This window comes from Mirounga angustirostris, unplaced genomic scaffold (genome assembly GCF_029215605.1).
Source record: "Mirounga angustirostris isolate CCGP_5_RB_7025 unplaced genomic scaffold, mMirAng1.0.hap1 SCAF_11, whole genome shotgun sequence".
Lineage (NCBI taxonomy): Eukaryota > Metazoa > Chordata > Mammalia > Carnivora > Phocidae > Mirounga > Mirounga angustirostris.
In genome coordinates this window covers 20,290,172-20,578,529 of record NW_026991719.1, presented here as the reverse complement: position 1 = coordinate 20,578,529, position 288,358 = coordinate 20,290,172, and the positions used below count along the sequence as shown (strand labels likewise).

General features: G+C 42.2%; 3 protein-coding genes and 1 pseudogene across 9 annotated transcripts in view; 1 reads left to right on the top strand and 3 right to left on the bottom strand.

Annotated features, from left to right (window-relative positions):
* The window catches only part of POLA1 (DNA polymerase alpha 1, catalytic subunit), a 296,400-nt gene extending 255,376 nt beyond the window's left edge, over positions 1-41,024 (bottom strand). For all 3 annotated transcript variants that reach the window (XM_045876010.3, XM_045876011.3, XM_045876012.3), the window contains exons 1-18: positions 40,880-41,024; positions 35,790-35,914; positions 32,834-32,930; positions 31,835-31,915; positions 24,798-24,913; positions 24,281-24,343; positions 23,326-23,418; positions 22,807-22,894; positions 22,311-22,512; positions 22,044-22,222; positions 16,511-16,623; positions 15,629-15,745; positions 14,119-14,193; positions 12,824-12,962; positions 11,924-12,078; positions 6,848-6,932; positions 2,922-2,983; positions 751-840 (exon numbers count right to left, since the gene is read on the bottom strand). In XM_045876010.3, the coding sequence (XP_045731966.1) occupies positions 751-840; positions 2,922-2,983; positions 6,848-6,932; positions 11,924-12,078; positions 12,824-12,962; positions 14,119-14,193; positions 15,629-15,745; positions 16,511-16,623; positions 22,044-22,222; positions 22,311-22,512; positions 22,807-22,894; positions 23,326-23,418; positions 24,281-24,343; positions 24,798-24,913; positions 31,835-31,915; positions 32,834-32,930; positions 35,790-35,914; positions 40,880-40,922 (1,923 nt within the window). In that variant the 5' untranslated portion in view covers positions 40,923-41,024. The remainder of the gene's footprint in view (positions 1-750; positions 841-2,921; positions 2,984-6,847; positions 6,933-11,923; positions 12,079-12,823; positions 12,963-14,118; positions 14,194-15,628; positions 15,746-16,510; positions 16,624-22,043; positions 22,223-22,310; positions 22,513-22,806; positions 22,895-23,325; positions 23,419-24,280; positions 24,344-24,797; positions 24,914-31,834; positions 31,916-32,833; positions 32,931-35,789; positions 35,915-40,879) is intronic.
* A 47,625-nt stretch (positions 41,025-88,649) lies between these two features.
* On the top strand, positions 88,650-201,619 carry PCYT1B (phosphate cytidylyltransferase 1B, choline). Of its 5 annotated transcripts, XM_064573891.1 has the most exons (10): positions 88,651-88,881; positions 115,445-115,544; positions 126,751-126,867; positions 148,904-149,055; positions 151,704-151,782; positions 163,185-163,327; positions 165,876-166,064; positions 197,521-197,583; positions 200,550-200,585; positions 201,179-201,609. In XM_064573891.1, the coding sequence occupies exons 1-10, from the start codon at positions 88,765-88,767 to the stop codon at positions 201,242-201,244; spliced, it is 1,062 nt and encodes a 353-aa protein (XP_064429961.1). In that variant the 5' UTR covers positions 88,651-88,764; the 3' UTR covers positions 201,245-201,609. The 5 variants fall into 5 exon arrangements, with proteins under 5 accessions (XP_064429960.1, XP_064429961.1, XP_064429962.1 ...); XM_064573890.1 differs by having other exon boundaries at positions 88,650-88,881; positions 200,550-201,619; XM_064573892.1 differs by lacking the exon at positions 200,550-200,585 and having other exon boundaries at positions 201,179-201,610.
* A 7,066-nt stretch (positions 201,620-208,685) lies between these two features.
* On the bottom strand, positions 208,686-281,676 carry PDK3 (pyruvate dehydrogenase kinase 3). Its single transcript, XM_045876008.3, has 12 exons — positions 281,361-281,676; positions 259,558-259,699; positions 256,161-256,232; positions 252,368-252,552; positions 249,994-250,083; positions 237,388-237,465; positions 229,187-229,263; positions 227,772-227,873; positions 227,281-227,391; positions 224,311-224,424; positions 222,904-223,043; positions 208,686-219,039 (listed from the first exon to the last, which is right to left on the bottom strand). The coding sequence occupies exons 1-12, from the start codon at positions 281,464-281,466 to the stop codon at positions 219,009-219,011; spliced, it is 1,248 nt and encodes a 415-aa protein (XP_045731964.1). The 5' UTR covers positions 281,467-281,676; the 3' UTR covers positions 208,686-219,008.
* On the bottom strand, positions 235,442-236,525 carry LOC123845126 (large ribosomal subunit protein eL19-like; annotated as a pseudogene).
* Positions 281,677-288,358: the final 6,682 nt, after the last annotated feature.

Sequence of the window (288,358 nt, the reverse complement as noted above, 5' to 3'; positions counted from 1 at the left end):
GAAAAAGGAACTCTCCTACTGTTGGTGGAAATGTAAACTGGTGTAGCCACCACAGAAATCAGTTTGGAGATTCCCCCCCAAAAATTTTTTTCCTCAAAAAATTAAGAATAAATCTACAATATGATTCAGCTATTTCCCTTTGGGTATTTATATGAATGTGAAAACACTAATTTGAAAAGAGATATGTAGCCCTATGTTCATTTATAATAGCCAAGATATCAAAACAACCTAAACTATCCATCAATGGATGAATGGAGAAAGAGGATGTGGTACACGCACACACAATGGAATATACTCAGCCATAAAGAAGAACGAAATCATGCTTTTTGCAACAATATGAATGGACCTTGAGGGTTAAGTGAAGTAAGTCAAATGGAGAAACACAAATACCATATGATTTCACTCAAATGTGGAATGTGAAAAAACAAATGAACAAACAAAAGTATACAAAAACAAACTCACTGATAGAGAACAGACTGCTAATTACCAGAGTGAAAGGGGCTTGGGGGGATGGGCAAAAAAGTGAAGGGTATGATGGTGATTGATGGTAACGAGACTCTTGGTGGCCATTACTTTGTAGTGTATACAGATGTCAAATTATAATACTATACACCTGAAACTTACATCATATTATATACCAATTTTACCTAGATTAAAAAAAAAGATTCTCTGCAAGATTCTCATAAGTACTGAAAAGAATTAATAAGGAATGAAGAGCTTCCCCCATGGCATGATGAGACATCTACTCACCACAATGATATCAGGATCAATTTTGTGAACTTTGGCGAGGAAAAAACCTAGCAATGTTCTTTCTGTTGCAGCAATCTCAACCTTCACATTCTGTTAGACAAAAACATACCAGTCACTGACTCTTTACTTTTAAGTACTATACTTGGCTCCTTGTTCAAGCAGGGTTCGATTTCTTAGAATTAAAAGAATCCATCCAGGGGCGCCTGGGTGGCTCAGTCGGTTAAGCGTCTGCCTTCGGGTCCTGGGATCGAGCCCCACATTGGGCATTGGGGCTGATATTTGTAGCCTCTCCCTCTCCCTGCTTCTCCCTCTCCTCCTCCCCTTCGGTCATGTGTACACTCTCTCTCTCTCTCTCTCTCAGAATAAATAAATAAAATTTTAAAAAACCACAAAGAATCCATCCATTTCAAAACTAAATGAAGCAATGAAATTGCTGATTCTAGGTTTCAGAGTAATAATTGCCCAAAGTCTCTGAGGAGCTCATTCTAGTAGTAAGTGTGTAAATAAAGCAAAACTTTATTTTTTTAAAGATTTATTCATTTATTTATTTGACAGAGAGACACAGCGAGAGAGGGAACACAAGCAGGGGGAGTGTAAGAGGGAGAAGCAGGCTTCCCGCAGAGCAGGGAGCCCGATGTGGGGCTTGATCCCAGGACCCTGGGACCATGACCTGAGCTGAAGGCAGACGCTTAACAACTGAGCCACCCAGGCGCCCCAATAAAGCAAAACTTTAAATGCTGAGCACCATGAAGTGCAGATATGTCCCTCCACAGGGACACACTTGGACATCTGGACACATATGAACAAGCATATGAATCCGAGTACCTGTCAAAAACATTACTTACTTTCCTGTATAATCCTTGGTAGACTTTGTTGTTTATGTATTTACCACATAAAGAAATCCCAAGGATTACACAGACTAATCTCCAAGAATGGTGTAAGAACCCATAAATAAGAAACTAGACTGAAAACAAACATACATTTAAGAATTATAGGTGTCTTTAGTATAAATAAAACCTATCTTCATTCAAAAGGCTTCTACTTGGATTACTGAACATAAATAAGGTATTCAAAAGATCCACTCTTATTAAGACTCTCTTAAAATGGAAGTTGATAGCTATGTTTTCTACAACTAACTTGGCTACAAATATCAGTGTGACTCTAAAAGAATTTTCTGAGATCATTTTACTTGGACAGGTAATTCAGAGCACTTCACAAATAACAGCATGATCCAACAGTACCCCCAGACTGCTGGACTTCTCAAGCCAACTTAAAATAAGTGGAACCTGACAAGTTTGCTAAAATTTTGTCAACTGAGGATATTAAAAAAACAAAACCAACCCACAAATTTATAAGCAAAAACATTTCACAAAAGAAACATACTCTCCAAAAAACAAATTCCTTACATTGAATACATTTACCTTGTGACAAACTCACTACATTACACTATTTTTTTCCACCCCCTATTTTATTAAGGACCCATGAAAACTTCTCCATGGAGTACACTGGCAGTTGAGAGATCGCTGATCAATTCTGGCCAGCCCATATCGACCTTTCCAATATGTGTCCCCTTTATTATCCAGTATTCCCAACTTCACTTGGCTTTCTTCAAGCTGGAGGATGGGGGAAGGGGCTCTACCTAACACTGCATCAAAACAGTAATCACATGATCATGCATTTTGGAAAGCTATCTGAAGGAGGATTTGAGCCTATCCACCTACTAATAAGATATAGAATCACATTATTTTCAGGTGGCAAATCATTGTTAAATGATGTTTCTACTTTCATCTTTCTAACACATTTTGAATGGATTAATGCCACAGTCCAATCTAGCAAGAATAGATCTAATAAATTAACATATAAAATAGCCTATTCTAGGGCGCCTGGGTGGCTCAGTTGGTTAAGCGACTGCCTTCGGCTCAGGTCATGATCCTGGAGTCCCGGGATCGAGTCCCGCATCGGGCTCCCTGCTCAGCGGGGGGTCTGCTTCTCCCTCTGACCCTCCCCCCTCTCATGCTCTATCTCAGTCTCTCTCTCAAATAAATAAATAAAATCTTAAAAAAATAAAATAAAATAAAATAAAATAGCCTATTCTACTAATCCACACCCCTCCTTTTCTTTTTCTAAATAGATGCTTCATATTTAAAAGGAATAAATGATGAGTTCTTTACCTTTTCCTTAATGTCTTCTTTGAAAGTATATGGAAAAATACAGTCCTTTGGTTTAGATACAACTGTAAGAAGGAAAAAAAAATAAAGATCCCATCACCGTCTTAGTCCAATTTCAAGTACACATATGCCACACGTTTCCAAATGTAAACTGTCATAAATATAAACAAATACCCTCTAATCTCTAGAAAGTTAAGAGTTCAAGTATTTCCATCGGTCATGTTGTTGGACCTCCAAAGAAAAGCCAGAACAAACAATCCTAAAATTCATTATGGAACCACAAAGACCCCAAGTAGCCCAAGCAATCTTGGGAAAGAAGAACAAAGCAGGAGGTGTCATGCTCCCTGATTTAAAACTATACTCCAAAGCTGCAGTAATCAAAACAGTATGGTACTGGGATAAAAACAGACATCTAGATCAATGGAACAAAACAGAGAGCCCAGAAATTAATGCATGCATATATGATCAATTAATTTATGACAAAGGAGGTATGACTATACAATGGGAAAAGGACAGTCTCTTTACTAAATGGTGATATGAAAACTGGACAGCCACATATAAAAGAATGAAACTGGACCACAATCTTACACCATACACAAAAACTAAGTGAAAATTCACTGAAGACTTGAATATAAGGACTTGAAACCATAAAACTCTTAGAAAAAAATGGGAAGTAAGCTCCCTGACATTGGTCTTGGTGATGACTTTTTGGATTTGACACCAAAAGGAAAGGCATCAAAAGCAAAAATAATCAAGTAGGACTACATCACAATAAAAAGCTCTTGCAGAGCAAAGGAAACCATCAACTAAATGAAAAGGCAACCTAACAAATGGGAGAAAATATTTGCAAATCATATATGTGATAAAAGGTTAATACCCAAAATATACAAAGAACTCCTGTAACTTGATAGCAATAAAACAAACAATCCAATTTAAAATTGGGCAAAGGCTGGGGCCACCTGGCTGGCTCAGTCAGTAGAACAAGTGACTCTTGATCTCAGGGTGGTGAGTTCAAGCCCCACAGTGGGCATGGAGCCTACTTTAAAAAAAATGGGCAAAGGCTCTGAATAGACATTTTTCCAACGAAGACTTACAGATAGCCAATAGGTACATGAAAAAGTGGTCAACGTAAGGGGCACCTGGGTGGCTCAATCGTTAAGCATCTGCCTTCAGCTCAGGTCATGATCCCAGGATCCTGGGATCAAGCCCCACCATCGGGCTCCCTGCTCAGTGGGGAGTCTGCTTCTCCCTCTCCCACTTCCCCTACTTGTGTTCCCTCACTGTCTCTCTCTCTGTCAAATAAATAAATAAAATCTTAAAAAAAAAAAAAGTGGGGGCGCCTGGGTGGCTCAGTCGTTAAGCATCTGCCTTCGGCTCAGGTCATGATCCCAGGGTCCCGGGATCGAGCCCTGCATCGGGCTCCCCGCTCCGCGGGAAGCCTGCTTCTCCCTCTCCCACTCCCCCTGCTTATGTTCCCTCTCTCGCTGTGTCTCTCTCTGTCAAATAAATAAATATTTTAAAAAAATAAAAAAATAAAGTGGTCAACATTGCAATTATCAAAGAAATGCAAATCAAAACCACATGGGGATATCACCTCACACCTGTCAGAATTGCTATTATCAAAAAGACAAGAGGGGCACCTGGCTGGCGCAGTCAGTAGAGCATGTGACACTTGATCTCGGGGTCGTAAGTCCAAGTCCCACTAAGTAGGCATGGAGCCTACTTAAAAAAGAAAAAAAAGAAAAAATAAGTGTTGCCTAGGATGTGGAGTAAAGTGAACCCTTGTATACTGTTAGTGGGAATGTAAACTGGTACAGCCGCTGTGGAAAACAGTATGGAGGTTCCTCAAAAAATTAAAAATAAATATACCCTATGATCTAGGTATTCTACTTCTGGGTATTTGAAGAAAATGAAATCACTAACTTGAAAAGGTATCTGCACCCGCATGTTCACTGCAAAATTATTTACAAAAGCCAGGAAAAGGAAGCAACCTAAGTGCCCATCAATGGATGAACAGATTAAAAAAAGTGGTATATTTATACAATGGATTATTATTCGGCTGTAAAAAATAAGGAAAAAATCTTGCCATTTGTGACAACATGGACAGACCATGAAGGGCATTATGCTAAGCGAAGAAAGTCAGACATAGAAAGATAAATACTGTATGATCTCACTGATATGTGCAATCTAAAAAAACAAAGACAAAATGAGGTCACAGATACAGGTAACAGACTGATGGTTGCCAGAGGGATGGGATGTGGGGGTAGAGGAGGGCCTGGGTGAAGAGGGTCAAACAGTGCAAACTTCAGTTATAAAATAAGTCATAGAGATGTAATGTACAGCATGGTGACTATAGTTAATAATACTGTCTTGCATGTTTGAAAGTTGCCAAGAGAGTAAACCTTAAAAGTTCTCATCACAAGAAAAACCATTTTCTATGATGACAGATGTTAATTAGACTTATTGTGGCAATCATTTCACGATACATACAATTATCAAATTGTCATGTTGCACACCTGAAACTAAAATAATGTTACATGGCAATTATACCTCAATTTTTAAAGTTTAAAAGATTAAATTTAAGGGCGCCTGGGTGGCTCAGTTGGTTAAACGACTGCCTTCGGCTCAGGTCATGATCCTGGAGTCCCGGGATCGAGTCCCGCATCGGGCTCCCTGCTCGGCGGGGAGTCTGCTTCTCCCTCTGACCCTCCCCCCTCTCATGTGCTCTCTGTCTCTCTCATTCTCTCTGTCTCAAATAAATAAATAAAATCTTTAAAAAAAAAAAAAAGATTAAATTAAAAAAAAAAATAGCCATGCACAGAACCCTAAGTCCCTGTAATTGTTTAAAACTACTTTCATGAAACATCTTCTATCCATCTACATCAGAATGGAAGATGTTTAACAGTCTTGCCCAAAGGGAATCCCCCCACCACCAAAGCCTTAACTAGTACACAATGAAGGAACACCAACCTTCTCAAAGTTAGAAAAATAAAGATGCCCAAAGCTTCCCTCACTAAGTTCCATGCCACTCAAAACAGCTGTTCACACTGTGACATACACAGAGCAGGTAATAAATACATGTTAAGATGAGCTCATGACTGCGCTCTTCCACATATTTTCCAGGATATTCTCACCATTTTTTTTGTTATATATATTCCACCCCACTTAAAGAGTGAAACTTCACAATAATAATACATGGTATTCCCTTCTCTGCTTGTTTTCCTAGTCCCACTTTCCCAATACCCACAAAATCAGACAGGAGATGCTTCCCCATCTAACTGCTGGTTCTAGGCTGGAAAAGATTTCAGGAAACATTAACAGATCAATAGTATTCTGCCCTTTTCTTGTTTAGAAAAAAAAATGGTTATTTAAGTGGCCAAGGTCTCACCATGGAATAGGTCAGAATCCTCTTTGGAGACTGATTCATGGCATGCAGATTTCTGTTTAACATTTTTCACCAATTGAATTTTATGCAGAGCAAACCCAACTCTAACTTGATATATTGTAACTCCTCCTAAATAGACAGACATTCATTTATGCCCTAGCATATTGCCTCACCACACAGAAAACTTTGGTCAGGCTTCTATGATGAGCTTTAGAAAGACATCATGAAAAGGAAACAGTGAAAGTGTAATTTTGACCTAGGAAAAAAAAAAGGAGAGTACCCCAATAAAATAACCACTGGAACAGAAAAAAAATGTCAAACTGCCTCCCAACTTCTGCTCCTTGAACAAAATAAACCAAATGAATAGGAGCCACCAATCCAATAAAACAGTGTCCACAGCTGACAAAAAATTAAAAAAAAAACTTGAAAACATCCCTACTCTTGAAAACATCAAAAAAAAAAAGTTACTGATCCAACAGCCGGAGAAAAAATAAGAAAAATTAAAATCAAACCATTAGAAGACCAGCTAAAAAAATATACATACCACAGAAGTGTGACTGGAAGGGAGGCTGTGGGGGTGCTTTATCTAATGCAAAGCTGTGATGGACCAAAGCTGCCACAGCAATAATCTGCAAATAAAGGAGGGAAAAAGATCACTTATCAGACGCCTAGTATGCATTCTGCATTCTCACCAGAACTACGCAGAATATTAAAAGATAAATATTTTAGTCCATATGGATATTTTAACTTTTTATTATGAAAGTATTTAAACAAACAAAAATAGAGAAAATAGAAGGGGAAAATAGAAGTTCTGACCTGGAACTGGAACCCAGGACTCCTGACTCCCAGCCAGGGATCTCAAAAGAAACAGGTAAGTGATGTTTAAAGACTCAATCTTTAAAAACAAGCTATGGATATGCATGACCAATAATCTGGAGGATGCCAACCATGGACAAAGCTGGGGAAGAGGGATTGTGGGTATTCTTCATTTTCTTTTTAAAATTTGTACTTTCTGGGGCGCCTGGCTGCCTCAGTCAGTAGAGCATGCGAATCAAGATCTCAGGGTTGTGACTTGGGTGTAGAGACTACTTTAAAAAAAAAAAAAACTGGTACTTCCTAAATGTTGTGTAAACACCAAGTACTGCTATTGTGATCAGAAACAGTAGAGGCACAGGAAAAACTGTAGAAAAAAGCAGAAAATCAAATCACATCTATAATAAAATCCTAGCTTTTTAATAAAATATGCAGAGAAGACAGAAAAAAAATACACAAAAACATTAATAGTAGTTGTCTCTGAGGGTTGGGGTTATTAGGAGACTTTTCTCCCTAAACCTTTGTATGTTCATATCCAGATTTCAATGTTTTATATCAACCTATTCATCTACTAGCCTCCTAAGTGGTCTCCCTGTTTCTGTGCTGACACCAACAATGGCTTCCCATGGCACCGTGTTGGAGAAAGCTTGCTGCACCTAGGGGGAAAAAAAACCCTTTCTCTGTGCCTAGTTAACTCCTACTCACCCACCAGTATGCAAGGTCCATCCCTACTTCTTCAGAAAAGACTTCTGGGATAGATACTGTGGTGTGTCACCCAGAAGTCCTCTTCAGGACAACGGCCCTCATTCTCCCAACTACTAAGAAAGCTGGAGAAATTATGAAGGGTCATCGCTATGCCTGAGCTCCCTGGGATTGGCTGAGACCTTTGCTGTAACTGCAATGCAGTTTTCTCCCACTGCCAGGCTTGCTGCCTTCACTCTTCCACAGGGGCTGATCTCAGACCATCCCAAGAAGTTTCCCTAACCAGTGACACCTTCCTGGCCTCCTAGGCCTGGGCAGCTTCCTTTATTTGATGCTATCCAGAGCACGTGTATCTTTTCTAAGTTTTACATCTATTTCTGCTATCGGGCTAATATCTGTCTCCTCCTCTGTATTTTGAGTCACAAGTATTCCATCACACTAGCACATGGTTTAGAAACATTTGCTGAGTCAACAACTTTATTAACCAAGTAATCTAAACCCTTAGGAAGCCATCTAATTTACTTAGGACTACAAAATGTCTCTCCTATTCATTCATTCACTCACACTCACTCACTCACTCAACATTTACTAAGAGAAAAAACAGCAAAGTCAACTCTCATATACCCATCATTCACCTTCAATTATCAACCCATCAATATTCCTATCCATTTCCTGCCTCCACCCAGATTATTTGAAGCAGAATTCAGACCTATCACTTTATCCACTAATATTTCAGCATGTATCTCTAAAACAAGGTTTCTCAACCTCAGCACTACGGACACTTCTGACCAAATAATTCTTTGTTATGGGGGCTGTTCTGTCCACTGTGGGAGGTTTAGCAGTATCCCTGGCTGCTAATAGCACTGCCCTCCACCCCCGAGTTGTGACAACCAAAAATGTCTCCAGACATGGCCAAATGTCTCCTAAAGGGCAAAATCTCACCCCGTTGAGAACCACTACTTTAAAAGATAGTAAGTTTTTAAAATGTAACACAATCATAGCTAATACAATTAACAGTAATTCCTTAAGATCACTAAATATCCAGGCAGCATTCAAATTTTCATGTTTTCCCAACAATCTCAATTTTATTTACCAAGTAAGTCCATACTTTGCAATTGGTTGATATGTAAAACTATAGGCACAATATCTCACCACCTATTATTTCCCTGCAATTCATTTGTTGAAGAAACTGGGTCATTCATCCTATAGAGTATCCCCACAGTATCGGTTTTGCTGCTTGTATTCCAATAATACCATTTAACACATTCCTCTGTTTCTGTACTGTCGGCGAATTCACATTTAGATCTAAAGGCCTGATCAAAATCACATTCAGTTTTTTGGCATGAGTATGCCAGAGGTGCTAGTGATTACTTCTATCAGACGGCACAGGCACATCATGTCTGGTTAGCTCTCTTTGGGTGCTATTAGCAACCACTGGTTGCTTGATCCACTATCTCATTAGGGATTGCAAAGTGGTAATATTCAATTTTTCCTTCATCACTTCTTGGATGGAAACCTTCTATAAAGTGAAACTTCCCTTCATTGATTATTCGGTTACCTGAGGTACAATATGAGTTCATAAAAAGATCAAGAGAAATGCTAGACTCAATCTATTTATTTACCAGTTTTCAAACCAGTGAGTTGGTTCCCTAGCTGCCTTCACAGATGACCAATGCAGGGTTGTTAGTGCTTACACGATTAGTGTGAACTCATGTGTTGCAATCTGCTGCAGCTATCCTTATCCGTACTCAAATTGTCCCATCTTTGGCCATTAGGAAACTCCAAGTTGACTCGTAGGCCCTTCTGACACATCTTCAGTAGATTTTAATATCATCCTTGTTTTCTAGTATAACTAGGTATTTCAGGCTTATCTTGGACATTTTCTGCCCTAAATCGGCCATTTCTCCATGAAGCCCTACTTCCTTTATTGTGAAATGGTATTGAGAAACCTCACCCTGGGGGCTAGAGGATGGGTATTTTTTTTTTTTAACTAATTAAACCTTTCCCAAACACTTAACTGTTAACTACAGCCATCTACTAAATTATTATTAAAAGATCAAATCACATAGTAAAAAAAAATTCAGAGTAAAAACAATGCCAAAAGGCTGTTGTTAAAAAACATCCCCTTCAATGTCAAAAGGATTTAGAAGTGAACAATAAAGACGCTCCCACTGACCAAAGACAAATTTAAGCATCAAAAGTAACAGTAATAATGACAGCAATGAACTGAAACATAATGAGTAAATATAAAACCTGTGAGTTCATAATATTCCATAAAAGAGGAAGCAAAATAAAAGTAACAACAAAAATAAACAAATCACTGGTCAACACTGCATGTAATGCAGGCCCCCAACTTCCTACTCAGAAAATTGGCAATGAAAGAGAAAGAAGTACACACTGACCTCATCTTTCCTGTACGGACTACTGCAGCCTAACCAATAGTGGTGGTGAATGAGGAAAAGTTAACTTTATAGAAAAATTCAATAAACGTTCTAATATTTAACATGTTTAACTAACAAACATGGAAAGGATGACAGAATTAAAAAACTGTTTTACAAGTCCTAATGAAATAATTAATTCAGGTAAAAAATAAAGGGGGGGGTCATTAGACCAGTGGTTCTCAAATGGGAACAATTTTGTTCCCCACCTCAAGAGGACACCTGGAAATGTGTGGAGGCATTTTTGGTTGTCACAGGTAGGGGGGAGGGGTGCTACCTGGCATCAGGCAGTGGCCAGCGTTACTGCTAAACATCCCGCAATGCTCAGGACAGCCCTCACAACACTGAATAATTCAGCCCAAAACATTAGTAGTGCCATCGTTAAAAAACCCTCCTTTAGTTGAAAACGTGAAGCCACTAATCAATCATAGCCCCACTAATAGTGGTTTAACCAGACATTATACTATACGCCAGCTGATATATAATGCAGTATGAAATACATCATACCACCACCTATAAAGTATACTGACCCAAAAAGTCAAAACTGAATCTAATCAATTCTTTAGTGCTAACTAGCAGGGGCCAGCACACTTGTCCTGTAAAGAGCCAGACACTACGTATTTTAGGCTTTCAGGTCACATGGCCCCTGTCATGACTACTAACTCTACAGCAACTGCAGATAATATGTAAATGAATAGACATGATGTCTTTCAATTAAACTTTATTTACAAAAACAGATGGTAAGGCTGGATTTGCCCATAGGCCATACTGTGCCAACCCCTGGTATAGAGGAAGAAGTCCAATGACACAAGGAACCAAACACAGAAAATGGGACATTCTATGAGACAATGAAAATGATTCTTAAATAAATCAATGTCAATGGAAAAAGATGGTGGGAGGGAGCTGCTCCCATTTAAAAGAGATTCAAGAGACAAAAATGAAACACCATCTGTGAATCTTATACGGACCCTGATTTGAGTAAACCAACTGGTAGAAAACATTTCTGAGTCAGTAATATTGTAATAACTTTATATGGTGACAGATGATTGCCAGACCTATCGCGGTGATCATTTTGTAATGCATAAGAACATCAAATCACTATGTGGTACACATGAAACTAAGAGATGTCAAATATAATTCAATAAAAAGACATTTTTGATAAACAGAATCATGTGAATGTGGACTGAGTATTTTAGATGGTATCAAGGTATCACCAGTATAGTTACTAAGTGCAAGAAAGTGTGCATGTTTTGAGAGATGCGTACCAAAGTATACAATGGTAAATTACACAAAATCTGACCTCAGCTTTTAAAATACTTCAACAGGAAAAAAAAAAGAGGGGAGCAAACAAGTGTGCCAAAATCTTACTAACTACTGAATATGAGTAAAAGGAATATGGCAGTTCATTATATTATTCCAAGTCCACTTAAAGTTTGCCAAGATAAAAAATTCAAAAAACAAAAAATAAAAGTAAGTCCAGCAGTTTAAGTCTTTAAAGAAAAACTCCAACATCCAACAACTTCAATTCATTCTCCAAAATGGAGTCTGGTAGTGCATTACTATTCTTTCTCCTCCAGAAAGAACAATTTCCCCTTGTAGAACAGTTGTACAGTTCAGCAGGCATTGCATCTAAAGCATAGGTACACAAATCTGCCCTTTTTCTTTACCTCATTTTGATGTGTCTTTGCATTCTGCATTGTCTTCATGCTGAAAGACATGACCACGAGTGGAGGAGGACCAACATCTTTAATCACATTCACCAGGTCTGGTTTCAAGGCCATTGCCTCAACTTTACACCAACTGACTGGCTGATTCAAGAGCTCTGAAAGAGAATAGATACAACACATCAATAGCCATTGCTGAAAAAGGAAAACTACTATAATTAAGATATCTGTGATTAACTGAGATAGTCTGCAAAGCCATATTCTCATAAGAATGTCTTATTACAACATCTAACTAAAAATAAGCCCAATTACTGGATTGTATGCAAAGCCGTGTGTGTGTGTGTGTGTGTGTGTGTATACACACACGTTCATCTTCTCGGGAAAAAGGTCCACAGCTTTCATCGGATTTTCTGAAGAATCCAGGACCCCAAATAGGTTTTAAAAAAAAAAAAAAAAAACACCCTGGAGGAATCACAAAGCATTTTTAAGAGATTCATGAAGCCAAACATCACAGATGCAAACACTGGAAAACATCAGGTAAGAAACCAAACAAGCACTCGCCACCTCTGGCACTGATGCTTGCCCTCCTTCAGAGGCCACCAGTCCACTATGTACAGCAGGTGGGCGTCATCGGCCGGCTCAGAAATACATGCCAACAGCAGCACAAAGAGGGATGCATGCCAACGACCACCTGGGCTCCCGAAGGCCTCCCTCCCACTAAACTGCCAGGCACCACAGGGATCAAGTGGCTCCAAACATATTCCCTATACTCACTCGAGAACACCTTGAGGAAAACAACATAAAAAAGGAAGTAGACGCACTGAAATACAGAGACCAATTCCTTAACTTCTAAAAACCTCCTCTATCAGCAATCTGGCTTTCCAAACATAAATGTTTCCTTACGTGGATTTTTCACTTCGAGCCAACAAGGTCCTCTGATCTTTCTGTTCATCAAGAACATTTCCAGGCTGGATGTGTTGGTCCCAAATACATGAGAAAAAGTTTCTCCTTTCAAATCCTGAGGAAGCTGTGGCATTTCAGCCTGAAAAAGGCAAAGAGGAAAAAAAAAAATGAAAACCCTTTTTTGTTTAAAACTATTACTTCACATTTTCCGAAGTCTGTATTTGAAATAAACAAAAGCCTCTCTACAAACCACCGGAAGAAACCCCTTTGATACATATGAAATGTAATTTGCAACAAATGAAATCCAAAACAATTCACAGTAGGACACAAAAACAATTCACAATGACAAAATAATGCATCTTGATGGCATCCATTAGAAGAAAAATAGGCCAAGAAGCTCCCCCAAAAGAGGATTTCTGTCCAGAGCTGTACATGCCTTACTGATAAAGAATAGCCAAATAAGTACCACTCCATTAGAAGAATAAAAGCAAGAGTGGAACTCATTTAAAATGCTTCTATGGGGGGCGCCTGGGTGGCTCAGTCGTTAAGCATCTGCCTTCGGCTCAGGTCACGATCCCAGAGTCCTGGGATCGAGCCCCACATCGGGCTCCATCCCAGAGTCTTGGGATCGAGCCCCACATCGGGCTCCCTGTTCGGCGGGAAGCCTGCTTCTCCCTCTCCCACTCCCCCTGCTTGTGTTCCCTCTCTCGCTGTGTCTCTCTCTGCCAAATAAATAAATAAAATCTTTAAAATAAAATAAAATAAAATAAAATGCTTCTATGGTACTTTTCATCACCACTGTCAGAAACATTTATTAACAGTTTTCCTTTTCCAACATTGTGAGATCAAAACTCTCTAACAAAGGTAAAAAGAGGTTAAGGCCCAGTTAATTAACATCGCGCAGCAATGACCTTGCCTATCAGGGGAGCAAGAGCAGCACTACAGCGACGCTACTGATGGTCCTCTCACCTTTCTGCTGCTCAGAAGGGACACTTCAACAGACTAATGATGTTCAACTCCATCATGTGGCATTTATTCCACTTGACAAGTAAGCAGTTGTGCAGTTTCAACTTATTTATTTAAAGATGCATACTTGAAAGCCAAGAAAGGCAGTACAACCGGTATTCTATATATTCAAATTAATTTTATCCATTTTAATTATTCATTACTGTAAGTCCACCTCAATGAACTGTGGGCTTGAGGAGCCCTGCTGATACTAATTGAAAGCCAGTTAAAATTTCAAAAATAGAGAAATGTCATGCTCAACCAAAACCCAGTAATTTTCTTTGACTTACCGAGTATCTAACTTCCAAGTACTCAGATTTTTCTGGAACATCAGGTATCTCAAAAGCATAGTTCTTTTCCACTGGCTGGGTAAGTAGATATTTAAAAATCATTAAGACAAAAACTTTTCACAAATTAAAATGACAAGCATTACATGCACAACACATGTCCCTGTATTCAACACTGAGGAATCTAGTATCCTTATGGAACACAAAGGTAAATAAAGCCAAAACAGCACCCTTTCCCCCTTTCCACTAGGACTAAAACACCCAATGACAAGACTTCTCCTGGACACTAGAGAACTTAGAAATATTTGCATTCAAGAAGGGAAATAAAAGATTAAAGATTTTTATAATGTTAATGTATTAAATCATTTGCTACTCTTTGATATTAACCAACTCCATCTTGCTAGAAGAATTAATATTAGCATTAAAATTATAGCTCAGGGTGCCTGGGTGGCTCAGTTGGTTAAGCGACTGCCTTCGGCTCAGGTCATGATCCTGGAGTCCCGGGATCGAGTCCCGCATCGGGCTCCCTGCTCAGCGGGGGGTCTGCTTCTCCCTCTGACCCTCTTCCCTCTCATGCTGTCTCTCATTCTCTCTCTCAAATAAATAAATAAAATCTTTAAAAAAAATAAAATTATAGCTCATATTTACTGAGTGCTTACGAAGTACCAAGGACTGTTCTAATCACCTAATAAGAATTCAGTGGCTTAACTCTTCCAACAACTCTTGAAATAGGGTCCCATTCCTCAGGTGAACAAACAGGCCCAGAGAATTCACTCAGCCCTTGTCCAAGGTCACACACTACAAAGTCGTACGGCTCGTACGGCTAGGACTTAAAGCACAAGCAGTCTGGTCTCAGCACCTACGCTCTTCACTATTATACCACACTATTTCTAGAATTTTAGAGAACTGATCCATCAGCCATAATTCAAAGCTCAAATAGTTAAGATGATTAACCTTATCTTCAGCAACTCAATCCTCCTCTCCTGCAATCACTGTTAAAAGTATGCTGAGTTACAAGCCTCTATGATGATGGCCAAAGGTGTCATTTATAATCACACTAAAATCAAGACCGATCAATATGTAACACACAAACAATAGATTTTTGTCCTATCAGAAACAGCATCATAGTCCCAATATTTAAATATAAAACCTTAACCTTCTGACCAAAACAACCTGCCAATAACTAATAAAAACAAGATCAGAAGAGTTTCTTCTCCATTTCAGAAAAAGAACACAAGATATGCTACAAGGATTGGAAATGATTACTTTGCTATGTTATCTTTCTATTCAAATTCACAAAAATTATTTTCTAAGCAGTTCAAAGAGAAAGAAAATATTTTTACAAATCTTACATACTAATTTTATATTGATATCTATGAAATTTCCATTCAATGAATTATAGCCACAAAAAAGACATTTTGCACAAAGAAGACATACAAGAACTATTTTTTAAGTCGGGAAATGAACAAACAACTAATAAACGTGGGGGGAAAAATTATCACCAAATACAAACCTTGGACTTGAACTTCATGATTTTATATTTTGCTGCTATTTTCTCATCAAATTCATCATAAACATCCTTCATTGTAACTAGAGTTTCTGTTTCTTTTCCTGTATTTAGATCAATTTTCTGCTCTCCCATGGAGAGGAGAGGGGAGGGAAAAAAAGTATCTGAACATGAGATCTTTTTAACAAGAAACCCAAATCTAATTCAATTTTCACCTTCAGCCATTTAAACATTTAAAAGAACAGTCTTATAGATAGAGGAGTTCAAAGATAGCAGCAGACCCCAAAAATATACTAAACCCAATGCCCAAATCTTCCCAGTAGCATCATAAAAGCACATCAGATAAAAAGGACTGATTCTACAAAATGGGAGAAGAGAGTTGTAAATCCTGACCAAGAAGCTTCAGATTCACAGTTCACCTGAGATCTTTGCCGGGGGGGGGGGGGGGGGGGGGGGCTTGGTAGGGGAGTGTGGATGGTAAGTCCCAATTTAAAAAGGAGCAAATGGAGCTGAGCTGGTTCAATGGCTGTGGAGGGACCAGTACTGCTGCGTGCACAGCAGAAGCATGACAACGGGGCCAAATGCCCTGTGATGTTTTAGAGCCATACACTCCCAACCCTGATTACTATGGCAATGAGGAGTGGGGGAGAAGATACTATTATATACTAAAACTCACACTTTGACACTGTAACAAGTCAAAAAACACCATTTTACTCCATTCTCTATTTTTCCCAGCCTCTAAAGGAGCTGCTGACAACCAGTGGTTACTAGGCAGGCAGCAAGAAAGCAGCATCAAGGCTGTAGAGACGTCATAGCCCCGCTGAAGAATACCGCTGGTGGCAAAACATACAATGTACTGGGAATTAGAAGCTAATCACTAATGATTACCGTTTCTCGGGGAAGGAAGTAGAGTGTTCGCTCGATGTTTTTCACCATGACGCAACAGCTCACATGGGTTTTGGCGGATTCGATCCAAACTTTGCCAAACAGGAATACCACACCTAAAAGTAAGGGAAAACCATGAGAAAAGAAACATTTCAATTATATCACATTAAAGGGGCAATATAAAGGCTCACTGAATGTGTCCACACATTTATGCCTTCATGACGCACTTTTTTTTTTTACAGTAAATTTGTATCTGCTGCCTACTCCGCAAGCCCAGTTCGCTTACTCAGTACTTAAGCCACACGACAATATCACACTAGTAAAACCTGTAACCACTGAGATGGTCACAGGGGACAGAATGATTCTCTAAGTTGGTGTAAACATTTTCCCTAGAATTAGAGACATCGCAGGTAAATGGAGACAAACCTCAGTTACTGGGGAGACATCCCAAGTCCGAGTAGACACACTTGGGGAACTACTGAGACACCCCAGGTTAGTGCAGAAACCCCTGGGGAATTGCAGAGACATCCCAGGTCAGTGTAGACATACCTCAGAAATTAGAGAGATACCCTAGGTCAATGTAGGGAAAAAAACTTCCCTAGAACAAAGACTACCCAGATTAAAAGAAACAAAAAAAGCAAACTATTCTCCAACGAATCTCCTATTTAAACCTCTTATAAAGTGTAAGAATACTAAACTGCTTTTTAGCACTTGTACTTACCAATAAAAATTAACATTCATGTATAATAATAACTATGTATGGTGCATCAATATTTTTTATATGTAAAATTGCATTTGGGGAAAAACATAATAGATCTCATATACCTTATTCTATATAATGATAAATACAGTTCAACTATTATCTCCTATTTTACCCTTTCTACCTCATAGACTACTTAAAAATCTGGATAGGTAGTGTTTGTCAGGTTCCTTGCTCTTCTATTTCTGTGTAACAAATGTTCTAGTAGCCAAATCAGCAGACATGCCCCTTTTGAGATTCCTATGTAATGTATACCACAAAGTAAAAACAAGCCTTTCTAGATAGACATCAAGTCACTGTTCCTGAAAACTGGACATCAAGAAAGGACTCCAGAGATTGGATAGTCAACCTAAGAGATGGCCACTGTGCAAAATCCTGAGCTCTGAGCATAATTAGACAGCAGTAATCAACACAGCCACTCAACACAGCCACTTGTCTGAGACACTAAGAAAATTCTGGCACATGCAAAGGCTACTGTTCACAAGGCCAATTACTCCAGTTTCACAAGACAGCTCATCAGTGCTTCCTTTTGTTACTCGTTCTAGTAGAAATAAGACCATCTAAAAATTTTCATTTCTGCAGATGATTAAAATTCTTAAAAGAGTTGTGTGATTTTCAGCTGGGGTGGGGGGAAGAAGGGGAGAGGGAAGGGAGGACTGTGGGGAATGATTATAAAAGAAAAAAAATCACAGGAGCTCAGAAAATTAAAAGTCATCCTCACAACAGTTAGAGACGAAAAAACAAAATTCCATGCAAAGAAAAATAAAGACCCTAATATTGGATTCACAGATTCAAATAGCTCATTTTACAGTCAAACTAATATCACACTTCATGCACACATTTGACACTGTTTATGCCTCATTTGCCACAAAAAGATCATGGTAAACAAAGATTACATTCCCCCCAAAGTTACTAGCTGAAACCAGGTGCAGTCAGGATTATTCAACCTTGAAAAAGTCATAATGAAGACAGGATATCTTCCCATATGCAAAGAGTAAGATTCTTTTCATAATTATGGAGCATTCAGCAACAACTGACTTACTTAGAATCTGTAAGAAAGTGAGACACAATAACAGGGTCTTTGGGAGTACTTCGTTTTTATTAGCAGCATTGATTTCACCAAGGCTCAGTGATCATTACCTGCTATCATGATGAAACTGTTCAACCCCCTGAGATTAAAGGACTTTTTTTTTCCAAGCCATCCTTTTTAACCCATTGGCATCAATCACAGAGGACACAGCTTAAGAAGTACCACACAACAGCACAGTGGACTGAGGGTGAGAAGCCCAGAACTCTGCCACTAACGGCTGCCCACTTTACCTTTTGGAGCCTTAGCTTCCCCCTCTGTAACTAGACCAGATTGTCTGAGGCTTTCTCCAGCACTAGAAATTTCCTTTTACCATGGCATTTGGAAGAGAGGGCAATAACACACTAGTACCTCTTTCAAATGCAAAATATTTCCTAACAGTGCTTGAAAAGGCCGATCCTTGACTATGGTGGTACCAGGAATTCAGTAACAATACATATCATAAATTGGTTGCTTCAATGCCTCAATCTTAACCTCCAACACCTATTACTACAGATGAGCACTAGCCATTAGAAATTTCTGTGATGACACAACTGTTATCTTTGCCATCCATGGATATGGTAGCTACTAGCCACGTGTGGCTATTAAAGCATTTGAAATGTGGCTACTGGCTGAGAAGCTGAATTTTAAATTTTATTTCATTTTAATCTAAATCTAAATTTAGGGGCGCCTGGGTGGCTCAGTCATTAAGCGTCTGCCTTCAGCTCAGGTCATGATCCCAGGGTCCTGGGATCAAGCCCCGCATCGGGCTCCCTGCTCGGCGGGAAGCCTGCTTCTCCCTCTCCCACTCTCCCTGCTTGTGTTCCCTCTCTCGCTGTGTCTCTCTCTGTCAAATGACTAAATAAAATCTTTAAAAAAAAAAAAAAACAGTAAACAAAAGGTAGAAATAATAAACTCATTTTACACAGGAAAGAAGATTGTTGTTTCTTAAGGTTCTAATGCTTGGCAATTGACATTGGGCAATCTGATGCTTTATACGTGGATTAACGGGGGAGGGGGGCACCATTCATCTCTATGTGACCCATTCTTCCCCTACGCCACTATAAGGCTTTAAGAGGCAATCTCAGCAAAAGCAGTGAACGCACCTCTGGCTCTCTGAAACCTTTCATGTGCATCTACAGGACTGTCAGTCGCTGCGCAGTTTATTTCAATGAACATTTATTAAATCCCTACTATGTGCTCGGTACTGTACAGAAGCTGAAAATAAAAGGTCCCAGCCACCCAGGAGTTAAATAAAAGGCTTTGGGGCAAGAAAAATGCAGAATCAGATCTTTACAAAGTAATATGACAAACAGTATGATGGGAAAGGGTAGGATGGGGTACCAGGGGAAGGGCCCTTAGGCCAGTCTGGAGGATTAGGAAAACTTCCAGGACATGACACACCTGGGCTGAGCCAAACACAAGGAGTAAGGGAACACGGTATAAAGAGCAACAGGTACATACAGGCAACTATCTCTAGAACACAAAAGTCGTACATGGTATCAGAAGACTTGCTAAGGAACTTGGACTTTACATTGTAGGGAGCAGCCACGGAGTTTTCTTTTTTTTTTTTTTAAACAAGGGAATGATGTGATCAGTGCTACCCTTCTGAGCAATCGCTCTGGCGGCAATGTAGGGGATGACAGCTGAGAGATCCCTTAGGAAGCTGGTGCAATGGTTTCAGCAGGCAAGAAGGAATTAGAGGTGGAAGCTGCAAGTAGAAAGAGAAGACAGCTTGTCTACTTCAGGAGGGGAAAATTAACAAGACTTGGTGAGGAAAGTGAAGGAATGGGGCAATCAAGGCTTATTCCCAATTTTCTGGTTTTGGCGGGACCATTAACCAAGACAGGGAATCAAATCCAGCATCGAGCGAATACAGCAAAGGGATTAGCATTGGGAAGGGCAGGCCCACCACATCACACAACTCCAGCAAGCGCCACAGTGTTGTGCTCCGGGGAGCCTAAAACACATGAAGCACATGTGAAAATGGTGTCCCCCTGAAGCCATACAACGGGGCAGGCCAGGGTTTCAGCAATGGATGGGAAACACTTGCTCAGCCTCACGCAATCCCACTTACCAGTCTACCTTCCACTGGTGAGTAGCAAAGAGGTAACCAAGGAGGTGAGAGGGTCTAACCAAATTATCTTGTCGCGGCTAAAGTAGATACCATTTCTAAAATGGCTTATTCTTTACCTAAGAAACTAATGCGTGGCAGTTTGCTACTCAAATGGCTCTGCACGTGTTCCTATGCATGTGATATGCCGAAGCTTATTATTGCTTCTGCCTCCCCTCTGCAGAGACAGTAACAACTTTCCAGTTAGTCAATGCCTGATTATCTTTAAGGTAAATCTGGCCTTCAAGTCTGATGGTTAATACTTACGCTTCCTACTCATTCACTTGCTTTACTGATACTCTATTTTCACTGGATGCAACCTCCAGGAAACCACTTTGAAAAATGCAAAGTTGCATCTACCCTCACACCCAGACATGGATCTGAATAAAGGCAACTCTATTTCAGGGTATATACAGTATTTTATATTAATCTGACATACTTTGGCATGCCCAGCCCTGTGGTGAAGAAGGGCTCAAGGAGTAAAAAAAAAAGAAACTAGAGAGCCTCCTGGCTTTGAGTCAGAATTCACATTTTCAGTTCATTCAGAGGAGGACCTGGGAATCATCCTTGATTCCTCCTTCTGTCAGCCCCCACATCAATCCACAGACAGGTTCATGTCAAAATACACGTGAGATACAACCACTTCTCTCCTTCTCCACAGCCACCACTAGGCCAAGTAACTAGCATGCCTGCCCTGGACTGACTGTTCTCCAGGGCTTCCTCACTAGCCTGATTCCAGTCTCCCCTCTCCCCCCAAACACACTATTCTCCACACAAACCGGAAGGCTCTTGTTAAACTGTAAACCCAACCATATGACCACCACCCTCGCTCCACCAGCACTTAAAATCCTCCACCGCATCCCCCTCTGCTCTTAGAGTAAGATCTAAATTCCTCAATATGGCTTTCAAGGTCCTTCATTATCTGCCCTTTGCCTTTGTCTCCAACTTCATTTTCTACCAATCTTGTCCCTTGATTTACTGTGCTACAACCACATAGGCCTCCTTTCTCTCTCCAGGCCTCTTTGCTCACTGGCTCCTCAGGCTGAAATGCTCTTTATTCAGCTCTGCATGTGCCTCAAATCTCAGCCCAATGGTAGTCTCCTCAGACAGGCCTTCCTCAACCATCCCCCAACTAAATGCCTTCATACCATTTATCAACTTACCTTATTTACCGCCCATTCCCCGCCCCCACCCCACTAGAACGTAAGCTCCATTAGGATGGGGAATTTGTCTAGCTTGTTCATGCGATCTCAGTGCCTAGCACACAACAGGTGTTCAATGTGCTGGATAAAGAAACAAATTAATGACTGATTCCATTTAAAATAAAGTGTGTAACTACAACTTTAGATACATCGAAGGTAAACTACAAGTACACGTTCCAAAATCACATATAACTGGTTTACAGAAAAAAACATTTTTAAGGATTGATTATTCATACCACAGCTCCTCTCAAGCTGGGTTGCTCACACACTTTACAATGAATGAGTGTTGCTCTCTTACTATACACGTACGTGAGGACAGAGCCTTTGTCAATTATAATAACTAAACCACTTAAGGGAAAGGCAATATTCTGTATTAAAGACATACATATGATTACCTGGTTGGTTGTACTGATCTTCATAAGCATCCAGCCAATAAAACTGAAACACTTGCTCCTCGTCTGTCCCTTTGACCAGTGGGAGGTGACTGGAATCCACTTGGACTTCCTGGGCTGAGAAACTGCTGTCATCTTCCTGTTCAATGTCCCAACAAGAAACATCTGGGAGAAAACTTCCCCTGGAGAAATTACATTTTGAAAACCTTTCAAAATCCAACTGAGTAATTCGTAGTGCTACTTGCCAGAAATGTCATAAAATGCTCTTACAAGTAGGACGTGGTCCCTTTCCCAGGATCTGCCTCACGTTTCACCCCCTCTGCTGGCTCACTCTCTTGGTGCCAAGTCTTGACAGCCACAGGCTCCACATCCACTTCCTCAGCCTCCATGGGCTCATCAAAGTCACCATCTTCAAAATCCATTGCTCCTGAGTCCTCCTTGTCATCTATACACAACACTGGCAGCGGCTCTCCTGTAGGCGTCATCACACATTACCATCACATACCACTGCTGTGGAACACAAGGGCCTCCCGAGCATGGCGACAGCAGCCTACCCTTTCGCCCACATTGTGTTTGCATTTCTCTTCCATCTCCAAGCTGGATGTTTTTTAACTTTTACTGCTGTGGATTCAAATCTTTCACGACTGAACCTGCCATCACAATACCTGCAAAATCACCTCCACTTCCTCCTTCACGGCGCCTCCATTTCTGACAGCATTTTGCAACCGCTCAACACCCTTGTAGGTCTGCCTGACGTCAGACTTACCAGCAAATTCAGCACGTTTAAGAGGAACTGAAGTTAACGGAGGCTCCTTCCTTGAGACAGGAGAAGCAGTTTTTCCTGAAGGAACTGCCTGTAAATATTTTTAAATGTTCAGTCAGTTAGACCTGCATACCAAAAAATACGTAACTGTCCCACCCTGACCAGAGAAAATGACAGTTCCCATTTATACAACAATTTTATGTATTATTAATGTAACGGCTTCCATTATTTTACTGTTACCTATGTTTACAAAAAGATACTTGTTTCCAGGAAGAAAATCATTGCATTTAGCACAGCTGTAATACCTATAATAAACACATACTAGTTACTAAAAATTTACTATGAAAAAACCAGGCACGTGCTATTTTTGAAATACATGAAACTATATAATGAAATGGGAGTCCTAATTTAAAACAAAAATCAAGAACAAATTCAAAAGCATTTCCCTCATATAGAAAATCAATAAAGTAAGTTTTAAGCAATAATATAAATCAAGATTGAAGGTATTTCCATACACTTTACCTTGGAGGTGTGCACAGAGAAAGGATTCAGTGAAGCTCCAATGGATCTTTTCTTCTTTGGTATCATTATAGGTGGTGGAGTTATTTGAGGTTTCTAAAAGGAGGAGTAAGACATAGCCTGCCATGCTTGGCTTACCACAAGACAGAAAAAGTGCATTTCTTCCCCCATTGAAGCCCAATAAGCAAAGCATTTTTTTCCTTCCCTGCTCCCCCTGTAGATCTATGTTCATGTACTGCAGTTACTATAGTAACAATACCAAAGACTCACAAAAAAACCAGAATAGATATTAAATCCACCTCTCACCAATTTTTTCTTTTTACAACTTAACATACTTTTCCCCAACCCTTCCAGGATATTACATTTAAAAACTGTCAAACTAGAACCACACGTGTTGGTGTCAGTTGTTCTAATCAAGGGTTACTGAGAAACACACCTCTAAACGAGTCTTCACGTGAAATAGCCCAACTGCAAATTCCCAGAGCAGCTGAGCCTGTCTGAGTTCTCTCAGCGACAGCTCCCTGACTCTTCCTTCACTTACTCTCTGAATTCAAGATGAGCATCTCATGCCTGATTGTGCAGACTGACAGGTCTCAATCTCTTTCGGGAACATACACTGCAGCAACTGAACACAAGCAGTGCGCATTCCCAGAACAGACTCGTGTGTGTATTCTTACTATCTCAAACACATCCCCACGCGGCCCCGTCGACATAACTGCATAGCTTCTAACAGCTGGAAACTACTCACCTAAAGCGGTAAGAAACCAATTTGGAGAGGTGTTTGGGCAGGGGGGTAGGGTTTTTTTGGTAGGGGTTTTTTTTGGGGGGGGTGCATGTGGTGGTATTGTTGTTGAATTTTCTGTTTTAAATTCTATCAACAGTCTGTTTTGTAAAATTACCGAATTGTTTCTTCAGCCATGTCCCCTGCATATTTGACAACTCCCAGAGAATGACTTACCTCAGTGTTCAGATCTTGTAGAATGTCACCTAGCAGATCATCCTTGGACAAGTCTATAGCTTTCTGGAAATTATAAAGAGAGGGAGAATGAGAAAGCCCTGCACTTCACGTTTTCACCCCGCCCATGTCTGTGAAAGGAAGAACCCAACCAGTCAGTCCTTGCCTCTTCAGTCCTGAGTACTCATCTACTGTTCACAGGTCTTAACAACGACCTGTGTACATTAACTCCTAAACCTAGAGCTCCCATCCTGTTTTCACCCTCATTCCATGATCCTCCTGCTAATCAATGAAACAAACACACTGGCCCTGAAGCTTTTCATTCACTTTTCTATCTCCAAGTTCCAAACAATGAGGTACCTAAATTCACCTGGAAATCTACATCCACCTTCGTGACTGAAATCAGGAAAACACAACTGAAATAGCTGAGCTCAAATACATTGAGCACCTATTGTCTATACAAATACTAAATTTACTTCTCAAAGGAAAAGACAAAATATCAGAAAACCATGAAACTCACATCTGCAGTCTTCTTCCCAGCACTAGCAATGAACATTGACTTGATATTGTTTGGTTTTGTCACCGCAGCCTTCTTTACATTCCTCTTGTCTTTGGTACGTGCTTTATCATCTTTTCCTGTTGGAATATAACTGATTTATGAACATGTACTGGCAAAAATCAACATGGGAAACTAAAAGCCAAGTCACCTGCCCTCTGTATAGGAGAATGAGAAGAAAAACATAAAGAATTAAAAATACAAAATATGAGATTTTATACATGGTACACAGGAAAGAATTGTTAAAAGCAGCTTAATTCAGGAAAACTTGGGCTAAATGTTATGAAAACTGATAATGGGGCACCTGGCTGGCTCAGTCGGTAAAGTATGTGACTCTTCATCTCAGGGTTGTAAGTCTGAGCCCCACATCATGTGTAAAGATATTAAAAATAAAATCTTAGAAAAACTGATGAAATACTAGTTGAATACCAGAGTAAGTTATTAAGTGGGACTGTTTAATGGCTATTATTAGTGTGAATAAAAATCATATTAAAATGTGGGGGGTTTTTTTGTTTTTTTCCCAAGAGAAATAAAATGATCAAGCTCATCTGGAACCAGGGGATTAGTCTAGCAGCCTTCATGAGATCATCTTTTTAATGCTATCCTGAATCTGGCAGGAAAACTATGAAGAAATAGGATTACCAGTCATGGTAGTATAGCATCCTAATTTCCATCTTATGAGGAACAGCAACTACACACACACAATATGTTATAACAACACTAAATGGCACGGACACATCTGCTCAGTAAAGAACAACTTGTGCCATATGTTTTCTCTTACGGCCATGTGTAAATCACCTACGAATTCTTCTAATACTGTCAGTTTTACTCTCTCTTTCTGATTCATTCCAGAGAAATCTCTACCTCAAAAAGACCTAGAATGAATAGCTTATATAGTGTGGTAGTGGTGTAAGAATACTCAGACCAGATGAAATAGAAAATTGAATCCGGAAAAGACCAAATTACTTATGGCATTTAGCACATAATAAAGGTGGCATCTCCTATCACTGGGGAGAAGATGGACTTTTTAGTAAGTAGTGCTGGCTACCCATCTGTAAAGAAGCAAGCCAGTGGGCGCCTGGGTGGCTCAGTTGGTTAAGCGACTGCCTTTGGCTCAGGTCATGATCCTGGAGTCCCTGGATCGAGTCCCACATTGGGCTCCCTGCTCAGCAGGGAGTCTGCTTCTCCCTCTGACCCTCCCCCCTCTCATGTGCTTTCTCTCATTCTCTCTCTCTCAAATAAATAAATAAAATCTTTAAAAAAAAAAAAAAGCCAGTATAAACACCAAATAAATCACAGATCAAAATTTTTAACATGATAATATGCAAGACTTTAATAAAAAGGCAAGTTCCAGGGCACCTGGGTGGCATGATTAAGCCTCCAACTTTTGATTTCAGCTCAGGTCATGATCTCAGGGTTGTGAGATGGAGCCCTGTATCGGGCTCTGTGCTGGGCATGGAACCTGCTTAAGATTCTCTTTCTCTCCCTCACTCTCTCTCTCTCCCCATCTCTTAAAAAAAGGGGGGGGGGCAAGTTCCTTTGTAACCTGGGTGTGGGGAAAGTCTTTCTAACTGATTCAAAATCCATCTGCAAGAAAAAAAAAAACCTGATAAATTCAATTACAACAGAAACAAGTTTAAAGACAAAACATGAGAAAATGTTTACAATGTTTTGCAGATAAAGGACCAATTTCTCTGATAAAAAAAAATGCCCTGGATTTAAAAATCTCCCAAACCCAAAAGGAATGTGCACATAAAAAATATATAAACAGGGGCGCCTGGGTGGCTCAGTCGTTAAGGGACTGCCTTCGGCTCAGGTCATGATCCCAGGGTCCTGGGATCGAGCCCTGCATTAGGCTCCCTGCTTGGCGGGAAGCCTGCTTCTCCCTCTCCCTCTGCCTGCCGCTTGTGTTACCTCTCGCTGTGTCTCTCTCTGTCAAACAAATAAATAAAATCTTTAAATATATATATATATATATATATACACACACACACAGTTATGATGTTTTATGAAAAGAGGCTCAACCTCATGTGTAAAAGAAACACAAACAAAAAGCACACTGAACTGTCGTTTCTCATGTATGGGAGTAGCAAAACTCCAAGAGTCTCACAATGTACTCTGTTGGCGAGGCCATAGCAGTATAAACTGTTGGGAAATGGGAGTGTACAATGGGACAACTCCTAGAGCAATAGCTCATAAAACTTCACGTGCGTTTTCCTCTCTGAGCCAGCAATCCTCCTCCTAGGAATTTTCTCTGAGGAAAGCACCATATGCACCAAGTTATTCAATGCAGAATTACTTGTAAAAGCAAATTACTGAAAATCTAATTGACAACTCAGCGAAACCATTTGAATACACCATCATCATACATTTATACAGTAAAATACTATGCAACAATATAGAAACAAGTAAAAAAGAAAAAAGATCTCTGTGCTAATATGGGATGATTTTCAGGATATCTTGTTAAGTGAAAAAAACACAAAGCACAAAAGCATCTATAGAAAAATATCTTCTGTGTAAGAAAAAAGTAAATAGGGGCGCCTGGGTGGCTCAGTCATTAAGCGACTGCCTTCGGCTCAGGTCATGATCCCAGGGTCCTGGGATCGAGCCCTGCATTGGGCTCCCTGCTCCGCGGGAAGCCTGCTTCTCCCTCCCCTGCTTGTGTTCCCTCTCTCGCTGTGTCTCTGTCAAATAAATAAATAAAAATTTTTTAAAAAGTAAATAAAAATTTATATACATAATTACATTCCTGGGTAGATACCCCAAAGAACTGAAAACAGGTGTTCAAACACAAACTTGCACACAAATGTTTACAGCAGCACTATTCACAATAACCATAATGTGGAAACATCCCAAATTCCATCAACTAATAAATGGACAAACAATATGCAGTCTATCCATGCAATGGAATATTTTTCAGTCATAAAAAAGAATGAAGTACTAGTACATGCTACAACATAAGAGAAACTTGAAAACATCATGCTAAACAAAAGGAGCCAGGCACAAATGGTCATATATTTTATCATTCCATTTGCCTGAAATATTCAAAATAGGCAAATCCATAGAGACTGAAAGACTAGTAGTTGCCAGGGGATCAGGGAAGGAAGATTGGGGAGTGACTGCTTAATGGATATGGGTTTCCACTCAGGGGGATAAAAATGTTCTGGAACTAGATAATGGTCATGGCTACAAGCACTGTTAATGTATTAAACATCACTTATGATAAATTGTACGTGTATTTAACCACAATAAAAAGGGCATTTTTTCATGTGCCTAAAAAGTTTGTAGGACATTTGTGAAAAATGTAAGACAAGAGAAATAATTTTTTATTGAGATCATTTGGCAGTTTGGAAACAGAATATAATTGATGGTCAAAATGTTTAGAATACAAAATACAGGTCCTAATACAGAGTATCAAAAGAGAAGGTCAAAAGAGGTTTGAATAGCAAGGAAGGTTTCATAAGCAGGCTTTAATCTCACCATTGTAGGTTAGTAGTATCTAGAGAGAAGGACAAAAAGAAACATACAAAATAGGAGTCAACATTTGATGTAGAATCTTCCACAATTTTAGTGCTTCTGTTTATTTGTTTATTCATTTTCCTACTATTTTTTTTCATTAGGACTTAGTTAACATTTTCTGTCTCTATTTGAAAGCATGTCAGGGATTGGATCCACACCATAAAGAGTTGTCCTTTTACATCTATGCAAAACTCTACAATGTCTTCTAAGTCTTTAAAGTGGATTGCAAAATTCCATTTCCCTTCCTAAGATCTTGAGATCTTATTGGGCTCTCCTGGGGGACATTGAAACAGTTGGGACTTGTGGGAGAATGGGGGCAAAGCATGGAATAAAGACTTCCAAGACTAGCTCTCCTCCAGAATGCCAAGTCATCTCTTCACTGATGTATTACTGGGAAGAGATAACAAGATGACAATGGAAACACAAAGATGGCTCAATTACTCAACAAATGCTGCATACTTTCTCTGCACTTGCTACTGTGATTGGCACTGAGATGACTAGGACATGGGTCCTTTTCTCAATCACCTCCCTGTCCAGTGCAACCTAACTTACAGCCAACAAAAGTCATGTCCTGGTAAGTGACAGGACTCATTCAAAATGATACAGACAATGAACATAACCAGAACTCGAACAAAGGCCTCCTCAGTTCAGGGAGATAAAAAAGCAGACAGGCTCCTTTCGTTCTCTTCTTCATGGACACATTAAAAAATAGGAATACACAATTAGCCACACTGTGACCAAACGGTACCACTGTGTAGAGTTCCTATATTACACAGGTTGGCAGAAACAGGAAAGACGGTCCACATATTCTAACTTAACTAATGAATGAATAAATAACATCCTACATTTAAAAAAATACACACATCCTTATTTTTTTGTAAAAGGAAAAACATGAAGGATAATCAGAAACTATTAAAAATGGTTCTATGGAAATGAAGAAGTAGAAAGCACAGGGATAAGAATAAGATTTACCTGAGTCTATCTCAATATCGTTTTGGTTTTGAAATCATAAAAATGTTTTACAATATTCAAAAAATAAAATTGAAATGAAAGGATTTTTTAAAACCCTAATATGAATAAACACAAATGAATCTATAGAGTAAACTGATAAAATAGCATACAGAAAACAATTACTTCATACACCTTCCAAACACAATTCTCTAACTATACACCTTTACCAAGATATAAACCAAATAAAACTGCAAAGAAATTATAAACTTCATTTAGAAAGGTTGTCAGCAGACATGCTAGTTTAGTAGCTCTAAAATTTCTAAAATTATTTTGTGTCTATTTTAGAGGACAAGGGTTTTCACTGGGGTTGAAGGCAGACACAAATATAGAATTGGGGAAGATGAAGAAGAACCCTATGGTGTTTTATCTGAATTGAATATATCAGTATGAAATCATGACATTTATATAAAATCTCTGAAATCTGTTCACCAAAAGGGCCTACAAACCGTTACACCCCAGTAGCAAGGAGTACCACCCATCTTCCAGATCTGAATACCATTCTCCACTAAAGGAGCCATGAGTCTTAGGGGAAATGGTTGATTCCAGGTCTGGGACAAGACTAATACAAGGAGAACCTGGAACATCTTGTTGGCCCAGGAAGCATGGAAATGCTCAAAGACTGATGGTGTCTTGTCAAAAGGACACAGGAGGCAGCTCAAAGAGGCTCCCACTGCCAAATGTGGGATAATTTGAACATCACAAAAATAATGATAATGGATACTGAACTGTAACCGTAATTTTCAGTCCACGAGTTTGAAGTGATCATTTTAAAAAGGAGAGAAAAAATCATCAATAGATGCTGAAAGCATTGGGTGATAGCTGGTAGCTGGTAGGGAAAAGAGACACACAGTCTCAAATTATCACCCCATATTTACATTAATACAAAGGTGGAAAGGTAGCTTTATAAGGAAGAGATCTGACAAACATCATTTTAACCAAGAGGTCAAACTTAGTATCACCAAGAATGGGACAAAGTGACCTTATGTGCCCCTGATAAGATCTGTGGGAAGGACACAACTTCATCAATATCATATTTTTGTCAGGATATTTAACCTGACTCTACGCACCAAGAAGCAATCAGGCAAATCCCAGACCATGGGACATTCAACAAAACCAGCCCAGTCCCTTCAAAGATGTGAAGGTCATGAAAGACCAAAAAAAAAAAAAAAAAAAAAAAAGCCAGAGGGGCAGGAGAGGGATGGCACTGTTCCACACTAAATAAGACTCAAGAGACATAAAAACTAAAGTGGACTCTGCATCCGAAAAAAACAGAGATCATTTTGGGCTAAATAGGGAAATCTTAATATGAACCAACATAGTAGATGATACTATGAGAAGGGTACTGTGGCTAAGTAGACAAGCATCCTTGTTCCTAGGAGGTCACCGATGAAGCATGTAGAGGTGAAGTGCCATGGTGTTTATAACTTACTTTGAAATAAGTTGACCAAAATAAAATAAAGTCTGTATACAGTTGAGAAGGGGGAAGAAGAAAGTAAACAAATGTAGAAAATGTTAAAAATCCACAATTTAGGGCCCAGAGTTTCTGAAAAGGGCAAGATAGCACAGATTTTAGGCTTTGTGGCCACATATGTCTGTCTGGTGCTATGGCGTGTTCTTCTCTGCATTTTTCTCTTTTTTTAAAACACTTTTCAAAAATGAAAAACCATTCTGAGTTGGGGAGCTACACAGTAACAGGCATGATTTCCTTCTGGGGTAATGAAAATGTGAGACTGATTGTGGTGATGGCTACCCAACTCTGTGACTACAGTAAACACCATCGAAATGTACACTTCAAATAGTTGCATTGTATGGGATGTGAATTACAGCTCAATAAAGCTGTTTAAAATAAACTGGCTGTGAGTGGGCCATAGCATGCTGACCCAGGATCTACAATGGTGATAATAATGAAGCAAATCAAAAAAACAAATACTAAAGATAATTTCCCCTTCACATTTTACAGAAACTAAATCAGGCTCATTTACTCAAAAAAAAAATGTTTTGCCAATGATTATGTAGCTAAGAAAATCTGACGCATTCATTTATATCATTTTAAATTTTGATTAGACAAAGCAAGTTGATTACTAAACCGTATTATTGTACTGTACTACTATCAAAGAGCTAAAATTTTAAGTACATCAATTCAGCAGGAATTAAAAGACATCACTTATTGCTGCAGCTCTCAAAATCAGCAAGTCTAAAATGACCACAGAACTGAAATTCGAAAATAAGTAAAACAGCAAACTCTCTGGATGATAAAGACATGAAACTTCATTTTGTGGTGTTGTTTTTGCCTTTTACATTTAATTTTTGACATAACTATGCTTCTCTCAATATTACAACATATTCTACACCTAAAAACAATTGTGGTAGGTCCTTTTCCTTTAAAGGAAACTGTCAAAGTACCAAGTCATCTCAAATTTTGATTCTTTCAATCTCAAAACGGCACTCTCTTGAAAAAAAAATATAGGTACCTTTCTCATGAGAATCAAGGGCATCGTCTTCAAGGTCATCATCAAAAATCTCTCGGCCATCTTCCACATAGCCGATACCATCTGCAGGAACAAAATTTAAAATTGGGATCAAGTTTCTAAAAGTGGCCAGTAATAGTTTAGACACAACAACAATAAAAACACCTTTTATACCTACTCAAATGTTCTCCTGGCCTGTGCCATTTTTAAGTGCAGCAGAATCCTGTTCAGACAGGCATGAGATGAAACACAGCATCTACATAGCAGGTTTGCTGTGTCAAAACCAAAGGAAATATGCTATGCCCATCTAGGTGAGCTAGAGAAATGATTTGGCCCACAGCATCAAAGTCTGCCACAACAGGATGCTTAACAGTTTTACTCTACCAAAAGAATAAAAAGCACAAGAATCAAGATCACAGAAGCCCAGAAAAGCACCCCAGTTTATGAGGGGAAACTGGCAATATGGCTAAGTCCAACTACAGAAATAGAAACATAAATATGGTCGCAGGTGCAATCCACACCACTCCCCGTGGTCAGCAGGCGCATGCCCAACAAGTCACACTGGACAAGCAGGAACCAGTGACTTTCGACATAGGTTGTAAGAACATCAGGACCAGCCTCTATCTGGTGCTTTCCACTGTCCAAGTTACTCTTCACGCATATAGTTTCGTGTAATCCTCACAGCCACTCTGTGCAATAGACAGTTTTCTTATCCCCACATCACCTGAGGATACCCCACAGGCACGTGATTCTGCCCAATTCCTACAAAGTCATTTCATGGAGGATTTACCTGAGGTTTGTGCCTGGATTCTCCAAAATACCCCCAAATAAACTTTCTATTGTACTCCCTCCACTCTCTCAAATAATTTGAGAAAAATCTGAACCAACAGTACCATCTTAACAGTGTCTTACATCTGCTCATGCAAAGCATCAACTCTACCACATAAGACTAGATGAAAAGCAACTAAAACAATGCCTAGGAGGCAATTTCTTCCCACATACCATCATCCACGATCCAGTCATCATCCTGGCGGGCCTGAACCAGCTTCGAATACTGTTCTTCATCAACTTCTTCATAAACACTTGTGAAGTCCTCAACCTGCCATCATACAAGTTTAAGCTTCCAATGGAGTTAAAGTGTTAAACAATTCTGATGAAAAATTGTCAAATTGAAACTGGAATGGCAGCCTGAAGGAGTAGCTGCAACCAAATCATGAATTCTGACATTCAACACCACTACCAGGTTTTCCTTAAATAGATATCAATTAACTTAGTATTCCTTTTAGGTGGGTGTTAACACAAGATATTAAATGATTCCATTAGCATAATATACTTGTCACACCATCAATTACTCATCTACTTCATAAAAAACAAACTGAATTATAGCCAATTCTTTGTTAGCTGCTTTGGGGATTATTCACTTATAACTTCTAGACTGGTTTCTCCTGTACTTAGCAAACTCATAAGGCATGCCAACTCCCTCTCCCCTAGCTGATGTTGCCCTGCAAACTGACAATTTTAGTAACTATTCAACCAAATGTAGTTCAAAAGGAAACTCTCCCCCACCTATCTCCCTCCTCAAATCAGCAAAATAAGCGAAAACAAACATACTCTCTATTCTATGGGTACACTAGAAATAATTTTTTGAGTGATCCCTATCTGTATTACCACTGATCCCCTACCATTCTCAGGTCTTGAGACTGCAAACACTGAAATGCTGAGCTGTGTGAAGGGGAAGTCCTCCAATAACATGAGCTGCCCAACTGCCAGAGGGCCAGAACGCTGGTATCTCTTGGCATGAAGAGAGCAGACCACCTCAGCACAGTTTAAGCAACAAGCAGAACAGAAGCACACGACTCAGCTGCCATCGACTGACCCAAATGAGAATTTGGTGGGCTGCTTAGAAGAACTCATAGATACCAATTAAAAATTGCCCATTCTCTCCAGAGTTCAAGTGGGTAGCGGGTAGAGGAAACAACTAACCCCAGCGGAAGAGCTAAGAGTCCAGGAAAAATCACTGGGACACAGAGCTTCGAGAACCCAATGGGCAGAGCTGACTGGACTCCTGCCACAGCTACAAGACTTATAACAATTACAGGATCAGGCTTAGTTTTCACCTGCTGTTTAATCTGTTCTATAGGGATCACAGGCAAATGTTGATCTAGCCTTTCATCATCTGATAATAGAAACTACCTGCCCTACCAAATTAAGTTTTTGACAACACAAACACAAACTAGTCCAATTAATATTACTCTACTGACCAATTTTCTTTTGGCAGGGGAAGGGAACCGGCAGGATGATTTTTGTTGACGTCCATGAGGCATTCTTTGTGTCTTATTTAAGCAACTCACTTCTATACTATCAAAAAGATACCAGAAAACTACCTTAGAAAAACATTTTGAGTAAAAAGTCATTTTGACTGTCAAAAAAAAAAAAACCGTGCTACTGCTTGGCATGAACTCTCAGAGCCATGCAATTAACATGAGTGATTAGAGGGAAATCAGTCACATTGTGTCAACATCTGAAATGCCCCCACACAACTCCTTTATAGAAGTACCTACATTAAAAATGTTTTACTCCTGCTTTACTATAATCCTTTTAGCAACCCTTTGTGATCTGGTTGACTCACTTAACTCGAGTGAATGATGCCAAATGACAAAAATCTTCTTTCTTAATTGCACAACACAGTATAGGCCATGGTTAAATATGCATATTCTGAAGCTAGACTGCCTGTGCTCAAATCAAGGCTCTGCCACTATGACCTCAGGATTCTCACCTATGAAATGCTGTTAATCACAGTATCTAACTTTTCATGATTACTGGAAAGATTAAATAAACGAACATATTTGTAAAAGCACTTAAAACAGTGTTCACTAAAAAAGTATAGCAGCAGGGGCGCCTGGGTGGCTCAGTTGGTTAAGCGACTGCCTTCGGCTCAGGTCATGATCCTGGAGTCCCGGGATCAAGTCCCGCATGGGGCTCCCTGCTCGGCAGGGAGCCTGCTTCTCCCTCTGACCCTCCCACCTCTCATGTGCTCTCTCTCTCTCATTCTCTCTCTCTCAAATAAATAAATAAAATCTTTAAAAAAAAAGTATAGCAGCAGTTGCTGTTATCATTTTTTCCTCGGATGAATTAATCACTTTCAAGCCCTGAGGCAGCTGAGATACTCAGGGAGCACGTTGAAGGTAAAGCCAGACAATGCTGTGTTAGATAGTAACCACTCTGGTTTTTGTTTTGTTTTGCTTTTTTACCTGCAAGTCATCAACAGTAGAGGAAAACAGCCAAAAGGGCATCATATTCAATCTTACACACAGGACACAGCAGAAGTAAGCCCAAGTCCTCACCCACTACAGATGAAATTAGGAACAGTTTTCTCCAAGGAGAAGCGTGCTTAGCTAGACTGCTCACTACCTTAAAAGTAAAAGCAGTTCTAAGTTCCCCCAACAAAGCTATGAAACTTACCAAAGCTGCAGTGTGCTGGGTTTTTTTTAAGATTTCTATTTATCTAAGAGAGTAAGAGAGAGCGAGAGAGAGAGAGAGAACGCGCGCGCACACGAGGGGGGAGGGGCAGAGGGAGAGGGAGAAGCAGACTCCCCTGCAAGACTCGATCCCGGGACCCCGGGATTGTGACCTGAGCCAAAGGCAGACCCTTAACCGCTTAACCGACCGAGCCACCAGGCACCCCATGCAGTGGGCTTAATAAGGAAAAAAATGTATAGCTACTTTCATTTCAGAATTTAACAGCATCTGTAAAGGGCCTTACAGGAACTTAAAGAGCCAAATAGTTGATACAATGTATAAATCTACTTCATGCCCATGCTTGTTCCATAGTAAGAAATTACTCTTACAAGCACAAAATACATGCATATTTCTAATCAATGACAAAGGGGACATAAAATACCTACAGGCTATGAATTAGATGAAGCACAGAAAAAAAACAAAAAAAATGGTTACTTACTTCATATTTATACTTCTCACCAGCTTTAGCCCTTTTCAGTCTTTCTAGAGCTTCCTGGCGCCCTCTCTTTGATTTCTTTTCTCGCCGGGATCTAGAAGCTACAAAACTCCCAGAATCTGACACAGCTGGAAAAAAAGCCAAGTTTACATGAGATGTTACAAAATTGTCAGCCATCTTCCCTCAGTTACAGGAACATTTCTAGTCAACAGTAACACTTTAATATACAAATGGATACTTTTCATACTGTAGATGGTTCTTGAAGGTCATGTTCATATAGCTCCTGTGACTCCAGAAATTTTCTCTAAGACCCAGTTAAAACAACTGAAGCAACTGTTATTTTTTTTCCTCCAAAAAGAGGAAAATTCCAAATTCAACTGATATCTTATGAAGACAGTAGAGAAAAGAGATCAGTCATTAGTCCATAACCTTTCCATTAGAAATGATAGGCCATAAGTAGAGTTATAAAAGAAGGACAATTCATTTTGTATTCTATTAATCAAAATTTGAAAAACTTTATTTTTTAAAGTTTATTTTTTAATTTGTGCTTTTTAAAGATTTTATTTGATACAGACACAGAGGGAAAGCACAAGGAAGGCCAGAGGGAGAAGCAGACTCCCCGCTGAGCAGGGAGCCCGACGCGGGGCTCAATCCTAGGCCCTGAGATCATGACCCAAGCTGAAGGCAGGCGCCCAACTGACTGAGCCACCCAGGTGCTCCCAAAATTTGAAAGGCTTTAAAGGAGCATCTGCTCTTTGCAAAGTACTGGGCGCTCTGAAAGACAAAAAGATCAGCAAGACATGTTTTCTGTACTCACAGAACTTATAATCTAAAATGGGAGATAAGTAGCAACTAACTCAAAAACAATCTTTAGAATACATGCCCTAACAAAGGTTCAGATAAAGTATTTGGAATTTCAAAGCAGGGATAAAGTGGGGGTTTGGGAGAATTTAAAAACATGGCTCTGAAGAGATTCTTGATTCCTTCACTGATTTCCAGGCCTCAGTCACTTGGTTAGGACATAGGACGATAGTGCAAAATTACAAAGATTAAAATGTATTTTGTCAAAAATTACTGGAATACCAGAAGGCCTCAGTGTTCATTCATTCAACATTTGAATTACTCATGCTTTTGGTCATTATAAACTGACCACCACACACATATACTGAAGAGTTCATCCACAAAACTAAGACTTTCATTTACTACCAGCTGATGAATAACCAAGTCAAGCAAGACAGTGCTGACTGCCATTTTGGCTTAGGACGATTGCCATCTATGTCTGTGAAACTGACTTTTTTTACTGTATTTGGTGCTAATTATTTCATAAAAAGAAGGAGGCACAGAAAAGAAGTATTGATAAGATGCATCCTAAAAGCTCCAACCCCTCTGGAACGTTCATAACAACATTCAACTCATGGACAAAACGTTTGACTGAAATAGAAGATTCAATTTAAAGAACAAGTACCAAGGGCGCCTGGGTGGCTCAGTCATTAAGCGTCTGCCTTCGGCTCAGGTCATGATCCCGGAGTCCCGGGATCGAGTCCCACATCGGGCTCCCTGCTTGGCGGGAAGCCTGCTTCTCCCTCTCCCACTCCCCCTGCTTATGTTCCTGCTCTCGCTATCTCTCTGTCAAATAAATAAAATATTAAAAAAAAAAAACTATTAAAGAACAAGTACCAAATGCTGACAATAAACTGTTGGAAACTAAATCTTACAGGTGAAGCATAATTAGAGATTTTATTTTTTTTCTAGCTTTCTGGAAATGAATCTCTCTTGAGCATCTCAGTCTATTGTTTGACTTTCGCATTTGACTTTTAAATCCATTTTCAGAAAGGCATTAAGTAAAAATTAAGGAATGCAGGTACTTAATGATGACAGCCACAAAATCTTGGGCGTCACTCAAATGATTTCAAAAAATCATGAGCAGGTCTACATGAAAAGGCTTCGGAGATTACTGGGCATGACCACTGAGAGTGAAAAGTTGGCCTCAGTATATTCTCTTAAAGATGCCGTCGACCCCTTTAGTAGACTCTCTTGACAAAATGTATAGTTCTTCAAATGGACTTACTTCACAGGCAACAATGTGCCATTCTACAGGTTTTGGGGTACAATTACAGGAAGGAAGAGTTGCCTATCCTTAAGGGAACTCAGTCAAATAAAGCAAAAGGACCTGAGGCTCCTACCATCATACAGACATGATGCCACAGAAGAGGTAAGGACAAGTTACTGAGGAAACACAGAAAAGAATGCTAATTTTGTCTGAGAAATTAGGGAAGGCTTCGCAGGGGATGTATCCAACACAGACCCAGAAAGAGCATTAGAATTTTACCATCAGAGTATAAGGGAAAGGGGGCAGAAGCACAGAAAAAAGCATGAGCCAAATTACAAAGGGATGAAACTGCAAGGTGTATTCAGAAACTGAGAGAAAGTCAGTATGGAAGGTAAATCTTACATAGAGTGCAGAGTGGGAGAACAGGAGATTAGGGAGAAGCAGCACAATCTGACTCCACCACTTACTGGGACACATGAGACCACCAGTTAACATCTCTGAGCTACAGTGACCAGATGCCTTGTTGTTGGTTTTTAAGCTGCCTGGCACCTGAACCTGTTTGTGAAATCCCCTCCTTATAAACCTTAATGGGACTCAGAGCCCAAGTACCATTATAGAAGTTGAAAAAGCAGACGCTCTTTCCCACACACCCTTGCAGCTAGGGCATGAACATATAAAATAGGCTCTATCAATTAGGAACACCTGCTCAGACTTTACATCAGAAGCTAGTGTCAGAAGGAAAGTGGCTAATGGAAGATTCTAGATGTAGCAACAGCTGCAAGAGGATTACTTGGGGTCACAGAGCCAGCAATGTCCCAAGGTACAAACTATAACATCAAGTACTTGGCCATGGCTGGCAACGATCTCCTCACTAGACCAGTTTTGTGGCACAACTTTAATCACCGTTCCTGGCTAAGCAGCACCCCCCCCCCCAAATGATTCTCCAGTCCACCTGGAGTTTCTTTGAACAACACAATATCCTTCTAATCCCTAAAACACTTAAAATAAATTCCTTCTTTTCTATTTACATCAGCTAGAGTTGGCTCCTGTAGCTTACACCTAAGGACTCTGACTAATGCAGAGCCTCAGGGTCCTCATCTGTGAAATGGGGATAATCATATCTGCTTCATTAAGTTAAGGATTAAATGAAGATCCTTGGCTTACTTTGTACTCAGCAATACAGAATCTCATTTAATGTATGTGTATATGTGTACAGATGCAAGGGAGACACACACACAAACACCCACAACCCACACATACACACCCAGCAATACCATGGTCTAGCTTTTAGAAAGCAAAAATAAAGCAAAGTGGTTTTCTCAGAGAAGCCTCAATATAGCATCACACATAATTAGCTCTTTACCATCTCAACTCCAGGAAGACAGAAACTATGTCCAGCTTACCTACCATTTTAACAGTGTAACACCAGAGCCTGGCAGAATGCCTATACCTAGTAGGTACATAATAAATATTTGCTGAATGAACAAATGAATAAACCACTGTACCTGCTTTTTTAAATCATTAAACTCTCCCTGATCCCTTTTCATATGTAATAATAGCTAGTTATAGACCTTTCAACTTTTCACTGCCATTGTCAGGTACCCCACCTTCTAATACCTAAGAGAAAAAAGGCCTAGAATTTCCTTCTTGGAATGTGTCCAATGCTTCGTGTAGGTAAGTTAACAAAAAAAAAAAGAAAAGAAAAAAATCCATTATGAAAGTTTAAATATTTGGTTCAAAATTACCATCTGAAGTACCCCCACCCTCCCTAAAAGCAGACAGACACTAGCCTCCAACAGTCTTTCAGGTAACAATCTTTCCACTCTTTAAGGGAAAAATTCCAGTCACAAGTCTCCAGCAACTACTTAATCAACACCATGACTTAAGAGGGGTCTCAAGATTACACAGTATCCTCCAAAGAGTGATTTCTTGATGTTCACAGATGACGTACCGTTTTTAGGGTGAAGAAAGACACCCTAGGGGCAAATCACTGATGGAGGGCTGCAAAGGCTGTTCACATACTCACATCCGACATCTCATTTGTAATCCAGGCTAAACGACTCTCCAAAACAAATTGTCTTAAAAATGAGAGACTAGAAGAAATTGGTATCTGTGATTCAGAACTAGGTGAATGCAAAGGAAGCTGATTAGAAAGCAAGTTCTCATTAATGGAGATGTATCTGAGTGACAGGAGATGTACCTTGAGCTAAGAAAGTGAAGCATCTGATTTTAAGTCAGAAGTTCACTAAAGTCACACTTTAGTTGAACACAGTTCAAAAATCAGAAATCAGACAAAGCCATTTACATTTTTGTATTCTATTTTTGGAAATAAAAGATTACCACTGAAAACGGAGTCATATACAGGGCATCCCGAATGCTGATGCAATTTTTTTTTTTGAAACTTCACCAAAGATGACTAGATTGTGAACCCTATTTCTATACAGCACTTGACGAACTTTCCATAGAATTTGAAAGAAAAAAATGTTAATGCATGAGGTTGAAACCCATTACCTAAAAAGACAAAACGCATTTGTATCTTCTGGTGACAGTCCTGAGACCTTCTTTCCTGCTGAATTATTATGAAAATTTCCCTGTGAGTTTCTACAGAAAGGGTGCGCATCCGTTCTGTCCTAGCCCTCAAAGAGATACTTGGGGCCAGAGTTGTTAGATACTCTGAACCAAGACTCTGCCCCACTGGGGCCACTCTGATGAAGGTGTGCCCAGCACGTGGAACGCAGTCACCAAAAGCAATAACAAGAAAATGCAAACTAGTGCGGAGACCAGCAGTGACACAGGCCCTGCAAGGGATGCGTTCTGGTTTTCCAGGAGCAAACGGCCCTGCGAGGAAGCCCCACCGACACCAAATGGGTCCCAGCCGGGGACAACCGAGGTCCGCGCCCAAAAGGACCCGTCAGGCGACCCGGACGCGCGCCTCCCTAAGAAAAAATAAAAAAAATGACCTCTCCAGAGCCCTCACCACCCGCAATCATGCCACGGTCCCTGCACTCCCACCCGGTACCCCGCACGCGGGGTCGTCCCTCACCGCTCGACCCCAGGTCGCAGTCCTCGCCATTCACGGGCGCCATGGTCCTGAAGTATCCCGATTCCGCGCCAACCAGCCCGAAACTGGCGCGGCGGCCGAGACAGGCGCCAGGCTGAAAACCAATCAGAGGCTCCGGAGGCTGCGGACTTCCGCCCGGAAGGCCACTGACGTGCCGCGCCGCGCCGCGCCGCGCCGCGCCCCGCCCCGCCCCCGGCCTTCCCGCGGACGCGAGTTTGGCGCCCTGTTATGACCCCTTAGGGAAAAAGCTCGAGTGACTGGGAGGCCGAGGAGAGCGGGAAAAAGAAGCGGCCGGGCGCTGGAAAGGAGACGCCAGGAAGCTCGCTGCGCAGGCGCATCCATGCTGATGGGAAAAGATTTGGGCCCGTTAGAGTAGGGACTTTCTGGTTCTGAGAGTTGATTTTCCTAGAAAAAAGACGCGGTCGGGCAGTAGGATGGGCGTGGTTGGACCGGTTTCCCCAGAGCCTTGGGAAAGCGACTGCCTCCTGCTGCGCACTCTGAGTCTTGCCTGATAACTTTGCTTCTTAGCGTGTAAACACAGTAGCTGTGTGATTTATAGATATAAATGTGTGTATGTATACATATGTATGTATATATATAAAGCACTATCTTACCCTGTTGACCAAAAGAAGCATCACCAATAAGGGGCAATCATATGCCTCCTTATGTGATGCACTTGGAAAAGGGAACAACATCACCTATATAATCTTCTTGCAAAAAATTAACCTGAATCTAACCATGAAGAAACAATCAGATATATTAAAAGCATAGGACGGTCTATAAAACATCTGGCCCGGACTCTTGCAAAATGTCACTGTTACGAAAGAAAAAAAAGGGCATTATATGCTCGTATTCTGTACAATGCATATATATATCTCATTTTATATTTTTCCAAATAGGTATAACATTTTTATACATGTGCCTGCCCCACATTTGTGATATTATTTCCTACATTTTTGCCAACATACTTGTTGCTCTCTTCCTCATGTGACAATTTTATAATATAATTTTCTCTAAAGAGAATATAAAGATAATTCAATCTGTCCTCCAGCATGGCTGATCAATGTTTGTTTCTTAACTTCTGATTTTTTTTGAAATTTTTCTTTCAGTTTTATACCATTACTTAATATCATGTTAGGATATGATCCATATGTTATGATACATAGCATTTAGTAATTCACACTTAGATCCACTATTATTTAAAGCACTAATACAGATTTATGCCTATACTTTCCCTTTAAAGAAATTGTTGCAACTTTGATATTATAAAGTTTATTCCTAACAGGAGAGAACTGTTTTGGCTAGGCATTAATAAGAACCAAATCTTTCCTTTACAGCATCACATGTCTGATCATTTTCCACATGCCACCTTAGAACTCTAAGCATTTCACATCTTGTTTCTCTTTCATGACCCACATACTTCCAGGAGCCAGGACCTGTAGGACACTTTCATATTATGATATCACTTCTGGCCCTGCACGTTCAGGTAAAAACTCCAAGTCAGCACAGTGGGGTAGGAATATTCCTGGAAGCTATTCCTACACCAGGAGGTCTATCAGTATCTTAAATATAATGAGAGTGCTTTCAACTGACATAGATGCCACCAAATCTAAATGCAATGCAACACCAACTCAACTTTCCCATAGGAGAATCCCACGATGACTGTGCCCACTCCACCACCACTACCAGGCAGGAAGAGAAGTCTATCGAAGGAACAGGTGGTGATTCTCAAGAGCTGATTGTTACATATTCAGGAATTTCATAATCTGCTTGTTAAGTTTTTGGTAGCTTGAAATCAGCCATAGAGGGAGTATTTACACCATGGCAATGGGCAAATGCTACAAATAAAAAAAACAGCCCCCCCTTTTTTTTGAGAGAGAGACAGTTTACCAGCAAACCACCAAGTAGCCATAACAGATTGTAGTTAAAAATCTTACTTTTGTGAATTTTCACAAAAACACGAGACCATTGCTAGAGCATCTTCCAGAGCCTCAGAAGTGGCCCATAAGCAAGCAAGAGGCCTCGAAGATGGTTTCATTAACTTCATTGTAAATCTACCTTTGTTATCTAGTCATGCAAAAAAAAAATTACAATTTGTCTTAAACTTGCTCTCTCCTGCCCAACACAGGATGAGTTTTGCACTGGTTTTACAAACTGAAAAGTTTTTTAAATTTATCATTATTACTAAAAACAAAGAAAAACAAATTAAGACTAAAGTGAGATACTATTTCCCCTCATTTCTATCTTTTTATCTATATCTCTCTATATAAACTCTATCCATTGCTGGTAAACTGCTGTTGAGGAACTGCTTATTTTTTGCTAGTGGCAGTGTAAATAGGTACAACCTTCTGGAAAATAATATTGCAAGATGTGGCAAGTACCATAGCATGCTTTTATCTTTCAAACCATGATTTCTGTGGGTAAAAGTTAACAGAAAATAACCCACAAGAAACAGAATAAATGTAAAGATGTCAATGGCTACTATTTTCCATCCGCAAAAAGTTAGGACCTAAATGTCTACATCAGAGAAGAGGTTTAGGGGTGCCTGGGTGGCTCGGTCAGTTAAGTGGCTGCCTTTGGCTCCGGTCATGATCCCTGAGTCCTGGGATCAAGCCCCGCATCATCGCATCATTGGGCTCCTTGCTCAGGGGGAGCCTTCTTCTCCCTCTGCGCCCCCCCATGCGCTCTCCCCCTCTCTCTCAAATAAATAAATAAGATCTTTAAAAAAAAGAGAGAGAAAAGAAGTTTAATAATGTGACATGACATCAAAAAGGTAAAATAATTGGGAAAACTCAAAACATGGGAAATGTGTATGATATTTTATAAAGTGAAAAGAGCAGAAGGAAAAGTGATATGCACACTTAATTACAACTGTATATCAAATAGCAATGCTATGTAAAATGGAGTATAGCTTCTCCAGATGATAGCATTATAGATTCTTTTTGCTTACAATTTGTTCTCTTTAATATTATGCCAGGAGGCATTACAACATCAGGTAGAGTCAGATTTTGGGTTTGATTCTTAGACTACTACTTTTAAGTGACCATCAGCTGGTTACTGAAACCTCAGTTTCTTCCTCTATAAAACAAAGGTGCTTATACTTACCTAAGGAGCAATTGTGAAATTTCATTGAAATAATACATGTACAGTGCCATTAAGATGCCAACACCTAAAAGGCATTCAACAAATAGCTATTATTCTTATTGTATTTTTACAGTAAGCTTTACCATTACTCTGATCTTACTAATAACTCTACGAGGTAGGTATGTCAAGAAATTGCTATTTGCCTACTGCTACATTCATTCTCCCCCTTATTCTTGTAATGAAGTGTGGACTTTTGGCTGGGCGCATTGACAGAGAAAAGTCCTGTATTTCCCAGCCTCCTTTGCACCAAGGTTTAGCTAAATGACTAATTTCTGGCACACAAGACTTAAGCAGTACCATTGTGGGGAGAGTTACAGGAAGGCTGCTTAATGAAATTGGATACATCCGGAAGGGAACTCTCTTTTTTTGCCCTTTTGCCTTTTCTCTCTTCCTTCCTGCAGCACGGATGTGATGGTGGAAGCTCCAACAGCCATCTTGGATTATGAGATAACTCTGAAGACGACAGCCACACATGGAGATGATGGAACAGAATGAAAAGAGCCTTGGTCTAACATCTGTGAAGCCACCATACCAGCCCAAGCTATTTGTCTACTCTCCAAGCAAACTGTCTTTCATAAACTAGACTCTTTTTTTTTCTTTCTAGAGGGGAAGACAACCAGCCAACCAAATTCTATTCTGGCAGGTGTACTGCCAGATATATTTCTCATTGCAATCAATAAATTAAGACTCAGGTCAATAGCAGTGTGAGTTTGCTAGCATGAACCTGGTTATCTTTGGGTTTATTAACAAAATCAGCTTTGTGGCCATGCGGAGGTTTTGAACACAACTAGGTAATGTGGTTTATGTGCAGCTGTGGAGAGATGATTGTCTGCCAGCTGAAAATAGGCAAGGAAAGGAGTGGCGCTGTGTGTGCTCTTGACGTCCCACAGGGATTCCGGGCGGTATGAGTAGATATGCAACTCCCCTGGTCATCTAGCTGGTGGTGCCCAAGCTCAAATCATTTTCCCAGCACCTAAGTTGCAAAGACCCTCTCTTGACTTACTTGCTTATTAAAAGGCATAGGGGGACACCTGGGTGGCTCAGTCAGTTGAGCGTCTGACTCTTGGTTTAGGCTCGGGTTGTGGGATCTCGGGGGCCGTCCTGGAGTCAGCCCCCCTGTCAGGCTCTGAACTCAGCGGGAAGTCGGCTTGGGATGCCTTCTCTCCCTCTCCCTGCCCCTCCCCCTGCTTGTAGTCTCTCTGTCAAATAAATAAATAAAATCTTAAAAAAAAGAAGCTGAAAATGCTTTTGTCCCAGCACCTCTGCCAGCTACCACATGAACAGTTTTATGCTTGGCCATTTCCACAAAGGAGTTTGAATTTGGAACTAGTGTCACAAAAAACAGGGACATGCTTTGTGTCAGTGGTAGCAGCTTCCCACTTCCTGCTGGGCAGCAATGGTGGAGGTGTGATTTCTACCAGCGACTTCAACTTCAGGGACCCGCTATGTGCCTACCTCCTTCAGCTTGCTCCTCCAGGCTTCCTAGTGATTCTGTGGATCTCTGAGATCTTCTCACAACCTCCTCTCTTTCCCTCCTCCATCCCCCACTCCCCTTTCTTCTCCACCTCCTTTTTTCTCAAATCAGCCAAAGTCTGTTTCTGTTGCTTATAACTAGTATCTCCAGCTGACACAGCATTCTGTTTCTTTGCTCTATCCTCATTCCAAAGTCACCAAGCAATCTCCTAGTTAGTATTTCAGATACTTAAATACTGGGACAGAAGAATGCTAAACAGAAGATGAGAGCATTCCAGTGTTTGGAAAATGATGATTCCCCACTATCAGTTAATGGGTATTTATTTTAGTTAGAATGTGTCCCTTGTGAGTTTAAGTAAACTAGGTCTGTCCCTAAGAAACTATCTCTGAGTGTTCTAAGAAAATCGAGTCAGTACTTACAACACTAAGAACAAAAACCCTTTCAGGCGGAACAATTATAAGGTGGTTTTCTAGATCAATTAAATTGGGGGAAGGACATAATCCTGAGAGGAATTAATGACCAAAAATGTTCAATTCTCTTCTCTCCCCCCTTGCATTTTAATTTTTTAACGAATAAATACTGTGAGATTCCAGAAAAACCAACAGTAATTTAAATATGTGCCAACCACGTAGATATGTACCCCCACTTCCTGCCGCCCAGCCAACCCATTATGCCCTATGAGGTTTAATACTGAGGAATCGAGTATGAAACACTGAGTCTAGAAGCTTTGCCCTTGAATGACTTGATCTCTAATCCCTGCCACTCTGGTCACTTCCAGACAGAAAAATCTATTTTCTTAAGATGGTCATGAAAAATAATTAATTATCAAACAATAAAAACAAACAGAGACATTTGCATGTATATCTTAACTAGACAGCACTAATTAAACTAAAAACTTGGAAGGAGAATTAGCCACATTTGAGTGCTGTTCTATGTAGAATTATTTTTGGCCATCAACGTTACTGCATCTGAACCCTTTCTTCAAACCTACTACCACACAATCCTCTTCTTCCCAACCTGGTAGGGAGCAATGTCCTCAAGTTAGTCCACATGAATTTTGACCAATGGACAAATCTTTTGTAATAACTGAGCCCTGGCTCACAGCATAAATATGCAATGTCATTGTGAATAAAACCTGCCCCCAAAGACAAATAACTGTACCAATGCTTCAGAACCTTCTACATCAGCAGCATGAACTACCACTTGGCAACAGAAAACCAGATTTCATGTGGGAATTATTAAAGGTATTGGGGCAAAGTTAAGAAAGAATTGAGAGTTAGGAGACTGATCATACAGTCTGTCAATAGTGAATTTTAGGGGAGGATGGTAGCATGAGGGCTTCTTAATTTGCATATGGCCAGCGTTCTATAAAGTTGAGAGCATGGTTCTCAACTTCGGCTGGTAATTATAATCATCTGAGCAGTTTTTCAAAGGTCCAATACCCAGTAGCTCCTCAAACCTATTAAATCAGAATTTCTAAAGATGGGGTTCCAATGTCCAGCCAAAGTTGAGAACAAGTGGTTTAAGGGGGGACTGCTAAACCTTTTAGTCATCAGAAGGATGGTTAATGTTGATATAAATAATCAGTTGGGCACACCTCTTTCCATGAGGAAGCAGGGCTCATTTCCCACGTGTTCTAAGGACTTTCACTCTTTAGTATCTTATAGCATTTAGTATGGTGGCTTCCTTTCAATGGAATGATGTCTGGTCTGGTTTACCTAAAAGACTCATGCAAGACCAACACTAGCTTTATTAGAAATAATGTGAAACCACCCCTCTAGTTAAGCTTCTGTACTGAGAGAAATCAGTCTGACTGCATCTCCGTGGTATGGGCTTAGGGGATGGAGAATCATTTTAGTTCAAGCAGTAATCACTTGTTGCTTTATCATATCACCCTGTGTGTTCCTTCCACAGTAATAACGACTTAGATTTCATTTCCCTTTGTCCTTAACTACTTACTGAATAATTTCTGCCAGAAAGACAGACTTTCCCAAACAGTTGTTGTTAGTTCAGGCACAGTCAATAGTTTGTTTTATAATCATCTGCTTTAAAAGATCATCCTGGGGGCACCTGCCTGGCTCAGTCAGTTAAGTGTCCGACTCTTGATTTTGGCTCAGGTCATGGTCTCAGGGTTGTGAGATTGAGCCTCACATCGGGCTCCACGCTCAGCACAGAGTCTGCTTGTCTGTCTCCCTCTGCTTCTCTGCGCCCACCCCCACCACTCGCTCTCGCTCTCTCTCAAGTAAATAAATAAATAAATAAAATCTTTTTTAAAAATTAAAAAAAAATAAAAGATCATCCTGGAAATGAAAGGTATTCAAAAGTGGGGGAGGGGCTTTTCCCTTAGATCAGACATTATTAACAAGGTAAGTCTGCGGAAAGTTATATTTGTGTGTACAAATCTGATGCTTTCTGAACCTGTATATGTTATCCTTGGATCAAAAACAAAGATCGTGTCTTGATTGATCTTTCATTTCCTTCCATTGGCATAAATACTTAATGGTTAGCTACACTTGATGACTTACTACATTATATCTATATCTCTTTAATACAATAGGCATGTTTCTAAAAAATCCCGTCAATATTTACTTGTTTTTACATGTTGTAGGCTGCCTTACATGTTTGTTTGTTTTTTTTAAAGTAAGCTTTGCTCCCAACGTGGGGCTTGAACTCACAGCCCTGAGATCAAGAGTCACACGCTCCTACCTACTGAGCCAGCGGTTTAAAGTTTAAACTAAACTTTAAATTTTGAGATAGTTGTAAATTCACATGCAGTTATGAGAAATAATACAGAAAAAATCCATGTATATCCTTTACACAGTGTCTCCCAATGGTAACATTTTGCAAAACTATAGTATCATATCACAACCAGGATATTGACATTGATACAGTCAAGGTACAAGACATTTCTAAGATCCCTTATTGTTGCCCTTATATAGCTACACCTGCTCGCCTCCTGCTCAACCCCTACCCCCACCCCCTCCTTAACAACTGACAACCACTAATCTGTTGTCCATTTCTATAATTTTGTGTACAGGTCTTTATATGGACATGTTTCATTTCTCTTGGGTAAATACTTATGAGTGGGATTGCGGAGTCATATGGTAAGTATATGTTTAACTTTAAAATAAATTGCCAAACTGTTTTCCAAAGTGGCTGGGCTATTTTACATTCCCACCAGCAATGTAGGAGAGATTCAGCAGTACTATCAGTTTTAATTTTCATTTTCATTCTACTGGTTATATATTAGTACCTCATTGTGAATTTTTTTTTTCCCTGATGACTGATGATGCCGAGTATCTTTTTATGTGCCTATTGGCCATTTGTAATTGTGTTCTCATCACTGCATTTGTTCTTTGTTTCTCTTTGTTCCTTGTTTTTTTTTTTTTTCCATTTCTCTGGTTTTAATGGAGAATTTTATGTGATTCCATTTGATCTCCTCCCTTTGCATAATGTTTACACTTTCTTTTTCTTTTAAACTTTGTTAGTGGCTGCCCTAGGGTTTACAATATACATTTAAAAATACTCTAAGTCCACCTTTAGATAACACTGTACTGCTTCACATGTGGTGCAGGTACCTTATAATTGAGTATGCCCAATTCCTCCTTCCTGTCCCTTGTGACATTGCTGTCATTCATTTCTTATCCATACACTCTAGTCACCCAATACCTTGTTACTGCTTTGCTTTAGTTATCTTTTAAATCAATTAAGAGAAAGAAAACTTAAAAAGTTTATTTTACCAGGGGTATCTGGGAGGCTCAGTCAGTTAAGCATCTGACTCTTCATCTCAGCTCAGGTCTTAATCTCAGGGTCGTGAGTTCAAGCCCCGTGTTGGGCTCCACACTGGGCGTGGAGCCTACAGAAATAAGTAAATACATAAATAAGTAAAAATTTCATTCATTCTTTCTCTGATGCTCTTCTTTACTCTATGTAGATCTCAGTTTCTGACCTGTATTATTTTTCTTCTGCCTAAAGAACCTCTTTTAACATTTCTTGAAGGGCAAGTCTGCTGGCAATCAATTCTCTCAGTCTATTTGTCTGAGAAAGTCTCTAATTTCTCTGCTTTTTTTGGTGTGTGTTTCAGCAGCTTTATTTTTTTTAAGACCATTCATATAATGAAAAGTCATTTCCAAGCTGCATTTTAAAATGAAAAATATAGGGCGCCTGGGTGGCTCAGTCGTTAAGCGTCTGCCTTCAGCTCAGGTCATGATCCCAGGGTCCTGGGATCGAGTCCCACATCGGGCTCCCTGCTCGGCAGGAAGCCCGCTTCTCCCTCTCCCACTCCCCCTGCTTGTGTTCCTGCTCTCGCTATCTCTCTGTCAAATAAATAAATAAAATCTTTACAAAAAAATAAAATAAAATGAAAAATATAGAGGCACCTGGCCAGCTCAGTCAGTAAACATTGTGACTCTTGATCTCAGGGTCATGAGTTCAAGCCCCACACTGGGTGTCGAGCTTACTTTAAAAAAATGTGAATGCAGGGCACCTGGGTGGCTCAGTCATTAAGTGTCTGCCTTCGGCTCGGGTCGTGATCCCGGGGTCCTGGGATCGAGCCCTGCATCGGGCTCCCTGCTCAGCGGGAAGCCTGCTTCTCCCTCTACCAGTCCCTCTGCTTGTGTTCCCTCTCTTGCTATATCTCTCTCTGTCAAATAAATAAATAAAATCTTTATAAAAAAATAAATAAAAAATAAAATAAAAAAATAAAAAAATGTGAATGCAGGGCACCTGGGTGGCTTAGTCAGTTGAGTGTCCAACTCGTGGTTTCAGCTCACGTCATGATCTCAGGGTCCTGAGATCGAGCCCCATGTCAGGTTCTGTGCTCAGCACAGAGTCTACTTGTCCCTCTCCCTCTCCTTTCTGCTCCTCCCCCTGCTCTCTCTCTCTCATAAATAAAATCTTTAAAAAAATAAAATAAAATTTAAAAATGTGAATGCATAGTAAATAGCCTTTCATTTCCTACAGGAGAATAATCTCTCAAAAATGGTAATTATCTGGGATGCCTGGATGGTTCAGTCAGTTGGGCATCTGCCATCAGCTCAGGTCATGATCCCAGGGTCCTGGGATTGAGTCCCGCGTTGGGCTCCCTGCTCAGTGGGAAGTCTGCTTCTCCCTCTCCCTCTGCCTGCCACTCCCCCTGCTTGTGCTCTCTCTCTCTCTGTCAAATGAATAAATAAAATCTAAAAAAAAAAGGTTTTTTTAATTGGTAACTACCTAAAACACTGAAAAAAATTAGCACTCATTAAGCAGGCTTCAACCTTTTGATATTAAATATATGGACAAGACCTAAATAGCATTAGAAATAAATGAAAAGTTTCAAAGTTGGCATAACATTTTTGTTGTATCAGTATTTCAGAATTCCGTAAAAGCTGACAAAATGAAAAAAAAACAAATCATGAGCAATTAATCTGGAAAAACATAAACAGAATTATTCCATATCCACAATAATGGGAATTCAAATGAGGGTCAATCTATATATTTTTCATGCAACATTCTTTGTTCTCTGGGCCGTATACATCAACAAAATCAGAATAAATGAAGTCAAAAACATTTCTGATCATTGCTAAAAATTGTTTAAGAATTTCCAAATATCTTGTTGCTATTATGTTAAGCAATTACAAAGAAGTTGTTCTATTTCTTAAATTCTGCAAGTTATACTCAACCCCATCTTCTTCCTTCACTTTTGAAGGGTAATTCCACTGGATAAAGACTTCTAGGTTGGCAAGTGTTTTTTCTTTTCCCTCCCAACACTTTAGTGATTTCACTCCACTCCTGACTTGCTTGCATAATAAGAAATATGTATTTGGTCTTCATCCTTGGTTCTGGCACAGAGCTCCTGAAACACTTGGAATTTCCTAAGTGGTGAGAATGGGAAAGGTGTCTTTTGTTATGTTATGTAATGAAATGCCCCAACCCACACATTGGAAATTGAGCCTCAGAACATCTATTACACGGTTTCTGATGAGAAGCCTACTGTAATTCTTATCCTTATTTTATAAGTAAAGTTTCCACCACCACCCTCCACTTCTGACTTCCTCGAGATTTTCACCTTGTCTTTTTTTTTTTTTTTTTTTGCAGTTTGAATAAGATATTCCTAGGTTTGGGGTTTTGTCATTGTTGTTTGTTTGATTGTTTCAGTATTTACCTTGCTTGGTGTTCTCTGAGCTTACTGGGTCTGTAGTTTTGTGTCTGTTGTATTAATGACCAATTCTTTGGAAGGTTCTTGGCCGTTATTCAAATATTTCTTCTGCTCTATTTTCTCTTTCTCCTCCTACTGGTATTTTCATATGGTTCCCCTACTTCTTTCCCTTAGTGCAGCAGTTCCAATTTATCTCCTCGAAGTTTCATCCCATATGGAATATGGTTGTCTTTATTTCTCCTTAGGTGAGATAGGAAGGCTGGAGAAGGCTCAAATTCCTTTCCCTAACTGGGACTAATATTGCAGTATTGCCCTCTGACAGTCTTGCCCCTGGAGAGTAGGTCTTTGTGATCAGAGCGTTCTGGGAGGCTTTCCTGATGGTTATTCTTCCTCTTCTTCTGCCAGGGTCTCCAGGGGATATTTCTCAGATCCTCAAGGTGAGAATCTGGTGGGTTTCCTGGAGGAAAAGCCCACAAAATATGGGGTCCTTTCTGTGATTGCAGCCCCAGGAATTTCTTAACTTCATGTTAGTCCATACTCAGTCTCCAACAATTTATTAAAATTACCATTTCAGTATTTCCACCAGATTATGGTTCCAGGAGCTTCTGTTCCATGTGAGCAGATGTCAGCTATGAGATCTCTGTATGTGCCTCTCTCTCTAGGTTTGGGGATGGTAATTCTCCTTGTTATCTCAGTTCTCTGATGGGTCTAAAAAAAGTCATTGATTTTTCAGTTTATCCATACTTTTCTTTTCTTTTTTTAAATTTATTTATTTGACAGAGAGAGAGAGAGCACACACAAGCAGGGGGAGCAGCAGAGGGAGAGGGAGAAGCAGACTCCCTGCTGAGCAGGAAGCCCAACAACATGGGGCTGGATTCCAGGACCCTGGGATCACGACCTGAGCTGAAGGCAGACACTTAACCAACTGAGCCACCCAGGCACCCCTATCCATATTTTTCTTGATATAAGGATGGTAGCAACAAATTTCAAGCACTTTACATATGGGAGCTAAAACCAGAAGTCTCTTGGCCATCTCTTGTGTATATTCTTTGATGAAATATTTTTTCAAATCGTTTGCCCACTTTAATTTTTTTAGAACTTTAAAAAAATATTTTATTTATTTATTTGAGAGAAAGCACAAGTCCAGGGAACAAGAGAGGGAGAGAGAGAACCAGACTCCCTGCTCAGCAAGAAGCCCAATGACGCAGGGCTCAATCCCAGGACTCTGGGATCATGACCGGAGCTGAAGGCAGATGCTTAATTGACTGAGCCACCCAGGCACCCCTAGAATTTTTTTAAATAGGCTCCACACCCAAAATGGGGTTTGAACTCACAACCCTGGAATCAAGAATCAGGTGTTCCACTGACTGAGCTAGCCAGGCACCCCTCCATTGTTCATTTTTTTTTTTTTAAAGATTTTATTTATTTATTTGAGACAGAGAGAATGAGAGAGACAGAGAGCGCATGAGAGGGGGGAGGGTCAGAGGGAGAAGCAGGCTCCCCGCCGAGCAGGGAGCCCGATGCGGAACTCGATCCCGGGACTCCAGGATCATGACCTGAGCCGAAGGCAGTCGCTTAACCAACTGAGCCACCCAGGCGCCCTCCATTGTTCATTTTTTAAAACTTTACTTATTTGTCCAATTATTAAATTATAAGAATTTTTATACATCCTAAATAAAAGTCCTTTACAAAATGTGTTTTGCAAATATCTTCTCCCAGTCTGAGGCTTACCCTTTCGTTTTCTTAACTGTGTCTTTTGAAAACCAAAACTTTTATTTTTGATGTAATTCAGCGTTTTCCCTTTATTTCGTTATGGTTCATGCGTTTTGTGTCCTAAGAAATGTTTGCCTAACCTGAGGTCATAAAGATTTTTCTCCTGTTTTATTCTAGAAATCTTGTGGCTTTTACATTTTACATTTTTCAGGTCTACGATCCATTTCATGTTAATTTTTATACATAATGTATGATAAGGATCAAGGTTCATTTGTTGCTTATGGAAATCCAGTTGTTCTAGAATCACTTTAATTTTTAATTGTGCTACAATACACATAATGTAAAAGTAATCATCTTAACCATTTTTAAGTGTACAATTCAGTAGCGCTAAGTACATTCACATTGCTGTGCAACCAATCTCCAGAATTTTTCATTAACACAAATTGAAACTCTGTACCCATTAAACAATAATTCCTCATTCCTCGCTCCTCCAGCCCTTAACAACCACCATTCTACTTTCTGTCTCTATGAATTTGACTGCTCTAGGTACTTCATATAAGTGGTATCATACAGTAATTTTTTTGTGCATGGCTGGCTTATTTCACTTAACCTAATGTCCTTGAGGTTCATCTGGTTGTAGCACATTTCAAAATGTCCTTCCTTTTCAAAGCTAAATAATATTCCATGATATGTATATACCACATTTTGTTTTTCCATTCATCCAGTGGTGGACATTTAGATTGCTTCCAGCTTTTGGCTATTGTGAACAATGCTGTTATGAATGGCATTTTTTAAAGCGATTTTTTAGAGATTTTATTTATTCATTTGAGAGCGAGAGATCACGAGCAGAGGGGAGCAGGCAGAGGGAGAGAGAGAAGCAGACTCCCCACCTAGGAGGGAGCCCGACGTGGGGCTCAATCCCAGGACCCAGAGATCATGACCTGAGCCAAAGGCAGAGGCTTAACCATCTGAGCCACCCAGGCGCCCCTAAGACGATTTTTTAAAAGTAATCTCTACACTAGGGACCCCTGGGTGGCTCAGTCACTTAAGCCTCCAACTCTTGGTTTCAGCTCAGGTCATGATCTCGAGGTTGTGGGATTGAGCCCTGTGTCAGGCTCCATGCTCAGCACTGAGTCTGCTTGGTGTTCTCTCTCTCCCTCCCTGCCTGCCCCTCTTCCCCACCCCCCCACTTGCTCTCTCTCTTTCTCTCTAAAATAAAATAAATAAATAAAATCTTAATCTCTGCACCCAATGTGGGGTTCGAACTCATGACCCCGAGATCAAGAGCAGCTTGCTCTACTAACTGAACCAGCCAGGCACCCCTAAAGGCAATTTTTTAACCATTGAATTATCTTGGCACTTTTATAAAAAATCAATTTATCACATATACGTGGGTCTATTTCTGGATTTTCTATTTTGTTCCATCCATGTGTCTATACTAATGGCAATACCACACTGTCTTGACTACTGTAGCTTTATAGTCAGTCTTTTTAAAAAAAGATTTTATTTATTTATTTGAGAGAGAGAGAGAAAGAACTAGAGCAAGTGGGGGGTAGGGAGAGGGACACGCAGACTCTGCACTGAGTGCAGAGCACAACCCCGGGCTCCATCTCAGGATCCTGAGATCATGACCTGAGCCAAAATCAAGAATCGGATGCTTAACTGACTGTGCCCCCCTTATAATAAGTCTTAAAATCAGGGGTTCTGAATTCTCCAACACTGTTCTTCTTTTTCAAAGTTATTCTGGCTAATTTAGGTCTTTCTAAATGTCCATATAATTTTTAGAATCATGGAGTCAATTTCTACCAGAAAGCTTGCAGGGATTTTGACTGGGATTATACTGAATATATAGATTAATTTGGAGAAAATAGATATATATTTTTTAAATCATTGTACCATCTCTTGTTCCTTTTTTTTTTTTTTGAAGATTTTATTCATTCATGAGAGAGAGAGAGCATGAGAATGAGAGGGGGGAGAGGAATAAGCAGGCTCCCTACCGAGCAGGGAGCCTGACGTGGGGCTCCATCCCAGGACCCCGGGATTATGACCCGAGCCGAAGGCAGATGCCCAACTGACTGGGCCACCCAGGTGCCCCAAGAAAATAGATATTTTAACAACTTTGAGTCTTCCAATCCATGAACATGACACAGTTCTCCCTTTTTGTATGTTTTCTTTAATTTTTCTTAGCAGTCTTTTCTAGTTTTCAGTGCACATAACTTCCACCCTCTGGCCCAAAGTTTCTTAACTACATAGATTTATTTCAAGATATTTGAGTTCATTTTCTTGAATCAAAAGCTTGGAAATGTTAAAAACAAAAAAAAGTTTGGAAATGTTATATGTTATCTTTCTCCATAGATTTTCACAGGGCATCTAAGTGTATTTCTCTTATAATCACCAATTGATACAGTTGATACACTAATTGATACTTTGAGGTGCAGAAGTTCTTAGAAATCATTTAACCTGCAGCCCCTCCCACAAAAGAACCTCTTAAATATCCACAGTTGAGGGGCTCCTGGGTGGCTCAGTCAGTTAAGCGTCTGACTCTTGATTTCCGCTCAGGTCATGATCTCAGGGTCCTGGGATGGAGCCCCACGTTGGGCTCCATGCTCAAAAGGGAGTCTGAGGATTCTCTCTCTTCCTCTGCGCCTCCCTCGGCTCTCTCAAATAAATAAATCTTTGGAAAAAAAAAAAAAAGATCCACAGTTGAAGGTGAAGACTCCCTTCTTCCCAGGTGGGTGACAGAATGGAGGCGGGAAAAGGAAAAAATGTACAATGGATCAGGTTCCCTTGGCCAAGCACAAAAATTTTGCATCATTTTGCTAGTGAAAAAGCAAAAAGCCATGGGAAAGATGTAGAAGCAGTTATAAAATATGTCATGTTCAGTTTTTCTTCAAGTCAGTCTCACACCAGGCAGAAAGTCGGTTTTTCTGTTAGAGAAAAAAATGTCTGCAAAACCCCAGCAATCCATGAAAATAGCTGTTACGAAGTGAGGGGAGGAAAACCATCTCTGAGTTACTTGCCTTATCACTCTAACACCTTAGAGGAAGTTTTGTTAATGGCCCAGTGGATCAATAAACGTGCTTCTTTGCCTGGAGCTTCTTTGTTTCAGCAAGTTACTGCAAACTGCAAGGACTGTGTGCCTAAAAAGAAAGCTAAAACATTCCAAAGGTCCTTGCTTCCTACAGTTTCTCAGGGCATTTATTTTTCTTTGACACCAGCTGCTCTCCAGATCTCAACTCCATCCTTAGCATTATTTGCCTCTAGTCCCTTCAGGAGCACCTCCCACCGTCAAACCAGATTGCTTTTCTTTGTGCTATTCTCCTACCCACTCAAAGCCAAATTGAATGAGAAAAAAAATTAGTGCAATTTTGATGCCAAATTAATATGCTCATCAACAAAATGTTTACTGAGCACTTATGTGTGCCAGGCACTCTTCTAGTCACTGGGGACATCGGCAGTGAAGCAAAAAGTCCTTGCCCTTTCACTCTCCTGGGAGAGAGAGATAGTAAACCAGTACACATCATCTGTCCTTAATGAAGTCAAACAAAGCAGGGTAAGGGGGAATAAAGAATGATGAGTTGGGGGTGCTAAAATAGATTATTTAAGTCAGGGAAATACTCAAGGTAACATCACCTCGTATACTGATTCGTAATCCCGCGAAGGCTGGTACTGCTGTGATGGCCTTCAGATTTTGGTTGAGGGCTTGATACGGAGTCCATGTTCAGTAAATCCGATGGAATGTGCAAAATACTTCAATTCTACACTTGAACTTGGACATGTCTTGACATCGTGGGGGTGGAGTATGTTTTTAGTCCATCACTCGGAAGTGCAAAGTCCAAACTTTGTATTCCTTCCTCAGAACTGTTGCTAGCTAATTCCAGGGGCTCAGGAAAAACAAAAAGGCAGGGAGTCACAGTTAATCACTTTCCTCCAGGACCAAAGAGGCTGCCATCTCCTCGTCTCTGGCTTCATCTCTGGACTAAGACCCCCCAAAAGAGCCTTGGGTAAATTCATCAGTCAAAGAATTTCTCAGCCCAGTTGACTAAGACTCCCAAAACAGCCTTGGATGAACTCGTCTGTCAAAGAGTTTCTAAGCCAGTTATCCAGCACAGGCAGGGCAAAAGATGAGAGGCAGCTAACAAAACGCTTCAGGGATTCATTTACTCATTAACAGTCATTTTCAAAGCAACTACCGTATACCAAGGACTGTGCTAGAGTTGGCGCAAATTATTTCATCTCAGTCCAGAATCTAACCTTGAGTCACTTAGATTCAGAAAATCGTATTGTTCATACATTCAGAGATGATTAGACTTTTGATGACAAACTACCTGTAATTAACTATAATTAAAATAACCAGCAAATGCTAATTAACCCATTAATTTATACAGTGATTTAAAATACCTCTAGCCAGGCCTGCTGCTATCATTTGTGGGGTCAGGGCAAGAATCTGAATGGAGGCCTTTGTATCATTTGTCTAAATATTTAAAAGTTTGAAATCATGCTAACAGACCGTGTGTACATGTGTATATGGCAGGGGGGGAGGGGAGCAGAGTCAAAGGCCTTCCTCTGTGCTACACCACAGGGTGGGGCCAGCCCAGATATACAGATTCTGTTCACATTTTCCTGCTAAAAGCTCCACCACCCCTCATACCCAAGGATATGCAATTCTCTGGGGAGGTTACCCCCAGGAGGATGGCCTTGAAGAAGGGGCCACAAGAGCTCTGGAAACAGGGCGGGACATTTGGGTGGAGAACTCAAAAGTATTCTAGGGGTTGGGGTGTGAGGGTCTCCAGTCCACATGGACTCCTCAGAAGAAAACTAAAACAGGGCCCTCTCAAATGAGGCACGTAAAGCCATAATCCTGGGCACACTCTGTCCACTAGTGAGGTACCAGGAAGGCAAACAGAACGCTCCTGGGGAATTTGTGTGAAAGAAGGGTGGTTTCATCAGCTCTGGAGCTGAGGCCTGGTTGACCAGCCACACCTCCCAGCACAGAACACCTCACCCCGTGAACCACGAGGATACTTTTCCCCAAATTCAAGAGTGTATCTCTTATAATGGGACTGACACAGTTTGCTTCCCCGATAATGCCCTTCTCCCCAAGGCTCAGGGGCTACAAAGATTTCCTGCAGATTGAGAGAATTAGGGGCTAAAATCCAGCCCTCCCTCTGTTCACCAAGTCGGGCTGCTGGGCCCAGAGAAGCACCATTTTCTAATTCATACAAGGTACCTTATCCAGTAGCCGGGATCTGCTGCCCACCCATTTCCACCTCTGTGGGCCTGGGCAACTAGGTTCTACCCACTGACACAACTCTCAGGGCTCTGGAGCTCCCCTTGTATAGACCACAGGGGATTGTTCATAGGGATTCCCTGAGACCATTTATCTTATGAGACTCTCAAAAGCAGAGAAGATCCCAGAAAGCCACCAATAAGTGTTCAGATAATGGACATCTTCATGATCCAAGGGTAAGTGGCTTAACTTAATGACCTGTCTAGATCTGCGATAAGAACACAGTATGTTGTTGTGTTGGTGGCCCTGTCTCCATTCTATTTGCTTTAGAGTCAAAATTAACCATAACCTAGCCTCTCAACTTGCTAATGCTCATGACAAATAATCGCCTACTCTAAGCAGGAATTAAATGAAGAAATAGATGGGCAGTGATTCTTCTTTTGGATGTGTGATGAGAAGCTCAGAAATAGAATCAAATGCACTGTCATTCTAAGAGATGACAACAAGAGGCAATTTCAAAACAAGCCTCTCTTGTGAACCGCTGGGCCTTGATGACACAAGAGTGATTTTTCCATTACTGACAAGAGCAAGCCAGTGCAGATAGAGGTGGATGATGTTTTCCTGACAGCTGAGCCAGACTTGACCTTAGTTTCAGAGAAATCTTCTCTTTGAATCCATCTGTGTGTGCTGTGTCGGTTCGGCCATCATTTCAGGGACTCCGGTGGATCATTCTGGAAGAAATAATGTGCGCAGGGCTTGGACTTTTCTTTTTCTCCTTTTGTTGACTAACTGCAACCTACCTGGAGTGTGGTTTACCTCTGACAGTCAATTTCAGCCTCTTTGGGGTGGGGGGATGATCTCTGGGGGAGAAGAATGAGGAAGACAGGAAACCATAGGAATGAAGAAGGAAAAGTATTTGAAAACATGATTGGATCTGAAAAGAATTTTTGCAGGTTGAGGGCTACAGGGCCCTGGGAGAGAGGTCTGACACAAATATAACACCTATTTCCTTGGGTTCCTCCGTCACTTCTAGATGCAAGTTCCATGGCATTTTCTCCCTGTCGCCCTCTAAAATCCCCTCGTGCTGAAGATTCTCTCCTACAGTTCTCATATTGTTTGGAAAAATAAGTGTATCAGCCATAGTTTAGTTGAAGCAGAGCTACTGTGGGAGGGGTGGAGGAGTGGAGGTCGGCGGGGGAGTAGGATGATAGGAGAAGTTACCCACCTTGCAGACAGAAGCCCAGCACATCCAGCTGGAAAGTGCAGAAGGAAACGCCCCCCCCCCCAAACTACCAGAAGCTGCTCCTACCTCCGTGGGGCTGCAGAAATGTCTGATGGTGGGCTCCAGGCTGCTGTTTGTTAAAAGGGTCAGCTGTTGGGAAGAAGATCTGGACAGAGAGCCAAGGGGAGTGAGGATCAGCTGGGACCTTCTGTCACCAAGCCCAGCCAGGACAACCTGGGGAAAGTAACGGCTGTTACTTCACACTCACCTTCCCCATCTTGTGCAAATTCCTCTCTTGGCCACCTCTAACTCAGAGCCATAAGGGAGGGGCATCCTTGGAAACTGATTCCAGCTCGCCAAGTCAGCACACTACACACTACGCACTATGCGCCAGGCAAAGTAGCAGCGAATTCCCTGACAGAGCTCCTCCAGCACCCACGCCAGCCCCCCAGACGGAGAAAGCGCGGGACAGATGGATGCCAAGGTTGAAAGTCTCCTTTAACCGATCAGAGCAAGTTGTATCATCCTGGAGACTGGAATATGTGAGCAAGCGATTAAGAGGTTTCCCGCTAGCAGGGAATAGGGAAAATCTTTACGTGGCTAAGGTGAATTTAGACGGACAGCAATCTTTATTCTGAACCGAGGTACGATACATTAACAGCCGCTCCCTGCTGCAGCCAGATTTAAAAAGAATCCTTTTCTCAGAAAAGCCCTAGCACATGCATATTTAAAGAGTCCTTTTAACACACAATGTTATTCGAGGGGAAATAACCTTAACAGAAACTGGGACGGTTCTACATGGTTAAAATGCACAAGTCCATTTATCAGTGGGGCTTAGAAGAGCTCCTTGGAAAAGAAAATGTTTATTAGAATCCAATTTTTCTCTATCTGTATTCTCCTCTTTAAAGAAAGTGCTGAGTTGTATATTAACACTTCAAGGTCTTGACTACTTTTTATCTTGAAAAAAAGAGAGAACATGTTTGTCATTCCAGGAGCATAATCAGTTGAGCTGGCGGCACACAATGACATAGTTAATTCACCAACGGAATTTGTTGCCATAGCTCCAGGGAGGGACCGGGTAGATTAAACAATGGCCTTTTTCACGAGGGCAGCTTCCTCCACAACCTGCTTGTTCCCCACATCACAGGCCATCAGAGAGCCAGTCCAGAGCACAGCCATTGTCAGTGAACAAGAGCCCAGAGAGGACAAGGGGAGGCCGGTGGTAAATAAAGCAAGAACACCCAGCACCTTGGATCTCTGCTTATTCAATCACTGGGACAAGACTAGCTCCTCCGAGCGTGTCTTCAAGCTCAACCTTTGGTCAAGTGCTCCGGTAAATCCAGAGAAGGACAGTTTCAGCCTGTGACTCAAAAGAACTCCAGAGGGAAGAGAGGACCTCTAGATAACAGGGAAAGGAGATCAGGAGCAGACATGGTGGGCCACCAGGAAAGCACCACAGAAGGGGACGTCCGGGACAATGGCACTCCCACATTCTGGCGCAAGGTAACGGTAACGTACATGCTTTCTTAGTGATTTTTGCCTCTGAATATCAAAGTTGGTCCAAAAAGGGAAGTCATAGGTATCTGTGAGTGTAATGGACCTGTGCTAATTAATATAATCACACTCAAAATGGAAATAGTATCCTCTCCATCTTAAGGTGATAAAAAAGAAAAATTGTGACTCATCTTTCTTTATCCCCTGTCTGAGTATGCAAGCTCCCTGGATAGAATTAGATGACAGGAACAGATTCTCTTTCTTAAAAAAAAGTCAAATCAGTCTGAGGAAATGTAGGTGGTTCAAGGCAAAGAATGATGCTGTGGGAGCCTGAGGGCTTTGGAGAAATGTTTTAACCAAGCAGTCATTATCCTATAAAATGAGAAATTTTCCTATTAGAAAAGTCACAAAAGCCTGACACCCATTTCTCAATTTCTTGGAATGCAATTATGACAGAAGTGAGACCACCACATATGGTCTTTTATTTTGGGGGTGGGGGAGTGCCCAGGGGAATGTGCATTTTAGTGGAGCCTTGTTAAACCAAATGAGTTCTAGATAGAAAAAGTTTAGGTGGTCGGATGAAATAGTAAGAAGATTTCAGATGATGTGAAGAAGAGATTAGGGCCAGGGGAAGCTTCCTGGCAATGATATGTTTCTGCCTCACAGTAAAGCTGGTTTCCCACCACACCCCTGAGAGTGGTTTCTCAGGTCTCAGGACATCAGCTCTGCTCTTTCCTGTTTCAGCACTCTTTCAAAACCTCCCCATGCCCTTTAGAGTGCCTGTGGATGGCTGGTTAAAGCACCACATGCCTCACAAAGTAGTCTGGGCCCACAGCCACCGGGAGCTTGAGCAACGTGACTGGTAGACCATTTCCCCCAGCTGGTCCCTTCCCCATTCATCTCAGTATTGTCTCTGATTTGGAAAAATGTGTATATATATATATATTTTAAAGATTTTATTTATTTATTTGACAGAGAGAGACGCAGTGAGAGAAGGAACACAAGCAGGGGGAGTGGGAGAAGCAGGCTTCCCGTGGAGCAGGGAGCTCGATGCGTGGCTCGATCCCAGGACCCTGGGATCATGACCTGAGCCGAAGGCAGACGCTTAACGACTGAGCCCCCCAGGCGCCCCAGAAAAATGTATATGTTGAGGACTCATGAGTTTTACCAGCTCATTTTGTTGAGTAAATGGGGGAATCAGGAGGCATTTTAGTCATTCATTTATTCATTCTTTCATGCCTCATTCTAAAAATAGATTTGAAATGGTATCAAAACAACTAGATTCAGTTCTTGACTGCTATGGATATTAAAAGTTGAGTTGATCTTTCTATGTCCTGTCATGTAGAATTAAATCTGTGCAAATAATCACTCTGTTCTCCCATACCTTTTGCGAATTGAAAAATAACCAGAGCCTTCTCATCTCATGGGTCTCCCAAGAGCATCACTTACTATAATAATGGCTGCAATTTGGGGTCACGTGGCTGGCTCAGTCAGTAGAGCATGTGACTCTTGATCTCAGGGTTGTGAGTTCGAGTTCCATGTTGGGTGTAGAGACTACTTACAAATGAAATCTTTAAAAAAAATAGTGGCTGCAATTTTTAGTCCTTAGTAGGTGACGTGCCCTGTGGTAAGTACTTTATGTACCTTCTTTCATGTGATTACGTCCAACAAAAGTGCTTAAGCTCCTAACTACTTACCTCTTCTGCTAATTTGTACCTGTTAAATGAGCTGGGTTTATTTAACCTCCTTGGGCAATCAAGATGTTAATTGTAACAATAACGAAGAAATGATCGCGTTGACATTTTAATCACCCTTTTTGGTTCTCAATGTACTTTACATACACAAGCTGACCTCAACTTTATAAATTTAACTTTCTGATTCCTACCGCTTTTGTGCACCATACACCGATACCCCCAAGCTAACGGTACTGCTTACCAGCCAATAGTTATAAACATTGTAATTAAATATTTTATCTGAACAGTGAGGATAATCCTGAATTTAATAATATTTATGAGCTCCCCAGGAATGCAAATTCCCTTTAAATGAGAGAGCTGGTTATTCATTTTCCACATATTTAACTTTGGTACTTGATTGACACTTATTTGGAAATCGGGGAATGCCTGAATACATCTCAATTCCTCTTACTCCAAATCCTGTGAGGTGGATATTATTTGTTCTCATTTTCAAGTGAGAAAATTGAAACGCACAAAATTTAAGTAAAATGCCCAAGTTAATAAGGGTACAGTACAGCTGGAATTCAGGGTCTTGGAATCCATTTTCACTTTCTCTTTATGCCTGCACTGTCAAATAAGGTAGCCACTAACTGCATATGGCTGTTTCAATTTAAATTTTAATTCGTTCAAATTAAATAAAATTTAAATTTTAGTTCCTCAGTGGTACTAGCCACATTTCAAGTGCTCAGTAGTCACGTGCAACTAACTAGTGGCTGTGTTATTTGGGCAGCTAGAATATTACACCACTGCAGAAAGTTCTATTGGATAATACTGTTTTAAGTTGTAGTGTCGTCTTTTCGGTACGTTGACATGTCCTCAAAATATATTGCAGTTCTGTTATAATTAATAAGGATTTAATATTTTACAGTAAAATTTCATCCATTGGAAGTCTCTTCATTTGCATAGCACCAAGTTAATTTTGATCTGCGAATTAATAATATAGATAAGAGTCAAGGAGACATTAAACGCACTTCAGAGACCAAAGATTTTTAAGCACCATCAAATAACTCCAGAAGCACTCAGTTAGATGCAAGCAATTGATATGATAATTACACATCATTTTTATTTATTCATTAAAACAGGATCCCCTAAGGTGCCCTGGTAGGAAGTAATATGGTTAGCCTAGTTCTTTCTGGCAAACCTTCTGCTATTTCTAAATTCTATGTAAAATCATTTTATACTATTGATTTACCTTCCTCTCTTCTGTTGGGTCATTAAGGAAATTAGTAGCATAAAATACTATCACAATAAAAATTTTATGAGCTCAAGATCTAATTCTAAAACCCTTGCTTCTTCCACTCTATCCCAGGATACCCTGGAAGGAGTGCTCCGGTGGGCCCCTCATAGAGTCTGGAACACAGGAGGGGTTCGATAAATATCTGTTGATTGACTGACAGACAGTTCTTTCAAGATGTCACTCATTGGGGTAAACTCCGATTTTCTATAGAGAATTCATGGATCAAAATGAAAACTCTCTCATTTCTTCTTTCCCCTTTACCAGTCTTCATTGGGAGATAAGGGCTTCCTATTTGTAAGGAAAGATGATTTCCAGGCATTTGGGGTGGGGATGGGGGTGGGGGCTCAGTGCACTCTTGCCTGAGAATTTAGAACCAGATCTGTCAGCTCTTCTAGCAGGGAGAGCTACCTTCCCAGGGCACCAGTCATCGCGTAGGCCCATCAGTTCTTAAATACTAAGTCGAGCACATTTGCCAGGTACCGTCCTGTTTCTAGGTAATAGAACAGAAGAAGAGGCTTTTGCGTTACTTAGAGAAGAATGACGCTTGAATTTCTAAATCTTTAGCTGAGGTGGATTCTTGCAGCTTGCTTGAAGTGGTCCTACCAAAGGTGGATTCCTTTTCAGCAAAGACACAACTCAATGCCTCAATTTAGCGGTAAGCTCCAAAGAATATGATTTGTCACTTCCTTGTCTTCGGTGAGGAAAATTTCTAGTGTGTAAGCCCTAAACAAAGAAAGAAAAAAATAATTGAAACAATATGAATGTAGGTTGAATATGTAGTCCTTCTTTGGAAGGAATTAAACAATTTGGAACACGCCAAATTTCTGAAGTTTAGATATCTGAGCATCTTTTTTTTTTTTTAAGATTTTATTTATTTATTCATGAGAGACAGAGAGAGAGGGGGAGAGGCAGAGGGAGAAGCAGGCTCCCAAGGAGCAGGGAGCCCGATGCGGGACTCGATCCCAGTACGCTGGGATCATGACCTGAGCCGAAGGCAGACGCTTAACCATCTGAGCCAACCAGGCGCCCTATCTGAGCATCTTTTAAAGGCATTAAGGGAAAGTAGATAATACGTTTTTACTTTTTGTTCCAAAACACAATTAGAGCTTCTTTCCTCTCCTCCATCTGTAATTCCTTCACGTTACAGCAACAGGCATGTATTTGCACAACTTGCAGCTAACTCAACACAGTCTTTGTCTCCTTTGGAAACTATACGGTAGACTGATCCAAGGGTCCCACGTCCTGTTTACTCCAGTCAACAGATGTATAATCACCACCATGGACTGCTCTGCTGATAGTTCTCACCCTGAAAATTGATAGGTAGTGACAAGCTCCATGCCTGCTCCAATTGAATCTGGGCTTCTAGAGGACACTAATCTCTTTCCCTAAACAATACATGCCCACCCACTGGGGTCCTCGAAGCTGGCTTTGACTATTGGGCATCCTGGAAATCTTACAGCTCACCAGAATGGCTCAATTAGCACACAAAAAGATGCAGAGTGAGAGGTGATACCTGTGTCTGCTGAAACCTGGGGTTCTTCTGGTCTTCCCAGTACTGGAAACTATGGGAAGAAAAGGAATCTTACTGGTCTCTCTTATTTTTGTCCTTTATTCTCAGCGAGTTGGAGCTAGCTCTCACATGTCAGGGAGCAAAGGATATACAAGAACTGGCATAAAATTAATCTTGCCCCATTCTTGCAATGAGGACTTACAATGTGAGAACATACTCTTTATTTCAATCTCGCCCAGGTATTACAGCATTTCGTTAAAAAAAATTTTTTTTAAAGATTTTATTTATTTATTTGACAGAGAGAGAGACAGCGAGAGAGGGAACACAAGCAGGGGGAGTGGGAGAGGGAGAAGCAGGCTTCCCACTGAGCAGGGAGCCCGATGCGGGGCTCGATCCCAGGACCCTGGGATCATGACCTGAGCCGAAGGCAGACGCTTAACGACTGAGCCACCCAGGCACCCCTCATTTTTAAAAATTTTTAATATTTTTATTTTTTTTTAAAGTAATCTCTATGCCCAACGTGGAGCTTGAACTCATAACCCCGAGATCAAGAGTCGCATGTTCTACCGACTGAGCCAGCCAGGTGCCTCTGTTTGGGCATTGTGAAGTTCTCTGACTTTTTCATGAACTAGAAACTTTCTCTCTCTTTCTCTCTCTCTCATGCACACACACACACGCATGCACACATGTACACACAGATACACACATGGAAAGAGAAGAGAAAGGAAAAACAATGGAAAATAAGACTCAGGATGAAAAGAAAAATAATATCTGCTTCAAATCTGTCTTCTTCTATTCCATTAAGTCTTAAAAGTACAGAAGAATTTAAATGTTAATTTTTTGAAAGCAAAGACGATATGATTAGATTTTAACAGTACCATCCTATTTATTAAAAAAAAAATCAATCATTAAGTGCTTGGCCTACCTATATATTCTTGTTCTACATATTCTTTGAGAGTGCAGACTATCACGTTCATCTTGGATGCATGGCTCCTGATGTACTGTAGATGCTTAGTAAATGTTTGTTGAATGAGTAAAAGGAAGTTAAATCCCTGTTTACTCTGTATCCTCCTTGCCCAGAGAAAATCCTGAGTTTGTTCATCTAAAGGCAACTCTAGGTTGTCCAGGAGAATGAATGAATTTCAACCCAGCCTCTGAGGCATGCATCATTGTTGGGTGGACTGACTTCAGCTTGACTCCAGCCTCTGCATTGAGTGACTTTATCATTAACACCTGCAACAGAGATGTAGTGATCACTGTTTACAGGGCTCTCCACCCCAAATCCTGTCAGAATCCTAGGGCTGCTGTAGGTTTGTGATATCTGAAGGCCAGGTGGGATCTCTCAGAGATACCAGAGGTGACAGACTCCCTCTCTACCATTCTTCCTCAGCTTCCCCAGAGATGTGCAGAGCTGGATCAGCCTCCAAGAGAGATGGGTAAGACTTGTCCACAAATCTGTCCCATCAATTCTTCTCCATGCAGCTACTATACCTTTCCTTAAGATGGCAATTGAAGGACTTTTGTAAATATCGCACAAGGAATTCAGTACAAAAATGGAGAATTAATAAAAGAGCTTTGTAGGGTTTTCTCCATTATACAAAGTAGGAGAGTTATAATCACCAGAAAGCACAGTAGAAGTCTTCTTACCACTTACAGTGGGGACCAGTAGGTTAGTTAACTGAAAAACAACATGTTTCTAATAAAGACTTGTTTGAAAAAATGATTGATACATTAAATATTTTGCTTAAACTTAAAATAGGTATATTATTAATTGGCCAATCGTTTAATTGGACCACTGATTAGAGCTCTGTGTTGTCTTTTTTTCATTAAGCATACACATATGCAATATCTATGATTTCTATTTTTGATTTATTCTAAATGAAGTGAAAACTCAAGATATTTTCAAAACACTGAGTATAGAATCCTAGATTTGGGGGGGATTTTGTTCCCTATCTTTTACAGTTGTCCTACCCTCATCTAATTCAACAGCAATTTTTAAAAGCCACATGACTGTTTATCCTTTCAAAACAATTTAGTTTCTTTTTTTTTCAAGGATTTTATTTATTTATTTGACAGAGATAGAGAGAGCACAAGTAGGCAGAGAGGCAGGCAGAGGGAGAGGGAGAAGCAGGCTCTCCGCCAAGCAGGGAGCCCGATGTGGGACTTGATCCCAGGACCCTGGGATCATGACCTGAGCTGAAGGCAGCCGCTTAACCAACTGAGCCACCCAGGCGCCCAAAACAATTTAGTTTCTTAAAAATAACTCTTTTTTGCATCATTTTTATCAGTTTATGTAACATTAAATTAAATTGCAGTCACAATGGGCATAAATAGGTTTGGGGGAAAGTTCAGTTAACTCTTGGAAAATGTAAAACTCAACTGTTCAGAGCTAAAATACCCAGGCTTTTTCAAGAGTAACTTATTACTAGACAAAAGCATTCAGAGTGCTCTTAGGGCCCTTGAGGGAAATGGAGAGCCCTGGTTATTTCTGCAGGTCGGTTAACTTAGAGGTTGTTTAAGGGAATCACTCCTATTCTTCTCTAGACAGAAAAGGTTAAAAATAAGTAACCAGAGCAGGAAGGACATCTTTTTTGTGTTTGTCTTCCATGCTTCAGGGGTACTGCATTATTTAATGAGCACATCCTTTGTGATAGGCACTCAGGAGATTCAAAGAGACATTCTTTTGTTTTGTTTTGTTTTTTTTATTTTAAGGATTTTATCTATTTGACACACAGAGCACAAGCAGGGGGAGTGGCAGGCAGAGGGAGAGGGAGAAGAAGGCTCCCCGCTGAGCAGGGAGCCTGATGCAAGGCTCAATCCCAGGACACTGGGATTGTGACCTGAGCCGAAGGCAGATGCTTAACCAACTGAGCCATCCAGGGGCCCCAAGAGACATTCTTATAAAGATATAATGCACATCGTAAAGGGTATAATTCATTGTTTTTTTAGTATATTCACAGGGTTATGCAAACTTCCACACAGTTTAATTTTAAGATTTTCATCATCCCCCCAAAAACTGTACTCATTAGCAGTCCCCCCCAGGCCCCTCAATATCCCTAGCACTAGGCAACCGCTAATGTACTTTCTCTTATGTGGATTTGCCTGTTCCAGACATTTCACAGATGTGAAATCATACAATATGTGGTCTTTTGTGTCTGGTTTCTTTCACTTAGTTTATCTTTTCAAGGTTCATGCATGTTGTAGTGTGTTTCTGTATTTCATCCCTTTTTATGGCCAAATAATATCCCATTGTATGGATAGACCACTATTTGTTTCTCCATTGATCAGGCAGTGGACATTTGGGTTGTTTCCATTTCTTGGTTAGTATGAATAATGCTTATGACATTTGCATACAAGATTTTTATGAACATATATTTCCTTTTTTAAAGAAGATTTATTTATTTATTTGAGAAAGAGAGTGCACAAGCACGAGCGCAGTGGGGAGGGGTGGAGGGAGAGAGAGAATCTCAAGCAGACTCCCCACTGAGTGTAGAGCCTGATGTGGGGCTCGATATCACAATGCTGAGATCAAGACCTGAGCTGAAATCAAGAGTCATATGCTTAACTGAATGCACCGTCCAGGCACCCTATGAATATATGTTTTCAATTCTCTTGGGTATACACCTAGGTGTGGAATTGTTGGGTCAAATGGTAACTCTATTTTTAACTTTCTTAAAAAAGATTTTTAAGGGGCGCCTGGGTGGCTCAGTCGTTAAGCGTCTGCCTTCGGCTCAGGTCATGATCCCAGGGTCCTGGGATTGAGTCCCACATCGGGCTCCCTGCTCGGCGGGAAGCCTGCTTCTCCCTCTCCCACTCCCCCTGCTTGTGTTCCTGCTCTCGCTATCTCTCTGTCAAATAAATAAATAAAATCTTAAAAAAAAAGATTTTTAAAATTTATTTATTTGAGAGAGAGAGAAGGAGAGAGAAGGAGCAGAGGGAAAGAGAATCTGAAGCAAGACTCCCCACTGAGCACGGAGCTCAAGCTCACGACCCATGAGATCATGATCTGAGTCAAAATCACAAGTTGGATGTTTAACTGACTGAGCCACCCAGGCACCCTTCTATTTTTAACTTTTTGAGGAACTATCAAACTGTTTTCCAAAGAGACTGCACCGTGTAACATTCCCACCAGCCATGTATGAGGGTTCCAGTTTCTCCACATCCTCACCAACACTTGTTATTTTCCATTTTCAAAATCATAACCATCCTAGTGGGTGTGACGTGGTATCTCATTGTGGTTTTGATTTGTATTTCTGTAATGACTAATGAGGTTTAGCATTTTTTCACCTGTTTATTGGTCATTTGTGTATCTTCTTTGGAGAAATGTCTACTGAAATCCTTTCCCCATTTTGAATTGTGTTATTTGTTGCAAAGACCCATCTTTGCCTTAAAGCAAGGTTTCTCAACCTTGGCATTATGGACATTTTGAGCTGGATAATCTTTGCACTATAGCATGCTTAGCAACATCCCTGGGCTCTACCCACCAGATGTCAGTAACGCCCCCAAGTTCTGACAACCAAAACTGTGTCCGGGGGTGCCTGGTTGGCTCAGTCTGTAGAGCATGTGACTCTTGATCTCAGGGTTTTAAGTTCAAGACCCATCCTAGGTATAGAGATTATTTAAAAAATAAAATATTTTAAAAAACTGTCCAGACACTGCAAAATCCCTCTTGGGGGAGGGCACAAAATCTCCCCAAGAAAAGAACCACTGCTCTAAAAGACCCTGCTGTGCAGCTAAGAAACACTTACGCAGAAACATAACTCAGTTTTAGTAGAGTGCTGGAGGCAGAAGCCTGTCTAAGTGGGTTCAGGATGCTGTAAGAAAGTAGAGGGACCCAAGTCCGGTTGACGGGTTAATTAACAATATGAGAAACAAAATCAAGGTTACAAATGAGAACTACATAACATTATGAGATAATGATCTGATATCATAACACCAAAGGAGTTGCAAGTTTGTATATGAAAGTATCAAAAGTGTGGTACATCTAGAACTAGAAGTTTTATGAGAAGGTGAATTTACTGTGAGCCGGTCTCTGGAAGGAGTGTCATCCCTTGATGGTCCTAGGCATGAAGCATAAATGGCTGTTAGGTGACCTTTCCCTAGTAGCCCTTGGCTTCATTTCTCCTGTTAGTCTCATCTCTTGGTGGAGATGTGTGCCCGTCTGTCTCAGACAGAGATTGCTGGGGTGCAAGGAACAGTACCCACTAAGTTAGCTTTTTCTTTAAAAAAAAAAAGATTTTATTTATTTTAGGGAATGAGAGTGAGAGCGAGCACATGAGCAGGGGAGAGGGGTAGAGGGAGAGGGAGAAGCAGACTCCCCGCTGAGCAGGGAGCCCAATGTGGGACTCGATCCCAGGACCCCGGGATCATGACCTGAGCCAAAGGCAGACGCTTAACGGACTGAGCCACCCAGGCACCCTAAGCTAGCTTTCTCATTGGGGGGAATGCAAAGGCCTATCTAATAGAATCCACAGAAAGCTGAAAAGCAGGTCTCAACAAGGAAAGGAACCAGAGCAGCTTGAGGAGACCTCAGAAAGGGTTATTTGCAGATATATTTACTTTAATCCCCTGACCTACTCAGTCTCCATCTCTTAGTTCTAATTGCTGAAAGAGGGAATCTGAGGATCTGGGAAACCACTGAATCATGGCCATGGCTTGGCTTCTTAATCAGGTGTCCCAACCCAATTCCCTGGGCTGTGGGGTGGGGTAGTTTTCACAGAAGGGGTAGAGTGGGTTGAGGGAGCGATAAAATAAAAGGAGCTACCTCATCAATCCTTAAGCCATTCTACCACCTGTATAGATTTTCCCCCCCACTTTTTGTCTTCTCAAACATTTTTGCCCCATTGCTCCATGAAACACACAACACATCTCAAAGAAATGGCCTTGCTATTGTTTGCCAGTTGAACACAGTAACCACCATTTACCTATGGCTTTGTGGTCTTGATGTCAAGTATCTTGAGTTTATTAATATTTTTATTATTATTTAATAATCTCTACACCCAACGTGGGGCTCGAACTCACGACCCGTGATCAAGAGTCACATGCTCTACTGACTGAGACAGCCAGGCGCCCCAAGTATCTTGACTTTAAAAGGGGGATGTGGGGGGTGCCTGGGTGGCTCAGTCGTTAAGCGTCTGCCTTCGGCTCAGGTCATGATCCCAGGGTCCTGGGATCGAGCCCCGCATCGGGCTCCCTGCTCCGTGGGAAGCCTGCTTCTCCCTCTCACACTCCCCCTGCTTGTGTTCCCTCTCTCGCTGTGTCTCTCTCTGCCAAATAAATAAATAAAATCTTTTAAAAAAGGGGGGGATATGGGATGGGGGGCAAATTACCCATAATATTTTCTATTTAATAATGGCATGGTAGGCAGGTGTCATTGAAACTAAGATGAACTATTTTAACAAGAAAAATATATCTGTTTTGGGAGCAATGTCTGAATCCCCTTCATCCCAATCCTCCCCCATTGGCGTCACAGTTGGGAATAAAAACTACTAAGCTGTTAAGAGGTGGTACATCCCACTAGTTAATAAAGTGATGCCCTGCCTTCACAGCCTATTAATTAAGAAGGTAATCAGTGCATGCTTCAAGTTTGCTATTTGAAACTCAAAGGCAATAAAATCAGAACACTACTCAGATTTTTTTTCTCATAAAGAAATGAATAACAAATTAGGGCCACAGAGCTGGAGTAATCACATTTTGAATGATTTCTCCTGAGCATGCCTTTAATAACCTGTATGTGTTGGATAAGAAGAACAAAGAAAGGTAAAGTTAATTATCTAGGAAAAGCTTCATCAAGGAGTTTTGGTCACTTTAGCCCAGGGTTTCTCAACCTTGGTACTAATGATATTTGGGGCCAGATAATTCTTCGTTGTGGGGAGCAATCTTGTGTATATAGTGGAATGTTTAGCAGCATCCCTGGTCTCTAAACAGTATATGCTAGTAGAACTGCCCCACCCAAGTCTTGACAAACAAAAATGTTTCCAGACAGGGGCGCCTGGGTGGCTCAGTTGGTTAAGCGACTGCCTTCGGCTCAGGTCGTGATCCTGGAGTCCCGGGATCGAGTCCCGCGTTGGGCTCCCTGCTCGGCAGGGAGTCTGCTTCTCCCTCTGACCCTCCTCCCTCTCATGCTCTCTGTCTCTCATTCTCTCTGTCTCAAATAAATAAATAAAATCTTAAAAAAAAAAATGTTTCCAGACATTGTTAAATGTCCTGTGTGGGGCAAAATGGCCCTGGGATTAAGAACTAATGAATTGGGGTACCTGGGTGGCTCAGTCGGTTAAGCGTCTTTTTTTTTTAAGATTTTATTTATTTATTTGGCAGAGAGAGACACAGCAAGAGAGGGAACACAAGCAGGGGGAGTGCGAGAGGGAGAAGCAGGGAGCCAGATGCGGGGCTCGATCACAGGACCCTGGGATCATGACCTGAGCCGAAGGCAGACACTCAACGACTGAGCCACCCAGGAGCCCAAGCGTCGGGTGACCTGTGACTTGGGCTCAGGTCATGATCTCGGGGTTGTGAGATCGAGCGCAAAGTCATGCTCTGCGCTCCATGTGGAGTCTGCTTGAGATTCTCTCCCTCTCTCTCTGCCCCTCCCTCACTTGCCTGCGAGCATGCTCTCACTCTCTCTGAAATAAATAAATAAAATCTTAAAAAAAAAAAGAATTAACGAATTAACTACATACATTCCTTCATACTCCCCATCCCTCCAGGGTCCCTCTAGAGTTTGTTGTTTTAAGCCGTTTGAACCAAACATTTTATACCAGGACCATTTACATTTTCCAGGGAATTATTTGAAAAGAAACTTGTCCAGGTGACAAGAAGGGCTCTTTGCATTTCTGTATTGAAGAGTAGCAAACAAAAAGAACAAAGGATGTCTAATAAACGTATTTAGGTAAAACACTCAGCTAAATACTTATATTTAATCCCTACAAAACCCTCAGGGACATAATTAGCCTTATTTTATTGGTGAGGAAACTGAGGTTTAAAGAGGTTAGGTAATTTGCTTAAGAACACGCAGTTTGTAATTTAGTGGTGGAACTAGAAGTCTGATGGCAAATTTGTGCCTATTTGCATATTGCTTCATTATAAGCACTTCAAGTGTTAGACATCTAATAAAGCAAGGTGACCTTTTGTTTTAGTTTATCTATTTATTTTAAATTTTTACTTAAGTTCTAGTTAGTTAACATACAGTGCAATATTGCTTTCAGGAGTAGAATTTAGTGATTCATCACTTACTATAACATCCAGGGTTCATCACAACAAGTACCCTCCTTAATACCCATCACCCATTTACCTCATTCCCCCACCCGCCTCACTCCATCAACCCTCAGTTTGTTCTCTATCATTAAGAGTCTCTTATGGTTTCTTTCTTTTTTTACCTTTTGAAAAAATACACAGCTTTTGGGGTGCCTGGCTGGCTCAGTTGGTAGAGCATGCAACTCCTGATCTTGGGATCATGAGTTCAAGCCCCACGTTGGGTGTGGAGCCTACTTTAAAAAATTTAAAACATTAAAAATACAGCTTTTAGGGCGCCTGGGTGGCTCAGTTGGTTAAGCGACTGCCTTCGGCTCAGGTCATGATCCTGGAGTCCCAGGATGGAGTCCCGCATCGGGCTCCCTGCTCAGCGGGGAGTCTGCTTCTCCCTCTGACCCTCCCCCCTCTCATGTGCTCTCTGTCTCTCTCATTCTCTCTCTCAAATAAATAAATAAAATCTTAAAAAAAAAAAAAGATTTAGGGGCGCCTGGGTGGCTCAGTTGGTTAAGCGACTGCTTTCGGCTCAGGTCATGATCCTGGAGTCCCTGGATCAAGTCCCGCGTCGGGCTCCCTGCTCGGCAGGGAGCCTGCTTCTGCCTCTGACCCTCCCCCCTCTCATGTGCTCTCTCTCTCATTCTCTCTGTCTCAAAAAAAAAAAAATACAGCTTTTATTAGGGATAGTTTCAAACATATGCAAAATTAGACAAAACGGTGTCTTCCCATTTCAGCTGTTCACGTACTCGTCATGTAGCTTCAACAACGATCAACTCAGGACCAATATTGTTGCCTGTAGCGCTTTTCAGCCTTGGCATTACTGACATTTGGGGCTCGATAATTGTTCTGTGTATTATGTGCATCCAGTACACACACAAGGCAAGGCAAGACCAAAACTGAGTTCTGGCTGATTTGACTGGTAAAGGTATATTAAATTGCTTTTGGATTCAGACAATTTATTACTTACTTAGTGAAAGACATGTAGCCATTGGTGCCAGCCCATAGTCCTTGTCCCACACACCAAGGACAGCACTAAAACAAAAGAGGCCAGATGGCCTCTAGACTCCTGTTGCTGAGGAGTGCAGTGTAGATGGCAGCTAACTGGTTTTCTCTTCTGCATTGCTATACCGAGGGGGCCGGGGCAGGAAGCCCCATACCGCAACAGAACCCAAGAGGCGATTAGAAACTACCTCATGAGGGGCACCTGGGTGGCTCAGTCAGTTAAGAATCCAACTCTTGTTTTCAGCTCAGGTCATGATCTCAGGGTCATGGGATTGAGCCCCGTGTTGGGCTCTGTGCTGGGCATGGAGCCTGCTGAAGATTCCTCTCTCCCTCTGCCCCTTCTCCCTGTGCACTCTCTCTCTCTTTCCAAAATAAATTTAAAAATCTTAAAATAAAAAAGGAACTGCCTCATTAAAGTCTCATAGTAGAGACAGGGAGGCAAGTGGGAGGTGGCCTCCAAACCACTCCCCTAACAGGCCTCCTGCCTCTCACATTCGAAGAAGATCACAGGACATTCTGCCAACACTCAGGTGAGCTGCAGTTCAAGTCTTTGCCAATGTGAGCTATGTGGACACATTCAAGGTTGTCAGGTTGTCAGGGCAGAGCCAGTTCCCCACAGTGGAGGGCTGATTCTGTGCACTGTAGGAAGCTTAGCAGTAGATGACGGCAGCATCACCCCCGCCCCCCGCAAGATGCAACAACCAAAAATGACTCCAGACATTGCCAAATGTACATTGGAAGACCAAGTTCCACCCAGTTGAGACCCACTCATCTAGAGCCCTAACCACTCCCCACACCCACGCGGTATACTTCATCTGCAAATACTTCACTGTATATTTCTTTTTTCTTTTTTTAAAGAAGAAGCAGGCTCCTTGCAGGGAGCCTGACATGGGGCTTGATCCCAGGACCCTGGGATCATGACCTGAGCTGAAGGGAGACACTTAACCGACTGAGCCACCCAGGTGCCCCTTCACTGTATATTTCTAAAATAAAGTTTAAAGAAATATAAACAAGATATCATTATACCTGAAATGTTTAATAATAATTCTTTTATGGCATCCAGAAACTGTTCAGATTTCCTTTTTTTAAAAAAGATTTTATTTGGGCGCCTGGGTGGCTCAGTTGGTTAAGCGACTGCCTTCGGCTCAGGTCATGAACCCAGGGTCCTGGGATCGAGTCCCACATCGGGCTCCCGGCTCGGCGGGAAGCCTGCTTCTCCCTCTCCCACTCCCCCTGCTTGTGTTCCTGCTCTCGCTGTCTCTGTCTCTGTCAAATAAATAAATAAAATCTTTAAAAAAAAAGATTTTATTTATTTTATTATTTTAGAGAGAGTGTGCATGCAAGTGGGGGGAGGTGCAGAAGGAGAGGCAGAGAATCTCAAGCAGATGCTGTGCTCAGTGCAGAGCCCCACGCGACGCTCGATTTCTCTACCCTGAGATCATGACCTGAGCTGAAACCAAGAGTTGGATCCTTAACCAACTGAGCCATCCAGGCGTCCTGAAACTGGTCAAATTTCTAATTGTTTCATACATGTTGTAATTTTTTTTTACAGTGTTTTGGATTAGGATCCTAATAATATGGGGTATACATCACATTGCTGTGATTACTGTCTTTTAGATTTCATCTAGTCCATAGGTTTCTTGCAATTTTTTGGTTGCAGAAACTAAGTTCGTCTGATAGAGCTTCCTATAATCTGGATTTTGCTGATTGCATCCCTGTGATGTTAAGCTACTCCTTTATCCCTTCTGAATTTCCCATAAATTGGTCTCAGATCAAGAGGGGTGATCGAGGGGCGCCTGGGTGGCTCAGTCATTGGGCGTCTGCCTTCAGCTCAGGTCATGGTCCCAGGGTCCTGGAATCAAGCCCCGCATCGGGTTCCCTGCTCGGCGGGAAGCCTGCTTCTCCCTCTCCCACTCCCCCTGCTTGTGTTCCCTCTCTCGCTGTGTCTGTCTCTCTCTGTCATAAATAAATAAAATCTTTAAAAAAAAAAAAAGAGGGGTGATCGAAGCCAGGTTCTGTTTGCTTGACAAACTATTTGATGGGTGGTATATGGACTTCTTTCTCTCAGGTGTATATAATATTTGTGGTTGCTTGTCTTTTTGTCATGTTGGCTGTTGTTGATGCTCAGTACCTAGATCCAGTCATTCATTAGGGCTTATCAATAGGGAGAGTCCCATCCATCATGTTCTTTATTACCTTCATTACTCATTCTAAGATGATACACTTCTTCTCCTTAGTACTTGGTCACTTAGAAGTACGTTTGAATAGAAAAGGTAAGAGGGGCGCCTGAGTGGCTCAGTCATTAAGTGTCTGCCTTCGGCTCAGGTCATTGTCCCAGGGTCCTGGAATCAAGCCCCGCATCGGGCTCCCTGCTCCGCGGGAAGCCTGCTTCTCCCTCTACCATTCTCCCTGCTTGTGTTCCCTCTCTTGCTGTCTCTCTGTCAAGTAAATAAATAAAATCTTTTTAAAAAGAAGTAAGATAGATGCCTGATTCTTTCCCTCTGACTTCCAGTTTTCCAAATAATGCATGTAATCTCTTGCATTCAACAATGCAGACAACTGAGGTTTTGGTTTGTTTGGGATTTTGTTCAATAGTATTATGAATGGGTGGATTTATTTTTTTTTAAAGATTTATTTATTTATTTTGGGGGGGTTGAGGGAGAAGAACAAGCAGATTTTGCGCTGAGCATAGAGCCCAACACAGGGCTTGATCTCAAAACCCCGAGATCATGACCTGAGCCGAAATCAAGATTCGGTCCCTTAACTGTCTGAGCCACCCAGGTGCCCCTGAACAGGTAGATTTAAACATATTTGATGGATCTCAATCCACTGCAGTTCTCATCCTTACTGATGTGTAAACATTTCATCTTTGGCTGACTAGAGTCTCTCCAAGCTGACTCCTGAGTCCTTTTGACAATTTCTGTCCTTTCTGAAAAAAGGATAATAAAACTTAAATATTCTCATCCGTATTTTTATCTTCAGTTTTGCTCTACAATAGTGTTACTCAAAGTGTGGGCCTCAGGCAGCAGCTATACCAGCTAGAGAGAAAATCAAGTCGATGGGCCTTCCTGGCCTACTGAATTAGAATCTCTGGGAACATGGCCTGGGAAACTAGTTTAACTAATTCTCTGGGTGATTCTTATGCACATTAAAATATGAGAACCTCTGCTCTAAAGAACTGACCTTAGAGCCTTGGGGTCACCTTCCTCACTTAAGATCTCTAGCTCTTCAGGAATTTCTTGCCAGAGTAGGTCACTTTTCTGTTCTTGCTGGATGTCAACAGAGGACACAATCATCCTCGAGCGTTATTTCCAATATTTTTGAAACAACCTAAAGCCAACTGATAGTTTGATAGGTGAATGGTAAATCTGGAAATCTGGTTAATACCTCTTTGGATCAAAAAAAATACTGATTTGATTATATAAAAACTGATTTTCTTATTTTTAAGATTTTATTTTTATGTAATCTCTACACCCAATGTGGGGCTCAGACTCACAACCTTGAGATCAAGAGCTGCATGCTCTACCACTCCAAAAACTGATTTTCGTAAGTCGCCTTATAAAAGTGCCACGATGAAAATTTCAGAAGAATTATTCCAAAAATGTCTTGAGCAATGATAGTATTAATATGTGCTAAAGACTGCCATGGTTTAATGCGGATGGTTTTATTGCTTTTGGATTCCTACAGCTGGGTAGTGTGCTACAGTTATCCAGGCTACTTTGCAGAAATAAAGGATTATTTTTCTTTGGAAGTGTTCTTATCTCATGCTTGCTTACTTACTTACTGAAGAGTATTTATTCTTGTTGCAAGAATGGGCTTCTGTGGAAGCACATTGACTGTATATAGTTACTGTCAAGTCCCATTACTGAGTCATTCCACAGAGCCCCTCACCTGGCACTTAGAGTAGGTGTTTAAAATGATTGCTTTTGGGGGTGCCTGGGTGGCTCAGTCAGTTGAGTGTCCAACTCTTGCTTTCAGCTCAGGTCATAATCTCAGGGTTGTGGGATCCAGCCAGCATCGGGCTCTACGCTCAGTGGGGAGTCTGCTAGAGATCCTCTCCCTCTCCCTCTCCTCCTGCTCATGCACGCTCTCTCTCTAAAAATAAATAAATAAATCTTTAAAATGATTGCTTTTGGACATATTGAATGTTTTTACATAGCCGCCTTCTTGGGATACAGGAACTAATAGGGTTTATTTCTTTCGATGCAAACAAAATAGACAATTCGTGGAAAAAAAGAGAGACTAATAGTTGAGGGTCAAAATCTATGTCTTTTTTAAAGATGTATTTATTTATTTTAGAGAAAGCGCAAGTGGGGAGAGGGGCAGAAGGAGTGGGAGAGGGAGAGAAGCAGACTCCCCACTGAGCACAGAGCCCAACACGGGTCTCAATCTCACAACCTTAAGATCATGACCTGGGCCAAAATCAAGAGTCAGATGCTTAAGCGACTGAGCCACCCAGGCGCCCCCAAACCTATGTTTTAATAAAGTCTCTCATCATCTCTGCTTAACTTTGTCTCTGTGGTTCTCAACTTTTTTTTTTTTTGGTTCTGTATTTTTAGAAGTCCTGATCCTGCAGCCCAGGCCAATAAGGGCAGAATCTCTGGGGAGTGTGGACCAGGTTTCTGTGGTTTTGAAAGCTCCCCAGGTGATTGTCATGTGCAGCCAAGGCTGAGAATTTTGCGAAGTGAAGCAGAGAGGGTGAGAAGCTTGATTAAGGCATGAAATGAGACCCCTAAAGTGTCAGGCTCTCTTTTTTCAAGAATAAGATAGTGGATATACTGGTAGGCTGTTGGAAAGCTCATTTCTCACTGGCACCACCTGATATTATTCAGAGATTAACATTTCACCCACAGAGAAGATGACCTGGTGAGTCCACTCCTGTCTGTATGCTGGAGGAAGAACCCACCTGATACTACTTTTGGGAAGATTTATTAGAGCATGTGGCGACATCATCTTGAATGAGTGTTTCCTGATGACATCCTCCCCTGGCACCTACTGAATGAGTCAAATATGAGATTTATAGGGGCTTAATAAAAGGTTTTATCTAGCTAGGTTGTATCACTAAATGGCAAACTAAGTGAAAAGCTTTCAACATGAAGGCTATCCAAAGAGAGCAAAGTGAGCAGAGCATGGGAAATGTTGAGCTACAGACGCGGCATACGATGAACAGGGGCTTTGAAGTCCAATAGGCGTGAGTTTGAAACTCAGCTCTGCCAAGCTCTGTGACCTTAGGCAAATTACTTAACCTCTCTATGCACGGATTCTTACCTGCAAAGCTGGCAGAGCGCCTGTGCCTGACACAAAGCAGGGTTTTACAAATGAATGTTTTAAAATTACAGGCAATGTACTGTTCCAATATATGGAGGTGAGATACCTGGTCCAGCTGATGCTAAGGAACGTGTGGTAGGCAGAAGAATGGCCCCCCAGAGAGGTCTACATCTTAATTCCTAGAACCTGGGAACCTGTAACTATCTTACTTGACATGGCAAAAGGGATTTTGCAGATGTGATGAAGTTAAAGATCTTGAGATGCAGGAGATTATCCCGGATTATCCAAATGCCCAGTGTAATCACAAGGTCCTTCTAAGTGAAAGGAGCAGTCAGGGGAGAGAGAGATGTGACTGTTGAAGCAGAGGTTGCAGTGATGCAGTTACTGGCTTGGGAGACGGAAGGGAGGGCTGTGAGCCAAGGAATGCGGGCAGCTCTAGCAGCTGGAGGAGGCAAGGGAATGGACTTTCTGCTGGAGCCTCCAGAAGAAACGCGGTCTTGCTGATACATGGATTTTAGTCCACTGAGACCCATCTCAGACTTCTGACCCCCAGGACTAAGATAATGTATCTGTGTTGTTTCAAGCCACGACATTTGTGGTCAACTGTTACAAGCAGCGATAGGAAACTAATACAGAAGATAAAACCAAATCTCTCTTTTTTGAAGATTTTAAGTAATCTCTACACCCAATGTGGGGCTCGAACTCATAACCCCGAGATCAAGAGGCTCACGCTCCACCGATGGAGCCAGTCAGGCGCCCCCAGACCAAATCTCTCTTTGGGCATTCAAAGATTCTGGGTGCAGGTTTTACAAGATGAAGATTTCACTCTTGAGTCCATGCCTTTCAAAATCGGTTAGTAAAAAGTCCAAGGATCGTAATGATGATTTACTTGTGAGTGGATTTATCCATCCTGGCCTCAGATGGCTTTGCTAACTCACATGCCCGTCAGGCACGTTTGTAGCACATTCACAAGGCCCGGGGACAGTCCTCAGAACCCTGCCCTATTTGCTGCTGTGTTGAGAAACTGCCTGGTGGCAAAACTCCAAGGAAGGAAGCTGGTTTCAGCCTATGAATAGCCAAGAAAGACAGCTCTTTAGGAGTATCAGAAGAAGTGTAAATTTAGTCAACTGTCCTGGAAGACAGTTTGATAATAGTATCAAAAAACATGTACAAAAAGCCTTGAGAGGTGCCTGGGTGGCTCAGTCATTAAGCGTCTGCCTTCAGCTCAGGTTATGATCCCAGGGTCCTGGGATCGAGTCCCGCGTCGGGCTCCCTGCTCAGTGGGAAGCCTACTTCTCCCTCTCCCACTCCCCTGCTTGTGTTCCCTCTCTCTGTCAAATAAATGAATAAAATCTCAAAAAAAAAAAAAAAGCTTTGAAAATGCAAGTACCCTGACTCAGCGATTCTACTTGTAGGAAAATTTATGGGAAAACAGCTTTAGTATGCATATCCTTCACCTGCTTAAAACAATTCTTCCATGGTTCCCATAACTACTTAGAGAATAACACTTGGGGAGACTGACAGGGGATTGCAGTAGGTAATTACGTCTGGCAGGTGTTTGTACTGACCATAGCTTGGTCTAGACGAACCTGCATTAGATTAACCTCAATGGTTCCCGAGTCACCTTTGTTAAATTTGATCTTTTCCATGATAATCACTGAAACGGTGATTGTGACTAACGCTTCCAATGTTAAGTCAGTGTCTGCCCTTGAACATTATAAACTATCATCCAATTTTGTGGCTTAAATTAAAAATTTTCTATGTGTAATTGAGCCATTAGGTGGTGAAAATTACCTATATTTTTACTTATCCAGTGACATTCGAATATGTTTGGCATGCAAAAATTGTGAATATAAATTGTGCTCAAATCCAAGTGAGGAATCTTTATTCATTTTTTTCCCTGTTGTATCTGTTTCAGCCGTATGTCTGGACCCAAACCCCATCAAGGAGAGACCAAAATTTACACAATATTCTTGAGTATGATGGCGGTTGCATTTGGAGTTTTGATTAAACTGCGCTACATGTGTGATTATTACTTGTAAACAGATGATTAGATATTAATTAGACAATAAGTGATTGTAAAGCACTTAGAAAATAAAAGTGTTTATAAATACCACCAAGTAATAGCAACAATAATTCTTTACTGACTACACAGCTGTTAATGTCAATAAGAATGATTTATTCCAGCTAAGGGCAACTTTAATTTATGCAAAAAGCTGCTATCCTATCTGTTTTGCTAGAGCAAAACCAAATGTACTATACTTATAACTGATTTTATCATCAGCATTTAGATAAATACATCTCATGTAGGTAAAAATAACTTACCTCTTTTAGGACCTTCTCAAACACAGGCACAACCATTGTGGCATGCTGTCTTTGAATGCTAAGAAATGGAGCTCTAGGGGTGCCTGGGTGGCTCAGTTGGTTAAGCGGCTGCCTTCGGCTCAGGTCATGATCCCGGGGTCCTGGGATTGAGCCCCGAGTCAGGCTTCCTGCTCAGTGGGGAGTCTGCTTCTCCCTCTGCCTCTTCCCTCGCTCGTGCTTTCTCTCACTCACTCTCTTTCAAATAAATACATAAATTTTTTTTTTAAGATTTTATGTATTTATTTGAGAGAGAGAGAATGAGAGAGAGCAAGCACATGAGACGGGGGAGGGTCAGAGGGAGAAGCAGACCCCCTGCCGAGCAGGGAGCCCGATGCGGGACCCGATCCAGGGACTCCAGGATCATGACCTGAGCCGAAGGCAGTCGCCCAACCAACTGAGCCACCCAGGCGCCCTACATAAAATCTTTAAAAAAAAATAAGTTTTGAAGTTCTGACTACTTATTATGTCTATTATTTTTTTCCCTAATGGATTGTATAGGTCATGAATCTGTATCAGCCTGGCTCTTGACCCACTGGTGAATCAGGCAATGCATCCAAGTTTATTTTTCTCTCCTAAGTAAATGCAAGCACCTACAGTGAGTCCAGGTCCATGGTTTTGGAGACAGGAAATTAACTGAATGAATATAAATGAAGAGTGCTTCATGTTACACGAATTCAATAGAAAAACGGTGAAGGGGCTGTTTGGGATGTGAAATATGCATGAGTTAGCCCAGCAGCCTTGTTAACAAAGCAAATATAACTAGATCGAAAAGTGAGGCAGTGTAGTTTGGTGGAAAACAGGGTTGAACTCTGATTCAAGAGACCTGGATTCAAGTGATAGTTTGGCCCCTTTCTGTGTGACCTTACTCAAGACACTTAACTTCTCTGATTTTGTTTGCCCATTTGAAAATTTTCAGTATTAAAACCTGTCCATCTTGGAGTGTTATTATGATTCAATTCAATGTGTAAAAGTACCAAGTGAGAGGTGAAATGCTTTACACTGGAAAACATTTTTATTACCATAATTTTCCTGAAGTAGGTGAAGAGGATTTATGCATGGGTTTCATTATTTAGTATGGTGGAATTTTCTTTCCAGATTATTTCAGGTTTTATGCCCAAACCATAAGCCACATGTGGAAAACTGGGGAAGTAGCTCAAAATAGAACCATAAAAGTAACAAAATTCCATAGAAGGTAATAATGGTTTCCGGGAAACCCTAAGTTTTGTCAACTTTACCTTGCTTTTTCAATTCCCTTTCTTGCTTTGTGATTACTTTGTTATTTGGTTATATCTAGGCAATGAGAAAAAATGAATGAGAAAGAAAAAGGAAAGGTGGAAGAAATAGTGGAGACAGGACTGATGGTAAGGAGGATGGATTTGGAAGGGAGGTTTTACATATGGCATTCTTGATAGATATTAAGAGCAGTATCATATATGTAAGGGTACAAACTGTAACTAAATAATTTAAAATTCCCAGTACGGGTTGAGCTAACATCTTTATACACTGGATATAAAATTTCTAGCAGGATGACTAAAGATTAGAAAATAAAAGGGAAGAAAAAGGTATTTTTAAAGAAGAGAAAGCTTAAGTGTAATGCCTACTTTAAAAAATAGGCTAACAGACATTTACATATGATGTTATGGCTCATTTGTATCCATATGAGGATATAAAATATATTTTGCCATAAGAAACAGATATTGACACTTTACGATGAGGCACTGAAATAGTCTTAATTGGAGATCTCCCAGAAGCAGATCCTGAGACAAAGATTCAAGTTCAAGTAGTTCCTTTGGGAAATGAGCCCATGCCACAGCCACAAGAGTGTGGGCAAGGGAGACAAGGGAAGGAAGGCAGGCAATGGAGGGTGTATGGTCAAGCCAGCTAGCACAGTGGCAGCTGGAACTTAATCTCACTGGGCTCCCTCTGTGTACAGCACAGGATTCAGTCCTTCCACGTGAGGGCCGAGAGCACTGGGGTGTTTATACTTTCACTCCTGTCAGTCACTGGTCTGGTCGAGAGCTCTTAGGGATGTGGGCTGCTGATTTTCTGGCCCCTCAGCCCTGCCTCCCTGGTGCTGTTGGTGGCAGGTGGCGGGGGGTGTCTCCCAGGGCCAGAGAAAGCCCTGGGACAGAGAGACGCCATTGCTGGTGGTTGTCGCCCATGATGAGGCCTGGGGGGATTGGGCTCAGACAGCTCGTGCTCTGAAGAGAGAATTTTAGTTCTTTAGCAATGGTGTTTTCGACAATTGGATGTTGTTGAAGTGATGAACACTGGCAGGAAGAAGAATGTCATTTGTCGGTCTCTTCCAAGCTGATAGGAAGATCGCTATGGCTTGGGTTCCTCGTCTGCAAAGGGGGGGCCACTATTCCTATCTGATGAGGTGTTGTGCTGTTTACATGCAGCCCATGATAAGTACCGAGCATAGTGCTAAGAAGGTAAGGGGTACCAGATAAATGGTAGAAATAAAGATGAGCGTGCTTGTGAGGGGCATTGCTGATCTGACAAGTTCTCACCGAAGCCATGCCCTGCTTACACAGGGTACAAGACTCAGGAACCCTGTCCCCAAATGCTCCCTGGAGATTTTCTGAACAGCCTGCCTCCAACACGTTCCCTCCACTTCTACTAACTGGGGAGAGGGCTCCTCCAGCTCTGTCTGGCCCTCTCAGCATTCTCGTTTCCTCTCACTGAGCCCCTGCCTCTTCGTATGTGCTCATGTGCTAACGTCTGTCTGCCTCACCCCGACCCCATCCCCAGCCCTTCATCCCTTTTTTCCTGACTATATGGGTAATATATACTCATCTTTTAAATACTTGCTATAGATGGGAACATAGGAAAACAAAAGCAAAAATCACCCATAATCCCACAGTTTAAAGATGCTACTATTAACATCTTGGTGTATTTCCCTCCAGTACTTTTTTCTAAGCATGTACATAGCCCATAATTGGGGTCATTTTTTGGTATCATATTCTGTGGCATGCTTTTTCCGTCTGACATAATGTTCCCATGTTCCCATAGCATTAGACTTTCTTTGAAAACATGACCGCTAATGCCGGTGTAATACTATATGAATGTGTTTCGTTTTAACCATTACTCTTATTGCTGTAATTTGTAAAATTTTTTTGCCTGTTATAATTCTGTATTAAGCATCTTTGTACACAATTATTCGTGTGCTTCTCTGAGTATTTCTTTGGGGATAAATTCCCAAGAGGAATTCCTAGGTCAAAGGGCATGAACGTTCTAAAGGCTATTAGCATGTACTGACAAATATCTTGCATGGAGTTTTTAAGAGTGTTAACACGTGTATAGATTTGTGTAAGCATTACCATATCAGGATAGGGAACAATTCCATCATCCCAATAACTTCTCTTCTGTTATCCCTTGATAGTCATCCCCTTCCCCTCAGCATAACCCCTAGAGGGTTATGGGATATTTAATTCCATACTGTGGAATTAACTGGTCATTCTCAGCTAATCACCTTAATAGCATTAGGAAGCCCCCAAGTTAAAATAACTCCCACAAGGACCCCGCTAGACACCAGGACTCGGCTAAATAGGCAGGTGAACAAGTGAGCCTCCCATTCTAGAGAAGGAATTAGAGGACCAATTAGGAACCAAGCTGGCAGCTCAGTGGCCCAGAACCCTGCGGGAGTTAGAGGGTTAAGGGCTTTCCAGTGGGACCGTGTGGCTCTAGACAGCGGTTCTCAAACTTTAGCGTATAGCAGCATGCCTCCAAAACCTGGAGATTTCATTGAAACCCAGATTCCTGGTCTCCACTGCCTGAGTTTTCTGATTCAGTAGATCTGGGGTGGGGAGTAAGAATTTCTGACAAGTCCCCAGGGCTGCTCTTCCTACTCCTTTGGGGAGCACACTTTGAGAACCGCCGCTGTAAGGCAAAGCAATACTGAGATTAGATGAGCAATATCATGCCCATATCACCCAGCATGGTGGGAAAGGGCCTCCTAAAAGTATTGTGAGGTTTCGTTCTTCCAAGCTGAAGGACTTATTAGAGCTAAACTTGCAGTTCCAGGTGTTTTGTGTTTCCAGGAGGGCAGACAGGGCAGGCAGTAAAGGGTAGGAAGTGGGTAGGATGCCCCCTTTTCAGATGACGCAGTGTCACTGGAATTCTTGCATTATTGGAGCTCTCTTTAAGCATAGGTAATAACGGTGACGTCAAGTGACGTCATTCTCATTTAAAGTGCCAGGATCTGTAACTGTCAAACTGTAAATCTAGGCTGCAGAATCCATTTTTTTTTCTTTTAAGGCTAGCTGTCTTTGCTTATTTGAGGAGTAATGAAAATGAAGCCCATTATATTAGTATACCACATTCTAATTTACAAAGTGCTTTCACATGATACTTATTTGATCTCCCAAATTCTGTGAGGGAGGCAGGGCAGTATTTTTGTCCCATCCTTTGGACTACTGGCTTTCAAAGTATGGTCCTTGGACCTGCAGCATGAGTATCACCCACGGGGAACTTGTTAGAAATGCAATTGCTGGCCCCACCCGAGACTTACAGAATCAGGTCTTGAGGGGCCAATAATTTGCATTTTTAACAAGCTCCCAGCTGATGCTGATGTTGCTGCTGCTGGTCCTGGACCACACTTGGATGAAAACCACTGCTATAGATTAAAATGAAAGATCTAGAAGCCCAGGGACTTAAGAGGACTCCTACCAAGGTGCTTTTTCTACACTACTACACCTGCTACATCCCAGCTCCTCCCCCATGTCCCCTGCAAATCCTTCCAATCCCCAGAACTCTGCTTATGAGTTTGAGGCCCTGGGCAATTACTCTAAATTGCAATTTCCTCACCTGTGAAATGGGGATAATAATAGGATCGACTTCTTTGGGTTCCAATGAATATTAAACAAAATCTGGGTAAAGGTACTTAGCACTGTACCAGTGCTTAATAAAATCAGTTACCATGAGTTTTATTAATGTTACTAGAAGTGTGTTATTTCGCTAGAATGAATAGCTTTGTAAGTTCTTCCAGGTGTGTCTTCAGAGCACCCCTCTTAAAATGGGAGATATTCATGGGTGATTTAGACATTAAGGCGCATCGTGACTAACACCACAACTGGAATGTTTCTGGGATTGCCGTGAGCACTTGGCTGAGAGCAGGGTGCTTAGGAAATGGGATGCAGGACTGGTAAAAGGGGAGCAGGGGGATAAGAGACCAATTAATGGAAGAGTGCATTGAAAGGCAGACAAGGGTAACAAGAGTTCATTGAGGAAAAGCAGAATAGCCGGGGAGAGGGAGAAGTGGCCGAGGGAGGAAGGAACTGGGAGGGCAGTCAGAGGCGGGAGGCAGGTTGTCAGACAATCTACTTCCTTCAAAATACCTCCCAGGGCAGCCCCAGGGGTAGGCTCTGAGGTTGCACCAGGCCTCGGGGGGGCCTGTCAGTGCTCTTTTTGCAGTCAAGGGGATGAACACTCAGGTGCCCGCAATAAATACCCTGAGAGGCCCTCCGAGGCCAGCTGGCCCAAATGTTGCTTTGTCTTCAGGGTGACTCCTATTTAGCAAAATTCTGACTATAGCCCATCAAACACTCCTTCCAGGGAAACATGCCAGGGACGTGGTCCTTCTTTAGTGCAGGTCTGTTATGTTCTTCGTCGAGGAGTCCTGGGCTTCTCAGGAAGCGGTTTTATCTTATCTGGGTAGTGCAGCGCGGGTTCCTTGCCCCGCGTGGACAGGGACCTTTGCAACTGAATTAAGCAGAAGAAACAAAAGCAGCAAGTTCGGGCCCCGTGGGCACGGCTCGCCAGCCAATGGGGCCCGGCCGCTCCCCGGCGGAGTGGTACTATGATGACAGTAGCCAACCAGCGCGCTCCATGCAAATGAGGTACTGTATCCCGCACCGCCGCTCCAGGGCTGTCTGGTTGTTATAGTGATAAACTGAGGCCTTGCCTTTTGGCTTTTCAGAGAAGGAAACGGGTGGGGGGTCGGGGGTAACCTCTTCACTTCCCCCAGCGAAGACAGACAGAAGGGGCGAAGAAGGGGGATGGGTGAAGAAGAGAAAAATACGTGACAAAGAAAACATTCTCTGCCTGGGAGGAGACTCACAGAGGGTGTAGAGCTGGAGGGAGCATTCACTGGCCATGCCAGTCCTTACCACTGATGCTGAGTCAGAAACAGGTATCCCAAAATCCCTTTCCAATGAGCCTCCCTCAGAAACCATGGAGGAAATAGAGCACACATGCCCACAGCCTCGACTGGTAAGTAAAGACAAAGGATGCAAATGTTATGCTTGGCTATGACACAAAAGAGTTCCTTATGCGCCTGCAGCCAGCGAGGAAAACGATGCTTGGAGGATTTTCATGTAAATGAGAATGGAGCTACTGCCTAATCCTTCTCAGCTGTTTATACTTAGCTTCTATACCGGGGCGCTGCTCTCAGCTTACAAAGCATTATTGTATTGGCTGGGTAGGAAACGGGCTGCTTGGGCTATGCTGTTTTTCTGCCTTGGGAGGAGGGGATGGCCTTTTTCCTTTTAGGTGTATTCTCGTCTGAAGATAAAAATCCTACAGTGCGTTTTAAAATGGTATTCCCTTCGCAAAGCTTGAGACGAGTCCGTTGTTAAGTTCTAAATTCTATCTGAGAAATGATTTGGTGCCCAACTCATTTGGGTGCCTGGTGCCAATTTTGGAAAAATGAAAACGATATGGAAGCAAAACTTCCCCGTTTGTTTGAAAATTTCAAAATGAATAAGTAAAAGAGTCCCTCCGTGATGTATTTAGAAATAAGGTACCTTTTAAAGGAAGCATCTCCGGACTGTGCTGGGAGGGTTTGTCTTCAGGTAGTGGGAACCCCGGGGAAGCTACGTTTACTACTTAAAAGGGGTTGTATGCCTTTAATAACGAAAGTGTGGAAACGGGGCACTCAGCTTCCTTCCATCTCAGTAACTGGTATCCCAAATTTGATCCGATTCTCTGCCACTGGGCATGATTATTTAGGCAGGTGTGGAAGATGGTTCTCAACCACCTCGGTGTATATCCTCAAGGAATCAAAAACACCAAATGAGGGGTGGGTTCTCTGTTGCTGAGAAGTCTTTCCTTCCCTGAAGTCTTGGGAAACTTGGAGAGACCTCTCTTTGAACCCTCAAGTCCAAGCGGCACACTAGGAGAGCTATCCTGTTTGTAGCAATTTCCCCCAGCTAAGAGGGGCCATATTTTGATTAGCCATGGAGTTGGACCTTGGAAAGAGGTTTGTTTGTTTGTTTTAAAGTAGTGATGTAGCATTTTCTTTCAACTCCCTGAATGAGGGCTCATAGATTCCAAGACAGGCCCATCACGCAACTGTTATTTCTTCATAAGGGTTACAAAGGTTCAAAGGCAGCCTTAGAACAACTTCCCAAAACATGAAAATGAATTTATATTAGAGTGCTGTGGGCTTTTCTTCACTGTGTTTCTATTTTATAAAATGTATTTTCTTAGGGCGGTTTAATATGAACTTCTCCCCAGCACTTGAGCCACTTACTGAATGGCATATATATATATTTAAAGTTAAACCCGCTGTTGAAATTTGCATCACACACCTTCCTAACAGGTAAAGGGCAGGGGAGAGAGGCAGCACCCAGTTCCAGTTTGTGCGTCATCTGTTTCTCCTGCCCACTTCTTTTCCTTCCCTTTTTGCCTTTTAACTATTCTGCCCCTTGGTTGCTTCTGCCCGAGAGGGTGGGCAGAGGAAATCAAGAGAAGGAAGAACGTTGAAGTACTTTGCACTCTGACTTGTGACATCTCATCCTGGAGGAGACTCTAATGAACCCTGAAAAGCTGGCAGTGTTAAACCCCACCGTCCCTGCTCTTTTAGAAATGAGAAAACTGAGGTTCAGAGCATGTAAGCGACTTCCCCCAAAGTCACCTTGCTTCCAGGGGCTAGAGCTGCGATTTGAACCCAGAGGTCTACACTCGCCAAGTAGAAGATCTTGCCCTTACAACTCACTCTGGAGTGGGGTACATTCCCTTCCCATCTTTCATGCAGCTCTAACTTAAAGTAGGAGTCGAACTGTGAAAGCTATGATTTCGATCTACCTTTGATGAAAACTTTCCATGTTGTCCATCATTATCACGGTCTACTGAAATTTTGCTCTAAGTAGGGGCTGCAGCCAATTTATAAACCCCTACTCAATTTTTAGAATCACCTTTTCTCAGCCAGCTTTGATCACTGTAGGGGTATATTCTAAATTGAGATGTACACTTCAGAGCCCGACTTTCCTTTGCTGATGATTTTACTTGAATAGCTAAGGCACATACTAACTAAAGTTTGTTGATGGAGAGAGTGGCAAGTGAAAATGTTGAATAGCATTTCTTTTTATGGTGTTTAGTAGTTTCTGTTGATCTTTAGCTTTGCTAATACCTTCACATTTCAAATTGGATAAATTCTTTGTTTCTCCCAGCACCCGCCCGTGTTGCTCAAAATCACATGTGGGTTACTGCAGGTGTGGCTGATGAATTCCAAAATTACTTAAAGTTCATGAAAGACTTAACAGATATCCCTTCAGAGGACAGGCTCCTTCTCCCACTTGTTATCAAACTGGAATTCATACAGTTTAGAGGAAACAGGACTCAATAACAAAACATTGTCTGAAATAGAAGAGTAGCGGTTAGCAAAATGGTTCTCATTGTATTAGCTGAGGCACGCACTGGCTCCCCAAACTGGGACTTCACCTGGGGATAGCGAAAGGAAATTTCTGGGTATATAAAGGGTCATGAAGCTTTACTGCAAGTACTGGAATGTGAACTTATGTTGCTGATTGTCGTTGTCTAAGTACAAATTTTATTTAAGTCCCAGCAGTTGTGTCAAATGCCCTCTTTGTAATGAACTGTGTTGAAAAGCCGTGTACAGAGGCTCTGTGTCTATGTGCATTTGCCTATATATTTTCAGCCAAGGTTGTCTGTTGTGATCCTGTTTAACTCAGCCCGCATTGATTGAGTACCTACTACTCGCTGAGTCCTCAAACATTTTGTGATCTAGGGGTTCTGGAAGAGACTGACACATAAACAGGTACTTTGCCTACGAGTTGATACGGGCACCACGTGCTCAGAGGTGTGTAAGCAGGTGCAGGAGGGGCAGAAAGGAGTGTGCTGACCTCCCTGTGAGTCAAAGTTTGCTGGGGGATGTGGAGTAGAAACCTGTCCAGTCATCAGTGTATCTCTGGTCTCTAATAGGGCCTGGCATAGCCCTTTAAGCAATTGAAGCGGGAAGCGGGCACGCATAAATAAGCAGGGCTTGGAAGCAATCTATATTTTAGATCTTTGTAACCAGCAAATTGATAAGGATATTGAGGGTGCGATGTAATCATGTTCAAGGAGAAATTTTTCTGAAAGGAGTACTTGGAGTTTTTCCACCTGCCTTATTTTTCATTGGAAAAAAAATGTCAGAAAGAGGAGTAAATAGAATTAAATAACACTGATAAAGAAATTAGAAAAGAGGGCTCCTGGGTGGCTCAGTTAAGTGTCCGCCCTCGGCTCAGGTCGTGATCTCAGGATCCTGGGATCGAGCCTCGCATGAGGCTCCCTGCTCACTGGGGAGTCTGCTTGTCCCTCTCTCCCTGCTTGTGCTCTCTCTAAATAAATAAAATCTTTTGAAAAAGGAAATTAGAAAAGAAATAACAGGAAATTACCTAGGTTTTCTAATAGAGCTTATATCTTAGGATGTAATCTAATACCCTTACTACTTTACCATGGTGTTCAGATTTGGGATGTTTCTGAGAACTCTTCTTTCCCTTGTTAAAATATTTATTCTTGATCCTTGACTTGTTATCCCTTCTTTGCTCTTTACTTGCTTAAACATGATGCAAGGTGACTCCTAAGCTTGTTTGTCAGGAAGAGAAACCGAGTGGCCATGGGTGGTATGATGTAATAGCCCTCCTTGGAGACCCAATTCCTGAGGGATGAGGGTGCTTTGTGGGCAAGGACGGTGTCCTCATATCTCCCCAACTCTCAGATTGTGCCTGGACAAATCCTCTGGGCCCAGCAGATACCCCATAAACCCTTTCTAACATGGCCCAGCCACCCCGGAAGTTGTCTGCTTGAGGATTTGGTTAACGACCTTGGTCAAGTTCTTCTAGGAGTGCCTTGTGCTGTGAGAAGGAAGTTGTAATTCTAGCTTGCAGTGGTCACTTCCATGAAGATGGATGTACCGCCGATCAACTGAGAAGGTCTTGGAAATAAAAAAAGAGCTGGTTCGATATGCCACATTAGCAGGAGTTCATTCCAGGCTTTACTTCAAAGTGGAGCTGTACCAAGAGACTGCTGTCTTGCCGAAGGTGCATTATGTCAGTCGGGAAGTAGGATGCTCACCCGCTAATGCTCAGAAAGATGACTGGATCTCCAGAGACCTCAGTGGCTTCCTTTACTAGTATCACCATCTATTTAACCACTCAGAGCAGCATGTATTTTAAAAGGGAGATACTTAATGTGCTGTGTAGGTGAAATAAACAACCATGAGTTTCCTTGGGCATTCACTGTGGTCAACTGGAATTGTGCCCAAGGTTATTATTAGACCTCTTCCTGTGGGTCTCGCTCCAAATGCAACTTCCATTTCTTGCAGATCGATACTAGTCAGGCGTACTGAGCATGGAATCAGTGAATCGGTTTCTTCCATTCCTTTAAGTTCTTTCACCATCCCTCCAGTCCCTCCCCCAGTTTGCCTCATGCTAAAGTCCTTATGGAGGAGATAAATCTAAATCGGTAAAAAGATGGGTAGGTTCTTTGTTTCATTTTGGTGTTGGTGCGTATAGCAATGAGAAGGGCATATGTGTCTTCATCCAGGCAGTGAGGAGGATTTAAAGTGCTCAGTGATGTTGGGCTTTAGAAGGTACCCGAGAGAAAACTCAGTCCCCTCTCAACAGGATCCAGTCACCCAGCTGGTTAGCAACTTGCACGTATAGCAATGGCCCAGGTGGTGTGGGGCGAGGAATAAAAGAAGTAATCCACTGTCCCTGCCCTGGAAGATCATTCCCACTTAACAGAAGATAGTAGTTTGGAATGTGGAAGCCTGCCAGGATGCTGAAATCCCTGGTAAGAGAGGTTGTTGTTTTTTTTTTTCTTTTTTGTAAATTTGACTTTAATATGTTGGACTTTACACAGCTTTTTTTTTTTTTTTTTTAAAGATTTCATTCCTTCACCTGTCAGAGAGAGCAAGAGAGCACAAGCAGGGGGAGCGGCAGGCAGAGAGAGAAGCATACTCCCCGCTGAGTGGGGAGCCTGATGCGGGGCTCGATCCCAGGACCCTGGGATCATGACCCAAGCTGAAGGCAGAAGCCCAACCGACTGAGCCACCCAGGCGTCTCTTTTACACAGCTTTTTAGCAACACTTTATCCATTGAGCAGAAGCAGGAAAGATTCCATTCACTTGATCCCCAAGTTGAGACAAATCCCTGCACTTGAAGAAAAGATACAACTTGCTGATCCAAAAACATTTGGGGACATGGAAGGGATCAGTCTACTTTTGAGGGGATCTTAAGTCCCTTTTGTAGGTGTAGACCAGCGTTGTCTGGTAGAAATACAATATAATCTAAAATTTTCTAGTAGCCATGGTTTTAAAAGTTTAAAAAGGTGAAATTAACTTTAATAATACATTTTCTTTAGCCTGATATATCCAAAATATTATCATTTCAACATTCATCAGTATCAAAATAATGAGGTATGTTGTTCTTTTCTTTATACTAAGTCTGAAATCAGGAGTGTATGTTGTACTTGCAACACATCTAACTTCAGACTAGCCAGTTTGAAGTGCTTAGTAGCCGTAGGTGGCTTTAGAGGGAGCTCAGACACCTGCACAGGCCTGTGGAGGATGAGCTCAGAGAAGCCACAATGATAAATACATTTCGTGTCGTCTAGCACTCACATACACACATATATTTACTTTAGCGAAGAAACCACTTTACTTCATATTTTGCACTTTTAAAAACATTTTATTGTTTATTTATTTGACAGAGAGAGACACAGTGAGAGAGGAAACACAAGCAGGGGGAGTGGGAGAGGGAGAAGCAGGCTTCCCACCAAGCAGGGAGCCTGATGTGGGGCTTGACCCCAGGACTCTGGGATCATGACCTGAGCTGAGCCACCCAGGCACCCCCATATTTTGCACTCTTAATATTTACTTTTGCCCTACTGTGTTTTGGTTAGGAGGCTCACCAAAGGAGAATTCTATTAAATTTGAAATTATGGATGGGGCAGTGGAGAAGGAGAGAACGGGATGAATATGGGAGACCCTAAGGTCAACACCCCAGGGATTTGATAACTGAGTCTGAGGGTTGGCCAGTATCAGGGAGGACTCCGTTTTCTGGCTCCCTCAAGTGGGCACCATCACTCAGGTGTAGTATCGGGACAGTAGTTTGTAAGAGTTCTGTTGGGGATGCCATGGAGACTTTGACTTATAAGTGTCTAGTCAATGTTTGGTTTTGGAACTCAGAAGAGAGTTCTGAGCTGGAGTTGGAGATCTGGCTGAGGTCAGCATGGAGGAGATGGAAGTGAAATTGAAGTAGTGAAACTGATGGGAGTGAAATTGAGTCAGTTTTTGGACTAAGAAAACGATAATGGAAATGGTTAGCTAGCAAGAGCGCCTCAGGATAATCCTACTACAGGGTAATTCTAGAAGATAACTGACTCTGAGCCATACTATCAGGTTTTTAGAAGGGAGAAAAAGTGTAGAGCTGTAATTAAAGCTATTAGGAGGCTCCTCATATCTGCCTGTCTTTATATGAAATCTGGTTAAATTAATTTACTTGATCCCAGAATCTTTTCAGAATGGAACCCTGAGGAACACCATTTAAAGAGCCAGTAGAGGAAGGATCATGAAAAGAAGACAGGTAGTTGTCTAATATCTGGGAAATCAGGGGGCCAACAGCAGGATAAGTTCTGTGGTGGGAACATCCAGTAGAACCAAATGCAGCAGAGAGATTAAATGAGATAATGAGGAAAATTACCCTCATTATTTAGAAAGAAGAGGTCAATGGTGGATGTTTCAGTGATGTGATGGGAGCAGAAGCCAGATGGCAATGAGTTGAAGAGGCTTTAGAAGGTGGGGAGGTAGAAGCTTGCCTGAGAGGGTAAGCAGATACAATGTGTAGGATCCAAAGGTGGATAAATCAGGATTTAGGGTTGAGAGAGGCTAGCTTTTTTCTCTTCCTTTTTTCCTTCTATATATCCTCCTTTGCTTCCATTCTTCCTTCCGTTCATCCAGTGTGCCAAGGCTTTTGGTTGGCTCATTCTTGTAAGATGGTAGTAACTTGTACTTGAATATAAACGGCCTAGAGCCAGCGGGAGAAAGTGCAAGTGATAGGGGGAAAATGAGGAAGGGAATGAGCATTGGGCTGGAGACGTTGGGTTCTAGTGAACAAGTGGAAGAATTGGCTTCAGGTAGGAAGAGACTTCTTTCACTGTGATAGTGAGGAAGCTGGCAAGGATGTTTTGGGTAAGGAGTTTTAAAGGGAGAGGGTATTGAATGTTGGTTGAAAGCCTGTCTTATCTGATAGCTTCAGTCTTCTCTGTGAAGGTGGAGGTGAAGTTAGTGCTAGGTTCTGGCGGGTGCAGAAGTGTAAGTATGGGATAGCCTGAGAAGTTGGGTCCAACCCCAGGGTTATCCAGAGGCCTCCAGGCTAGGGGTGGGGCTAGGGAAGGGTGGGAAGGCTGAGTGGTTCCTGATGAGATGTGGTTCCAGTGAGAGGGAATGGATCCGTTCCCTTATGGCTTCTGGGGCTCCACACCAACCCCCGAGATCAAGGCAGATCTAGATTGGGAGCTCCAGGGGGAGCTGGGCTGGCCCACAGTGGAAGGGCTGGGGCCTGGCAAGACAAGTATGCTGCAGCCTGGTCTTTGCTTGCTGGAGCCCACAGTCTCATTCCGACTTGAGTTTTGCCGTTGACTTACTGTGTGGGCTTAAGCCAATTGCTTCTCCTCTCTGGACCTCCCTTCTGTCACCTACGATGGGCTGAAGAGATGATCTTTCCCAGCTCCAAGATGGTGATTCTAGCTTCCCTAGCCATGGAACATGCTCCATCCCAGTGCGTTCTGTTTGATCTCATGCTCTTCTCATAAATCAGGGCCACCCCAACCCTCCCCTCCTTTTGGTTTTATCCATTTGGGGTAAAAACAGGTTGAATGATCTTATGGCAGGACACATTGGCTACATATGAATAACAAATGTTTGCAAAATACTCTGGAACTTTACATTAGTGTTGTACAAACCTGTTGTCTCCCACTTTATTCTTCAGATGCTTCTTCAGAAAGTGTTCTGAATCACATGCTGAACATTCTAGTCATTGTTCAAAGAAACCTAGGTTGAATCTCTTCTTAATGCGAACAATAACCTAATTGATTTCGTAATACTGAAGTTTGAAATACTGGGTTTTCTTTGAGGTACGGCAGTGTGGCATTGAGCTCTGGGGGCCTTCTCTAGCCATCTACACTTAATGCTTCTGGTTAAAGTCCAACGGTGGCTCGGGCCATAGGCTTGAAACTTTTGAGTTTTTCGCTCATGGCACCTTGGTGAAAACTTCCAGGTGCCTCTTGGTGAAAAGAAAATGTAGAAAAAAGATTTATTCCGTCTGATGGCTGGGGGCGAGAGGAAAAGGAGAAAGCAAGGAAGGTAGGAGCAAACCAAGTCATTGCAAGCGAGGCCTATTTTCTTGCAATAATCTCCCAGGGAACAGCCTCTGCCTTGCTAGGATCTGATTACCCGTTGTTAGTCTCAGACCATAGCATTATTGTTTTAACATTTCTACCTTCCTCTTTATCCCAGCATGAGACAGGTTGTATGGGAGGCTGGGGAAGCTGACCCTGCCTGGGGATAAAGAGACAGTTGAACACTCAACAATCTGGAAGGCACACTTGAAAACACGGTAATTAGAAAATAAAGCCACAAGCCCAGTTAGTGTGCACCTGTGTAATAATGTGCCGGGCCACACGGGGCCAGCCCAGTGAGCCGGATTCATTTTCATATCCTCTCCGCCCTCCCACCCAAGTCTCTGACTTGGTGTTTTTGTTTTCCACTGAGTAATTCATGCACATTGAACCTGACATCCATGTAACAGTGTGCTGATGTCTCTTTAAGCTGACTTTTAAGAAGAACAACAACAATAATAATGGGGTAATAGAAGTATTGTGAATGATGTGGAAAGCCTGTTCCTGGTACAGGCAGGCTTCTGTGCTTATCTCTAGTCTGCCTGATACTGACTGTAGGCACAGTCACGTGATACTGAGTTCTCTTGTACGTCCGCATTATTTTAGTTAAAAAGGAATTATTCTATGCTGGACTTAAGACTAGGGGTCTCACTCATCGTCCTCTGTGGGTAAATGGGGGAAATGTTAGGTACTGGTGCTGGTGCCTTTTCCACGTTCCCTTGTCTAACCGGGGTGCAGACCTGTGAAGTAAGAATTACTATTCTCTGCGTGATAAATAAGGAAACCAAGAATTAAGTGGTTCCCCAAAGATCAAGTACTAACTGATAAAGCTGGGATTTCAAATGAGTTTTGTCTGACTTCTAAAGCCCCCTGTTTCCATTACACCCAGTTCCCCAACATCAGCGAGCAGAGAATCACCTGCTCACGTTTCCAGGTGAGTCGGAAGCAAGGTGTTTTTGCGTGCACTTTGACAAGTGCTGTATTTAGCTCTCCTGTGTCACATTGTCCGCCTTCGGGACCAGGAATAGAAACAATTAAGATGGCTAGGCTCTTGGTAGTAAATTTAGAACTTCAAAGTAAATATTTTTGACCCTGCAAGTCTTCTCCTAGTAAATTGGTACATATGGCCACAAAAGATGAGTATTAGGATGATCTTAGCAGCATTATTTATAATAACTCCAACTGGAAATGACCCAAATCCCCAGCAGAAGTAGAATGGATAAACTGTTGTATTTTCACACAATGAAATGCTACACAGCAATGGAAAAGAAGAATCTACAGCCACGTGCAAAAATATGGATAAATCTCACAAACATAATATTGAATGAAAGAAGCCAGATGCAAAAGAATATACAGCACATGGTTCCATTATCCATGAAGCATTTTAAGAGTAAGCACACCAGCCTGTGAGTTTAGACGTCAGGATAGCTGAGAGAGCACAGGACGGATGCTGTCATTGGTTGGTTACTTGATCCGGGTGCTGCATATGCTCGTTTCGTGAAAGTTCGGAGTTACACCCTTAGGATATGTGCATGTTTCTGTATGTGTATTGTTCTTTAATACAATGTTGAAAGATATTCTGACCACGGTAATGGAGAGAGGGTATACTCTACAACCGATTGCCCATTTCCAAACAATTCTGGTGACCTCACAGATAACATTCTAAGGAACAGTGTCAGTTCCTACCTCCGATTACAGCTCTTGGCCGTTAAGAGAGCTTCACTGTGCTCAAGGGGTCAGTACCCAGCCCCAAAGAGAGCACAGGTAAGCCCTGGAACTTATTTCTAGGACCAGTCTAGCCCTAGTCGGGTTATTTGTGACTTAAAAGCCATGGTGTCCAATCTATATGTGTTTTATAACAATGGCCAGGCCTCACAGTCTGTTTCGGGACTCAGAAGGCAGCGGATGGAACTGGCTAGCTAGCAAGAGTGCCTCGGGATAATGCTGCTGTAGGGCAAATTCTAGGAAATGACTGACCCCAAACCACCCTATGAGGTTTTTTGAAGGGAAGAAAAATAGAGGAGCTGTAATTAAAGCTAAAGGAATCCTCCCTGTGTCTGCCTATCACTGCATGAGATCTGGTTAAATGAATCTACATTACCCCCCAGTCTTCCAGGATGGAATCCCGAGGAACAAAATTTAGAGATCCAATAGAGGAAGGGTATTGAAAAGAAGACCGGTATTTCTCAAATTGGTGGGAATTTGGGGTCTAACAGCAATGCTGTTTCCTCATTGGTAGGTATACTTAACGTGTTTTTTTTTTTCCCCGTAAAATATATATATATTTTTAAAGGTTTCTTATTTGAAAGAGCAAGAGAGAGTGAACAAGAGAGAGCATGAGCGGGCACAGGGGTGGAAGTGGGGATACAGAGGGAGAGGGAGAAACAGGCTCTCCGCTGAGCAGGGAACCTGACTTGGGACTCGATCCCAGGACCCTGGTATCATGACCTGAGCCAAAGACAGACGCTTAATTGACTGAGCCACCAGGTGACCCTAAAATATTGTTTTTATTGAAGAAGTCATCCACTTTGCACAATCTTCTTTGGAATATCTTTCTTTGGAAAATCTTCTTTGGAACATCTTTCCTTTAGCGGCTCAGAAAAAAAAGAGGGGGGTTATTATTGAAATAGAATCTAGCAAATACCTCAAGCTGCGACATGTTAGAAATATCTGTACTTCCATCCAACTGTATAGCAAACCTCCCACACTGCATAATTTGTTCTAATGCTTGTTTCTTCCAGTCTGCAGCAATGTTTTCTATATGTCTTCTAAATATATTTGACTGACAAAAGAATTCATTTTAGTTTGACATCACTTTTTTCCCCCACATACTAGAGCAGCCCATTTTATTGTGGCATGAAGAGCAGATGTTTCTGCAGTGGTATGAGACTTTTGGCTTTTCTTTATTGAATTAGGGAAATTTGAAAAGGCTTCTCACGTTTATCATTGCATGCCACAGTATTTTGTAAAGGACTGGTTGAGTATCATGTCTTGAAACATTGCTGAAAAAAATCATAGAGGTTGGTCTTCGTGTTCCGGATGCTTTGCTTTTCAGTATCATGGTAACTACAGTAGCTTCATATGATCATTACTTGATATCTCAAGGTACAGTAGACGCTCCAGGTGAAGTTTAATGTTAATGGGAACGGATATTTGAAATAGACCATTAACATAAAGGAGACTATTTAGATGTCTTCCTCTGGATCTGATTAGGTCTTCATTGTTCACACCTGATAATGTGGCTGATGCAAGACTCCTGCAAGGACTAGAAGGGTCAGCTCTGCCATGTTCTTGTCGTTCATCTATGCTTGTATTATTTTTTGCGTTCCTATTTCATTGTGGGAAATGCTTTAAGTCACTTGGTGATCTTGAGAGCATTGGTTTAGTTAAAACTGGGTAATATAATCTACAAATGCCCTTATCCAGGCCCAGGCAAACCGCACTATATTACAATAAGCTGAAAGCAAATGAAAATGCCAGGGGACCCAGGCCACCCTTCTCAATCGTACAACTTATGTTCTTCCTTGAGGACACCTCATAGACTTTATGTTGACAGAGCTAGGGCACCAGTAGAAATCTGCATCTTAGAATTAGGTATCAGTAATGCTTCTTGTTTTGTTTTTAAGATTTTATTTATATATTTGACAGAGACACAGCGAGAGCGGGAACACAAGCAGGGGGAGTAGGAGAGGGAGAAGCAGGCTCCTGGTGGAGCAGGGAGCCCAATGGGGCTCGATCCCAGGACCCTGGGATTATGACTTAAGCTGAAGGCTGACACTTAATGACCCAGCCACCCAGGTGCCCCTGCTTCTTGTTTTTTAACTTGAAAAATAAATCTAAGCACCAGTGTTGCTCTCTAATGGATTGTCTTGCCCATCCCACATCAGAATTATGGTCTCCATATTCTAGATCTTGTCCTTGGATCCAGCAGTGAGGGAGAGGACCACATTTTCAGACTGCATGTTTGGCCTCTTGTAGAAATGCTCTTTTGAACAGCTTTGGTTCTGAGGCTCCACCTAGCGTGGAGGGTGTCACAGAGACAAATGTAAAAAACAAGATTGTCTTGGGGCGCCTGGGTGGCTTAGTCGGTTAAGCGTCTTCCTTTGGCTCAGGTCGTGATCCTGGGCTCCTGTCAAGCCCCGAGTCAGGCTCCCTGCTCAGCAGGGAGTCTGCTTCTCCTTCTGCCCACCTCCCCGCCCCCCCGCCCCGACTTGTGAGCACTCTTTCTCTCTCTCTCAAATAAATAAATAAATAAAACCTTTAAAAAGAAACAGGTTTTTCTTTATCAGGGTGGTGGTGTTGAGTATGTTAGTTCCACTACAGAGCATCCCCCAGCATGTCCCTTATGGAAGCACCGCTGGAGGAATTTCTATGAAATCCGGCATCAGGAAGTGCTGTGCTTCTCCTCAGTAGCTATTTTGTTTTTTGCTTACGGACAATATTAACTTTGTCTTTCTCTTTGCTTCGACTGCTGAGAGCTTCAAGTCATTTTTGTGACCTGCCCGAAGTGTCGAGAACTGGGATAGGTATTCCTGGATGCTCATTTTGCCTCTGATTTTTGTTGAAAACCATATTTCCTCCCTCAGCCCAGATCTTGCAACTATTAAACTTACAAATTTTATTTTTTTGAAGTCACCTCAAGTCCTTTGGGGAAGGAATGGGATATGAATAAGATATAAGGTTGTTACTGATATTCAGTATAAACTCCTTAAGCTCAGTTGCCTAAGAAAAATTGATTTAGAGTCTGGAATTTTTAAATCTCTAGGTAAAAATGATTATTTTCTATTGCCAGTAGCATCTCTGCATTTCAGGAATCTGAGATGCCATTAATTATGAGATAGAGTCCCATTGCAAGGATGTTACAATGTCAGAAAATTGCCAACACTGATTTTCAGGCATTTCTTGTAAGACCCTCTCCTAATCTCAGAGATGTTAAAATGTGGGAGAAAACGTACATTTTAGAATAAGTGAAATGTAGTATTATTTACAGTACATTTCAGAAGATGGCACATGGGTGTGGGGGGCTTACGGCTTATGGGTGCTCAGTGTGTTAAGGAAGCCTGGATCCCTAGGACATGATACAATTTCTGATCTCTGGTCACTGGAAGGGCAGTAATTTCTCGTCTGACCTAGATGCAGGTGTTCACACATGGGTTTAAAAAATGGCCCTCTTATGAGGGAACTTTAGATAAAGTTGGAAAATGAATTTTTTTTTCAAGATATTTAAGATAATTTTTTAAACTGTGCCCTGCTTTTGCTTTTAACTAACTTCAAAATACTCATCCTCAACAATAGAAAAATGAGCCAAGGACAGATTATTCTTAGAAGAAAATACAAATGGCTAATAAACATTTGAAAAACGTTCAATCTTTTTTGTAATCAAAATAATGCATATTGAAACAGCGTGATGCCATTTTTTGGTCTATAAAATTACAAAGATAATACTCAGAGCCGGTGAGATGGCAGCAAGCTAGGTGCTTTCATACACTGTAATGTGAGTATAAACGAGACAGTTTTTGTAGAAGCTAATTTACGGATACATGTTACAATGTCCTACAAATATTTATCTTTAAAATGTTCATACACCTTGGCTAAGTAATTCAGTTCCTAGGCATCTATCCTAAGGAAATAATCAGAGGTTCAGAACTATGTTTAGAATGTTATTTATATTAGCAAAACATAAACAACTTAATATTCAACAACAGAGAGAGATTTAAATAAATTCTGCTTTTTCTATTCAGTGGAATGCCTTATAGCTATCAAAATTAGTGAGTTAAATGGGAAATAATTTGTATCTTCTCATTTTGCTGTGTACCTGAAACTGCTCTAAAAAATAAAGTCTATTAAACACAATAGTGATGTGATTTTGCAGAAGCCTTGATCCCTGAGAGGGTGGGGGATGTCACGCAGTGGCCACGGCTGGTGCATCTGAGCAGCTTGGGTCTCATACACCCTGCTGGAGCCCGATGTCATTAGTGTTGGGTGGGCCAAGCCCGGAGGTGGCTGCTAAGCATAGTGGGTGACCAGTTACCCAGAACCTTTGGAAAAGGAAATGACTTTATTGAACGGGCTAATCTTCACATTTATCTTACCACTCAATTTAACCATGGTCTGTTCTGTCTCATTTGGGGACACGTGCTAATCTCTCCTCTCAGGACCTGCACCAACCAGCGCTTGCCTCCAGGCCAACTAGGGCTTCTCCCTTCATGATTCAACTTTCTTCGCCTATATTGTATTTTCTGGTGCCACTTGCAAACTTTCAAAATAGAAAAATGAACAGATAAGTCAGGTGCTGCTGCTTCCCTCCTGTCTTTTTAATTTTAACATCCTATCTTTGGGATATGATGCCCTTGCTTTTCATTGTCTTGCCTAAAAGAATCATGCTTGGGAATTTGAGGCTCAGGGCTAGGGAAAAATGGGGTATGGAACCACCAGATAACACCCTTAAAAATAGGAAGTTGAAGACTACATGACAGAGTAATCCTGACATACTGAATGGAAAAAACTGTCCCTGTAGTTAAGATTCCAAAGTTGTTAATATGTATGCATAATACATCAGAAAGCCCTAAAAGAAATCTAGAAAGTGCTAACAATGGTTATATTTGGGAAGTAGAATTATTGGTGAGTTTTGCTTTTCTTTGTTTATTTTCCCAAGTTTTCTGTAGTATATATCATGATGATAAGAAAAAGATAGGAGGGGCGCCTGGGTGGCTCAGACGGTTAAGCGTCTGCCTTCGGCTCAGATCATGATCTCAGGGTCCTGGGATCGAGTCCCGCATCGGGCTCCCTGCTCCTTGGGAGCCTGCTTCTCCTTCTGCTTCTCTCTCTCTGTCTCTGTCTCTGTCTCTCATGAATAAATAAATAAAATCTTTAAAAAAAAAAAGATAGGAAATACTGGTAATTGTATTTCTTATTCAGCTTAATCGTTATCAATAATCATTATCAATAATTCCCTCTCCAGTTCTTTATCAGTAATTATTCTCCCCACTGATTCTAAATTCCTCCATTCAACAAATGTTTACCCAGAACCTTCTGTCTGCCAGGTACTGACCTAGGAATTAGGGATATAGCAATGACTAGGACAGTTCAAGTCCCCATTTTCTTAGAGCTGGCAGTAGTCTGGGGAGGTTGGTTATAAATACACAATGTCTCCTCATTAGACAACCAGGACCTTGCCTCAGCCTGCACTCATGCAGGCAAGCTGAGCTGAATGAATGAATCTAGTCTAGTGGCTTTAGATATCATTTATATGCCTATGGTTTCTTAACCTGTTTCTCTAGCTTAGTTCTCTGTCCCCAACTCCAGACTTGTAAAGCCAGCTACCTACCTGATGTCTTCACTGGGAGATCTAATAGGTATGTCAAACCAAATGTGTGAGAATGGAATTCTTGATTGCCCCAGCCTATCCCTCCCACCCTCAAACCTACTCTGCCAGTGTCTTCCCCATGTTAGGAAATGGCAATGCCATCTTTTTAGTTCTTCGGGCTGGTAACTTTGCAGTTACCTTGACTCCTCTCGTTCTTATACATTCTACATTCAATCAATTTCAAATTTTATTTATTCAAAATCTATCCAGAATCCGACTACTTCTCACCACCTCACCCTGGCCCCAGCCTCCATCTACCTAGTCTTGCCTGATGATAACACCAGTTACCTTAGTGGTTTCCTTGCTTCTGCTTTTGACCTTTGAGAGTTAAACCTCAGCATAGCAGCCAGGTGGTCCTGTTAAGACTCCGATCATATTACTCCCTGTTCAGAACTCTGATGGCTTCCATCTTCTCAGTGAAAGCCAGTCTTTACAGCATCCTAAAAACCCCACACCATTGGGTGTCTCCCATCTCTTTCTTTGTACCTCACCTCTCTGGCTGTATCTCCTACTACTTTTTGTTGTTGTTGTTCACTTCCTCCAGGCGTACTGGCCTTCTTGTTATTCCTGGAAGAAGCTGGGCATGCTACTGCCTCAGGGCCTTTGCACTTGATTTTTCCTCTGCCTGGAATGTTCTTTCTCTGCCTGGATCAGTTGATCCTTTATATATTGACACATACATCAACTCCCTTGGCTATCCTATTTATGGGTGAGCCCCCTACATTTTTTATCCCCCTTCCTTGCTTTAATTTTTTCTAAGCACTATCACCTTTTAACATACTATGCATTTCACATTCTTTTTTGTTGTTCATGATCTTTAAGGACCACAAAGGCAGGGTTTTTCAGGTCTTGTTATGTTCCCTGATGTATCCTCAGAACCTAAAACCGGTGCCTGGCACACAGCAAGCCCTCAAGGAGTGTTTGTTGGATGTTGGAAAAATGAATAGAAGGTAGATACTATGAAGACCATTTAAATTGTTTTTAAAAGCTCAGATGAGTTTTAAATGTTCCATATACCTGAGAATAATATCATTTAACAGTTTATAAATATAGTTCTTATTTTTTAAAGTACTCCTGTTTTCCTGTTAGACATGTTCTCTGACATTTGGAACACCTGATCCTGGATTAAATTTCCTGTATCTCTGAATTCCCAAGATAGGATATATTTCTTTAATTTTATTTTAAAAGTAGATAAATTGGGCGCCTGGGTGGCTCAGTTGGTTAAGCGACTGCCTTCGGCTCAGGTCATGATCCCGGAGTCCTGGGATCGAGTCCCGCATCAGGCTCCCTGCTCAGTGCAGAGCCTGCTTCTCCCTCTGACCCTCCCCCCTCTCATGTACTCTCTCTCTCTCATTCTCACTCTCTCAAATAAATCTTTAAAAAAAAAAGTAGATAAATTATATGAATGTGTTCTCATGTAAAAATAAAACAAAATAACAGACCTAAATGGAGTAAACAATGAAAACATCCTTTCATCTCTTCTCCCAATGTGGTCTTCTTCCCCAGAGGTAACCCCAGTTAATCTGTTGTGTATCCTTCTAGGCCAGGGCTGTCCAATAGAACTTTCTGTGATGGTAGGAATGTTCTATATCTGTGCTAATACAGTAGCAGCCACTAGCCACCTTTGGTTATTGAGTGCTTAAAATGTGGCTGGAGTGACTGAGAAACTGAGTTTTTAATTATATTTCATTAATTTCACGAAATATAATTTGAGTTTAAATAGGCACATGTGGCTAATGGCTACCCCATTGGGCAGTACAGTTCTAAACTCTTCCTCCACAGTTACCCATTTCTCTCTCTCTTTAACCATAAATGATATACCATATAACCTGTACACATATTACACATAGTGCTTTGTCACTAGGAAAAGTCCTAAAAATTTTCCTTGTCTGTGTGTATGTATCTTACTGTTTTTAATGGTGCTTATTACTTCATAATATGTGCCTGCCATACTTAGCTAGATGAAAAATAGATATTTCTTGGTGCGGAGCCATGTGCTAGGCGTCCTTTTTCTCCATTCCACTGGCATCTGTCAAAGCTTTGCGGCAGCTGCCTGATCTGAGATTCTGCATAATCACGGACACAGTCCAAGAATCTAGTGATTTACATATGTTGGGCCTAGGGTCAAGTATAAAATCTACTCTTTCTTCCCTTTCTTCAGAAGATGAACATATTCTGATCTCAAATAAAATCATGCCTTAAGAGTTATGTTCAGCAGCTGGTAAATACAAACCTAACAGAATGAGACTGAGGGCTGCGATTTTGTGATGTCTTTTTCTAATTCTGAATTTGCAGTTCTAAAGCTGGTGAGTCCTGAGGCAGAACGCCTGCTTCTTTCTGAAGTCCCGTTCCCATCTCTTTTGCAAATCCTGATGAAAATGCCGTCATGTTGCTGTAAAATTCTTTCCTACTGGAAGACGTTCTTGAGATGGTTATGACTTTATTAACTATGGGTAATTCACTTTTCAATTGATCACTGTGCTTCTAGCATGCCTCATCAACGTTTGCTAGTGAACATTTATTGAGCCTGGCAGCCATACTATTATGTATACTCTATCAGTCAAGGCCCTGCCGAGAGACAGACGGCTCACTCTAAATGGGAAATAGGAAAAACGGTTTAATAAAAGGGACTATTTACAAGGGTGTGGGCAGAGCTTCAGGAAACCTCAAGAGATGGTAGGCACCCTGGGCCTGGAAATGTTAGGGGTTGTCACTCCTAGGCATGAAGGGGTCGGGGAGACGGTGGTTACTAGAACTTTGCAGAGCCCTCTATATAAAGAGGGGCCTCTCAATGGAAACTGTGGATTTTGGTGAGAGGACAGAAATAACCTACTGCTTCCTAGTAGGGAAGAAGCCAAGGGGAAAGATAGCCTGAGCTCACTCTTGCCCTGCCCTCTGGTGTTTTGCGTACTTCTAATGGACCCCACCCAACGTGAAACAGAAAGGCAGTGGAGCCCATTAGGGCAGTCCATACAGGAAGCCATACAGAGGAGAGTAGAGAAGGGTCCGGAAGAGAGTGGATTCTGGAGAAATAGAAGGAAGATATTACTCATACATTCATCATTTCATTTACTCCTTACAACAGCTTCATGAGGTAGATCATTTAATTATCTCCCTTTTATAGGTGAAGATACTGAAGGTTAGAGAGGTTAAGGAGCAGCAATTTTTAAAAAAGATTTATTTATTTATTTGAGAGAAAGTGGAAGTAAGAGCGCATGAGCAGGGGGGTGGGGGACAGAGAGAGAGGGAGAAGGAGAGAAGCAGACTCCCTGCTGAGGGCGGAGTGGGGGGAGGGGGACTCAATCCCACCACCCTGAGATCATGACCTGAGCTGACATCAAGAGTGGGCTGCTTAACATACTGAGCCCCAGGACCAGCAGTTTTTTAAAGATCATATTTAAAAAATCAAATGGATATTAAATAATGGAGCTAAGATTTGAACTCAGGCCTGTATGAGTGGATTGTCCTATTGCAGTTAAGAAGAGCTTAGCATAGGGGATGTCTGTGTGGCTCAGTTGGTTAAGCGTCTGCCATTGTATATATGGACCACATCTTCTTTATCCATTCATCTGTTGAAGGGCATCTCGGCTCTTTCCACAGTTTGGCTATTGCGGACATTGCTGCTATGAACATTGGGGTGCATATGGCCCTTCTTTTCACTACATCTGTGTCTTTGGGGTAAATACCCAGGAGTGCAATTGCCGGGTCATAGGGTAGCTCTATTTTTAATTTTTTGAGGAACCTCCACACTGTTTTCCAAAGTGGCTGTACCAACTTGCATTCCCACCAACAGTGTAAGAGGGTTCCCCTTTCTCCACAACCTCTCCAACATTTGTTGTTTCTTTCCCTGTCCATTTTTGCCATTCTAACTGGTATAAGGTGGTATCTCAGTGTGGTTTTGATTTGGATTTCCCTGATGGCTAATGATGATGAACATTTTTTCATGTGTCTGTTAGCCATTTGTAGGTCTTCTTCAGAGAAGTGTCTTTTCATATCTTCTGCCCACTTTTTGACTTGATTATTTGTTTTTTGGGCGTTGAGTTTGAGAAGTTCTTTATAGATCTTAGATACCAGCCCTTTATCTGTAGTGTCATTTGCAAATATCTTCTCCCATTCTGTGGGTTGCCTCTTTGTTTTGTTGACTGTTTCCTTTGTTGTGCAGAAGCTTTTTATCTTGATGAAGTCCCAAAAGTTCATTTCTGCTTTTGTTTCACTAGCTTTTGGAGATGTATCTTGAAAGAAGTTGCTGTGGGCGATGTCAAAGATGTTACTGCCTATGTTCTCCTCTAGGATTTTGATAGATTCCTGTCTCACATTGAGGTCTTTCATCCACTTTGAGTTTATCTTTGTGAATGGTGTTAGAGAATGGTTCAGTTTCATTCTTCTGCATGTGGCTGTCCAATTTTCCCAGCACCATTTATTGAAAAGACTGTCTTTTTTCCATTGCTTGTTTTTTCCTGCTTTGTCAAAGATTATTTGACCATAGAGTTGAGGGTCCATATCTGGGTTCTTTATTCTGTTCCATTGGTCTATATGTCTGTTTTTGTGCCAGTACCATGCTGTCTTGGTGATCACAGCTTTGTAATATAGCTTGAAATTGGGCAACGTGATGCCCCCAGCTTTTTCTTTTTCAACATTTCCTTGGCGATTCGGGGTCTTTTCTGATTCCATACAAATTTTAGGATTGTTTGTTCCAGCACTTTGAAAAATGTCATTGGAATTTTTATCGGGATGGCATTGAAGGTATAGATTGCTCTGGGTAGCATAGACATTTTAACAATGTTTATTCTTCCGATCCATGAGCATGGAATATTTTTCCATCTTTTTGTGTCTTCTTCCATTTCTTTCATGAGTGTTTTGTAGTTCCTAGAGTATAGATCCTTTACCTCTTTGGTTAGGTTTATTCCGAGGTATCTTATGGTTTTTGGTGCTATTGTAAATGGAATCGTTTCTCTAATTTCTCTTTCTACAGTTGCGTTGTTAGTGTATAAGAAAGCAACTGATTTCTGTGCATTGATTTTGCATCCTGCCACATTACTGAATTGCTGTATGAGTTCTAGTAATTTGGGGGTGGAGTCTTTTGGGTTTTCCACGTAAAGTATCATGTCGTCTGCGAAAAGAGAGAGTTTGACTTCTTCTTTGCCAATTTGAATACCTTTTATTTCTTTTTATTGTCTGATTGCTGTTGCTAGGACTTCTAGTACTATGTTGAACAATAGTGGCGAGAGTGGGCATCCTTGATGTGTTCCTGATCTTAAGGGAAAGGCTCTCAGCTTTTCCCCATTGAGGATGATATTCGCTGTGGGTTTTTCATAGATGGATTTTACGAATTTGAGGAATGTTCCCTCTATCCCTATACTCTGAAGAGTTTTAATCAGGAAAGGATGTATTTTGTCAAATGCTTTTTCTGCATCAATTGAGAGCACCATATGGTTCTTCTCCCTCCTCTTATTAATAGCTTTCTTTAAAAAAAATTATTTATTTATTTTAAGCAATCTCTACACCCAGTATTGGGCTTGAACTCATGACCCCAAGATCAAGAGTTGCTTGCTCTTCTGGCTGAGCCAGCCAGGTGCCCCATGTAATGTCTAATAGCTTTTAAATAAATATTTGACAATGTCTAATTGAACACATTCTGCAAATGAAATGCCCAACATCTAAAGTCTTTGCCTTTAAAAAGCATGGCTGGAGTGCCTGGGTGGCTTAATTGGTTAAGTGGCGGACTCTTGATTTCAGCTCAGGTCATGATCTTAGGGTCCTGGGACCATGCCCTGCATCAGGCTCTGTGCTCAGTGGGGAGTCTGCTTGAGATTCTCTCTCTTCCTCTGCCCCTCCCCCTACTCCCCCTCACTCACTCACTCACTCTCTCTCTCTCTCAAATAAATAAATCTTTAAAAAAAAAAAGCATGATGGGAATATGGCTTTGGTATGATACACTACAGTTGACATTACCAGAACCTATATGATAAATAGGCAACATACTCACATGCAGTGACTGGGTGTCCTGAAACCCTAAGTCAGGTAGAAAGAAGTTTAATTGCAGTAGAGCTCCAAGTCTGTGGTCTAGCAAGGTCCTTGCACATATGAGGTTCAGGGCAGGGGGCCAGGGCTTCTTAACCCTTTAAAATCCTTTGTCTTTGCTGCTAAACATAAAAATTTCATGTGACTCCCCAACCCTGAATTTAGAATATGGCTACATGGGTGGGGGCATAGTCTAGCCTCTAATGATCTCTACCAGTTCAGAGGCTTAATTTCTATGATTTGGATGTTAAAAAGGTAGGGTTTTTTTCCGGGTATGAAATTACTGAAAATTGAATATGCCTTTTCAAACTCCTACCTCCTCCCATTCTAAAAAGGCCACCCTTCACCTTTGAGGATTGCTGTCCCAGAGCTAATTCTGTTCCTTCTTTTCTTATTTTTCTTGTACTTATGCACCCTCCAAACATCTAGCATCGTATGAAATACATAGCAGATGCTAGGAAACATTCAACAATGTGATCTGGCTGATGTGGGGTCTAAGCTGTGGCTGGCCAGTAATGGTATGTCAGTCATCTGACTTACTACACCACATCTGGGTGAAACATATGGTCCCGTCCTTTGGTTTTTTCAATTAATCGTTTGCACCCCCCTTCTCTAATTACCAGAAGTCCATTGTCTCCTTTGTGAGGCCCCTGTCCTAATTGTCTAAGAATCCTGTGAGTTTCCTCAGTTCAAAGGGAGCCAGAAAGGTAACTGAGTCTGAGGGATGTAACACTGATGTTACTTCGTGCTGCCATTTGGTGTGTCTGTTGAAGACAGGTTCTGTAGAGTCCAGTGGAGACAGCATCTATCTCAGAGTTGGAAAAGCCAATGAGCTAATACATTTAAAGTGCTTAGTGTGTAGATGGTTGCATGGCACTATATAGGCACTCAAAGATTTAGCTATTATGTTACATTATTGAGCCTCAGTTTTATGTCTTACTTAGGGCTTAGACCCAAAGGATCCCTGGAACCATCCCAGGTCTGGCAAATGGTAAGGAAGAGATGGGGGCCTGGGTCCTCAGCAGGCTGGTATAGATAGGTAGGTAGGTAGGTAGGTAGATTTATATATAGCTTGGAGTCCAGGTTGGACCAGTCCCTGCCTCTCCCTGGAGCCTCTGGTTATCTTACTCTTATTTTCCTACAGTTGGTTTGCCCCTTGTAGGTGGAGGAGACAGCCTCCGAGTAGCTTCAGATTCCTTGTAAATCAAATGATTTGTTCTGGCTCAGAGAAGGAATTCTGGGGTGTTTGGACTGAAAAAACGTTGGCTGAAGTCACAGGGCTGGTTGTTGGTGGCTGGGCCTTAACCAAGGTCTTCCTGAATATAGAACTTGACTCTCAACTGAGGGGGTAATCTGCCTCATTTTGGAAGGCAATGTTCTGGCAATGTTCACAACAAGTCTATGGCTCATTAATAATATTTGCATTCTCGCCATTCCAAGCACACTGCCTTGTACATACCAAGAAATAGCCCTTCTCCATGTCAGCTGCTGTTAAATATGATCACATGCTCACAAGGACATACGTGTACACATGCACACATAGCTCATTTATGAACTCTGTGTACCTTCAGTCTCTTTGCTTCTTTCTTTTTCCTACTTCTGGGCCACAATAATTAAGAAAAAATACAGAGTGCATATAAACCTTTTTCTTTACCTTTGAGTAACTATCGTTACTTTACAACTTTCTCTGTCTCTGCTTTACTTACCAGATTTCACACCCTCTAGAATACACCTTTCTTGGAAAATGGCAACACCTTATCTTTTCAATAAACTTTGCACCTAGCACATAAAAGATCTCCAACTAGTAATTTATTTTAGATCATGTGAAAAAGATTCACTGTCCATGTATATTAAAGGTTAATGAATCATTAATCAAAGCTAACCCCATTTGCCAATCCATTTGCCTATTTAGGTTGTGTCCTAAAAGTTCACTCATGAGTCAGTTTGCTTTGTTTCTAGGGGAAACTACATTATCTATTATTATAATATATAGTATTATATATTATGATATATAATAATAAATACTAACATAAATAATAATTGCCACAATTGATTATCAGGTACTTTATACATGTTATTTCTTTGTTTTACAACAACCCTGTGATATAGGTACCCATTTTACAGATGAAATTCAACTTCAACTAAGGAACATCTATCCATCCATTCATCCATTTATTTATTTATTTATACAGATTTATTTATTTATTTTTTGGTGGGGAGGGCAGAGGAAGAGGGAGAGAGAATCCCAAGCAGACTCCCCGCTAAGTGGGAAGCCCAATGTGGGGCTCAATCTCACAACCCTGAGATTATGACCTGAGCTGAAATTAAGAGTCGGATACTCAATGGACTGAGCCACCCAGGTGCCCCTTATTTTTTTTTAAGATTTATTAATCTATTTGAGAGAGAGAGAGAGAGAGAATGAGAGAATGTGAGTTGGGGCAGAGGGAGAGAATCTCCAAGCAGACTCCCTGCTAAGAAGGGAACCTGAGGTGGGGCTCGATCCCATGACCCATGAGATCATGACTTGAGCCAAAATCAAGAGCCGACCACCCAGCCTACTGAGCCACCCAGGCGCCCCTTTTAAAATTATACAAAGTCAAACACATTTCTTGTCCTGAAGACAGCATGTGCTAAAGGGGCAAAGACAGGCCACCCATGGCCTCCCTCGCCATTCCTTGTCCCTTTACCAGCCACAGCCTTTGGGCCCCAGGTGGGTGTCTGATTCGATACCAGCCTATTCTGGTTGTGGCCTGCTTTGAAAAGATGAGCTCCGCCAGTCTGATTCTCCCTTAGGAATTTGAATGGGGAAACATGGGAAGAAGCAGTAAGTTGGCTGGAGCTGGGGCAGAAAGACTGAGAAGTTGATGAGTGAGTGTTAGGAAGGGAGGCCAATTGTCACATGTGAGCTGCTGGGTATAGGGGAGTAGAGGCCCGCAGAGACTTGAGTGTAGTGGATGGGTATAGGGTAAATGGGAGTGGGACAGAGAGAGTCATGTGCAGAAAGCAGCCAGGTGCTCCGCACGCTGGAGCCAGACTCTGCACCTTTCCTACTCGCCCCCACCCCCACAGTTTCTATGCTGGGAGAGACTTAAAATAATCCTTCATCTCTTGAGCTTCATGTCTTGAAGGACAGTTGGTTCTTTTCGGCCCTTCTGACCGAAATTAGAACACACAGCCCGTAAATACTGGTAAGGGGATTTGAACCGCAGTCTGTGGGAACAGTCTCTGTTCCTCTCACTGCACCCCTTGGCTACATTACAAATGCTGCTCTGGCCCACCGTGGCCCATGAGGTCACCTTACTGGATCTGAAAAAGAACCAACAACGGACCCGTTTCCTGAACCCATGTCCCCAGTCTTGGTTTACTCTTGGAGCCCTGAACAGGAAGGTGGGGGTTAAGAAAGTCGTAGGCAACGGGAAAGTCTCCAAACAAGTCTGGGGCAGGACTCCAGCTTCCAGGGCGGAAGGTACTACAGTGGGCAGGGGGGTGGGGGTGGGGCAAGGACGGCTTCTTGGCAGTGCAGAAGGGCCCCTGGCTCTTCCACGACTGGAACTGCTCTTCCCCCTACTTGCTAGCTCCAGTTCTAAGACCGCGCCTGACATACAGTCGAATGAGTGAATGAATGATTGATGAATGAGTGAGTGACTAAATGACTGGCAGAAGTGGGTCATGGCCCCTCTTCAAACGTGTGCATCATTCTTCAGTCGTCTTCCCCAGTTAAGGAACACCTGTGTCTGTGTCTGAGCAACAATTCACGCAGCACTAGGAGTACTGTGGACAGTGACTAGTCACCTTCAGCTTTCACAGTACCAGAGCTGATGGAGTGATGCCCACGATAATGCCAGAGTTCCGAGACGACACATGGACAACCCTGGACTGCACTTGCCCTGTTTACAAAAACACGGCTCCCTTTGTCTTCCTCTGGAGAGAGTGAGGTTTTCATTTTAAGAGGCTGACTAAAGGCTGCGGAGCCACTTCCTGGGCAGGCTTCCAAGTGACTACATCTCTCTCCCAGCGCTCCCCAGAGCCCCAGCCCAGGCTGCCTGGGGCGGGGCCTCCAGCTGGCCGTGGCCGTGGCCGTGGCCGTGGCGGTTGGAGCTACCGCAGGAGCATTTATCTGCAGCCCGCCAGAAAGGCTGGGCCCTTAGGTCCTCCCGGGGCACGGATAATGGCTTTGGCCCTTGCGCTGAAGTGACGTCCGAGTTTGTGATTGGCCAGGCTGGTGTGTGTGAAAGGTGATGTCTGCCACACTTCTGAGTATGGCATTTCTTCCCGCCGAGTACCCCGGGCTGTGGGTAAGTCTAAAGCTTTGCGGTCTGCCCTGGGTGGTTGTGAAATGTTCAAAGCCGAGCACTGTGACTTTCCAAGGGCATGACTTAGCATATTTTGTGATCCTGCGGGGCCTCAGTTGCCTTTTCTGTGAAATAGAGATGGTATTCTCCTATGTTATGGAAGGATAGGAGAATGTAGCCATCCTAGGCTGTTGCAGGACCAAGAAGAGAGAACCTATCGAGAGTACCTCCTCTGGTACCTGGCATATAGTAGAGAGTGCGGCACTCTCATGATTTCTGAGCATCAGTCAAAAAAAAAAAAAAAAAGGGTTTCAGTGACAAAGTTCCTGTTTTTATCTCTAATGGTGTAATATTTCTCTGAAAGACTCAGTGGCTATATTCTGCTTCTGCACCAAAGAAACAAGGCTTCAGGGGAAGATAGGCCAAAGGAAAGTTTGTCAGACTATATTCCCTTTCTCTTTTTCCCTTCTAGACCCTGACTGCACCTGCCCCGTTTGCCGATGAAACCAGCTGCCAGTGCCAAGCACCCCATGAAAAATTGACCATTGCTCAGGCCCGCTTAGGAACTCCAGGTGAGGCTGTACTTCTTGTTCTCTGCGTGGGCCCCGTCCTGACCTCTAAAGTAGCAGAGGGGCACCTGGGTGGCTCAGTCGGTTGAGCGTCTGCCTTCGGCTCAGGTCGTGATCCCAGGGTTCTGGGATCGAGTCCCACGTCGGGCTCCCTGCTCGGTGAGGAGTCTGCTTCTCCCTCTCCCACTCCCCCTGCTTGTGTTCCTTCTCTATGTCTCTCTCTGTCAAATAAATAAATAAAATCTTAAAAAATAAATAAAGTAGCGGAGTAGGCCCATCATTACTTGAGCACTTTCAATCGGAGAGTTGAATTTAGAGATTTACAGCACAGTGCAAGAAGGATAAACACCTACACTGACAAACTGGACCAACCAAAGTAAGCAGGTAAAAGATAGAGCAGGAAATGGAACCCCAGCCCTGCCATCTCCTAGCTCTACAACTTTGTGCAAGTCAGGAGAACGATCTGAATCTGTTTCTTTTTGTGTCAGTACGAACATTGATACCTGCCTGCTTCACAAGGTTTCAGGGGTGACAAGATTTGGTTCAAAACACCAAAGCAGTTTTTAAACTGCCTAGTTTTTAAACAAGCCTAGGCTATTATAATTATTATCATTTTTAATGCCTTTTAAAAACGTTTCTCCGCTGCGGCACCTGGGTGGCTGAGTTGGTTAAGCGACTGCCTTTGGCTCAGGTCATGATCCTGGAGTCCCGGGATCGGGTCCCGCATCAGGCTCCCTGCTCAGTGGGGAGTCTGCTCCCCTCTCTGACCCTCCCCCCTCTCATGTGCTCTCTCTCCCTCTCTCTCATTCTCGCTCTCTCAAATAAATAAATAAAACCTTTAAAAACAAACAAACAAACAAAAACGTTTCTCTGAGGGTGCCTTAAATAGCCTGGGCTCTACGCTAGACGTTTGTTGATTCATTAACTCCTTTATACCAGAGATGCCTAGAGATTGAAAAAGACTTAAGAAGGACCATCCCAAGAGCTCGGGCATACCTTGTTTCGTTGCACTTTGCTTGAGTGTGCTTCGCAGATGCTGCGGGGTTTTTTTGTTTTGTTTTGTTTGTTTGTTTGTTTTTACAGATTGAAGGTTTGTGGTAACCCTGTGTCGGACAAGTCAGCGGGCGCTATTTTTCCAACAGTATTCGCTCATTTTGTGTCTCTGTCACACTTTGGTCATTCTTACAAGAGTTCAAACTTTTTCATTATTCGATTCATTAGGGTGATCTGTGATAAGTGATTATGACTTGCTGAAACCTCAGATGACAGCATTTTTTACTATCAGGTGTTATTTTTAATTAAGGCACATACATAGAGGGTTTTTTTTAGATATAATGCTATTGCATGCTTAATATACTACAGTATAGTGTAAACATAACTTTTTTTTTAAGTAATCTCTACACCCATCTCGGGACTTGAACTTACACCCCTGAGATCAAGAGTCACACGCTCTACCAATTGAGCCAGTCAGGTGCCCCTAAACATAACTTTTACATGCACTGGGAAACCAAAAAATTCACTTGACTAGTTTTATCGTGGTATTTGCTTTATTGCAGAGGTCTGAAAATGAACCTGCAATATCTCCAAGGTACACCTCTAATTAAAGAGACAACCCAATATGAAATAAAACCCCCAAATAATATGCATGTATGTGCTTAGGGGTTCAACCTCGCAACACAGATAACTGTAAGTTTTAAGAAGAGCAGATTCATTGGGCCTGGAACAGTCAGGAAAGACCTTGTAGCCAACCTGAGCTGCTTGTTTTGGGAGAAGTGAGATTGGGACTAGGTGGGCAGTCAACAGAAGGGTGTCCCAGGCCAATGGAAGCGGAAGAGTGAAGGCACAGAGATAGCTGTGTAGGAGTCAATGAGGGACATTCCAGGTGATGCGGCTGGAGTGAAAACTAAGACTAGTTGAGCAGCTGAGCTTTGAGACGCTGAAGATGGCATGACTTGGTTTCCACTCACCATGGCAAAAAGCAAACATCCCTGGCTTAAGAGAATCCGTGGGACAAAGGACAATTTGCTTAATAGTAATAGGTATTTATTAAGTGCTTACTATTGCTAAGTTCTTTAGATGTACCATGTCCTTTCACTCTACCACTCTGTGGTTAGTACTTTATTTCCCAGAGGAGAGAATGAAGGCTTTCGAGAAGCCATGAATCTCGCAAGGTAAGTGAGTGAGCCGCTGCCAGGGGTCCTCACACTGGAGGTGCATCAGAATCACCTGGAGGGCTCATCAAACTAGATGGCTGGGCCTCACCCCCAGAGTTTCTGATTCAGTCCAAATGGGGTGGGGCCTAATCATCTGCCTCTCAGCACCCCAGGCGCTGCTGCTGTAGGGGACCCACTTGAGCCCCACGAGTGGGTGGTCAACCTGGGGTTTGACATCAAAGCCATTTTGTTCACGCTTGGGCTCTCGATCATGACTCTCTGTTTCCTTTTGAAGAATATCTTCAAGGGAGTGAGGTGAGGAAGCGAGGGTGGGCAAAGTTAATAATCAGCTTTGAGAAAGGCAAGAAGAGGCTTGGGGAAGTAGCTCTTAGCCGCTAAACCGGTCGTTCCCACACTTAAGTGTGCAACAAATCACCTGGTGCCTTGTTAAAGAAGCAGATATCCTGGGGCACCTGGGTGGCTCAGTCGGTCAAGCGTCTGCCTTCGGCTCAGGTCATGATCCCAGCGTCCTGGGATCGGGCCCCGTGTCGGGCTCCCTGCTCGGCGGGGCATCTGCTTCTCCCTCTCCCTCTCCCTCTGCCCACGCCCCCCGCCCCACTGATGCTCGCTCACTTGCTCTCTCAAATAAATAAATAAAACATCTTTAAAAAAAAAGAAAAGCAGATTTCCTGCTCTCTCTCCCTTACCCCTGAATCTGGGATGGGGCCCAAGCATCTGTGTTTTGAACTAATAGCCAGGTGATTGTGAACTTGGTGGTTTACAGACCATACACTGAGAAATGTTGACCCCAGCAATAAATCCAAAAGCCACAATGGAATTCCAGGTGATTATGAAAGAACTAATTTAACCTAAAGTGAAAGACTGAGCTTCAGGCCACCGAAGAAGAGGCCCCTACTTTGCCTGGGAAAGGGAGGTAGAACTTCCCGTACATCTGCTACGTGCTGCGTGCTGTACTCTATCTCGTTTGGTCTTTGCGTCTGGTCTCTTACCCATCTGACAGCAAAAACTGTGAGATGGGTAATCTTGTGTCCTTTCTTGAGGACTTGGAGAATGGAAAAGTAACTTGTCAAATGTCCTAGCTGACTGGGTGGAGCTAGGATTTGCCCCCAAGTCCCTTTTACCTCAAATCTCTGCACGGGCCATAGCTGACCGCAGAGCTCAGTGAGAACACAGGCTTTGAACTGGAGGGTGGCAGGTGAACGAGACAGACAAGACAGACAGACAGTGGCTGTGATCTTCCAGCGGCAGGGGTGTCTGCCTCGCTCACTGCTGTTTCACCAGCACCTAGAGACCTTCTTGTCAAATCCTGTGTGCTCAGTAAATACTTCGTGAGTGACTGAGTGAATGAATGGAAGTTTGGGACAAGAGGAGGAGCTTGCCCTCTGGAATAAAATCAGAGAGTTGGGTGTGATGCTCTGAGCTGGCGTCAAGCTGATGGGGTTAGATTGGGCACTGGTATGTTGTCTGACCACCAAGCGGTTTAAACGCCAAGAACCAAGTTAGAATAAGATGGTGGTACGTTTTGAAACAGCTGTGTCGTGGGCTCTGTGGAACATGGGTCTCTGCAGGAGTGAGATGAAGCACAGGTGAACTCTTCGCACTAGAAGAGAAAGTCGCCTGTTGTCTCAGGTGATGGCCCTGGGAAGTTATCCAAGAGAGTTTGTGATGTTGATGGGCACCTGGCTGGCAGAGGGGGGGAGGGCCCCATTTTTGTTAGAAACTCCTTTGTTTAGAATGTCTAAATAAGGGACTTATTAAATGGAATGGCATGGAAGCTCAACCATCTTGTCCATATTAAAATGTGACAAGATGTCAGTTCTTTGATTAGTAGAAGGCACGTGATAGTCTTAGACCACACTCTGATAACCATTGTTTTATTACAGTAGTGGTCCTCTTTGCTGCTTCGAATCCTCTGCCTTGTTCAAGTAGCCATCACCTGCCAGGTGCGTGATGGAGCAGATCTGGGGTGGGGGTGGGGCTGGGGATGGTGCATCCCTTAACGAGTTCCCTGCTGATGCTGCCTGTCCTGGGACCTCACTGCCAGAACCACTGACGAAGAGTAACTGTTGGTAATGGTTGGAGGGAATGACAGGGAGATTATCCAAATATAATTGTTGGGGCATTGTGCTGTTAGTAGAAAACAAGAAAAACATCATTGCTTTTTTGGAACGTTTGGTAATTTTCAAGACTACTAAGCAATTACCTTTTTGTGGTGCTGTCTTGAGCATTCCATCAAAAAGACAAACAGACCCACATTTGGGGTTTATAATGTACTTCAAGATTATAGTTATAAGTGAAGTCTTTATCTCCTTCACTGGCCCTATTTTATGACTTAGTACAATTGCCTACAATATGTTGCACAATTGTCAGTCTGCCCAAAGAGGGGCTGGCATATAAATTCTAAAAGAGGTAATGACAAACTCTGCTCATCGCTCTTAGCTCCTGTATGTTCTCTGAGCCACAAGAGAAGGAACACAGTAGAACAATTGGATTGGCACCTTTGGTCTGAGCTCAATTAGTCCAGCTGTGGAACTATGAACCTGCAAGGTTTCATATCTATCAGAGACCGAGAATCACTCCTCTGTCTTCAGATAAAGGAGAAGTCCAAGTGATTGTTTCATAGGTCCCTTTTCATCACAGCTGCCTTTTATCTTAAAAGGAAATTCAGTTCTAATTGCCTGTTTTCTTTCTCAAAGGGGGATTTGTGTTGTTCCATTTCCACGGTGCGTAGAGTATGCCAAATTCATTTTTTCAAGAACTACCTCAATGAATTTTGCCTTGTTTGTGTGCACCTGTCTAATTTTCCTTAAATATACCCTTTTTTGAAAAGAGTTATTTATTTTAGAGAGAGCAAGTGAGAGAGCACGAGCAGGAGGGGCAGAGGGAGAAAGAATCCAAGCACACTTGGCACTGAGCGCGGAGCCTGACACGGGGCTCGATCCCACGCCACAACCCTGAGATCAGGACCTGAGCCGAAACCAAGAGTCAGATGCTTAACCAACTGTGCCACCCAGGCGCCCCTAAATATACTTTTTTAAAATTTCAATTTAAGTATTTAAAAAGTTAACACCAATCACTATCAGTAAAAGCTGGCTATAAGTAGAAGGAAATTATCAAGTTTATATAAAGCTATTGTAAACTTGATAAAATATGTAACGATTAGATTTTTAAAGGCTAATTTTTGTGCCACCATTTTTGTACATCAATTGTACACAAAAACAATACTAGTGACTGTAATTAGTGGGTGTTTAGTACTAATCCCGCTCTTTTTAAAAAGAATTCATATTGGAATGTAGTTTTCTAGAAGGCGCCATGAGTTAGAAGAAAGGGCAGTGAAGTTTGGCTCGTACATTTCGTCACAGCTTCGTTGTACGATATTGGGTAAGCTGCTTAACTAGGCTGAGCTTCCATTGCCCCTCTATGAAATAAGGATAGTAAGTCCATTCTCTCCCACACACATTAGAATTGATGCAAAGATTGAGTGAAAGATAGGTGCTTGGTAAATCATATGGACTTTTAAAGCACTGTTTAAATGTAGGTTAAAAGCCATAATCAAAAATGAATAGTCACCCATTTGTTGTTGCCTGAGTCTGAAGGAATACCAAGAAAAGCCATAACGCAACCCACAAAAATGTGAGTTCAGGTATAATGCAGTTGGTGATTGCCTTCTGTCTGGCCATATAGTAGGTGGATGTTCAACTTTTTCTAACTGCCCAACTGCTTTGCAGTGTGATCGTACCATTTTACATTCCCACTGGCATTGTTCAAGAGTTCCAGTTGCTCTCTACCCTCGCCAAGAATTGGTAGGGTCAATATATTTTTAAATTCTTAGCTGCTCTAAGGGTATGAAGTAGTCTATTATTCTAGCTTTAATTTCTATTTCCCTGATAACTAATGATATTAAAGATCTTTTCATGAGCTTATTTGCCATTCATATATTTATTTTCTTTGGTGAAGTGTCTGTTCAAATTTCTTGCCCTTTTTTAAAATGAGGTATTGATTTTTGACAGTTCTTTTGTATTCTAGATACAAGGCTTAGATCAAATATATATTTTGCAAATATTTTCTCCCTGTCTGACTTGCCTTTGTATTTTTGTAAAAATGTCTTTTGAAGATGTGAGTTTGAAGTAAGGTCCAATTTATTTTTATTATTTTTTGGCTTTATAATGTGTCCTTTTGGGGCCTATTCAAGAAATTTTTTAAAAGATTTATTTGAGAGAGAGAGAGCTAGAGAGTGAGCATGAGTGGGGGGCGGGAAGAGCAGAGGGAGAGGGAGAAGCAGACTCCCCGCTGAGCAGGGAGCCTGACATGACAAGGGGCTCGATCCCAGGACCCTGAGGTTATGACCCGAGCTGAAGTCAGAGGCTTAACAGACTGAGCCACCCAGGTGCCCCCTATTCAAGAAATTTTTGCCAAACCCACAGTCACTAAGATTCTCTCCCCATTTCTTCTAGAAGTTTCACAACTTTAGTCCATACATTTAGATCTATGATACATTTTGAGTTAATTTTCATATATGGTGTGAGATGTGAGGCAAGCATAGCTCCCTCACCGTTTCATTTGTTTATAAGTGCTGAATAACTTAGAAAAATTTGGAGTGTAAGATCCAGGAAGTTAAAAAAAAAAAAAAAGTCAGATTTCCCCATAATACTATACCATGGTCATTATTTGTATCCATGAGTCTTTTTTTTTTTTTAAGATTTTATTTATTTTTTTGACAGAGAGAGACACAGCGAGAGAGGGAACACAAGCAGGGGGAGTGGGAGAGGGAGAAGGAGGCTTCTCGCTGAGTGGGGAGCCTGATGTGGGGCTCGATCCCAGGACCCCAGGATCATGACCTGAACCGAAGGCAGACGCCTAACGACTGAGCCACCCAGGCACCCTTGTATCCATGATTCTTTTTTTTTTTTTTAAAGATTTTATTTATTTATTTGACAGAGAGACACAGCGACAGAGGGAACACAAGCAGAGGGAGTGGGGGAGGGAGAAGCAGGCTTCCCACGGAGCAGGGAGCCCGATGCGGGGCTCGATCCCAGGACCCCGGGATCATGACCTGAGCCGAAGGCAGACGCTTAACGACTGAGCCACCCATGCGCTCCTGTATCCATGATTCTTAAGCAAATATTCGGCATCATTTTGGTGTTATGTGTAGTTCATTATATGGAAATTATTTGGAACATAGCAATCGACATGTGCTATACATATAGGCATTTTACCAGAACATCACATTTATCTGATAGACCTCACTCTGTCCATTCAGGATAAACAGCAATTTATTTGAAATACTTCTGAGAATTTCTTATTGTGGGCAGAAAATTTATAATGCCATTGTATTCATTTTCTATGCTGCATAACATACTGCTGCAGAATTAGTGGCTTAAAACAATGCAGATTTATTATGTCATAATTTATGTGGGCTGGGAGCCTGGCTAAGCGGAGTCCTCTGCTCAGGATCCTGCAAGGTTGCGTTTAAGGTGTCACTCAGGACTCCTCTCTCACCTGGAGGCTTCATGGTGAGAGACCTGTTTCCAAGCTCACACAGGTTGTTTCCTTGCAGCTCTAAGACCAAAGATCTAGCTTTTTGCTGGTTGTCAGCCAGAGGCCACCGTCAGCCCCTAGGAGATACCTGTAGTTCCTTGCCATGTGGCCCTATCACAACACGATAGCTTCCTTCTTCAAAGCCACCGAGAGAGAAAGAGTGAGTCTGCTAGCAATATGGAATCTTACATAGTGGAACGTAATCATGGGAGTGCCATCCATCCTCTTTGCCATACTCAACTGGTTAGAAACAAGTCACAGGTCCCACTCGCATTTCATTTTTTTTAAAGATTTTATTTATTTATTTATTTGACAATGAGAGCGAGTACAAGCAGGGGGAGTGGCAGGGGGAGGGAGAGGAAGAAGCAGGCTCCCTGCTAAGCAGGGAGCCAGATGCGGGGTTCCATCCCAGGACCCTGGGATCATGACCCGAGCCGAAGGCAGTTGCTTAACTAACTGAGCCACCCAGGTGCCCACCCCACTCACATTTCAAAGGAAGGAGTTGGCACCAAGGCGTGAACACCAGGTGGCAGGGATCCCTGGGAGGACCCTTAAGGTCTCTCCACCATGGCCATGATGTAGTTGGGTTCCCACTCGGGATCATTGCCAGACCTCCAGCTTCACCAGCCAGTGGTTCCCAACATAGATGCTCTGGAGAATGCCCAAATGCTTAAAAAGATGTCCGGAAAAATCTGAAACAAAAGAATAAAAGAAATAAACATACAAACTAAAAAAAAGCCACACTCTTAAAAACTTTATTGTAGAGAATTTCATACATACACAAAGGTAGAACAATATAATGAACCTTCGTGTGTCTGTCACCTATAGCTATCAACCACCACCCCATGCCAGTCTTAGCCCATGCACGCCCCCATCCACTGCCCGCTCTTGAATTATTTGAAACAAAGCCCTGGGCTTCCTATCATTCCATCCATAAATATTTCTGTATAAATGTCTTAAAAAACCAGTTTTTAAAAACATAACCATTGTACCATTTTTTCACCTAAAAATTAACAGTAATTCTTTAATATCACCAAATATCCAGTGTTCCAATTTCCGATTATCTTATGTCCTCATTCACTGATAGTTTGAACCCAAATCCAAATAATATCTATACATTCAATATGTTGATAAGTCTTCAGTTATTTAAAGATTTTGTTTATTTATTTGACAGAGAGGGAACACAAGCAGGGGGAGTGGGAGAGGGAGAAGCAGGCTTCCCGCGGAGCAGGGAGCCCGATGTGGGGCTCGATCCCAGGACCCTGGGATCATGACCTGAGCCGCTTAAGGACTGAGCCACCCAGGCGCCCCTTGAATAAGTCTTTTAAATCTCTCATCTGCAGACCCACTTCCATTCCATCTTTCTTTGTCTTTTTTTTTTCTTGAAGCACTCATTTGTTAAGATTGGTTTTTAGTTTGGGGTGTTGTTTTTTTTTTTGGTCCCGTTTCCCAGTCTGGAAATTGCTGACACACTACAATTTTAAAAAGTGAGCTTATTGCAAAATCAACTCCACAAATACTCTTCAAAGATTTACTAAATGGTCTTTTTCTTGGTAATTAAGTCATCTTTCTTTACTTTTCTTTCCTCCCTGCTTCCTGAATTCATTTATCTTGATCACCTCTGAATCAATAACAAAAAGTTTTACAAAACTGCCATCTGCTTTCCCCTGGGATTTATATCTTAAAAAAATTTTCCTCAATTGAATTCAAATTGAATAAGAGCATTGAAACCGAGGATCCCTCATTAGACAGTTTGTTATTTCAAAGCATTTTCTATTTACCATGCCTTATTTAGAATCCAGTATAATCCTCTGAAGGCAATTCTGTTTGTTCAGAATGGTGTATAATTGGGAATAACTGCAATTCCCTATCTGACATAAAGTCTCTTGAGTTCTTTTTTATTAGAGAAATTTAATTTATTAGAAACATTGTACCATCTGAATCTATTAATGTAACATTCCTTTTAATTTATATTCCAAATTAATGAGGTTATACTATATCAAGAAGTAATCACAATTTTAAATCTGTCTTAAAAATCATTCACCAGAAGTTTGCATTGATTTCTTTTTTAAATTTATTTTTATAACATCATTATAATACATGCATGTACTGGAAAAAGTCAGTAGGACTCTTAGGCTTATTAAAAAAAAAAACCCAGTGATTCAACAATCCCTTTCCCTACCTGCCCTTACCCCAATTCTTGTTTCCTATAGACACTCACCATTTGACGATCTTAATTTTCCAAAATGTTGTGCACATCTCTCATCCACTGTCATTGCCGTTCTTGTTTCCTCTGCCCTGGGGGATTACACCTTTTAATTAATTTTTTTTTTGGGGGGGATATACCTTTTTAATTCTTTACCTGTAATTCTTGTAGTATTTGGGAGGAAGTGGAAATAAATGCATATATGTTCAGTTTGCCGTATTTAGCTTTTAGTTTGCCATAGTTTCACTTTCTGGTTCCTTCGTGGATAGTCCAGAATGGTGTAAAAGTTGGCACCCAACCCCTCTACCCCCAATGTCTCCGTGTTGTTGGAGGAGGTGGCTCTTTGGGCTGTCTGAGCAAAGTGTCATCCTGTAGTTTCTAGTGCCGTCTCCTGCCTCCAGGGGGCCGTGGCGAACGTATCCCTCTCTGTCACGGAATGGCACTTCCCAGAGCACCATATGGCCCCGTGAGAATGTCTCGTGAGGCCTTTTCTCTCTTGACCTTTGTCCCTCAGGGGGACTGTAGTGTTGGTCGCTGGCCTGCAACACTGAGGGCCACCCCCACATGTCGCCTGACTCTTCTGTCTTTGGGGCACGTGTCCTCCCCCCCCCCCCATCTCTTACGACGCCAAAGAGGTCAGGGAGTGAGCTTCGCGCAGTGGCGCGGGAGGGAAGTAAGCCCAGGTTGGCAGCCTCCGCCCGTTCCTGTGGTGCACGTACCGCCCCGGCTGCTTCCGGGCTTCCTGTGGGGCCTGGAGGTGGGAGGAAAGGCGCGCGCCTGTCTCTCGGAGCTGCGGGAGCACTTTCCCGCACGCCGCTGCCTTGGGGAGCGGGCCTCGGGGCCTTCGTCCAGGTGCCCGAGCCAAGAATGAGGTCGTTTTTCCTCTTCATTAAGCGCCTCGGTTACTCCTGCCTCGATAGCCCCGCTGGGCTGACTCTGCCAACCCTTTGCTGACGCCTGGGCTGTCTGAATCTGCCGGCTCAGATGCCCCGCACTCGGCTCTGGGTTCAGAGAACTCCGGGCCGCCCTGTGTTTGTCACTCCTGTTGCTTTAAAATGTGTGTCTGGGTCGCCCTTGCGCTCTTAGTTCTCTGTTTTCACTCCACTTTGCTAGCCTCCGAAGAGCCTCTTTGTAAAAGTCCCTGTGTGCCCTAATAAGAGACTGGTGGTACCCAGACATGGTGCTTTATCCAGGTAAACCTCCTCACACTGGTGTCCTGATGACAGAAGCATCAGGTCACAGGGCTGCCTTCTAATGCGGTTGTGTTGATGACACTTTGTTTCTTCCACAGTTGACAGGCCTGTCAGAGTCTACGCGGATGGAATATTTGACCTCTTCCATTCTGGTCATGCAAGGGCACTGATGCAAGCAAAAACACTGTTTCCCAACAGCTACTTGTTGGTTGGAGGTAAGAATTGCATTTACTCTTTGTCTAGAAAATTCCTTTATAATGTGCCTCCTGAAAAGGATCCCTTTCAGAGTTCCATTATTAAAATCTCACATGGTTATTACTCCCACTTCAACCGATACTGGCTCACTTGTTGGCTGTCTGAAATTTAACGTGACATTTAAAAAGCCATAGGGGAAACCACCTCATGGGGTTAGACACCACCGAGTCCCCGAGAGAGACAGACAAATAATACCAAGTGCAACCACTTCATGTTTCCCATTAATGCCTTTCTTCTTGTGAGCGAGGCATGATCAAATTTCCGTTTCTAAAATTTTCTGGAAGGTTAGGAGAAAAGCAATGTTATTTTGATTTCAAATCCAGAGAGCTGAGGGGCTTAAGGATGATTAAGGGTAAACAAGGTCACTGTCTGTTTGCTTTGTGTGGCCCACAGCACTTCAGATGCTGCTGCGCTAACTGTCCTGGCTGACGATAACCTAGTTAACGGGGCTTATGTACTGTGTGTTAAAGAAATGGAGATTTAGATACCTGCGTAATTTTGGTTCACAGTGAAGGAAATGGCTTACTTCATAAGCCTGTGGAAGAAGGGTGGTTGGATGTGGATGGAAATTTTCCTCCTCCAGAAGGCCTACAACCCATTTCAGTTTGGGTAAAGGGGATAGTGCCTGCCTCGCGACACCTGCATCTCTCCTCTGTAGCTTCTGGAAGCACCATATCCTTTCATGGTGATCAGTTTTTGTGCCATTAGCTGAACTAGGCACTGTCAACCCTGAAACCCCTACTGTGAGGAAAAAGGTGCTGTTAAGAGACCATGTCTCTGTGTTTTTGTTTTTGTTTTTTTTAAGATTTTATTTATTTGACAGAGAGACACAGCGAGAGCGGGAACACAAGCAGGGGGAGTGGGAGAGGGAGAAGCAGGCTTCCCGCGGAGCAGGGAGCCCGATGCGGGGCTCGATCCCAGGACCCTGGGATCATGACCTGAGCCGAAGGCAGACGCTTAACGACTGAGCCACCCAGGCGCCCCCATGTCTCTGTTTTTAAAGTATTTTGTTACCTTCTGCAAGTTTAAGACTATGTTTTGAATATTTGAGAGGCACCTTTCTACAGATTTTACTGAGGATGGTGACCACGTGGTTATTGAATGGAGTTCTTTCCAGAAGGAAGAGATGATAAAAGGCAATAAGTACTGGGCAAGTCACGCAGAGGGCACCCAAGGCAGGCAGAGAACCCATCTGTTGTTCATTTCTGTTTATCTCGAGTGGAAAACCATTTCTGGAAGGAGCACTACCACCTGGAGTGTGGTCCTGAGCTGCTGAGGCCCTGGGGAGACCTCTGCAGTGTTTTGGTGACCCAGGCTGGGAGGTGGTTTGATGTGGGTCACGCTTAGTGGGAACACTAGCCATAGCTGTGGGTGATCACGTTAAGGGTGATACGAGGGGCATGGTATCAGAGCTCGCTTACCGTGAGGGGCATCGCTGTAGCAAACACGTTTGGATAGAACTGTGGACAAGTACAGTCTTCCTTTGAGCTGTGTAGAGTTGCCTTCCTCTAAAATGCAGCATCTATCCCAGCTATTCCAGAAATGCTTTGTGATGAGAAGAAAAACAAAGTTAGTTTCTAGACTCAAATGATTTAAAACAGTGCAGGGTCATTCAGAAATCCTGCGTGTTGTGTCAAAAATCTCCTACGAAGCTGCCCCACACCTTGCAAGATGTTTAGCATCACTGGCACCTTTCCCACTAAATGCCAGCAGCTGCCTCCAATCGTCGTGGCAACTAAAGATGCCCCACCAATTTCCTGAAATGCTTCCTAGGGGATGATGAGGCCCCTGCTGATAACCATTGTCTTAGACTAGGAGTCTTCAAACTTTGTTCCCCACATCCCTAAAAGAATTTTGAAAAACGAAATACCTTTTTGCAGTTTTTTTAAGTTGACATCTAAAATTTTCTAAATTTATTTTTTTTTATTTTTTAAAGATTTTATTTATTTATTTGGGAGAGAGAGAGACAGAGTTTGTGAGAGAGAGCACAAGCGGGGAGGAGAGGGAGAAGCAGGCCCCCCCCGGAGCAGGGAGCCCGATGCGGGGCTTGATCCCAAGACCCTGGGATCGTGACCCGAGCCTAAGGCAGATGCTTAACCGACTGAGCCACCCAGGTGCCCCTTCTATTCTAAGTTTAAATAGTTGGGAAAGACATAATTTCTTTAATATTGTAAGTATTGACATTTTCAAACCTCAACAAATTTTTTTTAAAGATTTTATTTATTTATCTGTCAGAGAGAGAGACAGAGTGAGACAGAGAGAGAGACAGAGAGCGCACAAGCAGGGGGAGTGGGAGAGGGAGAAGCAGACTCACCACTGAGCAAGGAGCCCGATATAGGGCTCGATCCCAGGACCCTGGAACATGACCTGAGCTGAAGGCAGACGCTTAACGAACTGAGCCACCCAGGCGTCCCCTCATTAAACATTTTTTTAGGAAAGTTTTATGTTCACAGCAAAATTGAGCAGAAAATACAGAGAATTCCCATATGCCCAAATATGCATAGCCTCCCTCGTCATCAACATCCCAGACCAGACTGATACATTGGTTACAGTCCAATGTAACCTACACCGACACATCATTATCACCCAGAGTCCACAGCTGATGTTAGACTTTTCTCTTAGTGTGGCACATGCTATGGGTTTTGGCAAATGCATAACGACATGTATCCACTATTGTCATGTTATACAAAATTAGTTTCACTGCCTTAAAAATTCTCTGTGCTCTGCGTATTCATCCATCTCTCCTCCCGGCCCATGGCAACCACTTATCTTCTTACCATCTCTATAGTTTTTTCCCAGAATGTTATATAATTGGAATTTTACAGTAGGTACCTTTTTCAGATTGGCTTTTTTCACTCAGTGATACATATTTAAGGTTCCTCCATGTCTCTTCACGGCTTGCTAGTTCACTTGTTAGTGCTGAATAATAAAATAATACCCCATTGTCTGAATGTACCACAGTTCGTCCATTTACTTCCTGAAGGACACCTGGGTTGCTCCCAGGTTTTGGCAATTATGAGTAAAGCTGCTATAAACATCCGTATGCAAGGTTTTATGTGGACAGACGTTTTCAACTCCTTTGGGTAAATACCAACCAAGGAGCATGATTGCTGGATTGTATGTTAAGTTTTGGGGCTCCTGGGTGGTTCAGTTGGTTGAGCGTCTGACTCTTGGTTTCAGCTCAGGTCATGATCCCAGGGTCGTGGGATGGAGCCCCAAGTTGGGCTCCGTGATCAGTGCAGGGTCTGCTTGAGGCTCTCCCCCTCTCCCTCCCACTTGCACGTGTGCACACTCTCTCTCTTTCTCTAAAATAAACAAACAAAATCTTTAAGAAAAGAGTATGTTAAGCTTTGTACGAAACTGCCAAACTGTTCCAAAGTGGCTGCCCCACCTTGCATTTCCTGCAGCAGTGCGTGAGAGTTACCGTTGCTCCGTACCCTCACCAGCATTCGGTGCTGTCAGCGTTTTGCATTGTGGCCATTGTAATAGGTCTATAGGGGTATTTCATTGTCTTAGTTTTCAATTCCCTGGTGACATAAGATATTGAACATCTTTTCATATGCTTACCTGCCATCTGTATATCTTCTTCGGTGAGGTGTGTGTTAGATCTTTTGTCAATTTTTAAATCTGGTTGTTCATTTTCTTATCGTTGGGTTTTAAGTGTTCCTTGTATAGTTTGGGTAACAGTCCTTTATCTCTTATATCTTTTTCAATTATTTTTTCCCAGTCTGTGGGCATGTCATTCCAGTCTTTCACAGGGCCACAGTTCCTAATTTTAACTAAGTCCAGTTTAGTACTTGTGTCTTCGATGGTCCGTGTCTTTTGTGTTGTATCTAAAAATCACTGCCGTACCCAAGGTCATCTAGGTTTTCTGCCAGGAGTTTTAGACTTCTGTGTTTTACATTTAAATCTGTGATCTCTTTTGAGTTAATTTTTGTGAATAGTATAAGATTTGTGTCTAGAGTATTTTTTTTGCATGTGGATGTCCGGTTTTTTAACATCATTTGTTGAATACACGATTTCTGCTGTATTGTTTTGCCTTTGCTCCTTTGACTATGTTTATGTGGGTCTATTTCTAGGCTCTCTTTTCTGTTCCATTGATCTGTTTGTTCATTCTCTCACCAGTTCTATACCTTCTTGATTACTTTAGCTTTATAGTAAGTACTGAAGTTGGTTAGTGTGAGCCTTCAAATTGTGTTCTACTTCCCCGGTATTGATGTGGCTGTTCTGGGTCTTTTGCCTCTCCATATAAACTTTAGAATTAATTTGTCAAGTTGTCGCCACAAAGTAAGTTGCTGTTATTTTGATTGGGATTGCATTGAATCTGTAGATCCATTGACATCTTGACAATACTGAGTCTTCCTATTCATGAACATAGAATATTTCTCCATTTATTTTGTTCTTTGATATCTTTCATCAGAGTTTTGTAGGTTCTTCATATAGATCTTGCACATATTTTGTTAGATTTATACCTAAGTACTTCATTTTGGGGAGGGGAGGGGCTAATGTAAACAGTAATACATTCTTAATTTCAAAATTCGTTCATTGCTTGTATGTAGGAAGGTAATTGACTTTTATATATCAAACTTGTATCCTGCAACCTTGCTGTAGTTGCTTATTAGTTCTAGGGAATTTTTTTTGTAAATTCTTTCACATTTTCTACATAGGTCGTCATGTCATCTGTGAGCAAAAATGGTTCTATTTCTTCCTTCCCAGTCTGTATCCTTTTTATTTCCTTTTCTTGGCTTACTGTACTAGCTAGGACTTCCAGTACAATGTTGAAAAGCAGTGGTAAGAGGGGATGTCATTGCCTTGTTCCTGATATTAGCGGGAAAACTTAAACTTTCTCTCCATTAAGTGTGATGTCAGCTGTAGATTTTTTGTAGATAGTGTTTATCAAGTTGAGGAAGTTCCTCTCTATTCCGTTTTCTGAGAGTATTTATCATGAAGGAGTATTGGATTTTATCAAATGCCTTTTCTGCATCTATTGATAAGATCTTGTGGTTTTCCTCTTTAGCTTGGTGATGTGATGGATTACATTAATTGAGTTTCAAATGTTGAACCAGCCTTGCATACCTGAGATAAATCCCACTTGGTCATGGTATATAATTCTTTTTATATATTGATGGATCTGAGGTATTAATATCTTGTTGAACAGTTTTGCATCCATTTTCATGAGACAACTTGGTCTGAGGTTTTTTTCCTTACAATGTCTTCTTTTGATTTTGGTATTAGGGAAATGCTGGCCTCATAGAATGAGTTAGGAGGTATTCCTTCTGCTCTGTCTTCAGGAAGAGATTGTAGAGAATTGGTATAGTTTATTCCTTACATGTTTGGTAGAATTTACCAGTGAACTCATCTGGGCCTGGTGTTTTCTCTTTTAGAAGGTTATTAGATATTGATTCAATTTCTATTCAGATTGTCTATTTTTTCTAGTGTAAGTTTTGACAGCTTGTGTCTTTCAAGGAATTTGACCATTTTGTGTAGGTTACCAAATTATGGAGTTGCTCTTAATATTCCTTTATTATTCTTTTAATGTTCATGAGATCGGCAATAATGTCCCCTCTTGAATATCCTATTTTAATAATTTGAGTATTTTCTCTTTTTTCTTAACTAGAGGCTTATAAATTTTATTGATCTTTTGAAAGAACCAGCTTTTCTCTATTGATTCCTGTTTTCAATTTCATTAGTTTCTGTTCTGATTTTTAGTATTTCTTCTGCTTACCTCTGGATTTAATTTGCTCTTCTTTTTCTAGTTTCCTAAGGTGGAAGCTTAGATTATTGACTTCAGATACTTAGACTTTTTAGACTTTGTTTTTTTCCCCCAATTATACATTTAATGCTACATATCTCCCTCTAAACTGTTTTCCCTGCATTCCACACATTTTGATAAGCTGTGTTTTCATTTTCATTTACCTCAAAATATTTAAATATTTCTGTTGATGGGGTGCCTGGGTGGCTCAGTCGTTAAGCATCTGCCTTCAGCTCAGGTCATGATCCCAGTGTCCTGGGATCAAGCCCCAGATCAAGGTCCCTGCTCAGTGGGAAACCTGCTTCTCCCTCTCCTACTCCCCCTGCTTGTGTTCCCTCTCTCGCTGTGTCTCTCTCTGTCAAATAAATAAATAAAATCTTTTAAAAAAAGTAAATATTTCTGTTGAGATTTATTTTTTTTACCCATGTGTTATTTAGAAGTATGTTACTTAATCTCCAAGTATTTTGGGATTTTCCAGCTATCTTTCTCTTTTTGATTCCTAGTTTAATTCCATTGTGGTCTGAGAACAGACATTGTATGATTTCTATTCTTTTAAATGTGTTATGGTGTGTTTTATGGCCCAGAATGTTGTCTGTCTTGGTGAATGCTTCATGTGAGCTTGAGAAAGCTGTATATTCTGCCGTGGTTGGATGAACTAGTCAGTAGATGTCAATTATATCTGGCTGATTGATGGTGCTGTTGAGTTAAACTATGTTGTTGTTCATTTTCTGTCTGCTAGGCCTATCTGTTTCTGATAAAGGGGTGTTAAAGCTTCCAACTCTTATAGTGGATTCATCTATTTCTCCTTGCAGTTCCAACAGTTTTTGCCTCATATATTTTGACTCTGTTTTTCGGCACATCCACATTAAGGATTGCTATATCTTTGTGGAGTATTGACCCTTTTATCATTATGTAATGCCCCTTGCTTCTTGATAACTTCCCTTGTTCTGGAGTCTACACTGTCTGAAATTAATGTGCCTACTTCCATGTTCTTGATCCTTTTTACTGTATATATGTTTTCATATTTAAAGTGGGCTTTTTGTAGACAATATACAGTTGGGTCTTGTTTTTTGATCACAATCTCTGTCTTATAATTGATAAATGTAGACCATATGTGTTCCAAATGATTATTGATATAGTTGGTTTAATATATCCTTTATTTTTCCCTGTTTTCTATTTGCTGCCTTTGTGTTTTGTTCCTACTTGTATCTTCCACACTTTTTCTGCGTTTTGTAGTTTTAATTTAGCATTTTATATGATTCAATTTTCTCTCCTTTCTTAGCATATCAATTATACTTCTTTTTTCACTTTTTTAGTGGTTGCCCTAGAGTTTATAATATACATTCTAAACTAATCCAAGTCCACTTTCAAACAACACTATACTGTTGGTACAAGTACCTTGTAAAAACAAAATATATCCTTTTTTTTAGTTTTTTTAAAAGATTTTATTTATTTATTTGACAGAGACACAGTGAGAGAGGGAACACAAGCAGGGGGTAGTGGGAGAAGGAGAAACGGGTTTCCCACGGAGCAGGGAGCCTGATGCGGGGCTCGATCCCAGGACCCTGGGATCATGACCTGAGCCGAAGGCAGATGCTTAACCGACTGAGCCACCCAGGTGCCCCAAAACAAAATATTTCTTATTCTTCCCTCCCATCCCTTGTATCATTGCAGTCATTCATTCATAATTGAATATATTGTTGCTGTTACTATTTTGAACAAATTGTTCATCTGTTAAATGAATTAAGAATAAGAGAAATAAAATGTTTTGTCTTATCTTATTCATTCTTGAATCCTTCTCCTTTCTTTATGTAAATTTTAATTTCTGACCCATCATTTTCCTTCTCCCTAAAGAACTTTTTTTTTTTAAAGAAGAAATTTTCAAAACATTTCTTGCAAGGCAGGTCTACTGGAATGAAATTCCTTCATTTTTTGTTTGTTGGGGGAGGTCTTTATTTCTTCTTGTCTTTTGAAGTTTAATTTTACAGGGTACAGAATTCTAGGTTGGCGGGGTTTTTTTCTCTCAATACTAAATATTTCACTCCATTCTCTTCTTGCTCCCATTGTTTCTGTGGAGACATCCATTGTATTTTTATCCTTGTTCCTCTATAGGTAAGCTGCTTTTATCCTCTGGATTCCCTTGAGATTTTTTTCCTCTGGGATTTTTCCTGTTGAGTGTTCTCTAACATTTAAATGAGAGGAGTGGAATTTTATGATTTGTGGACGAATGTTTATTGCTAGAATGAGATAGGGTTTAACATTGATTTTATTCCTCTTCTTCCTTATTATAGATTTCAGTGCTGAAGTATTTTGTTTACACAAATATTTAGATGGGAATGGAAGAAGTTTGTTATAGTGATGCCACTCAAACTTTGAACTCCTTAGTTATTTGCCATGTATCACAAAAATAATTGTTGTCAACAAAATAATTTTAATGGTCTGTCAAGTGACAATTTATTAAAGTCCTCTTTCCAATTTGATGCAAGGAATGGATTAGAAATGACCTGACCTGCAAGATTTGTTTCCAAGCTGTGAGAATCATTTGTTTTCTTTCTTTCTGGGAAGTAGAACAAAAAGGCTTTACCAAGACTTACCAAATGATTCCTAATTATAACCCTTACTCTTTTACTTGAAAGCAACTTGCTTAACCAGATATACTTAGAAAGGGTTGGGGAGGTGAAAATATTGGTAATTTCATTATACCTTTGTCAATCCAATAATTTTTGATAAAATGGTTTTATTGTTTTCTTAAAAGTTAAAAAAAAAAAAAAACACCCAGAAACCTTGGGGCTGCAGGTTTTGCTTACTAAATCTGCAGAAAACACCTAACCTAATTGGCAAAGGTAGTCCTTACTGTCAAACCTGCTAAAAAACCTGGAGAAAAGGTCTTTTCAATTCAAATATGTTAATGTGTTTCAGGAAGCCTTATAAAAACCACTGAGAAATACATTATAGAATGCATTGTATGAAATAGAATCAGTCAAGATTAAAATTATGTAGCTCTAATATAATAAGTTGTAAGCAAGACAAATCATTATACTTAATTTATAGTAATGCAATGTAATTTATAGGTAAAATAGTACCATATTTATAAGGAGAGGCATATGATAAAAGACATGTTATTTCTTCTCTAAATATTAGCGTGTGTGTGTGTGTGTGTGTGTGTGTGTGTTAAACTCTGGCGTTTGGCTTTTGGGGAAAATTAAATAAAATCGAATGTAAAAATCAGAAATGACTTACTTATCTTTATTAGATACCATGGGTATACTTCCCTTATGTATTTAAGAATAGAAAAGGGAATATACTACTAAAAAATAATTTGGCAGTATGTATTTTGTGCTAGGAGGAGATAGAAAATAATACACATTTTAGAAGAGGAAATAGGTAAGGATTATCTATAAATGGAGTAAGTTTTATAATGTGATCTGATAGAATATATTTTAACTTCCTTTTAAAATAATGCATATGAAATCTTTTAAAAAAGCCTGTAAATGTTTTATCCATGTGCTTGTTCCAACGTATTTTGAGAAAATTGATAATTCTAAAAAATATTCCAGTTACATTTCTAAGATGCAGTGGTATCAGCCTATACAGCTTTGCCTTATTGAGATGATTTTGAAGTGAAAAGCTGGGAAAAATGCTTACGCTTAACTAAAAAAGAAAAGGCATTTCTAGAATTCAATATGAGTATTGAGAATAGCTGGAAAAATGCTTACCCTTAACTACATGAAAAAGCCATTTTTAGCATTCAATATTTCTTTCCATTGCTCCTTTTGCTTTGGATTCCTGGGCCTTATCCCTCAAGATCCTTGTGTCCTTTGACAATAGTTAGGAGAATGAAAAGGCACAGTTGTTAGGCAACAATTTGCATTATTCCCCACTCTACCATAATTAGTTTCCAACACCTGGCTTTACCTATAACAGGAATCTTTGTAAGACAGGAAGCTTTTAGAGATCCATGGTGTTTGCAGTAGTCATTAAGCAAGATTTCCCTTTGGTTTGGCCTGAAGCCTTAACTCCCTGCCCCTTGCAATGTAGCACAGTAAGATCTGGATGGTGTCTTTCTTTTGGGTAGTGGAGTAAAGGTGGTTTTGGACACAGAGGCTTTCTTTGGGACCATTAATTTTAGGAAAGAGTACCTTTGCAAATTGAGGATCTGGAAATTGAGTTCTTTAAAGCTTCTTGTGTTTGGATATCTCTTAAAAAGTCTTGGTGTATCCCCTGGAGTATGTGTGCCCTAGTTTGAAGACCATTACCTTTAGACTTTCTTTTTTGAGTATCTCAACCACTTTTAATGGCAGACAATTCTATACTGAAGAAAGTTAGGGAGTCCTTTACAAAACGGTGTTCTTTGATTTTGGTGGAAAGATGGGCTCTTGCAATGATGTGTGTAGTTAGCAGATAAAATGTTTATGGTGAATTGAAAGAACCCGCTGTATTAATGATGGGGCCCCGTACGTCTACAGGTAGGTTTGCTGTAGGAGTTTCCCTGGGTGGAGCAAGGGCTTCGCTCGTGAAACCACTCTGGTCAGGGCAAGTGCACAGAAAGCTGCTTGGCATAACACTTGGTATTTGGTAGAAATAATTGATTCAAAGACCAGAAACTGTGATAAGTGGAAGTACTACGGTCTGCTTCTCAACCTTGGGCAAAAACTGACACAAAATGCCATGGTCATGTACTATGATTATAATATCTGCATTTCTAATTTTTAAGCATTATGGCCAGTAATAATTTGAAAACTCATTTATGTAAGCTTACCTCGTTGGCATTATTTTGGTGAATTGAAACTACCAATTGTAAAGCCCCTTTTTCTTTTTACTTTAAAAGATAATGTCATTTAACAAGAAACAACAGGTGTTGGTGAGGATGCGGAGAAAGGGGAACCCTCTTACACTGTTGGTGGGAGGGTAAACTGGCACACCCACTCTGGAAAACAGTATGGAGGTGCCTCAGAAAGTTAAACATGGAGCTATCCTACGATCCGACAATTGCACTACTGGGTTTTTACTCAAAGAATCCAAAAATACTAATTCAGAGGGATACATGCACCCTGATGTTTATAGCAGCATTATCTACAATAGCCTAATTATGGAAACAGCCCAAGTGTCCATCAACTAATGAATGGATAAAGATGTGGTATACACACACACACACACACACACACACACAATGGAATATTAACACAGCCATCAAAAAGAATGAAATCTTGCCATTTATAACCACGTGGATGGAACTAGAGTGTATTATGCTAAGTGAAATAAGTCAGTCAGAGGAAGACAAATACCATATGATTTCACTCATATGTGGAATTTAAGAAACAAAACAAATGAGCAAAGGGGGGAAAAAAGAGAAAGAGGCAAACCAAGAAACAGACTCTTAACTCTAGAAGACAATCTAATGGTTACCAGAGGGGAGGTGTGGGGGGAGATGGGTGAAACAGGTGATGGGGATTAAGGAGGGCACTTGTGATGAGCACCTGGTGTTGTATGGAAGTGTTGAATCACTATATTATACACCTGAAACTAGTATTACACTGTGTTAACTAACTGAAATTTGAATAAAAACTTATATAAGAAGTTAATATCATTTAAAAACAAGTCAAGAAATTGAAATTTATATCAGAGTTTTTCCCTAAAATATTTCTTTTTTAAAAAATTTTATTACATTATGTTAATCACCATACATCATTAGTTTTAGATGTAGTGTTTCATGATTCATTGTTTGCATTATAACACCCAGTGCTCCATGCAATACGTACCCTCTTTAATACCCATCACCAGGCTAACCCATCCCCCCCCACTCCCCTCTAAAATCCTCGTTTTGTTTCTCAGAGTCCATAGCCTCTCATGGTTCGTCTCCCCCTCCGATTACCTCCCCCTTCGTTTTTCCCTTCCTACTTTTTTTTTTTTTAACATATAATGTATTATTTGTTTCAGAGGTACAGGTCTGTGATTCATCAGTCTTGCACAATTCACAGCGCTCACCATAGCACATACCCTCCCCAATGTCCATCACTCAAGCCACCCCATCCCTCCCACCCCCCACCACTCCAGCAACCCTCAGTTTGTTTCCTGAGATTAAGAGTCTCTTACAGTTTCTCTCCCTCTCTGGTTTCATCTTGTTTCATTTTTTCCTCCCTTCCCCTATGATCCTCTGTCTTGTTTCTCAAATTCCTCATATCAGTGAGATCATATGATACTTGTCTTTCTCTGACTTATTTTGCTTAGCATAATACCCTCTAGTTCCATCCACGTCATTGCAAAAGGCAAGATTTCGCTTTTTTGATGGCTGCATAATATTCCATTGTATATATATACCACACCTTCTTTATCCATTCATCTGTTGATGGACATCTTGGCTCTTTCCATAGTTTGGCTATTGTGGACATTGCTGCTATAAACATTGGGTTGCACATACCCCTTCGGATCACTACATTTGTATCTTTGGGGTAAATATCCAGTAGTGCAATTGCTGGGTCGTAGGGTAGCTCTATTTTCAACTTTTTGAGGAACCTCCATACTGTTTTCCAGAGTGGCTGCACCAGCTTGTATTCCCACCACCAGTATAGGAGGGTTCCCCTTTCTCCGCATCCTCACCAACATCTGTCCTTTCCTGACTTGTTAATTTTAGCTATTCTGAGTGGTGTGAGGTGGTATCTCATTAAGGTTTTGATTTGGATTTCCCTGATGCCAAGTGATATTGAACACTTTTTCATGTGTCTGGTGGCTATTTGGATGTCTTCTTTGCAGAAATGTCTGTTCATGTCTTCTACCCATTTCTTCATTGGATTCTTTGCTCTTTGGGTGTTGAGTTTGTTAAGTTCTTTATAGATTTTGGATACTAGCCCTTTATCTGATATGTCATTTGCAAATATCTTCTACCATTCTGTCAGTTGTCTTTCGGTTTTGTTGATGGTTTCCTTTGCTGTGCAGAAGCTTTTTATCTTGATCAAGTCGCAATAGTTCATTTTTGCCCTTGCTTCCCTTGCCTTTGGCGATGTTTCTAGGAAGAAGTTGCTGCAGCTGAGGTCGAAGAGGTTGCTGCCTGTGTTCTCCTCAAGGATTTTGATGGATTCCTGTCTTACATTTAGGTCTTTCATCCATTTTGAATCTATTTTTTGTGTGTGGTGTATGGAAATGGTCCAGTTTCATTCTTCTGCACGTGACTGTCCAATTTTCCCAACACCATTGTTGAAGAGACTATTTTTTTAAAAAGATTTTATTTATTTGAGAGAGAGAATGAGAGAGAGAGAGAGAGAGAGAGAGAGAGAGAGCACATGAGAGGGGGGAGGGTCAGAGGGAGAAGCAGACTCAGCCCGATGTGGGACTCGATCCCGGGACTCCAGGATCATGACCTGAGCCAAAGGCAGTCGCTCAACCAACTGAGCCACCCAGGCACCCAGAAGAGACTGTGTTTTTTCCATAGGACATTCTTTCCTGCTTTGTCAAAGATTAGTTGACCATAGAGTTGAGGGTCCATTTCTGGGCTTTCTGTTCTGTTCCATTGATCTATGTGTCTGTTTTTGTGCCAGTACCATACTGTCTTGATAATTACAGCTTTGTAATAGAGCTTGAAGTCCAGCATTGTGATGCCACCAGCTTTGCTTTTCTTTTTCAACATTCCTCTGGCTATTTGGGGTCTTCTCTGGTTCCACAAAAATTTTGGGATTATTTGTTCCATTTCTTTGAAAAAGTTGATGGTATTTTGATAGGGATTGCATTAAATGTGTAGATTACTCTAGGTAGCATAGACATTTTCACAATATTTGTTCTTCCAATCCATGAGCATGGAACATTTTTCCATTTCTTTGTGTCTTCCTCAATTTCTTTCATGAGTATTCTATAGTTTTCTGAGTGCAGATTCTTTGCCTCTTTGGTTAGATTTATTCCTAGGTATCTTATGGTTTTGGGTGCAATTGTAAATGGGATAGACTCCTTAATTTCTCTTTCTTCTATCTTGTTGTTGGTGTATAGAAATACCACTGATTTCTGTGCATTGATTTTATATCCTGCCACTTTACTGAATTCCTGTATGAGTTCTAGCAGTTTTGGGGTAGAGTCTTTTGGGTTTTCCACATAAAGTATCATATCATCTGAAAAGAGTGAGAATTTGAATTCTTTGCTGATTCGGATGCCTTTTCTTTCTTTTCGTTGTCTGATTGCTGAGGCTAGGACTTGTAGTACTATGTTGGATAGCAGTGGTGATAGTGGACATCCCTGCCATATTCCTGACCTTAGGGGAAAAGCTCTCAGTTTTTCCCCATTGAGAATGGTATTTGCTGTGGGTTTTTCATAGATGGCTTTTATGATATTGAGGTATGTACCATCTATCCCTACACTCTAAAGAGTTTTAATCAAGAAAGGGTGCTGTACTTTGTCAAATGCTTTTTCTGCATCTATTGAGAGGAGCATATGGTTCTTGTTCTTTCTTTTATTAATGTATTGTATCACATTGATTGATTTGTGGATGTTGAACCAAACTTCCAGCCCAGGAATAAATCCCACTTGGTCGTGGTGAATAATCCTTTTAATATACCGTAGGATCCTATAGGCTAGTATTTTGGTAAGAATTTTTGCATCCATGTAATCAGGGATATTGGTCTGTAATTCTCCTTTTTGATGGGGTCTTTGGTTTTGGGATCAAAGTAATGCTGGCCTCATAAAATGAGTTTGGAAGTTCTCCTTTCATTTCATTTTCTGGAACAGTTTCAGAAGAATAGGTATTAATTCTTCTTTAAATGTTTGGTAGAATTCCTCTGGGAAGCCATCTGGCCCTGGGCTCTTGTTTGTTGGAAGATTTTTGATGACTGCTTCAATTTCCTTACTGGTTATGGGTCTGTTCGGGTTTTCTATTTCTTCCTGGTTCGGTTTTGGTAGTTTATACTTCTCTAGGAATGCATCCATTTCTTCCAGATTGTCTAATTTGGAGACATATAGTTGCTCATAATATGTTCTTATAATTGTTTGTATTTCTTTGGTGTTGGTTGTGATCTCTCCTCTTTCATTCATGATTTTATTTATTTGGGTCGTTTCTCTTTTCTTTTTGATAAGTCTGGCCAGGGGTTTATCAATCGTAATTCTTTCAAAGAACCAGCTCCTAGTTTTATTGATCTGTTCTACTGTTCTTTTGGTTTCTATTTCATTGATTTCTGCTCTGATCTTTATTATTTCTCTTCGCCTGCTGGGTTTAGGCTTTATTTGCTGTTGTTTCTCCAGCTCCTTTAGGAGTAGTGTTAGGTTGTGTATTTGAGACCTTTCTTGTTTCTTGAGAAAGGCTTGTATTGCTATATACTTCCCTCTTAGGACTGCCTTTGCTGCATCCCAAAGATTTTTTAAAAATTTTTTATTGTTATGTTAATCACCATACATTACACCATTAGTTTTAGATGTAGTGTTCCATGATTCATTGTTTGTGCACAACACCCAGTGCTCCATGCAGAATGTGCCCTCTTTAATACCCATCACCAGGCTAACCCATCCTCCCACCCCCTCCCCTCTAGAACCCTCAGTTTGTTTTTCAGAGTCCATCATCTCTCATGGTTTGTCCCCCCCTCCAATTTCCCCCCTTCATTCTTCCCCTCCTTCTATCTTCTTCTTTTTTTTTTTTTTTAACATATATTGCATTATTTGTTTCAGAGGTACAGATCTGAGATTCAACAGTCTTGCACAATTCACAGCGCTTACCAGAGCACATACCCTCCCCAGTGTCTATCACCCAGTCACCCCATCCCTCCCACCCCACCCCCCACTCCAGCAACCCTCAGTTTGTTTCCTGAGATTAAGAATTCCTCATATCAGTGAGGTCATATGATACATGTCTTCCCCTGTTTGACTTATTTCACTCAGCATAATACCCTCCAGTTCCATCCACGTCATTGCAAATGGCAAGATCTCATTCCTTTTGATGGCTGCATAATATTCCATTGTATGTATACCACATCTTCTTTATCCATTCATCTGTCGATGGACATCTTGGCTCTTTCCACAGTTTAGCTATTGTGGACATTGCTGCTATAAACATCAGGGTACACATACCCCTTCAGATCACTACATTTGTATCTTTGGGGTAAATACCCAGTAGTGCAATTGCTGGGTCGTAGGGTATCTCTATTTTCAACTTTTTGAGGAACCTCCATACTGTTTTCCAGAGTGGCTGCACCAGCTTGCATTCCCACCACCAGTGTAGGAGGGTTCCCCTTTCTCCGCATCCCCGCTAACATCTGTCATTTCCTGACTTGTTAATTTTAGCCATTCTGTCTGGTGTGAGGTGGTATCTCATTGAGGTTTTGATTTGGATTTCCCTGATGCCAAGTGATGTTGAGCACTTTTTCATGTTTCTGTTGGCCATTTGGCATCCCAAAGATTTTGAACAGTTGTATTTTCATTTTCATTTGTTTCCATTAATTTTTATAATTCTTCTTTAATTTCCTGGTTGACCCATTCATTCTTTAGTAGGATGCTCTTTAGTCTCCTGTATTTGAGTTCTTTCCAACTTTCCTCTTGTGATTGAGTTCTAGTTTCAAAGCACTGTGGTCTGAAAATACACAGGGAATGATCCTAATCTTTTGGTACCAGTTGAGACCTGATTTGTGACCTAGGATGTGATCTATTCTGGGGAATGTTCCATGAGCACTAGAGAAGAATTCTGTTGCTTTGGGATGGAATGTTCTGAATATATATGTGAAGTCCATTTGGTCCAGTGTGTCATTTAAAGCCTTTATTTCCTTGTTGATCTTTTGCTTCGATGATCTGTCCATTTCCGTGAAGGGGGTGTTAAAGTCCCCTACTATTATTGTATTGTTGTCTGTGTTTCTTTGATTTTGTTATTAATTGACTTATATAATTGGCTGCTCCCACATTAGGAGCATAGATATTTACAATTGTTAGATCTTCTTGTAGGATAGACCCTTTAAGTAGGTTGTGGTGTCCTTCCTCATCTCTTATTATAGTCTTTGGTTTAAAATCTAATTTGTCTGATATAAGGATTGCCACCCCACCTTTCTTTTGGTGTCCATTAGCATGGTAAATGGTTTTCCAGCCCCTCACTTTCAACCTGGAGGTATCTTTGGGTCTAAAATGAGTCTCTTGCAGGCAGCATATCGATGGGTCTTGTTTTTTTATCCATTCAGGGTCACTATTGAAAGATATGAATTTAGTACCATTGTATTGCCTGTAAGGTGACTGTTACTATATATTGTCTCCATTCCTTTCTGGTCTATGTTACTTTTAGGCTCTGTCTTTGCTTAGAGGACCCCTTTCAATATTTCTTGTAGGGCTGGTTTGGTGTTTGCAAATTCTTTTAGTTTTTGTTTGTCCTGGAAGCTTTTTATCTCTCCTTCTATTTTCAATGACAGCCTAGCTGGATATAGTATTCTTGGCTGCATATTTTTCTCATTTAGTGCCCTGAATCTATCATGCCAGTCCTTTCTGGCCTGCCAGGTCTCTGTGGATAGGTCTGCTGCCAACCTAATGTTTCTACCATTGTAGGTTACAGACTTCTTGTCCCGAGCTGCTTTCGGTATTTTCTCTTTGTCTCTAAGACTGGTAAGTTTTACTCTTATATGTCGGGATGTTGACCTCTTTTTATTGATTTTGAGGGGGTTCTCTTTGCCTCCTGGATTTTGATGCCTGTTTCCTTCCCCAAATTAGGGAAGTTCTCTGCTATAATTTTCTCCAATATACCTTCTGCCCCTCTCTCTCTTTCTTCTTCTTCTGGGATCTCAATTATTCTAATATTGTTTTGTCTTATGGTATCACTTATCTCTCGCATTCTGCCCTCATGATCCAGTAGTTGTTTATCTCTCTTTTTCTCAGCTTCTTTATTCTCCATCATTTGGTCTGCCATATCACTAATTCTCTCCTCTGCCTCATTTATCCTAGCAGAGCCTCCATTTTTTATTGCACCTCATGAATAGCCTTTTTGATTTCAACTTGGTTAGATTTTAGTTCTTTTATTTCTCCAGAGAGGGATTCTCTAGTATCTTCCATGCTTTTTTCAAGCCCAGTTAGTATCTCCCTAAAATATTTTTTAAGGCTATGAGTCACCAAATACCTATTTCTACCTCATAGGAGGGGAATAAAAAATAACAACAATAAATGTAATACTACTCTTACTATAATAGACATAAATAGTACTCCATAAACTTGACATAAATATTACTCCTTTAAGCTCTCTTGTACTTTACTTGAAATTAAATATTCCACTGGGACTCCATTTTGCCTGACTGGTGGGACATTGAGTCTCAGTCCTTGTTAGGCTATCTTCACCTCTGCAGAGTCCAACGAGATTCCAAAATGTTTACGGAAACAAGAGAGGGGTTTCCAGTCTTGAGCCCAGCCCCACTGAGCCTGTGCAAGGTGAGGCACCTGCCGTCTGTGCTCACATGGAACCCCCAGCCCAGGGTACCATGTCATCATCCCTCGTGGGGTCTGCCACTGACCCTTCTGCTTATGGGATCCTCAGATCTTTGGCCTCTTCCTCATTTGGAGGACTCTTCTCTCTCTTTGTCTCTTTCCTTACAGAACTTCTCTAATGAGTTCTGGCTTGGAGGAAGCAGCAGCCAGGGAGGAGGCTGTGTACCAGCAACTTGAATTTCACAGCTTCTAGGGGGGAGTTTGTTCCAAGAGACTGAGCACCTGCTTGGAGTGGGGGCAGGAAAAAGACGGAGCTCAAAACACAAATGAATATCCCCAGTGCTGGTTTTATACTACTATTTATAAATGGCAAATGTTACTGAGCATTGCTCTTTACTCAGATGATCACATTCAATTATCAAAATTTTGCCATGTTTTAAAGACAGATGACTGAGTCTTAAGAGACAGAGTAATTTTCCCAGTTTTAAGTAGCAGAGCAGGGATTAGAACCCAAGTCTGTTTGGTTCCAAAGTTCATCCCTTATATTACATTTTCTCTCCTGCAGAGGACTGGTACTATTTCATTTTGAGCACAGGGAGCTGCCAGGATGGGGTAGCTACAGTGTGAGCTCCCAGATGACTCAGTGAATTCATCCATGGAACACCATTGCTCAGAGTTCTCCATCTGGTTGTCAGAGTGCATTTGCCAAGACTCCAGAACAACAGTACTGCTTTGGGCGTAATTAATGTTTGGACAATAACCGGTCAGCATGTTCAGCTGCTTCTTGAGGTCACTCCTGGGATATGAAAATAGGACCCCGGATTGGCATAAACAGGATGTTTGTTTTCTTTGTGCTCTGTCAGGGGGCCATTATTTCGGTCATCTAGAAGTTACACCAAATTGCTCAGGTGCAGGTTCAAAAGGGGAGAGGATATGGCCAGCCTAGTTTTGTGTTGTTTAAAATAGAAAATTGATGGATCTGAAATCCATTTCTGCTCAGTATGACTCTTGAAGTAATGTTTTAATAAAGTCCTAACAGAACATTTAAAAAGTCTTAGATCAATTTTTAAATTGTATATCTTGACCCATAAATAATTCCTATTTATGGAGTCTAAAGCCAATGCAATCCATGAATCAGTACAGAACATAGTAATTATGGCCCAATACCTGCCTAGCCCCCACCCCAAGCTGGAGTGATGGGTGATTCAGAAACAGGCTGGGCTCTTGGCTCAAGATGTTCATAATATGCTCCAGGGGCTTTTGAATGTTGTACATATCAGAATTATACCTGACGCTTGTCAGAAATAGAGCTGCCTAGGCCCTACTCCAGACTCACAGTCTTAATTCATTTGGTCTGCTACAACAAGACACCCTGGGCTGGCTGGCTTAAAAATTGCACAAGTTTACTTCTCACAGTTCGGGAGACTGGAGACTCCAAGATAAGGCCCTAACATGGTGTCCTGCTGAGGGCCCTCATCTTGTTTCAGAGTTGTTCCTTTCTCGCTGTTTTCTCATGTGGTGGAAGTTTCTAGGGAACTCTGTCAGGCTCTTAATAAGACACTAATCCCATTCATAAGGGTTCCAACCTCAAGACCTAAGCACCTCCCAAAGGCCTACCTCCTAAATATCATTACCTTTGGGATTTAAGATTTTAACAAATGAATTTAGGGGGACACACTCAGACCATAGCACCCACAGAATCAAACTCTTGGGCAGTGAGACCCAGGTATCTTTATATTTAGCAAGCTCCTTAGGTGACTCTAATACTCCTTAAACTTTTTGAGCCAGCCACGTGGTTGATGGTGTTTGGGTAACATAAACTACTACAATGTTGTCTTTATTGTATTTTATCCTATACAGGTCTATACAACATCTCAGGAAGTATGTATAGGAGATGTATAGGCATATACATGTGTATCTAGAGACATACTAGTCTCTTAATTATATATATGTTGTTGAAATGTGCCTACAGATAAATATTATTGTAAATCATAGTAAACATTAACTGAGCATCTGTATGTTTTAGGCACTGTTCGTTCATTCAATAAATACTTGTTAAGAGCCCTTATGGGCCATCAGAAAACCAAACAAAAGTCCCTGTCTTCAGGGAGCATATATTTTTGTAGAAGGACATCAGCAGTAAAATTCAATAAGACAGTTACATGATGAGGAGCGCCATGGCAAGAAGTAAAATGGGAAAGGGATGGCAACCACCAGGGATGGGGGCCAAATGGCAATTTCAGTAGGATGGCTGGGAAGCCTCGAGGGAGGAGAGGAAGTGAGCTCTGTGGCCTGCAGAGGAGCACAACTGTTCCAGGTTTGGGGAGTAGGAGGTGCCAAGTCCTGACCTGAGCAGGAGCATTCTTGGTGGCTTCAGGGAACGGCATGAAGGCCAAGGGCTGGGATGCAAGGAGGCGCTGTCCGAGAGGCAAAGAGTGGGCTGAGGCGTGGGTCTTGTGGGGGCCTGTGGGCCAGTGGAATTGTTTCACTTTTACTCTGAGGGAGACAGGAAGGGTTCTGAGCCCAAGGACGACAATCAGACAGGTTTTAAGGGGATGATTCTGGCCAATAGGCAGAGGTTGCTGGGGGCGGGCAAGGCAGAAACAAGAGCCAAGTTAGGAGGCCACGGCAGTAATCCGTGGGGGGAGAAGGTGGGCGGGCTGGTGAGCGGTGGAGGTGGTGAGTACACCGTGGCTTGCAGGGGCGCTGAAGGCGGGGGCGGGGGGGCAGGTCTGCGGATGGTTTGGAGGTGGAGCGAATGAGGGCTGCCCCAGGAGGTTTTCCAAGGACGCTGGTTGTAGCCGTTGGCTGTGCTCACTCTGTGGCTAGATTTGGTTCTGGATGTGGGTCATCCTTCGGTTCCAAGAAAATAATTGTATTTTTGTTTTTAAAACATATGTTGAACACTTAAATTTTGTAAATTTTATTGTGTGTACATAAAACCTCTTATGGAGCAGTCAGGGCAGTCTGGCTGTAGTCCGACCTTCACCAGGATATTGGTAAACAGGGACTGGACCCACAGTGACACTTCTTCCTGACATGTAGGAAAGCTGCCTTTCCTGAAAACAAATATATTCTGGACAGAATAATGAATAATATTTCTTGTTCAGTTTATCTCAAAGCACTCTTATGTAAATCCTCTAAAAATTCTTTCTAAAGTTGATAGTGGATGATATTAACCCCCATTTGGAGATTCAGGAACCTGAGATCTAGGAAGGATAAGACATGTTACAAGGATGAATTCTGCTAGATCAGATCTTTTATTTTATGACTTCCTCCTCTTGATTGTGTGGTCTGATGTGTAGTGACTGGACCTCAATCCGGGGAACAGAAGTGTGTGTGTGTGTGCGCGTGTGTGCATGCGTGTGCTCCCACACACGGATGCACGTGCGCGTATGCCCATGCACACATGCATGCAAAGGAATCACAGTTGGGTTACTAAGTACAATGATCCAGCAAGGGAATTGGAACTGATTGTTCAGACCTTCTAAAATTCAGGCCTCCTGCTTCTTTTCTTTTTCCCTCTTCCCTCTTTCTCTGGTCATTTGGCCATTTTTTTTTTTCCGAATAGTAATTTTTACTGAATGGTGGGATAGAAAAATAAAAGATACAGAAGTCACATTAGGTAGTGTGGAGAATAATTTTAATAAAAGTTGCAGCAGAGAATGAAGTCAAAATTAGCACTAAAATGGAATTCTCGATTGCTGATGGATTTCAGCTTGCTTTGCTTTCCTGATGCTTTGTTCCTGTAAAAAAAACAAGTTTGATTACATCATGTACCAAGTAAGGCTGAGCTCCTTTTGTTTTGCTGAACAAGCCCTGATGTCCCAGGATGGCTGCGAGCAGGGCCTGGGCCAGGTAGCAGCCTTTCATGTCTATGTCTGTTTCAGTTTGCAGTGATGACCTCACCCACAAATTCAAAGGTTTCACTGTGATGAACGAAGCAGAGAGATATGAAGCTCTCAGACACTGTCGCTATGTGGATGAAGTCATTAGAGATGCTCCGTGGACACTCACTCCAGAGTTTCTGGAAAAACACAAGGTACCTACTCTTCCATGTTCTCTAAGTAGAAGAATTAGAGTCTGGTTCTACAGCCTACATGCAGAAAGCCCAGAGGCTTCTACTCTCTGAAAGAGGTGACTTCAGGAACTGTCATGTGGTGTCACTTGATACAGCACCTGTCTTCTGCCCAGGCCTGGGGACTGATGTCCTCTCACTTCCTCACTGTGGGTGCTAGAGCTAGGCCACCCACATCCAAGTGCGCCTCTATCCCTTCCTACCTGTGGGACCTTGAGCAAGATATTGAACCCACTTACCTAAATTGTAAACTCAGGTGATGTTAGTACTTCTCCCATGGGGGGCTGTTTTGAGAATCTAATGAGATCATGTAAGTAAAACCCTTTGAACACTGTGTGGCCCATAGCCAGAGCTTCAAAATGTCATTGTCATTACCACCACCATCATCATTATTGATGCTTGTATATTCACAGGCATCCTTTTTCAAGGAACAAATGAATATGCATTATATCCAGAAGGGCACAGGTCAGCCTTTAAGGAAAGAACTTTATATCTGTGATTTTGTGACCCTGAGGCTCCTACTGATACAAGATTTTTATTAGTTGAAAACACGAGAAATTCTTTTGATCTGCATGAAATTATGTGCTTTGTGTCGCCTTACCAGCTCCACATTAAGAGCTATTCTTTCCTTCTTTAGCCGTACCAAAAAAAAAAAAAAAAAAAACCCCACAAGATGAAGCTGTTCTAAGAGTTTTCTTTTCTATTTTTAAATTCCCGATGCAGAAGAGAAGAGAGAACACTGATAAATGTGCATGGGTAATAGCAGAGGAGATAATCTCCCAGCAAGAATAAAAAGCAAAAGGAGAAACTACAATATGATTTACTTCCAGCAGTCGCTAACACATTTTTACTGAACATCTATTGTATATTCAACTCGTGCCAGGCATGATGGGGGTTCTGACGATGGTAGCGGTGGCCGCCGTTTATTATTCACCATGTGCCAGGCACTGTGCTGAGGGCTTTGCTCCTACATGAATCGCATTCAATCTCACGGCCACCCCGAGACTTTGTCGTCGTCGTCGTTGTTGTTATATACTGGAGAGGAGGAGGAACTAAGTTTGAGTACTAATAATGGATTGAATAATAACACTGAGTGTTTACTGTGCACTGGTTATCATTTTTAGCACTTTTCCATCACGACATCATTTAATCCAGCGATTCTCAACTGGGCTTGAATTTGCCCTCAAGGGACATTTGGCAGTGTCTGGAAACTTTTGGTTGTCGCAGCTAGAGGGGTGCTACTGGCATCTAGTGGGTAAAGGCCAGGGCACCCCCCCAAGAACAATCCACCTCAAGGTGTCACAAGTGCCCAGGTTCAGAAATACTAATTTAAGGATTAAATTTATGACTTCTCTAGCTAGTAAGCGGTGGGGCAGGCAGATGGGACTCCTGCTGTAAACTACCTCTCCAGGTGGAGTCAAGCCTCGTCACAAAGGGCTGCAAAAGCCAGGCAGCAAGTTTAGATTTGGTGGAGTAGGAGGCAGGGAGCTAGGGGAGATCAGCAGGAAGGATGACACGGAAGAAACCCGGTTAAGAAGGACCTGCCCCCCACGTGACAGAGGGGTGGTTTGGAAAGGAGACAGGCTGCAGTGAGGAAGGTCAGGTACAAGTTGGAAGCAGTAGTCCAGGTCACCGGGCCCTGGGTTTCCCGTAGCAGCCGCGGAGAGGACCTGCTGGGCACGCGGCACGCAGGGACGTTCCCACGCGCACGCGCACTCTCACACAGCCCAGGGGGCCTTGGGACCTTTGTGCCTGGAGACTAAAGGAAGTAGGGAAAGAAGGCCAATTCCAAGGTGTTTGGGGCCTAGGTACACCGGGAAAGTGGAGGTGCCTCTGGGAGGGGACACCAGTTTTCAGGCTGAATTAAATATCGAAAAGGTTGATTTTAAAATGATGCCAAAGGGTGACTTGGGGCAAATCTGACAAGTTTTCTAGTTTCGGCAGCCTTCTGTCCCAACGGAAACAGTAGTATGGGCCCCTCTTGCCTAGCAAGGTGGTTAGGGAGATCAAATAAGAAAAAAGTTGTGAATTCATTTTTACCACAGAAAACCTGGCTTAAGTGTGAGGGCCTGTTGCCATCAGTGGGACAGGAAATGGAGGTTTGGCTTCCTCATCATAGCAAGGCTGATTAAAATCTGAAGCATGAATGAATTCTCTAAGGAGAAAGTTTAAAGGCAGAAGGACAGAAGGCCTAGAAAGCCTACTGTCAGGAAAGAGAGGGACCAGTGAAGGAGACCAACCAATCTAGTTCCCTTTATCTCCCGGAAATGGAGACAATTGGCAGTACCTTTCAGTCAAGGATTCAAATGCACATTATAAACTGCTTATTTCAGCTGCTTTATTACGACTACTTTATTCCAAAAGGCATTTGCACACTGGGATGTCTGGGTAGCTCAGTTGGTTAAGCGTCTGCCTTCGGCTCAGGTCATGATCCCAGGGTCCTGGGATGGAGTCTCACATCAGGCTCCTTGCTCAGTGGGGAGCCTGCTTCTCCCTCTGCATTCTCTGTCTCTCTGATAAATAAAATCTTTTTTAAAAAAGAGGTTTTTTTTAAAAAAAGGCATATGCACATCCATCCCACTGGTGACATCACTCTTCTCTCTCTCCAACAGATTGACTTTGTGGCCCATGATGACATTCCCTACTCTTCTGCTGGTTCTGATGATGTTTACAAGCATATAAAGGAAGCAGGTGAGTTCCCCTGTGCTCACCTGTCCACTGCATTATGACCATCAGGTTTAATAAGAGACCTCTGCCCTAGTCTTGTAGCATATACATGGAAGGCGCTGGAATTTCAGACGTCTGCCACATAGCCTTTACAAGCTTCTGTTGACATGTGCTAAGTCTCAGTCATAGGAAAGACACCACTTAGGTATTTATAGAAGAGTTAACTCGAGCACCAAAGTACTCTGCCATACCACAGGTATACCAACTTCTAGTGTGTGGCTCAATTTTAGGGCTCATCAGACTAAAATCATTGGACTCTATTATTTAAAGGGTGATCATTTTCCTCATTCACATTTAGGTCCTCAGAATGAAATTATGTTATACTTCCAAGAAAGTTCCTTCCAGAAGCCAGATAACTGGGTAATTAACAATCTGGACTCCTTGTCTCCAAAGTCAGTCCTGCCATCTGTCATCCTGTCACACGATAGTTACAGCCTCAGGTACCACATGCAGAAGCAAAAAAAAAAAAAAAGGTAAATATTTGGGAAATCAGGTAGAATATTTCCTTCCCCAAACTGTTAAGCACTGTCATGGAGGGCAGATGTGGTGCCTGAGCTTTGGAAGTTGTCCCAGCTGTCACTAAGCATTTCTTTGAAGGTCAAAGACTAGTCTGCCCCAGGGAGTTACTAGGGGGCTGGAGAGAGGCGGGTTTCCTTCCATTGCAGACTCCCTGCGGTTCATTCCTTTGCCAACTTCTCTGTTCCTATTCCTTTGCCACTGAGGACTTGAGGGAAATCACTGTTGGGCATCGTAACAGATCTGTGGTTTCCAGCCTCAGGGGGATTCTTTTTTTTTTTTTTTTTAAAGATTTTATTTATTTGAGAGAGAGAGAATGAGAGACAGAGAGCACGAGAGGGAAGAGGGTCAGAGGGAGAAGCAGACTCCCTGCTGAGCAGGGAGCCCGATGCGGGACTTGATCCCGGGACTCCAGGATCATGACCTGAGCTGAAGGCAGTCGCTTAACCAACTGAGCCACCCAGGCGCCACTCAGGGGGATTCTTGATGTTCCTTGATAACATTTATCTTCCTGCCTTGATGTACCTCTAACTCCTTGCGCCCTCGCCCCCTCCCCTGTATCCTGAGGAAAAGGGGTAGGTTTTCTGTCCCAGACTGACTTCTTTTTTTTTTTTTTTTAAGATTTTATTTATTTATTTGACAGAGAGCTAGAGCTCAAGTAGGCAGAGTGACAGGCAGAGGCAGAGGGAGAAGCAGATTCCCCACTGAGCAGGGAGCCCGATGTGGGACTCGATCCCAGGACCCTAAGATCATGACCTGAGCCGAAGGCAGATGCTTAACTGACTGAGCCACCCAGGCGCCCCCCTGGCTGACTTCTTTACCTGAATCCACCTCCTCCCTTCCTTGAAGTCTGTCTGCTTTATTCTTGCTCTCTCTGTGTGCAAGGTTCTCACTCTCCAGCAGTTTCTTCTCAGCTTACTATTGTTTGAGAGTCTACAAAAACAAAACAAAATCCTTCTTCTGCCTTCCCTCTCCCTTCTCCAGTCCCATCCTTGTTGCATCATCCCTTGCCGGCACCTCGCAGGCTCACCTCCCTGTCATTCCTCACCTATCTGTGCTCTGACTTCTGTCCTATCCTCCCTCCGGTCCCTGATGACCTTCGGACCACCCAATCCAGTGGCTTCTTTGCTGTCCTCCTCTGGACAGAACAACCCTGCTGACCACTCTCCTCTCCTATGTGCTTTTGTCTTCTTCTTTCTGGGACACTTCTGGGACCTTCTCTTTCCCTTCGGTCTCTCTCACCACTCCTGGGTTTTGTGATTGAGTCTTTGTCCCTTGGCCCTGCACAGCCTCTCAGTCTTGTTAGCCTGGTCTCTGCATCGCCTTGCTCAGGCGCTAAACTCCAGACACATGGAGTCCGTCCTGGTGCCCAGACGTACCCCCACTTAGCGTCTTGGCTCCAGCTCTTCTCTGGGCTGGACATGCCCTTCCTCTGAGCTTCCACGCCTATTCCATGCCCAGTTGAGGAGCTAGCCCTTGACATGCCCTCTCTTCCGGGTGCATAATTCAGCACTACCCTCCCCCAACCCTTCTCAGATACTCTTTGCAAATGGATCTTATTTTCAGCTCCCTTTTGATGGCATCCTGATAGTGTGTGTGTGTGTGTGTGTGGTGTGTGTGTGTGTGTATCCCTAGCTAGAATGAAGTGCCATGGTCTCTGCCATGTCTCATCCATCTTCACATCCCCAGCATAGTCCTGGTGCATGTGTAGAGCTCATTCAGTGCTGGCTAAGCAAGAGGGTGCTTTTAATGGAGTATGATGGGGAGTCAGCTTAGGATGGAGGTCTTTTGTCTGCAAAGGCTCTTCCCACTCTGCAGGGAGTAGAGCTGCTTACCTAGATAATTTGGGCACACACTCTGTCTTGTAGAGTTTTTCAAATTACTTAGATTAAGGGGCGGTTTGGGGGTAATTATATCAACCTTTGCATCTAATCTGTTTGCTTTTTGTTGGTATCATGGCCCCTGAGTCTTTCACCAGTTGTTGGCTACCTGTGCTAAATTACTCCAAGCCACCATAGCCTCAAAAATTCTCAGGGAAAGATAGAAGTGTTTGCCATTTGACTTGTTTCAAAAGTGGCTGTGATCTGAATGAAAGATCTTTAAAATTATATCTGTGAATTTGCATTTCTCTCACTTTATCTTACAAAAGGCAAGAGAATATAAATCGCAAATTATAGGTGCTTTGGGGGCAGATGTATAATGGGAAAATAGTCTCTGCTATACACTCACTACCCAACACTTGTTATTTTCCTGAGCTGAGGTTTTCAATGTCACAGGGTTTCCTGTAATCACCTAAGAATTAAAATAGTCATTGCTAGGATTTTTTAAATACTCAGCCTCCCCAGCTTCTGTCCATTTGGATTATTTAAAAAGACAGATGGGGCAAAGGTAATTACTTCTATCTTCTTATAGAGTTACGTGGTTTTCCTGACCCTAAAAATGGAGGTATCCAAGATGGAGGGAGGCGGCATAGTAGCCTGAATTCCTTAGGCTCTCCATCCACCCTCCTTCATCAGACTACCTTCCATAAACCTCCCATAAGCCTACTGCTGCCTGAGAATCTTGGGCAAGGAAGAGTTTCAGGAAAGGATGGGCTGGAATTGGTATTTTAGCTGGAAGGTAGGTGCACAAGTAGATTTTTAATGGCTCGGTTGGTTTTCTGCTGTTTTGTTTTCTATCATACGCCTCTTCGATAGGCACTGTAGATGCATCCATGCATACCTTCCTCCAGTCATTAAACCATTATCTGGCATGTCCAGACACTCTAGTCTTGTGAGTTACCATCGGCTTTACTGAGAGAGCTCAAGAAGGCGAATATACCCATCGTACCGGAGCTGCCCCCATCAGAGTCGTCTTCTACTGTTCCTGGGACCACTGGAAACCGCCCCCACACAACATGTTGGTCCCACCATCTCTCCGCTTCAACCTGCTGCCACCACAGCCTTTTCCCAGGACTTATGGACCTTCAGACTCTTAAGGGAGGATGGGTTCCTGAGGGTCACAAACCCAGGCTCCTAGGCCTTCCGTGGCATCACTGCCAGCTCCTGGTAGAACTGGTACTTGAACATACCCCATGATGGGGGAGCTCCTACCTCCCAAGGTGGCACATTTCCATCTTTGGATGGTGTTGCCCCTCACTGGTGAACCTGTGAGTTACCTGAGTGTGTTCAACAAGCCAGGAACTGTTGGAGGGAAGATGGGATGCAACTGTGAATAAGACATAGCCCTCACCCAGTGGAGAGAGCAGAGACAGACATAAGTAGTTACATCACAATATATTTTTAAAGATTTTCTTTATTTATTTGACAGAGAGAGAGAGACAGCGAGAGAGGGAACACAAGCAGGGGGGAGTGGGAGAGGGAGAAGCAGGCTTCCAGGTGAGCAGGGAGCCCAATGTGGGGCTCGATCCCAGGACCCCGGGATCAGGACCTGAGCCGAAGGCAGACCTTAACAACTGAGCTACCCAGGCGCCCAGTTACATCACAGTATTGTAAGCCTCTGGAGGGGTATGTTCTATAGGCCGGGGAGGCCTGTCCAAAGGTGGGAGTGTATGAAGAAGTACAGCGTGTTTGGAGAAAACCAATGTTCATCTAGTATAGGGTGTGGAGAGGTGAGAGCAGAGATGGAGATTGGCAGAATGGGGCCGTTTAGATTGAAGTCTCTATGTCACATGAAGCCAGATGCCACTCAGCATCCGGGAAGTGCCATGAGCAGGTCTCTTGTGGGGGAAGGGTCAACTGGGTAGGCAGCCAGGAGTCGCTTCTGTAGCTGAACTGACTTAGGAGCCCCCATTTCCATAGATGACAGAAAAAACCACACCTGAAGCTTACAGTAATTCAGACCCTTCTAGGTTTGCCCTGGGACTATGTAGAGTCAACTCTTAGCCTTTTTCTCCTGGGGTGATCTACAATTCTGGGGCCTCTGTATTGGCCCGGCATGGGGTGGGGGACTGGTTCTTGCTGATCTTTCGTTGTGTGATATCAAACCTGCTCTGCCCTCATCTATGGCTTTCAGGCCCCCGTCATAGCCTCCTGACGCTTCTCGACACATCCCTCCCCACCTCCCCTCTGGCCCCCTCTTGCCACAGCCTCTGCTGCAAGATCGCTTCCCTCTGCTACCGGCGTCCCACCCAGCGGTCATGCTGATTCCAAATCTCCGCTACCTCCAGTGTTCCCCCAGAGGGCCCCTGAGAACTTTAAAAATGTCCTCCATAATCTACTGGAGGGCTGTCGGGGGAGCCATGTCAGTCCTAGAGGTAAACAGGGTATGAGCCCCTGTGCTCTGCCCCTCCCCATTTTAGAGAGAGAGAGAGAGAATCTTAAGCAGGCTCCATGCCCAGTGCGGAGCCTGATGCGGGGCTCAATCCCACAACCCTGAGATCATGACCTGAGCTGAAATCAAGAGTCGGACGCTTAACCGACTGAGCCCCCCAGACACCCCCCTCTGTGCTCTGGGCTGTCTAATGGGATCTCTTACCTGTCCCTGCCCCTGGGGTGTGACTCTGAGTCTGGGCAAAGGATAGGTCCTGCTCACATTCTCTCACTTCTGCTGTGCCCCTCCTTATTCCTCTCTGGATTCTTTCCCCTCAGTGCAAGGAGGGGTTTTTCTTCCGCCTGGAGGGCAGGAAGCTGCCACTTGGGTAATTTCATGTTTTCCCCACTCCAAGGCTTACAGGAAAATATTCTGTACTCTGAGTCCACTCAGCCTCTGGTTCTTCATAATTAAAGGGACACTTCTGGGATTTAGAAAACCCTTTTTGTAGTCCTCAAAGTGTGGCTCTTTGAAGTGAAAGCCTTAGCTGTGATAACTATTCTTTCTGAAATGAGCCTTCAAAAGAGCCAGTTTGAGAAGTCAAAAGCTGAATGTAGTGTCCTGTATTCTCAGCTACATTTACTTTCCCCTGAGGTGATGGATGTCTCCACGTTAGTGGGAATGGGGCCTCAGGACAGACATCATCCCCAGAAATGAAAACGACATTGGATAATATTTCAGAAAATTATTTTGTTATCTATAATATACTTAGCTTCCCCGATGGTGTTTTTGTTGGTTCAAACCCCTTCAGGGCAGCTGGGGAAGCTCCATGCTACCCCCAGCAGGGCTGGTGGTCAGGTCTATACCATGTTCTCAGAAAGGCCTCCTTCCCTCAGTGGTCAGGAGCATTGGATGAGAATGGAAGGCCTGACATTCTCAGATCCCAATCTTGTTTGTAAGGAGTTCCAAGAAAGGAAACCCCACACTTGGAAACCTTTAGACTTGGAAGGCTGCTGAGGAACATGGCAGGAGTAGGAGGGGAGAAGGAAGGGAGATGGCTTATGGCATGGAGTGATGGTTACCTTTCTAAGTCTTTGTAAGATCTGAGCTGTGAGCCGGCTGTTCCTTCCCTAAAATTGCCATGAAGGACCTGGTATAGACCAGTGCTTGTCAAATGTAAATGTGACTGTGGATCCCTACATGATCTTGCTTTCCTTCTCTTTCCCTTCCTCTCCCCTCCCTTCCCCTCCTGTACAGTTAACATGCAGTTAGTTTATTAGTTTCAGGTGTACAATATAGTGATTCAACAGTTCTATACATGACTCAGTGCTCATCATTATAAGTGTACTCTTAATCCCCTTCACCTATTCCCCCATCCCTCACTACCTCCCCTCTGGTAACTATCTAATTGTTCTCTATAGTTAAGTCTATTTCTTGGTTTCTCTTTTTTTCTTTGTTCATTTGTTTGTTAAATTCCACATATGAATGAAATCATATGGTATTTGTCTTTCTCTGACTTATTTCACCTGGCATAATACCCTCTAGATCCTTCCATGTTGTTGCAAATGGCAAGATTTCATTCTTTTTTATAGCTGAGTAATATTCCATTTTACATATATACCACATCTTCATCCGTTCATCTATCAGTGGACACTTGGGCTGCTTCTATATCTTGGCTATTGTAAACAATGCTGCAATAAACATCGGGGTGCATATATCTTTCTTAATTTTTTGTATTCTTTGGGTAAACACCCAGTAATACTCTTACTGGATCCTCTGGCAATTCTATTTTTAATATTTTGAGGAACCTCCATAGTCTTTTCCACAGTGGCTGAACCAGTTTGCTTTCATACTAAGAGTATACGAGGGTTCCTTTTTCTTCACATCCTCACCTCAACACCTGCTGTTTTTTCTGTCTTCGATTGTATCCATTCTGACCGGGTGAGCTGATATCTCAGTGTAGTTTTGATTTGCATTTCCCTCATGACAAGTGATATTGAACATCTTTTCATGTGTCTTTCGGTCATCTGTATGTCATCTTCATGTCTTCTGCCCATTTTTAATTGGATTGTTTTTTGGTGTTGAGTTGTATAAGTGCTTTATGTATTTTGGATACTAACCCCTTATGGGATATGTCATTTGCATATATCTGCTCGCATTCAGTAGGTTGTCTGTCTTTTTGTTTTGTTGGTTGTTTCCTTCATGGTCAGAAGCTTTTTATTTTGATGTAGTCCCAATAGTTTATTTTTGCTTTTGTTTTCCTTGTCTTAGGAGACATACTGCAGGATCTTTTTAAATGCAGATTTGGGTTCATTAGGTCTGGTGGGACCTAAGATCCCCATTTCTTTTTTTTTTTTTTTTAATATTTTATTTATTTATTTGACAGAAAGCGTGAGTGAGAGAGGGAACACAAGCAGGGGGAACAGGAGGCAGAGGGAGAGGGAGAAGCAGGCTCCCTGCTGAGCAAGGAGCCCGATATGGGACTTGATCCCAGGACCCTGGGACCATGACCTGAGCCGAAGGCAGACGCTTAACCGACTGAGCCACGCAGGTGCCCCTAAGATCCCCATTTCTAGCTCCTGGGTTGGTAGGTACTGCAAGTCCACAGAGCTCACTTAGAGTAGCAAGAATCTAGACCAGGTATCTGGTTCACCCAGGGTGAATGGAATCAGCGTTTCCTGGGGGGACAGTTTCTCAGCTACCTTGTCGAGTAAAAACATGCATTCGGTGGTGGTTTTATTTCTGGGCGAGTAGCCTCTAGTGAGCTAAGAAAAAGTTGCTTTCCCGATTTTAAGGTATAGGCACAGGTCCAATATTTTCCTAACTCAAAGCAATCCAGCACCCTATTGTTGCATAACAAATTACTCCCACAGTTAGTGGCTTAAAAGAGCCACTTTATTTTGCTAGTGTTTTTGTAGGGCGGGATTTCAGCAAAGGCTTGGCTGGGTGGTTCTTGCTAGGGGGTCTCTCAAATGGGTGTACTCAGCTGTTGACTGGGGCTGCCATCATCTGAAGCCCCAGTTGGGCTGGGGGTCCCAGATGGTGCCCTTGCATCTGGCTTGCAGTGTGAGCTCTGCGGGGGCGGGGCGGGGGGGCGGGGGAGACGACACTGCAGCGCCTGCCTGTGGCCTCTCCGTGTTGCATGGGGTTCTGAAAGGGTGGAAGCTGCGTTACAAGGGTGTGCGTCCTGGGAGAGGGCATTTGGAGAGTTAACAATCTTGACAGAAGCCTCAAGGCTTTTTGCGCCCTAGCCTTGGAAGTGCCGCAGTGTCGCTAATACGACATTCTCTTTGTTACGCGAGCAAGTCATCCCAGGGGACGGGGATTGTACCCGTCTTCAATCGGCCCCGACTCGCATCTTCAGATTGAACAGTCCGGTGGTATTCTCCTTGCCCCGGCAGCACAGGCGGAAGACCACGTGTGACTCTTCATCTGCGCAGGTCCCTTGATCTGCTCTGCTGATGGCTCAGCAAGGGACAGCCACGGCAGAGAAGGCCAGGGCATTCATCCTGAGAGAAAGATGCTCAGAAATGGCCTAAGCACACGCACTGGGCTTTTGCACTCTAAGTCAGGTCTCTTTTAAAAGTCAAAGTCACTTTAAATGAAGCCAGAGATATCGAGGGCATGAATCAAACTTCACAGCATGCTCTGCTTTGCTTGTCAGAAGTACATGTCCAAACCGTCCAGCAGAGCTGGACGAAAGGACGGTGCGCAAATGAAGTAGACTGCCAGGCCCACGGTCCTCATCCTCCTGCCACTAGGGCCTACTACCACGAGAGGCTCCTTCATTAACATGTGTTTGGCTGTGGCTTAAAATAGCTCCAGAAGCAAACACTGCAATTCGGAAAAGCATGACAAAAAGGTTCTCTGAGCGCGCTCATTACTGAATATTTTTAGCAGAGCACTAATTAGGACTTGGAGGAAGCCGGGTGCCTCATTATGTCAGCAGAGGGCTCGGCTTCTTTCAGAGACCTACCTCCCCACCAGCCAAAGCAAGTTTGTCCCCGCCCGCAACTTCCAGTCACTCAGCCACGGAGACCTCACTCTGTGGCTTCACGGAAAGGGTGAGCTCATGTCACCAGTGCCTAAGTGACTTGCTGAAATCTGCTAGTAGCTGGAGGATCTTCTGGACATTTCACCAGGCAGCAGGGGTGTGGGAAAAGTACCTGCCTGCTGAAAGGTGGGACACAGTGCTCACTAGAAAGCTCCGTGCTGCCCCCACCGAGGTGAGGATGTTGTCTCAGCCCCCCGGCTTGGGACCACTCAGCGTTCCCCGACCCACCGGGGCCCCCTGCCCCGCTGGCCCGGTTGGGTGCGGTCTAGGTACAGGTGTTGGGATGTTCGCACCCTCTGCCTGCGCTTTGGTCTTCTGTGTTCGAGTCCATATTCTCAGAAGGTGATAGGCGTAGTTTCGGACCTAGTGGTAAAGGCCAGCTCTGAGCCACAGAACATTCGAAAGCAGATGCTTTGTCTCCCACACGGGCAGTGGCAACCTGCTGCTGCTCCATGTGCGGCAGCCACCGGGGCCCGCTCGGGGCGCCACCCCAGAGGGGGCCGCCACCCGGACAAGCCCATCAAGGACGAATGGATGACAACTGGATTGGGAAAGGCACTTAGAGTCAGTAGTCCTCTTACAGTGCCCGCTTGCCACCCGGGGCTGAGAATCTAGAGGAGAATAATGCAGGAGCAGTTCCTTCCCTCATGCAGCTTATTGTCAAGTGGGGAAGGCAGGTACTGAAGAAGCTGTTTTATAAAGACCTTGGAATAGTTGAAGGAAAAGAGCAGTGGACCATGGGAGGGAATAAGAAGCCAGAAGAACCGGCCCAGGGGTTGAGAGATCTCTTTGAGGAAGTGACGCTAAAGGTGAAACCCAATGAATGACCAAGAGTTAGCCAGGTAGAGAGTGTGTTTGTGGCAGAGGGAGGGGAGGGGGCCTGCCCTCTCAGGACACTGAAGTCCAGTGTGGTGGGTCTCAGGCAGGCTCAGTTTGTTGCCCAGCTCCAGAGAATCCAATGAGAATGGGGCCCCTTACAGTGGTGGAGCCCAGGGGCCTTGGCTTAGGCAGTGAGGTTGGGGAGCAGGTCTGCGATGAGACTGGAGAGTGTGCAGGGAAGGGGTGAAGCAAGCCGCTGCAGAGCCCAGGTACGGATTTGGATCTGAATCCTGAGGACCGTAGAAAGCCAGTGAAAGATGTTGGGCAGCCCTCTGATTTCTGTTTTGAAAGACTGCTCTGTGGCTCCTGCTATGTGTAGACAGGGTTGAGGGAACAAAAATCAACATGGCCGGAGACTCTTGATATAACCCTTGAACTAGATGGTGTTAGATGGCTTTAGGTGGAGGATGGAGAAAAGCGGGTGAATTGGGGAGCTTTTTAGGAAGTAGACTAGTGAGTGGAAGGAGATTGATTGGACTTGGGGAGTGAGGGAGAAGGAAGTGGCACAGATGAGCCCAAGGTCATCTTGTCCGGTCGCCTCATTTCTCAGTTTTGGACACTGAGGTTAAGTAACTTCTGAGATGTGAGTCTTGCCCAAGTTTCCAAACTGAGAACCCAGCACCCTTGTCCCTAGGCCCTCTCTCTCATGCCGTCCCACCCCTGATATCTCTGAGTGGCCATAATCATACTGGGTAGAAATACCTCAATTGCCAACATGTCGTCTCAGTTGACGACAAGTTTAAGTATTAACCATATTCTTGCCTTGATAACACCTGTGACCTCTTTATAGCCCCGTATCGGTGCACCCAAATGCAGCTTTGAGGACGTTAAGGAAGGTCTATTAGAACTTGGCATCCTTGGTGCTTATTTTTACTCAGTCTCACGTGTTCTAGATGAAAGGGTCCTGAGTGATGAAACCACCATCCAGAGTAGACTTTTGTGAGGGAGATAAAATCATCTAGCATCCCAAGGGCATGTCTTCAAATGGGAGATGACAAAATAGTACCTTTTGCGTCTTTTCCTCAACCGCATGTGAAGCAGACTTCCTTAGGGAAGCAGAGGACTTGCCTGCCACGCTGGTGACTCTCTAGTCACTTATTCATTTAATTTGCATTTATCGAGCCCCTTCCATGTGCCAGAAAAAGGCACTGAGCTGAGGGCTGGCCGTCGAGGCACGATCTCTACTTTGAAAATGGTCCCTTTTGACAAGGAGACAGGTATTTAAAATGCGTTTGTTAAAAATAAATAAATAAATAAAATAAAATGTGTTTGTTAATGGAAGACACGTTTGTGTCCTCGAGGTCGTGGCTTCTGCTTGGTGATGTCGGGAAGGACTTGCCAGAGACAACACCTTGAAGCTGGGCCCTGCAGGAGGAGGGGAAGGCTGCAGCTGGTGTGGGCGGGGAAGGGGGATCCGAGGCAGAAAAGGCCGTGGCCCGAACGAATGCCAGGAGCGCCCAGGGCCCAGGGCCAGGGCGGCGGGCAGGCAGGAAGCGCGCGGAGCTGAGCCCAGCGCAGCCAGCTGGCGCCACATGCAGAAGCCGCACTCACACACCTGGGAGCCGCCACTCTGTCCTGGAAATGAGAGCTCTTGCGGAAAATGGGGCAGCTGAGACCATCTCACTTTTTTTTTTTTCTCTTTATCTCCTCTTTACGCTTTGAACAGGAATGTTTGTTCCAACTCAGAGAACGGAAGGCATCTCAACATCAGACATCATCACCAGAATCGTCCGTGACTATGATGTTTATGCCCGACGCAACCTCCAGAGAGGGTACACAGCCAAGGAGCTAAATGTCAGCTTTATAAATGTAAGTGTGCCCCCCTCCCCCCGCCTGTGTCCTCCGACGACCACCACACACGCCAGCACTGCCGCCATCTGTTGAGTGCTTGCTGTATGCCTCACAGTGTTCTTTTGTTTGTTTTAATTTAAATTCCAGTACCACGCAGTCCACATAACGACCTGGTGATGTATTATCCCCATTTTACAGATGGAGAAACCAGTGTCCAAAGGGCTAACATAAGTCAACCAAAGCCTATGGTAGTGAGCTCCACGTTTTATAAAGGAGCTGCCTCCCTTCCTCTTGCTCCAACCTCCGTCTTGGAGAGTTCGCAGACTTAACTGAAGGGTGTTTGGGAGATCTGCCGTCCTGAAAGGCAAGCATCGTCGTCTGCTCAAAGGGAAGGCAGGCAGGCAGAGGCAATGAAAAGCTAAACCCACAGAAAATGAGTTTAAAATTTTTTTCATTTTATTAAGGCCTTACAGATGCTCATTAGAAACCTTAATAGCCATTTCTTTTTATTGTCCAGAGAAATTACAGCTGCTTAAATAAAGCCTAAAGTCTTTGGCTTCCTTCTGCATTTGTGCCATATTGTTCCCACAGACCTGCTGTTAGTTTAATAATAGAGCAACTGTTAAAACAATCTTTAAAACAAGCAAAACAGGCTGTTACAAAGCTAAGAGGGCAGTCCCCCTCTAGTCCACCAGCTAGAGGTGATGTTAGTGCGTCTGGACAACTTTATTTGCCTGGACCCCAAGGAGGTGACAAAGTTGATTAAAACAGGAACCCTTCATCCATACGGAATTTCAGTCCCCCCAGTAGGTTTTCAAAGAGTGATTTTTCTACAAAACTAGATGCTTATGATTATGTGCCGCTATAACTATCCAGCAGCTTAACCACACCGATCCTCGGTGCCTTCTAGATGATGAGGGGCTTATTAATTGTCCACCAGTGGTTATTCCGTGGCTTCACACAAGTCGGGCAACAAAACAGAAAATGTTGGGTTCAAGTGGCACCAGAACAAGTGGCTGAAAAGAATTCCATCAAAGTGATTATTTGGTATCTTATAGAGAATAAAGCCCTGGTTATTTCAATAATTTAAACTGTCTGTTCTTTTAAATTGAATCCAGTCAGCCATCCAAGCATGTTAAACCATTTCCAAAAGTTATCGCTCGTTCTCCTCTAACGGCCTTTAGCTAAGCCGCTTAGCTCAAGAAACCGTGTAGTCAACCTGGACATGCTCACTGCCTTTCTGTGCCAACAGGCTGGCTGCCACTCACAGAGAGGGTCAAATGTGCTGGATGGGCACGTCGATGAAGCACAGGCCTCAGAGGAGGCAGGAACTTGCCAGTGGCCAGTCACCCAGTCCAAGTCCCGCCGCTTAGACACGAGTGACACTGTGCTCAGAGGGGGCCTGGCCGAGGCCCCTCAGGCAGAGTGGAGGGGGCGGCTGGTGGCTCTGGCCCGGGCTGGCCCTGACAGCAGCGTGTTACCCGGAGCCCACACCCCACCCTGAGGCTGCAGTCCAGTTTGGAAGGTCTGAATGCCCCAGTTTTGCAATATTTCAGGTGTCTCAAAAAAATTCTGAGATAGGAACTTCGGTCCTGTGTAGCGAAGAAAAAACCTTATTGCCCTGTGAGGAGAAAATATATCATGACTTCATGGAGGGGAAGACCCTCCATCTCACGTAATTTTCGTGGTTTGATAGCACTCTCATCAGGTAACACGAGAAGGGCTTACGCTGCTTCATCGTAATCAAACAGCCAACACACACTGCACTTTTAAAATGCCAGGCTTTGTGCCAGGCACTTCACGTGCACAAGCTGACCTAATTGTTACAGCAACTTGATGGGGTAGGGATGATAATTATCCCCATTTTACAGAGGAAGAAACTGAGGTTTAGAGGTGGCCCGTGACTTGCCCAACACACAAGGCCTTTCAGGCACACAGGAACAGCATTGCTGCATAAGGGCTATAAGGAGGACAAAAATCTCAGTCCAGAGAAGCTATCAGGACAAAATCTGTCTTCATCACCAAGGAAATGGATGCAGTTCAGTTAGCTTAATGGAAAATATCATTACAATGAAAATTACAGTGTCACACATGGCTTTTAAGGCCCAGCCAGTGGCCGATTTCAACCAGTACTGGCTTTAACAATGTCCCAGTAAAACCGAGAACTCGGGTGGCTTCTGAGTGACCATTCTATGGACAACTCATACTTTTGTCTACATCCCTGGAAAATTGGGGGGGGGGGGTTGTCCAATAGCTACCTGTAATAAACAGTAAATATGTATTTTTGGTTCTTATATAAGTGACTTCAACTCTGATGTTTACAACAAAGAGAATATTAAAATCACTTGTATTTCATTTTACATATCCAAGTAGACTCATGACAAATGGACTTTTCTTACAAGAGATGTGCCTTCCCGTCAATCTAGCCCTTGGAAATAGCAATATCCTGACTCTTCAGGTTAAGAACAAACACAAGTTGAATATAAAGTGACCATTAGTGTGAATGACTGGTCTCTCTCATGCCCTCTGGGATAAATCTCTTTTTTCTCTTTTCATTTTTGACCAGGAAAAGAAGTACCGCTTCCAAAACCAGGTAGACAAGATGAAGGAAAAGGTCAAGAATGTGGAGGAAAGGTCAAAGGAATTTGTCAACAGAGTGGAAGAAAAGAGTCATGATCTAATTCAGAAGTGGGAAGAGAAGTCGAGGGAATTCATTGGCAACTTCCTAGAGCTGTTTGGGCCTGACGGCGCATGGGTATGTAATTATTTCACTTGGCCCTGCAGTGATGGGCATTTTTGCTCTCTCTTCATTTTCATGGATCCACTCAAGGGTGTCCCTTATCTCAGTCCAATGTGGGCATCAGCCTGAGTAGCTTCAAGTCCATGTCATTTATTTAGTTTCGGCTTTATCCCTCAATAAGGCACCCAATAGCACCCAAAGCCAGTTCTGCTGTTTCTATTTCTTGTCCATACCTTGAAGCCATTTGGTAATTGTTGAATGTCTGTTACTGCGGAGGTTGGTTCTTTAGCTCATCGTAGTCTTTCAGTTGGAAATGAAGCAAAGCTTGCGGGTGAGAGTCAAGTGGGTCAGTGGTGTCATGGTATTTGTGTTGTGAGATAAAGCTAATGGGCTCTTGGATCCACTAGGGGAGAAGAGGGCAAAAGAAACCCAGCTGCCTTGGTCAGCTTTTTGGTCAGGTCCATTGCATGTGAGAGAGAGAGAAAGAAGAGGTAAGATTTTGCCCTGCATCTGTGGCTGTCATGCCCCGATTTTCCCATTTTTCCATGGTATATAGGTGTTGAGATAAAGTGCGCAAGTCTTAGGGAACTGAGACCATGATCTAAATCTTAAAACAGAGAAAGTGTAGAGGGTCTCATCTAAATTCTGTAGACAATTCTGAGTGGAAGCTATGAAAAGAGAAAAATTTCTGGAAACCACCTCATACTCCATTGGTATTTCTATTGTGCATGTACTTCGAGAGTAAAGAAGCAGTATTGTCAAAGCATTAATGAGGGTTCTATCAAAGAGATCTTTTAAAGCTAGCCTTCCTTTTTAAAACCAAACGAAGCGATTCCATTTGATTTCCTTGATTTTAAGTAGCCTAGATTTTCTATTATGACATGAGAAATCTCTAACAAAATCCACTTTGGCTTAATTATTTTATTGATGGGTTGTCACTGCTGCCTCTGCTCATTTGAGCTGGTTCATTATAGGATTATCTAAAAGTAAAACACTCAATTAGTAATAGAAAAAGAACAATGTTTGAGAAGTTGGAAGAGATGCTTTGCTTCAAGTCTAGTGGCCTCTAAATGATTATAGAGGTGGGTGTTGTAGGCCAATCAGGTCCTACTGGCTGAGTCTGAGAGGGGTAGAGGGTTTGCAAGGGGCTGCTTGAGCTTTCAATGACTTTTAGAAAGAGCTAGCGATAGTGGAGGAGCCAAGTGCTGGGTTCCTTTTCACTCTCCATGTGGGCCTGTTCAAGTTTTCGGCTCAAATCAGCTTAATTCATGGGCCATTTATTCATGTGCTTGTATATGCACAGTGCTAGGAAGAACGTGAAGAGAAGGTGCAGAACTTGGTCTCTGGGATTCCATGGCATCTATAACAAAGTGTAGAATTTCCCATTAGTTTAGTGTGTACTTTAATAGTTCACATTTTCACAACCTATGTTCAGGGGCTGGACAAACAGCTAGTGGTTGGTTTGTTTTTTAAATGAAACCATGTGGGTATTCACTTCCTTATAGGGATTCAGAAATGTGTCTCTGGTCTTGTAACTCAAGGGGGTGGATATTTTCTCCACTTGGAGTGAGTATAGGCAGGGAAGGAAGAGAATGTCTAGGATTTATAGATTTTAGTTGTTTCAGGCTCCCAGTGAAGGTGAAATAGTAGCTGGAATTGTTCTAGAGGAGTCTGGTGACAGCTAGCTGCGGTGATTTTTAAGAAATGAAACCCAGCTTCCAGTCTGGAGGTTTTTCTTTTTAAAACTTGCTATTAGTGTCAAAACTGTTATTAACATTAATTTACCATATCAGCCAGACTTAGACATTGCTTTTTTTCTGTTGACATTAAAAGTACAGGAATAGTTACAAGGATGTTAAACGCCAAGATAAGTAATTTGCTTTTCATGAATATGCTATTATTATAATAATTCTTTATTTGTGGATTTGGGACTAGAACTCATTTCTTAAAATAGAGGATCTGCATTACCTGCACATACAGTACTGTTACAAATAACCCCAACTTGGAGAAGTACAAAATAGAAGGATTTAAAGTACAGAACTTGGTATGACAGAATTGGTATGTGGCTCTGTAGGTAGCTTTTTATAGTGGGTATTCCATAAATGTGTCTGGCTTGAATAGATGCATGGGTGCGGGAGAGAGACCTATTCACAGAACCTTCTAGCGTCTGCAATGATGAGGTTTAATCCTCTGAATTTAGCTCTATATCATATATTTAGTTTGATACAGATATATACCCTTAGCCTTTTATTGCTTATGGTGCTTGGTACAACTTGGGCTTTGGATCAAATTCAGTTGGCAGAATGGGTTTGCTGGGCCTTCCACAACATTCTAAAATTTCTTTCCAGGAGGGCATGACCTCTAGTTTGCCATGTGCACACCACTGCCCACTGTGACTCCCTGCCACCTCCTCCAGCCTGGACGCAGCAGTTGTGTTTGCTCCATACAGTAGAGTCTTACTTTCTCCCCAAGGGACCTCATGCTTGCCGTGAAGAACTGTGATCAAAAATCCACATCCTTCCATTCCAGCAGAGTGCAAAGTGGTGGTGATGACCATGTTGTTACAGTTTAGAAGTTGTATAGCAGGTTAAAACTTTTGCAAAGCCTTTTTAAATCTACTCTACCCATTTTAACCAAACAATAAAAGGAGTATTGTAGCTGTGTTCTAGATAAAGTAACAAAGGCCTAGGAAAACTATGAAACTTTCGGAGGTTGGAGGTACTGGGATGGAGGCTGGGCCCAAGCCTCTTTCTCCTGACCAGCATTGTATCACCCACCATAGGACTGTCCCTTGGAGGCAGTCACTTTTCCTCACCCCGCTTGGGTTAGGGTACAGCAGTGTGGAGAAACAGATGTACCCAAACTGCTCTAAGGCTATGTGACAAAGCCTGTTGCCCAAATGCCACTTCAGGCCGGCTCATCTAGATTCGGGAGAGGTAGTGTCAGCTTTCCTCTTAAGCAAGCAGAAATCATGGTGTCCTTGGTGATATTATCTATTGGCGAGTAACAAATTACCCCCAAATCAGTGACTTAAAAACAACAAATCTTACTTCACAGTTTCTGCAAGTCAGGAAGCAGCTTAGCTGGGTGGTTATCATTCAGGGTCTGTCATGATGTTGCTGTCGAGAGGTCAGCTGGGGCTGGAGGATCCTCTTCCGCATTTTGTGACTGGGAACGAGGTACCCCAATTCCTCCCCACGTTGGGCCTTTGCACAGGCTGCCCGAGTGTCTTCATGACAAAGAAGCTGGCTTCCCCCTGAATAAGTGATAGAGTATTCAAGAGAAAAGCTATAGTCTTTTAAGACTAATATCTGAAGTGACAATCCCTTTATGCCATATTGTAGTGGTCACACAGACAACTGGTGTATATTGTGGGAAGATACCACACGAGGTTGTGAATAAATCCAGGAGGTGGGGCCTTGAGGGGGTGCATCATTGCTATAAGAGAGGATATAGAGAGGATATATTCCCAGGTATTCAGTCTGATGGGGGGATTATCAGAGCTTAAAAGGTTGTTTATTCATCTTCCCACCTATAGCTTTACTTATTTAACTACTTGATCCATTTTGTGTGTGTGCTTGATTCTTGTGACTAGTCTTCACTCACACTCAGAAGACAGCCTGTAACCCAACCACAGCTTCCAAGGGAAGCCTTCCCCACAGAGACTTAGTATTACCTCTCTTTGTCTTTCAGAGATAAACCCTCCAGACTATCCTCAAGGGAGGGGCTTTAGAGGAGCTGAATTCTGAAGCTCTGTTGCCATGTTGGAGGCGATGCTATTCATTTCCAAGGGCTTCAGGTCCATGGAGCCAGGATCAGGGGATGCTAAATCAGCTTTTGGTGTAGGGCCTTCCTAGTGAAACTTGGTTATTTTTGTTCGAAGTGTCAGACACATTCCTTTTAAATAGGCTACATTTTAAAAACATTTAGTATCATTTTTAATGATCTGCCACCATAGTCCTTAATTGACTTTGAACCATAGACTTGTTTCCCGTTTGAAATGAAAATGCATTTACTGTGTTTTACAACATGAACATAGACCTTTTCCTGGAGCACCAAGAGAGAATAACCTTGGTTCAGGTCCAAGTTTTTAGTTCATCCCAGACCACAAACACCCCCGGCCCCAATCCAAACAGGCATTTGCATCTAATACAGGAGATACCGCTTTTAAAAAAGCTTGATGATGTGTTAGTTTTTCAAAAATAACAGATTTACATGATGTGAGGTCCACTACTACTTTTTTCAAACTGTGATAAAATGTACCTAACAAAATTAGCATTTTAGCCATTTTAAGTGTACCATTCAGTGGCGTTAAATATATTCATAGTTGTGCAACCATCACCACTATCCATTTCCAGAACTTCTGCATCATCGCATATTGCAATTCTGTACTTATTATATAATCTGCCCCCCCCCACCAGTCCCTGGGAATCCCCCTTCTAACTTTCTGTCTCTATGAGCTTGACTACTTACTCTAGTGGAGTCCTACAGTGTTTGTCCTTTTATCTGGCTAATTTCATTTAACATGATGTCTTCAAGGTTGAACCAATGTTGTAGCAGGTATCAGAATTTCATTCCTCTTTAAAGCTGAATAATACCTCTTTGTGAAAGAATTTTATTTGCTTATCTTAAATCACTGGCCTGAGAGGCAGGCATCTAAATGAACACACAGCTTAGGAGCCTGCTGGGCTAGTCTCTAGGGACAGAGGCTGGCAGATGCCATCTTTCACTTTCCCTTTACCTCACTCCAGCTTACTGGCATTTCCCAGAAAGGAGCTTGTACCCTCCTTTGGTACCCCCATCTTGTAGCCACCGAGGGGACACCTCGAGATCTCCTGGATCTGGTAGCCAGTGCGACTTCCGCTCCAGGGTCCCTTAAGACTGACCAACTGAGAAAGTATTCTCAACCATCTACCACCCCCAGGGCATAGCAAGAGATTAGAGACCCATCTTTCTATGAAATAAATCTTTTAGCTTATCTTCATAGCTGTGGCCGGAGGGGCAGGCTTCTAATTAAACATCCATCTAAAGGCTGACCATAATTCTCTCCAGAGACCTTGGAGGACTGGTGCTAACTTCACTCTCTTTATTCCACCCACCAGAGCACCAGTAGCTCCTGGAGAGGAGATTGCACATGTGTCTGGTGTCCTTGTCTTTGGGGCTGCCAGCCTACGGACACTCCTTGAGCTCCTACCTCTCTGGTGGCTAGCCACCACCTCCAGGGCACTGCCCAGACAGTAGGCTGAGATAGCCCCCCAGTCTTTCTAGGAAAGAGCCCTATTCATTTATCCAAGAGCTGGGGCCTAAGCAAGGCTTTTGGTTTGGCACAGATCTAGGGACCTAATAAGGACCGGCACCATTGGTCATCATCTTTGCATTCACCCTCTGTCTTGCTCCAGGTCACCAATATCTACTAGAAACGAACTTGTACATGGGTGAGGTGTCCCGATTTTTAACAACCGCCATGGACGAGCACCTCTAGATGACTGGACTCTGGTGCTCAGCAGGACTGAGCTTGCAGTCCTGCAGGAGTGTATACAGAGGCGTGCCTCATTCTATTGCGCTCTACTTTATATTATTTGCAGATATTGTGTTTTCTACAAATTGAAGGATTGAGGCAACCATGCACTGAGCTCATCTATTGGCACCATTTTTCCAACAGCATTTGCTTATTTTGTGTCTGTGTCACATGTTGGTAATTCATGCAGTATTTCTTATATTTGTTACAGTGACCAGTGGTCTTTGATGTTACTCTTGTAATTGTGTTGGGACACCATGAATCGTGCACAGATAATACGGCGACCTTAATTGATAAATGTCTGTGTTCTGACTGCTCCAGTGACCAGTTTTTTTCTCATCTCTCTCCCCTTCCTTGGGCTACTTATTCTGAGACACAACAATACTGAAATGAGGCCAGCTGATAACCTTACAGTGGCCTCTCAGTTTTTAAGCAAAAGGAAGAGTCACAGGTCTCTCACTTTAGATCTAAGGCTAGAAATGCTTAAGTTTAGTGAGGAAGGTATGTTGAAAGCTCGGCCACTTGTACCAGTTTTCCAAGTTGTGAATACAAAGGAAAAGTTCTTGAAGGAAATTTAAAGTGCTACTCAAGGAAGCGGAACACTCTTCTTGCCTTCTTGCTGATACGCAGAAAGTTTTAGTGGTCTGGATAGAAGACCAGACAACCAGCCACCACATTCCCTTAGGCCAAAGCCTAATCCGGAGCAAGGCCCTACCTCTCTTCTGTTCTGTGAAGGCTGAGAGAGGTGAGGAGGCTGCAGGAGAGAAAATCTGAAGCCATCACAGGTTGGTTCATGAGGTTTAAGGAAAGAAAACTAACATAAAAGTATAAAGTGAAGCAGCAAGTGCTGATGCAGAAGTTGCAGCAAGTTATTCTGAAGCTCTAGCTCTGGAAATGCATGAAGGCGGCTACACTAAACAGATACGCAACGTAGACGAAACAGCCATTATTAGAAGAGGCTACCTAGGACTTCCATAGCTAGAGAGGGGAGTTTAAATTCTGGCTTCAAAGCTTTAAAATAGAGGCTGAGTCTCTGGTTAGGGGCTAACCTAGCTGAGGACTTTAAGTTAAAGCCACAGCTCATTTTCCATTTCAAAAATCCTTGAGCCCTTAAGAATTATGCTACATCGACTCTGCTTGTGCTCTATAAATGGAACAAAGCATGGATGACAGCACATCTGTTTACTACATGGTTTACTGAATATTGTAAGCCCACAGAAAAAAAGATCGCTTTAAAAATACTACTGCACATTGACAATGTACCTGGTCACCCAAGGGCTCTGGTGGAGATGTGAAATGAGATTAATGTTGCTTTCCTGCCTGCTCACACAACATCCCTTCTTCAGCCCATAGATCAAGAAATCACTTTGACTTTCAAGCCTTAGGATTTAAGAAACCCATTTTGTAAGGCTATAGCTGCCAGAGCTAGTGATTCTCCTGATGGAGCCGGGCAAAGTCAATTGAAAACCTTCTGGAAAGGATTTAACATCTTAGTTGCCATTAAGGACATTTGTGATTCATTGGAAGAAGTAAAGATATCAACATTCATAGGAGTTTGGAAAAAGTGGATTCTAACCATCACAGATGATCTTGAGGGGTTTCGGACGCCAGGGGAGGAAGAGACTGCAGATGTGGTGGAAAGAGCAAGAGAATAATTAGAAATAGAGCCTGGAGCTGGGAAAGAACTGCTACAGTCTCCTGACAAAACTTTAATCATCTGTTATGGATGAGCAGAGAAAGCAGTTTCTTGAGATGGAATCTACTCCTGGTGAAGATGCTGTGAAGACTGCTGAAGTGATGACAAACCATTGAGAATATTACATCAACTTAGTTGAGCCAACAGTAGCGGGGTTTGAGAGGATTGACTCCAATTTGGGAAGAAGTTCTACTGTGGATAAAATGTTGTCAGACAGCATCGCATGCTATAGAGAAATGGTTGCTGAAAGGACAGTTGAGATGGGACTTCATTGCTGTCTTAAGAAATCGCCACAGCCACCCCAGCCTTCCATCACCATCCTGATCAGTCAGCAGCCATCAACACTGAGGCAAGACCCTCCACCAAGAAGGAGATCAAAGCTCAGAAAATGGAGAGCCTATTTTAACAACAAAGTATTTTTAAATTAAGACTTCTATACTGTTTTTTTTTTAGACATAATGCAATTTCAAATTTAATAAACTACCGTATAGTGTAACTTTCGCATGCACGAGGAAACCAAAAAATTCTTTTGGCTTGCTTCATTGTTCACTTTATTGTGGTGATCTGGAACCGAACCCACATTATCGCTGAAATATGCCTATATTTGCATATTTTAAAAGCTGTTGCCTGAGGGTCTGGCTTCCAATCAGCTGAATCTAGGTGCTCACTGAGATCCTCCCTTTGGGGACACTGACAGGCCTTGGTACACCCTCCACTACTGGGATCCACTAAAAATACAATACACTACTTGAACAATCACAAAGGTTTGAGAGAGAACCCAAGAGCTGTGGGAAGGCTGAATGGTAAGTTTCATCTCTGACATGAGGTTACTCCTTCTGCACGGGTGGAGATGGCTGTTATATCTAATGCACAGAAACCAACACAGAGTATCAAGGAAACTTGAGGAATATGCTCAAAATTAAAAAAAAAAAAAACAACTCAGAGAAAGTCCTTAATGAGACAGAAATAACTGATTTACTTAATAAAGAGTTCAAAGTATGGCCATAAAGATGCTCACTGAACTTGGGAGAAGAATGGATGAACAAAGAGAAAGAAAACATAATCAAGTATCAAACGTGCTGAGCAAACTGGACAGGTAATGGACGCAAAAGAATGAAACTGGACCACCTTCTAATACTATACATAAAAATGAACTCAAAATGGATTGAAGACTTCAGTGTGAGACTTGATACCATAAAAGTCCTTGAAGAGAACATAGCAGTCATTTCTTTGACATTAGCCATGACATCATGGGACAACATCAAAATTAAAAGCTTTTGCATGGAAAAAGAGACCATCAACAAAAGGGCAACCTACTGAATTGAAGTAGATATTTGGAAAGGATATGTAAAAAATGTATACAACTTACCACCAAAAAAAAACAGTCCAATAAAAAAAAATTAGATGACCTGAACATTTTTCCAAAGAAAAATACATGTGGCCAACAGACATACGAAAAAATATTCAACCTCACTCACCATCAAGAAACTGCAAATCAGAGCCACAATGACCTATCATCACCTCACAGTCAGAATGGCATTTATCAAAACCACAAGAAATAAGTGTTGGCTAGGATGTGGAGAAAAGGGAACACTTGTACATTATTGGTGGGACTGTAAATTGGTACAGCCACTATGGAAAACAGTGTGGAGGTTCCTCAAAAAATTAAAAACAGCAATACTACTATACAACCTTTAACCAAAGGAAACAAAAACACTTATGTAAAATGTTATGCACCCCTATGTTTATTGCAGCATTTATAGTCAAGAAATGGATCCAACCTAAGTGTTCATTGATACACAAATGGATAACTATGTGCTGTGTGTAAAGATATGTATACACACAAATATGTACACACACACAATGGAATATTACTCAGCCATAAAGAAAGAAATCTTGCCCTTTGCATCAAGATGGATGGACCTAGAGAGTATTATGCTAAATGAAATAAGTCAGACAAAAAAGACAAATACTATATGATTTCACTTTTATGTGGAGTCTAAAAATCAAAATGAAAAAAAACCCTCATAAATACAGAGAAGAAACTGGTGGTTGCTGGGAGCAGGGTGGATGAATTATGTGACAGGGATAAAGAGGTACAAACTTCCAGTTATAAATTAGGTGACAGGGATAAAAAGTACAGTATAGAGAATATAGTCAATAATATTGCAATAACTTTGCATGGTGGCAGATGGTGCCTACACTTATGGTGAGCATTTCATAATGCATATACTGGTGAATCACTGTGCTGTACACCTGAAATAAAATATTGTATGTCAACTATACTTAAAGAAACTGAAGACAAATAAATGGAGAGCTACCTCTTGCTCATGGATTAGAAGAATATTGTTAAAATAGCCATACTTCCCAAAGCAATCTATAGATCCAGTGCAATCCTTATCAAAATTCAATGGCATTTCTTTTTTACAGAAAGAGAACCAACAATCCTAAAGCTTGTATGGAACCATAAAAGACCCCAAATGGCCAAAGCAATCTTGAGAAAGAACAAGGCTGAAGGCATCATGCTCCCTGATTTCAACTATATTACAAAGCTATAGTAACCAAAATAGTATGGTATTGGTATTTAATACAGATATAGATCAATGGAACAGAGTAAAGAGTCCAGAAATAAACCCACACCTACATGGTTAATTCAATTACTACAGTGGAGCTGAGAATATACAATGGGGAAAGGACAGTCTGTTCAGTAAATGGTGCTGGGAAAACTAGGTAGCCACATGCAGAAAGAATGAAACTGGACCACTATCTTACTTGAATATAAGGCTTGAAACCATAAAACTCCTGGGAGAAAACAAAACTCCAAGGAGCTCTTATAAGCTCCTTGACATCTGTCTTGCCGGTTAGGTTTAGTTTGACACCTAAAGCAAAGGCACCAAATGCAAAAATAAATAAGTGGGACTACACCAAACTAAAAAGCTTCTGCACATAAGAAACCATTAACAAAATGAAAAGGTATGCTACTGATTGGGAGCAAATATTTGCAAATCATATGTGATAAGGGGTTAATCAAAATAAGATGTCATATAACTCAACAGTACAAAAAGAAACAATCTGATTTAAAAATGGGCACGGGATCTGAAAAGACATATTTCCAAAGACGACATACAGATGGCCAACAGGACCTGAAAATGTGTTCAACATCACTAATTACTGGGAAATGCAAATCAAGACCACAAGCAGCTAGCACCCTCACACCTGTTAGAATGGCTATTCTCAAAGCGACAGATTAACAAGTGATCAGGATATGGAGAAAAGGGAACACTTGTACATTGTTAGTGGGAATGTAAATTGGTACAGCCACTATGGAGACTCCTCAGAAAGTTAAAAATAGAACTACCATATGGTCCAGCAAATACACTTCTGGATATTTATCTGAAGGATATGAAAACACTAATTTGAAAAGATCTATATATCACCATATTCACTGCAGCATTATTTACAATATCCAACACATGGAAGCAACCTAAGTATCCATCAATGTATAAATGGATAATGAAAATGTATATAGACACCATGGAATATTATTCAGAAAAGAAGGAAATCTTGCCATTTGCAACAAATTGTTGGACCATGATGTCATTATGCTAATTAGAGAAAGACAAATACTGAGTGATCTCATTTATTTGTGGAATCTAAAACAAACAAGCAAAAAAACCCAGTGCTCGTCAATACAGAGAACAAATTGGTGGTTGTCAGAGGCAGGCGGTGGGTGCAGGCAAAATGGGTTAAGGGGGTCAAAACGTACAGACTTGGGCAACCCTCTCAGGTCCCCTCCCTCTTCGGGAGCTTTGTACTATCACTCAATAAAACTTTCTTTGCTGCCCACCAAAAAAAAAAAAAAGGTACAAACTTAACAATTATAAAATACATCATGGGCATGTAGTGTACAGCATGGTGACTACGGTTAATAATCCTCTATTAAGTATTGGAAAATTGCTAAGGGAGTAGCTCTTAAAAGTTCTCATCACAAGAAAAAAAATGTAACTATATATGGTGATGGATACTAACTAGACTAACTGTGGTGATCATTTCACAATATGTACAAATAGTGAATCATCCTGTTGTACCCCTGAAACTAATGTCTGTTATACCTCAATAAAAAAATAAACATGAGCATAGACACCCCCTTGCCCCCTTATTTACTGCTATATCCTCAGGGCTTATATTTATGCCTGAACCATAAATAGTGTGCTGTCAGTAAATGTTTATTGAAGGAATGAGTGGTCAACTCTCAGATTCTCCATGCCAAGAAAACCCTCCATAATATTTTATGATACACAAAATGTTTTCTTTCCCAACACCCATCTTGGGAATACTCTACTCTATGCAAGTTGAGAAAAAATAATCTACATCAGATTGTGTGTATACATACACATATACATATATACATGTACACACACATATATATGTATATATATAATGGGATATTATTTATATATACATTTTATTGATTCATGCATTAATGGACATTTGGACTGTTTCCATCTTTTGGCTATTATGAATCAACATTGCTATACAAATATCTGTTTAATCTCCTGCTTTCATTTCTTTTGGTTATATACCCAGAAGTTGAATTTCTAAATAATATGGTAATTCTATTTTTAAATGTTTTTAGAAACTTACACACTGTTTTTCACACTGACTGCACCATTTTACATTCCAGTGCAATGCACAAGGGTTCTGATTTCTCCACATTCCTTCCAGCGCTTGTTACACCGTGTGTGTGTAAAGAGAATATTTATATATAATATATAAATATTATATTATATAAATAATATATATATAATCATCCTAATATAGCATGCTAATGTTTAAGACTGTTTTGATTTTACAAAACGTAAAATTCAGTTTGTGGGTCTGAATTAATTTCCTACTTGAAGCTTTTGACAGTTGGTTTCAAAAATTTGGCTTCCAACAAATGCACAAGTAAATGAGTCAACAGAAAAGCTTCTTACTATTAAAGTGGCTAATTACAGAGAGTTGGGCAGGAGCAGGACTCACCTCCTAGCTGAGTGCCTTAGCCAAGTTCCTTTCCCTCAGCTAGCTTGTAGGGTTGTTGAGTGGATGAAATTGTCACACTCTAAAGCCCTTTAACAACACCTAGGCATATGTCAGGCATTGTTTGTAAGGGTTAGTTTTTGTTGTTTATTGATTTGGCTGAAACAAACGCTCTCTTTGAATTCCACAGTGCTTACCAGAAGTCCAAACCAGACATAACTCAGATATTTTTCATTTCTTTTTGTGGCAGTTAAGCTGGAATCTCTCTGAAATCCTGAAACCTCGGAAGGCATTTGTCAGGACATTTACTGTCTCAGTAGATGTGAAGAACTTCTTAAAAAGGAGAAGTTTGTGGGAAGAGAAATAGAAAATTAGTTTTAATGGGACAGGAGCAAATGGGATTATTTTCTTGGGAGAACACTTTATCAATGAAAGTATCTTAATACAGTTACAGGTGTAATTTAAATACCTTTTCTTTATGAAAATGCCATGCCATGGTCTTATTTTTGTATTCCTAAACTGCTTTTCTTACCAGGAAGCTCATTACAAACTGTCTCCTGACCTGATCCAATTTAACTCCTTTGCAGAAGAATCATGCTTCATAATGCACCAGAAACAGATCACAGAGCTTCCAAACTGAGACCTAGAGTTGTTTTGCACGGATATCACATTATATGAAGTGTGACACCATTGTTTATCATCAAGGATTCAAATTATTGCATTACCTTAGGCATAATATTCTCAGTTATGAGCTTGAGTCAAACTACAGTAGACAAGCTGTAGATTACTTACAAAGTGAGCTTCTAATGGAAATACTGACAATCCATTAACAGTGAGAGCTAATGGCTGCCACTATAAATATACTTAAATATTATAGTAATAAAAATACTTATTTTCAAAGGACTTCTAGAAGCTCAAGGATTCTTTTAATGTTGCTATTAATAATAGGCCACCCTATCCTTTTGGCATTTGATTTTGTCTCATAAATGGGCTTCCTCTAAGGTAATGATGTTGTACTACTGCCCTTTTTTTCTGTTAGATTTTGAGGGGGTTGGATGTCTTTTGGCAGAATTATCAATGCCTTTAATGGAAAGTGAATAATTGGTAGGTTCTTAGAATTGTGGAATTTTAAATCTGCAAATGTTCTTAGTGATCAGCAAGTCTTCTCAATTATATATGCTAGAGGAAACTTGAGATCCTAAAAAGTAATGGACTAGAGCTTATAAAGGTTGGGGGAGGGATTGATGAAGTGCCTGAAGCCCTACCGTTCTGTGTCATTAATGCAGGGCCTGTTGCCTCCTCTCCTTGCCTCAGTCATCTGTCTTCCTTATGGTGATAAAAGTAATGCGTGTTCATTACAGAACTGTTAGAAAGTAAGGAAAATGGGACGCCTGGTGGCTCAGTTGGTTAAGCGTCTGCCTTCGGCTCAGGTCATGATCCCAGGGTTCTGGGATCGAGCCCCATATTGGGCTCCTTGCTCCGTGGGGAGCCTGCTTCTCTCTCTGCCTGCCGTTTCCCCGCTTGTGCACGCACTCTCTCTCTCTGACAAATAAATAAATAATAAATAAATCTTTAAAAGAAAGAAAGAAAAAAACTAAACGAGAACAGACTAAAATTCACCTGCAGTGCAACTGCACAGATTAGTCACTGGGATCTCGCGCCCATCTTTTCACCATTTGCACGTGTATGTTTCCTTTTACAAAATGGGATCACGCAGAATATATGGCTCCCAAATCATTTTTACCGTGCAGTAGCTCACAAACATTCTCACACTATTATATTCTTTAAGGACTGGATTTTCATCAGCTGCCTAATGTATTACCTCAGAGTTGTGCAAGATTTCTCTCACCTATTTCAGGGGTTTGCAGTTTTGTCTGTGATGACCCTGCAATGAATATCCGTGTACCCAATGAGTATTTATTTACGGCTCAGATTATCTCCTCAGGAAACAAAAGTTTTTACACCTATTGCCCAGTTACTCCTCAGAAAGGTACCATTATTTCACCCTGCCGCCAGCAGTAACAGGAGTGTGGTTTTTTCCTGAGCCCTCACCAGCACTGGCCATTACAAATTAAAAAAAAAATCTGGGGAGATTAAGCTCATCAAGATGGTGACATAAGTCATTCCTGACTTTGCTCCCCCTCACAAGAAGAATTAACAACTATTCATAGATAAGACGCCACTGAGAGAATCCTGGAACATGGGGGTGAGGCTATGTGCTGACCTTATTGCCTCTAAGCCAGGCCAGCCCAGCATTACACAGAGGTCTCTGCTGAGCCTCCAGTTTTTATAGTGGGAAAAGAGAGTCCAGGGTGGACACCCAGTTCCCCGAGCCTTGTAGGTCACTGCTTGGGAGCCCCCACTCTGGTCTCATTCTGTAGGAATTGCAAGGCAATCTGCAGGCATCGGCCACTGAGAATCTGAAGGGGAGGGGCTTCCAACAACCAGTGCGGATGTGGGCAGACTGAGTTCCTACCTGCAGCACCCAAGCAGTGGTAGTCCCGGCTCGTGATTTTGCTTATCTGCAGAGCCAAGACAGTGGCACAACTGGCCCAGGGAACTGAGCAGGGCACAAGTCTGCCTGATTCTGGCCCTCAAACAAAGAGATTCTTCTGGCCCTGGAGCCCGGTCTGCCTCTGTGCAGGAAGGGTTGCTGAGTCATAGCCCTCTGTCCCCTACTGCTGAGTGAGGCTCCCAACCCTGCCCGACCAGAAAGGCTGGCGAGAACAGCTGGGAAGCTACAGAGTCCAGCAGCACTTGAGCCAAGAGTATGGCAGGAAGAGCTGATTGCCTGCAAAGCCAGGGCTAGGTGGTGAGGGTTCACTGACTCCACCCAGGCATTGGAACTAATTCATAGCCTACCCACTACTGAGTGCAGCTCCTGACCAGGCCCCGCCCCCGACCAGAAGGCCTGATCTGGAAAAACCGGGAGCCTATTTGGAGCTGGCCCTCCTGTCCCACGCAGGCAAGGGAGCTAAGTCATAGCCCCATCCACTGCTGAGTAAAGCTCTGAGCACCGCCCAAAGAGAAAGCTTGGCTGTAAGACCGGGAAAGCTGCAAAGCCCAGCAACATTCAAGCACAGAGTCCAACAGGCAGAGCTGATAGTCTGCAGAGCAAAGCCAATGACTCCATTCGGGCAGGAAACTTGTGGCATAGGTTGGCTTGAGTCAAGACCATAAACCTAAAGCCTTTCTGGCCTTGGAGCTACTTCTCTTGTTGTGCCTGGATACATAAACTAATTCATAGCCCTGCCCACTGAATACAACTTTTGGCCTGCCTGACCAAGGAACCTAACTAGAACACACAGAAAACTATGTATCCCAACCAACAGACCTACTTATAGTGGCAGTTGAACAGAGATCACTGTCCATGATGCTCTTTATCTGCAGAACAAAACAAGGTGACCCATTCTAGCCAGAGAATTTAGTACACAGCCTTGCCTGATTTAGGTCCTGAAACAATGAGCCTTGTAGGCCCATTTTCCTGCCCCAAGAAGGCAGAGAAGCTAATTCATAGCTCCATCTGCTGCTTAGTATGGAGTCCTGCCAGTCCAGTAAGCCTGACCAGAGAACCCAGGCAATTGGTACAGTCTCATTTGTTACGGAACCAAACAAGCAGTCTTATCCAACCATTCTCAGACAGTGGCACCCCTAACCCCAACCTCAGAGCTCAACCAGGGGCCTCACCCAGAAATTGACCCTGATAGCAAAACTCCACCTGCCCAAGGACATTACCAACTGACACATCCAGAAACCCACACTGAGGGGACTGGCAAAGAGCAATCTCTGCCAAAGCAAACCCATAAAGTCTGGAAGAGGAGACTGCTTACTCAGATGCACAGAGACCAATGTAAAGAATCAAGGATCATGAAAAAAATCTATTAACATGACACCAAAAAAAGAAACTACTAAAGCTCTAATAACTGACCTTAAAGAAATGGCTATCTATGAACAGTCAGATTTCACAATAATCCTTTTTAAAGTTTAGTCAACTGCAATAAGACATAGAAAACTAAAAATTAGGAAAATGATGTATAAACAAAACAAGAAGTTCAACACAGAAATAGAAACCATCAAAAAAACTGTAGAGCTGAAAAATACAATGACTGAACTAAAAAATTCAACAGAGCTTCAAAAGGAGACTCAGGGCTCCTGGTTGGCTCGTCGGTAGAGGGTGCAACTCTTGATCTTGGGGTTATGAGTCTGAGCCCCATGTTGGGTGTAGAGATTACTTAAAAATATTATCTTAGGGGCACCTGGGTGGCTCAGTCATTAAGCATCTGCCTTTGGCTCAGGTCATGATCCCAGGGTCCTGCTGGGCTCCCTGCTCAGTGGGAAGCCTGCTTCTCCCTCTCCCACTCCTCCTGCTTGTGTTCCCTCTCTTGCTGTCTCTCTCTCTGTGTCAGATAAAATCTTTAAAAATAATAATATCTTAAAAGACTCAGCTATGCAGAAAAAACAGTGACCTAGAAGAGAAGACTTTTGAAATAATCCAGTTAGAGGAACAACAACAACAAAAAAGGATGAAGTGAACAAAACATACATGACATAAGGACACAATCAAGACAAACAATATTTACATTAAGGGAATTTCAAAAGGAAAAGAGAATGAGGAGGGAATGGGTACAAAAAGTAAATTTAAAGCAGTAATGGCTTAAAACATCCCAATCCATGAGGTACAAAAAATCCCAAATAAGATGAATAGGGCTACACTGATACAGACTGTAATTAAATTGTCAAAAGTCAAAGAAAAAATTTGGAAAACAGCAAGAGAAAAAAGGTAAATTACATACAAGGGAACCATCATGAGACTATCAGTGGACTTCTCAACAAAATTGGCTTGGGCCCAGAGAGAATGGGATAGTATGTCCAAAATATTGAAAGAAAAAAATGTCAACCAAGAATTCTGTACCTGGCAAAGCTATCTTTTAGAAATGAAGAAATAAAGGCTTCCCCCCCAAAACAAAGCTGAGTTCACCACCACCAGACCTGCCTTATAAGAAATGCTAAAGGGGGGTGTTTGAGTAAAAGGACATTAATGAACATCATAAAACATAAGGTAGTGTAAAACTTACTGGTAATGGTAAATATATAGTCAAAATAAGAATCTGTAATGTGGTAGTGGTGGTGTGTAATCCACTTACAACTCTATTTTAAAAGTTAGGGGGGAGAGGAAAAGATGGCGGAGAAGTAGGGGACCCTATTCCAACTGGTCCCCGGAATTGAGCTGGATATCTACCAGACCACTCTGAACACCCATGAAATCAGTCTGAGATGTAAGAAGATAGATCTGGATCTCTACAAACAGAATATCACAGGCAGTTGGTTTTGAGGTATGAAGCGGGGAGCCGTGATTCTGCAGGCAGATATCCGAAGATAAACGGCAGGGGGAGGGAGCCGTGGGGATCCTACACCACCAGTGAGTGATAGCCTCCAGCGCTGGGGACAGGGCACAGACTCGCAGACCAGTAGTGATGGGGAAAGGACTCTAGGGCAGCCCCCAGGGCGGAAACCCGGAGCTGCGGGGTCGCGCACGCAAACTGGGAGTGGTTGGTGGTTTTAGAAGCACAAAGGGCAGAGACGTGCCCCGACCTGGAGGCAGGACTAGGAGCACTGCGGAGGGGCACACAACCCGGGAGGCTGCAGTTTATAGCATCACGGACAGAAACGGAGATGGTGTGGCCTGGAGAGCTCACTGAAGAACAGACTGCGATCTCTCTGCTCTGAGGCAGAGGGTTGGAAACTATCTCTTCTGCTCTGACTCTCAGAAGAGATGCGGAAAGCCGCCAGAGAACAAAAGCCCCCAAAAAACAGTTTTCACTGAGCCCATCCCCTGCCACAGGGGGCAGGGCAACTCTGCTCAAACAGGGTTGCCTGAGTAATGGTGCGGCAGGCCCCTCCCCCAGAAGACAGGCTGGGAGAACAAGAGGCCGACAACCCTAAGGTCCCTATAAAACAGGTGCATCTTGCTTGGGTTCTGGTCAATAATTTGGATTCTGTACATACCCTCAACCACCCCTCAACAGAATGACTAGGAGGAGGAACCCCCCAAAATAGGAAAGACTCAGAGACTGACTTCTGCCACAGATTTACAAATGGATACAGATATAACCAAGATGTCAGAGATGGAATTCAGGGTAGCAATTGTGAAGACAATAGCTAGAATGGAGAAATCGATTGATGGCAACATAGAGTCTCTAAGGGCAGAAATGAAAGCTGAACTGGCAGAACTTAAAAATGCTATAAATGAGATCCAATCTAATCTAGATATTTTAACAGTTAGGGTAAGCGAGGCAGAAGAACAAATTAGTGATCCAGAACACCACTTACTAGACAAAAAGGAAAAAGAGGCAGCCAGGGAAAAACAACTCAAAATCCATGAAAATACAATCAGAGAAATAAGTGACACCATGAAACTTTCCAATGTCAGAATTACTGGAATCCCTGAGGGGGTAGAGAGAGAGAGAGAGGACTAGAAGATATATTGTATCTCAGCAATATATATCTCAGCAAATTGTAGCTGAGAACTTCCCTAATCTGGGGAATGAGACAAACATTCGTGTTCTAGAGGCAGAGAGAACCCTTCCCAAGATCAAGGAAAACAGGCCAACGCCCCAGCATGTAATAGTAAAACTCGCAAATCTTAGAACCAAGGAAACCATCTTAAGGGCAGTTAGGGGGAAGGGATTCCTTATGTACAGAGAGAGGAACATCAGAATAACGTCAGACCTATCCACAGAGACCTGGCAAGCCAGAAAGGCCTGGCAAGACATATTCAGGGTATTAAATGAGAAAAACATGCAGCCAAGAATACTTTATCTGGCAAGGCTGTCATTTAGAATGGATGGAGTGATGCAGAGCTTCCAAGACTGGCAGAAACTGAAAGAATATGTGACCACTAAGCCGGCCCTGCAAGAAATATTATTGGGGGGGGGGGGTTCTATAAAAGGAGAAAGACCCCAAGAGTGATACAGAACAGAAATTTACAGGGACAATCTATAAAAACAAGGTCTTCACAGGCAACATAATGACAATAAATTCATATCTTTAATAATCACTCTCAATGTGAACGGCCTAAATGCTCCCATAAAATGGCACAGGGTTGCAGATTGGATAAGAAGACAGGACCCATCCATATGCTGTCTACAAGAGACTCATTTTGAACCTAAAGATACATCTAGACTGAAAGTGAAGGGATGGAGATCTATCTTCCATGCCAACAGACCCCAAAAGAAAGCTGGGGTAGCAATTCTTATATCAGACAAATTAGATTTTAAGCTAAAGACTGTAGTTAGAGACACAGAAGGACACTGTATCATTCTTAAAGGGTCTATCCAACAAGAAGATCTAACAACTGTAAATATCCACACCCCCAACATGGGAGCAGCGATCTATATAAGCCAACTGTTAACCAAAATAGTCATATTGCTAACAATGCGTTAATTGTAGGAGACCTCAATACTCCACTCTCAGCAATGGACAGATCATCTAAGCAGAAAATCAACAAAGAAACAAGAGCTTTGAATGACGCACTGGACCAGATGGACCTCATAGATATATACACAACATTCCACCCTAAAACAACAGAATACTCATTCTTCTCAAGTGCACACAGAACTTTCTCCAGAATAGACCACATACTGGGTCACAAATCAGGTCTCAACCGATACCAAAAGATTGAGATTATTCCCTGCATATTCTCAGGCCATAATGCTTTAAAACTGGAACTCAATCACAAGAAAAAATTTGGAAGAAATTCAAACACTTGGACGCTAAAGACCACTCTGCTCAATAACGTTTGGGTCAACCAAGAAATCAAAGAAGAACTTAAACAATGATGGAAACCAATGAGAACGAAAACACATCTGTCCAAAACCTATGGGATACTGCAAAGGCGGTCCTAAGGGGGAAATACATAGCCATCCAAGCCTCACTCAAAAAAAACCAGAAAAATCCCGAATTCACCAACTAACTGTACACCTTAAAGAACTAGAGAAAAAGCAACAAACGATGCCTAAGCCATGCATTAGAAGAGAAATAAGATTAGAGCAGAGATCAATGAATTAGAAACCAGAAACACAGATCAGATCAATGAAACTAGAAGCTGGCTCTTTGAAAGAATTAATAAGATCGATAAACCACTGGCCAGACTTATCCAAAAGAAAAGAGAAAGGACCCAAATTAATAAAATTATGAATGAAAGGGAAGAGATCACAACTAACACCAAGGAAACAGAAACAATTATTAGAAATTATTATCAACAACTATATGCCAATAAATTGAGCAACCTGGGAGAAATGGATGCCTTCCTGGAAACCTATAAACTGCCAAGACTGAAACAGGAAGAAATTGACAACCTGAATAGGCCAATAACCAGTAACGAGATTGAAGCAGTGATCAAGAACCTCCCAAAAAACAAGAGTCCAGGGCCTGATGGATTCCCTGGGGAATTCTACCAAACATTCAAAGAAGAAATAATACCTATTCTCCTGAAGCTGTTTCAAAAATAGAAACAGAAGGAAAACTTCCAGACTCATTCTATGAGGCCAGCATTACCTTAATCCCCAAACCCAGGCAAAGATCCCATTAGAAAGGAGAATTTCAGACTGATATCCCTGATGAATATGGATTCCAAAATACTCAACAGAATCCTAGCTAATAGGATCCAACAATACATTAAAAAGATCATCCACCACGACCAAGTGGGATTTATCCCCGGGATGCAAGGGGTTCAACATTCTCAAATCAATCAATGTGATAGAACACATTAATAAGAGGAGGGAGAAGAACCATATGGTCCTCTCAATTGATGCAGAAAGAGCATTTGACAAAATACAGCATCCTTTCCTGATTAAAACTCTTCAGAGCATAGGGATAGAGGGAACATTCCTCAAGTTTATAAAATCCATCTATGGAAAACCCACAGTGAATATCATCCTCAATGGGGAAAAGCTGAGAGCCTTTCCCTTAAGATCAGGAACACGACAAGGATGCCCACTCCCGCCACTATTGTTCAACACAGTACTAGTGCTAGAAGTCCTAGCAACAGAAATCAGACAATAAAAAGAAATAAAAGGTATTCAAATTGGCAAAGAAGAAGTCAAACTCTCTCTCTTTGCAGATGACATGATACTTTATGTGGAAGATCCAAAAGACTCCACCCCCAAATTACTAGAACTCATACAGCAACTCAGTAATGTGGCAGGATACAAAATCAATGCACAGAAATCAGTTGCTTTCCTATACACTAACAATGCAACTGTAGAAAGAGAAATTAGAGAAACGATTCCATTTACAATAGCACCAAAAGCCCTAAGGTATCTCAGAATAAACCTAACCAAAGAGGTAAAGGATCTACACTCTAGGAACTACAGAACACTCATGAAAGAAATTAAAGAAGATGCAAAAAGATGGAAAAACATTCCATGCTCATGGACCAGAAGAATAAACATTGTTAAAAAGTCTATGCTACCCAGAGCAATCTATACCTTCAATGCCATCCCGATCAAAATTCCAATGACTTTTTTCAAAGTGCTAGAACAAACAATCCTAAAATTTGTATGGAATCAGAAAAGACCCCAAATCGCCAAGGAAATGTTGAAAAAGAAAAAGCTGGGGGCATCACGTTGCCTGATTTTAAGCTATATTACAAAGTAGTGATCACCAAGACAGCATGGTACTGGCACAGAAACAGACATATAGACCAATGGAACAGAATAGAGAACCCAGATATGGACCCTCAACTCTATGGTCAAATAATCTTCAACAAAGCAGGAAAAAAATATGCAATGGAAAAAAACATGGTGCTGGGAAAATTGGACAGCTATCTACAGAAGAATGAAACTTGACCATTCTCTAACAACATACACAAAGATAGACTCAAAATGGATGAAAGACCTCAATGTGAGACAGGAATCCATCAAAATCCTAGAGAAGAACATAAGCAGTAACCTCTTCGACATCGGCCACAGCAACTTCTTTCAAGATACATCTCCAAAGGCTAGTGAAACAAAAGCAAAAATCCACTTTGGGGACTTATTCAAGATAAAAAGCTTCTGCACAGCAAAGGAAACAGTCAACAAAACAAAGAGGCAGCCCACAGAATGGGAGAAGATATTTGCAAATGACACTACAGATAAAGGGCTGGTATCCAAGATCTATAAAGAACTTCTCAAACTCAACACCCAAAAAACAAATAATCAAGTCAAAAAATGGGCAGAAGACATGAACAGACACTTCTCCAAAGAAGACATACAAATGGCTGACACCTGAAAAATGTTCATCATCATTAGCCATCAGGGAAATTCAAATCAAAACCACACTGAGATACCACCTTATACCAGTTAGAATGGCAAAAATGGACAGGGCAAGAAACAAATGTTGGAGAGGTTGTGGAGAAAGGGGAACCCTCTTACACTGTTGGTGGGAATTCAAGTTGGTACAGCCACTTTGGAAAACAGTGTGGAGGTGCCTCAAAAAATTAAAAATAGAGCTACCCTATGACCGAGTGATTGCACTCCTGGGTATTTACCCCAAAGACACAGATGTAGTGAAAAGAAGGGCCATATGCACCCTAATGTTCATAGCAGCAATGTCCGCAATAGCCAAACTGTGGAAAGAGCCGAGATGCCGTTCAACAGATGAATGGATAAAGAAGATGCGGTCCTTATATACAATGGAATATTACTCAGCCATCAGAAAGGATGAATACCCAACTTTTACATCAACATGGATGGGACTGGAGATTATGCTAAGTGAAATAAGTCAAGCAGAGAAAGACAATTATATGGTTTCACTTATTTGTGGAACATAAGGAATAGCATGGAGGACATTAGGAGAAGGAAGAGAAAAATGAAGGGGGGGAAATTGGAGGGGGAGACGAACCATGAGAGACTATGGATTCCAGGAAACAAACTGAGGGTTTTAGAGGGGAAGGGGGTGGGGGAATGGGTTAGCCTGGTGATGGGTATTTTTTTTTTTAAAGATTTTTATTTATTTATTTGAGAGAGAGAATGAGACAGAGAGAGAGAGCATGAGAGGGGGGAGGGTCAGAGGGAGAAGCAGACTCCCTGCTGAGCAGGAAGTCCAATGCAGGACTCGATCCCGGGACTCCAGGATCATGAGCTGAGCGGAAGGCAGTCGCTTAACCAACTGAGCCACCCAGGCGCCCCCGGTGATGGGTATTAAGGAGGGCACGTATTGCATGGAGCACTGGGTGTTATATGCAAACAATGAATCATGGAACACTACATCACAACTAATGATGTATTGTATGGTGATTAACATAATTAAATTAAATTAAATTAATAAATAAAAATAAAAGTTAGAAAACACTGGGGCGCCTGGGTGGCTCAGTCTGTTGGGCATCTGCCTTCAGCTCAGGTCATGATCCCAGGGTCCTGGGACCGAGCCCCACGTCGAGTTCCCTGCTCTGTGAGGGGACTGCTTCTCCCTCTCCCTCTGCAGCTCCCCCTGCTTGTGCTCTGTCAAATAAATAAATAAAATCTTTTAAAAATGTCAGAAAATACTGTAAGAACAACTACAACAATAATAATCTGTTACTGGTTACACAATATAAAAAGTATGTTAACTGTAACATCAATAACCTAAAATGTAAGTGGGGGGAGAGGGGAGATGAAAGCATAAAGTTTAGAAGTTCTATTGAAGTTAACTTGTTATCAGTTTATTTTTTTATTTTTTTATTTAAAGATTTTTATTTATTTATTTGACAGAGAGAAACACAATGAGAGAGGGAACACAAGCAGGGGGAGTGGGAGAGAGAGAAGCAGGCTCCCCGTAGAGCAGGGAGCCTGATGTGGGGCTCGATCCCAGGACCCTGGGAGCATGACCTGAGCCAAAGGCAGACGCTTAATGACTGAGCCACCCAAGCGCCCCTTGTTATCAGTATAAAATAAGGTGTTATAATTTTAAAATATTTTATGTAAACCTTGTGGTAACCACGAGGGTAAAACCTGTAGTAATTACACAAAAGTACACGATAAAGAAGTCAAACCCTACAGATATCAGAAGGCATTGAAACACAAAAAAAGAAAGCAGGATACAGAACAAAGAATAATGGTTCTGTAAAAGTCATAAAAACAATAAAATGGCAAACTAAGTAAGTCCTTACCTATTAATGATTACTTTAAATTGTATTTAATTGGATTAAATTCTCCAATCAATATACATAGGATGGCTGAGTGGATAACATTTGAAAAACGTCTAATGATATGTGCCCAGAGAGTCTCACTTTAGTCTTAAAGACACACAGACTGACAGTGAAGGGATGGAAAAAGTTGTTGTAAGCAAATGGTATTCCAAAAAACAAACCAAAAAAGTAGGGGTAGCTATACTTCTATCATACTAAATAGACTTAAATATAAAAATGGTAAAATGAGACAAAGAAGGTCTTTTACAATTATTATTATGCAGTGATAAAGAGGTCAACCCACAGAACAAGTCTTAGCAAATTCAAGACGACTGAAATCATACCAAGTGCCTTTTCTGGCCACAATGGTCTCCAAGTAGAAATCATTAACAGGAGGAAAACTGAAAAATTCATGAATACATGGAAACAAAACAATAGTCTGAATAGCCAAGAGTCAAAGAAGAAATTAAAGGGGAAATAAAAATGTATCTTGACACAAACAAAAATGGAAACACAATGTACCAAAACTTACAGTATGCAGACAGAACAATTCTAAAAGGGAAGTTCATAGCAATAAATGCCTACCTCAGGAAATAAGAGGTATCTCAACCTAATGCTATGCTTTAGGAACTAAAAAAAAAAAGTGAACACAAAGTTAGCAGAAGGAAGGAAATAATAGAAATTGGGGCAGAAACAAATAAACTGGAGACCAGGAATACAATAGAAAAGACTAACCAAACTAAGAAATGGTTTTTTGAAAAGATAAAATTGACAAATGTTTAGCAAAACCAAGAAAAAAAGAGAGGGCCAAAATCAACAAAATTACAAATGAAAATGAAGAAGTAAATATTACAACTCATGCCACAAAGGATCTTAGGAGGCTACTATGAACAACTATATGCCAACATACTGGAAAACCTAAAGGAAATTGAAAATTCTTAGAAACATACAATCTACCAAGAATGAATCAGAATAAAGTAGAAAATGTGACAGACCAATTATTAGTAAGGAGATTGAATTAGTGATCAAACATCTCCCAAGGAAGGAAGGCCCAGGAACAGACGGCTTCACTGGTGAATTTTACTAAACATTTAAAGAAGAATTAATACAAACCCTTCTCAGACTCCTCAATGTTTGGGAGGAGGGAAGACTCCCAAATTTATTTTATAAGGCCAGCATTACCAAAGCCAGAAAATAACACTAAAAGAAAACTATAGGCCACTATCTCTGATGAATATAGAGGCAAAAATTCTCAATAAAATACTAGTAAACAGGAGGTGCCTGGGTGGCTGTCAGTTGAGTTTCTGACTCTTGGTTTTGGCTGGGGTCATGATCTTGGGGTTATGGGATCAAGCCCCATGTAGGGCTCCGTGTTCAGCAGAGTCTGCTTCCCTTCTTTCTCTGCCCCTCCTCCCACACACACATGGACTCACTCTCTCTCTCGAATAAATAAATCTTTAAAAAAATACTAGTAAACAGAGTTCAGCAGCACATTAAAAAGATCCTTCACCATGATCAAGTGGTATTTATTTTTGAGATACAAGTGTGGTTAAACAGATGTAAATCTGTCACTATGATATATCACATTGATAGAAGAAAAAAATTTTATGATCATCTCAATGGACACAGGAAAATCATTGGGCAAAATTCAATAACCATTCATGATAAAACCTCTTAATAAATTAGGTATATAACAAACATACCTCAACATAACAAAAGCTGTAGATGACAAACCCACAGCTAACATGATACTTAATGACAAAAGGTTGAAAGCCTTTCCTCTAAAATAAGGAACAAGACAAGGGTGCCCATTCTCTCTCCTCCCATTCAAGATATTACTGAACTCCTAGCCAGAGCAATCAGGCAAGAAAATATGAAAGCCCATCAGAATTGGAAAGGAAGAAGTGAGATTGTCTATTTGCAGATAACATGATTTTATACACAGAAAATCTGACAGACTCCACCAAAGAACTGTTATATCCAATCTACAAATTCAGTGAAGTTGCAGGATACAAAATTAACATACAAAATAAGTAGCATTTTTATATAGTAACAATGAATTATCTGAAAAAGAAATAAACTGATCCCATGTATAATAGCACTGAAAGCAATAAAATACTTAGGAATAAATTTAACCAAGGAGGTGAGAAATCTGTACCCTCAAAACTGTAAAATAGTGATGAAAAAAATTTTAGACAGAAATAAATGGAGGGCGCCTGGGTGGCTCAGTTGGTTAAGCGACTGCCTTCGGCTCAGGTCATGATCCTGGAGTCCCGGGATCGAGTCCCGCATCGGGCTCCCTGCTCGGCAGGGAGTCTGCTTCTCCCTCTGACCCTCCCCCCTCTCATGTGCTCTCTCTCAAATAAATAAATAAAATCTTTAAAAAAAATAAATAAATAAATGGAAAGGTATCCCATGTTCACAGATTAGAAGAATATTAATAATGTCCATACCATCCCAAAGCCATCTATAGATTTTTTTTTAAGATTTTATTTATTTATTTGACAGAGAGAGACACAGCGAGAGAGGGAAAAGGGGAGTGGGAGAGGGAGAAGCAGGCTTCCTGCGGAGCAGGGAGCCCGATGCGGGGCTTGATCCCAGGACCCTGGGATCATGACCTGAGCCGAAGGCAGACGCTTAACAACTGAGCCACCCAGGCGCCCCAAAGCCATCTATAGATTAAATGCAATCCCTATCAAGATTCCAATGGAATTTTTCACAGAAACAGAAAAAAACAATCCTAAAATTTATATGGAACCTCAAAAGCCCCCAAATACCTGAAGCAATCCTGAGAAAGAACAATGTGGGAGACATCACACTTCTGATTTCAAGCTATATTATAAAGGTATAGTAATCAAAACAGTATAGTACTGGCATAAAAAAAAGACACCTAGACCAATGGAACAGATCTGAGAGCTCAGAAATAAACCCATGCAAGGGAGCCAAGAATACTCAATGGAGTAAAGACTGTCTCTTCAACTAATGGTGCTGGGAAGATTGTATATTCACACATAAAAGAATAAAACTAGATCCCTATCTTACACCATGTACCAAAGTTAACCTGAAAAGGATTAAAGATGCCCATGTAAGACCAGAAACCATCAAAATCCTAGAAGAAAACACAGGAGAAAAGCGCCTTTACATGGGTCATGGCAGTGATTTTTTTGGGTAGGACACCTAAAGCACGAATCACAAAAGCAAAAGTAAGTGGGGCTACATCAAACTAAAAAGCGTCTGCACAGCAAAAGGAACCATCAACAAAAGTAAAAGGCAACCTTCAGAATGGGAAAAATATGTGCTAACCATGTATCTGATTAAGAGTGAATATCCAAAATATATCAAGAACTCCTACAACTCAATAGTAAAAACTCAAAATAATCCAATGCAAAAATGGGTTAATACCTGAATAGACATTTTTGCAAAGAAGACATCCAAAGGACCAACAAGTATATGAGAAAATGCTCAGCATCACTCATCAGTAGGGAAATGCAAATCAAAACCACAGTGACTTATCACCTCACACCAATTAGATTGACTGCCATCAAAAAGACCAGAAATAACAAATGCTGAAGAGGACATGGATTAAAAGGAACACTTGTGCATTGTTGGTGGGATTGTAAATTGGTGTGGCCATGGTGGAAAACAGTATTGAGGTTCCTCAAAAAATTGAAACTGAAACCACCATATATATGATCCAGCAATTTCACTTTGGGGAATATATCCAAAGGAAACAAAAACACTATGTCAAAGTGCTGGGCGCCTGGGTGGCTCAGTTGGTTAAGCGACTGCCTTCGGCTCAGGTCATGATTCTGGAGTCCCGGGATCGAGTCCCTCAGCAGGGAGTCTGCTTCTCCCTCTGACCCTCCCTCCCATGCTCTCTGTCTCTCATTCTCTCTCTCGCAAATAAATAAAATCTTAAAAAAAAAAATTAAAAAAAAAAAAAGTGCTATCTGCATCCCGACATTCATAGCAGCATTATTTACAATGGTCAAGACATGGAAGCAACCTAAGTGTCTATCAGTGGATGAAAGGATAAAGTACAGTATGTGTAGACATTAGTCAACCATTAAAAAGGAGGAAATCCTGCCATTTGTGATAACATGGATGGACCTTGAGGGCATTATGCTAAGTGAAGCAAGTCAGAGAAAAACAAATACATGATCTCACATGTCGGGGAAAAAAAACAACAACAACCAACAACTCAGGGAAAAAGCAATCAGATTTGTGGTTACCAGGGTAAAGATAGGAGTGAAAGAGGGAAAATGAGATGCAGGTGGTCAAAAAGTACAAACTTCCACTTATAAGTAAGTACCAGGGATATAATATACAGCATCAAGACTATAGTTAACATTCCTGTGTGGTATATATGCAAGTTAAGAGAGTAGATAGCAAGAGTTCTCATCACAAGGAAAAATACGTATTTTTTATATGAGATGACAGATGTTAACTTACTGTGGTAATGTCACAATATACGTGAGTAAAATCATTACGCTATACACCTTAAACTGCGGTCAGTTACATCTCAATAAAACTGGAAAAAAAATTTTTTTTACATGTTGGGAAGATAAAAAAAAAAAACCCTGTAACAATCTGATATATAAAAAAGGTGTCTCACTTCAGTCCTTCTGTATTTGTTTACTAGTGATGCTGAACACTCTTTATGGGTCGTTTGTCAGTCTTCTGTGCACTGCCTTAACGAGTCATGTGCTCGTTTTGTTACAGAACAGTTTTACATTCTTTTTAATTTGTAGGCTCTGTTTATATACTAAGATCCATTATTAAATATTGCAAGAATTTCCCCCTGTGTTTCACTTGCCTTTTACCTTATCTCATGGTGGGTTTTTTTTTTCGGTGAGGGTACGTAAGTTTTACACTTTCATATAGCCAAACACCAATCTTTTCTTCTATGGTTTCTCTCTTTGCTTTTATGCTCCCACCCAAAGGTATCTCTAAAACACAAATCTGATCATACCCCTCCCTTAATGAAAATCTTCTAGGGGCTCTTGGGGCATAAAAGTCCCAGCTCCTCCTGGTGCTCCAGCCCCAGCCTACGGTCAAGCCCATAGGCACTCAGCTTATAGTCCCGCCAAGAATTGTACCCCGCTTGGAAAGTCACCCCTCCACCAGCTCCACAGGTTCCTTCCCACCTCAGCCCCCTCTTCCTGTACATCACCGAAGTCCCAGCTTGGATATGAGCATCTCCTGTATAATAGCACCTGGTCTACAGGGGGCTCTGTAGTGGTTTGTAAAGTGAGTAACTCAAATGACAAGAAAAGTCTAAAATGGCAAACAGGAGAAATGGCTCTCAGGGCCAGTTTAGGATCATGGGATTGGACTCCTGAGGGGCTGGGGGCGGAGGTTTTGTGACAAGCAAGGGAGAGAAATGAGGGCATAGAGCCCAGGCAGCAGGGGCAGGGTGCTCAGAGGTGGGTGGAATGGAATATGGGTACATGTTGGGGGGCTGAGCTGCGAGCAGAGAGAAGGGCAGATCAGCGGGCACCAGTGCTAGGCCAGGACGGGGATCCCCATAAAGCTGAAGGACAGTGCCAGGGAGGGGCTCAGTTCTGAAGGCACAGGGCAGTAGTCACTGGAGATCCCCAGCAGGAAAGTCTGTCTCACCACTGAAACCCCTTTTACCCACAGAGTCTCCCACACCAGCACATGACACTGCTGGCTTTCTAGTTTCATAGGCCAGAAACTGGTCACTTGTCTCCTCTTCCTCCCACGCCCCACATCCCATCTGTCAGCAGTTCCTGGGGGCTCTACCTTCAAAATTTAACCAGACCATGATACTGCATGATTCCATTTAGAAGACATCCTGGAAAAGGCAAAACTGGAGGGACAGAAAAAAGATCTGTTGCCAGAGGCTAGGGGAGGGGTTGACAAAGGATCTCGTGGGGACTGGGTGGCTAATGGAACTCTCCTAATACCCTGACCGTCGTGGCAGTCACACAGCTGCAGGCATTTATCAAAACTCACAGAACCGGAGACTAAAAAGGCTGAGTTTTACTTAAGTCCATTATACCTTACTAAAACTATGGGGAAAAACATCGACCAGGCTCCAACCATTTCTCACCTCATCTCATCCTCTCTGCGATGGGCGTGGTCCAGGGCGCCATCATTCTTCTTACTTGGATTTTCGCTACAGTGGGCTCTTCACCACTCCTGCGCCCCTGCTCTGGTTTCCCTGTGGTCTGGTCCCCACACTGCAGCCAGGGTGGTCCTTTTAAAACCAAAGTCAGAGTTCCTTAGTCTGGGACTCAGAACTTCAGAGGTAAAGGAACTCTCCAGAGGTTTCTCTTCTCACAGTAAAGGCTGAAGTTCTCACATGGCCACCAAGAGCCTACATGCCACAGTTTTCTGTCACTCCCCTGGTGACTTCCTCTTAACCCCCTCCCCCATACCCCTCCCCCGCAGGTGACTCCACTCCAGCCACCATGGATGGCCTCCTCGCTCCTCCTTGGACATGCACTGCATGCTCCCTTCTTGGGGTGCTCTGTCTGGAATGTGTTTGCCCCTGATTTCCATTCACATGGGCCCCTCCCTCATCTTTCAGGTCTTTGCTCAAATAGTATCTTCTTGAGGTCTTCCCTGAGCACCCTCATTACAATTGCTGCCCAGGCGCCCACCCACCTCACACCCCCATTTGCTGTAGTCTCGCATTTTATTTTTTCTCACAGATCATACTTCCGTCTGACATCCACATATTTTGTTCATTTTGTTTATTGTGTGATTCGTCCTCATGTCAAGGAGGACAGGGACTTCTGTTTTATTTCCTACTGCCCTTCTGTACCTTGGACATTACTATTTGCCTGGGAGAGAATAGACACTCAGTTGAATTCTGTAGCTGGAGTAAAGGCAGGCAAGAGTCCCAAGAACCAGCAGAGATGGTCATCGCTATGTCCACATCTCAGTGCCCCCGAATTTCACTCAGCTGCTCCCCACACATAGTCCTGGACATCAACTGTAGGACCAGTCTGTGGGGGCCGGTGTTGTGGGGTGGTGGCTCTCCTTCCTGCCTTCCCTTTTTGTTTCCCTGCCACCTCAGATGGCTAACTTAACAGATGCCTTCTCTCAAATTTCTCTCTAGAAGCAGATGTTCCAGGAGAGGAGTAGCCGGATGCTGCAGGCCTTGTCCCCGAAGCAGAGCCCTGTGAGCAGCCCCACCAGGAGCCGGTCCCCCTCCCGCTCCCCGTCGCCCACCTTCACGTGGCTCCCGAACAAAACCTCACCCCCCTCCTCGCCCAAAGCAGCCTCGGCCTCCATCAGCAGCATGAGTGAGGGAGATGAGGATGAGAAGTAAAGGCTGCCAGCAGACAGCAAGGGCCGCACCACACAGGCTTGGGCGAGGGTGGGGTCACCGCGTGTGCCCGGGTGGGGCTGGAAGGGTGACGGTCGCAGGAGCTGCAGCTCAGCCGAGGGAAGGCCTGGGGACCAGCTCTCCCTCAGTCTCCACTCAGCCTAAGACTTGGGCTCTGCATGGAGGTTTCCAGCCAGACAACCTTTACAAACCTTCTTAGCAGCATCTAGAATCACTCTACTTTAACCTTGCTAAGGAAAGATGCAGGGCACCCCCAGGAGATTTGCACTGAGTCGGGTGTCTTCTGCTTTGGTCCTTACACCCACCCCTACCAAGTCCGCCACCCATGGAAGCGGCTGTTCCCTAAATCTGCTACTTCCAGCTCATAAGGGCCCTGCACGTTGCCTCCTACCACCCAAGCTCTGCCAGAATAAAGTTGTTCCCGATAGAGGTGGCAAAGTGCTTCTGAAATAGTCAAGTGAAAGATCAATTCCAATCTTCTCAGTTTAGCCACTGAGACCTGATATTGCAAATTCTTTGCAGTTCTAGAAATGTGGTGCATAGACAAAGACATGCTTTAGGCCAGATATATAGAAGGTCATCTAGGATGAACCTTAACTTCTTATTTAGAGGACAGTTCTGTCAAAGAGAACACCACAGAAGGCCTAATATGTTCCTGGTTGTACTTTTCATCATTGGTTTGACTTCATGGTTTCCAGAAATTACCTTAATCTGTGGGAAATGCAACAAAGAAAAACATTTTATATGTGTGTATTTATATATGGTTATATATATATATATGTATGTATGTATGTATATATATAAAGAGGAGCTGCTTTGCTTTGGCTCTGAGTTTAGCAGATGGTAAATGTCGCCTGGAGCTTCTCCTTAAAAGATGTTAACTCTGGAATGGCTTTTCCCATTTCTGAGCAGTTAACAATTTCATAGACCTCAAGTACAGTTTGACGTACCAAACCACATAGCACGTATCTGTTCTCTGTATGCTCCAAGTATGCTATCCAGGGTGTATACCCTATGCAATATGAACATATGGTGGTAGCCTTTTACAGTATACGCTCCTGCTCTCACCCTAATCCCCCGCTGAAATCCTTGGTCTAAAGGACTACCTGGTTCCCTTGTGACTTGGGCACTTTGTCAAAAACTCATCCTGGATTCCTGTAGAAATGTCTTGTCCCAACCAGGAAACGAGTATGTTGTTCTCATGGCCTCCCATCGTGTTTTTTGGCTAGAGGGAGGCTCTGAAGAGTTTCCCAGAGCACTGTGGGAACCTCAGTTTGATCTCAGCATTGAAATGGTCTACGTGGTTGTATAGTTATCCCCAGCCCTAGGTTTGCCAAATGGGCCGAAGAGCCTCAGCACTGCTGTTGAGTTGTTTGACCTTACTGTCCGCTAACGACAGGGAGAATAGCCACAGGTAGAGTCAGGGCGGAGAACCACACTCCTAGGTAGATGAGGCATTGCCTGTCTGTGCCAGGAAAGCCAGAGGGAGAGCTGGAGCCTGACTGAGCAGAGGCCCAAACCAGCAATTTGTGGGCAGAGCTCAGCATCTCCTGTGACAGAAGCACCCCTTTTCAGAGGCCTTGGGAACCAGCCTTTCTGGGTGACACGTGGGGCAACCAATGAAGGAAGGTGGCACGTCTTTCCCCCTTGTGTCGGGGTTGAACTACCTCCCTGGCCACCTGGACATAAGTGGTGTTTACTGGGAAGCGAAACCACGAGGCTGAGCTGGCTTGGAACACCCTTGTTCCTGGCACGCTCTCTCCAGGGTTCTCTTGAGCATTCACGTGGGACAAAGAGCTGGCGGGAACGTGGCACGCGAGAAGGAAGCTTTCTGTAGCCAAGACCTAGAGCACTGCTCTGCAGAGGGAACCAGGTCCCAGTTTTGCATTATGCCCTTCTGCTCGTTCCAGCTGGTTGACACTTGGGGCAGTGCAAGGATAAGCACAGCCAGGCAGGGCGAGGTGGGGAGAACAAGGGCAGAAAAAAGGAGCAAAGAGGGGCCTGGAGAGAGGGAAGGCCATTATCGAAAATCTGTGCTCTCAACCCGTTGCTGGACCTCGCCGGGTAGGGGCAACTATTTTGGGAAGGCCTTTTATGTGCTTATTCCATGGCCCAAGGCAGACAGAGTCGCTCTTACTTGAATTGTGCTCTGAAGCAAATAACGTGGGGCTCTACCAGGCTGATTCTGTGCTTGCAGGCCTTCCACACCGTACTGACAGGTGTTCCTTGTGTGACTCAGACTCAGTGCCGTCACAGCTGCCAGTGATGGCACGTGACCAACACCTGGTTCATTCCAGGGACGGGCTGAAACCGCGCACAAACCGTTCTAAATCTCACCTTATGTCCCCACCCTGTCCTCTAACAATCCCTCCCCGCTGTCCTGAGGCTATGAGACTACTGAGAAGGAATGGGCGCAGGATTCTGCAAGCCAACCTGTAACACTCCTGGCCATCGGCGTCTTCCAGCTCCCCCTTTCCAGGAGGAGATGGGGGTGCCCTTCGTTTGGGTCAACCGGTTGACAGTCATGGCCACAAGTGAGTCAGGGCTGGAGTGAGAGATGTACAATCCTGTGCAGCCTTAAGAGGCAAGCAGAAGTGACAGGAAGCAAGGAAGTGTCCCTTCTGCCCTAGAAAGGGAAGGAAGCTTTCGACCGAGGACTGCAGAGCAGTACTGAGGGTTGCAGAAGGAGAGGAGGGGGCAGGTGAGGAAGACGGGTGGGCAGCAACGGGCTGGAGGGGAGGGTGTGGGGGAGCAGGGCCTTTCTGCTCCCTTTCAAAGTGTCACTCACCCCCTAACAGGTGAAGAAGGAAGGCTTCCTTTCAGAGACACCCAAGGTTAGTGAACGCCCACGCAGGGTGGGGGTGCCGCGCCCCCGAGCTCCCCGGGGCCACCACTTCTCCGTTCGCTGCCAGGTCCTCTACCCAGGGCCCTGAAGTCAAACGTTCACCCTTCCGCCAGCTACAAACACAGGGGAAACTCCAATAGCCTAGTCACACTGAAAGGCCCGTTGCTGGCAAGCCGCCCCCGTGTGCCAGGACCTTAGAAAAGGCAAGGAGACCAACCTCAAGAGGAGCCACCCTGCGCCCCAAGGCTGCCTTCTGACCTGCTCTGTGGGCTTGCAGGCTTGCTCCAGGCCTCGGGCTGTAGTCACTGTGAGTCCATCCCTTGAGGGAGGGATGGGAAGAGCGTGCATTTGTTTTCTCTTCATCTTCAGGACTTATTTTAGCACCCAGGCATACCCCAGAGAGAGAGAGAGACGGGATGGCCTCACAGACTCAGCTGAATCAGATGAGCCCGGTTGGAGCAGAGAGGTTCCTGTTCCTCAGGCATCCATTCAGCGCTAGTCTAGGCCACCAGGCTTTTTTTTTTTTTTTTTTTTTTTTAAGAATCAGCTCATAAGGCATTTGCAACTTCTACTTCTCTCTAGACTTTTTTTGTTTTGTCACTGCGATGTGTCCTGGGACAAAGCCATAAGAAGAGCATACATACTTAAAGACTCTGCTGTACATACAAGACGACGAAGACTCGTCTGGGTTCAAGTACGACCTTACTACGCCCAAGCATTTGCTCTGGTGCTGAATAACGCGAACTACGGGAATCAGCCCTCCACCCCGGCCCCTCGCCCCTCCCCACCCACTCCCGCCCCCCAAGAGAACACAGCATTCCCAACTTGTTTATAAATAAAGGGATGCATAATTGCACTTCGGCTTGTCGCGTTTCCTAAAAGTGTGCTACGGTGTTCCCGTTCATGAACTCCCGCTCGTGGAGGTGGCGGCGGTCCTGCCCGCGCCGTGTCGCGCGGGGCACCGTCCTGCAGGTGCCCAAGGGCCCACACCTGACGGCGAAGCTCGTGAGGAACAGACCCACCTGGAGGGGAGGTCACACGGGGGGGCCCAGTCGGGACCTGGAGTTGGAGGCTCTGGGACCTCGGCCAAACCGCTTCACTTCCGTGGCCGCAGGGTCTGCTTTTAAAGTCAATTGAGGGGGTTGATGGAAATGGCTGCCGAAGTCTTCTCTGGCAAGGTCTCTGAATTTATGACGCGACCCGCGTCGTCCCTACGCTTCTGCAGCGAGGAGGCTGCCACGACGCGACCACGAGAAGGGGCTTAGCTCTCCCTGGGCGCAAAGCTGGAGAGGGGGCCCGCGCGGCCCCTGGGACCTCCACTCCCGCCGGCTTGCGCGGCCGCGCCCCGCCTCAGCCTCCACGGGCGCGCGGCCTCCACCCACCTTCCTGATGAAGCCACCTGCCGGCTGCTTCGCACCTGTACCGGAACGGGGGGCGGGGCCCCTCCCGCCACTTGAACGGGGGGGGGGAGGGGGCGGGAAGCGCCTTTGACGAGAGGGAAGCCGATCGATGGGAGTGGAGGCGCTAAATCGCGATCCCAGATGCCCGCAGTGAGGGCCCAGGTTACCGTGCCGGGAAGTGCGAGCAGCCCTCCACCGGCTCAACCGGGGAGTTTCTATTAACTCCACCTGGCGAGCTTTAGCCGCGAAACGACAACAGTTCTAACATTAGCTCTAGAAGAAACAGCCACGCCGGTATCCAGCCAGGGAAGCCATTTAAAAACACAATACCTATTATTCATAGACCATATTACTTGGCTTTGCCACTCAGATCAAACACATTCTCGACAGATCGTAATTACGGTAACAGCTACAGGTTTCTTCTGGACTTCGTGATACCTCGGAAATGTTCTCAACGGAAAAATCCGTTCTAAGGCATAATAAAATTCATATTGAGGGCACGTACTGCATGGAGCACTGGGTGTTATACGAAAACAATGGATCGTGGATCACCACATCAAAAACCAATGATGTATTGTATGGTGACTAACATGACATAATAAAATTTACAAAAAAAATAATAAAATTCATATTGAAGAACTCTGATATTTGCCCTGAAGAGAATTAGCTTTTGTTAATAAACAGAACCTCTGGGATAAAAGAAGTACACTATCAACAATGTTTACACACAAACACACACACACGGTCCTCTGGTACTGGAGTCCTCATTGGATGTTGGAGTTGACTGTTTAAGCAACTTCTTCAGGTATTCCGCAGGAGCCCTTAGACAGAAAGACTCCCACCGAGATGCCATTCGGATAAAGCATGACAGTTCATCAGCCCCGAAATACATACCCAGTGATCGAATCCTTTAAGAAATCATCAAGTAAAAACCAATAAACCACCAGTAAAACCTGAAAATACCATTAAGAGCATAAATACCTGTCAGTACTAATTGATCTTTGTTAGGCCCAGCTGCACTGCCATAAACTTACATTCTAAAAAAAAAAAAACACCTTATTAGCTGAATCTCAGCAGCTGCTGACCGAATGTGGGAAACTTGAGGAGAAAGCCTTAGTGCAGGGTTGACTTGTCTCCTACAAGCAATTTTTGCTCTCCTTACCTTCATTCTCTCTCTTGGGGGGCAGGGAAAGGAATTGATGTGCCAGGTTACTGTACTTGTATTCACAAAAGCAGAGTTCTGATGGAGGGATTAGACATTACTAAAATATTTGATACGTAACCTTCCATTTTAAAAGAATTAATGAATCTATACCTGAAAGAGTTGGGATACTTTACCCCTTCCACAGGGACCTTTTCAGCTAATTATACTTGCAAATGAACTTGTCACTCGAAAATTTCCAAGTTCAAAGAAAAATCTGTCATCTTCTGCCATGCACATAGCTTGAGGAAGAAGCCAGTCTTTCTTGTCTGGTCGTCACGTTCCACTGGACGGACGTTGACAAGATGCCATTCACTAGTCTGCCCACACAACAGCATGAACACAACTGAGTCAGTGATTCTTTATTTTTTTCCATATCTGATACCCAGGAATTAACAATAATAGAAAGAAGTTGAAGAGGTATATATTAGTTTCCTACTTCTGTCACCAACTCAGTGGCTTAACACAACACAGGTTTATTATTTTTCAGCTGTGGAGGTCAGAAGTCCAAAATGGGTCTTACTGGGCTAAAATTAAGGTGTCGGCGGGGCTGGATGCTCTAGGGGAGAATGTTTTCTTGCATTTTCCAGCTTGTAGAAGCTGCCTGCATTCCTTGGCTCGTGGCTCCCTTCCATCTTCAAAGCCAGCAATGGCCAATGCAGTCTTTCTCACATAATACTACTCCAACATGCCTTCTGCCTTTCTCTTCTACTTATAAGGGCTCTTGTGTTTACATTTGCCCCACGAGGATAATGCAAGAAAATCTCTCTACCTTAAGTTCATCAGCAACTTTAATTCCTTCTTGCCATGTAATATAACATATTCCCAAATTCCGGGGATTACGATGCAGACATCTTTGGGGAGCCATTATGCTGTCTACCACAAGGTGACTGATAATCACCATAAACCCTTGAACCTTTTTCCAGTTCCTGAGTTGAGAAACAGTAACCCTCATGCAGACAGATTCATATTCCTCTTTTTAACATTCCTGTGTTTACTCATGATGAACCTGCTTAAAATGTTTCTCCCAAGTCTTGACGTCCACAAGAGAAGCACAGAAGAGGTATAATGTAAGATGTCTGACCCAAATGAACATGTTAATCGGCCCATGAGGAGAGACGTGTTGGGTCTTCAACTTACGAACACAGAGCCATGGCTGGTAGAGAAGGAAGTTTAAGAGTCCCCCTGCCCCATTCTCTGTACATATCCTCCAATTCATACTTGGCTATCTCAAGAAGACAAGAAGCAAAGGGCAGTTAACCAAAGCCTTTGATCATTGGTTATGTTCCTGCTGAAACAAGCCCAGGAATACAGTTTTTGACTATCAGGCAGAATCTGTTTCCTGCCTATTCTCCACCTGGTTTTGGTTTTTGGTTGTTCTGGTTCCTGGATGTTGACCACAGCCACCTGAAGCTAGAACTCCCTTCCAGCCATCCAGTATCAAAGTACGCCATGCTCCTTTCTAGAGCAACTTATTTTCCCATTGTGGCCTTTTATTAGCATTTTAACTTAAGGCCTATCATACATTCCTGTCTGGAGCATTCAATAAACATTTGAATGAGCTGCTAGGTCCTGGGGATGCAAAGATGAAAGAGGACACAATCCTGCCCTCACACCAATTTCAGCTCAGTAGCTAGACTGTCAACCCTGGCCTCTCCTGACTGGCCCTACCTTTGATTTTCCTGAGCTCTTGATGAACAGTCCAAGTTCTGATTCTGCCAAATAGAGTTTTACAATGATTTTACTGACAACTAATTTTGCATTATTTTACTCATCTCTTTGGGTGTGGGTGCTGTAACTTTCTCTGAGTGCAAGGACTGCTAACTCTTACTCAGAGTGGGGGAAAAGAAATAGATTTTTTTTTTAAGATTTATTTATTTATTTGACAGAGAGAGACACAGCAAGAGAGGGAACACAAGCAGGGGGAGCGGGAGAGGGAGAAGCAGGCTTCCCACTGAGCAGGGAGCCCCATGCGGGGCTCAATCCCAGGACCCTGGGACCATGACCCGAGCCAAAGGCAGATGCTTAACGACTGAGCCACCCAGGCACCCCGAAAATAAGTAGATTTTAAATAGATTTTCAGTTTATTAGAAACCACTCTTTGAGGATGCTGAATGGAGGAGGCTGATGATGTCCATCCCTTAGCTAGACCCATCAACAGTGAGGCTCTAGGTGAGCCACCAAAGTCCCAAGGCATCAGCACACACTTTCCTTCAAGGCCTTCACATGTGCAGAGCCTGGGCCAGAACTCTCCTATGTGGACAGAGCTGTTTGATGAATGACGTGGCCATCCAAGGTCTCACCCCAAATTCCTCGATTGCCCTGTGACTGACGGGCCTCTCTCACCTGGATAATGAGGCAGTATTTGCCCTCATAAACTTGCTATTTTGTTACCAGTTGAAGCCCTAGGAAGAGAGCAGTTTTCATATAGGAAGTTCTGTTCCAATTACAGTGCAAGGTGACAATAATTATCTCTAACTTTAGAAACAGTTACACTATATGAAACTGTTACTAAGGAACTGTGGAAGCTTCTGCATCCATCACTGTTATTAAAAATCATTACCATGTTTATTTTGTTTGAGGACTGGCAAATTCTGTTTGGACAAGACTGCCAGAGGACAGCAAGAGTATCATTAGCTTAGAGTTTCTTGTACAGTAAGAAACAGCAAGGCTGCTCAGTTGCCCCAAATTCAAATCAACAAGGCCTTTGATCTCTTCTAAGTATCTTCCAGTTACCTGTGAAACAGAACATCAATAAAGTTGCAAGGACCCCGGGACCCACTCTGTGCGAGGGAGACGGGATTTGCTGCTGCCAGCATTCTACTGTTCTCAAAGGCGGGTCTGTAGTTGGGACTTCAGTGGTTTTCAACCTGGCCACATGTTAGAGTCTCCTAGGAAGTATTTCCGAGAGACCATCGGATGGAATGGATCCGAAGTGGGGTCCAGGACTCGGAGGTTCCAATGAGACCAGGTTGAGACCCTCCGGGCTATACTTAATACTTCAACTCAGGTAACAAAGCGAGCCTTGGAGAGTAACTGGATTCAGAGGTTGATGATCAACGGCTTATATGACAAAGACGAGAACTGATCCGCCATACAGCTATGACAGGAAAAGGTCTAGGTATCATTTGCTTATTCAAAGAGAGACTATTAAGGTGATAAAAGTGTCAGAAACAGGCAGAGGGCAAAGGATTCATTTTAAGACCAACATTTAGAGGGCGCCTGGGTGGCTCAGTTGGTTAAGCGACTGCCTTCGGCTCAGGTCATGATCCTGGAGTCCCGGGATCGAGTCCCGCATCGGGCTCCCTGCTCGGCAGGGAGTCTGCTTCTCCCTCTGGCCTTCCTCCCTCTCATGCTCTCTGTCTCTCATTCTCTCTCTCAAATAAATAAATAAAATCTTTAAAAAAAAAAAAAAAAGACCAACATTTAGAAATGCCCAAGGTACTGTTAAGCATCCAGCCCTATCACTATTGAAAATGGGTGCCCGATGTTAACAAAAAAATTCAACAGCATGTAATGGCTATTTATAGCTGCACTGTCCAACATAGTAGCCACCAGCCACGTGTGGCTTTTTAAATTTGGATTAATACAGGGCACCTGGGTGGCTCAGTCGGTTAAGCGTCTGACTCTTGATTTCGGCTCAGGTCATGATCTCAGGGCCCTGAGATCCAGCCCTACGTTGGGCTCTGCGCTCAACACGGGAGTCGGCTGGAGATTCTTTCTCTCCCTCTCCCTCTGCCCCTCCCCCAGCCCGTGCATGCTCTCTCTAAATAAATAAAAATCTTTAAGAATATAAAAATAAATTTAGATGAATACAACTTCAATTGAAAATTCAGCTCCTCAGTTGAACCAACCACATTTTAAGTGTTCAGGCGGCCAGTGGCGACCATATTGGACAGCTCAGGTAAAGAACATTACCATCGCCACGTTCTCGTGGTGGACAGTGGTCTGCGGGAACCCTTCCCAGAGGCAACCCCTCCTACACGATGCCTTAGGATTTATTTGTGTTATCAAAGGGTACATTTATGTGTTAGTACGATGTGAACATCTGAAAATATCAGCAGATAATCATTTGCAAACATGCCTGAAGTCACTGGAAAACCTTGAAAAGACCGAGAAGGAAGTCAAAACGTACACAGAGGGGCAGTGCCCTGCAGCGGCTTCCCAGAACCACAGGCGTTTGAGTTGGAGGGTCTCTTGGTGAGCCTCAACCATACATCCCGTGTGATTTCCCAACCAGGCCGGAGTGGCTGCAACAAGAACACTATTCCCTAGTCGTGAAGGATTTGTTAGAACAGTGGCTGACTTTTGGTAAAACCAGACAGATACTTGAAAACTACGAACAAAAGCCAGGGTCACTTTCAAGAGCCACTGCTTCTGTATGCTTTGGGCAAAACAGATCGCAACATGAGAGCAGTTGATTAGTACCTGCTTCCTATTTTAGGTTTTAAAGAGTGCCATAAAACAGCCGACCTGGAAAGAACTTGGCAATCATGGAGTCCAACTCCCTAAGTTTATAGACAAGGAAACCAAGGCACAGTAGAATCAAGGCAGATGTGCTGATTTCCCCATTAGCAGCATGCCCCCCAAATCATTCAAACCCAAGTTTCTTGCATCGAATTTTCTAGGTCTGTTTTTTAGTGATAAATATACAAGAGAGCAGGTACGTGGCTCTCAAACTTTAAAAAGACCAGTCACCATTGAATGTTGTGTAAAAGAATGACACACTGGCAAATAACATGAAGACCACATCTCTGAGTTCTTCAGCAAGTCCAGACGCGCAGCCATGTGTCTTCGGAGGCCCTGGGTTCTGGCGTCGGTGCTACCCCAGTCCCTCAAAAGACACCATGGGATCGACAGCCCTTTAATTGCAAATTTCAAGTTGTTTATCTTCTGCGTATTCCATATGGCAACAGTCCCCAACTTACACTTTTTAAAGAATTCTCCCATGGCATTTGTTAAAATATAGATTCCAAAGCCCCCAACCCAGAGCATCGGAATGGAGTGGAGGGAGAGCCCAGGAATCTGCATTTAACCAGCACTTCGGGTCATTCTGGTGTAGGCGGTCCATGGCCAGTGAGGCCCAATTTGCCTAGCACAGCCCTGGTTTACACCTGTTTACATGCTTTACGGTATAATTATTAACAGTGCTCTTTTCACTGTCAAAATGGTCCTGGCGTGGACAATATATGGCACCCTCTCTCTGATCCATGGATCGTATTTTGAAAAATATCGTTAAAACTATTCACTGTCAAACAATTCCTTTATTTTGCCAATAGGATGTTCCCCACTACCGAGAATCCAAACAACCTATAACTCCAGTGGATCATAAGATCTTAAGTATCCTTGTCCGTTCCCAGCAACTTACAAAGGTGCTTGGTGCTGCTTACTTACTGAATTTCAGAAAATGAGAAGACGAGCCTCAGGCATGGTAGGGATCTGACTACAGACCAGGGCGCAGGAAAAGACCACGCTGACGCACAGTGAATCACAGCTACCGTTTTATTGTCCGATGGCGTTGGTACAGAATTGTCCACGTGCTCCAGGACTAGGGTGGCTATGACACGCACCGCAGATGGCTCTGCGACTCATGGGAACATTACCCGAGCCACGCACGTCTCTGGTTGTGGTTTTCCAACAATCACAACAACAGAACAACGTTTCTCCACAGAACATGAGGCTGCAAATTACCTCAAACCAAAGTCACCCCTCACTCATGACAGGGCGTACCAGCCAGGCCACAGAACAGCACAGAACACGAGGGGCTGGACTTCACTCTCTGAATCACAAGGCAGCTCGTGAACACTGGCCACATGCGTACACTTACCACCGTAACTAAGGTGACAGATGCACAAAGTGAACCAGGTCAGATCTGGACTTACAGGTACAAAAATTGTAATGAACTTTTATTTCATTTAATAGTCTTCTCCTGTCGTATGAGCTATGGTTCCCAGTGTAGACACTGCTTTTGTGCGTCAAAGAGTTATGACGAAACACTGGCTGAGCAAGTAATTTTACATTTAAATGCAGCATTAGGTATGTTCACGATGGTATATTTGACCCTGCAATGACTTCTCATATTTGGTTCAAGCGTTTCTTAAGTATTCACAACTTGGGTTCTAAATCTGGAAAATATTTAAGTTGCAAGCGCTTGTGAACTTTTGTGAGGATGAAAACTTAGAGCAACAGATGGTGCGGTGGGTACATATACCGGAAGCGGCCGTTACAACCTCAAATGACCTGACCACCAAGGAAGCCAGCAGGGATGAGCGTTAGCCAGAACGCTCAGTATGCTGCATTCTGCTAAAATGTGGGTCGTGTTGCCCGGAACGGGCTCAAGTGCAAGCCTGGTTTTGGATGCGAGGGCAGCACTGGGTTCTAGTGCAGGGCAGCGTAAGAGAGTGACCGCTCTAACAAGGAGCATCGTGGAAGCAGAGGAGGGGGCACTGGAACTCGACTCCTCCAACCCTGAAGTCAATTTCAATTTTTTAAATACTCAGCACTTTCTATTTTCTAGGTCGACCTTGCCTTGGCTGTCTACTCAGAGTCAAGATACATTTAGTTTGGTTTACTCTAAGGAATCATTTTAAGCATATGCACAATTACTTGGTCAGATTTACATGGTAGTACTAAGAGGAACTTTTAAAAGTGAAAGGCAAGATACCAAAGGACTTTAGGCGATGCTCTCCGCAGGAAGAGTTCTAGGGGCGGCTAGGTAAGAGGGAGCTGAGAATCGATCTTGGCCCACCCCTTCCATTTTCCATTTTACCCCGGCTACGCCAGCCAGCCAGGCCAACTCTGCCTCCTGACAGTGCTCGGCAAGCGAGGCGCTGGGGCCCGCGGTTCAGCCTTAGCCCTCTTCAGTGGCAAGCTGTCTCCAGAGCTTTCAGATCCCCACAGTCACAGGCTTTAGCTGTAATTATTGTAAAGCATTTGTTCTAATTAAACACATCGGAGAGTAACCTCAGCAGTTTTTGAGATAAAGGCATACGCCAGTTCTTCATATAAATAGAGTGCCTTTTAAAATACTCATTGAGGTTTCCCATGGTTTTAACAGTTCAAAGGACAAAAATAAAATGGAATTTAGAAGAAAGGGGGTACCAGGATGTATTACAAACAACAGTATGAAATCTTATACTCATCCTACCTGTTTTCGCAAACTCTTCTGGTGACACTACGTTACCATGGCTAAATGGTGAATGCCTTTGACTTCCAATCAGGTTGAACGTTCGTAATTGTCTTTTTAATGTCTGGCATATATGAAGAGCCAAAACAGAGTCAGAATTGAACGTTAGGATTCTTTTTCCTTTCTCTCCAAAAGAATCTCAAGGTAAGAATATCTTATAACATTAAGTAGTTCTGTCAGTAATATGCATTCCATTCTTAGCTTGCCATTTTTGACCAGATTGGAAGGCAAAGAGGAACTGAAGAGCTGGGAAAACAGCCCCAAGCGCCGGAGCTGGACATTTCTTAATACTTTGCTAACCGTGGGGCAACACACTGCTTACAGTATATATACTCTTTGACATTTGTTCTATTCTGGCCCATTCGGAAAAGTTATGTACAGAATTCACATTAGCAGGCCACTTTTAGGCTGGCAAAAGTTAGAAGAATTTAGTGGAATGTTCTTTTAAATAAAAGCTTATGATCCCCAAAGGATTCAATTCCAATAGTAAACAGAATCCAGTAGAAAACTGGAAAGCCAAGAAGCGAACTTAGCAAACAAAATCAAATTGCAGGATTTTTCTCTCTATGAACATCTCAGATAAGTATGAGGGACGCCTCTGTATACCTACTAAACAAAGGACATTTAGGCGTCACTTACTCTGAAAAGGCCTAAAGCACACAGAATCTGAGTGGTGATAAGGGTGAAGTTCAAGTTTCTTGGGTAATCTCGTGTTCCTGAGATGACAATACTTTTGAAACTCTATTTCTAGAAATTTAGACAAGAACTATGAAGTCAGAATACACTGTGATACAGTTTCAGAGATTTGCATGGGGATTCTTATCAAAGGCTATTCCCTGAGACATGCAAGCATAGTGAAAATGTAATTCTCAGAGTACAAAAAAATATAACATTTAAAATCATTTTGGTTTCTCTACTTCTCCCTTTAAAGAAATTATTAAAATAAAAATATTTATCTTAATAGTCTAAGCTCTTTATGTTTTACCTTTTTTAAAAAAATTTCATTTATTGAAAGGCCAGGCACAGCAGGACGCTTTCACAACCATTCTCTCTCCTCAGACTTCCCTTCAAAAGATCACTTCTTTAAAGGTACAGAAATAAAAATACAGTTCTTACAGCTGAAACAAACTTAGTGGAATACTGAAATCATTAACTGCATTTTAAAGAATGTGGTTCTAATTCTTCCCTTTTGGAAACTGTAACACGAAAAAGTTAAGCAAACTTAAAGGAAACCTAAAGTGATTAGAACTTCTAAAGAATGCAATTGCAATTCTGTACTTTTGAAAAATATGAAAAATTCAAAATACCTCTCCATGTAAATTAAAGCTCAAGCCATGGTATTTAAAATTAAAATGATTTACATAATCTACTATACTTTGTTTTTTTAGTAATTAACCTTCCTGAGGCTGATTTTGTTCTCCTTAGTGTTTGCTTAACTAAAGTGCTTAATAAAATTTTTACAGAATATATTACCCTCTCCATAGATGAGTATTATTTTGAACTACAATCTGACAAAAATCTAACTACATTTAATTATGCTTGATTAATCCAAATGTCACTGAGAGATTTATAGAACAGAGAAATATTTTGCAGGTTAAGTTCACTCTTTTCACTGTGAGCTTCCTGGACCCAGTATCACCACCAATCTACTCCGTAGTTCTCTAACATTTCCCAACACCCCACAAAAAATATGTCTAAGAGTCTAAACTGGGCCACGGGACCCCAGGCATCAAGCTCTGGTGCTCCCAACAGCTGAAGTCGCTTGCAGCCGGGAGGTGGGAGGCGGACTGCCCTGTAGAGGTGACAGCGCTGGAGGGAAGAGGGTGCAGAGCCAGGGAATCACCCCGCGGCACGGGGCTTCGGGCTTAAGAAGTGCTGTGAGGATACCCATGTGCATGATGGGGTGGGCTCTTGCTTACTGCAGAGGGCCACTGTGTCACGACACAAAGAGCAGCCCTTGTCCCGGCCACACGGACGCCACCCTGACCCCATCGCCAGGATCAGGGGCAATTCAGGTCCCTGCTGTAGAGCCTGACAAGAAGGCGGAAAAATAGGTTTCTCAAGGCATCTGTGACCACGATACTGCTGCCATTTTATTTTCTTCATTTTTAGGGGTGACCACAGCTAATGCCAACCCAAGGACTTGAGAGGGAAGCCTTCTCGGGCAACCCCTTCCTCCTCCTCGAAAACCAGTGTGGAAGTGGTACAGAGGGTCTCTCCTCTCGACAGGCTGCTATTTTAACTCCAGCAGCAGCATCCCCCTGTTGTAAGTGTATTTAAATAATGATTTCTGAGGTCCTAAAAAGACACGTGGAACCTGCTGTCATTACATTTTGGTTATGAGGAAACATCAGTGCACACCATTCAATGAACGTGGACAGTAAAAGCTGGCTCCTCTCACCTGATCAGGGTCCCCCCACTCCCGCCGGCCCGTGGGGAGAAGCAACAGGCTCCAGGGCTCCGGCTACCCCTAGAGACATGCTCGGCCCTCGGCAGGGTCCCCGGAAGAGCCGCATACAGAGCCAGGCACACAAGATGGACTCTCCCAATGCCCAGGAACACATGCACAAGTGAAAAGAACTCCGGAATCACGAACACTTCCTCATCTAAGGAACACATCTGTCCATGACGAAAACAACATTTACAGGGCTTGGGGCCCCCTAACTAGCCCCATACATTCCCTTCCTGGCTTTATTTTTCTCCACTGTACTGATCTGCTCCACTTTATTTTTCTCTCCACTGTACCGGAAACGTTCCTCGTTTTGTGTCTCTTGTCAGTTTCCCGTACAAGAACAGGGCGTGAGGCAGGGATTTCCGTTCGCTTGATCCCTGCCACGTGCCCAGCACTTCGCACAGTTGCTAGTGCACCACAGACACTCATTATTTAAATGGAGGAATGAACACAGCTTTCCTTTCCACGACTCCTCCGTCTACCACTTTCATTTCATTTGTCCCTGACACGTCGGCGCACATTCAGTTCTCCATTCCGCACCAGGACAGAAACAGGGCAAACACCCTGACTTTCGGGGAAGGCACTGAATGGTGCAGTTTGGTACCTAGAGCAAGGCTGTCACTCATGCTCCTTGATCATTAGGCTGGGCTCCGAAGGTGAGGAAAGTCTGCCTGGTGGAATATGCTGGCCACCGAGGAAAGGACACTTCAGCCCTAACAAACGGCCCAATAACCCCCCACCCTGTCGTCCACCTGTAAATGCACTCTGGAAACATTAACTCGTGTGCCTCTAGAGTAGGCCCCAGACCTACGCACCATCTCAGCATATTCATGAATAACAAAAATAATCCTGATGAGGACTGCACTCCTCTCTCTCAATGAACCAAATTTTAAAATGGACTGAAATGAAAAGACAGGAAAGAAAACCTGCATCACAATCAAGCTCTCACCAGGGTCAATGCCCTCAGTAAGACAGCTGGACTAGCAACCTGTTAATTGAAAATAGCTTCTACTTCTGTTAATAACTCTGATTATGTGCTAATTTGAAATACTCTATCATATTTAATTAACTAATTAATACTTGTCGGTGGTTGATAACTTCTTAAGTTCATTACAATGTCCTCTATTTTCAAACCAGAAGGTACTGCTACCTCTAATCAATGGAACAGGAACCTGAGTTAAAAGTTATCTTTCCACACAGAACAACAAACAAAAATCCTGTATTGATTAAGTTATTAATGGTTCTTTCCTGCTAGCGACATTGGTCTCTTCTGTTTACTTTCATACAGATTATGACCATGAAGGACATTATCTTCAAAGTCAATGTTTATGCACCTGGACCATGGGGAAAGATGGCAGAATAAATGCATGTTTATATAAGTGCTCCTGCCCTTCAACACACACATCCAAAAACTGAAAAAGAAGCTGTCCATTATGAAACTAATAAAAGCCACCACCCCATACCAAGGACTCCAGGGGGAGTGTCTGACAGATAGAACGAAGTGGGAGACTAATCAGAGGAGCATTCTCGCATTTGCCAAACAGACCACAGTTGCTGGGCAGTCTGGGAGAGGTTGTCAAAGGAGTGGACCCATCATTTGTTAACCTGGAGAAACAAGGACCGGCGGCAGTCCGGAGAAGCCCAGTGCAAGCTGTGCGGGTACATTTTCACAACCAAACCTGGGAGGGGAGGGTGAGAGCTCAGGAGAGAAACAGTGCCAGAAACACACAAACGCTGACCCCATGTACTGCCGCAGGGAGTGCAAGTACAAAGACTCCACATTCCTGCTATGGCGACACCTAGTGGAAGTGGGGAAGCTCAGGCGGATCCCTTTCCCCCAGTGAGACCCGGCCACCCCAGGGCAGAGGATCCCGCAGCACCTGCGGAAGGCACTCGGAAGACAAAATGTCCCAAGGAGCTTCGCTTCACTCCTCATTCCCCTATATCCGGCTAGCCGACTGAAACACAAAAACAACCTCCACCGTTACAAACCAGCAGTATCTAGCTTTACAGTTTAAGTGCTAAGGTGACCATTCAAACACTTTCCACTCGAGAAAAGAGGAGTCGAGGAGGATTTCTCCGCACTCTTCTTGGGCAGCTAGAACTGGTCCCATGCAAAGACAAATAATAAGCAGAAAAACCCATCATGATACTTGTGCAACAATAAAAGAGCAAAACAACCCAGAGAAAAGGAAGGAAAGAAGCCTAAGACAACTAAGTACGCTCTGGAAACAGAATGATTTCAGAAACCACAAAAATTGTAGACAACACAGTTCAGCCTTCCAAGAAATGAAACAAGAAGTCAGAGAGGACAACATAATGAAAGAAAAAAGCTGGCAGAGCTAAGAAAAGAAAGAGATCAAAAATAAAACTGTAACGGAAGTGAAACGCACACAGTGAGCATCTAGGCCTACTATCAACACTGAGTTAGTGACACAGGAGGATCAGACCTGAGGGAAAAAATTCACAGCATCAAGAAAGACAAGGGGATGAAAGTAATCAAAGGGAAGATAATGCGAAGGCCAGCTGACACAGAACCGACACAGGGACAAAGTACTGAAGAAGAGAACAAACTAAGAAGGCATGGAGTAAGGCCCGGATGTCAACGTGTAACGCTCATCATGGACCAGAAAAAGCCAACAGACAACTGTCAGTTCTGACACAGACTCGAACGAAGTCATGAATTTCAAGGATAAACAAGAAGCCTCAAGCACTCAGTCCAAATAAGCAGGTCATCTACAAAAGGTGAAGAACAATCCGTCTGGACTCAGGCCTCTCAGGACCACCAGACGCTAGAAGACAATAAAGTGATGCATCCACAGAATCGAGGGAAAAAGGATGTGATCCAAGAATCCGATAGGCAGCCAAGTTACTGTTCATCAGAAATGGCAACAGTGGCGTATTTGTAAATATGCAAGAAAATCCAACCAGAGCTGAAACCCAGGCCACCAAAGGCTAAAAGCAAGGACTGAATGTGGAGGCTTTGTACAAAAGGGTTGGCAGTGAACACGGAGTTAAATGAAACATAGAATTAAGTCTAAATAACTCTAGTAATTACCTACAGCTATACCCTCTAAGTTGCCTGTCTTTCTAGGTAAAAGCTGCCAAATCCATTCGATTATCTCCTCTAACTAACTATGCCAAAATGAAAACACACAAAAGAAAACCTCTCCTGAATGCAATTCTCTTGCACTATAGACACATTTTGGTTTATATCTTACCCTTGAGGGTTAATATACCTAAGAAATTCCTCAAAAGTGATGATGCTGGTTACCTGGTGCACCGCAGAGAGCACAGGCCCAGGAACAATACGACCCAACTCCTCACCAAAGGAGGAGGCAAACCAAAGAACTGCTTCCGAATGCATATGAAGAGCAGACGTCACACTTGCATGGTCCACCTCACAGCACTCTGAGGATCAAACGGGATGCTTTATGTGAAGAAGGTTCTTTGGAATCTATAAGCAAGGCTATAAAATCGTCTCACTTGATTGGATGGAAAGAACCCACTACATTAAAGAGCCAAAATCAGATACTCAGAGACAAAAAAAAAAAAAAAAGGAACAGACGGTTCCTGTGGATCCATCCCTACTTCTTTCCTTTCATTTCTCTACATTTCGAAGTCATTTCTCAACACTATAAACAGGAGATTCGGTATTTCCACAGCTCCTGACCTGAAATGTTTCTACTTTGGAAAGACAAATACTTTAAGAACGTAGAAAGATGTTGCCCCACCACCCAAGGTAAATGTCAATTTTCATTTCTTGATTCATCTAGTACTTATTAAGCCCCTACGATGTGCCAGGAACTATTCCAAACAGTAGATGTAGTCCCCCAATACTAAAAATCGAGTAAATGAGAGGGAAACACAGAGGAAAGGGGAGAACTAACTGAATTTAGCTGAAAAAGGGTCAATGTCTATTTATTTTACAACCTCTATGTAGCAATTTGACCACATGCTTTGACAACCTGAGCGAACAGCCAGAGGGATGCACGGGGTTCAGAGAAGCACGTACAGGCGACAAGCAGCAGAAACGAATGCGTGGGCCGCTAAGCTGTGAGAACCCAACATGTTCCCGCAACTCTTCTTATGGTTGCTCTGGGAGCAAAGTTCAACTCTTAATGCAGAAAGCAGACAGGAGAGCCAAGACTACTGGGGTCAGATGGAGAGGAGTGAGCCAGAAAGTCCATGAGTAGTAGGACTACCAATGAAGTCATTAAAACACTGTAAGAAACCTTTACTTTTGAAAAAGACCTGTAAAGGGAAGAATGGGATAGGATTTTCCCACCTGTTATTTTCCTTCTTCAACCCTTACATGCAGCTTGTGGGGAGGGCCTAACAATCTCCTCAACCACACGGTAGAACATTGCCAGAACAAGGCAGGAGGGGACCAGCCCTGAATTTGTGGCCTCCTTCCCACTACGGTATTTCATACTTGAAAGTATAAAGGTGTATGTTTAGAAATGGAGGCCTAGGCAGATAATGATATACTATCTAATGTTGGTAAGAAAGCCAGGGACTTCAAATGGAAAGGGTCATTATTTTCACATCTCTTACACAAGGATCCTATGGCACAGCCCCATCCCCAAGACACAGACTCCGTCCTCAAGCCTGCAGGCTTCCATATGGACCACCCCATCCCCCCTCTCTCAGAAGTCCATCTGTCTTTCTCTTCTCTGATGGAATCCTTCTAAGGATGGAAGAAGAGATGAGACCTTTCTAAAGATGAAGGGAATGACCACGAGCTCAGGTAACATAATGAAATGAAACAAAATCAGACTCAGAGGAACGAAGAGAGAGGGCTGCCACTGACCCACGTGCAGCTGGTCAGAGCACAGCTTATCCCAGGGAGGCCCCCACCCCCCCGCCCAGGGGCCCCAGCGGGGAAGCCCGCCGCCACCACCATGGCACTCAAGGAGGGGAATACTTTACAAAGGACTTTTCCACCAGTGCACTCAATACTTAACTATTGGATGGAAGCATTTATATGGGCGTCAAGAGAAGGCAGAGTAGATGATATGAAAAATTACAGTGAAGAGAACCACATCCTGTGGAGCAGTATAAATTGGGCCTTTAATTCAGGCTCTTGGAAGCCTTCCGTTGTTGAGGGGTCAACACAACCCCGCTTCTCTTTCCTCACCCCAAGGCCTCTGCCCAGTCTGGCTTTCAGCAAAAAAGTAAAGGAGTATGAAAATCAGATCAACGATTCTAAAACTGGCCAAAAAGTCACGAAAATGAAAATTATGAAAACCAAGGGAATTTTTCAAAATAAACTAGAAAGACCTTTTCCCTTCAATAGCCGATTTTACAACTAGTAAAGTGCATCACACAGGGACTTCCAATCCTCAGGAAACTACAAAGGAACAGAATATGATAAGTAGACTGGCAAAATTTCTACACAGCATAAAACGCCTCTTCCCACTTTTCACAAACTCGACAATGACCGAAAGATAGTTTTTCACTTAAGATCTTTGAAACCAAGGGGTTAAGTGAAAAATCCCAAGACAACTTTTGGAATGCTTTAATTGACAGAATGGAAGTACACAAATGAATTTTAAAATAAAATCAATGCATCAGAGAGTAAGAGCTAATGTGAAACTTGCCACACCTCACTCCGATCAGATGGAAGAAGGCAAAAGTTGAAATCACAGAGTGAGGAAGGACGCATATGAGAGAGGAAGGGCCCCGGGACTGAATTATTCAAGACACACTCTGCTGGTGTCTTCAACTTCCAGATCACCCAGGCCTTAGTCAGTGGTTTGGAAAACCATGGTGTTTGGTCACAAAGAGCAACCGCAGAAACTGGCTGTATCTGGAATGAGGAAGGAGCTTAGACTCCTGGGGAGAACGTAGACACTCGACTCTATGACGAGGAGGAGGGAGGTATGAGGGCACCAGAGCGCTAACGAGGCTCTGTGCCGTTTTACGACAGGCGCCAACCAAACCACAGCAACATACTAGGAAAAACTGCTCGGGTTACTACTTTAGTGAAGATCTGGAGCAGCTATAGGAAGGTTTTTGTGGAGAAGGTCCAGCTCATATAGAGAAATTACACATTCAAGCACTGGAGTAGTATGGTGCCTTGCTCAGAGTTGGTGGAGGAAAGGAATTCTCTCCGGTTGACTTGTGGAAGACAATCTTTCTTCTCAGAGAGGACATGAGCATTCAGTTCTCTAGAAAGTTCTATTAGTCTTGACCTTGTCCCTACAAAGAAAATAACAGGAATATCCATAGTGAGTTTGAGTACAACCTTCTCTATTTAACCAAGATGTACTCAGAGCATTTAGTTACAGTGATAATTCAAAAAGCTTTGAGTTATCTCAGAATTATTCTCTATGGTTACTACAGAAAGAGAATTACTGGGACACCTGGGTGGCTCGGTCGGTTGAGCATCTGCTTTCGGCTCAGGTCATGATCCCAGGGTCCTGGGATCGAGCCCTGAGTTGGGCTCCCTGCTCAGCGGGGAGCCTGCTTCTCCCTCTGCCTGTTCTGCCTGCCCCTTCCCCTGTTTGTGCACGTGGTCTCTCTCTCTGACAAATAAATAAATAAAATCTTTTAAAAAATTAAAAAAAAAAAAAGAATTACTATTTATTACTTACACATCCTTTTTAAAAAGATTTTACTTATTTGAGAGAGAGATATAGCAAGAGAGAACACGAGTAGGGGGGAGAAGCAGAGGGAGAGGGAGAATCGGGCTCCCAGCTAAGCAGGAAGCCCAACACGGGACTTGATCCCGGGACCCCAGGATCATGACCTGAGCTGAAGGCAGATACTTAACCGACTGAGCCACTCAGGCGTCCCTTTATACATACTTCAAAACAGTTCTTTACTCTCAGTTAAAAACCTGATTAGAAATGAGGAATGATGGGCACCTGGGTGGCTCAGTTGGTTAAGCGACTGCCTTAGGCTCAGGTCATGATCCCGGAGTCCCTGGATCGAGTCCCGCATCGGGCTCCCTGCTCGGCAGGGAGTCTGCTTCTCCCTCTGACCCTCCCCCCTCTCATGTGCTCTCTCTCATTCTCTCTCTCACAAATAAATAAATAAAATCTTTAAAAATAAAAAAAAAAGAAATGAGGAATGAGTGCTAATGGGTACAGGGTTTCTTTCAGAGATGGTACAAATGTTCTCAAATTAGACAGTAGTGAGGGTCGCACACTCTGTGAATACACTAAAACTGTACACTTTAAGGGGGTGAATTTCATGGGGTATGTGAATTATATCTCAAAAAAACTGTTATTAAAAATCTGAGTAGGTTGTGATGAGCACCAGGTGATATGTGGAAGTGCTGAATAACTATATTGTACAGTTGAAACTAATATTACACAGCACGTTAAATGAATGGAATTAAAATAAAAACTTATAAAGCCAAAAAAAAAGAAAAAGAAAAATCTGATTAGAAAATACATTTTTATAGCATTTCTCATTCACCTAGTGAATTTACCATAGCTACACTAAATACTTTCCGAAGATCACCACCAATTATCCTATTTGTATAATTTAACAGTTTTAATCATCAGGCTAACCATTTTCCGATTTTAAATATTGCTTTCTGTTAAAACTTGTTTACCTAATAATATATTAGAAATCAAGACTCATAATTAGTATACAACCTGCTAAACTATTTAGTTTTAAAATGGCATTTAAAACAAGATTCAATTAAAGCCATCTTTTTACAGTCCAAACGGACCATATTATTTATAAAGACTGCTTCTGTACTATCCAAATAACTCCCTCCAGCAGAGCAATAGCTTGCATTAATCGGTCACAGTGATGCCCAACATGTCACCTGACTGACACAGAGACTGAAAATGAAATCAAGGGAAATGGATCCAATTGTTTCAAGCTGATTTAGCTTAATCTTGGCCAGGGATGGTATGTGTATGTCTGTATGCACAGCCATGTGTACGTTTGCTCTCACGTGCACAAACCAAACTTCTCTACGGAGATGAATGACTGGTCCGGCAATACTGTACAGAGGTCCATCACAATGCTTCCATAGAGAAAAAATCAACAGAGATACCCTTTATATCATTCATCAGAAAAGACCAACACTACTATAATGGGGCAAAATCACAGAGCTATGTCAACTATATTTGCATACAAATACCTTTCTGTTGCATTATGTTAAGAATCAAGGTTTTCAGGATAAGAAGAAATATGCACAATTAAATTACATTTGGGTGAAATACTGCAATGTTAAAATCAAATTGAAAATATCAATATGAACTTATGATTTTAAAATATGTATTGTATAGTTCTGTCCAGAAAAGGGGGACTAGACAAGGTATAATATACACCCCCAACTTCCAGATAAGGGTCTCTAATACCCGTTAGAGGCAAATAGGACTCCTTGAGGGAAATGGCTGATTCTAGGATGGAGGTAGGGAAGGTATAAGATGAGACCGAGATACCATCTTGGGCCAGAAAAAGCTTTCAAAGATCAGTGGGGTTTTAGCAAAGGAGTCGCCGAGGATCTGACTCGAAATAGTTACGGAGGATCTGATTCGAAATAATTACCAATGGCCAAAGGTGTGCCAATTTAATCATCAAAAAGATAGCTGCTACATGCAATAACATAGATGAACCTCACAGAAATCTAGACACAAAAAGAGTACATACTACATGTTACTTTTAAGTTTAAGAAGTGATAGAGTCAGTTATAAGAATGGGTGACAGACTCAGAATAATGGCTACATGGTGGGGATGCTAAAGGGGGAAGAGTCTGATTAGAAAGGGGAGGCTTTCCAGGTGCTAGAAATATAGATGCAAAAATGTGTCAGGCTATAAACTTAAGACTTATGCACTTTATATACGTGTGTGTGTGTGTGTGTGTGTGTGTTAAGTTCTAATTGAAACATACTGAAGGAAAGTCTACACTATCCATAATAATCCTCGAAAAAGAGAAAGCCAGAAACTCATTTGTTACAGTTTAAGGTAGATTTTACCTCATCTTGTAACCCTGAAAATTGGTATTTAAAGGGAAAGATTTAAATTCTTATCCTGCCTTGTCAGGAGACACTGTACTTCAAAAGGTACCTAAATGGGGGTGCCTGGGTGGCTCAGTCGGGTAAGCATCTGACTCTTGATTTTGGCTCACGTGATGATCTCAGGGTCCTGGGGTTGAGCCCTATGTCGGGCTCCCCACTCAGCGCGGCGTCTGCTTGGGATTCTTTCTCTCCCTCTGCCCTTCCCCCACGCTCATGCGTGTGCACGCATGAGCTCTCTCTCTTTCTCAAAGAAGAAAAAATAATTGGAAACCGAAGATTGGATTGTTGCCCTTATTACCATAAAGTACTGAAACCTGTTGTTCTGTGATTAGTTTTATTTTTTCTGTTTTCATTTATTTATTGTGGTAAACTATACATAACATTTGCTATCCGGTAAGATGGTAAGAAATGGCTGTTTTTAAGTGCACAATTCAGTGGCGTTAAGTACATTCACAGTGTTGTGCAACCATCACCACCATCCACCTCCAGAACCTTGTCATCTTCCCAACGGAAACTCTATACCCATTAAACACTAACTCCTCATTCCCCGTGCCCTTGGCAACCATTCTACCTTCTGTCTCTATGAGTTTGACTTTGCTCGATACCTCACTTAAGTGGACTCAGAGAGTCCGTGTCCTTTTCTGTTGTATGGATAAACCACATCTCGTTTATCTTGACTGATAATTTTAACTTCTTTATTTTTTTCAGATTCAATCCATGCACAGACTTTCTCTAAACATTCTCCTGTCAATCTCTATAGGTGATGATAAATTGCAAGACTTACTTTTAAAATCAAATCTATGGCAGGATAAACCTTGCTTACTGTTGTTAATGCCTCCACAGTGTAAGGACCCCTAGAGCATCAGCACCTCTAGTGGAAGGGCTACTCTGGCTACCTGGTTCTTGCTGTCCTTCCTGTCCGGAGTGAAAAAGCTACTCCAACCTTTCTTTAGAGATCACTTTGCTCTTCCAGTGGGGGGAAAAAAAAACCCCACAAAGATTTGGCTAAAGGTATCATCTGGCTGGTACATTCTAGAGAAAAATCAGATACTTTATAATAGAAAGCAAAGTGGGAAATTACTGTTTCGCCTTGTATTTTGAGGCATCCCTAGGTTCTCTGCTGGGATTGCTCCAGTCATCAGCTTCGGGTGTGGTCTTGTAATGACGCCACGCAGACTTATTAAAAACCGGAAGTCTCTCAAATGATTCACTTGAAAGTGCCTAAGAGACAAACAAAAATATACACCAAAGAACCACAGTGTCATTTTTCTCACATGAAATACTAACCCAAATTTTACTATTTAAAACATTAGAAACCTTAATGCATATTTTTGGAATATTAAAATTAAATTTTCATAGTTAACTTAGACTGGCCAGGATGAAATTAAAGCTCTTTTAAAAGGAATAAAAACATTCACTCATTCAAAACCAGTACTAAAGTACATAAAGTAAGCAGAAGAAAAAGCATTTTAATTCAGTTAATACTGCTTTTGAGATACTCAATCATCTTGACTATCACTATCACTGGCCAACTGCTCTCCCAGAGGGCCCATACAGAAATAAAGTTGCGTATATACTGTTTATAAACATAAGCCCATAAGGTGATATTAAATATCACATCATTTTGATGCACTGGCATCTAAGATAAACACTCCAAGTAACTGGTTAAGTAATGGTATAACACGTGACATACAACACATAACACACTACACAGCTGTTAAAAAGAATGACCAGCTCTGTATGAATGGATATAGCGAGATCTCCAAGCTACACGGGAAAGCTAAAGAAAAATGCTGAAATAATCATTGTGTGGGAAAAAATTATCTCCCCCCATATGCTTATCAATACAGAATCAACTCCAGGAGGCTCCATGAGAACCTGGTACCATGGTAACCTCTGGGAAAGAGAAGCGGGTGCCTTAGAGACAGTGGTGGGAAAGACTTAAGTTTTCCCTTTTGTAGCTTCTCAATTTTGTACTATGTGCCTGTATTACCTATTTAAGAAATCCTCCAAATATTCCAGACTTTAGAAATAAATAAAAGTCTGATGCCACCAATGCATGAGAAAACCTGTGTTACAGGAGCTTTGTTATTAAATCAGCCTATTTATATCACCGTACTATGATTACTGAACTCTTGGAACTCTGGGAAAGCCAGCGAGTTTTAAAGTAAAAGACTCAAACACTTCAGTTTATGAAAATCTGTCTCCTTTTAGATTAGTCCTGTCAATGCTTATGCAATTTAAAAGAAATCACAAGTAAGAATCACGGCTTTAAAAATCAGCATTTTAGTTTTTACATCTCCATGTTTCGTATTTTGCTATATCTGAGCATAAAATCAAGGGCAGGACATACCCTGGTTTTCCCATAAAACTGAAGTAAATCTGAAATGGCATCTAAGAGATGATGTAGGGCTATTCTCCATTAGTTATTAGAACTTAAAGCTTTCAAAAGTAAAGATGTCTTCATATGACTAATAAAGTACAGTACCTTTAAATAAATGACAGCATCTGTACCAACTCCTTCCATGGAATAGAGTTTTAGATCTCCTTGGAAATATCTAGCATACAGACGAGAAATTGGCAAGCCATAACCAAATCCAGCCTATCGAGAAAAGAAAATTAATACAATGAGACATGCACAAATGCTAACATACTTGGTATGAGGACTATTCAGGAAAAGTAAAATTCTCTTTTAAAAATTTATTTATTTAGAGAGCGAGGGCAAGGGAGAGCACGAGCAGGAAAGGGAGAGAGAGAATCCTTCAGCAGACTCCCCTGAGTGGGGAGCCTGACGCAGGGCCGATCCCAGGACCCTGAGATCATGAGCCAAAATCAAGAGTTGGATGCCCAACTGCCAGAGCCACCCAGGCACCCCAATTAAAAGGAATTCTTAATTCAGGTTTAAAGCAAATAAATTATTGATCCACCCTTTACAATGATGTGTATACTCATTTAGGGCAAACAATCTATTTTCGCAAAAACACTTCTTTTATGTTTGGAAAATATTAGAAATACTCCAAATTTTGACTAATGCTTTTTTTTTTTTTTTTAGCATTTTAAAGTAAACTGTTGGCATTTTTAAAGCAAATTCCAAATCAAGTGGAATTTGAACTGGTAACAAAACTAAACCACATCATCCCAAAGTTCCATTATCAGATTTTCTTGCTCTCTGAAGTGAAAATTAAATTGAGTAGCACAAGAGTTCAAATCTACCAGTACCCAGGCTGCTACACTGAAAAGAACATTTCCTGAGAGTCTACTTCCTAAGGTTCTGGGAATGCTGAAATATTTTGATGTATGGTAGATCACATATGTTTAGAGACGAGAAAACAAGTCCAGTAACCCTCCTATATCTTCATGTCCTAGAACCCTGAATGTAACAGGTTGTTGAAAAAAGAAAAGGTCTCAGATATTGACAAGAACAGTAAGAACTTACTGAGATAATCTCAGTAAGTCTGGAGTGGAGGGGCAGATTCAGTGCCTCAAGCTTTGGCCCCTCTGATGGAATTCCCTGACAAGGTTAATGAGGAGGCAGTGGGGTAATGCGCTCGTGGAGCAGAGGCTGCGTGGGCTTTAGGCTCACAGAGACCTGAGTAGAAATCCACTCTGAGCAGTTTACTCAACCTCTCTCAGACTGTTTTGTCATCTGAAGATTTAATAAAAAGCTTCCCTCAAAGCTGCTCTGAGGATTAAATAATATAACAAGTGTCAAGTCTTGACACAGTGCCTAAGACCTAGTAAAAGTAAATAAACGGAAGCTGCTATTATGGCTACTACAGGGCAACAATTTTACCAGGTTACATAGATTTCTACCATTTGCAAACATCTTTCCTAGATTCCTTCCTCAGGGCAGGGCCTAACTCAAAGGGTTGGGTATGACCGGGCGCACTGTCATTCCAGGGCTTTAGTATTGGCACAATATGGCCGGTGGTGGAGACAAGACATCCATGCTGATGAATGCGGTCACCACAGCAAAGAAACCAGAATACTCTAGGAAGAGGCCAAGGAAATGCGCCTCTTATATTCCAGCAAGGCCCAGAGCCTGCCCTCAGGTCTACCAGGGAACAGTCGAGAACGCCTGAACCCAATACCATCGTGGGAGTGAGGATACAGGTAAGCTGTGAGAACACAGAAGAGGGGTCTCTAACTTGGATTGGGTGAGGTTCATCCAGGTTTTCCCAGGGTATCAAAGGATCTGACAGGAGTTGGGGATATATACAGTTGATAACTGGGACAGATGCTAGTGGAAGCCTTTCTTCAGAAGGAGAGGCCGTATGGGACATGGGAAAGAAAGCGGACACGACCAGTGCCGGCTGTGCCCTAGTGAGTGCAATGACCTTGGGCAAGGCGCTAACCTTATTTTCTCATCTATAAAATGGGAGGTTAGATACATAATATTTTAAGGTCTCTTACATCAATTGTTTCATTTTTTAAAAGAAGATGATAGAACAGCTGTCCGCAAATTGCTCTCTTGAGACCTGGAATAGAGGATCCACAGTCCTTCAAACAACTGGGGAAGGCTCCAGATTTGCTTTCTCTACATTTACTTAAGTAGGTACCAGAACCTGGTGAAGGCAATGCCTTTCAAAACTGATCTTTCAAGAATTTTCTTGACTCCTATAAAAATGACTTCTCCATTTTCAACATGTTGAGTTAACAAACTCTGTCTCGAATAAATGATGCAAAGTGTTGGATTTTATTCATACAAATAAAATATAATCTCACGTGCTTATCAGTCAGGTAGGACTTGAAAATGAAACTTAATTTGCACCCTCAACCATTTTGCAGACTGATAGATATGTTGCTGTGTTTAATGACAAAGGGTTCAATTGTTGTTTGTCAATTAGAAACACTCAGCAGGGGAACAAAGTGTGGCCCTAGCAGGATCTAAATGCTGCCATGGTAACCTGAGGCTTTTCTCACTGCCTAATAGAGCCCAGACAGAAAGGGCTCAGAAAATGCATACGCTACCTATATGTTCCCTCCTTATGCTGTTTACTATACAAAATTTAGTGTGTTCATAATCTAACATTCTAATTACATAAACAGATGTGGTGGGGCAAGTTCAAAGGCCCCGGGGTGATATGGGTCTCCACAGTACGCAGTGCCCAAGTGCCCAGGACCACGCGGCAGCCGTAAGCATTCTGCGGCAACTTTGCTCGCCAGCTATTAACCTTCTACCCCCTCCGAGGGTAGCACCAGGCGGGGAATGGTGCTTCCGCAGCAGTCGGAACCAAAGGGAAGTGCTTTTTCTCTACATTAGGAAGTGAGGTACTCAGCTCTGAGTGTTTCTTAGACAAAATTAGAAAATCTAAGTCCAAAGGATTCACAAAGAAAGTAGCAGTCCTCCAAATCATGCAGGAAACATTAGGGCAAGGAGCCAGGGAGAAAGACCGCTCTGCTGGAGGCCCTTCTTGTGTTAATGGTCTTTCCTTAAGCAGCACTTTAAGATGCTTACCAGAGGGGCGGCTCTTGTAGGCTCCAGGCTAGGTCTAGGAGCAGTTGAATACATGTAGTTAAAAAGACGGTCTATTTTTCGAAGTGGGACACCACCACCTAGGTCACTTATCTGTAATGTACAAAATGGTTTTTTTAAAAAGTCAATGTATACTTAGTACGAAGCAGGAAGTTCATTAAAGTACATACCAGGTAACTCTAAAATGTACAAGGGCTTTGAACCCCCAGGGAAATATGGTTCCACTGTGAACAACCTAAAACAAAGGAGGCAGGGAAGGGCACTAGAATCCGACAGACTTGGGCCGAGGTCTTGTTCAACTCCCTGAAAAATAGGGCTCTGATAAGTTTAAATGAGGTAACAAGCTAAAGATCTAACGTCGTTCATACAAATAAGACATTCAGGGTCCATTTTCTTCTCTTCCCTCAGATTCCTCAAGGTCTGGGTTACTATTAAATTAACTGATAAAGTATATGTGCAAATAAAGCCGTTACCTTAATGGACAAGTCTTCTTTACCCAGAGTAACAAGGGTTTTAACAGACGGGTAGGCTTCTTTTCTGTCTTCATATAGTTCAACTGTCGCTCTCATTGAGTTCTGAAATAATAAGACTTTTTTTGTAGCATACCATTGACTCACAAACCACAATTTAAAAAAAGAAACTAGCACAGGATTACTTATTACACAATAACGCTTTTGTGGAACAAATATTAGTTGGATTTATACACCATTTTTTTTTTCCTCTAAAGAACTTAGCTAAATGTGTGTTTGGATCACGGAAAAATTGCCCGATGCTTTATTTTGATTTCATCTAGTTTTATTTCCATCTATCACACTAAGTTTTTTTTTTTTCTTTCTTTTCTCTTTTTGTTTTTGCCTTAGGGTATTTCAGTTATTCAACCCTTAACCAAGAGGAATGTTTTTATCACATGTAACGAGGCTGCAGAGGCTCACTGATGCACTTTAAATCCTTATCAGTCTGCATTTACAGAGCACCTTTCCTCTAAAGAAGGCAGAAAACCTGAGAGTATTCATGCTTCCCACAGAAATTAATCATTTGGCTGGAAAAAAAAAAAAAAAAAACAACGCAGAAGCAATGTCAGTTAAAAAGAAATTCTGAAAAAGCCACAGCTGTTGAAGAGAAAGTTCACAATTGAATGCCCATCTCAACCTTAAAGTGTTACATCAGTGACATTATAATTTTGGGAAGCAAATCAGCATAACTGATTTTTCAGGTGTTCAATTTAGGGTTTTACACATCGGAAGAAATGAAATTGTAGCTTAAACACCTTGTGCCTATAATACTGCTCTTAGAAATGCCATGAGCTACTGATTAACAAAAGCAACAGCTAAGCTATAGAGAGTCTAAAGAGGTTTTGTTCTTTTTTTGGGGGGGTCCCTCTTTTTGGTCCAGCCCCTCACCATCTTTCCCCTCTGCTTCCATCAGAGCTTCTGAATGGACTCAAATACTTAAAGGGTTATGGGGTCTCTCGGTAGGAAAACAACTGTTGACGCACCAACGTGCTTAATGTTCACAAACATAAATATGCAAACACACGTATTTATTTTGATCTGGCTACCATCAATAAAGCCTTTGCCAGGTTTGGAAACTAAAAAGCATCTCTAATCTCATAACTGAAGAACAAACAGTATGGATTTTTACATAAAATCACCACAGTACAATTAAGCTTCAAAATCAATATGTACTAATATTCACGAAAACTATACCATACACAGCAATTTTTCATCTCATAATGTACAAATTATAAAACCCACAGGGTATCAGAAATAGAAGTTTTAAAATGGTTATGCAAAACCTTTTTCTTATGCTAATCTAATGAATCCATTATGCCCTGAATCAAAGTAATTTAAAATGAAGACTTCTTTCCGTGTTTTTAAATTCCACTTACCTTGAACAACTCAAATAGCATGTGAAACAGGTGTGAGGGCACATAAACTACCTGAATAGGTTTGTCTGGAGCTTTGGCTGAAAACAGACACAAAGACCATCAATGAATAAGGACCAAAACTATCAGAAAGTCAAGAATGTGGCTGGCATTCTATTTTCCAAGTACATAAAAAAGAACTCTACACGAAAGGCTAATTTAGGTTTCCATCTCTAAAGGCAGGGCTGAGCAAAAGCAAATGCTTGGAAGTCCAACAAACCCAGGGAGAAATCTGGCTCCTTCACTTACCAGCCATGTGACCTTGGGCAGGTTACTCAATCTCTCTGAACCTTGGCTGAGCAAAATTGGAATATTATCACGTATGTCGTAATATTCTGAGCATTATATAAGTCATCTAAATATCGCTCAGTGTTTTTCAAATTCGGGGACACCACCCCCAGTGGTGACCCCAGTGGTCATCATGGGGAATGTGAAGCCACAGAGGGAAAGGGGCGCATCTTTTTGGCAGACTAGACTAAGGAGCAATGTTAACTTCTGTCCAATTTCAACAAACAAGACATATTATAGAGTAGAATTTAAGGTTCACATAACTTTTCTACTAGTAGCTAGCAGACAACCCCCCCACCCCCACCCGCAATCATGCCCTCCAGAGACCCAAAGCCCTTTCTCCTTGCATCAGGGATCTCCGGGGGAAAATACGAGAAACACTGAATCCCATGTCAGGCACTAAGAACAGCGTGGGCTATAGAGTAGATGGTGGATAATTTGGTCCTTCCTCCTCATGACCCCAAATCACTTAAAAGACTGAAACTACATGAACATCCTCCAGTAGAACAGAGACATAGTCACCCATGTTATAATTTTCGACCTGACCTAACTACTTCCTTCAATAAAGTAAGTAACAGGGATATAAAGTAAACATTTGTTAGGCTCTTAGCAGTTGATGAAAAGCTTACATATGCATTATCCAAGTGAATCCTCATGACACTACAGTGTGGCTCACAGGGAAGGTGGGTTATAGGCGAGGACACGGGCTGTGCAAAGGTTATGTGACTTGCCTGCTTAAACAGAAGGCCCTGAAATGGGACAACTGAACCAAGAGTTTCTGACTCTGAATCCTGAACTCCTTGATGATTACTTTTGAAATTATTCAGTAAAATAAATAAAGAAATGAAATTTCTAAAAAAGTAAAAGTCCTTCTACCATTTCCCATCTCATCCCCCAGTCTGCACTCGGAGGTAGCCACTTGCTACTATTTCTGCTTTAGTCTTTTAGTATTTAGTCTTTTGGTTGATAGTATTTCCATTCTGGTCTGCAAGCCTAATGAACTCTTCTGTACTCTGTCTATAGGTTTGTTTTTTTTTTTCAAAAGCTGAAAATTGAGGGGCGCCTGGATGGCTCAGTCGGTTAAGCATCTGCCTTCGGCTCAGGTCCTGGGATGGAGCCCCGCATCAGGCTCTGCACTCAGTGGGGAGTCTGCTTATCCCTCCGCCCCTCCCCGCCCCCACTCATGCTCTCTCCCGTTCAAATAAAATCTTTTTTTAAAAAGGCTGAAAATTGACAGTGTTGGGAACATCATAACTAGGTAAATATGGATCACTGCAGAGCAGCCAGGACAGTGTAGTTGAACAATATTTCCTTCCCTGTGATTCCAATGACGTTTCATGAGTGACATGAAGAAGAATGTTCTCGACCTTAAGGTGAAATGGATTCTCTTAATCCTCCACCCAAATCTCAAAATCATGCTACCCTTTTTTTAGGTTACTGAATATCTGGACTGTGTCCTTCTTACAGTTTTGTTTCCTGGATCTTCTAACTACCCTTCCTCTTGGGTAACTGGACAAGAAACATGCTCTCCGCACTGTATCACTAAGATCTTCCAGCTTCTATTCTAGTGCATGGTATCCATTTCATTCTTTAAGATTTTTCAAATTAGAATTGCCTTCCAAACATGCTGCATAGCCATCATTTTCAAACTGTTTTTGAATGAAGTTCTAGTATGTTCTTCACTATTTCTTATGTCCATATTATATACACCATCAAGTCAGTCAAGTAGCCTACCTCAGAAAGGTGCCCTTGGGAAATACATTTCTCAATCCTTACACTTCTGACTCACTTGAAGGTTTGGCTTAGCACAAAATTCTGCATTCAAAATCATTTTCTCTCAGACTTTAGAAAGCGGGGGCAGGGGCTGGGGGAGAGATAGTCTCCTGGCCATTGCAGTGCAGCTGGTAAGTTTAATGCTAGTCAGGTTTTCCTCACGCTGCTGGGTGTTGCCCGAGGTCTGATAGACCTTGGTAGTAATATTCTTGTTGAAGAATGAGGAACTGGATGAATCATTTGAGGGAGCTGGTGTTCATTTCCTCCTGGGGCCCTCAACTAAAGGAGAAGGCTGACCTGGAGCCCTGCGTATCTGGTCAAGACTTCTCAAGTGACTTTAGGATGGGCAGACAGAAAGCTGGCTTCTGACCGGAGGGTGCCCCAAATTCTCAATGAAGAGGGCTTTACTTTGGGCTAACAATAGGTACGTGAACAGCCCCACTTTTTCCAAGGTTATTCTTGAAGAAAGTACTCTGATTTTAATTTCTGCCCCAGGAAAAATGCTTGTGACTGACTATAGGCAGAACACAGCCCAAGCCCACCGGTGCTCTGCCTTAGACCAGCTTTCAACTGACCCCCACCTTTTGGCTTCCCTTTCCAATGCTTTGCACCTACTGGCTCTTCTCCCAGGGTCCCCCCATCTTTGCTGCAGCCTCTCCTTTGTGGCTTCTTCTGCTCAGTCCATAATCAGCAGACTTCCATCGGTTTACCTTCCGGCAGGAGGTAGGATCAGTGGTCCACTGATGACTGCCCCTGGTTTCTTTGCTGTTTTTCTTTGTATTCCTTTATTGTCATTTTAATGGATCCCCAGGAACAAGTTGAACACTCAGGCTATCTTGTACCAAAAGGCATGATTAGTTATATAAACAGCCTTCTGAATTCAACCTTTCACTCCAAATCTTTTTCCAGATCTAATCTTTGATTTTTTCTTTTCACTTGAACCAACATTCTCTAGGAGTCATCTGTAGGCTTACTCAATTACTTGTACTTTTATTTTCTTTGGGAACATTACAGGTTAGATGTCTTTCCTTCCTTTTAAAACCAAGTCCAATGCTTTTGTCCATGACTCTTAACCTAATCCTGGGTCCAACGACTTTTATGTAGTGGACCCTTAATAGATGTTTATTAACTTTCTAAAATAGAGCACAAATGCAATATAAATTTTCCATCTAAGGGTACATTTTTAAAAGTAAATGGAAAAAAATGGCCCAGGTTTTTCATGCTCAAGACTCAAGAAATAATCAAGTCTATTTTACAGTCATTGCTTCAAAAACCATTAGCTGAAACAACATTTAATAAATACCAACAAAACTCCACATGGGATACAAAGAATTTTATTTGGAATCTTATAGGACAGTTCTCCTATAAGAATGAAAAAACTAGAGGCTAAGCAGAAAAGAAATGCATTTAAGAGAAAAGGTAGCTGGGCACTTCGAGATGATTAATCGAGTCCCAAAGTCAATGGATAAGGCTATTAGAAACAGTACACAATATGGTTCAAAGTTATACTGGGATTAATTCCTGATTCTGGCATTTAATAGACACACTAATAGGTATTTAAAACATCTGAGCCTCAGTGTTCCATATCTGAAATGGGCACAATACATATCTCATTGGGTTAATATAAGGATTAAATGGGATAATAGTGATAACCTAGTTTACAAAGAGCCCGCCACAACGTAAGTAGTCAATAAATGTTGGCTAGTATCATTACTAAAAGATTAACTTTATGGTGTTAACAGGACTACCAGCAATGGCTTTTCAACTGTTGTATAGAACCCGTTAACTGAAAATACCCACAAAAGTATCCAATATAGGGAAACTAGAAATCAAAGACCCCAGGATAGATACACACCTTTTCTGTGAACCCTCTTTCTTTTTTTAAAAAATATTTTATTTATTTATTTGACAGAGAGAGATAAAGCGAGAGAGGGAACACAAGCAGGGGGAGTGGGAGAGGGAGAAGCAGGCTTCCCGTGGAGCAGGGAGCCCGATGCGGGGCTTGACCCCAGGACCCTGAGACCATGACCTGAGCTGAAGGCAGACGCTTAAATGACTGAGCCACCCAGGCGCCCCTGACTTGAAGTTTTCATGTTGCACACCAAACCCAGAGGTATGAATGAACCTCTTGACAGGAAAGACTAATCTAGAAATGGTGAAGAAATGCAAGTAGTAACCATAAGGCTTATCATTCCCAAGTCAACCCTGACTTCCAGTAGCCACCCTTTTAAAAATACCCAGTTTGTGTCTGGTGCGGTATTTAAGGCCCTAGAAACAGTATCCTTTTATCACCACACGAGGTGATCTTACAGACAAGGAAGTTGCTCGTCGTGTTCCCTCCCACTGCCTGGCTGGCTATAAAGCTCACACCATTCCTCTGAGCCATGCTGCATCACCTTCACCACAAGGATCCAAAACAGGTAAAAAAAAAAAAAAAAAAAAAAAAAAAAAAAGAGGTATCTTTGCTTAATGTTTTGGCAAGTGATTTCTCAGGAGAATCAGAAAGCTAAAATGAGAACAAGTGTGACAAGATGGATGCTTATCTCTGGAGAAACCAACGTGGGTTGCCATCGGGGACGAGTCAGAAAAATCTGAAACCTGATAGAAGATAAACACCTGTTATTTCTAATGCTCCTGTTAAGTGCTATCAAATGGCTAATAAAGGAAGCTCATTTGAGCTGGCTCCCAATATCCAGAATTCTAGTGATGACTGGTAAACACTGACGGTGTTCATGTAGTATGCTCTCCATAGTCGTATTTCCTACTATCTCAGGGGTCTACAATGGCAAAGAAAAAAACTCCCAAAGATTCAGAACGCAAGATGATATGTCAAACTAATGGAACGATTCTCAGGAAGCACCACAGGTTCTCCCGGGCCAGCGGCAGCCTCACTGCTCTCAAGTGCAGAGCAGAGGGCAGTGTTACTCACGCCTGTTCAAGGCGCCCGTTGGGTAATGGAAGCAACGTGAAAGCAGCAGCTCTGCTAGTTCACGCGGGCTCTGAAAAGGAGTCCATGGGAATCTGGATCTAATGGATTTCCTTCCAGGGAAGCTGAGATAGGCGACACGCTGTGGGAAACACCCACTCTCTATAAAGTGACATCTGCTTAAGGTGTTCAGGACCAACCTCTGACCTGCATCTCTCCCACGGGACTTGTTAGAGCTGAACCACAGCCCTTAGCCATGTCCCCAAAGAGATCTGACATTCAGAAAATCGTAACGAGAAATCATAAACACATTGCCCAGAGCAACAGGAACCTAGAGACTGCCTATAACCAGCAGCATTCATTTATCTTAGTGATGGGAGAGGGGGCTCACGAAGCCTTGTCTTCTGGCTGTCAATAACAGCAGTGATTCCGCATTTCTTAAAAAAGTGCTCCCCGAGGGGCACCTGGGTGGCTCAGTGGTTAAGCGTCTGCTCTGGCCTTTACAGTGACTCAGGCTGCCATCCACGCAAAAGAGCAATTGGTTACTACCTGCGAATTTAAGTTCCGTGTTTGGCAAAGAAATGTGCACGGTGAGGTCAGGCCTCGCTTAGCCGGTATGAAGAAGAGAGAAGACTGAGACGCTTCTACTCAGGAACACTCAAGCGAAGTGCATTCACTTCTGGCAGTGTATGGATCCAAAATATGGGCACAACTCTTCTCAGAGAACCCAACAGATTTAGAAAGCAGCTCAGATTCCATACCTTCTAGTAGAATGTAGGGGCAACTGTCCTATAACAGTCTCACGTCTTTTCACATGTTGATCTCATTATAAGCAAAATACATTTTTGGCATCTTTTTGAGAGGGAATTTGGTTTATCTTTAATTGTAAATGCCCACACCATATGTAAGATTCAGTCATTCCACTTCTAGGGACCCAACCTACAGAAATGCTTCCACATGTTCACAATTCTCCCACCCTCCAGACACGGACACACCCTTCACTGTTCATTGTAAACAATATGGGAAAATTAGAAATCCTAAATGTCCGCTCAATGGTAAATGACTAAATAATGGCAATCTACACCGTGGATAATCTCTACATGACATTAATACATGCAAAGATCTTCAAGGCAAGGTCAAGAATACCAGTTATAGAACATGTATAGTTTCAACCCCATTTACGTAAAAAAACAAAGCTCTATATGGTCCTGAGAGAGTAAGGAGACTTTCACTTCTTTTTTTTTTTTTTTTTGGCAGATAAAGGTTGGTTTTATTGAATAACTGATCTGTGTTACTGCCGAGGCCACTATGCACAGACAAAAGAGAGGGAGTTTTATTTCTTCGTCTCTTCCTCCTTGAGTGTCTTGATGATTTCCTCCTTCTTGGCCTGGAGCTGCTCTTCACGGCGCTTGTGAGCCTCCTTGGTCTTAGATCTGCGGGCCTCAGCCTGGTCAGCCAGAAGCTTCTCGCGAGCCTTGTCGGCCTTCAGCTTGTGGATGTGTTCCATGAGAATCTGCTTGTTCTTGAACACGTTACCCTTCACTTTCAGGTACACGCTGTGATACACGTGGCTGTCAATCTTCTTAGATTCACGGTATCTTCTGAGCAGCCGGCGCAGAATTCTCATCTGGCTTACCTTCTCAGGCATTCAAGCATTGGCAGGACCTTTTCTCTTACCCCAGTGCCCATATGTCTGCCCCCCTGGTGGGCCCAAGTGTTTTTACGGCACCGAGCCCGGGAATGGACAGTCACAGGCTTCCGGATGGATCAGCCCATCTTTGATCAGTTTTCAGATCTGCTGACGGCAGTTGGCACTGGTGATTTCATTGGTCTCGCTGGGATCCAACCAGACCTTCTTTTTGCCACAGCGGAGGGCACTGGAGGCAAGCCTCTTCTGAAGCCTGAGCGTACTCATAGCTGCGGCCGCAGCGCCGAAAGTAAAGGCGACTTTCACTTCTTACTCTACATTCTGTATTGTTCGTATTTTTCCAACGAGCATGTCTCTCTTATAACTTACAAATAAATAAAGGTAACATGCAAATAAATACAGAATCATATGACTAAGATAACAATCAGCTATAACCCTGTAATCCAGAAAGCTGTTGTTTGTATTTTGGTGCTATCAATCTGCTTCAAGATATTTTCCACTGAACTTGCGCCACTACAAACTTTGATAGCCTGTGTTTAAAAAAACTCAACTTTTGCGGCACCTGGGTGGCTCAGTTGGTTAAGCGACTGCCTTCGGCTCAGGTCATGATCCTGGAGTCCTGGGATCGAGTCCCGCATCGGGCTCCCTGCTCGGCGGGGGGTCTGCTTCTCCCTCTGACCCTCCCCCTCTCATGCTCTCTCTATCTCATTCTCTCTCTCAAATAAATAAATAAAATCTTAAAAAAAAAAAAAAACTCAACTTTTTCCATACATTCAATATTCTTTTAAAGCATTATTTTGAATGGCTGCTTGTATTCTATCCTATGGACGTTCCACAATTTATTTAAATAATCTTCTATTGTGGAAAACATGGGTTGTTTTCTAATTTTTCTGTTTAAGAAAACCACTGTGATTGTTATTCTTGTACATACATCTGTGTACACTTTTATTTTCTCATAATAAATTTTCTGAAGTTTAATTTACCAGACCAAAGAATATGACCATTACTGAATTTTAATTTACTGGGCCAAGAGAAAGGACATTGCTAGCATTTTTTGAGAAAGGCTGTACTAATTTAAACTTATACCAGAAATGTGTAAGTGTTGTCGAGAGAGTATTTTTCTAGGCACCAATTCAAAGCATGACAACATTATAATCACGGCCATTTTTAAAGTCAAAACTGGCATTTCTCCATTTTTGTTTGTACTTCTCTGATTAATTAAACACGCTTTCATATGTTTACTGCTGCTTGGCATTTGTTGTTTTGAGAACTGCCTATTCATATGCTTGTGCACTTTCTACCTGGATGACTTCTGTTCCAAGAACTCTGAGTGCAAATTTTGTACATACTCCTGTACAAAAACTCCTTACAACAATATACCTAGGTGACCAAAGAGATAGAAAGGCTTTAAAAAGAAATGAAAGATGAAAAAGCAGCATGATTTGAGGCTCTCACTGAAATATAGCTCAGGTATCATCAGATTTTTAGTCAACTTATTTGTATGTAACGTTAAACTGATTTTTCTCTTACCATTGAATTCTTCGACTTCCAGCTCTGGAGCTACCAGGTAATACTGTTCACACAGCATCTTGGCGGTTTCATAGGCATCTGCAAAGAAAGAAAACAGTTTAGCTTTAGACATAAGCAGACAGACAGACAAATAAAATAAACAAAACCAGGACAGTTACTAACCTGAGGGATTCACAATTAATTACTGCTTTTTAAAAACTAGTCTTTTTTGGCTATAATAGAATTATTATGACTGAACCAGAATTTCTCCTCCTTTCAAGATTTAATGACCACAACAACATCAAAATACCACGCTAATGACAATATGGCCAGTTCTATACTAAGCGTACATTTGTTTAGTTTTTAAATATTCCTAAAAGGCATTTTCCATGAAAATCTATAAACTCAAGACTATACTTCTGAACACCATGCAACCTGACTAAATTGCAGCAAAAAGATATTTGTTGTTACAATATTATTGACTATATTCCCTATGCTGTATATCTCTGTGACTTAATGATTTTATAACTGGAAGGTTGTATCTCTTTTTTTTTTTTTTTAAAGATTTTATTTATTTATTTGAGACAGAGAAAATGAGAGAGAGAGAGAGAGCACATGAGAGGGGGGAGGGTCAGAGGGAGAAGCAGGCTCCCCGCCAAGCAGGGAGCCCGATGCGGGACTCGATCCAGGGACTCCAGGATCATGACCTGAGCCGAAGGCAGTCGTTTAACCAACTGAGCCACCCAGGCACCCTGGAAGGTTGTATCTCTTAATCCCCTTCACCAATTTCACCCCTCCCCCACCTGCCCCTCTGGCAACCACCAGTTGTTTCCCTGTATTTATGAGTGTTTATTTGTTTTGTTTTTTAGATTTCATATATAAGTAAAATCATATAGTATTTGTCTTTCTCTGTCTGACTTATCCCACTTAGCATAGTACCCTTTAGGACCATCCATGCTGCCGTGAATGGCAAGACTTCATTCTTTTTTTTTTATGGCTGAGTAATATTCCATTGTATGTATATACCACTCCTTTATTCATTCATCTATCAATGGACACTTGGGCTGCTATTGTGAATAATGCTGCAATAAATGTAGGGGTGCATGTATCTTCGAATCAGTGTCTTTGTTTTCCTTGGGTAAATACCCAGAAGTGGAATTACTGGATCATATGGTACTGCTATTTTCAGTTTTTCGAGGACCCTCCATACTGTTTTCCATAGTAGCTGGACCAAATACACTCCCCCAAAGAGTGCACGAGGGTTCCCTTTTCTCCGCATCCGCACCAACACTTGCTATTTCTTGTCATTCTGATACTAGCCATTCCGACTGCTGTGAGGTGCTATTTTTTTTTGTGGGTATGACTTGCATGGTGACAGATGGTGACTACACTTACTATGGTGAACACAGAGTAACGTACAGAATTGTTGAATTACTATGTTGTACACCTGAAAGTAACATTGTATGTCAACTATACTTCAATAATAAAAAAAACTTTCTTAATTAAAAAACTATATGACATTCTAGAAAAGGCAAAAACATAGAGACAGCAAAACGATCAGTGGTTTCCAAGGGTTCAGGGGGAGATAAGAGGGGCAGGGATGAATAGGTAGAGATGGGGCATTTTCAGGGCAGTAAAACTATTCTGTAGGATACTGCAATGGTGGATACATGTCATTATGCACTTGTTAAAGCCAGGAGAACTATACAACACAAAGAGTGAGCCTTAATGTAATCTAGAGACTTTAGTTAATAATAATATATCGGGCGCCTGGGTGGCTCAGATGGTTAAGCGTCTGCCTTCGGCTCAGGTCATGATCCTAGGGTCCTGGGATCGAGTCCCGCATCGGGCTCTCTGCTCCTTGGGAGCCTGCTTCTCCCTCTGCCTCTCTCTCTCTGTCTCTCATGAATAAATAAATAAAAATCTTAAAAAAAAAAATAATATATCAATGTTGGGGTGCCTGGGTGGCACAGTTGGTTAAGTGGCCAACTCTTGGTTTCAGCTCGGGTCGTGATCTCAGGGTCGTGAGAGTAAGCCCCGAGTCGGGCTCTGCACTCAGCGGGGAGTCTGCTTCAGATTCTCTCTCCCTCTCCCTCTGCCCCTCCCGCTTGTGCTCTCTCTCTAAAATAAATAAATCTTTAAAAAATAGTAATATATCAATGTTGGTTCATCAACTGAAATAAAAAGAATTTTAAAATACCTTTTTTAAAAATAATAATGCCAAAAGTTTCAAGATTTGCCAATTATTTGTAATGAAATATCAATAAGTATTTGCTGAATGAATGGGTTTCCATGAGCCACACGCTCTAAGTTACTGGGGACACTACTGTAGCTTACAAATGTCCTTTAAGTTAGCTAAAGGTAATAGGTTTGGGCTGATATTTATCGAAGTCTGAGGAGCAACAGTTTGCTTTTGAAAGGGAAAAAAAAAAAAAGACATAGGGTAAGAAGATCAGGATTTTAAAGAAATAGCTGGAAGAGAATTCAGGCAGTTACATCCCAAAAGCTGGGTGACCGCTGGTCAGCGTTTCCCCCAACCCAGCCCTCGGCAACCACGGGTCTACTCTCTCTAGATTTGCTATTCTGGACACTTTACGTTAAGTGGAATCACACAATATGTGGCCTTCTGTGTCTGGCTTCTTTCACTTAGCAGAGTGTCTTCAAGGGTCATCCGTGTCTCAACGTGGGTCAGTACTTCATTCCTCCTTACAGCTGAATAGTATGACACTGCACACACGCACATTTTGTTTATCATCTGGTGAGGGACATTTGGGTTGTTTCCACTTTGTGGCTATTGTGAATAATGCTGCTATGAAGATTCATGTCCAAGTTTTTTTGAACATATGTTTTCTTTTTTTTTTTTTTTTTAAGATTTTATTTATTTGCGAGAGAGAGAGAATGAGAGACAGAGAGCATGAGAGGGAGGAGGGTCAGAGGGAGAAGCAGACTCCCTGCCGAGCAGGGAGCCCGATGTGGGACTCGATCCCGGGACTCGAGGATCATGACCTGAGCCGAAGGCAGTCGCTTAACCAACTGAGCCACCCAGGCGCCCCAGAACATATGTTTTCATTTCCCTTGGATATATCCCTAGGAGAGGAAAATTGCTTGATCATAAGGTATCACAATGTTTAAACATTTGAGGAAGAGCCAGAATCTTTTCCAAAGTGAGATTTTTCTTTTAAAGTTCCACATTCACAGTTTCTAAAGATCAAATACTCAGATTACTTTAAAATGCTTCGTAGGTTTGTTTGCAATGTTCTCAACTGACGCCAGGTCTTTGGAGACTGGCTTGTACTTTTTAAAAATCCTCCACATCAATACTGTGCATAGATACTTAAGATTCAAGAGGAACAGGGGCGCCTGGGTGGCTCAGTCATTAAGTGGCTGCCTTCGGCTCAGGTCATGATCCCAGGGTCCTGGGACGAGCCCCACGTCAGGCTCCCTGCTCAGCGGGAAGCCTGCTTCTCCCTCTCCCACCCCCCCTGCTTGTGCTCCCTCTCTCACTGTGTCTCTTTCTGTCAAATAACTAAATAAAATCTTTTTAAAAAAACCCAAAAGATTCAAGAGGAACAGAAAAGAGGGAAAAAGTAACCCCTACAGAATTTAAATATATTAAAATTTGACACTGTCAACCTAAAATAATATAAAGATAAGATTGAGGTATGTTCACACTATAAATTTTGGTTCATGTACTCCATATTGCTGCCGAATTAAAATTTTACATAATATTTGACCTCGAAGTAAAAATTCTGATTATTTTATTAGACTTTTAGAATTAAACCACTATAAAGAATCACAGAGACATTAGAGTAACTATGACAAGATGAAACAACAAGGGACAAAGGACATGTTATTAAAAGGAAATAAATATTTTTTAAAACAGAGTTGATCGGTGTGTAAACAGACATTAAAGTAGGATTGATTTTAAATTCTAATAAAAGAAAATGAAACTTAGAATTATACTAAATTTACAAGTTTCTCCCTGGAGTAGAAGAAACCTCATCAAATATGTGCAAAGTCATCTTGTAAGGAGACAAGAAATCAAGACTCTCTCTTTGCTTTGGCTACACCACTAAACAATGCTACATCTCCACTTAGTGACACGATAGCACAAAGCCGACTGAGAACCTCCAAAGCCACTTTCCTTCAACCAACAAATACTGACATCTGAAAATGACGCTTTGTTAACCACATACAAAGCCAACACACCTCCACAAAACAACTGCCACAAGTATATAACACCTTTAAAGACGTTTAAACATCATTCTTCCATTCACTATAAAAGGAAAAGAACCCAGTCCCACTAAATGTCCTAGTTCCTCATGGCACTGGCTTGGCCAGGAGCGCGAGATTATAAGAGCATTATACAGAAAAAGTATTACATCAGTATAACATGTGCAAGATGACAGAGTCCAGAAAGAAGCAAGCAATTTGAAACACAAAGACACAGTATGGGTCCTAAAACCACATGTGAATAAGAATTTTTAAACCATACTCCTAATTATAGTGTATCAATGCTGTAATGAAGAACTGCATTATGGGGGCACCAGGCTGGCTCAGTCTGTAGAGCACTGGATGGCTGGAGCCAATGTTGGGGCATTGTGAAATGGAATAATCCTTCTATCCATGAGAAAGTTTTCAAGGTGCAGTCAGTTATACTGATGACAGATCTTCTTTTTGGTCAGACTGGGAACTAAGGCCTAGAGTGTTTTTCAAAGCTGGCTGTATGTAGAATTAATTACCAAGTTTAAAAAAAAAAAAAAAAAAGAGGGGCGCCTGGGTGGCTCAGTCGTTAAGCGTCTGCCTTCGGCTCAGGTCATGATCCCAGGATCCTGGGATCGAGCCCCGCATCGGGCTCCCGGCTCGGCGGGAAGCCTGCTTCTCTCTCTCCCACTCCCCCCTGCTTGTGTTCCCTCTCTCGCTGTCAATCTCTCTGTCAAATAAATAAATAAAATCTTAAAAAAAAACAGTTATAAAATGAACCCCTGGAAATTATGATACAGTAGGTCTATACTGAGGCCTAGGAATCCATCTTTTAAAAAACTAAGGGGCGCCTGGGTGGCTCTGTCGGTTAGGTGTCCAACTCTTGGTTTTGGCTCAGGTTTTGATCTCAGGGCTGTGAGACTGAGCCCTGCATTCCATGCTCAGCACAGAGTCTGCTTAAGATTCTCTCTCTCCCTCTCTCCCTCTGCCCTTACCCCTGCTTGCGAACTCTCTCTCTAAAATGAATAAATCTTTAAAAAAAAAAAAACTTAGCAAGTAATTCTGAAGAGAAGCTAGATTTGGGGCCCACTTGCCTAGAAAGCCAAGGCTAGGTCATGCTAATTCTGTCACTGTCTCTCCCAGGACATGAATGGTCATGGGGTACTGGGGCGTATGACAGCACATATATACTCAAACAAAACAATTTCTGTTTAAGTTAAATAACATAAGCATAAAAAAGCTTTAGAACAATAGCACCAAAATTCAACTACTGGCTTACTAATTCATTTCCTTTATTCTAGAGTAAAATGCAAGTTCTACTTACAATAAGCATTCTAGTAACACTTCTTTTTTTAATTAGAAGCCAGAATTGTAGAATATGATAATTTACCAAATTATTTTTGTCTGCAATATATTTGGGCCAGTATTTACCACCAATCTATTATTGTCACTGAATATAAATGCTATTATTTTAAAAATCTGTTTTCAAGAAAAATAATGATCATAAAGTAACAAAACTGTCAGTGTGGCACACATATATACTTCCCCAGGCTACTCAAACTGTAAACGTATTTTCTTTAAGGGTTAGGGTGAAGGTTCACATAGCAAGTAGCCCAAAAGATTCAACTTAGCCAGGAATTAGGGTGTTTTTTTTTTAAGATTTATTTTTTTACTTATTAACCTGAGAGAGAGAGTGCGAGGTGGGGAGGGGCAGAGGGAGAGGGAAAGATTCTCAAAGCAGACTCCCCACTGAAAATGGAGCCCAATGCAGGGCTCTGTCCCAGGACCCTGAGATCATGACATGAGCCAAAATCAAGAGTCGGACGCTCAACTGACTGAGCCACCCAGGTGCCCCAGGAATTAGCTTTTTAAAAAAAAAAAAAAAAGCACACAGGAATGTTTAATAGATTATGGAAATTATTTATTTTATTAGACTTTTTTATTAGAAGATTTTCCTATTCAAAATTCACCACAGAATTCTATCAAATATTAGCCCCTATCATGAAGACACATAATCATTTGTTTACAAATATAAGAGGCTAGACAAGAATAAATCTGAGTGAGTGCTGAAAAAAACAAACATGAGGGTGCCTAGGTCCCTAACTTGGGTCTAACAGGATATAAAAAACTGTCAAGCTCAAGTGTAAAAAGCCACTGGCAGAAGAAGTGACATAAATGACCACGAAGCATCACAAAGTCAAAGATATGCTGCTTTAGAAACGCTTCTAAGCTACAAAGCAATTCTGGTAAGGTATGTTTATCATCCTTCTACCCAGAACCCATCCCAAGTGGGAACCAGAGTTTAAGAACTGGACCTTCTACTCTCCAAACCACAGCCAACTAGACAAGTGGGGACAGAACATCTAATGTAGGGCAACCAATCTACAGTTCGACCAGAATCCTAAAACCTGTGGTCATGGGCAAAAAGATGGGCTGAGCCAACTAAATTCATTTGTTGAGAATTTAGGATCGAGACACTCAGGCAGGGCAGAAGACAAAAAGGACACACTGGGAGTTGTTATAATCTAGAGGGCCTGGAGTGCCCACCATTGCCCTAAACAAGTCGGTCAACCTACAGACAAGAGAAAGATGGAGGGACCATGACTTGGCAACCCCAGCTGCAAAGATACACAGAAAACAACTTTGTTTTCTGTTTCCCAGTTCCAGTGTCTATAGCTCCAACTGTGATGTGCTTCCTGCCTTTGGACTACCATGGAACCTACTAGATTCTTTTATTAAGTCTGTTTCTTGTGCTAACACAAGTGGATCTCTGTACCTTGCAACCTGAAGAACCCTAAGTAAGAGCACAAGACATTATTTCTGAACCAGAATAATGACATTGCTCTCAGGATACCATCTGTATGCTGTTATGCTGAGCAATAATAGCATGTAGGAACAACACAGGCAAGCTAACATCACTGTGAGAGCCGACTTCTGTACCAAGCATTTAAGTTTGTACCTTTAAAATGATCTTACCACAGGATTTTCCATTTTATTTCCTGGTTTCTTACAAACACAGGAGAGAAAAGGGTCACAATGGAAGGTACCGCCCAGAGGATAATAGGAACAGCTTTATAACACTAATTCTAGCATTCACTACCATGAGTCTATAATTTGCAGATGTGTAAAGGTAGATATTAATGTGCTAAGCAAGCAGCAAGGAGTCATGCTTCAGTGTTCTGCACATTTAATTAGTGTTATGCAAGATGCACCCCACTTTTACACATTTATACAACTGCCTAGTCAAAAATAAAAATATTGTCCCTACCCTTCTACATAAAGGTGTTCTGTAGTCTGTCTCAAGAGATCTAAGTATGCATCGTTGTTCATTCATGAAGGCTCTGTAAGGCTGTGAGACACACACATGCGCATACATAGGCCTGTGCGTGTGCACACAAGGCGTGTGGGCTAGAGATGTGACTGTGCTTAACTCATGCAGGATCTTCACAGCTGCAAAAATTAGTAGTAGAGCTGTCAGTGAAACCCAGAACCCCTACTCCCTCCACATCAAGCTTCCAGAAACAGAATGAAAGGAAAACAGTATCTGAGAGAGAGATACACCAAGTAAAGTAACTGAGAAATCTAGTAGGATATGAGAAGATAAAAAGCCAACGAAAAAATACCAACTGCTCAAAAAAGAGGAAGGGAGCAGTAAGACTTCACTAAGAGTCCAAAGATACTGTCATCTTCTTGACAGCACTCAGGAGTACTGGGAATAACTGTGAGGCGTGGGCCCTTTGAGACCTTCTGATCATTGCTCCTGGGGCATCTGGGGGTAGAGATTCCAGTGCCTTTTTGCCAATGCAAGAATTTGCAGGCCTTTTGACCATTGGTACTCTCCACTTTGTTCATTCTCTCAGTCTTATCTTGAGCCAGAAAGAGCATCTGCTCAGGTACCGTGACACTCAGAGAATTAAGAGTAGGCCCAGAGGCAATGAAATTGACTGCTGACTGCTCAAATGTGCTTTAGTCTACAGGGAGAAGAGACCTTCCGGTTTCCTGCTAGGTTGCCCAGCCCATTTTGCCATGGTAGGAAAGGGACCTGATTTAAGGCCAATACTCCACTGAGGAATAAAGATTCTATACACCCGGCTGGAAAACCCATTCGCATACAGAGATTATGAGTATAGCAGATGAGATACAGGAAGGACTCCAACTATAATGATACAGAGGATGGAAAAGAGGCTACACTGTCAGGTGCTGAATTCATCCGGGAAGGTCGTGTGTGATGGGCGTTAGTGCTGGAGAAGGGGAACAGACGAACACTATGGATTCTGTAGAGACAAGGATTACTCACATTATTTGCTGTTGCATACTCATCTGTCAATGTGGTATGAACTCAAATGTATAAAACAACATTCTCACTGAGTTATGAAAACAGGTATTTTTATTCTCTTTTCTTTTTCCCCAATATTTTCTAAACTTTCTTCAATTAGCATTTTTTAATATTTTGGTACCATGGTATATTAGTCCTCTCAACTGACCCAACTGGGGACAGGAGTTGGATCACTGAGAAAAATGCTGGATAAAGTAGGACGCCCCGAAGTATGACTATTATTGTAAATACTAACTTCAAAATGCACATCTGAATATATAATTATCCTCTGCCAACGTTTTCAGATGTGGCCAAAGCCTTTTCCTTCAATATGGATCGGTTTGGGGTTCTAGGTCACCTTTCTTAGATAAACTATGCCACATATATCTGTGAATTCCTATCCCTATCCCTTTAAAAAGTAATAAACTTAAAGATACTTGTGAAGCAACATGAACTCAGGTTCTTCCTGAGATTTTTACTCAGCGCTGCCCTGCAACCTAAGAGCTATCTGTTCACTGTCATTCCTTACATTTTTAAGAGACTCTTCTTTATCAAGTCTTTCCAAAGCATTCAACTTGATTTTAATGGAGATAAGTCTCTTTTCTGTACTCCCATTTCTTCCGTTTAAATAATACTGAAATAAATTATGGAGTCACAACAGGTGGAAAACTTATACCAATGGTCTGAGGACAAGTAAATGGCCCTTGGTAAGCATCCACCTCACCAGGTGGAAAAAGCACAACAGCATTCTAGAAAGTATGCACAAGCATACTGAGTGTGCTGTGGGTATGAGTAGGCACGATTTGTGAAGGGAATGAAGGGTGGCAGAAGAGTTGATTGTGTGAACGTAGCTTGATGTGTTTATGCACTTTCAGAAACTGAAACCACCCTCCGCTGCTCAGTTCCTTACGGAAAGGAGCTGTCGAAAGACGAACAACCTGGTTTGAAAGATGCAGTGGGGGGAGCAGGGAGCACGCGAGCCCTTCCTCTTTACCACATGAGTGTGGGGCAGGAGTGTGTGTGCAAGCGTGGGTGTTGGGGAAGTGGTGATCTGAGTGGCCAAGGAGCACAGGGGGTGACTGTCACAGGCCCCGGCATCGCCAGGAATCCAGGCTCTACGTTATGTGGACAAGTGGCAGGAATGATTACATGAGGACACTGCCGAAGCTTCATTCACAGCACAACAGTGGTGCCCCTGGGTAAAAAGTGGAAAACGGCCGGAGAAAGAGAGGAGTCAGAGGTGTGAGTAAGCACAGGAGGAGGAAGGGGACGATGTGGCCCGTGGTCAGACCCTGACTCCGAAGGACAAAGAAATCAGGAGGCTGTGAGGTAGCCCGGAGGCCTAAACTTCCCACTTTCAGTCCAACTGCTTTGCACCTTCAGCTAGATTTCACTACAAAACTGCTGTCCCTAGGAGGGATGCAGAAGTGGTTAAGAGCAATTCCGGCCCTTGAGAAATTTACGGTGCAGTCAGAGAGCCCAACAGAAGTACAGGTAAGGCCACGACTGGAAGTACAGAACAGGGCGGGGAAGAGCAGCGCCGACAGGAAGTGCCGCAAAACGGCAGAGTCTTTGCACCTGAAGAGTCAAGGGCAGCAGGCTCCTCCTCCTCCTCTCCTCCGACCTGACTTCCTGACCCACGTTAGCGCCACTTCATCTCTCTGTGCCACGGAAGGGCTACCAGGTGCCCAGAATGCTCTTACTTATCTAGTTGCACTGATTCATGGTTTAAATCTCTCTGAAAGGGAATGAAAGACTGAAGAAACAATGAGATGATAAACACGGGTCTGTATAAGGACTCCTCACATACCCATTACCAACCTCAACAGTTTTCAACACGTGCCCAGTCTTTTCTCTTTGTGTCATTTTGAGGCAAAACCCACATGTCATTCTACATGTGTTAACATGTCAACAATAGCATTCTAGAAGCTAGGATGCCCTTAAAAAACATAATCACAATACTGGTATCACACCTAAAAAATGAGAAGCCAAACGACGATGATCCAGGACCACCATTAGTAAACTTGCCTGCAGTCCTTACTGGGTGCGAGCCCTGCTTCAGGAGCTCTCTCTATATTAACTCATTTAACCCTATGATAAAGATGACTTACCGAAAGCACCATTTTATAGGTGAAGAAACTGAGGCCCAAAGAAGTTAACATAACATGTTCAAGGTTGCCCAGCTAACCCAAGTGTCCATCAGCTGATGAATCAACAAAATGCAGTATATCCATACAACGGAACGTTACTCAGCGGTGAGGAATGAAGTACTAATCCATGTTGTGACACGGAGGACCCTTGAAGACACTCTGCTAAGTGAAAGAAGCCAGACACAGAAGGCCACGTATTGTGTGATTCCACTTACGTAATGTGTCCAGAATAGCAAATCTAGAGAGAGTAGACCCGTGGTTGCCGAGGGCTGGGTGGGGGGAAGCGCTGGCCAGCGGTCATGGAGTCTCTTTCCCTGATGAGGACGGTGTGAAGTTGATGGCGGTGATGGATACACGGCTGTGCACCTGTGCTGAACCACTGAAAACCACTGAATTGTGTGTATACTTTAAAATGGGTGACTTGTATGGATATGAGAATTCAATCTCAGTAAGGCTGTTTTTAAAAAAGTAAATTATCAAAAGGTTTAACATTTATCAAACCAAGGAATATTCATGGACCATCTTAAAGGTATATACTACATTCTATATGAGTTATAAAATATATGTAAAACATAAAAGCAGACCTCAAATTGCTTATAGTTCAAAGAAAAGGCATATATGCAGTACATAATAATGCCCTTTTGCTTTCCGAATTTGTGCCTTTTTCTCTAAGGGCAGTCAACTACCTGAACCAGGCTTTCTGATTCATAAAAGCTATTGGGCTAGGGTCTGATGAACACACGCTAGAAAAAGACTGATCCTGCTCCCCTTCCACCCTGGGACCTGCAGAGGTCATGATCAACCACAGGGTTACCTTGTGAGTGAGCAATCTATAGGATTCTTAGGGAGCTGAGGCTGGGCCTATTCACCTTATAATTGAAATAATTTGAGTAGATGTATCTTACCTAAACCAAGGCCGGAACAGCTCAAAGATCCTTGGGTGAGCTAAGGCCACCATGCCTGGGTCCTTCTCCCTGGGTTTAGCAATGCCCAGAGTAAACAAACAGTACAGGTTTTCCTTACCGATAGCCACTGAAGGTCTGGTCTGTTCCCCCAATGGGGAGGCTGCACCTACTAGGCCACCTCCCTTGGCCCTCTAAGCTCAAACAGCAAAGGTCACTCTGCTTGAGGTGGGCTTGAGAGCTTCACTAAGAAGACAAGGCCCTCGTCTGCTTCCTACTGAGCTACACAGTTCAGAAAAAGTAGGAGCATCTAAGATCTGTGATGAAAATCGGGAAAGCTGTGGTCATGAAAACTTGTGGGTGTTTAGAGGAGAGAGAGGAAGGCCACAGTAGGAGATCCAATCTTGGGAAGGGTATTTTGGGGATCAAAAAACCTGAAAAAAAAACCCTGAAAAGGTCCAGGCACCTGGTGGGTCACTTACAACCAGGAAGGCTTTCCGGAGGTAACACTTACCTTAAATGAATAATGAGGAAACTGCTGTTCAAATTCAAAGTGCCTGGGTACCAAGGACGTATGGCTGTGGGGCTCTGTTCTACCCTAAGGCTACTAGAACAGTGTCCAACCAGCCCGATGGCCAGTGAACCCGTGAAGCTCACATGCCACACAGATTCCCAAACCTGGGGTGCACACCAAAAACATGCTGGAATTTTACAAACATGTGAATTTAGCCGAACTTTAGAACATGGATTTGCATTTTCTGGAAGTTTCAGATAATGGGAGTAATCAAAACTTCGAATGTTTCTTAAGCTAACAACCATTTAGTGTTTAAGACAAAACTAGTCAATGAGGTAGAAACTCCCATTTCAAACACGGCTAATTATGCATCTTTTCCTGAACTGCCCAGAAAGAACACCTATTTGGCACAAGTGGCTTGGGCCCAGAGTGGCCTGATGAATCAGCCCAGAACTCAGCACCATAACATTATGGCCGAGTTGCCTCATTTAAACCACAGTCCTACTTGGGCTACAATCACTAACATTATAGTGGTCTCCTTACCTTTCACAACATCAGCCACATTGCAGGTGGGATCAATACTTCCAATGTGTTTAGGATGAGCAGGGTTAGTGTCACCACCAAACAGAAGTGCTAAACAAACACAGAAGGGAAGGGAGAGATTAAAAACAAAGCAGGCAATGTAGCTTACAAGTTTTGAAAGGATTGTCTTATTTGTAAGAATCATTTTAGCATCTAGAGTGAGTGACTTAAAGCTAGAGAACACATACAATGAGGGGTGATCAGCTCTACTGGACAGCAAAGGAGGAAGGCCATGCTCTAAGATCTGCTGGTTGCAGTTAGCAGGTCTGAAAGCAGTAACACGTGCCAGGGGTCCAGCCCTTTTCTCCCTGACCCCATGTGACTTGGATGAAAAAGTTCTTTTCCTCCTCAGCCAAGTTTACTCACCTTCTCGGTACTACTCCCGACAGTGATTCCAACATTCACTACGTATTTAGAAAATGCAGCCTGCGAAGTGACTTCACTGTGAACATTTTAAATGCCTCCATCACGGGGAGTAGTTTTCAAATATTCTTTTTTTGTTCAAGTATCTTTCAAACTACATTCAAGGGACGCCTGGTGACTCAGTTGGTTAAGTGACTGCCTTTGGCTCAGGTCATGATCCTGGAGTCCCTGGATCGAGTCCCGCATCAGGCTCCCTGCTCGGCAGGGAGCCTGCTTCTGCCTCTGACCCTCCCGTTCTCATGTGCTCTCTCTCTCTCTCATTCTCGCTCTTTCAAATAAATAAAATCTTTTAAAAAAAACTACATTCAAATACTTCCACAATACACAAGATTTACAAAATATTGCTTCTGAATAAAAGCCAAAAGGAGCCCCAAAGAGAAAAGTAATCTGAATCCAAATGTTTATAGGTGTACTTATTTTCAAATCAAACAAAAATTGGGAATAACTTAAGATTCCACAAAAGGAGAATTTAAATTAGGGGATAAAATAGGGAAGATTTTGGGACACCTGGGTGGCTCAGTTGTTTAAGCGTCTGCCTTCGGCTCAGGTCATGATCCCAGAGTCCTGGGATCGAGCCCTACATCGGGCTCCTTGCTCCGCAGGGAGCCTGCTTCTCCCTCTGCCTGCTGTTCCCCCTGCTTGTGCTCTCTCTCTTTCTCTCTGACAAATAAATAAATAAATAAATAAAATCTTTAAAAAAAATAGGGGAGATTTTAAATTATGAAAAATGACAAATAAGGGCATTAGGCCAATACATAAACTTCCAAATGATTAAATGGAAGAAAAACAGAGGTGTACAAGCTTATCAGTGATTTAAAAACATGTACATATATACGTAGACAGACACATTTAGGTCAAAAAGAAATTGTAGTTATGTAAGTAGCTTAATTGAATAGTAATTAGGTTCTTTTTTCATTTAAATTTCCTATAAACTGTCAGACATTTCTATTTTTAAAAGATATACATTTGGGACCAACCCACACGTAATAATTGTATAACACTCACTAATCCAAATAAATCAAATTAATAGAGATGCTCTGCCCATTTTCTGCTTCAGCAAAGAGGATGATTTAGATTCTAGACATGCAGATGCTTTTTCATAAGAATTATGAAATCAGGCAAAGAGACAATGCTGAAAATGAGCCAAAAAGTTTTTTTTGTGGCAAGAATTTTAGTTGTTTTTTTTTTTATCTGCTTAACATCCTGGTGAGTGGACTAAAACTCTCCATATGAGACTATGGTTTGACAATCTGCTTAATCTGATTTCAATGATCACCGTGAAATTAAAGATCAATCGCTCAGATGTCAAAATGCCAATTCAATATTCCCAGTATCAGTGTTTTCAAAACCAAAAAGAAAAACATATAACATCCTGGATAAAGACGAGAACCCACTCTCAGAGACACATCAAAGTACTCTCTCACCCTTACCAGGAATGTAACAGCAGAGGCTTAAAAGGCAGGCAGAGTTCCTGCCTCTAATATGAACATCAAAATTTCAAGGATTTCCATTAACAAAGAACACTAATGAAGAGCTTTTTAATAGATAGGATTTACTTAGGAAAAACTAAACTAGAAATGAAATTTCTTTCTTTTTTTTTTTAAGATTTTATTTATTTATTTGAGAGAGAGAGACACAGCAAGAGAAGGAACACAAGCAGGGGGAGTGGGAGAGGGAGCAGCAGGCTTCCCGCCGAGCAGGGAGCCCGATGTGGGGTTCGATCCCAGGACCCTGGGATAATGACCTGAGCCAAAGGCAGACATTTAATGACTGAGCCACCCAGGCGCCCCTAGAAATGAAATTTCTACAGACCAAACTTCAGATCAGTAAATTCTAAGTGAAGCAACAGGAAAACATTTGGGAGAAATCACTCTGGGTGCCCTTTCAAAAGTGGATCAAAAACCCAACTTACTGTGCTGGTTAATAAGCATGCGGAAAGAGATGCGGTTGGTATAGAACCGATCTAGAAAATACTGGATGTTACTGCTAATGAATGGATCAAACCCAAATTTCTCCTTGTATTCAATCACTCCTTGTGCCATTGTAGGAACCACATCGTTGTGTCTATTTCTGACTTTAATGAGAACTTGCAGAAAGCTGTGTGGGAGGGAAATAAAAAGTGGTCAGTCTTTATACCTCACGCACTGATGCATAAACTTCCCAGCGCTGTCTCTGGACTATTTAGGTGCTGGTATTTTTATAAGTAGAGAGATTATCATTATGGGCTACAAGGAGAAACTAAAGTATTACCCAAGGTTTTGCTTGGAACTTTCTATCCAAATTCTTTCACAGACACAAAAAGTAAAAGGTTCTAGTAAAGAAAAAATGTTTAAATACCTTCTTAGGAATCCACTGACTTTATGGAAAAGTGATCACATATAATACAGGTTCCATAAATGTTTGCTGAATAATTGTAGAACACACTAACATTTCTTCTGACAACATGAGGACAATCCCCCCAAATTTCCAGGGATTTATTAGAAAGTCTCAAAGCAACAGCTTCCATGAATAAGTAATGTGAAACTTTTTAAGAGTAAAATTTTGAAATGAATTTCTCATAGCAGTCAAATACAGTGATGAAATGTAGACAGAAAAAAGGCAATTAAAACAAACCGAGTCAAGAATTATGGTATATTACTATAAAGATACAGAGGGAAAAATATACTAAGAACGGTAACTAAGAACAGAGAGACAAGTCGATGGAACCAAACAAAAAGCTTGGAACAAGGCCCAAGGGCAAGTAAGTATGTGTGCATAAAAATTTAGCATATTGATAAAGTGACATTCCAAGTCAGTAGGGAAACCATCAAATTAGCTGGGACAGCTGGCTACCAATTTAAGTCATGTCCCAATTTCAAGCCTTAAGCTAATAACTTAGTTAAAAGGTTTAAACATAAAAGAATAAAATCACAGAAAAAAAATAAAAGAAAATCAGGTGAATAAGTAGATAGTACAGTATGCCTTGGGGTAAGGAAGGCTGTCCTAAGCTTAATACCACAGGTAGAACCCTGAAGAAACAAACGATAGGACTATGCAGAATTTCAGCATAATTCTACAGGGATACAGGTTATTAAAGTCAAAAAAACAAAGTGAAAACTGGGGAAAATACATTTGCAAGAGCTACTGTCTTTAATGAAGGAAAAGATGAGCACCCTAACAGGAAACGAGGCAAGGGATCCGGTATCAATGGGAAATTTACCACAGAGGCAATGCAAATGCCAATAACTTCCCCCTTCAAAAAGAGTAATAGAAAAGCAAAACAATGCAGAATTAGTCTCCACTCATCACACTGGCAGAGAATAACCAGTGTCCTCTAGAGTGTGGAAGCATAACTGATACATTTCTAGGGGCAACTGAGCAACATATATCAAAGACCAAAGAGATTCATTCCACTCCCAGGAATTGATCCTAGGAAAACGACAGAATTCTTAAGAGCCCTGTTTAGAGAAGCAAGAAAAATACAAACCATTCTACAACTCAATGACAGGAGGTCAAATCACATGACTTACCTGTAGACGGACCATTTTGAAACCATTAGTAATGGTATAGAGATCTATAATGTCCACAGTTATTTTTGTAAAACATATTGTGCACATATAAAAATATGGATGCCTAGGAAAAAGTACGGAATGAAAGGAAAATGTTAACGGTGGTTGTCCCCTGGTAATGGAAATTTGGAGTGACTTTCTTTTCACTTATCTGAATAGTCTTAACGTTTCTCAGTGATGAAATACTCCTGTAACAAATACACACACACAAAGACAGCAGAGATGAATAAATCAACTCTGAAACTGGAAGGTCATAATTATTCACAAGAAATTTGATAATGGACAATCTGTCCTCTACATAATGTTCTTTCTAACGTATTTATAAATTCAGTATCACTCAAGTGAAAGATTTCATTACAGCAGAGAAGCACCTCAACTTAGCAGAAGGGAGGAGACTTGCCTCAAGGGCTCGATTCTCAGAACGCTTTCCCCGGTCTTCTGGGGTCTTCTTAACTTTATCATTAAGAGAAACAAGCCTGTTCTCTAAGCTGCTTTCACCTCAGTTAAATGATCTCCGTGCCTGGGACTCCTGTACAGCTTCTCCCGGACTGGAAAAGGCTACCACTATGAGTAAAGCAACTAGCTCACCTTCCTTTCCTTCCTTTGCCAGGGGCAGCGGGCTTCTGAAACCCCAGCTATCCCGACTAGCTGTGTGAACCTGGGCAAGTCACCAAAACTCACTGAGGGAGAGCGATTATCATTATGATCTCACACGCACTGGATCCAGCACTTGGCAGTTTCCAAAGTGGGCTCATGTCCATAAATTGCATCTGACCAATAACCTGTTCCAGAAACTGAGACAGGATTCTGGGAAACATACGGCAGCAATTTAATATTATTTACTTCCACAAATCTATACCCTAAAATTTGAAGCTAGAGAAGTCAGTCCTAATTTCTAGGATGTCAGCAAAACAAACTGTTACTAGCTAATGACTTGTGAGCAAACAAAGCTTCTGGATTCGATTCCTTTAATTTCAGTACGTTAAATGAGAGCAATGGCCTCTAGCAAGAACATTGCATCTGGGGCTCTAATTCAACACCTCCCTTTCACAAATCACAAATCCATTTGCAAAACACCTAGCAAAGTATACAACAGGTGGGTATTCTTCCCCCTTGTATTTTAATTTACAACTAAACTGGAGCTCGCTACTCAGGGCGCACACTGGCGGTTCTCGCAGTTGGTAAGTTGTGCACAACAATGCATGATGGAACTGGAACAAGGATTTACAGATCCAGCTCTGCTACCAACTCATGTTACAACTTTGGACAAGTCATTGCTCTTCTCTGACCTCAGTTTCCTTATCTGTGAACTGGAAGGGTTGGGTTGAATGCCTCGAGCTATGGGGTGCTTTTCTAACAGTGTTTCTTAGTTCTTTTTCTGGGATGCCTATATGTAAGGTGTTTGGTGTCACAACTCTGTGGACCAGGATTCTCCATAGAAAAAAATTCTTCAGCACAACAGGCCTTCCATGTGCAGTCCCTCGTGTGTACGTGAAACAGGAGGAAAGTAATGTGAAGGGGATACTTAATTTCTCTTGGGGTAAAAAAAAAAAAAAAAAGACAACACTCGGAGCTAGGGTGAGTGTTTTTTCAGTTCAATGAAGATGAAAAAACAGAAACATTTTCCATCAGCTTGAGAAGTTAGCAGCCTTTGTGCGGAACATGAGCAGAGAATTCAGGTCGTTATATTAAAAGCACACTCTTTTATGCTACTCCAAAATAAAAGCATTACAGTTTTCCTGAGCTCAACTATTATGCTGCACTGAAAATTTGTTTTAAAAATTGAAAAAAAAAATTTGTAAAGGACTGAGTAGGTAAATTCAGGTCTATCCAGAGGCCACTGCATTCTTAAAACTACCACTAGGTGGTACATTTACTGCAATATTTATAGTGAGTGGCCGGCACCAGTTCACCAGGAGCGAAAATTTATTAAGATCTAGATCATGAAACATAATTTAAAGGGTCCTTATTCCTTTTGTGCTATGTTAAATTAACGTAAATTATTTAAAAATGTGATATTGAGTTGTTACCCATTAACAAACTTAATGCTTTCATCCAAATTACACTTCTTGGTTCTTAATGACATGAGTTCCATTTACCAAAACATTTTTTAACCTGGATGTTTTTACTGTCAGGTAAGTTTGGTACCATACTTACTTATCCAAGACCTGTGGATCTTCAGGGCTCTTATTCTCGTATTCTAAAAGTTCAAGAAAGCTCTGCATATACCTAAAAAAAGATGAGTTACTCTGTTAATTGCCTACCCAACATCCATTCCTCCTTTCCCTCTTCCTAAGAGAACCCTAAATCTTCACTCAGGTATCTACCCCATTCCCCACCATCACCAATTGCAGCCCAAGTGCTGCAGGGGAAGCCGATGCCATGCAAAGCTCCTGGGTGGCCTGATTTTTCTCTGGGTAATAGTATTTTTCTCGTCACTGATTACTAACTAGTCCAGTAGTCTAGGCCTAAGCCTGTCATTGCATTGCATTCCCCTGAACAAAGGGACTGGCTCAGGAATGGGCACACTACCTCAATTCAGGCCAGTAAAATAAAAGGGAAGACGTGGTGGGGGTCTCTGGGAGAGAAATTAACTTGCTCTGCTTTTTGTACAGTGGGCTATGTAGATGTAAACCCTGGAAAGGTTGCAGCTGTTCTGCCACCAGGAGGAAATCCAGCCTGAAAATAAAGCCGACACCATGGAAAGCAGGGCCTTGATAATCTCATGAATTCTCTAAATCAACCAACACCAAAAGCTCATCCTATAGCTACACGAGCCAATGTATGGTTTAGTTGGATTTTCTGCTACTCACGAACATATTCTAACTGTACACCAAATCTACAGTTTGATTAGCCAAGATGTGCATATGAATTGTAAGAAACACAGGTGTGACACTAAAGTGCATGCTGAGAACTTCAAAACTAGAAATAAACAGTTCCTTCTCAGAGTTAAACTAATCTCATCAACACTGCAGAGGAGGAGACGGAATGCCTCTTAGGTCCTCAGAAACAGCTTCTGGATTAAAAATAGCTACATACCTCAATCAGGGCCAGGACAGGAAATAATGTGTGCAAAATAAATATCTGGAGAACACAGAAAAATGGGATCCAGAGAGGCACATTACTGAGGCAGCTATATCCGGACAGAACCTGCTGGATCTGGAGGAGATTCGGAGATGCCAATTACTCAGAGGTGTGTCATCTCTGCTTTGGATCTGAACATGCCCCGAAAGAATTATCCCTTGATATAATTATTTCTAACAATTAATTACCACTAATCCTCCTATCCAGCTTTGGAGGGAGGATGAGGGTACTCCAGTAACAAAAAATGACTGCAAAGCATATAAATACATGAACAGGAATAACGTTTTATTAATCAGCCTCACTTGAACTTTGTAATGATGTGTGATACTAAAGTATGTTCATCTCTGGATATCCTTTTTAAAAGCTTCTGGGCAAATCAGGCTATGGATTAGGCACTGTTGAAATCATCAGGTCAAACCTCCCGCAGAGGGCAAAGTCAGCCAGAGGCAACAAGGCCCTCTATCCTGTCACACGCCAGCAGGATTCTAGGGAGATAAGCAGTTCACTTAAAGAGCAGAGTCATGAGTGGAGAGGAGCCAAAGATGCTGCTGAGCTTCCCAGCCTGAAAGTCAAGAGAACAAGGAGAACACACTCTAGCTGAGGTGAGCTTCATGGCCTATTATGAGTAAGAGTCACTTTTAAGAGGAAAAGGAAATGACAGCTAAGCACAACGTGTGATCCTAAACTGGATTCCTGCATTGGGGAGGCGGGGATTGCTGGGGGCGGGGGAAAAAAGAGCACTATTGGGGCACCTAGGTGGCTCAGGCGGTTAAGCGTCTGCCTTTGGCTCAGGTCATGATCCCAGGGTCCTGGGGTCCAGCCCCGCATCGGGCTCCCTGCTCAGCGGGGAGTCTGCCTCTCCCTCTCCCTGCCACTACCCCCCTCGTGCTCTCTCTCACTCTCTCTCAAATAAATAAATAAAATCTTTTTTAAAAAAGAGCACTATTAGGGCAATTAATGAAACAAGAACAAGTTCTCCCACATTAGAAAATATTACTAAATCCATGTTAAATTCCCAAATCTGATAATCATACTGTGGTTTTCTAAGAGTTGTTCTAAGGAGATACATACCAAAGTCGTTAGGGGTAGAGGGGCATGTCTGCCATTAACCCAAATGGTTTAGGGAAAAAAATAGTGTGTATCATATATGTTATGTGTGTACCACGTCTGATATACCCTAAGTGTACACACACACACACACACACACACACACGTCCAGAGAGAGCGAGCGCGAATATGAATGAGAACAGCAGGACAAATGGCACCGGATGTTAACAATTAGTGAATCTGGGTGAAGGTATATGGCAATTCTTGCTACTAGTCTTGTACATCTTTCTGTTATATAGGAAATTATTTCAAAATTGATTTTTTTTTTTCAAAAAAAGGAAGAAGTGACGTGCATGTGTTGGGGATGGCTACAGAAGAGAAATGTGAGACAAAAAAAAAAAGAGCTGACCCCAGCATTTAAGTCTATACTTCGCCAGCTGAATCACTTTGAGGCCCCCGAAGTAACTTTTACATAAGCGATAGGCAGCGTGACTGTCAGTCACTGCCACCAGGCCCAGGGAACTTGAAGGCCAGCTAGTCAACCTCCAATCCCCACCACAATGACCCCAATACTGACTGTACACTTTCTGCGGGAAAATTTCGGATGATGCTCTTGAAGCAAGAAAGAAATTTCAGGCAAACAAGCACTCGCTGCTCCTGCTGGAACAAACTCTGCCTCTGGGGTAGGAAGCAACGGAGGAGGAGAGCGAAGTGTTTCTCGAATATATGTGAATCCCTTTCTGAAAATACACCACCTGCTCTTACATCCTACCACTCACCGACCTCACCCTGCTTACCTAGTGGGTAGTTGAGTCACAAATTCAACTTCCTCAATTAAATAACACATGTTTGCTGCATCCGAGCTGTACGTCATCAAACTTTATGTCATTCTCTGTTGAGATTTTTTTTTTTATTTTTCATAAGGCAAATGAAGCACATTACGTACTGGCATTTTTACAATCTGAAGTTCCCCTTTAAATGACTTAATTTTCTCTAACAGAAATACTGCCACCAAGAAACTCCTTTAACAGGAAAACAAAAGGAGCAAGACTGAGACTTGATCAAAAAGTGGCAACATCCCCTTATCCAACGGATTGCAGACCAGTCCGTGCGGGCTCCTTTAAATTTTTCTGTACTTTCTAATCTTTGTTTCAGTGAACAATTACATTTATAACCAGAAAAATAAAATTTGAAAAGTCAAGAAAGCTGTCTTGTACAGTTTAGAAGTCTTTTCATTAAGACAGTGTGAAATTGTCAAGTTAAAAAAAAAAACAAAAAACTTTTAACTGCTTGGAAAATTGCAGCTATCCTGAATGACTCATCCCCACACATGCCATACACATACTTTTAGGGAAAATGGGATCCATGCCAGGTGTTCAGAGCATTATGGGAAGACTGATCTAAAGCCACATTATTTACTTACCAACTCTGAACCAACCCCACCGAAGGGCGGTTAAGCAAGTTATCCGGCAGAAGATTAACTTCTCTCATTGTGTTGGCCAGTCTTACAGGAAGCTCCTTTCGTAGAAACATATATGAAGTTTTCTCACATGCATTATCTCTCCCTGTTAAGAGACAATAAGTGTTCCATGATTTTATAATCTAACAGATGGAATAATAAAGTGCTCTCATGATAGCATGGTTACTGGTTAGGAGGAGAAAATTAAACAATCCTGCAGTCTCTAGTGAAATTTTTATCCTCTGAAATTGCAAGTTTAAGAAAATAATCTAATTAGAATAGAAAAAGAACATTTATTCCAAGAGGCAACCTTGAAAGCAGTTTTTTTTTTTAACACAAATACATTTCTAGTGTTACCGTTAGTGATACAAAAATGACCTGGGATATAATCTGAATTTGTTTTCAAATAAACACTGTGGGAAAACTGCCAAGTACAAAAGTAGGAAAACATGTAAATCCACTCCTGTTCACAGGGGTTTCCAGAAGGCAAAAGACCCATTCATTCCACAAATATTCACCACCTGTGTGTCAACTGCTTCTTCCTAAGGTTTTCTTCAAATGTGTTTCTCCAGGAATCAGAGCTTTGTCACCCTGGGAAGCAGCCACAGACCTGCTCTGATTAAGACACGGGGCTCAGGATGTGCCAGAGAAAGCAGCTCACAGGTGCGCTCAGCAGCAGAGCGATCTACTCTGATATGTCCCAAGAGGTAAGACCCAGTGTTGACCATAAAGACAGAGGTCACAGAGTCTTCTGTTGGTTGCCCTGAGCTGGTTGTGCGTAAAACTTATATAACTAGGACACAGTGAGAGAAAAGGGACACAGCCACCTGAATGAGGAAACCCGAGCCTCTTCCCCAGCTGCTTTGACCAGAGCAGCATGGCCCCCAAGTCCTGCTGTAAACCTGATGATGGCTGGGGGACGGGGGACATGAGAGAAAGGACATGAGCTTTGGGGACAGAAATGTGCTTCAGCCCCAACTCCTCCATTTTGGGGGTAAGAAACCTTTGGTAAGCTTAATTGCTCTAAATCACAGCTGCCCTAACCTGTAGAATGGGGATGGAGTTTCAGTTTTTGTAAAGACTAAATGTGGTAACAGGTATGGAGCCTGACACAAAGCAGGTGATCAATAAACATTAGTGTTCTGTCCTCTGTGATACTTACGGGTCCATCCCAACTCCCTCACACTCCATAGGCCTTCCTGATGCTCCATACTGCTGGGAGGCTGTTTGGAGATGGGCAACCTTGGGGCCAGGCCCAGAGACAAACAAGTAAGGCTCGGGGAACACTTCTCTCCTCCAAACTCTCCTCATTCTTCCAAATATGATACAGGCCGCAAACCAGAGATCCAGAAATAAATCTGATTTGCTAACACTTGCAGCCAAGTTCTGGTTTATTCCTTTCCTCTCCCCACTGAATAAGACTAGAAATAAAAGAACCCACTCATGAAAGTCATCTGCAGAATCATTCTTTCCCCCCACTGACCCCTGAGCCCCCTTCTCCATGTTAAAAAAGTTAGAATAAAAGATTAGTCTTACACAATCCATCCCTTACTTCCCTCATTCTAGGTGAATATACTGAAGGCCTTCGGTGCGTCTTTAACTCATCAATGATTCTGTCTTCCACTTTTCCCCTGAGTGAGGAAAAAGGGGTGTGATATCCCAGCAATGACCTTCCATCATCTACTCTATACACATTTATTTGGCTCCAGATGATTAACATTTAAAAGGACTCTGGCTGTTTTGCTTCAGATAATATGTATCATTCCTAAAACGCTCTGTAGGATTCTTATAGACGAATCATTTTAAGTGCACTAAAAGTGCTGATACTTAAATCACAGTGAATCGTACCACAAAATGAAGGACCTGTTATTATCTAAGGTAAAATGTACATCTAACTTTTCACATGCCAGGACAAACACTTTGCATCCTGGTTAAATAGAAAGGACACCTTTTTTTCAAGCATAGAAGAAATGTCTCCGTTCTCCCTGTAGGAGAAGCAAGTGAGGGAATGCAGGAGGAGAGGAAGGGGCTCACGGGGGTTGAACTGGAACTGTGAGTAGCAGTATGAACTCAGGATTTGAAAAAATTATCTCAGTTTTTTGGACATTAAAGTTTACGTGTTTCAACTGCCATGTCCACAGCATATTAGGAGCCGCAAACTGGAAGCCTAGGGCGGGGTGGGGGGGTGGGGGGAGAAGTGGGAGCTGGCTGGCAGGTGGCAAGGGGCCGTCAGGCCACATTTGTGTTGGAAACGCACAGGGCTAGACTGTTTCAGAATGTCAAGGTTTTCCGACTTTCGGAAGGTAAAAGGAGTATGTACATCCACTGTCTATGATATAGACACGATACAGCTGCGGTGAAATCATTTAAATGGAGCAGAAAAAAGACCATGGCCTGAAGTAAGTTCAGGTCATGTTTTGCCACCAAAGGTATGAAAAAACAACTACAAGTTTTAGAGCCTTTTTTTTTTTTTTTAAAGATTTTGTTAGAGAGCGAGCGTGCGCGCGAGAGCGTGCACGCGCACAAGCAGGGGGAGTGGCAGGCAGAGGGGGAAGCAGGCTCCTGGCTGAGCAAGGAGCTTGATGCAGGACTCCATCCTTCCAGGACCCTGGGATCATGACCTGAGCTGAAGGCAGCCGCTTAACCAACTGAGCCACCCAGGCGGCCCAAGTTTTAGAGCTTTTTGAACTTCAGAATTCAGATAAAAGACAGGAGACCTCCAGAACAATATATTAGGCCAAGATCATGTGCCAGAGTTAGACTTGGGTTTGACCGCTGACTTGAGCCTCCCGAGCTTTATGGACGTGGCAAGTGTCATTACACTTCTAAGCCCCTGTACAGTCGGCTACAGGAACACTACCTACTTCATAGAGGTGTAGTAAGGGTTAAAAAGTGCTTAATATATAACACCACAACCTCTTAAAATTTAGAAGAGGGGGCTCATTAAAGAGCCAGCACTAATGATTGCAAAGGATGATAAAGCAGAACAGCCTGAGGCCATGGGGCGCCAGAGCAAATAACCTGATACTTGCTAAGCCCTGAGAGCTCTGCTACATTCTGGTCCAGTGCGGTTGCCTCTGCTCATTTGACGATTCTACATAATTAAAAAGGGATTAAAAGGGATTAAAGTATGTTGTGTCCCTACCATCCACTTTTATTTATTTTAAAATAAAAGGCCTTTGGTCACCTCTGAACTAACTAGAAAATTCAACGACTAGGTATGGTCTAAGATAACCAAATACCAGGAGGCATTTATTCTAGCCCTCTTGGATTATCAGTTTGTTATGAACGAGCAGAGAAAGAACCGTGTTTTGTCTCTGTATCCCCCATGGCAGCAATGAGAGGACTTGACCTATGGTAGTTTCTCAATGATTTACTGGGAAGATAGAGAATACTTTTAATACTTTTTAAAAAAAGAATACCTGAAAAATCTCAGGTTTTGCCTCCTACATTCTCACTTAGCTTTAGAGATGAATTCTTTGTACTCAGATACCTTAATTACACATCAGTTTAAACAAGGGGGTAAGCCTTTTTTAGTTAATTAGTGAACTTAAAAATAAATATGAAAGGTCCAACATTTTTTTAACCTTTCTGTGGTTTTCATGGAAGTTGAAAGTATTTTGTCCTATGTACTAATGCTGGATACTCAATTTAAATCAAAGAGTTCCAACAATCTTTTTTTGGTTTTTTGTTTGTTTTTTACTCAACTTAAAAAAGTTTTTTGGTTTTAATTTAATTTGGTTTTAATTGAATGTCCTCTATGAGGCTTCAGGTTTTATAAGTCTTCTGGCATACTATTTTCCAGTGATTCTTTCCAGTTATTCAGCTTCATTTTTTCCCCACTTACTTGCCTTCTCTACATTCCTTAATTTTGATTTTCTATTTTTATTCTGCATTTCTCTGTATGCTTCACCTTATTCAATTTTACCAATTAAATTTTTTCCTAGCATCAGTTCAGAGGATGATGAAAGAGTGGGTGAGGGGCAGGGAACATTCTCTGATTTGGTGAATGCAAATAAGTCATTGTAGTTTAACTGCATTCATTTGTATTTCTTCAGGTTTTCATGCTCATTTGATGACCCTTCAATTCTCTTCTGTTCTCTGTTTTTCTTTTTTGTTTAAAGATGTATTTATTTATCTGGGGGGGGGGTGGGACTTTCAAGCAAGTGCAGGGAGCCATCTCGGTGACAGTTACGGTTAGAAAGGAGCGTTTGACCAGCCTTCTGAGAGCAAGAGTTCAGACTTACTCTTTATACCTGGTTTCCAGAGAGGCCTGTATGTCTGGTAAATCTTTAATCCTCTTTCTGATTAATTTACAGGAAGCAGAATATTTCTCCAATTAATAAAGTGACCTGATAATGTATCTTACAATTAAAGCAGAGGGTTGAGCACATGCCCCCCAAAATGGAGAGTCTCCTGTCTAGATTACTTGAGGGCTCTCCTTGTCCACATCTTTCAGTTTTAACACTTGCTGGGGATGGTTTGGAAGAGGTAATAAGAGAATCAGGGAGTGAAAAAGGAGAGCAAGGAAAGAAAAAATTACAGCAAGGCATCAAAAACCAACAGAATGATCAGCTCATTCTAGTTATGCTGTTTTTTTTTTTTTTCTAAATACTGCCAATTAAATGTTTGAGTCTGCAATGTATTTTTACCATTAACCATGCTAAAATGGGTAAAATATAACTGAGAAAATACTTTAGGGACAGCTCTGATTTTTCTCCAGTTACATCTTTGATAAGATTTCAATCTTTTGAAAACACTGAATTTTAGAATCATAAGTAATTAAATTTTGGCTAAGCAATGATTAATTGAACTGTCCTTCAAAAGAAAAGCTTCGCATATTTTTAAAATGTTTACTCTATGTCTAGAAATACTTCGCTGTTTGAGAAGTTTCAGTTTTCTTTAGAAAAATTTATTCCTGAATATAAACAGAGATCAATAGAGGTAGCTTGGGTCTACCAAACTTGAGGCTGTCTCCACTCTAGGCCAGACTGTGTTTTGGTTATTATTACTAATGGTGAGCCAGAAACTTCAGAACCAAAGAGGCCAAAGACTGCGGATTTCACACACACCTCATTCCCTATCAAATTTAATGCCCCAACAACATTCAGACATCGCACTACTTCTTTCAGTCCAATGTCTATTTTATTATCATAACCGACGCTGTGGGTTAAAAATTTAGACAGGACGCAGGAGGGATAGCTTGTCTGGGACCTCACCTGGAAAACTCAAAGGCTGGGGGGGGGGGGGGCGGGGGGCGGGGCAGTGAATAGACAGTAGGAGCTGGAAGCTTCTGAAGGCTCATTTACAAGTCTGAACCTTGGGCCGATTACTTGCCAACTAGGATTGCCTACCAGAGCACTAACTGGTGGCCTCTCCATAGGCTTCCTCACAGCATGGCGGCCTTGGGTTAGCTGGATTCTTGCATGGGTTCAGTAAACAAGGCAAAGCTGCATGGCCTTTTATGACTCAGGCTCGGAAGTCACATAGCTAGTCACAAAACCTGTCCAGATTCTAGGGGAAGGGGACAGACTTCCCCTCCTCTTGAGGGAGGGCTGGCAAGGACACATGGTAGAAAAGCATCCTTGTGGCCATCTTTACAAAGTGTGACCTGCCCTAAGATGTTCATGAGGAGGTGGAGATGATTTATTTCTCAAGTTACATTTTAAAGCACTCTTTTATTGCCTGAACTTGTTTCTTCTGGGGTCATTTTTGGGGGGCCATTTATTTTTGTTTCTCTTTCTCACTGTGGGCTTCCCTCAGACGTCTGGTGATCTATACTTGTTCAGTAATGCTTCAGAGTGAAGCAGCCTTCAAAGACCAACTAAGTGAGGACCCCAAATATCTGGTTACATAGGGCTTTTTGGTGGGGTCCTAACACCACACCAGGACCCCTAATTCTCCTTGAGTAGTTCAGCGTCATTAGAGAAGAGCCCCCTTTTGCCCTTTACTTTACCTATGGATAACTACCTGCCTACTAATGTTCTGATGGTCAGGGTGCAGGGTGACCCTACTGTTTGCAGACTTCTAGGTCATTCTGTGGTTTTCAGCCAGCCAGCCCTACCTGTCACTCCCACCCTCTATCTATGGTATCTTACTGAGGCAGGGGCTCTGCTGCATCTAACTCAGCAGCCTCCTTGGCCACAGTACCTTTTGAGTATGTTCTAGACCTGACCTGTTGAACACTGGAGGCAACAGCCATGAGGGGAAATTCGAATATGCAGTTTTATTATGATATCAATGAGAAACTCCCCAAGTGTGATAAGTGTATCATGGTGATTAACAGTTATCAGCAGAATACTCTTATGCTTAGGATATACATACGTATGTATCTAGGGGTTGTCATGACATCTACAGCTTACTCTCAAATGGTTCAGCCCAAAAAGCATGTGTAGAGAAAGGGGAAGGAAAGGAGACAGGAAGAGGGATGGATGGGGAGGGGAAAGATAAAAAGCAAATATGGGAAAGTAACTGGTGGACCTAGGTGCTGGACAGGGGTGTTAACTGTATTATTCTTACAACTTTTCTTAAGGTCTAAAATTTTTTCAAATAAAGATTTGGGAGGGGCACTATAAACAACCTAAATCACACGACCCTGAGATCATGACCTAAGCCAAAACCAAGAGTCAGACGCTCAACAGACTGAGCCACCCAGGTGTCCCTTAAAAGTAGTCTTCTAAAAAAGGTCTTTCAATAACTAGAGCCATTTTATTTTCTAAAAAGAATACAAAAATCTCATATAGGATGTGCCACCATATGTAATGGACATGGGAAGCTCATGCTCATGTAATTTTTGTGGTTCTTTTCAAGAATTTTATTTATTTATTCGAGAGAGCGAGAGAGAGAGAGAGAGAGAGCACAAGCAGGGGGGTGGGTAGAGAGGGAGAAGCAGGCTCCCCGCTGAGCAGGGAGCGTGACACGGGGCTCAATCCCAGAACCCTGAGATCATGACCTGAGCTGAAGGCAGATGCTTAACCAACTGAGCCACCCAGGCACCCCGATTTTTGTTGGTTCTTATAGGAAAAAGGGATAGAGGGTGATCATGACAGAGTTCTTAATTAAGGTAGGCAAGGGTTACTGGACCCTTCCCTGAGGGGCATCTACCTCTGTACTGAGGGAAAGTGAGTAACGTCCACTAGTGCCCTCATCCTCTCTCTTTAGAATCCTGTTTACTCTTTGAAGGTAGATATGTGTCCATAAACAGATTAGTAAGAACCTGCCCTTCTGCATGCCAGGTGTAAACAGATTTCACTGTGAGTCCACAATCTGTGTCCTCTGCCTGGACAACCTCTCTGCCATTCCCCCTGTTCACTGAGTTCTATGTCCTGTGGGTCCCAGGATCCTCAGAACACTGAAGAGTCTACCAGCACAATAATGCAACACACCATACGTATTTAATAAATATTTCCTGATTAGAACTGAAAATCAAAATACCTAGTAAGTTTCTGTATAAACTTACTAGAGCAAATAAAATTCAGGGATGCAAGGTCATTATTTGCTGGTAATGGTAAATTCCTCTTATAGATAGACCACTCCATTCTATATATTTGGTCAGAGGTATCAAATCCTTCAAGTTAGGGGAAGAGGAACCAAAGGTAGGAAGGAAGGTGATAATAAAGTGGCAGTAACTGTCGGTATGGTGTGTCAGGCCAGGGAGTGGAGGAAAAAGGCATGGATGTGTTCAGAACTGATATCACAAACAGAGCTTTGACCAGCGAGAGCATGCAAGTAACAACTGTAGCCAAAGCCACCACAAAGACTCCTATCAACCTAATTCCAGAAGGGGCTTTAGGATATAGTCCTAACGGTAGATTGATAAGTTACAGGACGCCTTGGTGTCATGGAAGCAGGAACATTTAAGTAAAGGTCACCATGTACTCATCTTCGAGGTGAACTGAAGCAAAATGTTAAGTTAACCGTTACAGTGAATGAAGAGGATCCAAAGCCAGGAATGCTCAAAGCACAAATGAACTGAAAGTGCTATGTTTCTTGGAAAATGATCAGTTTTTAGAGCTGGGACCTTCAGCCAACAAACTTTAAGATAATTAACATTCAAGGTTAAGAGCTCCCTATGCAGCTTTTATTCTTAACAGGAAGGTGATTTCATCCAGGAAATGCTGTGTCACTGACTTCCCACACTAAAAGCACAGCTAACATCTACTGAGCACCTACCATGTGCCATGCATTGTGCTGCATGTTCTCGATTTCACCAGGACGACAAGCCTATGATTAGATGCTATCATTTCTATTTTGTAGCTAAAGACACTGAAGTGCAGTGGGATTAAGTGATTTGTCCACACTCACGCTACTGGTAGACACCAGAAATTAAGATTTGAGTACAAGTCCACACAGACTGCTGCTCATATTCCCAGAGATGATAAGCAGGCTAACAAGTGGTGGTGGTCCTGAGAATAAGAACTGTTTCAGTGTAAGTAAATGAAGTAGCTATCAATCTGAGAGTTTGGAAATGGTAAGACTAGATGAGCAGTAGAGTATGCAATTTCCTGATTGTCTAGCAGAACAAATTTAGACAAAACCTTGGCATTACTAACAGAGATTATGTTTGTTGCAAAGAAGTGCATTGGGATAGTGGCATACTATGTTAAATGAAATGGTATACCATGTTGAACTGAAAAAAGCATAGGTTTAAAAGCTCCATCTACTTGAGGGACGCCTGGGTGGCTCAGTCAGTTAAGCATCTGACTCTTGATTTCGGTTCAGGTTCTGATCTCAAGGTTGTGAGATCGAGCCCCACGTCCAGCCCCATGCTAGGTGTGAAGCCTGTTTAAGATTCTCTCTCTCTCTCTCTCCCTGCCCCTACACCCCCCCTTTCTCCCCCTCTCTAGAAAGAAAGAAAGAAAGAAAGAAAGAAAGAAAGAAAGAAAGAAAGAAAGAAAGACTCACTCCATCTACCTGAATTCTAAGTGTGGTTTTGCCCCTAACTTTGCTTAGGCAGGATATTTAAATCATCTAAGCTTTGGCATCTCCATCCAAGAAATGGAAGTATCTACTCCACCTGGATGTTGGGAGAAATATAGCTCCATCTGCCTACTATTATTCCTGGCAGGGAGTGGTACACAAATATAAGTTCTCTTCACCTTCTAGAGAGAATAATTTCCGATTCACCTTGGATGAGGTAGCAAAGATGTCATGTCAACAACTAGTTGATGATTCGGGCAGGCTCTTCCTTACTTGGGACTTCTACTTTCCCACATATAAAATTGGGGAGGTTGGAGAGATGATCTCTAAGCTCAAGCTCCCATTGGGTGAATCTGAGAGGGTTAGATTTTGGTTTGTATCTCTATATAGTTATGTATCCTACACCAGCCTTGCCTAATAACTTCAATTCTGGAACAAGTCTGAAGAGAGTATTGCTACGAGTAGGCAGTCAAGGAAAGGAGCCAGAAATCAAGAAAAATAGTACACACTTTTCTGTGTGTTCTTCTAATTGTGTTCTCCACCCAGAAAGCCTCCAAGGACACTCTGGATGAAGGACAAGAGGGTAAACATGTCACAGAGTCCCAGACACCACCCCTATTACACAAACCTTCGAGGGAGAGGTAGGGACAGCAGGAAAGCATGCCACAAAGCTACAGGGTTCATAAATTTTGGCTAGCAAATATAAATTTATGTATTTTCCCCTGCTTCTCATTTATCTGTAAGTTTCTCAAAGGTAGGGACTGTGCCTTGACAATTTCCCAAAGCTCAATTTCTACTTCACTCTAAATCCAGGCAAGTAATGCTGATGGACTCCTAAACAACTTAAGTGTCAACCTTCAGCATCTCACACACTCCATCCCCTGAACTGGTTCACAGCCCTTAGGCTTAGCCAAAGAGTCTACTGGATCTAACGCAGTTCTTAACCCATGACCATCACCTGGGTACCTCCAGCATACCAGCACCGGAGCCCCTACCTCCAGAGACGGATATAGCTGGCCTCAACGAGGGGCAGGTAGCACTAGTTTTAGACACACACACACACACACACACACACACACACACACACACACACACACCACCCCACCCCAGATTATTCTCATGAGCAGCAGGACTAAAGACCACTGACTAAAGTGAGTCACAAAAAAATCCAACCAGGGAAAACAAATCAAAACCTCCTCAGGTTTGGACACGGGCTATTTACCCATCTATTTTTAGTCTCTATTTTCATGTCTGAGATTTGTTTCAGCCTCTTAGGAAACTGACGGAGAACGTCCTCATAGTCTTAAGAGACTTTCCAGCATTACCGACTATCCTTTTTCTCCTTCTCTAGATGATCCTACATGGGAAAGATAACTGCTGAATACATTCACGAAGGAAATGGCTGTACTTGAGGATGCCGTGACTCTCAACAAGCGGCCACAGGGCACTTGTCGCTCCTTCCCCTCTAGTGTGTTTTGTTCCCACACTGCACCCGATCCTTAGCTACTTCCTCGGCTACAGAGGGGTGGTGAGATGAGCAGGTCCTGGATCCCCTGGCTCTACTGTATGTGTGGGTACTTTTCTGATCTGCCCTGAACCTCAGTTTCCCAATTTGTAACATGGACACGACTGTTGTGAGAAGTCCATGATACTGTATTTTATACCAGTGTTGCTAAGCATTCAGAAAATGCTAGCTGAATCTACTCAATCTTTTTCAGTTTCCAAAGAGTCCATTTTCATTTCCTTCTTGAACAGCTTTACTGAAGCCAAGCTGAGGTTAAGGAAGCAGGATATGAATATATAGGCCTGAGAGGACATGGCAGAGAACCTGGAAAGAAGGCTAACCAAAGAAGTGGTCTTCCTCTATACAAAGGGCAGTTTCTAGAGAAAGGGAACCTCACTGTGATCAAGTAGCTGAAGGGATGATTAGAAATAAAGTGCTCACTTGAGCACATTACCTGACCAGTACAGGAAGAGCAAAATGCCAATTACCATTTTGCTTTCTATTTAACATCAGGAGTGGGAGGAATTAACCAAATTTATACAAGGAATATCTGCTACCAAGTTTAAGGAAACATTGTACTCTACTAGAACAGAGCCAAGGAAAGGTTCAGATAAAACCTGGAGTATGCCCTGGTCTGTGAAAATGTAACAATTTGTTGGGGAAAGATAGGTATGTTACAAACCTCAAAGGACCCTACTGTTTTCTGGCCAAGGAGACAGTGGGAAATACTAACTTTCTGCTCCAGGAAAATGTTAGATACTTAGTAATTTATTCCCAACAGTGAAACTATTATATACTGACCTCCATGCCCTAGTAAGAAAGCAAGCAACACTGGTACAACTCAGATGGTTGACTGGAATCATGTATCAAGCCTAAGAATGAAAATAAAATCATGACTGCTTGTGTGATGCTTCAGGAAATAATCTATGATTCAGTTAGAACCCCAACTATTCAATTAGAGGGAATATAAATATAGACCTTTGTAAACATAATAGTTTGCTTTAATGTTTGTGCCGTTCATTACCGCAGAAAGTATCATCTCAGTAAAGATGAGACACTGACCAGGACTAGGGTTCTCCTTGAGGGATATGAAGGATACCACTAGGCGTCTCAATCAAACCCAGCTCTGCCCCCAGGGGAAGTATGAAGGTAAACTGACTGACACCCCCCCCCCATAAAAGTGAAATGGGCTAGATGAATGCTTCCAGGTTAGTTTCTATTAATGCCAGGCAAGCCACCCACAGTCCCCTTAGCACACTTTCCTGTAAGTTAACTAATTCACCAAGAACAGGTGGGCAAGAACAGCAAGAATTTCTAAAAATTTATGGTAGTAAATAAGAACTGCCCTTACCAAATTTCAACACAAATTACAAGGCAAAAGTCAACATATATTTAGTTAAAATCAGAAAAGGTGTCCGACTGAATAGAATCCACAAATATAAACTACTCTGTGAACTGAGCAGCATGTGACAAAACAGAAACAACAAAGAAAGATTTGAGGTCTTAATAATTGTTGCTATGCAACTAGACAACAGAACAGAGCAAAAGTGAGTTAGCTACAAAAGTCCCCTCAGAAGGGCAATAAATTCCAGAGGGGTTTAGTAACAATTTGCAAAATACTACAGGTGATAAATCTGACCATGATAAAAGCACTGTAAATGACTGACTATATAAAAACTCAGACTGTGCACTAAATAAAAAGGAAACCAACATTCAGCATGAACATATGTAAATATATGGGCAAAAGCTGGAAGGCTATCCCAAAAAAAAAAAAAATGGATGGAAGAATTAAGAGGTGATACTGTTTCCAGATGCCTTTAATTGTATACTTTGATAATTACCACAAAAGGGAACACAGTGGGAAACAATATTTACACAGCACAACAGGTTACTATGCCAAATAGAGACAGGGAATTCATCCAAATGATTAAAACTCCAGATTCCAGTTAGTAAATGGTCAAGGACACTTTACACACAAAATGCATACAATAAACCCACACAGGAAAAAAGGGAAAATGATTAGCTTCTATGTTACCTACTATACAATTAAAATCATTAAGCCTCAAAAAAAAAAAAATCATAAAACCTCACTGCGGCAGGGCTGTGGAGAAACCAGTACACTTAAACTTGGCCTTCCACATGGTAATCCCACTCCAGGGCACATCCCCTATAGGTAAACCACGGATTACCTGGAAAAGGCTTAGCTAACTCCACATTAGGCTCCAGATGGCCAAGATTTACTTTCACTAGCAAATGGGAGAAACAGATCTTCATCATTTAAATGCAAATTAAGATCAATCTCTGCAAGCTACTTTAACAGGATACAATTATCTTAGACTAGAGGTGGAAAACTTTCTGTAAAGGGCCAGACGGTAAACTTGTTTGCTCTGTGGGCCAAACAGTGAACTCTGCTGCTGTGAAGGGACAGAAGCCACAGACAGTATGTAATAAATGGGCATGTTCCAATAAAACTTTATTTACAAAAACAGGTGTCATCAAAACCCACAGGGCATACAACACAAAAGAGTGGATGCCTAACGTAAACTATGGACTTTGGATAATAATGCTGGGCCAATGTTGGTTCATGGAGGAGGCTATATTTGGGGAGGGGCTGTATGTGGGAGCTCCCTGTACTTTCTGCTCAATTTTGTGGTGAACCTAAAACTATTAAAAATAAGGTCTACTAATTAAAAAAAAAAAAAAGGGAGGGCTGGCTCTTGGGCTATATAGTTTGACAACCTATCTTCCACTATGGTATTCCGAAAACAAAAGCATTTGCCCTACTCTTGACTTCAGCTTATCACGGAAGTCAAATAATTAAATGCCTGTATGATATAAAGGAAAAGGAAAAGCAGTGATATTTTCTGATTCCATTCAGTAATAAATCCAAGGTTTCTCAAAGCTTGCCAACAGCCTAATAAATTTCCTAAAGCTCAGTGGGAGGAAACCACCCATCGGAGGTCAGCAAGTGTGGCCATGTCTCCCCTTCAAGACTACAGACTCCCACACAAAACTGCATACAGTTAAGCCAGAGTCACAACTTAAGTGCCCAGAGCCTAATAAACCAGATTATGTTGAAATCCAACCCTATCTGATCATGAAGGCCTCAAAGGGCCAATTCGGACTTTAAGTTTAAATACTGATCAAGATGCATGAAGCCAAGTTAGACATCTTTATCCTAAATGAAATCGTTCTCTTCCCCTTTTAATTCTGAATAGTAGGTGTCTGTCTCCCAACAGGTTAGTCTAATTCTTGGCAACTCTTCACAGGAGAAAAACCCTCCTGCTTAGAGAAAAGGTGTATCGTGTACATATATGTATAGGAACAAAATAAACACACTCGGAAACAAAACGCAATTGTTTTTCCTCTTTCCTAACATGATAATTTAAAAAAAGAAAAAATCTTTTCATCTCCCCTGGAAACAAAATCACTGTTCTCTCCAGTGGTAATCAGGCTTTGAGGAGCAAAATGACTTTAAAAACCAAGACTTTTCGAAGAGCAGTCATTTGAAACCAAAGTCAACTTTTCAGTGGGTATCAGAATCTTAAAATACTTTCTAAAGGAAAACAGAAGACGGCTGGGCCCTTAAACCTCAAGAACAGTAAAAATAAGGGAATCGGCTGTTGTCTTCTAAAAGCTAAAGGCTCCCGGGTTCACAGAAGCAGTGTGATGGTGGTAGAAATCTTTTCTGTGAAAAGAAAGCTGAGCTGTCAGACAACCTGCCTTCTGGTGGTTTTATCTGGGAGATGCTATATTTAAATGTGCGGACATTATGGAAGTTTAAACTTATATAACCACTAAGGTGTTTAATAACCTTTACATGGAGCTAGGAATCATCATTACGGAGAGCCCACTCTGCAGACAGCAAACAGCTGAAGAAGCTGTGAGAGGTTCCAAATCAGGGGCGAGCGCTGCCCTCTGTGAAGAGACGGTTTTGAATAAAATAAAATAAAAGGAGGGCAGGAACAAACACCTTTAAAACCAGTGCAGCTGTGCAAAAGACAAGAGCAAAGGAACTGGGAAATAAAGCAAATGGGAAGTAAGTCTGCAGGGAGGGAATCAAAGTGAGGAGTGAAGGAACCAGAAGTGGCCAGAGTGAGACTGAAGGATGAACAGCAGGTCCAAATGAAAATGTGAATCATTTCCTATGAACTCATTCAAGATTCAGAAGGTTCTGTCTTTAATTTACGTCTTAACAGTCCAAGTTCTCCTTTCCTTATACCACCAAGAGAAGTTTTCATTCATAACAATTACTTAATGGAAAGACAGAACTCAAACTTTTGCAAATATAACAAAGAGCCACCATTAGCATGAACTGCCCTTCAACGACAATAAATTAGTCCAAAAATCCTGAGAGTAACAGGTTCATAGGGGAAAAAACCGTAAGTTATACTGAGAAATAAAATCAATAAAATGTTTATTCTGAACATGAAAATGTGATACTTCTCTTACTCCTAGTGAGGAATTAATATATACTACCTGAAGCCTCTGTCCAATAGAAAAATAATGTGAGACACATGTGTAATTTAAAACTGCCTAGCAGCCACATTAACTAAAAAAGAAACAGGTGAAAGTTTTGACATTTCATTTAATCTAACATATCCAAAAATATTATGTCTACAAGCAATCAATATAAAAATAGATTGAGATATTTTACCATTTCTTATATTGTCTTTGAAATCCACTGCGCATCTTATAGCACAACTCAATTCAAAACCTAAATTTCTATCAAAAGTAACTGACCTATAATTAGATTTCATCAAATTTACAGTTAAGGGAGAGTCACATATCCAAACTGCTCTAAACATAGAAGTTTTCCAGTTAATTGAATCAAGTATCAGCTTTAAAATCAAATCAGTTTCTCAGTCACACTAGCCACATTTCAAATGCTAAATAAGCTCAAGTGGCTGGTGGTGACCTTACTGGACAAAGAAGGCCTAAGATAAGCACAGGAACCAAAAATTCAAACCTAATTGTTAAAAGAACTATAATAAAACAAAACAAATGAGGTATATAATACAGTAGAAAATTAAGGTATTAAAAATACAAAGCAAGAGAAAATTACAGATTTATCACTATAGATGACAGATCTTTCCTATCAACAAATATATGTATTGGTTAAACTTAACCACATAATAGAGAAAGTTTGATTCACAAAGCAAAACCAACTTTATACTACATTTTTTTTTTTTTAAGATTTTATTTATTTATTTGACAGACAGAGACACAGCGAGAGAGGGAACACAAGCAGGGGGAGTGGGAGAGGGAGAAGCAGGCTTTTCGCGGAGCAGGGAGCCTGATGCGGGGCTCGATCCCAGGACCCCAGGATCATGACCTGAGCCCAAGGCAGATGCTTAATGACTGAGCCACCCAGGCGCCCCTATACTACATTTAAAGATAACAATTAAGGCAAAGTAATTCAGAAAGACTGAAAATTTTAAAAAAACACACAATATAGGAGTGGAGGGGCTTGGGGCATGGGGAGGCTGGGTGATGGACACTGGGGAGGGTACATGCTATGGTGAGCGCTGTGAATTGTGTAAGTCTGATGAATCACAGACCTGTACCCCTGAAACAAATAATACATTATGTTAATTTTTAAAAAAGGGAAAAAAACACAAAATAAAACAACAATGCTCCACCAGAAAAATGTAAACAAGAGGAAAATAAGGATCTGGATCTCAATGTCAAATAAGCTTGAATCCAGCTAAAAAGCAATATTAGAGGGCAAGAGGGCAGCACTCTATATCGCTAAAGGGTACATCTTGCACTGAGGACATGACAGTTAAGAATGTCTCAGCAGCAAACAGGTATGAAGGAAATACTGTCAGAGAGATAGGGAGAAAGAGAATTATATTAGGAGACTTGAACTTCTCTCAGGTCATGATGGATCAAGTAGATAAAAAAAGTAAAGGTATAGGAAAAGTAAATAACATAATTAATATGGTATATCAAACTCTGTAACCCGAGAAGAGAACATCATCTTCTTTTTTGCTGCCGAAGGAACAGTCACAGGAAATGACCCTACATTGGGCTACAAAGCGAACATCCACAAATTAAAGAAATAATAATCCAGATAACATTCTGTGATCACAATGCAACAAAACTAAACATAAAGAAAATTAAAATGCAGGATGTACCTGCCCTGAAAATTTAAAAACTCAAACAACTCCTAGTTCACAGAACAAGAATCTGAAGATACAGAAGAGCTGGGAGGAGAGGGATCAGTCAAATACTTACACCTTAGCTGCTAAAGCAGTGAGTAACAGAGGAGTAACTGTAGCCTTTAAGTACTCAAAGAGCAAAACAGAAAAGAAACCAAGTGTCCAACTCAGAAGAAAAATAAGAAACACGAGATTGAGGCGATCAGAGGGAATTAACAAAGTCAAAGTGGACATTAATGAACTAGAAAACAAAAGTCATAAAACTAACAAAGGAATCCAATCATAAACTACCATATAATCTAATCAAGAAAGGGGAGGAGAGAACAAATATAAAATAGAGGAATAGCCACAGAGAAAATTAAGACTGATAAGAAACCTCAGCTATGCAAGTTGACTTAAAGCCTCAATGACTAGGACAATTTTCTAAAGAAGTATGACAAAATGTGCTCTAGAAGAAACAGAAAATCTATACAGATCAATACCACAGAATACAGAAAGTTGTCAAAGAGTAATAGTCCCCAAACACACTAGGTTTAAAAGGTTTCACAGGGGGAGTCTACCAAATCTTCATTTTTGTAAAGATTTTTATTATTTATTTATTTAAAATTTTTAGGAGGGAAGGGCAGAGGAAGAGGGAGAGAGAGAATCTTAAGCAGTTCCATGCCCAGCGCCAGAGCCTGACATGGGGCTCGATCTCACGACCCTGAGACCATGACCTGAGCCAAAATCAAGAATCCGACCCTCAACCAACTGAGCCACCCAGGCACCCCACTACCAAATCTTTAAAGAACAGATTATTTGAAAGATAAATTGGTCTTAATACAGAAAAAAAAGTTTTCTGAAACAAGCATGGCATTGATAAGAAAATCTGACAGACTGCACATACACACAAGATCTACAAACAGTACACGGATATCAATATAATGAACCCAGGAATTCAAAATATGATTCTTGCTAGTTCTGTAAAGGTCAAAAGTTTCCATAATAAAAAACCAAAATAAAAAATCATTTACTCAAGGAGAAAAAATTCTAACTAGATAACACTTTTTACTTATGAAAAGTTTGATGACAGTTTGGTAAAAGCATAGGAAAACACGCACTCTCAGAAACTTCTAGTGAGAGGATAAACAGCCTCTAGGGAAAGCAATTTGACAATGTTTATGAAAGGTTCAAATGCACACACCCTCTGAGGCAGTTATCCCATGTTCAGGAGTATGCCCTATATATACACTCATACACGCATGGGATGAGGCATGTAGACGACAATTCATGCTAGCACTGGTTGCCAGAGCAAAGACTAGAAACAACCCACCAGCCATAAAGAGGGAGCTGGCTAATGAATTATAGAACACTCATACAAACAAACTCTCAGAAGCCCTAAAAAAGGAAAAGGAAGTACTGTAGATAAAGATACAGAAATCTCCCTAAGGTATAAATTTTTTTTTTAAGATTTTATTTATTTATTTGAGAGAGAGAATGAGAGAGAGCACAGGAGAGAGGGGAGGGTCAGAGGGAGAAGCAGACTCCCTGCCGAGCAGGGAGCCCGATGCGGGACTCCAGGATCATGACCTGAGCCAAAGGCAGTCGCTTAACCAACTGAGCCACCCAGGCGCCCCTCCCTAAGGTATAAATTTTAAAAAGCAAGGTACAGACAGAACTATAAGAAGCTGCCATTTATACAAAAAATGGGGAGGCTAGTGGACAAAAGTAGGAAGATGACATTTCTATGTCCTTTGGCACTTTTTGAATTTGAAACCATGTAACTCCCATCTCAGACCAAAAAGAAAAGCTCATTTTAAAAAAAACCCACCCTTTAGAATGCACTATTGCCATTATGAACTCATAATCCATTTAGAACACTTGCTATTCCTGCTACACTTGCTAACTGGGTGGAAGGCCATATTAAGTAAAGATGGAGTTCAAGAAACTCTTACTATTTTAAAGGGCATAGAAAAATATGGCACACATATGAAAGGGCAACAGTACTCTAGATCAGAAGATTATCTCATTAGTGGTTTTCAATGCTGATTATGCTTAAGAACAACCTGGGAATCTTCCAAAAATACCAGTGCCCTGCACCCCACTCCCAGACTATTTACATAAGTTTGGGGGATGTGACCCAGGCATGAAAAGCACGGATCTAAATGCTTTACAGCAGTCGTCCTCCACAAAGGGTGATTTTGCTCCGCCAGAGGACATGGGGCTGTCTGGAGACATTGGGTTGTCACAACTGGTGCTGTCTAGTACGTGCAGGCATCTAGTGGGTAGGGGCCAGAGAAGCTGCTTTATTTAGTAAACCTCCAACAACGCCCAGGGCACACCCCCAACCATGATCTGTCCCAAAATGTCAAGAGTGTTGAGAATGAGAAAACTTCTTTCAAATCACTGCTTCTGAAGTAACAACCAGTTTTCATCTTTGTTCTTAAACAAGGAAGATAATCTCATTTTACTAGTGTGGATAGATTAGTATAATAAAGCTATTTCAGTGGCCATAGAAACTACAATTTATTTGTTGATGTGCTCATAATGAATACTGAAACACTGAATTCCATGTACATCCTTTCTTTGGTCCCTGTCCGGTTACTCTGTCAAAAATTTATGTCCTGTTTGTAAAACAGTGAGGGAGAAAATCCTAAAGGTCACAAAGTGGCAGCCTGGAGGTCAATATAGTCCACATATCTACTTTGTTTGAGCCTCAGGTCTTTTAAAATATACTGAATTGGAGCCAATCACCTGCCCCTTCTGGAGCCAGCATATACTTTCTGGAGCCTGCCACGGCCCACACCTGGCTGGCTTCATGCAGTCATCTGCTGCTCCCCAGCAGGTCCTTTAAGCATATGAGGTGGCCTTCATCTGCAGTTTTCAACAATCATGAAGGGGCATAAAGCCTCTTTATTCTTCTTCTTCCTCCTTACCTTAAAAATATCCCCACATCCATTCTAAATTCTCAAACTCCTACATTACTTGCCACAAAAGAACTATCAAGAGCTAGAAGAACTAAAAGAAAGGTAGAAGTCGAGATGGCCTTTGTGTGACAACACTCTTCTTCTAGTTGTTGTCATTAAACATAGGCTGCCCGCCACCTGTCTCTGGATATTACAAACTAGGCTTGTAGTTTCTAGCAAATTCCACTACAATTATATATAGCTCTTCTGCGAGCGTCCTTATAAGGAAAAGACTTCAATTATTAGGCTTCCTCCATTATCCTAGATTAGTGTATCCCTCTACCTCTCCCAAAATAGGTCAGAAGCCTTTTATGGGAAATACCTACCAGGAGATTTGGTAATTTTCTTTTCAGAAGCTCATCCCTTTCCCTTTGAAACTACAATCACACAGTTCAGGAGTCATGTTTGAGAGATTGCCTGATACAATCCACACGTTTTATTAATGAGGAAAATGAACCCCAGTGAGGTTCACTCAGCCAAGGCCACACTCTTGAGTTAGTGGCAGAGCAAAAATTAGAACACATTTCCAGATACTGGTCCCACGGGTTTTCCACAATAACACTATCCCCCACTGTGGTTTTCCTACTCAAGTAACATTCTTGCCAAGACACCTATTAACATGGGTAGATATTAGCTTGCTGTAGAACTAAATCAACTGAAATTTCGCCAAGCTATCAGCTATCATGTCAAGTTTGAGGGTGGAAGAAATTGGGAATTTCTGGATTCCTTTTGTTCCTTTTACTGTGAATTAACTTAACTCAGTTTACCCCAGTGAAGCTGATACCTTCAGAATCTTCTCTAAACCATAAATTAGAGATGGAAAACATGCTATTTATAGCAATGGTGACCTTTTGTTTCTAAACCCTTAAGTCAGGAGCCGCATCAAACCTCTAAAATTTCAAAAGGGGCCAGAGATTTGTTAACTACTGAAAGGCTTTCAGGAGTGAAGTTTAAGATGCCAAGATCAACATCTCATTGAACTTTGACTCTCCTCATCATTCTCTGGCAAAGTGGGTGCTTAAAATCTAATATGGCCTCGACTTTAACTTGGTCCTCTCTTCCTATCCCAACTTTTTCAGTATAGGCAACATCACATTTTGCATATCTAATACTTCCCTGGATGTTCTACCTCCTCTGCACTTTTAGTTTTTATTCCCACCTGATACCGTCCCTTTACATGTACATAAAATTCATTACATGAAGAGATGCCCCATTATGTTCCCTTGAGAGCTCAGAACATCTTTGCTGCTCCATTTTATTCCCCTTCAGGGATGCTGAACTCCATTCGGATACCTGGGTGCGCATTTTTGTTTTACTCTCAGGTGGTTCACAACCAGCTCCCTCGCCTTCAGCAATTCCAAGTATTCGCTCCGTGGTTGAAAAGGCACCACTCTGGGGAAACACGATCCGGTGCGCATAAGGTGGTGGAATCTATTCCCATCTCAGCTAGGCCTCTGGGGCAAGGTGAGGGCCGGCCGGGTCTTCGGCGCTCCCACCTCAATCCGCGTCAGCTGCCCACCAGCCCACTCGACCCCGGAGAAGGTGGTGGGACACAAAAGGGGCGGCGCGACGAAAGGTGTCGGCACCGAGACCGGGGGGTGTATCAGACCCTGCTCTGACGCTAGGGGCCCACGCGTCCTCTCCTCCCCAGCATTTAAGGCGTTCGCAGTCTAGGCCTCTAACTGCTTTAACATTACATGAAAAGGACAACAGTTCGAGTCCTACCACTCCAGGCACATGAGAGCACCTTAGGGCAAAAAAGGAACAAAATGCTATTGCATAATTTATTCGACCTCAAGGTGTTTCTAAACAGCTCTTACCCAACAACAACAACAACAACAACAACAACAAAAGAATCTACAAGTAAAAACATTAAAATCCACCCACATTCCGCTACTAAGTTTTAAGGACGGGTGAGGTCTGTGTCAAGTAGATTTGAAGCTACCGAAGCAGGTTTGGGGAGTCCCACCTGGAGGAGGGTCCTCGGACGCGGTTTCTGTGTTTCCAGGTAAAGCCCTGGCTGGTGTGCGGGTGCCAGGCCCTGCCCCCTCCGCGCCCCGAAAGTCGACTCCCCAGGAGAGCCCCCGGGCATCCCGGAGCCCCGCCCGCGGTTCCCACGGACTTTGCCCCGAGCTGCAGAGACCCGCGGCGGCGGCGGGCCCGGAAGGTAGCGGCCCCGCGTCCCGGGTCTGTGGGGACCGTAGCGACCGTGGGGGCCTGCGGCCCCGCACTCACCGAAGTCTAGGAACTGCTTGATGGAGAGTGGCGATGGCGAGAAACGCGAGTAGCGTTCGATCTGCTTAGGCACCGGCTGCTTCAGCAGCCACCGGAAAAGCCGCATCCTCGCCGAGGCCGTGCACAGACCAGCCGAGACGCTCAGGCAGCCGCAGGAGCCGATGCAGCCGAGCCGCGCGGATCCGGCACGTCAGCCGAGCTCGCACCCCGGCCTCCGCCTCGGCCTTGGCGCCGCGGGTGCAGCCGCCGCAGCAGCAGCAGCTCCCGGGCCGCCGCCGGCCGCCCGCGGCTTCCCCAGGCCCCGCCCACGGGGGCGGAGCCGGCCGCCGCACGTACGCGGCGCACGGAGGGCGCCGGGGGCACGGGGGGGCGCGCGGTCGCACGCGCCGGCCGCTGATTCGCTGCCGCCGCCCTCGCTTTCTTTGGCTTGAGTTCGCCCAGATGCCGGCGCCTCCCTCCGTTGCTCTTGGGGCTGAGCCCCGCCCGGCAAGTGCAGCAGCCCCGCGTCCCGCCCCCCGGCTAAGTCCTTCGCGACCCAGAGGTAGCGAAGGTGCCGTGGGACTGCAAGGAGGCCCGGCGTCCACACCCGGAAGCCAGCCCTACGCGTTGTTCAAGGCCCCTCTCAGCCGCAGGCACCTCTTCCGGGAGGCTTTCCCTGGACGGGCTGGCTAGGGCCCTTCAGGATTCTCATTACGTCTTGATACTTTGCTTTTCATGTCCCTTTTACCACTTAACAGTAGTGGCTGTTTCATGCCTGCCACCACACCCCCACCTTAGGCAGAATTAAATGTGGTTATGTTTCACGCCCGCCCCCCACCCGTTGGACAGGCTTAATTGTCACGTCACTAAATCTCTGTTACGTGGCCCACCGCACCGCCTCCACCCACACCCCCATCTCCCCATCCTTAAGCTCTCTTTTGAACACCTTTGGACAGGAATGTTAGGTCACTCACTCTGTTTCGTGGCCTTCCGCCTCTCGTTCCCACCAACCGTCCCCCCACCATCTTCCCACCTGAGGCCATCACATTTGGACAAGATTAAGTCATTGTTTCGTGCCACCACAACTACCGCTGGACAGTATCAATTCTAACATCACTGACACTTGGTTTTGTGCCTCCCACCCCCATACCCCTTCCCATACCAACTGGCTGTTTCATACCACCACTACCATTGGAAAGGCTCAAATTAAAGGTCATTGGCATTCTTTCATACCGCCTCACTCACCAGCACCACAACCACCACCACCAAAGGACAGTTCCCTAACTCTTTCAGGCTTCACCAACCTCCAGCACCACTATATTTGGATAGGAGTCTATGTTTACACTAGGTGCTGGGTATTTTTTTCTCTGCATACCAGTGAACTTGAACTCGGGGCTCAGTATATGAAATCATGATTTCCTAATGGTGTATGAAGTACTGCTGACTTTAACCATTTTCACCAAAACTTTATTTTTGGGAACGTATAAACATCAACTAAAAGGAAAAGTAGAATGTTCTCTAAGGAAAGGTAAAAATGTAACTGGAGACCACTCTTTTGATCTGATTAGGCTGGTTTTCTCATTGAATAAAATTATTGGTGTGTAGCTATTTAACTTTTGTGACTTCGTTGGGTATTTATGCACCCAATTCTTTGCTTACCAGTTGCATCTTTATTCTGAATTTAAAGAAAAGTAATACATACCCTCAAAGGCATCCAGTGGTCTGCCCATACTTCTAGATTTTCAAATACGTCTTGGTCATCTTGGTGGTGGTCTGGTACCTAGATTACCATGTCCTCTCCATTCAAACCAAAACCTAGAAGAGATGTACTGACAACCTCTGTAGCTGGGTACTTTGCCAGCCGAGCTAAGCAATCCCGTTAGTGTGCATGGGCAGACAAAAAGAAGACCTGTAGCCTGTGATTCTTCCAGGGACTTTTGCAGGTGCTACCCGGATGTCAGAGTGTACTTGGTGATGGCTGCGGTAGTCAGTAAAGAGGAAGGTTCCCCCAACCTAAGCAGCAGAAGATTGCTGCTGATCTTTCTGAGCTGGCACATCACTTGTGTCACTATTTCCTTTTCCAGTGAACGCAATCTGTGTATTCTGTGTATTCCCAAAGCAAAGTATCAGGACGTAATTTGATTACTTCAACTGTCATGTGACTAGTTTTACTTATGCTTCTCCAAAAGCTGGCAAAGTCCTAGAAGTTGGACAAAATATGAGAGAGTCTGGGGTAATATAAATTGTGCTGGTCCAGGGCTCAAATGACCGAGTCCTAAGCTTGGTTCTATCATCAACTGGCTATGTGGCCTTAGACAAGTCACTTAGCCTTTCTCTGTCCAAGTTACTTCTTATGTCAGATGGAGATACCTGATTTCTCTCCCTGGCATCTGTGACAATCAAATGAAATAAATCATATCTAATATAAACATAAAACATTGTTCTACCTCTTTCACACAGCAATACATTTTTTAAGCTAATAGTCTCATGTTAACTGGCAAAATCCAGAAGTTAAACCAGTGAGTTGATTTCAGTACTGGTTACAGTTATAAGAGAAGGATCTTGAAAGAAATAAGTAGGTCTGGGGGGCGCCTGGGTGGCTCAGTCGGCTAAGCGGCTGCCTTCGGCTCAGGTCACGATCCCAGAGTCCTGGGATCGAGCCCCACATCGGGCTCCCTGCTCAGCGGGAAGCCTACTTCTCCCTCTCCCTCTGCCTGCCACTCTGCCTACTTGTGCTGTCTCTCTATCTCTCTGTCAAATAAATAAATAAAATCTTTAAAAAAAAAAAAAAGAAAGAAGTAGGTCTTGATGAGCTTTTTTCAATTCCTTGTACACACCAAGGTTTGCCTGGGCCCACTCCCAGTGACTCTCAAAGCAAGATCCCTGGACCACCCGCATGAACATCACCTGGGAACTTGTTAGAAATACAAACTCTTGGACCCCAGCCCAAACCTACTGAATGATAAACTCTGGGGGTGGGGCCTGGCAATTTGTGGTTTAACAAGCTTTGAGGGTTTTAAAGACATGGCCAGAAATTCTTTGATATTCGTCCCCCCAAGAGATGGAGTTTAATTCTTCTCCCTTTGAGTGTGGGCTTGATTTAGTACTCACTTCCAACAAATAGAGGATGGCCAGAAGTGATAAGCTCTCACTTCAAAGATTAGGTTATAAAACGACTTCACTCTTACAAATACCTGACCAGTGCTCCTCAAAACTATCAAGGTCATTAAAAACAAGGAACATCTGAGAAACCGTGACAATCAAGAGGAACCTAAGGAAGCATGACAACTAAATATAATGTGCTACCCTGGATGGGATTCTGGAACAGATAAAAGGACACTAAATAAAAACTACAGAATTTTTTTTTTAAGATTTTTTTATTTATTTGACACAGAGAGCAAGAGCGAGAGAGAGCACGAGCAGGGGGAGTGGCAGAGGGAGAAGCAGGCTTCCCGCTGAGCAAGGAGCCCGACACGGGGTTCGATCCCAGGACCCTGGGATCATAATCTGAGCTGAAGGCAGACGCTTAACCGACTGAGCCACCCAGGTGCCCCAAAACTACAGAATTCTTAATAAAAGATAAACTTTGGACCAAATGTGTTTAATAATAATATACCAACGTTTGTTCACAAATTTAATGAATGTAACATATAATGCAAGCTATTAATAGTAGGGGAAATGGAGCATAGGACATATGAGAACATTGTGTACTATCTTCTCAGTTTTGCTGTAAATCTGAAACTCTTTGAAAAAAATAAAGCCAATTATACAATACAGTATTAACTATGGTCATCATGTTGTACGTTATATCCCCAGAACTTAATTTTAACTTATAACTATTAAGAGTTGTTAAAAGTTCTTATCGAAAGGGGAAAAGACTGTAACTATGTGAGTTGATGGGTGTGAACTAAATATATTGTGGTAATTGTCTGGCCATATATACATATAGCAAATCATTATGTTGTACACCTTAAACTTATATAATGTTATATGTCAATTATATCTGAAGAAAATGGGGGAGAAAGCAGTATCTTTGGGTTACAAAATGTAAAATAAGGCATATTCAAAGAAAAAATATACGATTTTTTTAAAGATTTTATTTATTTATTTGACAGAGAGAGAGACAGTGAGAAAGGGAACACAAGCAGCAGAGGGAGAGGGAGAAGCAGGCCTCCCTCTGAGCAGGGAGCCCGATGCGGGGCTCGATCCCAGGACCCTGGGATCATGACCTGAGCCGAAGGCAGACGCTTAACGACTGAGCCACCCAGGTGCCCCAAAATTAAGATATTAATAAAAATATTTTATAACCATAGAATACTGAACATTTAAAGAACGTGTATTACAAAAAAATAATAATAACATGAAAATTTTAAAAAATTAAAAATTGACTTCTCTCTTGGGGATTTTCTCTCTCTCCCTTGCTCTCTGTCTTTCTCTCTCTCAGAAGCCACCCGCCACACCGTGAGGCAGCCCTGTGGACAAGCCCATAGGAGTGAGCCTGAAAGCAGATTTTTCCCCTGGCACCTGGACTGGAACCTTGTGAGAGGTTCTGAGCCACAACCACTCAGCTAAGTGGCTCCTGGACTTCTGACCCACAGAAACTCTCATTGCTTGGTGTAATAAATGTTTGTTGTTTCCAGCTATTCAGTTTTTAGATACTTTGTCCGGCAGTAATAGTCAACTCATCTGCATGCCTCGCAGGTGATTCTGACTCATGCTCAAGTGCGAGAACTGCTGTCCTACCCTAGGCACTCTCACCCAGCTCCCTGTCCTCTGGCTAATGCCTCAGACCTCAGCAGCGGCATCACTGAGAAAACAAGGGAGGCCTTCCCCGACCAGGAAGGCAATTTGTTCCCCTTGCTACACTATTTCTTGATTCTCTGTGCTTCTCACTGTAACACTCAAAACTGTTCGAATTTCAGAAATGTCTGTCTTCCACCCTAGACACAACACCTGTGATGGCTGAGCCCAAGTCTAGCTTCTCCCGCTGCTTCGCTACTATGTCCGGCATCAGGACCACTCCCTAGGTCCACAATAAGTATTTTTTAAATAAATGAAAACCAACAACAGGAACAGTAAAACCACCCCAAATCACATTCCTTCCTGTCAGCTCTCAAGGGGGAACAAAGGCAAGGGTAGTATTCTGAGTAATTCAAGCAATAATGGGCATTTCATCAAATCATAATTTCATAAAGCCAAAAGCCAAAAGCCGAAATGAAGTGCAATAGATGAGGGGAAAAAATAACCCCTGATTATCTCATCATCAATCAGTAGTGGGCGGATCTTGTTATAAAACGCCTCCACTGGCATTTGACTTGGCTATGAACTCCTGGTCTCCCTGTGTTTCCCTCCTTCTCTCTTTACTCTCAACTGACATATTTTAAAAGCACCTACCATGTGCTCTGTGAAAGGGCCTATGTTTGTCTATTCACGTAAGTCTGATGAAGGAATCATATCTTCATTTTACAGGTGAGTGAACTAAGACATAGAAAGGTTAAAATAATTTAAGCTTAAAAAAAAATGAATGAAAAAAAATAATAATTTAAGCTTACACAGCTTGTATATGACAGTCCAAATTTGAATCCGGGTATCCTGACTCTCAATTCCATGTTCTTTGATACCAGCCTGCGTTTTAAAAATAGACTTTATTTATTCATTTATTTTTAATATTTTAAAATATTTTTTAAAGATTTATTTTAGAGAGGAGAGAGTGCACACTTGCATGAGTGGTGGGGAGGGGCAGAAGGAAAGGGAGAAGAAGAGAATCTCAAGCAGACTCCTTGCTGAGCATCGAGCCGGACATGGCACAAGCCCCCACGACCCTGGGATCATGACCTGAGCCAAAACCAAGAGTCAGACGCTTAACCGACTGAGCCCCCCAGGTGCCCCAAAATAGACTTTATGGTTTTTAAAGCATTTTTAGGTTCACAGCAAGATGGAGTGGAAACTACAGGGAGTTCCCACACACCCCCTGTCTCCCCCCACCACGCACACACACACAGCCTCCCCCACCATCACCATCCCGCACAAGACTGGCACATTTGCTACAATCAGTGAACCTGCATCGACACATCATTATGAACCATTATGAACCAAAGTCCGCATTTTACTCTTCACTCCTGGTGCTATACATTCTGTAGCTTTGGACAAATGTACTGCCCTAAAAATTCTCTGTACTCCGCCTACACATCCCTCCCTGCTAACCCCTGGCTAGTGTTGATCTTTTTACTGTCTCCATAATTTTACCTTTCCCAGAATGTCACACAGTTGGAATCATACAGCCTTCTCAGGTTGGTTTCTCTCACTTAGTGATATGCGCTTAAAGTTCAACCATGTCTTTTTGTGGCCTGATAGCTCATTTCTTTTTAGGTGTGAATATTATTCCGTTGTTTGGACGGAGCACAATTTATTTAGTCTTTAACCTATTGAAGGAAATTTTCATTATGTCCAACACTCACCAGCCCACCTTTTGATTTGAAGAGTGGAAAGTTAAGAGCGCGAAGATGAGTGTGATTTGAAGCCGTAGCTCTATTTTTCCAAGTGCCCAGATTCATGATTTTTTTGACAAACTACTTTGGATGGTACAAATCCTCCTCAAGTCCATTTATCCTGTCCTTTTGTTTCTAACAAAGGAGGGTTTTCATTCTACTACTGTAGTCTTTCTCTTCCCCCTTTTCCCCCCAGAAAAAATTTTAAGCCCAGGAATGGTGTGGCAGGATAATTTATGAAGAAATTAAATCTGTGTTTTGTTCTTGCACCTCTTGGAGGAGCAAGAGAAAGAGGTAGCTGATCTCCCCTGACCTATCAGACAATGGAGACTTCACGTCTGAGCTTTGCGCTGCTGTGCTGTTTTTGTATAGCAGGACTGAAAACAGAAGTTGGAAGATATGAGATGGTATTTTGGTAATCTCTGTAAATTAATTCCCTCTTCTCTTGGTAACTACCTCCACTTTTGTTTATTGCCCATGCAGTGGATTTGTGCTGGGGGCTGGGGGGAGAGGGAAGAGCCTCCTTTGTTT

Excerpts from the sequence above, each read along its gene's own strand:
- PCYT1B (XM_054507584.2), top strand. The coding sequence starts at position 88,765 with ATGCCAGTCCTTACCACTGATGCTGAGTCAGAAACAGGTATCCCAAAA. Across the intron at positions 126,868-148,903 it reads CAGCTACTTGTTGGTTGGAG|TTTGCAGTGATGACCTCACC; the intron begins GTAAGAATTGCA and ends TGTCTGTTTCAG. Across the intron at positions 163,328-165,875 it reads TAAATGTCAGCTTTATAAAT|GAAAAGAAGTACCGCTTCCA; the intron begins GTAAGTGTGCCC and ends ATTTTTGACCAG.
- PDK3 (XM_045876008.3), bottom strand. The coding sequence starts at position 281,466 with ATGCGGCTTTTCCGGTGGCTGCTGAAGCAGCCGGTGCCTAAGCAGATC. Across the intron at positions 252,553-256,160 it reads GATCCACAGGTCTTGGATAA|CTTTCTGCAAGTTCTCATTA; the intron begins GTAAGTATGGTA and ends CCTCCCACACAG. Across the intron at positions 227,392-227,771 it reads AAGAAGACTTGTCCATTAAG|ATAAGTGACCTAGGTGGTGG; the intron begins GTAACGGCTTTA and ends TGTACATTACAG.